The following is a 288358-nucleotide window of genomic DNA, read 5'->3' on the forward strand; positions in this document are numbered from 1 at the left end:
GGGGTTGAGAGTTAGCCACTAATTCAGCACAGAGCCAGAAGGTTGGGTTACCACATTATGGACAAGCCAGTGTTAAAGATGGGACAGTTTTGGGGCGCCTAGGTGGCCCAGTCGGTTAAGCGTCCGACTTCAGCCAGGTCACGATCTTGCGGTCCGTGAGTTCGAGCCCCGCGTCAGGCTCTGGGCTGATGGCTCAGAGCCTGGAGCCTGTTTCTGATTCTGTGTCTCCCTCTCTCTCTGCCCCTCCCCCGTTCATGCTCTGTCTCTCTCTGTCCCAAAAATAAATAAACGTTGAAAAAAAAAATTAAAAAAAAAAAAGATGGGACAGTTTCCTTTAGTCAAATAAGATGTGAAGATATCACAAGCATTAACAGGCCCTACCTCATAAGTATAATTGTATGCCAAATGACATACTACTGATTGTTAGTATGATAGTCCAATGTCAGTACATTTAGTTGTAATGTGAAAGATGTGAATTTACGTGGTCCACATGAGGTCAAAATGTCTATTTGTTAGTTTCTTGTGAATTACAGTAAGTGGCTTGTTAAACTACAAACTTTCAAGGCTGTTTCATGTGAATAAAATGTTATAAGACATAGAAAGTCTGGAAATTACACCATCATCTTAAAGAAACCTCAGGCACTTTTTAAGCTCATAAATATTCATAGAAACATAAAATTATTCGGTCTGCCATTTAATCATTCACATTTGATTTAATCATTCATGTTTTGGTAAATGTGCATGAATAAATAAAAATATCTCCTGTATGTCTTTAACAGTTAGTGTTTGCTGTTTGTTTCAACCATACTTTAACATAAATTTATGGTTTCTCTGATAAGGGGACCAGATCTTATAGCAGACCCACCTGTTTGTCAGATATTATCATTTTATTTTCCTGATTCAGATGGAATGCTGTTCACAAAATTCAATTTCTAAAATAGCTTTTTTGCCAAAGGTTGGAACCATTTTTTATATCTTATCTTGTGTCCATTGCACCATATGTTATTACACTGTATATGCAATTTATATATGCATTTATTAGGTGGAGTCCAGCAGAAGGAGGAAAAAAGAGAAAGCTTTAAAAGGGCGATTTTCAGGTCCATACTTTCCTCAGAAAGCAATATGGGGAGGGATAGTAGTCTCTTCGTGAGATTGCATTATGATCTACTGACCCTGAAAATAGGGTCAGAAGGAGGTCTCCCTGCTAACTGGAAAACTAATCAATATAATTCAATATAAGGACTGGTGTCCCCAAATCATATAACTTCTCTCCTTTTCTGTCCCCTCCATTATCAACGCTGAGACTCTAGCCTCCTACACCTCACGATTCCCCCACACCACTGCTCATATACCCATAGTCCTGCTAGGCACACGTTAACAAAAAATTGCAAAAATTTTATATTACTGGCTAAGTGTATAAAAATCAAGAACTTTTAGCTTAATTTCATATTCAACTCATTTGGACTGAATTTTACTAGTTTGAAATGTGACTTAACTTATTTCACTGAAACAAATAATTTGGGATTGTAGCTTTTTGTTTCAAGAAAAATAAATGCATAGAATTATAATTTTTCTTAACAGATCAATTTTATTGCTTATGCCAAAGCCCAATTATTCAGATTTGTGGCAGGTTAGCAAAGGAACTTCTCTGTAGATTGGTCTGCATTTGATTCAGATCAGGTACAGTTACTGAGAAGGAGAGCAAGACAAAGGGTAAAAGGTCACTGGTGACTAATTTTCTGAAAACTAGAAGCTTGTGTAAGTAATAGAACATTTATTGCCTTTCGATGTTGTCCCAGCAATGAGCTAGAAAATCCATAAGAATTCCCAGCCCTAGCCTTTATTAAGGCATAGCCCTGGATTAGTTTAATGTGCAATTTAAAGTCACTGCCTGCCAATACTTTGCTTACTTTTCTTAAGTAGGGCCATTTTCCACCTACCCCCCACCCCCGACCATCAACTTGTCAAAAAGAAAAAAAAAAAAAGAGGTGTGCTTTTCTGAATCATTTGAGAGTGAATCTTTTTCCAATTTAAGTTATACATTTATTTCTTCTGATATAGTGCAGATCCTGATAAAATGGTCAACTCCAAGTGATGCTCTTATTATTTACACTAAATTCATTAAAGTGTTGAAGAAGAGAACGGTTCTCTCTGTGCCACCTGCTTCCTGCCAGGTGGACCAGGCCTTAATATTCCAGCGCTTGTGAAACATTTAGGTATCTACCGATTACTTTGCTTAGTATTTTAAAATACAATCACAAAACCAAAGCAATTTTTAGGACTTCAAGGGTTTTTCAACTAGAAACAAACTTTAGTTATTTGGAAAAGAATATTTTAACAGAGTAACACTATCAGAAGTACTATTTGATGCTGAGCATCGTGCCTGTGTTATCTCTGCATCCATTAAACAGTTTCCTAAACCAGGCTGCAACATCATCTTTTTAAGGATGAGAATGCTGAAATTGAGGAAATTTAGTAAACTAGCCAAAGTCACAGAACTGAAAGAATTAGTCAGTTTTACTATAATGCAAATATCCCTAATTTTTTTATGCGACTCCATAGAATATTCTGGAAGCATGTTGTTCCATGTTCCAGAAAGTCCTCAGGGGATTCTGATAAGATATCTTATGTGGTATAAGCTGGGTTATTTGAAACCTCTGAAACATGTTTAAAAATGCCAACCATTTTTTCCGTATTTAAAACAATACTGAGTCCAAGTTCATAGAAAGTAAAAAGAGAATTTCATAGAGAGTTTATAAAGGAAGCTTATTTTCTTTGGTCATTAACCCTAGAAAATGAGGATCAGGACATGATAGTAGGTATTCAACGAAGCAGAAAAAGAACAAAATTATGCTGGTGCTTCTTTGCTATGTTTTCCTGATAGAAGTTATTGTTAAATATGTTAAAATTTTAAAAAGTTCCTGATAAATAGTGCTGGAACATTATTTCAAAGCTAAATTATTATTCTGATATTTGTTTTGCCTTAATTATGAAATGTAACAATGAGATAGGGGTCCAATGTTAATCACGTTGGTATCCTTGTTACTGCCTATACATAGCTCTTGGCACACAGAAGTTACTGTGTGAATGTCTGTGATTGTATATAACGGCCAATGAAATACACACTCCCACCAAAATCCTCATGAATTTGGAAACTCTAACAGAGAATATAACATAGTACAGAACTATTTCTCCCCCAGTTTGGACTGATGTGCAATAAGATACCAGATATCAAAGTAACACAAATTTCTAGTATAAAATTTTTAAAATAAATGTTTCAAAATGGGGAGAGGTAGGGTATCCCATCTGAAACACCTCAAGCCAAATGAGGGCCTCGTCCTTGGGAAGACTCAAAGAGGTTGAGATGTATTCTCTGCTACTGGAAAGCCTGGGGGTCTGGGACCAGACTTACTCCAGAGAAAGATGAAACAGCCAGTGTGTTTATAGGATATAGGGAGCTATATTAAGAGTGTCCTCTTCTCTAAGGCTTTGTCAAGGGAAAGGCTGTGTGAATGTTTTTCTTGGAACTGATGTGGACCCTAGAAGGACAGTAGAATCCCAGAAGCAGGAAGATCCATGTAATGACCAGTTTACTGAGATCTGAGGGAGGAGTCACAAGTGACCATTAGGAATACTAATTCACTAAATAAATAAAAATAAAAAGGAATGCAAATTAATCTTTCAGAATCAAGAGATCTGCATGAGAGAAATACCCAGTGACACTTCCTATCACGGGCCCAGGAAATTACACCTCAAGACAATGAGTTAGCTGTAAATATTGGCCATGTATAAAGAGAACAAAGCCCATGGAAATAGTACCTGGTTGATCAACAGCTTACCTCTTTACCTAGCACAATTCCTTCCCAAACTTTCACCTTGGAGGGGTCAGAAACAACTAACAGAGCAATGGGGAAGGAGGAAAAATAAAACAGGGAACAGAGAAGAAATTGCAACCACCACCCTGGTCCACTTCAGATTTCTAGATTGGAGCAGCCCTAGAGTTGGGGAAGGGGGGAGATTTAATATTGAATTGGTTTTAGAATTTTGATTGATATATTGGGCTAGATAAACTAATTACTGAAGTGAGACAGTATTCATGACTTAATGCAAGGGCAATGCTGTCTGCTCTTAAAATCCAGATATTCTGAGCCAGAATAAAGAAAGATTAAACCCTCTTAACTCACAATCTTGGTGGATCGGTTGATATTAGAATATTGTCCCTGCTAGGTTATTTGATCGACTACTTCATCAGAGACCACATTTACCAGTGGCTCAAACAAGATAAAGGAATGCTTTTTCACTCTTTTTGACCAACTAAACCCACTAATAAAAAAATTATATTTAGGATAAAATTCTCCAAAATTAAAAGATGTTGTGATTGAAGTAGTCCCTAAAATAAGGTTTGAATATAATTTAAATGTTCAGCAATAGGAAAGTGTTTTAATAACTTATGATGCAACCCCTTTGGTAGCTATTATAATTATTTTGAAACTATTATTACAAATTTAAAAATATAATAAACATTTCACATTAAAATCATTTTTCCAATGTTTATTTATTTATTTTGAGAGAGAGAGAAAGAGTAAGTGAGGGAAGGAGGGTGAGAGGGAGACACAGAATAAGAAGCAGGCTCCAGGCTGTAAGCTGTCAGCACAGAACCCAATGTAGGGCTCAAACTCACGAAGTGTGAGATCATGACCTGAGCCAAAGTTCGATGTTTAACCAACTGAGCCACTCAGGTGCCCCTATAATAAAAATTTTAAAAGGCAGACCATGATGATTCATTTTTATAAAATGTTAACAAGTTCCAGGATAAATCCATTTTAAATAGAATCCATGTTGTTAATAATAATAATCCATTGTTGAAAAATTCTACTTTCTTAATTTTTTTAAAGTATTTGATGTTTTCATATTTTTTCCTTCTCTCTCCTTTTTTTTAATTTTATTTTTTTTAATTTTATTTTTTTAATTTATATCCAAATTAGTTAGCATATAGTACAGCAATGATTTCAGGAGGAGATTCCTTAATGCCCCTCACCAATTTAGCTCATCCCCCTCCCACAACCCCTCCAGTAACCCTCTGTTTGTTCTTCATATTTAAGAGTCTCTTATGTTTTGTCCCCCTCCCTGTTTTTATATTATTTTTGCTTCCCTTCCTTTACGTTCATCTGTTTTGTCTCTTAAAGTCCTCATAAGTGAAGTCATATGATATTTGTCTTTCTCTGACTGACTATTTTCACTTAGCATAATATCCTCTAGTTCCATTCACATAGTTGCAAATGGCAAGATTTCATTCTTTTTCATTGCCGGGTAATACTCCATTATATATATATTATCATATATATATATAATCTATATATACAGATTATATTATTATATATATTATATGATATTATTATATAGATTATTATAATATAATATATATTCAATATTAATATATTAATATTTATTTATATTTATAATATATTTAATAATATATTAATGTATAATATTATTATATTATATAGATTATATTATATAGATTATATATATATATATATATATATATATATCACATCTTCTTTATCCATTCATCCATCGATGGACATTTGGGCTCTTTCCATACTTTGGCTATTGTTGATAATGCTGCTCTAAACATTGGGGTGCATGTATCCCTTCGAAACAGCATACCTGTATCCCTTGGATAAATACCTAGTAGTGCAATTGCTGGGTCATAGGGTAGTTCTATTTTTAATTTTTTGAGGAACCTCCATACTGTTTTCCAGAGTGGCTGCTCCAGCATGCATTCCCACCAACAATAAAAAAGAGATCCTCTTTCTCTGCATCCTCGCCAACATCTGTTGTTGCCTGAGTTGTTAATGTTAGCCATTCTGACAGGTGTAAGGTCGTATCTCATTGTGGTTTTGATTTGTATTTCCCTGATGATGAGTGATGTTGAGCATTTTTTCATGTGTTGGTTGGCCATCTGGATGTCTTCTTTGGAGAAGTGTCTATTCATGTCTTTTGCCTATTTCTTCACTGGATTATTTGTTTTTTGGGTGCTGAGTTTAATAAGTTCTTTTAGATTTTGGACACTAACCCTTTATCTGATATGTCATTTGCAAATATCTTCTCCCATTCTGTTGGTTGCCTTTTAGTTTTGCTGACTGTTTCCTTCACTGTGCAGAAGCTTTTTATTTTAATGATGTCCCAACAGTTCATTTTTGCTTTTGTTTCCCTTGCCTCCGGAGATGTGTTGAGTAAGAAATTGCTGCGGGCAAGATCAAAGAGGTTTTTGCCTGCTTTCCCTCAAGGATTTTGATGGCTTCCTGTCTTACACTGAGGTCTTTCATCCACTTTGAGTTTATTTTTGTGTATGGTGTAAGAAAGTGGTCCAGGTTCATTCTTCTGCATGTTTCTTTCCAGTTTTCCTAGCACCACTTGCTGAAGAGGTCTTTATTCCATTGGATATTCTTTCCTGCTTTGTTAAAGATTAGTTGGCAGTACATTTGTGGGTCCATTTCTGGGTTCTCTATTCTGTTCCATTGATCTGAGTGTCTGTTCTTGTGCAAGTGCCATACTGTCTTGATGATTACAGCTTTGTAGTATAGCTTGAAGTCCGGGATTGTGATGCCTCTTGCTTTGGTTTTCTTTTTCAAGATTGCTTTGGCTATTTGGGGTCTTTTCTGGTTCCATAAAAATTTTAGGATTATTTGTTCTAACTCTGTGAAGAATGCTGGTGTTATTTTGATAGGGATTGCATTGAATATGTAGATTGCTTTGGGTAGTATTGACATTTTAACATTATTTGTTCTTCCTATCCAGGAACATGGAATCTTTTTCCATATTTTTGGGTTTTCTTCAATTTCTTTCATAAGCTTTCTATAGTTTTCAGGGTATAGATTTTTCACCTCTTTGGTTAGATTTATTCCTAAGTATTTTGTGGGTTTTGGTGCAATTGTAAATGGGATCGATTCCTTGATTTCTCTTTCTGTTGCTTCATTGTTGGTGTATAGGAATGCAACTGATTTCTGTGCATTGATTTTATATCCTGCAACTTTGCTGAATTCATGAATCAGTTCTAGTAGTTTTTTGGTGGAATCTTTTGGGTTTTCCATTTAGAGTATCATGTCATCTACAAAGAGTGAAAGTTTGACCTCCTTCTGGCTGATTTGGATGCTTTTATTTCTTTGTGTTGTCTGATTGCAGAGGCTAAGACTTCCAATACCATGTTGAATAACAGTGGCAAGAGTGGACATTCCTGTCTTGTTCCTGACCTTAGGGGGAAAGCTCTCAGTTTTTCCCCATTGAGGATGATATTAGTGCTGGGTCATTCATATATGGCTTTTATGATCTTGAGGTATGCTCCTTCTATCCCTACTTTCTTAATGGTTTTTATCAAGAAAGGATGCTGTATTTTGTCAAATGCTTTCTCTGCATCTATTGAGAGGATCATATGGTTCTTGTCCTTTTATTGATGTGATGAATAACGTTGATTGTTTTATGGATATTGAACCAGCCCTGCATCCCAGGTATAAATTTCACCTGGTCATGGTGAATAATTTTTTTTAACGTATTGTTGGAGCCAGTTGGCTAATATCTTGAGGATTTTTGCATCCATGTTCATCAGGGAAATTGTTTTATGGTTCTCCTTTTTAGTGGGGTCTCTGTCTGGTTTTGGAATCTAGGTAATTCTGGCTTCATAGAGTTTGGAAGTTTTCCTTCCATTTCTATTTTTTGGAACAGCTTCAAGAGAATAGGTTTTAATTCTTCCTTAAATGTTTGGTAGAATTCCCTTGGAAAGCCATCTGGCCCTGGACTCTTGTTTTAGGGAAGGTTTTTGATTACTAATTCAATTTCTTTACTGGTTATGGGTCTGTTCAAATTTTCTATTTCTTCCTGTTTCAGTTTTGGTAATGTATATGTTTCTAGGAATTTGTCCATTTCTTCCAGATTGCCCATTTTATTGGCATATAATTGCTCATAATGTTCTCTTATTGTTTTTATTTCTTCTGTGTTGGCTGTGATCTCTTTTCTTCCATTCTTGATTTTACTTATTTGGGTCCTTTCCTTTTTCTTTTTGATAAAACTGGCTAGTGGTTTATCAATTTTGTTAATTCTTTCAAAGACCCAGCTTCTGGTTTCATTGATGTGTTCTATGTTTTTTGTTTTGTTTTGTTTTGTTTTTTGATAGCATTAATTTCTGCTCTCATCTTTATTATTTCCTGTCTTCTGCTGTTTTTGGGTTTTATTTGCTGTTCTTTTTTCAGCTCTTTAAGGCATAAGGTTAAGTTATGTATCTGAGATCTTTCTTCCTTCTTTAGGAAGGCCTGGATTACTATATATTTTCCTCTTATGACCGCCTTTGCTGTGCCCCAGATGTTTTGGGTTGTGGTGTTATCATGTTCATTGGTTTCCAAATACTTTTTAATTTCCTCTTTAGCTTCTTGATTAGCCCATTCATTCTTTAGTATGATGTTCCTCAGTCTCCAAGTATTTGTTACCTTTCCAAATTTTTTTCTTGTGGTTGATTTTGAGTTTCATAGCATTGTGGTCTGAAAATATGCACAGTATGATCTTGATCTTTTTGCATTTGCTGAGGGCTGATTTGTGTCCCAATATGTGGTCTATTCTGGAGAATGTTCCATGTGCACTGGAGAAGAATGTATATTCCACTGCTTTAGGATGAAATGTTCTGTATATATCTGTTAATTTTATCAGGTCCAGTGTGTCATTCAAAGCCATTGTTTCCTTGTTGATTTTCTGTTTAGATGATTTGTCCATTGCTATAAGTGGGGTGTTGAAAACCTCTACTATTAGTGCATTATTATCAATGAATTTCTTTATGTTTGTGATTAATTTATTTATAGATTTGGGTGTACCACATTTGGAGCATAAACCTTTACAATTGGTAGGTCTTCATGGTGGATAAACCCCTTAGTTATGATATAATGCCCTTCTTCATCTCTTGTTATTGTCTTTATTTTAAAATTTAGATGGTCTGTTATAAGTATGGCTACTCTATTTTTTGGCGACCATTAACATGATAGATGGTTTTCCATCCCCTTATTTACAATCTGAAGGTGTTTAGGTCTAAAGTGGGTCTCTTGTAAATAACATATAGATGGATCTTGTTTCCTCATCCATTCTGTTACCCTATGTCTTTTGATTGGAGGTTTTAGTCCATTGACAATTAGAGTGAATACTGAAAGATATGAATTTATTGCCATTATGTTGCTTGTAGAGTTGGAGTTTCTGGTGGTGTTCTATGGTCCTTTCTAGTCTTTGTTGCTTTGGTATTTATTTATTTACCTATTTATTTATTTATTCATCTTTTCTCCCCTCAGAGAGTCCCCCTTAAAATTTCTTGCAGGGCTGGTTTAGTGGTCACAAACTCCTTTAATTTTTGTTTGTCTGGGAAACTTTTTATCTCTCCTTCTATTTTGAATGACAGCCTTGCTGGATAAAGAATTCTTGGCTGCATATTTGTCTGATTCGGCACATTGAATATATCCTGCCACTCCTTTCTGGCCTGCCAAGTTTCTGTGGATAGGTCTGCTGCAAACCTGATCTGTCTTTCCTTGTAAGTTAAGGACTTTTTTTCCCTTGCTGCTTTCATGATTCTCTCTTTGACTATTTTGTGAATTTGACTATGATCTGCCTTGTTGATGGTCAGTTTTTGTCGAATCTAATGAGGGTCCTCTGTGCTTCCTGGATTTTGATGTCTGTGTTTTTCCCCAGGTTAGGAAAGTTTTCCGCTATGATTTGCTCTCATAACCCTTCTACCCCTATTTCTCTCTCTTCCTCTTCTGGGACCCCTATGATTCTGATGTTGTTCCTTTTTAATGAGCCACTGATTTCTCTAATTCCTAAATCATGCTCTTTTGTCTTAATCTCCTTTTTTTCTGCTTCATTATTCTCCATAAGTCCTCTATATCACTGATTCTCTGTTCTGCCTCATCCATCCTTGCCACTGCAGCATCCATTCGAGATTGTAGCTTAGTGATAGTATTTTTTAATTCATCCTGACTAGCTTTTACTTATTTTATCTCTGCATAAAGAGATTCTTATCTATTTTTGACTCCAGCTAGTATTCTTATTATTGTGATCCTAAATTCTGGTTCAGACATCTTGCTTGTATTTGTGTTGGTTACGTCCCTGTCTGTCATTTATTCTTGCTCTTTCCTTGAATTCTTTCATTTTGTCATTTTGAAGGAAGAAAGGAAATTAATGAGGCAGAAAAAATTAAATTAAAAATATTAAAATTAAAAAATATTAAAATTAAAAATTAAAAACAAACACACACACAGAAAATGGAATAAATGATGCTAGATCCTAGGTGTGTTTTGGTATGGGAGTTGAAAGTAGCTTGATAGATTAGAGAAAAAAAGGGAAAAAGGAGGGGAAAAGGAAATTGTTTGAAAATTTGAAAAAATGAATACACTGAAGTAGACTAAAATGAAATGATGGAAGTAAAATAGAATTTGAAAAAATTACACAAAAGTAAAAAATATAGTAGAATAAATTAAAGATAAATGTTTTTAATAAAACTGAAAACAAAAATTAATCCTCTTTCTGTATTCAAGAAAAAGAAAAGAAACAAAAAAGGGAAAAATAAAAAAAAAAGAAAGAAATTGAATAGATGGACCAGCTAACAGGCTGAAATACAACTGAAGTCAAACTATGAAGTGCTTTATAGTCCATAAACTAAGCAGGTGGTGAGACTGTGTTCTTGAAGAGCCAGATTGGCCCATTTGGGTGGGGCTTAGTGTAACGGCTCCATTCTCCACTAGATGGTGCTGCTTAGCTTACTGGGGTGGATTGTTGTGGCGCTTGTAGGTGCTTATGCGCATGCACAGGAGCGGTGAAAATGGCATCACCCAGCTATCCAGTCTCTAGTATCAGAACTCTGTTCAACCAGATCAGCAATTGCACACCTGTTCTTTCTCTTCAGCTTCTGTCCACTCCCCGCTTTTACACAGTCCATGACCAAGCCCCAGGCAGCACCTCCTTCCAGAGTTTTGTCTCAGATGTGCCTCTTTTTTCCCCACCCCTTACTTCTGAGGGACTGCAGCTTTGATCAGTTCTGCCCCTCTGCAGAGGGTCTCACCAAGCAATGGCCAGGTGCCAGTCACACCCAGGAACATTTGTGGGACCATGCTGTTGCTGATGCCCAGAGCCTGTGGCCAGGTTCCAGCCTGCCCCAGAAAAAGTTGGTAAGATAGTGTAGCAGCAGCACCTCATGGATTATGGAAAACCACAACACACATCTGGCACCAACCTTCACCCTTAACAACGTTGTTGCACTAGCAAATGTGGCTGTTCTCTGGGGGCTGCTGGGATAAGGTGGCCTCCCAGCCTCTACCAAATATACTTCCAACAGTGGAACCGCTTCTCCTTGTGTGGCCTGCGAACCTCCCAGAACCCACTCTGCTACTGGGGATTTGCCTTTCCCACCAGAGTACTGCCAGGTATCGGAGCTGTGGAGTTTCAGACTCTGCACTCCTCCTATTTATAGTCTTAATGGAATTTAAACCCTCTCCTTTCTCCTTTCTCCCTTTTTAGTTCAGTCCCTGCGGCTGTTTCCAATTTTCCACTTTCTCTCCAGCTGCTTTGGGGGGGGTTGCTTTTTCTGTACTCTCCTCCCCGCCACCCTCCACACCACATACCTGCTGAATTCTGTAGTTCAGGTTGTGAAGACTGTTGTGTTAATCCTCAGGTCAGTTTTCTAGGTGTGCAGGATGGTTTAATGTTGGTCTAGCTGTATTTTATGGACATGAGACACACAAAAATACTTCCATGCTGTTCCGCCATCTTAGCTCCTCCCCCTCAAAAGCTGTAAACTGGAGACTGCTCTGAATTACTTCAGCTGACCGCCTCTAACACCCCTGGCTTCCAGTTTACCTTTCCCACCTTTTTTTCAATGTTTTCATAAGTTTTTAAAAATGCTAGATGAGGTAGATGTATCATTCATGGTTGCTCCCAAATTTGTTTTTAAGTTTGGTAATCTTTCAGTAAACATTTTTAATGTAAAAATCTTTGTGACCAGCTCCAAATTTTTATTAATGATTTCTTTAAATTTTGATTGTTTCCCAATTGTGATTTCCATATTCCCAATGTAGAATACAGACAATTATATATAATTAAATATATTAGCTATTGTCTACTAACAGCAAAGCCCTACTATGATACTGAGAGTACCAAAAACATAAGTAGACTCATTCCTTACTCTACAGTTATAATCTAGAGTTAAGGTAGATAGCTGATAGTTCTACACTTAAAATATGATAAATTACTGCTAGGAAAATGTTTATTTCCCACAACTCTGATTTCTAGGACATAGGATTTTCCCTCAACCCTGCTAATTATTATTTCACTCTGTTCTCCTCTCCAGGGAGAACGAATAAGTTATTAAGTTTGTCAGTTTAAGAAAGGAATTGGGCATGATATCTCAGTCTCTCCCTTTTCTTCAAACCAGTTGCTTCCAAGGAACATGAAGAAAATACATGTTCTTCAGAGACCTGCTTTTTTCAATACTATCTGTAACTGAGTTGGTAAATAAATATAATTCTGGAGTTCAGTATTAGAAAGCCCATTACTGCTAAGGACTCACTTTCCATTCTAGCCATTATCAGCAATGACTATGCTATTGTTCTATCCTTGGATTGATTTGTAACTCAGACAGGGAACAAAGAGTGCTATTTTTTTGGCCCCTTTGAATCTCAATTTCCTAAAGACTGGAACCATTGAAATATAATGGGAATTCAGGTAATGAGAAGATTTTTGCTGCATCAGAAAATATTTAGTGGGTCGATAATATTTTAGTTAGTTTAATTTTTTTTTCCTTAGTGCTTATTTATTTTTGAGACAGACAGAGACAGAGCACAAGTGAGGGAGGAGCAGAGAGACAAGAGACACAGAATCTGAAGCAGGCTGTAGGCTCTAACCTGTCAGCATAGAGCTTGATGTGGGACTTGAACTTATGACCTGAGCCAAAGTAGGATGCTTAATTAACTGAGCCACCCAGGCGCCCCTAGTTAGTTTTAAAGTTTATATAGGTATCTGTCTGGCTGGAGCGACAGTGAGGGATGCACGGGATAGTAACAACATGACCAAATGTCATAGAGGTAAAGAAGGAAATGAACGCAACCTTTATTTGAAAAAGTCTCTCTGGCTTGTCTGCAAAAGTTGTCTCTTCATAAACCATGTTCCAGTTAACTTAAAAAAAAGCCGATTTTGCTGTTGATGGGTATTTGGGTAGTTTCCAACTTTTGGCTAGAGCAGAGAGCGCTGCTATGAACATTTGAGTATATGTCCTTAGGTGAACATATGTACACATTTCAGATGGGTATAAACCTAAGAATAGTTGGATCATGGGGTACAGATATGTTCAATATCACTAGATATATTTATTGACTATTTTGATATACTCTTTGGTAGAGTGTATGTTTAGAAAGAACTTTGCCATTTCTATTGCTTTTCTGTTGGTTTTGTTTTTTCCCCTTTGACTTATGAGTAGTCCATTGACAGAGGACTTCTAAAAATTATATTAGAGGGATTGTAAGAGCTATGAGACTTGCTTGAAATTCCTCAGAGTTCTGGGAAAGAAAATGTCAGCATAATGACTTCAACAGGGAATGGCAAGAAAGAATCAAGTTTTTTCATGCTTGAATCTTACCAAGCCCAACTCATTTAGTAAAATAGCTATCTTTGAACACTTTTACATTTATATTAAACATTTATGAGTATATACATATGTTGTTTATTTACCAAAATGAGTTTGTATTATATAAACCACTTTCCTTTCACTTAATTTACATTATTTTATTGTCATCTCTCCAGGTAAGTACACAGAGACATGCTTCATTGTGGCAAATACTTACCTGCCTAGCTTGATCATAATTCATGCAACCACTTTCTTATTGATGATAATTTATGTTGCTGCCAAGTTTTTGTGCTTACAATGTTGCTATAAACATTCTTGTGCATATATTCCTATATATGTATGTGTGTGTACATGTAGATCTATGTGTATTTATACATGTATTCTAGGAATATATGCACAAGAATATTTATAGCAAGAGTGTATTTTTGTTGTTGTTAATTTATATGGGTTAAATTCTCCAAATCAGATTACCTTCTCAAAATTTATATCACTGATGGGGCCCTTGGCTCAGACACAGTGTTTTAGTACTCTGGTTACAGAGTGCATTTAGCCTCTTGTATATTATTAAAAGAATAAACTGAATAGCTCTTATAATGATGAATTCTCATGCACTGTCTTATTTTTCTCCATATGCTCATTTTTTATACTTGTCTACATTTGAGAAGTTCTTTCAGATTGTGCTAAATAGGAATTTTAGCACTGCTGAAGATGCATAGTTTTGCTGCACATTAGGAATGCATTAAGTGTGGTCTGGCAGCAAATTTACTCTTGTTAAATTATTTTCTAGGTGAAACACATAACATAATGACAACAGGTCACATTTGTTTCTGACTTGACAGCTGGTTCAGACTGGTACTGGCTAGAAGATTCACTTTGGAGTCTTTTTGGAGACCACATTTACTTACTAGGATTTTTTTTAATATAGGCAAAGCACAGCATTTAAAAAATCTATGTTACTCAACTTTTATGCTTTTCCAGATTTAATTAGTACAAGATTTAACATGAATTACTTAATGGGCATACCCCATAGATATTTTTATTTATGCCTTCCTTTTCTCTATAAAATTTTGATGAGTAGAGGAGGGAAAACTATAAGACATTTAGAATCTTTAAATAGGACTCTTTTGAGTTCCAGAACAAAAGTTAGTGTTTTCCAAGTAAAGTCAAATTCAACATGTTCATACGATTTGTAGGTGTCTCCTCTAAACCTGGTCATTTTCTAGTATTTCCCTCACAGTTAGAGGCACCTCCATCAATTCAGTTTTATAAGCTGGAAATTTGAAGGTTATTTTTGTTAGCTTCATATTTTCTTAAATAATTTTCTATGCTAAGTTTATCATCAAATGCTATTGATATTACCCTTAGAATATCTCCTGAGTTTTTGACCTTCTCTCTATTGCTGCTCTTTCCACCTTGGTACAAGTGGTCCTGATTCACCCTGGCTCATCCTTGTTCATCCAAATCCTAGAACAATCCCGGTTCATCAAAATCTCTTAAACTTATTCTCTACAATGTGGCTGACACGATCTTTTCCAAGTTTAACTTTATGCTACTTCTTTCATTAAAACCTTTAAATGTCTTCCTTTTGATCTTATGATAAAGGCCAAGATTCTTAATATAACCTGCAGGGCCCTGGGTGATTTGCCCCTGCCTATTCCTCCAATAGCACTTTTTACCAAATCTCCTTTTGTTCCTGGTGGCTGTAACACATGGGTCTTCATTCAGCTTCTTGAATATACCAAATTCCATGGATTCAGGGCCTTTGTACATGCTATTTTCATCCCTGGAAAGATGTCCTTCTTCCTATCTCCCTAAAGTGCTCTCCATTTATTAATCTCTACTCATCATTTGTATCTTGACTCAGACCTTAGTTTCAGTAAGGCTTTTCTAAAACCCCTAAACTAGGCCAGTTTACTTTGCTGTGGCACAAATATGCATTAGGGTAAGAGAGAGGTCTTTGCATAGTCCATCCTAGTTATATAATGGATGGTCAGAAGACACAGTCCTACTGCCAATCTCCTACCATGTATGCCCTGCATTTACTTCTACGTTGTGGAAAGGTTATGTATATTTATATCTCTTTCACAAGTACTCTGGGGACTGAAAATTAAAACACACCACACTAGCTTAGTGCCTGCCACTATTTTATTTAATACACATCCTGTCTTTCTTTTAAATTTTACCAATAAGTTATTGGCATCATTTTATAAAATATCACCAGTTTTGGAGTGTAACCAGTAATTCTCACATTAGTATGAATCACATTTTTCCCCCCTGGATATCTATCTAATAACACTATAACTTAGTGATCACTGGCATGGGGCACTGGGACAAAACCCAAAAAGCTGAGCCTGTGCAAAGCAGAAAAGATGAGGTGCCAGAAGACGTCAAACTGCAGAAGAGCAAGAAAGAGATGGAGGGACAATGAAGACAAAAGTGACTATTTCAAATTCCTGTCTGGGTTTGTGTACCCTCGGGCTACAGAGCCATCACCTGAAGTCTCTTGTCTCTGGTATTGTCCAAGATGAATCTGCTTCTTTCACATGGAAAATCCAGATGTATTCGCTTCCTCTCCAGATCTGCTGTGGATTATAGCTTGTATAAATGCACTAATTTCATCTTTCTGTAGTGATGCCTACTTTCTAAGATGTGAGGTCAGGTGTGTGTATGTGTGTGTGTGTGTGTGTGTGCAATTTCACCTTAAATTGGTGAAGTATAGGTGGAATTTTGACAACCTACTCTTGTTTCACAGTAAAATGTTTTGAGCACAATTTTCTCTACATGTGCTATCAATTGTTAACTCCCGATATTGAGAGAGACTTCAGAGAAGTATGAAAACAACCTAGTCAGACAAATCAAAAAGAAAGGCACACGTAATTTATTTGAAAATGGACAAGGAATATAAACCAGCAATTGACAGCAGAAGAATCCTAAATGATTAATAAATATATCAACCAACCTCATTACTAAATAGGAAATTCAGATTAAGCAGTGGGATCCCAATAGTTTTAAAAGTCTAACAATACCAAATACTGTTAAAAAGTAGAAAAAAACAGGAGTGCCTGGGTGGCTCAGTCAAACATCTGACTCTGGATTTCAGCACAGGTCATGAGCTCATAGTGTGTAGATTCAAATCCCACACTGGGCTCTGCACTGACAGTGTGGAGCCTGCTTGGGATTCTCTCTCTACCCCTTGCTCATTCTCTCAAAATAAATAAATACACTTTTTAAAAATGTAGGAAAAAACATAGTTTCATACTCAGTGGGAGTTAAAACTGTTACCACAAATGTAGAGACTAGTTTTGCAATATCTGGGAAAGCTGAGAACTTGCATCCCTTAAATGAATTCATGAGTTTGAGCCCCACATCTGGCTGTGCACTGATGGTGATGGCCCAGAGGCGCCTGCTTGGAATTCTGTCTCTCCTTCTCTCTGCCCCTCCCCCTCTTGTGAGCTCTCTTTCTCTCTCTCCCTCTCTCAAAAGAAATAAATAAACTGAAAAACAAAACGAAACAAAACTGAAAGCAGCTAAACATTTGTCAACTGGAAACCTGACTAATAAATAGTGGTGTATTCACACAACTGAATGCTTCTTCAGCAATGCAAATCAATGACATAGAGTCTGTGTATCAAATAGATTAATCTCCCAAGGATAATGTTGAGTGATAAAAGAAGTTGTGGAAGTTTTTTGAAAAGCTGGGCAATGGTACATGTTGTTTCTAGATATAAACATGTGTAGTCAAGCTTTCAAAATCATGGAAAAAATTACTACAATTTTCTTATACTAATTATCTTCAGGAAAAGGGAGAAAAGGGAGTACAAAAGGGAGTTCAAGTTTATTGTAACATTTGATTTGTTAAAATGTTTAACTCAAAATATTAGGAATTTTTAATAGAAAAATCATAGGTAAAGTGTGTCGGAAATATGTAGTTCTTCATAATTTTCTTCATGTTGAAAATAATACACAACAAAATTATTTTAAAGTATATTATCTATGCAGACCTAATGCTGCCGCAACATGACGCATAAGCATATGATAACATTCATCAGGTTCTATTATAGTACCTCTCATCAAGACAATGTCAACTCCACAAGCTTAGGATTGTTTCTTATTCTTTTTTTGTTTGTTTGTTTTTTCCCCACAGTGTCTGTGAACTTATTGCCTCAATGTTTGTTGAATGACCATAAACATTAGAAATATTAGAAATGCATGCAAAATTAATAGCAAATTGGTTAGTTTTATAGTAGAGACATTACAGAAAAGACACTGCATTTCTACATGAGGGTTTTCTTCTTCCCTCAGCCTCCACCTCAATTATAGGATGTTATTTCATTGCACTGACTTTTGCTGATGGTATGAGATGACTGTACAAAATATCATGTACTTGTGCACATATAAACAAGTTATGCAATGCAGCTCATAGTCATGGTTATAAATGAATAAGCAAATACTTTCATTGCATTCTATATTTATATTTTTCCTGACCAAGTCCAATATTATTTTAGGACTAGTAGGAAATGAAGGAGTCCTTCAATATTTTTTTTCTGTATGCCTATATGTAAAACTGAGTTGTGGCCCTGATACACTATGCATATCAGTTAACTCTTTTATATTCTACATTTTATGTATCATTTCTAAAATTTGTAAAAAACTTGTGACAAGTAGCTCTAGTTAGAGGTCAATTTTCGTATGATCAGATAAGCATTTTGTTATGGTTAATCAACAGCCAGTATTGAATTCAAATTTTTTATGTTTATTTATTTTTGAGAGAGTGAGAGACAGAGAGAGAAAGAGCGCAAGTGGGGGAGGGGCAGAGAGAGAGAGAGACACAGAATCTGAAGCAGGCTCCAGGCTCTGAGCTGTCAGCACAGAGCCCAACGTGGGGCTTGAAGTCATGAACTGTGAGATCATGACTTGAATTGAAGTTGGACAGTAAACCAACTGAGCCACCCAGGCACCCCTGAATTTTTAAATCAAAAGAAAAAGATTGACCATTATTAAGAAAAATTACAAATAACATCATTACAGAAAATAAAAATTAAAAAAGTTCTTATATAAACATCTGATGTTTTAGAGTTCATATACTGCGAATTTAAAGTGGCTCATGGAGTCCTTCCACAGTCTGAAGTACATTGTGACCCATCATGCATCATTGACATTGGCCTTGATAACTCCAGGATGTTCTAAAAAGGCTCAAGCATTTAGAACCAACCATGGATCAGCAATATTTCTGAATAACCCAAGAGTACAGCAATATTCCCACAGGCTCTGTCATCATCTTTGTAAATATACTCAACTAGAAAAATCAGATTTTTAAAAATAGTTTTGTTTCCCAAACTGGGAACTGATCCTAAGACTAAAAATATGACTTCCAGGGGCGCCTGGGTGGCTCAGTCGGTTGAGCATCCGACTTCGGCTCAGGTCAGGATCTCACGGTTCGTGAGTTTGAGCCCCGCGTCGGGCTCTGGGCTGATGGCTCAGAGACTGGAGCCTGCTTCCGATTCTGTGTCTCCCTCTCTCTCTGCCCCTCCCCCGTTCATGCTCTGTCTCTGTCCCAAAAATAAAAAATGAAAAATAAAAAATAAAAAAAAATATGACTTCCAAATAGAATATTTTCTTCAAATAAAATATTAAGAGAAAGCTCAATATGCAAAATGGATTAAATATACACGAATATAAATGGAGATGGTAAAACACTGTCTTACCAGTGACATATCCTCTTTGAATCTTTATGATTCAGAGGAGCACATCTCTAAATCACTGGCCCAGAGGTTGTTTCTGGTAATGGTGAAAATACTTTAATTGGACTAATCCTCCCACAAATCATAATTATAAACTGGGCAAAACATGTAAACAACTCTTTCAAGGTATCAAAACCTGACAGAAACTGTATTCTGTTTAACTTTTAGAAGAAGAAAACCACAATAGATGAGACAGGATAGACACGGATTTTCCTGTGAGTGTACTTCACAACACACATGGCTGAAACAGCTAGAACTAAAACAGAAAACCACAGTTTTATTGGCCATAGAAGTGAGAGGAGATATTCGCAACTGCAAAAGCAGTTAGAAATTAAGGAAGGAAATTTTGGATATGAGGCAGTTACAGAGGAGAAAGCCCCAAAATGTGTGTATAAGTGCCCTGGAATCCATGATTTGCCCCTAAATTATGCATGCCTGGGCAATAATCCAAGTAGTCCAAAGGAACTCACCAAATTTTTTAACAACTGCCCACTATAGATGCGACAGAATTTGAAGTCTGAATCCTGACAAATTATAGAAGTTTGGTAAGCATACTGTGTTTTCTGTTGAAAACTTGGAAGGGCCATACTCTAGAAATAAAAGCTACATCCCAGAGGTAGGGGATTTTCTCTTGGATGATGATCAAAACCAAGGACCCAATTTAATAAAGCATAAAACCAAGTATGTACAAGTTCAAGGCTATGTGCCAGTAATTTAATGCCTTTTAGAACAAAATTCTTCAGAGAACAAGAACATAATCAAGAATTTCTACAAGGTATCACCCATGAGGTCCTGTATATTATTAAAAAATTGCTAGATTTGCAATGAAACAAATATGTGAAGCATAGTCAAGAAAAAAAATCAGTTACTAGAAAACAGATCCATAAACATTCTGAATGTTGGAATTGACAGATAAAATTTTTTAAATATTTATGATACATATTTCATAAAACTTGGAGAAAAGAATGAGTAAAATTGGTAAAAATATGAGGGTTGTCAGGCTACAGTTGGAAAATACAAAAAACAACCAAATGGGACTTACCAATCTGAAAAACACATCATATGAAATAAAAGTTATTGTATGAGATTAACAGTAGATTGGAAAGAATAGAAGAATCAATAAACTTGAGAACAGATTTTTAAAAATCATACAAATGGAAACACAGAGAAATAAAGATTATTGAAACTGAGTCTCAATCAATGACTTGTGAGGTAATATTATATATTTACATAATTGTATAATTATACATTTGTATGATTAGTGTCCCAGAATGGGGGAAGAGAAATAATGACCTAAGAAATACATTTTAATAAGTATTGGCCAAAATGTTTCACATTTAATAAAAACACCATCCCAAAGAACCAAGGAGCTAAACAATTCATAGTAAAACAAATATAAAGAAAACCACAGCTCCATGCACTATGATCAAATTGCTAAAAGTAAAAGATGAAGAAATAAATCATAAGAGCAACAGAAGAAAAGGACAAATAAAATCAAGGGAAACCAAGAATAGAACTATTGCGGGCCTCTCATCAGAAATAATGCAGAGCATAAGAAAGTGGCACGACACATTTAAAATGCAGAAGAAAATAGAACCTATCAGCATAGGATTATTTACTATGACAAAAAATAGCCTTCAAAAAATGAATGTGAAATAAAACATAATTTCCGATCAATGAAAGCTGAGGGTAATTGCCAGCAGCATATGCACATTACAAAAAGAAAACAAAATACCAAAGGATGTCCTTCAGATGGAAGAAAATGACACCAGATGGAAAACTGAATTTATAAAAAAGGAAGATCACCAAATAGTAATTAATATTTCTTTCTTAGTTTTCTTTTGAGAACTCAATTGCCTTATATAAAGTAAATGAATAACAAAGCACATGAAGTACACAACATGTAGAGAAACAAAATAAATTACAACAACATAAAGAATGAAAGGCTGTGATAGGAAAATACCACACTGTTGTAAGTTTCTTATATGAAACATTTGGTTGCTGTAATATTTTTATATCACAACACCGTGATAAGTTAGGGTTCAAAGTATAATTAAAAGAAAAAAAATCACTAAAAATATTACAGAGATATAGTTATAAAGGTAATAGAGTAATTTAAATGGAATAATAAAATAATGCTTGCTCAATCCAAAAGAGCATAGGAAGGAAGAACAAAGCAAAAAAAAAAAAAAAAAAGTGAAAAGGGCAAATAGAAAGCCAATGCAAAGATAGGCTTCAGGAGAGATTTTAAATTCATGGATACTGAGACATAAATTAAGATGATGTAAAAGATATGCCCTGGAAATAAATAAACTTATGAAAGATGAATTACCTATATTTATATTAGACAAAGTAATCTTCAAAAAAAGATATGTTATCAGAAAAGATGATTTTATAATTATCAAATAATCTGTTCTTCACTAAGGCTCCTAAATGTGCATACACCAAATCACAATGCTTCAGAGTACATAAAACAAAAGTTAAAAGAACTAAAGACAACATAGGGGCACGAGGGTGGTTCAGTTGGTAGAGCATGTGGGTCTTTTTCTCAGAGTCATGAGTTCGAGCCCCAAGTTGGGTATAGACACTGCTTAAATAAATAAACTTAAAAAAAAGAACTAAAGAAATACACAAAAAAGAGATTTTCATTTCTGTGTCTTAATGATTGTTAGAACAAGCAGAAAAAAATTTGAATAAAAATATTAACTAGCATTAATTAATATCAAAAGTGAAGAAAAACTATTTAACAACATTATGGTAGCATTAGTCATAATTATCCAAACTTGCAAAGAGTCAAACCTCTATTAACAGAATAATAGGGGGAAAGGAGAATGTAGTATGTTTATGCAATGGAATATTACTTAACTACTAAAAACAACACAAGAACTACTGATGTAATCATTAACATATATTAATAATATGCTTACTGAAAGAAGCCATACCATAATAATACATGTTATGCCTTTCCATTTATATTAAATATAATAATGGTAAATGCTAACATATAGAGATGAAGAGGATGGACAGATAGCAACACAAAGTAACTTTTTAGGGTGATAGAAATGGACTGTCTTGTTTTGTATGATAAATGCACAAATGTATACAATTGTTGAGACTTATTTTACTGAATAATTATGACCTGTGTGTTTAATTGTATATTAATTATACCTAAATACAAAAGAAAAATTCCGTTGATACAATTTTTAAAATATCCACTCTTATGACGTGAGTTGCTTTCCCCCAAAAAAGATATATTGAGATCCTAACCCCTAGAATGTGACCTCATTTAGAAATAGGGTCATTACAGATGTAACTAGTTAAGATGAGGAGATACTGTAATAGGATGGGCCCTTAGTCCAATATGACTTGTGTTCTTATAAGAAAAGGAAGATTTGGACACGAAGAAAAGGACATCTAAGAAGCCTGCCATGGAAAGAGGGAGGCAGAGACTGGAGTTATGTCTGCCAAGGAATGTCTGGGGCTACAAGAAATTGAAAGAGACAAGGAAGGATCCCCTCCTATGGGCTGTGGAGGGAACAGACTCTGCCAACATCTAGATCTTAGACTTCTAACTTCCAGAAGTGTGGGACAACACATTTCTGTTGCTTTAAGCTTCCCAGGTTGTGGTACATTGTTTCCACAGCCCTACAAAACTAGTACTCCCACTAGGAAAGCCCCATTCCTGGATAACTTTATTAGCAAATTACATCAGACACGTAAGCAAGAAATAATACCACTATTTCCAAACTTTTTCAGAAAATATTGGAGGGAACAATCCCTAATTCGTTTTATGAAAACAGCATAAAAATGGGTCCCAAAATTTGCAAGAACAATAAAAGAAAAGAAAATTACATGTCAGTACCACTCACACACGAAGATGTAAAAATACTAAAAACATACTAACAAGTAAAATGAAGTAACATTTGGAAATAAGAATGCATCACGACCAAGTTAGACTTATTCCAGGAATGCAATGTTCAACATTCAGATATTAACCAGTGTAGACCATTACCTTAATAAAGAAGGAAAATCATAGAATAATTCCAATAGATGCAGAAAAGCATCTAGAAAAAATTTAAATGCCCACTTATATTAAAAATGCTCAATGAGATAGCTATGGAAAGGAACTTCTTCAATGTAATAAAGTTCATCTACAAAAAACCTACAGCTAATATTATACTTATGATATAATATTGATCAGGAAGAAAGAAAGGATATCTACTCTTACCACTTCTATTGCACATTACATTAGAGATACTAACCAGTGCTATATATGTAAAAAAATATATAAAAATTAGAAAAGGAAGAAGAAACCTGTTTTTATTTTTACACAGCATGATTGATTATATAGAAAACACTGTATCTAGAGGTATCTGAGAAACCTACTAGAGCTGATTGATGCTTTAAGAGGCCTAAAGCAAACGGGTCCAAAATGTATGTGAATTTGAAATATTACCAACTAGTTATGTAGAAATATCTCCATATACTAACAACAAAAAAACGGAAAATGGAATTTTTAAAAATGTAAAACAGCATTAAAATATAAAATATTTAGGGATATAACAAAGACAAATGTGTAAGACCTCTGTACTGTAAATACAAAATCCTAGAGAGAAAGCAAAAACATTAAAATAACATGCTGATTAATCACAATGCTCAATATTGCTAAAATGCTATGAATTTAACATTATTTCCATCAATATAGCAGCAGTTTTTTTTTCCTCCTGGCCAAAAATGATAATTTTGTTAAGGTTTATATGGAAATGCAAAAGAACATAAATATTTCAAATTTTGAAAAAGAACAAAATTTGTAGAATTATACTATTTAGAAGGTTTTAAAGCCACAATAAACCAGAGTGTGTGGTATTGGTCTAAGGAGAGACAAACAAATCCATGGAACATAATAAAGAGTCTAGACATAGATCCACATACATATGGTCAATTGAATTTTACCCAAAATAATCCCAGTGGGAAAAGATATTCTTTTCAACAAATGGTGTTAAAAGCATTGAATATTCCTATAGAAAAAAAGGAACCACAATTATTGCCTCACACCTCATTAAAGAAACTTTGAGATAGATCACAAGCATAAACATAAAAGCTAAACTATTAAATCTTACAGAAAAACAAACAGGGAAGAATATTTTATGAAATTTCGGACAGTAAATTTTCTTAATACATAAAAGCACTAATCATTAAAACAAATGTGTAAATTACAATTATTGAAATTAAAAACCTATGCTTTTCTAAACATATATTCACCTAAAGAAATAAAATGGTAAGCCAAAGATTTGGGGAAAAGACGAATAGCCAAAGTAGTATTGAAGATGAAGACCAAAGCGGGAGGCATCACAATCCCAGACTTTAGCCTCTACTACAAAGCTGTAATCATCAAGACAGCATGGGCATGGTATTGGCACAAAAACAGACACATAGACCAATGGAATAGAATAGAGACCCCAGAATTGGACCCACAAAAGTATGGCCAACTAATTAATCTTTGACAAAGCAGGAATGGATATCCAATGGAAAAAAGATAGTCTCTTTAACAAATGGTGCTGGGAGAACTGGAGAGCAACATGCAGAAGAATGAAACTAGACCACTTTCTTACACCACTCACAAAAATAAACTCAAAATGGATAAAGGACCTGAATGTGAGACAGGAAACCATTAAAACCCTAGAGGAGAAAGCAGGAAGAAACCTCTCTGACCTCAGCCACAGAAATTTCTTATTTGACATAACTCCAAAGGCAAGGGAATTAAAAGCAAAAATGAACTATTGGGACCTCATCAAGATAAAAAGCTTCTGCACTGCAAAGGAAACAATCAACAAAATTAAAAGGCAACTGAAAGAATGGGAAAAGATATTTACAAATGGCATATCGGATAAAGGGCTAGTACCAAAATCTATAAAGAACTTACCAGACTCGACACCTGAAAAACAAATAATCCAGTGAAGCAATGGGCAGAAGGCATGAATAAACACTTCTCTAAAGAAGACATCCAGATGGCCAACAGGCACATGAAAAGATGCTCAACGTCACTCCTCATCAGGGAAATACAAATCAAAACCACACTGAGATATCACCTCATGCCAGTCAGAGTGGCTAAAATGAACAAATCAGGAGACTAGATGCTGGAGAGGATGTGGAGAAATGGGAACCCTCTTGCACTGTTGGTGGGAATGCAAACTGGAGCAGCCGCTCTGGAAAACAGTGTGGAGGTTCCTAAAACAACTAAAAATAGATCTACCCTGTGACCCAGCAATAGCACTGCTAAGAATTTACCCAAGGGATACAGGAGTGCTGATGCATAGGGGCACTTGTACCCCAATGTTTATAGCAGCATTTTCAACAATAGTCAATTATGGAAAGAGCCTAAATGTCTATCAATTGATGAATGGATAAAGAAGTTGTGGTTTATATATACAATGGAATACTACTTGGCAATGAGAAAGAATGAAATCTGGCCTTTTGTAGCAACATGGATGGAACTGGAGAGTGTTATGCTAAGTGAAATAAGTCCTACAGAGAAAGACAGATACCATATGGTTTCACTCTTACGTGGATCCTGAGAACCTTAACAGAAGACCATGGGGGAGGGGAAAGAAAAAAAAGTTAGAGAGGGAAGTAGGCAAACCATAAGAGACTCTTAAAAACTGAGAATAAACTGAGAGTTGATGGCGGGTGGGTGGGAGGGAGGGGAAAGTGGGTGATGGGCATTGAGGAGGGCACCTGTTGGGATGAGCACTGGGTGTTGTATGAAAACCAATTTGACAACAAATTTCATATTAAAAAAAAAGATTTGGGGAAAAGATCTCAACACTTATATTTAACAAAATATTTCCACCCAGAATTTATAGAGAGCTCCTACAATTCAAAAAAGTTTAAAAATCCAATTAATATTAGTAAAAGACATTCTCAAGAGGTAAAGAAATGGCCAATAAGCACATGAAACCATCCTCCACATCAGTGACCATCAAGAAAATGCAAATTAGGGTGCCTGGGTGGCTCGATTGATTAAGTGTCCCATTTGGTTTCAGCTCAGGTCATGATCTCACAGTTGGTGAGTTCAAGCCCTGCACTGGGCTATCTGCTGACAGTATGGATCCTGCTTGAGATTTCTCTCCCTCTCTTTCTGCCCATCCCTGGCTCTCTCTCTCTCTCTCTCTCTCTTTCTCTGTCAAAATGAATAAATAAACATAAGAAAATGCAAATTAAAATCACAATGAGAAGGAGTATACTACAAAGACGACAACATCAGATCTTTAGCAGGTTGGGGAGAAACTGGAATACTAAAATTTTGTGAAAGGAATGTAAAATAGTACTAGCACTTTAGAAACAGATATGACAGTTCTTTACGAAACTAAACATATACCCAATGACTATTTCGCTATTATGTGGCTACTCTAAAGAAATGAGAACTATGGTTCGTAAAAAAAACAAAACAAAACAAAAAAACAACAAAGAAAAACCACTTCTGTATGAATGTTAACAACAGTGTTATCAGTTTTAAAAACTGAAAATTAAAAACTGAAAACACAAATGCCTATAAATAAAGGAATGGATTAACCAATTGTGCTATGTCCATATGATACAATATACTCAACAATAAGGAGGAACATACCATTGGTTACTGCAAAAATATAGCGAATCTCACATGTTAAGCAAAAGAAGCCAGGCACAAAAATCGTGTCACATAGTTTCATCATACGCAGTTCTAGAAGAGGCATAACTAAGTGATGATGATAGAAATCTGAGTGATATCTAATCAGTGTGTGAGAATTAGCTAGAAAGCTCTGGATGGTACTAAGTGGAGTGATGAAAATCTTATGAATGTATATATTTATGAAAAGTCCAAGAAGTAAATACTTAATATATGTGCATTTTGCTGGGATTAAATCATACTTGATTTATTATATATATATATATATATATATAGTTATATATATAGTTATATATATAGTTATATAGTTATATATATACACCACCCTGCCATCCACAGCCTAAAACAGAGTCTCCCTGGCCAACCCATAACCCCATATGCACTAAAAGAAAAAAAAATAGCTCTGGCCTCAGCATTCTGCTTCACCTATTTGTGGACTTACCTTTGTGTCTCTTTCCCAGTGCCCAGCAAGCAAAAACAGCAAGTCTAAAGTGCCTCGAAACCCAAAGTTCTGAAAGAAGCAAAAGCCCATAAGTAAGAAGTTACTCCAACACTCAATGGGGGCTTTCTGATCTAATGTGTTTTATAATAACTCTTAATTTCTTTTTTTTCCCTAAAAGGTCTACTTTTAAAGCTATGGTGATTGTACCTGAAAAGAAAATGAAGGATAGAGAGAGAACATTCACTCTTTCTAAATAGGGTTCCAATTGCTGAAACCATTGTCATAGTATTTAAGAGGAGTGAGAAGACCATGAGATGGGAGCTGTGAATACCATATTGCAGTCTTGTGGGTCTTCCTCTTCGCACAGCTAATAGGATACATCTTGAAGCTATTGTGATAAATGAACAGAATTGTACTAATAATAATTTATGAAATTCAGTCATGCCACTTATAGTATTTTTGTATAGATTATCTTACTTCAGATTTACCTTAACTAAATGAAGTCAGTTTTAGAGTCTATTTTACAAGCAGAAAGACCAACGTAGCAGTTGTATAATTTACTTAATCAGTCCAGAATGGGGACTATACTTTAAGGTTAATGCCATTTTTAAATGTACAGCTTGTATGGCCACAATTTTGTGAGACACCCATCTTTTAGAAATTTATTGCTTTAAGTATCTGGAAATCACCTGCTAGAGAAATTCAAGAGATCAGTTACATTTAGAAATTCTTCTCAGTAGGGGTGGGTGCCTGGGTGGCTCAGTCTGTTAAGTGTCTGACTCTTGGTTTCTGGTCAGGTCATGAAATCACGGTTCGTGGGTTCGAGTCCCACTTTGGTGCTGCCAGTGTGGAGCCTGCTTGAGATGCTCTGTCTCCTGTCTGTGCCTCTCCTGCTCTCTCTCTCTCAAAATAAATAAATAAGCACTTTTTTAAAAGAAATTCTTCTCAGGAATCTAAATTAAATAATAAAGATTTTAAAAGATCTGCCACCCAAAGCTAAGTTGTGTTTTCCTCAGTCAGGGATGTAATTTTGCAAATTTATGCTCAATTACTTTATAATGTTAATACCCTATGAATTAATACAAGTTCTGAATTAATTTAATGAGTATTTCTCCCTTATAAAGGAACCATTCTGTCAGTTTAGTATTTATCATTAATTGTTGTAAATGTCTGACTCCACTAATACTGTTATGGGTTGAATTGTGTCTCCCTAGAAAAAATAGGTCGAAGTCCTCAACCCAGATACCTTGGAATCAGACCATATTTGGAAAAAGGGATGTTGCAGATGTAGTTAGTTAGGACGATGTCATACTAGAGGGTAAACCCCTACTCCAATGTGACTAGTGTCCTTATAAAAGCCACGTGAAAACAAAGGCACGTAGGACACCACCACATGATGATGAAGACAGAGATCATAAGTTATGCAGTTTGAGAGCCAAGGAACACTGAGGACGTCTAGATTAGTTTTTCACTTTTCCATTTTTATATTGGCTTTTCTGAAGTCATAGCTTCTCATTATATTAAAGCTTGAAAAATTCTACCTGCTTTGTTTTGTCTCAAACTAATTGTTAGATATGATAGAGGATTTCTTTAGCTTTTTAAATATTTTTTATTTTTAGAAGAGCTTACCCAAATAAAGCTAACCCAAATTCTCCCTTTCCATAAAGCATTTATTTTCTGCATGAGAAGATTTCTAGGGTCAAAGAGATTTTTCAAAAAAAATTAATTTTAATCATCCACCTTTGCATACTTTAATTGTTTAGGAAACTCTTCAGTTAACATTTTCTTAGCCCTGCACAGTCTCGTGATACCAATGTTATGAACTTCTGACCATTGAATGGAGTCAGCTATTTGGCAAATCTACTTAGGATCTGTTTTCACAACGTGGAACTTATTTCACACCACCTTTCTTGTTCAGGTTTGCATTGAAGCTTCCCTCCCCTTAGGCATGAGTAACAGTGTTATGACACTGGCTTCAATAAGCAACTTTTTATGGTGTCTAATCATGTGCAAATGTGTTAAAATTGGTAGTTTTTAGCAAACAGTTATGGAACATATTACCGTAAGGCATTTGTTCATGGCGTGACAATGATTGGCCCTTGGCCACTTAAATGTTTTATTTAATAATGTGGGAATTTCAGTGTGTTTTCCTTTCATTATTTTTAACTTGAAAACAGAAACAGAAAGCCCCTTCTTTAAAGTTAAAACGTTACCGCCTACAGTCTGTCAAAAGCAATATAAGCATCTGGATTTTGGAGAGGGGCTTTTGCAAGATGTTAATTTAATATACTGGCATATTTCATGCATGCTTTTTATATTTTGTATGCTTGAAGCTTTCTCTACAGTGACCACCCAGGAATAATAGACTTATTTTCGAGATTGCTTACTAAAGAACAAAAATCTTGTCCAAATAATAGTTTAGGTACTGGATTCAGATTAATATCTGTGTACTTAACACCACACATCAAATGACAGATAATCATTGATGTACACTAACCTAAACGAGAAAACTTTTTAAGATCAAGCTTTCCTTTTCTACAAGCTACATTAATTTTTGCTTACCCCTCTTGATACTATCTCACAAAGGTGGTTCTCCACTGGTTCTGAAAATATTCTGTAAAGTGAATTTTCAAATAGTTGCTAAAAATAATGTGTTTTCAAAAACTAGAATTTTTAATCAAAAACGAATAGTGTAATATTCTTCTTGATGTCTACAGGGCAAAGCACCCTATATTTTAATGTTTGCTGAGATCAGAGAATAAAAATATTCTTTATTTTCAACATAGCTTGATACTGTTATTTAATAGTTATAAACGTAGCTTTCAGCCTGACTTCAGAGACCTTTCATAAGACTAAGCTCTTAAGTTAGTTTGGAATTAGCTTCAGCTCTATTAAAAATAAATAATGATTAAATATAACAAGCCAAACTTAAGTTTTATATTTTTTAATGTTCATTTATTTATTTTGAGAAAGAAAGTGAGCCAGGGAGGGGCAGAGAAAGAGGTAGAGAGAGGATCCCAAGCAGGCACCACGCTGTCTGTGCAAAGCCTGACACAATACTCAGTCTCACAACCACGAGATCACGACGTGAGCCAAAAACAAGAGTCTAACGCTTAATTGACTGAGCTGCTCAGGCGCCCTCAAACTTAAGTTTTAATATGCATGTTAACCTGCATAGTTTCAAATTCTGAGAGATGTTAAATAATTATTTTCTATGTACAATTTATACATAGCTTAAGTTTGGTTTTGGTGGTTTACAAGATCATTTACGTAAGTAGCTATCAATCTGAAAGGAAGAGATGGGGAATCTTTTACATTGGGGCTATTTGGTTTCAGGACTGGAGTGCTTAGAGGTCTTGATCTAATTAGGGGCGTGTGTGTGCGCATGTGCGTGTGTACGTACGCACACGTGCAGGGGAGGAAGATGACAAGATGTGTTGTGATTTTCAGACTGGAGAAGATGAACACATCCAGGACTCCATATGCAGATAAGCTGTTGGTAGCTTTGCTAGACGCCACTTAACATTCCTGACAATTGCCCATTAAGGCCACGCCCATGTGATTCTAATAATCCCTGTAGACCACTGCCAGAAGGAATTGAGACAGGGACCTCTTAGAATCATCTATAGGTAACTATTCCAGAACTTCAGTTCTCTCATGGACAACCAGGGCTACCTCTGCTGAATGTAAAATGCAAAATGTAAAATATTATAACCGTCTCAGCATATAGAGTAGTCCCCCATTTACCATGGGGATACATTCCAAGACCACTAGTGGATGCCTGAAGTCACGAATAGAACCAAACCCTACACATAATATGTTTTCCCCATGCAAACATATGTACCTATGATACATTTTAATTTATAAATTAGAGATTAACAGTGATAACTAATAACACAATAGAATACTTAGTATACTGTAATAAAATTTATGTGACTATGGTCTTTCTCAAAATATCTTATTGTACTACACTCACCTTTCTTCCTGTGATGATGTAAGTCGGTAAAATGCCTACATGATGATGAAGTGAGGTGAATGACAGGCGTTGTAACATAGCGTTAGGCTACTATTGACCTTCTGATGATATGTCAGGAGGAGGATCGCCTGCTTCCCCACTGCAGTTGACCTTGGGTAAGTGAAACCATGAAACCGTGGAAAGCTAAGCTGCAGACAAGAGGGGGCTGCTGTAAGTTCTGAGGAATTGCTTAAATATTTAAACCCTTGGTAATTTTTAAATTAGACTTTTAAGGTGATTCTTCAACTGATGTTTTACTAGAACAATTTCAAATATTATGGAAAATGCTACTCAAGTGGGACCCAGTTCTGAGACTGATGTACTGATGTTTTTGAAAATATGCATTTTCTTGTTTGGTTATTTCTATTACAAAGTAATATGTACTAACTTTAGAAAACTTAAAATACATTTTAAAACGCAGGAGGGGGGCGCCTGGGTGGCGCAGTCGGTTAAGCGTCCGACTGCAGCCAGGTCACGATCTCGCGGTCCATGAGTTCGAGCCCCGCGTCAGGCTCTGGGCTGATGGCTCAGAGCCTGGAGCCTGTTTCCGATTCTGTGTCTCCCTCTCTCTCTGCCCCTCCCCCGTTCATGTTCTGTCTCTCTCTGTCCCCCCCCCAAAAAAATAAATAAATAAATGTTGAAAAAAATTAAAAAAAACAAAAAAAAAAAAACAAAAAAAAAACCGCAGGAGGAAGAAGATGAAAATCACTTATAATTATCATTCAGATTAAATAATGACCACAGTTCAGTATGTTCTATAATATAAAATGTATATAAATATAAAATATAAACATTTACACTTTATGCTTCATAATATACCATGTTATATGTATATATGTATGTCTATACATATGTATATAAATGCACATGTAAATATGCCTCTATGTAACATGGCTAATGATTTTTATCATGTAAGCTATATGTTTTTGTTTTTAGGAATCTGTAGTTCCTCATTGTCTTACTACATTGATAATAAGAGTAACACCTATCTATAAAGGAAATATGGTCTTTCCACCATTAAGGGAAAACTGAGTTTGAGGTCCCCAGGGAAGAGGAAATGTCCCTTTTAGAAAGGACGGATAACTGTTAATCACACCTTTTCTGGCTTAAAGTAATACAGAAAGAAGAAATAAAGAGTCAAGAGCTTTTAGTCAGGTGCTAGCATCTTATTCCCATCTCAATTTGGACTAACCTTACAGGTGGATGCCACTGAACCATCCAAATTGTTATGGGGTGATCTTGGGAACATCTGAGCCAGTGTCCACCTCCCTAGGGTGATGCACGCTGCTAGAAGAAGCCCAACTCCAGTTTGGTACCATGACAAACAAGGTACGTGACCAGTAACATGACATTGACAGTGGGAGATGAGCTTGACACAGGACTTATGGCTTCCCCATGGCCTTTGGAAGGCTAGCTGGGGTCCAGAAATCCCATTGAGCTTTCTTGAAGGAACACATAATGCTAAGGTTGGCCCAGGGACCAGCAGAAGCAAAGTGCACAGACAAAGAGGAAGCCATAGTGATCAGGGACTTTGAAACTAGATGTGAGGAGCCAAGGCCAGGAACATAAATAGTTGGTACTGGCATGAAATCTCAAGAGAGTATATGGGATTAGTCTGTCCTTAATGAACATCAGAACAAGGGCAGGGAGGAATGAGCTGCAGAAATTTGCACAGATAAAAGGCCATTGTGGGGAAAGGGAACATTTCTCCTCAGTAGCCAGAAAGTCATATAAATCTTCCATCCACTTGGCTTCATCTAGAGAGAATCAGGGGACATGGGCATGGGAAGGCACAGAGGGAAATTCCCAAAACTGTGCATTTCCCCAAAAGATACTGGATCTTTTGAGTGGACTATTAAACTGGAAGAACCTGACTGCTGCTTGCCAGTTAGTTTATCCCCATCTATTATCTATCCCTTCCAAACTAGACACATGGGAAATGGTGAAGAAATCAGATCAGTAATAGAATAAAGAAGCTATATTTATTTTCCATCTGTGCAGCAGAGTTTAAATAGGCAACCCTGCTACATAAATGTGTATCTCTCAGTCGTGTGTGTAAAATAGAAACTAATATAACCTATTTTCAATTTATAAAATACTAGCTTTTCCATGTCTCTAGTTTTATTTCTATATGACCATATATTAAATGTGCCATGAATTATTTAGCCCATCTTCTTTTATCACACATTTATGTTATTTACTTTTTTGTCTTATGAATAAACATATTCTAAAATCAGACTTTTTCAAAGACTAAATTAGGTGATGATATTTTTCACTATAAAAGGATCAGATACTTAAAATCTTCTTGCTTAAAATAATGGTTACTATCTTAGCATCGTGGTATAAATTCAGATGTTCATAGGGTCCCGCTGTTACATTGTCCTCTGAATGCTTGCCGAGGAAGAACATAAATGGCAATATTCTCTCAAACCTTTAGAGAGCAGTTTCATTAAACGGGGCCCAGAACAAACCCAGATTACAGTGCACTTTACCATAATAGAGATAATGTGCTGAAAATACGTTTTAGCAATAAAGAGGATGGGAAATTGAAAGTAAGGGATTGGTCATTATCAGAAAAATGGGAGTAGTAGGATGTTTAAAGGCAAAAGTAGATGAGCTGCTACCAGTTCCAGTGAGAAAAATTAGGACAATTCTTAGTTGAGGCTTCTAATAGCTAAAGTAAGGGGGTGGTGGATAATTCAAGGAAAACTTGTTTATAAAGACATAATTTCTATGCTTCAGTTCGAAAAAGGAGATGTCTTTGTACACTTTTTTTTTCGCCTTTTCTTTTACCACATTGCATATCAACTGTCTTAATTTACCCCAGAGATAGTGGCCTCATGGGAGGCATTGCTTTGATTCATGCACTTTAATTCTCATTAAAGCAAGTGTAAGTTTGGTTATGGCACATTGCTTTGAAAGCAGTCACGACGGTGGGGGACAATGAGAGAGTGTGTAAAAGAAACAACTGGTTCCTATTCTGGGATCACTGCCAGCGTTTGATTCAAAACCAGAACAAGTGCTGGCTGTCAGCTGAATCTGTGCTTAAAATAAAAGAAGGCCCATAAGAGCCCAGATTAACAGGAAGAAGGGACAATCTAATGTTGAAATCTTAGTACAAGTAGCTGAAAATGGTGGGTGCTGTCCCTACAGTTCTTGTGGCTTTTAATACGATTGCAGATGTCTTAGCTGATAAAATAGGATATAGGATTCTTGTAACCCAAGTGCCCTATGAAATATTTAATTGATAGTATTTATGAAAACTGAATAGGGTCACAAGTATAATGACAATAAAATGTGTAAAGCAAATTCAGAAATGGGTGCTGAGCCGTGTCTCATATTACTTCACCGCATATGAAATTGGTGAATTGTAGGTGGTCAGTAACTGCATTTTTCAATTTTGCTATAACCTCGTTAATTCTGATGTTTGAGTAAGACATTGATGTCTGATGTAAGACATGAGCTGGGCTCAGGTTCTCTCATATACTCTTCGCTAAGAAATCAGTTTGCTATGCCAATTAATTTTACTGTAAGTGAGTCTGTAAAGGGAAAAATTAATCCACACAAGATGGCAATAAGTTATTTTTAACATTTTATATAGAAGGGATATAACAGAAAGATAATAAATACAAATCATTATATGGATGCATGAAAACAGGCATAATATAATGTATGTTTGACCATAGTAGGATAGATCATTTTCGGTTGGTAAGTATATATACTTGGAAATAATAGGTATTCATTTCTTTTAAAATATTTTTATTGAGATGTAGTTGAGACATAACACTATATTAGTTTCAATGTAAACAGAATGATATGTATATATTGTGAAATGATCACCACAAGTCTAGTTAACATTCATCACCGTACATAGTTACCAAACTTTTTTCTTATGATGAGAATTATTATTTTTTAGAGCAGTGGGGGAGGGACAGAGGGAGAGAGAATCTCAGTCTCCATGTTGAGCGCAGAGCCTGACATGGGGCTCAATCACATGACCCTGGGATCATAACCCGCTTGATTCCATGACACACACAACTGACTGAGCCACCCAGGTACCCCTCTTGTGATGAGAATTTTTAAGCACTACTCTCATAGCAGCTTTATAGTAGTATTATTAATTATAGTATACAGTCTGGGACGCCTGGGTGGCGCAGTCGGTTGAGCGTCCGACTTCAGCCAGGTCACGATCTCGCGGCCGTGAGTTCGAGCCCCGCGTCAGGCTCTGGGCTGATGGCTCGGAGCCTGGAGCCTGTTTCTGATTCTGTGTCTCCCTCTCTCTCTGCCCCTCCCCCGTTCATGCTCTGTCTCTCTCTGTCCCAAAAATAAATAAAAAACGTTGAAAAAAAATTTAGTATACATTCTGTAAATGGCATCCTTAAAACATGTTTATCTTATACCTGGGAATTTGTACCTTTGACCGCTTCGCCCATTTGTTTTAAAAATTTCCATTTCTTTCAAAATTGTATAGATATAAATTAAAGTCTCTAATTCAGATCATTTCCCCCCATTAAGTTCCAGTTAGTGAAGATTTACACTATCAGTTAAAAGATACCTGTGTTATTTGATTCCACAGGTCTTCAGTGGTATAGTGTGGAGAAACACCACTTTGAGCTCTTTATTACCAAAGAAAGCAACGAAAAGTCACTCCTTATTCTTCAGGGACGTACGTATTCAAGGATTCACAGAGTAGATGATTCAAACTCGCTTGTGGGTGGGTGGGAAAACCCATGCAATTCAGCCATCACAAAGTTGACCAAGATGCAGAATTGCTTTGTGCTGGCCTGCTTTAAATAAATACAGATAATTAAATAAACCTTCGCAGCAGTAGAATACAGCATACATCCAAACTTGGCCCAGCCAAAGGCTGCCTTGGCCACTGGCCAGAAGCCAGAGGGCCAGGGCTAATTTGCATAAAATCGAACAGATTGCTGCAGCTGCCGTCCTTATTAATACCGAGGCGTAATCATAATCAGGAGACATTCCATCCACAGTAGAGCCACCTCCTGTGCAGTGCCACCCATTGCTTTGTGGGACCTACAGTCACTGATACATGATCTCCCTTTAAAGAGAAAAGCTATTTCTTAAAGAACAACAACAACAAACTTTTCTCAATTTGCTAAAAACAACAACAACAACACAACAACAAACAAACAAACAAAAACTCCAGTTCTTCCACTGACTCGACCTCTGGCTTATCAATACAAAACATTGCAGATATTCCTGTATGTTGTCATTACTTGGAGAAAACCGTGTGTGGAAATGAGTGAAACCATCGATTTCAAATTTTCTTCAAAGGAACTGTAGTGAACTTTTCACAACTTAATTTTTTTGACACGTCTGCAAAGTATTATTTATGATACAGTGACTGCTACCAGTTGCTGATGATGTCACACTTGGCTTTTTACATTCTGTCACCCTAATTTCAACTGCAGGAAACTCTACACTGCAGTGAAATGCAGAAAGATGTCAAAAAGCATGTGCTATGACTTATCACGCCCCAAACATGCTGAGAACACAGACACTATGTAATGCCTGATAGAGTGCTTTTGCATCGGGATATCAACAGCTCTCTCTTTGTCAGTACTACTAAATGAATTGGAAGATTGCTGTTCTACAGTTTCTCAGTCAGAAGGGCTGTCAGCAGCTTCATGAAGGCCATCTGGGGAAAACAAACTCTTGGCCCACAGAAAGGTGACGTAACATACAAGGAGCACTGGCAAGGACGGGGTGGATTATATTAAAAACCTATCATATTTGTTAGCTAACTGCGGATGACAGCATTGGAGTGTACAATAAAAAGCTTTTACGGTGCTTTGAAAATCCCATGAGTTTACCACGCGGGAATACATCTTGAGTTCATCTATTGGTCTGGTACACAGTAGAAGCAGAGTGTTGTTTTATTCTGATCATAGAATGTGCATTGATACATTAAAAGAAACTCTAAAGACTCGCTTAGCACCAAAATATATAAGTAAGGTTTAAGATTTGGCATGCATCCTTTCCCCATTCCTATTACTTAAGCATCTGTGATTTTATGGTTAGGATTATATATTCATCACCATAGGATTGTCAGTGTGCAAAAGGCTGTATCTCTACGCTAATCCTTAAACCACGGATTAAGGATTTTTTAAGACGTACTCAAATGATTAAAATATAATATGGAATCCATATCCTATTAGAGACAAATAAAATATCATATAGTTTTTCCTCTTTCTACTTAACATCATTCTTTCCTGTGTCTTTATCATCTATATTTGAATAATTGCTAAATTTATATCTCTAGTTTAAATTCTACTGTTTTATTCCTTATGCATATTTGTATTTCAGTGTTAGAATTTCTCCATGAATACCATGGAAAGATAGCAAATGTAGAGTGATCTCCCAAAACACCACCATGAGATCAATGATCTCTCTATTTTCTAAGTTTTTGCCTTAATTTTCTACATTTAAGCTCATTTAGCACCAAGGTCTTTTCTCTGAGTGTTGATGAAAATGAGCTGCAAACACTGTATCTTCTCTTAGAGTCATTGCCTGGACACTCACTTTCTCTCTCTCCTCCTCCTCCTCCTCCTCCTCCTTCTCTTCCTCCTCCTCTTCCTCCTCCTCCTCCTCTCCCTCTCCTCCTCCTCCTCCCCCTCTCCTCCTCCTCTTCCTCTTCCTCCTGCTCCTCCCCCTTTCCTCCTCCTTCTCCTCCTCTTTCTTCTTCTTCTTCTTCTTCTTCTTTTTGTTGTTTTGTTTTTTTTGTTTTTGTTTTTTGTTTCTTGTAGCTTGGTTTGATTTGGGGTTTTTTGTGTGTTTGTTTTGTTATGTTTTTTTGCACTTCTGACTTAATTACAGCTCTCTGGCTTGTGTCCTCTTTTGAGACCCACTCTACTCCTTGGGTTCATCACCTTGAACTTGGAAGCTTGAAATCCAAAACTTTCCAAAGACTATAGGATATACTTGTCCCTTTGGCTTTCCCCTTCATGGGTGCCTGAGGGCAGGGCAGCACATTATAGTTTTAGCTCAGATACCAGAACTTCTAACTCAGTACAGGATCTGACTGAGATCCTTGGTTCTTAAAGGCAAACCCCTCATGATACCTAAAGAGAAGGAATACTGATCTGAAGAAGGATGAAAATCAAGCAACTATTAAGCCACAGTGTTGGTATTGGAACTTGTTTCTAATAAGACAAGAAATGTTGAAAAGCTCTTGCAGACATTTATCAATGTGTCTTTATTCACTCCTTTGGGTCTGTTTTTTTTTTTTTAATATTCTATTCTAATTCTCTCTTTGAAACTATGTGTGTGAAACTATGTGTGAAACTATGATGAGACAAGATCAGGGATAATTCCCACTCAGGACAGGTTCCCAGTATGAGACCCTTGAATATGACTCCAAATAAAAGCATAATCATGCAAGCAGTTTAGGCTTCTGATTAATCTAGACAAACCTAGAGAATCCCATTGGTTCATGCATTTCCTATAGCAATTTTTCACATGAGGGCTTGAGCCTAACCTGATCCAGTAATAAGCAGCAACTTTAGCTGGCTTTGCTTTTTTGTCTGTGTCTACCTCCATCCAAAAACTTGAGAATATGATGGAAATCATGCCAATTGGTCTATAGAGACTCAAAGATTTGGCAATTCTCATACTCCCAATATTCGTCAGTTAGATGATCGCTTGACATCACAAAATCAGGATGGTGTTTTAGCTAGGCCTCCTCCAAAATGCTACTTCCTTTTCTCCATACTAACCAAATTGACAAACTCATAAGAGTGAATTACAGTCCCCCAGATGACTTCATAGTCATCCCCACCTACTAATCTTCCTCTACCTCCCACACTTATGCAAGTACTACAAACTTCCATTTCTGAAATTTGATCATTTCCTTAATGTTCAATATCTGTATTATTGCAATAGATGCCTAATTTTTTTCTGGCCTCTAATATGTCTTCTGAAAACTTCAAACTTCCGTTAAGAGTAGGATATTCTCCCTAAAATACATATTTTTTTCATTTGCCAAGTCGAGGACCTTTTAAATCCCCCACTGTGGTATCAATTTTTATGTACTTGGGAAGGTAGTCAACCAAATATTTGATCTAATTTTAGCCTACTTTTTCATCACCAACTTATCTTTATTGTGGCCTATGTTCTGAAATTCAGCAAATGAGACTATTGGCGATTACCTGAACATAACTGTCTCTCTTCATCTATTACCTTTCTCTTTTGTCTAGAAGTCAAAATTCATTAAACCTAAATATCACTCAGTGAATATGATTTTGTAATTAATTATTCTCTCATGTACTAAGTTTAGAGCCACTAGGTACTGAACGCTACCTAGTTTAAGCCCTCATTCTGCAAATGAGCCTACATTCTAGAAACACTAGTTTGTTGAGATTAGACAACTCACAGTTTACACCACTAATCTGCCCTTATCGCATTATAGTTTATGATCAAGTTAGAGAACTAAGTTTGAAATTAACTTCAACACCCATACCTATATTTCATTGATTCATAAAGCCCCAGTGCATGACTTTAGGGCTTCAAGTCACTCCCATCCCACACAGTCTCCAGTTATCTCTGAGAATTAATGGCAAGGCCTCTGTGTGTTCTGTAGCACACTTACACCTTTACGTTATCCTGTTTTGCCACTAAGTTTCTGCAGCAGATTTGCTGTGTCAGCTTGGTAACAGTCTATTGTAACTAATCTCAGAAAAAGGCATGCCTAGGATATCCCCCCTATATGTAGCCTATCCCCTTTGGGGCCACTGAATGGACAAAATCATGTAGTATTCCAAGGTAAAGGGAAATTATCACAATAAACTGACTTTCCCTAACTTTGCATCACATATTTATGTCTATGCTCTAAAGCAATATTACTTTGTCCCAAACTTCCTAAGTCTCTCCTGGAAATATTTCCTTTAATTCCTTCCTGTATTCTTCATCTACACAGGGACTCAAAATCAGCCCTGGGTATTAACAGGTGATCAATCAACATGTAAGCTATCTTCTTTTGCTTTATTTTCCTCTGTCCCCCAGGCATTTGGGTATGGATGTTTTTGTTGTTGTTTGTTTTGTTTTGTTTTTGCTTTTGTTTTTGGTTTTGTTTTTTTTTTTCACTCCCCCTCCAGTTAAAAAATAGTCCCCAGGCAAATCACCTCCTGTAGATAGACACCTAGAACATTATAGCTGGGCATGTTTATCTTGGAGAATGAATATTTTAAACATGGTCTCCTCTACAAGATTGCCAGCTAAGTGTAGGTCATGCCTACGTCATAGTCACCTTTGTATAGCGCAAGCCACCTTGATACTGAATGGCATGTAGTTTGAGCTGAACAAATATTTGTAGTTTAAGGAACAAATGAAACATTATTAAGGATTCTAAGGGTAGGTGATCTAATATAAAGCATTGAATTATGTCATAGGAAGAATGCAATGTTTTAATTAAATAAGTTTGTAAGTTACCACACATAAAGCTAGAGTACCCTTACAAAAAAGGCACCTAAGTAGTAAAGTGAGATAGAATAACATTTTTAGTCATTATGGTTTATTCTTTGATGTAACCATGACTTAATAAATCCCTATCCTTCCTATCCATGTAAAGTGAATCCAAAATATTAAATATAAATATTAAATATAAATATGACCTTTTGAGGACATATTCCTAGTCCAAATATCCTCAAAATACATTTCTTTCATACGTTATTTTACCTTGAGGTTCTTTTTTTATCTTTTTAAATGTCATTCGCCCCATTCTTTTAATTTTATTTCTCTCTTTTAATATCATTTATAGTTCTTTCTGCATCAAGAACAGAGTATTAGAAAGAACATGCCAAATATTTTCCATTCCATGATTGAAAATATTTTTTTACAAGAAAAGTTTTTTAGATTTGCACCTGCTTGCCCTTAAATTGCCTTGAAAGAAATAAGTAAACCACCAGAAGTCCCTTTCCTCAGCTTCTTCATTCACTTTAAATGAGGACAAGAACTTGGTAAGTATTCTGTGGCTCACCAAACTTCCCTGAATGCCAGTGGGGGCCTCTGGCTCGAGTCTACATTTCCTTCTATTAAAAAGGTGAACTGCAAAGTAGATTCTGAAAAGTTAATCCTTATAATTTAAGCCCTTATTTGTTCCACATGAACTAACTTCCAGATTGTTACTGAAACAAATTTTCTTTTATTTGTGTATTCAAATGAGTATGATTCACTTAAAAAGCAGTCCCGCTGAACCACATTTGCATATCCTAATTAGTTTAGCATGTTCATTTTCCATTCACATGTTTTTCAAATAAATGCTTTTGAAGAATACTAAAACTTAACTAACATCTGAGGCTGCAAGTTCACAAAAAGGAAAAAAAAAGAAAGAGCTGACATATATACTGGCTAAAAAAGGCAAGAATTTCAATGTGTGGCACAGAGGATGTGGATTTGATTCCTGTTTCATAATATAGGCTTGATTTGTGTTTAGTATGTACCAGGATGTGGGCGGCTTCAAGGCCAGCTCATCCGTATATTTGTATAACCAACATAGGATGGAAATTGAAGTAATATTCTAAGACTCTAATGCATATTGTGAACATCAATTTTTGAAGAATATTTTTATAGTCTAAGCTAAAAATAAAGAGGATATATCAGGAAGAAAGTACAATATAGAAAGCTATTCATCAAAAGAAAACATCAACTTCTGAAACATTCTTTCACAAACATACATACGTACACATTTTATATCATGTGGAAATGTAAGCCATTAATTTGGAAAAACATTGTCTATGTGGGACATGGTCCATGATTGGCCTTTAATAGAGGAGGAGGAAAAAATCTTTGTGTGACAAGGTTGGTTTCAAATACATAATTATCTGAATTTTCTTCCTAAATTCATTTTTAAAACCCACTCATTCCTACAAATTAAAAGAACACAAAATAGGATGATATCAGTTGTGTTTTCCAGTCCTGTTATATAGCATCGTGCTGTTGAACTCTGCTTAGATTATTATGAGTGTTCACTGGTAATTTCAGAAATTGATGTTATTTATACCCATCCACTTGGCCAGTCTTATACTTCCTTCCTCTTACTTTTAAGAAGTATGAGAAACAACCCCCTGGGCTGAAACTTTTTAATTTTGTCCACATTATGGATCATATCTAGAGACCTGGCGCTTGCATATTTCTTTCTACTCACTAGGACTGAGTTTTTAGATTTGGGTGGTAATTATTTAGTGCATGTATCTAACCTGAAATAGTTCGTAATAGTTGCATACTACTTGATATCAGAAAGAAGTTGTGACTAGAAGGCTATGTTATATGTTATGCCTCATTTAAAAGTCAAAAACAGGGGTTCCTGGGTGACTCAGTCAGTTATAGCAGTTAGAACGTCTGACTTCGGTTTAGGTCATGACCTGTGGCCTGTGAGTTCGAGCCCCACATCCGGCTCTGTGCTGACAGCTCAGAGCCTGGAGCCTGCTATGGACTCTGTATCTCCCCTCTCTGTCCCTCCCTGGCTCTTGCTTTGTCTCTCTCTCTCGCTCGCTCTCTCTCTTTCTCAAAAATAAATAAATATTAAAAATATAATTTAAAGACAAAAACAGGAAAGCCATTATAAATATACCACAACAGCTGTTTGTATTGGAATATTTCATTTTTGGCTGTTTAAAATGTAGAGGTAGTCAACAAATGAAATCAACAATTGATATTTGGGAACAAATGGCACAGATTGCATATCTTATAGTGCCTTGGGTTTTAGGGATAAAAACCTCTGAGTTACATAGCCCTGGAGTCTCCTTGCCAATGAGGATACTTGGCTGTCTCACTTCCAAGAATGTGCGTAGGCTATTTACTACATAGGGAAGAACAATTCTACTAGAAAGAATAATCTTGGCTCTGGGAGATAAAAAAGAAGGTTTGAGACTGGAGAAGACTCACTTTCCCTTTAGGATCAGGATAAGTTGAATAAACCCAACACTACTAGAAAATCATTTGGAGTTATAGATTCATAAATAAATCACATAGTACATATTTAGCAAAACCCATTTCTTTTTTCACCATCAAAATCGAGCCTACCTGAAAAACACACAAAATGATCTTTTGTCTTGTTTGTGCAAATCCTCTCGTATTTTATGTACTAAAATATTACAAGAGAAAGAGATACCCAAACGCTAACCAAAGTTATGTTTTAGTATGGAATGGATGACATGTGTTTAAAATGGTGTCACAGTCACACATTTCTTATTTTATTTGCATTTCCTACAACTAAAGGAATGTTGCAAAAAATCTGTGAGTTAGCTAAGAGGGTACAAATGGAAGAGTATCTGTGCTCCAGCTGAAAAAGTACAAGCCGTGTCATGCTGGAGATCATTTCCAACTCTCTGCTGCTGTCTTGTGTGAGAAATGAAGTCGAGGTGCTTGGCAGTTCTTGTCAACAATACGTCGAGGCGGTGATTGTACGATGCTGTGGCAGCAGACTTTTCAAACAAAAACACCAGAACCTGTGAAGTATGTGTCTGTGATTAGTACCTGATGCTACACGCAGCGGATACCCGCTCTCGTGGTTTTTTAACGGAATATCTTCTTTATAAAACTAATGATGTTTCTTCTCTGTTGATCACATTAATGTTGAAAAAAATCATATGGCTACAATCAATTCGCCAGCACAAGAAAGTTTGTTTCTTCCCTTTCCAGACCCATCAACAAAAACACATGACATGCCGTCTTGCCTAGCTATCCACATCAATTTTCACAACAGATACAAAGAGTTATACAAATTGAAGAACATAACAAAGATGCTTACAGCTCCTTTATTCAAAATAGCAGGAAAAATGCCACTTTACTCCTACCACTAGAATCAGTTCGGAAAGATTATAAGTTTTAGGAAGACAAACTATAATCTCTAATAACAGCTTCTCTTTATTTTCCAAATGAATATCAGATGTATCCTTCCCATTTCACTCTGAAACATACATACCCTAATTGGACAGCAATAGTTACAAGAATATGTGCATAAGCTCTGTGTAGAACGTATATAGTTACCTCATGTCCACGATGCACTTACCTGATTAGAAACCTTGACCATGTTTCTCAATAAATCATGTAGCTCTAAGGAAAGACTGTGTTACCTGGTAAAATCATTTATAGAAAGAACAGTTAATGTATAAAGCAGGGTGAGGCAAGTCAAGGGAAAAAACGATTTCTTATCAATGTTTTGAACTGTGGTTGTGTGTGGTATGTGTGTGTTTAGGGGCAGGTAGTAAATTAGGGACATCAACTCTTTGTATATTTTTTACATAGCATATTTAGCACTTACTAATTACCAAAAAGAAATGGTAATATGAGTTTCAAGATATTAAAAGACAGAACTATTTATTTCAACGAGAGGCTGTGTTTCTGCCCATGTCAACAAAGCACTACACTAAATGCTGGTGAATACAAAAATTACACAAACAAAAGCATATATAACTTCCCACAAGGAACTTACAATTAAGCAGAAGAAGCAAACATTTATAGAAACAGTTATTGAAGGTCATATTTCCCTCTTTGTTTCACCTGTTCAAAACTTAGAGCCAAATTTGTCGGTAGCAAACACAGGGTTCAAAGGATTGATCTTCATTCCTGGCTTCATATTAGTTTTCTTTCCCTTCAAATTATTTTTTAATGTTTCATTTTTACATGTTTCTGTGAGGTAACTTAAACCCTCTTTAAATCAAGATATAAAAGGAAGACAAAATATGTAGGAATACATATTGGGGCCACTGAATGGACAAAATATGTAGTATTGGGAGTATTGGACAAAATCATGTAGTATTCCATATACATATGTAGGCGATTTTTAATATTTAGGGCTCATATAATTAAACATATGACTTAGGAAAATAATTCTGGCAGCACTGGATTAAAAAGGGTTGATGGGAGACTTTGGAATGCCATCTTCAGGGTCCAGAAGAAAGACAATGAGGACCTAAACTTGGTCAAGGACAATGAAATTAGACCAGAGGGGACACATTTGAGAGATATTTAAGAAGTATAGTTTCTAGGGCTTGCTGATCATTTGCATATAGGATATATAAGAAAAGGAAGAGGGGAAAAATCAAAATATTTAATAACTGAATAGATATTCAGTTTCTTGTCTAGGAGACTTGGAAAATGTTATTGTCTTAACAATACACAAAGAACACTAGTGGAGAAGGCAATTGGCCAGAGAGAATAGTTACGATAATGAGTTCATTTTTAGACAGTGGATTGTGAATGCTCGTAGGACCTTCAGGTAGTGGTATCTAAAGACAGTCAGAAATCCAAATCAAAGTTCAATAAAGAAACTGATTACTCAGGAAACACTGAATTTGCAATTCATGTGCATTAATATTTTTGTAGGAACAATTTGGAAGTATGGGCAAGGGTGATATTGTTAAGAGCGTCATATAGAGAGATAGGGAAAAAAGGGGGGAGCTTCAGTTAAGTGACAGGGCCAGAGATGCCTGATGGATAATTTAGCAGTGTTACAGTGCTTTTTGAGAATAATGATGTTGATATACAAAATGGAGAAAAGGCCAGATTGGAGCAACGTCAAGGAAGAAACGGGTATGGAACATTGGAGTGAAGGTGGACGAGAGTTAATAAATGGGGGTGGCAGGCAGGATCTTCATAGTGGACAAAGTGCTGGGCAGAGAATCAGTAGACTTAGGTTCTGATTTAGCACCTGTCAGAAATGAACTGTAGAATCTTTAAGAAAATAATCTTTCTAAGCTTATTTATAAAATGAAGAGTTTGGATTGGAAGGAAAGTTCTTGCCCTGGGGAATCCAGATGATCTTATATGCACTGTTAGCCCTAAATTTCTATAATTCTTAGACTCCCCAGGTAGGGAAAGAGAAAAGGAGAGGTGTTATACAGAGAGACTCTGGGTAAGCCAGAGGAATTAAGAACATTTCTATTTGACCCACATTAAAAAAAAAAAAAAAAGATTATATGTGCCTTTCAGTGAGGAATGGAAATAAAGAAAAAGTAATATATTTATCAGATGCAGTGAACAAAAAAGAATAATGGGCAGAAATCCATTCAGCTCAAGCTCCTATCCCTTTTGCTAAGGCAGAATAAGATCATAGTCCAGGTATATTCCTTCAGGAACAACATAGTGAAGACAGGAGATGCAAAGTCATATGAGACTGATTGGCCAATCGCTTTATTGCTTTGCCAAGGTTCTTGCCAGGAGAAAATCTGAAGAATCCGGCTGGGTCTAAGAGAAGCCTTTAAACCGGTTCCAACTGGACTAGGAATGTGTTGGTCCCCTATGGTGCCCTTTGTACCCTCTGCTTGCTCTTTGCTCCAGTGGTTTAGAGGCAGGTCCTGGTCCTCAAAACTTCTTCCCCCAGGGTTGTATCTCAAATGCAGAAACTCCATGCTGGTGACTTATTTACACATCAGACACATGAATTAGAAGTAGGAATCTTATTGTGATTGGCTCCACTGTTTTATCTTGCCTAGGGAAGCAAAGGTTTAGTAATAGCAAAAATTAAAACATCTTGCTGATTAATACAACATGTTAAACTTTTTGTTGTTGTTGTTATTAAGTGAAGCAGTTTGGGTTCATATAAAACAGACACTTGCTATCTTTTCCTTATCTTCCAATGTGAGATAATCACAAACAGCTTTCCTGTTCAAGGGAAGGCAGGCCAGATAATTGTGTGATGTGGCCCAAGACACTATAAACACTGGCTGGAAGCCAAGGAACTTGCACCTTGACATTCAACAGGGGAAAATAGCTATTCTTCCAAAGGTATAAAGATGACTGTCCTTGGGAGGACCTGAGACTGATGGGGAAGAGGGGTGCATATGACTGCAAAAGCAAGACAGGATCTTTTTTATTTTTTAAATGTATTTTTCTTTTAATTTTTTTTTTCCTTTGCAATAAAGACAAACTGTAACAAAGATATCTGGAAGGGGTTGTTTTACACTTTAAATATATGGGTGTAACTTGGAGTGATCATACCTGTGAGTCCCTCAATTATAGAGTTTGTATCTGATGACTTTCTGATTTTCTGATTTTATATTACAAAGAGTCTTGTCTGATGATGGTGATAAATCTGCACAGCATAGAAAAAATGGTGTCACCAGAAATTTAAAGTATAACAGTGTTTCGCAAACCTGTTTTTATTAATGCCTTTTAATGGGTCTTTCTAGACATTTTTTCCCCCAAATATCCCTCTGCCTGACATGTTAATAACACAACTACACTGTCTATCTGTTTAGGTTTGTAAGATATTTTTGCCTCTCAAATTTTTTTTTCACAAATTAACAGTGATATTTCCCCTATTAAAAATGCTTGGGGTAGGGAGAAATTAGCACTAGAGACATAGCTTTTGATGTATAATTTCCCCTTAAACTTGTGGGAATTGCTTACATATCAACTCAGAAGAGAAAACCACAACCCATCTGGAATATGGTGAATGTTCTATTTTGCCATAGAGTCTTTACATATTATAAATCCATTGATTTCGATACACTTTTGATCGCCATGCTCTCTCCCAGTCTGTGAATACTTGAAGGAGAGAAATATTCTAGATGGGAAAGGAGGTCAAATGCGGAAGAGAAGCTGCCTTCCACAGCTAGAAGTTTTGTATAGAATGCAAATAGGTCTTATAGAACCCTTACGATGGATTAACAGAAATTCTAAATTACTAAATCCAAATTATCACATTTTTGTATGTAAATCATATTTGTATTAATATATATTTTATTCATTTTTTAAAGTGTTGATTTGGGGACCAGAACGTGGACCGAAGGCACAGAGAGAAATGTCATGAAACACTTGCTCTGTTGGTGGTCACGTTGTGTCAGAACCAGATATGAAAACAAACCATTTTAGCAACATATCAGAACCACAAGAGAGGTGTGAACCTGGTCATAGAGTAGAGTAGCACAGAGAGTAAGGTGGGCAGTTCAGCATGTAGTGATGCTTAAGCTACCTGTCTAGGAATCAAGAAGGCAAGTTAGGGACGAATAGCATAACCAGGGTAATAAAAGGCTTTTTGTTATTTTCTTTTGGAGGATGAGAGAGATGTAAACATGCCTATGAGTGACAGGAAGAATCTGACAGAGAAAGGGAGGCTGAAACCTGCAACATATGGCATTACAATACAGTAGTATAAGTGGGCAAAAGAGAACCAACTACCTACTAGGAGCCAGGAACTTGGGTTCCAATGCGTCTTTGCCATTTTTTCAATGTGTGTGTGTGTGTTTTTTATTGTGGTAAAATGCACATCAAATTTACCATTTCAAACATGTTTACGTGTATAGTTCAGTGGTATTAAGTACATTCATATTGTTGTACAATCATCACCACCATCCGCCGCCAGAACTCTTTTGATTTTGCAAAACTGAGACTATTTGTCTGTTAAACACAAACTCGTTTTCTCCACTCCCCAGCCTGTGGCAACCACCATTTTACTTTCTGTCTCTACGATTTTGAGTACTCATGTACCTCATGTAAGTGGAATCATACAATATTTGTTTTGTTGTGATTAACTTATTTCACTTAGCATAATGTCCTCAAGGTTCATCCATGTTTTAGCGTGTGTCAGAATTTTTTTCGCTTTTTTTTTTAAACGTTTTATTTATTTTTGAGACAGAGAGAGACAGAGCATGAACAGGGGAGGGGCAGAGAGAGAGGGAGGCACAGAATCTGAAACAGGCTCCAGGCTCTGAGCTGTCAGCACAGAGCCCGACGCGGGGCTCGAACTCACCGACCATGAGATCATGACCTGAGCAGAAGTTGGACACTTAACCGACCGAGCCATCCAGGCACCCCATTTTTTCCCCTTTTTAAAGCTGAACAATATTCTAATATATGTGTATATACACCATGTTTTTCTCATCCAGTCTTCTACCAATAGAAGTGGATTGCTGTGACTTTTTTTGCTCTTGTTAGTAATGCTGCTAAGTACATGAGTGTATAAATAATCTCTTTGAGACCCCATTTTCACTTCTTTTGGCATATACCCAGAAGTGGAATTGCTGGATTGTGGGTTATTTTTATTTTAAATTTTTGAGAAAGCACTATACCATTCCCTGTAGAAGCTGCACCATTTTACATTCCCATTGACAATAAACAAAAAATTCCAATTTTTCCATGTTCTCAGAGACACATTACTTTCTGGGTATTTTTTGTTTGTTTGTTTGTTTTGTTTTGTTTTGTTTGTTCTCTGATAGTAATTATCCTAATGGGTATGAAGGGATATCTTATTGTAGTTTTTGATTTGCATTTTTCTCATAAGTAGTGTTGAGCATATTTTTATGTAGTTATTGGGCATTGTCTTCTTTGGAGTAATGTCTATACAAGTCCTTTGGCCATTTTTAAATCAAATTTGTTATTGTTGTTGTTGAGTTTTAGGAGTTCTCTATATATTTGGGCTACTAATTCCTTATCAATATGCGATTTGCAAATATTGCTCCCTTCCATAGGTTGCCTTTTTACTCTACGGATAATATCTTCTGATGTAATATTTAAAAATTTTCATGAAATCCAATTTGTCTATTTTTCTTTTGTTGCCTGCATATTTTGTATCATATGCAAGTAATATTTGCCAAACCCAATGCCATGAAGTTTTTACCTAAGTATTCTTCTTAGAGTTTTACACATTTAGATCCTACAGTTAGATCTTTGATCCAGTTTGAGTTAATTTTTGTATAGGTGTTAAGTAAGGTCCAGTTTCATTCTTTCACAATAGATATCCAATTTCCCCTGTACTGTTTATTGAAGAAAACAAAAGTTCCTGCCCCATTGAATTATTTTGGCGCTTTGTTGAAAATCATTTGGCCATGTTTGTGAAGGTTTATTTCTGGGCTTTTTATTCTATTCCATTGATTTACATTTCAGCTTTTATGCCAGAAAGACACTGTTTTGATTACTTTAACTGTTTAGTAAGTTTTGCAAAGAAGACTATGATCCCAATAGTTTTATTTTTCTTTTCAAAATTATTTTGTCTATTTGGAGTCCTTTAAGATTCCATATCACTTTTAGAATGGAGTTTCTGCCAAAAACATCATTGGGATTTTGATTGGGATTGCATCAAACCTGTGGATTCACTTTGGGTATTGATTATTGACATTATACAATATTAAGTCTTCCAGTTCATTAACATGGGATGTCTTTCCATTTATTTATCTTTTTAAATTTCTTTAAGTAATGTTTTACAGCTTTTATTTTATAAGTATTTCACCTTCTTGGTTAACTCTCTAAGTATTTTTTGATGCTACTGAATATGAACTTTTTAAAATTTCTTTTTGAGATTGTATATTGTTATTGCAACCTATTTTTATGTGTTGAACTTGTATCCAGCTACGTTGTTGTATTCGCTTATTAGTTCTACCAATTCTATGTAAAATCTTTAGGATTTTCTACATATAAGATCATATTAACTGTGAACAGATAATTTTACTTCTTCCTTTCCAATTTAGATGCCTTTTTTTTCCTTCCTAAGTCCTCTGGCTAGATCTTCTAGTTCCATGTTGAATAAAAGTAGTGAAAGTAAACATCCTTGACTTGTTTCCTCACCTTACAGGGAAGGCTTTCAAGTTTTCATCATTGAGTATGTTTGCTATAGTTTTTATATATAGCTTTTATTATGTTGAGATAGTTTCCTTCTACTCTTTGTTAAGTATTTATCAGGAAAGGTGTTCAATTTTGCCAAACACTTATTCTGCATTGACTGAGATGATCATTTTTTTTTCATTCTGTTAATGTGGTGTATTACATTGATCACTTTTTGTGTGTTGAACTATCCTTGCATTGCAGGAATAAATCCCACTTGGTCATGGTGCAAAATCCTCTTAATATGCTGCTGAATTTGGTTTGCCAGTATTTTGTTGAGAATTTTTGCAACAATATGCATCAGGGATATTAAACTTTAGTTTTCTTTTCTTGTAGTGTCTTTGCCTGGCTTTGGTATCAGAGTAAAGTTGGCCTCAGAGAAAGTGTTAGGAAGAGTTTCCTACTCTTCAATGTTTTGGAAAAGTTTGAGAAGGATTGGTATTAGTTTTTCTTTAAATGTTTGGTAAAATTTATTGGTAAAGGATCAGGTCCAGAGCTTTTCTTTGCCAGAAGATTTTGGATTACCAATTTAATCTCCTTACTAGTTATAAGTCTATTTAGGTTTTCTATTTTCTCATGAATTAGTCTTGGTAGGTTTTGGGTTGTTAGGAATTTGTCCATTTCATCTAGGTTATCCAATTTTTTGGTGTGTAATTATTTATTATATTCTCTTATAGTCTTTTTATTTCTGTAGAATTCGTGGTAATGTCTCCACTTTTACTTCAGGTTTTAGTGATTTGAGTCTTTTCCTTTTTTTCTTAGTCAATCTAGCTAAAATTTTGTCAATTTGTTGATCTTCTTGAAGAACTAACTTGGTTTTACTGATTTTCTCTATTTTTCTTTTCTATTTTATTTATTTCTGCTCTAATGTTTATTATTTCCTTCCTTTTGCTACCTTTGCATTTAGTTTGTTCTTTTTCTAGTTCTTAAAGTTGCAAATTTAGGGTATTGATTTGTGATCGTTCTTCTTTTTTAATATAGGCATTTATTGGGGCGCCTGGGTGGCTCAGTCGGTTAAGCATCCAACTTTGGCTCAGGTCAAGATCTCACGGTTTGTGAGTTCGAGCCCCGCGTCGTGCTCTGTGCTGACAGCTCGGAGCCTGAAGCCTGCTTCGGATTCTGTGTCTCCTTCTCTCTCTGCCCCTCCCCTGCTCATGCTCTGTCTCTCTTGGTCTCTCAAAAAGTAAATAAATGTAAAAAAAAATTAAAAAAAATATAGGCATTTATAGCCATAAATTTCTCCCTACACCTGCTTTGACAGTGACCCATTAGTTGTGTTATGTTGTGTGTTAGTTTTCTTTAGTCTTTAAGTATTTTCTAACTTCCCTTATTGTTTCTTCCTTGATCTACTTCTTTTTTTTTTTTTTTTAAATTTTTTTTTTCAACCTTTATTTATTTTTGGGACAGAGAGAGACAGAGCATGAACGGGGGAGGGGCAGAGAGAGAGGGAGACACAGAATCGGAAACAGGCTCCAGGCTCCGAGCCATCAGCCCAGAGCCCGACGCGGGGCTCGAACTCCCGGACCGCGAGATCGTGACCTGGCTGAAGTCGGACGCTTAACCGACTGCGCCACCCAGGCTCCCCTGATCTACTTCTTAAAGAGTGTGTTTTTTGATATTTCAAATTTGTGGATTATCCAGATTTGCTTGTTATGGATTTCTAAAATTATCCTGTTGTGACAAGAGAAATGCTTTGTATGATGTTCATTTTTTTTTTTTAATTTATGAGACTTCATTTGTGGCCCAATATATGGTTTATCCTGGAGAATGTTCCATTTTCACTTGAAAAGCATGTGTATTCTGTTGCTTAGGTAGAGTGTTCTGTATTTGTCTGTTAAATCTAGTTGGCTTATTGTGTCATTCAAGAACTCTATTTTATTACTTACCTTCTACCCATTATTAAAAGTGGGGTATAGAAGTCTCCAACTATTAAAGAATTGTCTATTTCTATCTTTATATATGTCAATTTTTGCTTCATATATTTTGAGGGTTTGAGTGTAAATGTTTATTATTATTATATCTTCTTGCCTTATTGAGTCTGTATTAATATGTAATGTCTTACATTATCTTTTGCTATGTGTTTTCTATATGGTTTATATTTTTTTCCTCATTTTCTGCATTACTATTTACTTTTGTGTTTAGTTGATTTCTGTAGTTTAATGTTTTAATTTCCTTTTCATTTCCTTTTGTATATATTCTATAGCTGTTTTCTTTGTGGTTACCATTTTACATCTTATTACACTCTGATTGAATTTATCAATTAACCTAACTAAAATAACATACAAAACTATGTAGGAAAAAATATATTACAAACCAAGAATTATTTGAGTATAGCTGGTACACAATGTTACATTAGTCTCAGATGTACAGTATAGTTATTCAACAACCTGTACATTATGCCATGCATCTCTCACCATGCAACACTATTATAATGTGACTATATTTCCTATGCTGTACCTTTTATCCCTGTGGCCTATTCATTCCATAACTAGAATTCTGTATCTTCCACTCCCCTTCACCCATTTTTCCTATTCCCACATCCCCTTCCCTCTGACAACCATCAGTTTGTTCTTTGTATTGATGGGTCTGATTCTGCTCCTTGTTTGTTTGTTTATTCATTTGTTTTGCTTTTTGGATTCTGCATGTGAGTGAAATAATATGTTATTTGTCTTTCTTAGTCTAAATTATTTCACTTAGCGTAATACCCTCTAGATCCACCCATGTTGTTGAAATAGCAATATCTCATTCTTTTTTATTGCTGAGTAATATTCCAGTGTGTGTGTGTGTGTGTGTGTGTGTGTGTGTGTGTATGCCATATCCTCTTTATCCATTCTTCTATTGATGTACATTTGAATGGCTTCCATATCTTGGCTATTGTAAATAATGCTGCAGTAAACATAGAGGCACATTTATCTTTTCAAATTATGTTTTGTTTTCTTTGAGTAAACACTCAGTAGTGGAATTATTTTATCATATGACAATTCCTATTTTAAAATTTTGAGGAAACTCCATACTGTTATCTACAATGACTATAGCAATTTACATTTCCACCAACAGTGTATAAAGGTTCTTTTTTCTCCACATTCCAGTCAATGCTTTTTTCTTCCTTGTCTTTTGATTCTAGCCATTTTGACAGACGTAACATGGTATCTCTTTATGGTTTTAATTCGCATTTCCTTTATGATTAGTGATGTTGAGCATCTTGTGTCTGTTGGCTATTTGTACGCCTTCTTTGGAAAAATATCTATTCAGAATCTCTTCCCATTTTTAAATTGGATTATTTGGGAATCTTTTTGGTGTTGAGTTGTAGTTCTTTATATAGTTTGGATATGAACTGTTTACTGGATATGCCATTTGCAAATTTCTTCTCCCATTCAGTAGATTGTCTTTTTGTATTGTTAATGGTTTTTTTTTTGCTGTACAAAAGGTTTTTATCTTAATGCAATCTCAGTAGTTTGTTTTTGTTTTTGTTTCTTTTGCCTTAGGCAACATATCTAGAAAAATGTTATTATGGCTGATGTCAAAGAAATTACTGCCAATGCTCTAATCTAAGAGTATATGATTTCAGGTCTCAGGTTTAGGTCTTTAGTCAATTTTTAGTTTATTTTTGTATATGGTGTGAAAAGTGATACAGTTTTTTTGTTTTGCATATAGCTGTCCAGAATTTTTTTGGCTTCTTTTCAGGGTTTTGATCCCTTTATTGATATATCCATTTTGCTCATACATCATTTTCTTTTAGTTGTTCTGTTTCTGTTTTTGTTTTTAGCATACAATATTTTCTAGACTTTCTCCATGTCTAACATTTGTTTTCTGAGCAACTTCGCTATTTTTCAGATTTGGAATTTGGAGCTACTTACCCTTACTGAAGTCAATTTTCTTTATATATAAAATGGAGATGATAACATAATCCTCACTGAACTATTTTTTAACATTTAGCAGTGCCAGGAGGTAGTTAGTATAGATTACTGATGGTGATTTAAATGTGTATTTGTGCATGTATTACCATGTCTTGATTTTTTAAGATGATATCATTGACAGTGATCATAATTCAGTAAGATGTATTGGACTAAAGAGTTGATTGTCAAAAATCTTTTTGTGGCTATTACCAAATTTACATAGTCTCTTGCCATACATAAAGAAGTCTAAACTTTCAGATGTTCCTACAAGAAACATCACTTACTGAGAATTCATTTTTTTTATTTTTTTTAACGTTTATTTATTTTTGAGACAGAGAGAGACAGAGCATGAACGGGGGAGGGTCAGAGAGAGAGGGACACACAGAATCTGAAGCAGGCTCCAGGCTCTGTGCTGTCAGCACAGAGCCCGACGCGGGGCTCGAACTCACGGACCGCGAGATCATGACCTGAGACGAAGTCGGCCACTCAACCGACTGAGCCACCCAGGCGCCCCTGAGAATTCATTTTTAAATAAAATTTGTCTTTCTCTTAAATACAGAAAAAAAAAACCTGAGGGTTGATGGGGGGGCAAGGGAGAGGGGAAAATGGGTGATGGATGGGCATTGAGGAAGGCACTTGTTGGGATGAGCACCGGGTGTTATATGTAAGTGATGAATCATGGGAATCTACCCTCAAAACCAAGAGCACACTGTATAGACACTATGTTAGCCAACTTGACAATAAATTATATTAAAATAAAATAAATTTAAATATCAAATACAAACAAACCAAAAAAACCTTGTTTTTCAAGTTACATTGTCTAGGGCAGATTTGTAAGGTAAGCATCAAAGTGTGACCAATGTTATCTACCAGAGGAACAGTTAAGATCTACTTTTTATTATTATTGTTCCACTAAGCAGTGACCCAAGCAAGTTATAATAACTTCTATAGAAAGATCAGGAGTATCCAAGCATTATTCCCTTGCTCATTTATGCTTACAAACTATCTGTCAGAGTGAATGGTGTAGGCACTTGCCATTGTGTTCATCATCATGAGTTGCCCACTTGTTTAGAATTATTGAGCATTCAATTTTTTGTTTATTAAATTCTTGGCCTCTCTAGAGAGTCTTCTTTCAAGAGCCCATCTGAGATAAGGGGGTAACAAGGAAAGTATTTTAAATGGTAGAGCAGAAGTCAGGATTATTAAAATGACCTCAATGTAAGTCGTGCTGCTAGTTATTCTAGTGCTGGAAATAGTAGCAACGACTTCACTTTAAAAACCCAGATGCGTAAGATATGTAGACATGAAATATATATGTTTACTCTTACACATATTTTTCTCCCTTGTTACCCTACAGCTGGCAGAGGTTGTAATGGCTGGGCTTTCCTGGCATAAGACAGCTGTTGGATATGCCTCAATGTGGAGTGCTATTTTACAATCTATAAGATTAAAACCAATCTTTTTGCCATCAATGTTTTCTCCCGAGGATATGTAACTAAGACAGTGACTAAATCAATTCTATAAAACTGTAATATTATTCCTTTACTTAAAAAATAATTAAAATATTTTAATATTTTATTATTAAAATAATAAAATATTTTAATATTTTATTATTAAAATATTTTAAAGATAAATTATTTAAAAAATTTAAAGATAAATTATATGCAATGTATATAATGACTACATAATATATATAATATAAATAATATGTGATATAAATAATATACTATATGTTATATAGTATATAATGTAAATAATATATCTAATATAAATAATGGCTAAGGGTTTGAGAAAGTAAATATGAAATAAATTGATATGAAAGTTGAACAAATATCACAATCAACACACTATTTTCTCCTTTACTTTTCTGAAATATATGCATATAATTTTATCATATAAAAATGCAGTTATTTAGAAAAAATAATAAGCATTGTATTCTATAATTTTAAATACATGTATTTTAAAGCATAAGGTATTGCATTATTTATAATCTACTTTGTTTTAAAAACTATTTGCGGCATTTTAAAGAATATATAGCATAATAATATAAAAAAAACAAACACTAGGAAGAAAGAAAAACAAAGGTAGAAAAATTAAGCAAAATAAGGTTATTATAAAAAACATACTTATGCATTTCTATATGTCTGCCTGTAAGCATTCTATAGAACAAAACAAAAAACTAAAAATTGTCTCAAAGTCAATGTTAATAGGATTAAAATAGGAAAACTGATGTAAAAAGTACCTTATTGGGCTGAAGCCATAAATATATCACTGAGCAAAGTAGAGGTTTCAAGGTGAATACCATTTCTTTAAAAGTAACTGTACATTGCAAGATTTTATAGATCTTTTTCTAATAATGGTCTTCAATCTACCAAAGCATAATGAATTAAAATTAATTCCATAAGAAATCCAAATAAGAATAGTTAGACAGCTACATGATGGTCCATCTTAGTCAAAATTTGAAATATCTAGAACAGAATATGGGGGTTGGGAGAGGGAGTTGATTTTCTATCTTTGGGGCGTGAATTAATAGTAAGATTAATTTTTTAATAAAGCTTTGCAAGGATTCTTTGTTTCTTGTAGCCAAAGGATCTTAACTAGCACAATCATGAAGAGAAAAATTATATTTCATAACGATCTTCAATATTTATTATAACTGCACTTAATGACAAAGTATAACAATGCCTTTTTTTTAAATGCTTATTTATTTTTGAGTGAGAGAGACAGAGCGCTAGCAGGGGAGGGGCAGAGAAAGAGGGAGACATAGAATCTGAAGCAGGCTCCAGGCTCTGAGCTGTCAGCACAGAGTCCAACACGGGGCTTGAACCAATGAACTGTGAGATCATGACCTGAGCAGAAGTCAGATGCTTAACCAACTGAGCAACCCAGGTGCCCCAAATCCTTTTTCAATTAAAACAAAGTTTCATTACCAACAAATTATTTTTTTTTATTTTTTTAATGTTTACTTTATTTTTGAGACAGAGACAGAGCATGAGCAAGGGAGGGGCAGAGAGAGAGAAACACAGAATCTGAAGCAGGCTCCAGGCTCTGAGCTGTCAACACAGAGCCCCATGTGGGGTTCGAACTTGTCAACCACGAGATCATGACCTGAGCCGAAGTCAGACGCTCAACTGTCTGGGCCACCCAGGCGCCCCTCCACCAAACTATTTTTATGACAAGGAATTTTTTTTTTCTTTAAGCAAAATTTATTTTGTGCTTTCTTGTTTTCAATGTCCATCCCTACTCATTTGTTATGCCTAGTAAAAATATATTTAATAAAAAAATGTGGGATAGAAAAATAATTTTTAAATGTTGTTTTTTCATCCAATATATTCTCTTTATCCTCCCCTTTTCTGACCTCATTTAATTTCATTGGCCATTTGGGATTTATTCCCTCCGGGAGAAATGGCAGAGTAGAAAGCCGAAATAACCTCAAAGTCACTCTTAAATTTCCAAATCTTAAAAGCATTAAAGTCATTATGTTAGTTGTCCCTGAGGCAAAATAAAACAAATCAAAACAAGTGAAGAAACAAAGCAACCCAAATACACTAAGTGGAGGAGCACCTCAAAGGGAAAAGTGGAAGGTTAGTGGAGGAATACATTTCTCTCTCTCTATATATAAAACAGGGGTAGTAGAGTAAGCAAACCAGGAATTTTTAAATAGTTTCTGTTTCTGTAATTTTAGGATTAGGTTACCTGACTGAACCATTGGATCCATAAGTTGAGATCGTAAGTCATGTAACAAATAATAACAAATTCTGAAAGTCCGCTCCTAAGCACATTTGATCAGACGCTAAAGCCCATGGAATATTTTTTGCACATGAGATGGGTAAATCATGGGAACACCGGCTCTTGCTACTGAACTCAGATGACCATATACTTTATCAACCAAGCTGAGACACTTGTGAGAGTGAAAAAGGATACTAGTAACAATAACACCAGAAAAATCTGTATAATAGGGCTTTGCCAACAAACTGAGATGTCTGCTCATACCCACTTGTATCAAAAAAGAGAAAAAGAAAGGTACATTTGGGATGTGTACTGCTCACATTTAGTGATAAGACCACTTGTTTTACAAGACTTCTGGATGCTTTTTCAACTTGGAAATCAAACCTAGTTAATAGCTTCCTTCTGACATGTGATTTCAAATTATTTCCGGATTTAATTTTCTTTGTGGGAGCAAATAAAATGTAACATGATAAACATGCAGTATTAAAATCTGTCCCCAGTAATGTAAGACAGTATCATTCCAAAAATTGGAGAGAATTTGCTTTAGGGAATTTGGTTTTTCTTTCAAAGGCAAAATGGATAAAGAAAAACATGATCCCTAATATATTGTGGCAAAGGAGTGAAAATTTAACTGGAGAAGTCCATGTACAAGGAACTGTTTTATGGAGAGAATGTGGATTTCAATTTTTCCTTTGCTTACTGTTTGAACATTGAATCTAGTGCAAACTTTATGAAGGTTTTTAAGATCAGTATAATAAATATTTTTATTAAAAAGGGTATTAGTGCTACTTTAGGAAGTTCAAATTGCTCTTCATAACTATATGTTTAAGATAAAATGAATATATATTATATAGTAAATAAATATAAATAAATATTACTCTAAATTATAATCTGCTTACCTCATGAAGTTTTCCTGTAAATAGTTTGTGTCCTTGTAATGACTGCTTAATGTTTTATTATTTCTATGTAGCATAGGTTATTAAATTCAATTATCTCAAACTATATCCTGCAAAACCATTAGCCCACAAGGTGTTCTAGATATATTCTGTGGTTAAATGCATTTGGAAAAAAACCCCATAGAATATCCCTTTATTAAAGTTCACAATGTACAAATTAGCTCATGCATGTAGTAACGCATGAAGAAATTTTAAAAATTTGGCTAACACAGGTTTTTTCGAACTTATTTGCTCAAAGACTCTTTGTGTTGTGTAAATTCTTTAAATGTCCCATAGAGTTAGTATTTGGTTGAAACACATCCTGGGTAACACTAATTTTTAAAACTCCTCGTAGTTGAACATTTAGGCAGTTTTCTATCATCTTTACTGAAGCAATGCTCACATTTTATGGTACTTAAAATGGTAAGGATATGTAACTATTGATGTTATAGTATTTAGGAACAATTTTCTAAGAATATATTAAGTCTAGATAAACTGGCTTTCAAGTTTACTTGTAGCTGTAATTTTCTGTAATTTTCCCTATTATTAGGTGCTGAATGGAAGGGATTGCTTTAAAGGATCATAGTGTCCTTAAGGAATATTGGGAGATAGAGCTTTTCTTACTGGTTATTTTGCTACTTTAACTGATTTGTCAGTGGAAAAAAGAACCAACTTTTATCCTTTATGCATATTCTGAGTAAATTAATGAAGATTAAAATTCTATGTTTGCCCAGACACTAAGTTGGCCTAGAATATATGCACAAGGAAAAATTTAGAGTTATATCTTGATGTAGAAATATATGTATTTTGTATATTTCAAAACCAATTAAGGTATTTAAGAAATCACAAATAGCTCAAATGTGAATTTGCTTTGAAATCTGAGATTTTTTAAATGCATCTTCTCTGAAAAATAGAAGAAATGTTGAATAATTAAGGCAATTAAAAAAAGATTTAACAGTTGAAAAATTACATTTGAGTGCATTCAAGATATTGGGTGATGCACATTTAGAATCACGTAGGTATTTCCATGATCATAAATTATTGTAAGTACTTTTAGTTGGTTGTATGGGTGAACTGGTTTGCTTTTATAGTTTCAGAGTGATGGAGACTATGATAGATATCTGGGTCCTTTTTCATATTTTTTGTTTTTCAGAATATAACTAATAAAGGTATAAAGTTGAGAAAATATTTTGATTTAAAAAATTTTTTTAATGTTTATTTTATTTTTGATAGAGAGACAGAGTACGAGCGGGGGAGGAGCAGAGAGAGAGGAAGACACAGAATCTGAAACAGGGTCCGACTCTAAGCTGTCAGCACAGAGCCCGACACGGGGCTCAAACCCACAAACCATGAGTTCATGACCTGAGCTGAAGCCGGATGCTCAACCGACTGAGCCACCCAGGCGCCCCTTGACTTCTTAAATACCATAGAAACCAGTATAGTTTTTCATGCTTTTGAGGATCTAGTAACATCTGATAAATGTCTAATTTTTCAATGTTAGTTAGATTTTCAAATGAGTCATTTAACAGATTACACTTCCCGTTATGACAGTTTTGGTCTTGCTTTCCTTAGTTTGGCTTGTTTAAATTTATAAACTCTATATTGTACTGTTTAGCTTATGTTGCCTAAAACCTGTCAGGGTTCCCTGCTATTGATGGCTTAATTACTTTAAAAATTTACTTTTAAGAAATTATTTTGTGTAACTCAAGTTTTATTCATATTCAAATTAATAAATATTATTGTCCCTCTACCTTCTTCGTAATGTTGTGGATTATTCTATAAGAAAACTCTGCTTCAAAATGACTTACCTATTGTACATTCTTTTCATAGAAACATTTCCCTCCCTCATTAATATATAACTACTTCTTAGTTGAAAGAATAGAACTTTTCAAAGGTACCAAGCTGCCGCTCTACAAAGCCAACCTCTATTTCTTTCTAGCTGAGAAGACTTTTGTATGGAAGTCACATTTTCATTATCTTTTTTTTTCTATTAATCTCATGCAGAATTCCATTTCAGTCTCATGTTTCTAAAATAGAATAAGGAGGTAGAGTTTTATTAGCAATCTGAAGGCTTGCACATACAGATTATAGTAATATTTCAGAAAGATGAAAAAAAATCTGCTCTCACAGAATTCTTCCCGGATTTATTAGTGGTCACATCATTGGAATTCTCCCCCTTCCCTCACAAATATTATGCTTGTTTAACTTTCTGTATTTCCAAGAATCTTGTTTTTAGTGTGAATACTATGAACAACATAATAAAATGTGTGATATTTAAAATATCATTTATGATGTTTTGTTACTCAAAAGTGAGATATTTGAATGGACCTTTATCAAATGCTTTCTTCCCTCATATCCCTCTCAGTAAAGCTTCATATGTAACATTAGTTTTCTTCCTCTGGCCAATGATGGCAGTCAGTCAAATTGAATACAACTAATTTCCGAGATTATGTGTTCAGAAGGATATTGTATAAAGCATGCTTTAGATACTTTATCTGCCTGAATAACAGATCATAGAGAAAATAGTTTCATGTTATGGGAGGTGTTTAGAATTGGAAGCAAAAAGGCTTGTATTCAAATCCTGGCTCTGATACTTACCAATTATTATTACAGTTTATGTTTTCTCATCTCAAATAAAGTAAAAATATGGGATTGGGAATTTTCAGTACATAAATGGCAATTGAATATCTATTTCATAGTTTTTATGAATAATAAAGGATCTAATCATGAAATAGAAATTAGAATCTTTGCTACATAGCAAAGACTCTTAATATGGTAGCTGTAAACATCATATCTTTATTACCAGATATCTTCAAAATGTATCCAAAATATAAATATAAATTGCTCTTTTAGACTTGAATTATGCAAGGTTAGTAATTACAAAATTAGGCTGTAACAGAACACTGATAGTTCTTGATTTGAACTGAATATAAATTGAATAATAGAAGTCTTATTTCAACTTAAATAAATATGTATTAGAATTTCTCAATTATTTTTTATGCATATATTAGTCTTGATTGGTAGTAATCTATAGCAGATGAGTAAATAAATGAATGAGTGGCAAATGCTAATAAGAAAATTACAGAACATCTAAACATTCTTAGTTAAAGTTTTCCCTCTGTTCACATGTAGTTGTTTTAATTTTATATTTCAGGGGCGCCTGGGTGGTTCAGTCGGTTGAGTGTCCAACTTTGGCTCAGGTCACGATCTCACAGCTTGTGAGTTCCAGCCCCGCGTCTGACTCTGTGCTGACAGCTCAGAGCCTGGATCTTCTTCAGATTCTGTGTCTTTCCCTCTCTCTCTGTCCCTCTCCCCGCTCACACTCTGTCTCTCTCTGTCTCTCAAAAATAAACAAACATTAAAAAAATTAATTTTATATTTCATGAGGATAATAATCATACTTTTGCTAGAAAAGTATTCCTAGTTCATTCAAAGGAGATATACACATTTTATATGGTCTTATTCCCAGCCCTTGGGACAGGACAGTACCTGGAAAATATATATTCAATATATATTCATTGAATGAATAAATAAATAGCTGAATGCTATTAAGAAGTACATTCTCCTGATACATACTTGTCTGAGATGCAATGCAGGATGGTAAGACAACTTAGCAGATGTATTACAATGAGAGATGAGGACATCTAGCCCTATCTAATAGCTGACTGATGGCAAAGGACCTGAGTTTTATACAAAGGGGAAGTAGAGCATACATTTTAAGAACTTGGATTTTATTTTTTTAAATGTTTACTTATTCATTTTGAGGGAGGTGTGGGGAGGAGCAGAGAGAGAGAGAGAGAGAGAGAGAGAGGATCCGAAGCAGGCTAGGCACTGACAGCAGAAAGCCCCATGCAGGGCTCGAACTCATGACCCCTGAGATCATGACCTGAGCTGAAGTCTGACGCTTAACTGACTGAGGCACCCAGCTGTCCCAAGAACTTTCGTTAATTAATTTAATTAATATCCAGCCTTGCTTGCCCTTGCTAAATAAAGTTAATATTTCCTTTTTTATAGAATTTAAAGATTAAATGAGTTAATTTATTAAAAGCCAGATAAATCAGTGCTTAGTACATATTAATCACTCTTTTACTAGCAGTCATTATTAATATTGTCACTATGTATTATACATTATAAACCTACCCGGTTGGCTTTATGAAGTCATTTAGCCTACCAATGGTTTTTCTCGACAAAAAATATGACAGAGTAAAACAGCATTTTAAATTCTGACCCAAAAATGAAATTATTATAATATGTAACAATACCCATTTGTCTTTGTCAGTTCGGGCTGCCATATCAAAATGCCACAGATCGACTAGCTTACAAACAATAAATTTCTTTCTCGTAGATCTGGAGTCTGGAAGTTCGAGAGCCAGGTGCCAACACGGTTGGGTGAGGGCCCTCTTCCAGGTGGTAGACTTCTGGTTGTATTTTCCTGTGGTAGAAAAAGCTAGGGGTCTCTGTGGAATCTCTTTTGTAAGAACACTGATCACATTCATGAGAGTAACAACCCCATAACCTAATCACCTCCCAAAGACCACAACTACTAATACCATCACTTTTGGAGGTTAGAATTTCAACCCATAAATTTTGGGAGGAGACATAAACATTCAGACATAACACAATTGGACTGTGGGCTTTAAAACCATAACTTCTATGATGTATATGATGTTTGTGCAAGGGGGCTTGTGACTCAAGTTGTGTCGTCATTAAGTCCCTTGAAACTCAGTTGTAACATCCATAATGGCACAGCCATTCGGATGGTTTCATATCCTTTTTCTCAATCATATCCCTCCTCGTCTTAGTTCGAAATTTTATTTTGTTTTATTTTTGCACACTTTTAAGTGCTGAGAAAATAGGAAGAGAACATCTAATTTTCTCACACGTCTAAGCTTTTGGAATTTCCCTAGGCTACAAAGTGAAAGTGTGGGTACATGACAATAAATAGCCCTATTCTGCTTGCTATTTCACATAGCATTGCACGTGTACTGTGTGTCACATTTATTATCACTTAAGGTACAGAGATTACAGGTCATGCCACCAAGAGTATTCAGTTTGCAGACAGATGATGCATACTGCATTCCTGAGAAAATAAAAAAGGGAGCTGAGAAATTTTGCAGATTAGCCTGTCAACAAACACCTGTGCTGTTCAAAATGATTTAATTAGTCTGGAAAGGGTGGGGATGATAAGATGGCTTTGGTAGGGAAAATAGACAAAATGTAGTGGAATAATGAAGTACATTGGGTGTTATTTTAAAGTCACATCAAATATTCCTGAAATTCTTTTCCACAATCTCTATGTGATGGACCCAAATTTCAGATTTGTCTTTCTCTTCCTTCCTTCACCATAAATAGTATCTGCTAAAAGATACATGAACCATTTCTATGACTTCTGCCCAGAACAACATTGGGTGATTCAACTCCTTGGCATTCATTCCTCCCACATTGACACCTGGGCTAGAAACTGAGCATAACAGGTGAGTAAGGCTGCAGAAGAAAATGTCAACAGAATGAGAAGACAAGCCTTAGACCAGGAGGACATATTTGCAAAAGAGACATCTGATAAAAGATCATTATCCTAAATACACAAAGTAGTCTTAAAATTCAGTAGCATGTAAAAAAGAAAAACAACCCAATTTAAAAATGGACCAAAGAGCTTAAATAGACACCTCATGAAAGAAGATATAAAGATGGCAAATAGCCACATGAAAAGATAATCCATATCATATGTCATTAGGGAAATGGAAATTATACTAGCATGACACCAGTACATTCCTATTAAAACAACCAAAATCCAAAACACTGGCAACAGCAAATTCTGGTGACGATGTGGAGAAACAGGAACTCTCATTCATTGCTGTTGGGAAATGCAAAATGGCATAGCCATTTTGGAAAATTGTTTAGAAATTTCTAACAAAACTAAACATATATATATATATATATATATATATATATATATATATATTTGACAGACAGTGCAAGTGGGGGAAGGGCAGAAAGAGAGGGAGAGAAAGAATCTTAATCAGGTTTCATGCCCAGGGCAGAGCCTGACTCAGGGCTCAATCTTACCACTGTGAGATCATGACTTGAGCGGAAAACAAAAGTCAGTCAGTCACTGAACAAACTGAGTCACCCGGGTACTCCCAAACTAAACATACTCTTACCAGGTGATCCAGCAATCATATTCCTTGGTATTTACTTCAAGGTATTGAAAACGTGTCTACACAAAAACCTGTATGCAAGTGTAAATAGAAGCTTTATTCAGAATTGTCAAAATTAGGAAGCAACCAAGATATCCTTCAGCAGATGAATGGATAAATAATCTTTGGTACATCCAGACCATGGAATGCTATTCAGCACTAAACAGAAAGGAGCTATCAAGCAATGGCAAGACATGAAGAAACGTGAAATGCACATTACTAGGTGAAAGAAGACAATCTAAAAAGACTAAATACTACATGATTCAAACAACATGACATTCTAGAAAAGACAAAACTAGAATGGCCAGGGTAAAAATATCAGTGGTTGCCAGGGTTTGGGGGGGGGGGGGTGGAAGGAGTGGTGAACTGGTTGAACACAGAGGATTTTTAGGGTGGTGAAACTACTCTGCGTAAGTATGCAGAGTATAGTATAATGAGTATAAATGTTCGATACATTTGTCCAAACCCATAGAATGTGCGCTAAAGTAAACTAAGGACTTTGGGTGATAATGACATGTCACCGTAGGTTCATCAAACAAATGTTCTACTTTGGTGAGGGATATTGATGATGAGGGAGACTATGCATGAGTAGGAGTAGGGGGCGTATGGGAAATCTCTTACTTTTTGCACAGTTTCACCATGAACCTAAAAATGCTATAAAAAATAAGATCTAGGAGTGCCTAGGTAGCAGTTGGTTAAGCATCTGACTTTGGCTCATGTCATGATCTCGCGGTCCTTGAGTTAGAGCCCCTCATCAGACTCTGCTAACAGCTCAGAGCCTGGAGCCTGCTATGGATTCTATATCTCCCTCTCTCTGCCCCTCCCCCGCTCATTCTCTCTCTCTCTCTCTCTCTCTCTCTCAAAAGTAAATAAACATTAGAAAAAATTAAAAATAAAATCTATTAATAAAAATTACCAAAAAAGAATGAGTAAGTTAGACTCTCCAACTTTGGGGAACTTCCTGTTAACATAGTGTGAAGAGAACTGGTCTTGGATCCAGCTCTGAGTGTTAGTTTTGCTTTTACCACCCAAGACGTGTGGGGTTGTATAAAATTATTTGCTCTCTGGAAATCTTTCAAAATAATCTAATTCATTTTCATCATCATTCTTCTTCTTCATCATCATGATCATTATCGTCATCTGGTCATCACTACCTTAATTCATTCCCTCCCTCGTTATCTCCTAATTGCATAACTGCAATTGTGCAATTTTACCGTCTCCTATATTCACATTCATTTTATACCCTATTGCCAGAGGAATTCTAAGTGTCATTCTTGTATTTAAAATCCTTTAATAGCACCTCATATCTTCAGGATCAATCCAATCTCCTTAACACATTCTTAAAGGACTTTTAGGATCTGGCCACTGTACTCTAATCTTTCCATCACTTTATGAAAAATGCCTGTCTCCAGGCATCCTAAATTTCTTCCATACAGATCCTTGAACATGCCATGCTCTTTCACATGCCTGGATGTGGGTATATGTGGATACATGTGCATTTCTCTAACTGTCCCATTGTAGGTTTTCTTCAAACCATTCTTTACTAAAAAACAAACAAACAAACGAAAACTCCCCAAAGGCCCAAAGGAGTTTTGGAAATCTTCGATACTGGCAATTTGAATTGTTTTTGGCCTTTTCTTGCCTCTAGGCAGAGGATTTATTGCAATGTATTTTCAAAATGTATTCTGTACTCATTCAACTATCTACCTTTTAATCACCTACACCCAAATAGCTAATTATGGCTGGAGACAAAACACACTCAAGTCTAAAGGTTTTAAGTTTATTATCAGTAGCCTCACATCGGCTCTCAACATTGCCCAGAAGTCCACAAACTTAGTTATGTTTCTCCAGAAAAGTCACTTTTCCTCATATAGTGAATACTATTAATTACAGTTTTCTTCTCTCCCAACTTATTAAGCCTCTTGTACTCCTCTTACTTGCCTTGTACTTCATTGAGACCATAGAGGCCCTGAGAGGGAATCCTATGTCAAAATCTAGTTCTCTACATTGACTTGAAATATGCTCTCTGGTGTTGTTCTTGAGACTTTATTCCTTCTTTATACTCTTTCTAATTGTTTTCTTGTCGATCTCTCCCATCAATCTGAAATCCTAATATGCAGAGGCAATTTCTTGCACCTTTGTTTGCTAGCAAATATTAATTGCATATGTACTGAATGAGCCATTATGGTAGGTTCTAATAATATAATTCTTGATTTTAAGGACTATTGAGGGAAGAAATATAGATATTTAAATGAAAAATAAAGTGTGATACGGTCTTAATAAAGGGTCGGATCAGGGAAATCTTGTTCTTAAATTGAAATTTAAGCTGAAATCTGAGAAAGACTCTGGAGTTAACCAGGAGAAGAAGTGAAATTGTGTGCTTCCATGAGAAGAAACAGCATATACATATGTCCAGAGACCATATCTATAGTATATGTTTCAGGAGGGATTGAATTAAGGGATTAAGGCAGTGAGGTTCCCAGGGGCTAGTTAGAGAATTTAGATTTTTCTCTAAGATCAATGGGAACCCACTTAAGGATTTTAAGCATGAACTAACATGCTCAGAATTTATTTTTGAAAAATTACTTTTATCATAGATGCTGAATTACTTATATCAGAACAAGGGTAACTTTGGATCAATCAGATACAGTTTGTTACAATAGCATAGGCTAAAGATAATGACTAATCAGTAATGGAATTAAGAATCTTCAGCATATAGAAGACAACTGAAGCCTTGGTAATAAATAAGATACTCTAAGGAGAAGACAAAAAAAATGGCAAGACATTGAGGAGAATTTCTTATGAGTGAATCAAAGAAGAGAAAAGAGAAATCTGGAAAGTAAACTGAGAAGGGACAAATAAAAATAGGAGAGTACCCTATCAATTGAGTAGATGTTACTGAAGCTTAGACATGTTTCTAGAATAAGAGATTAATCAATAGGGTCACACAGTTTCAAAAGAAGTTATAGGATTCTAAACGCAGTGGTTTTAAATAGAGAAGTGGTCAAAAGACTAAGTTCTGCAGCATTTAAAGTTCAAGGAAATGAGACCAGCACCTTTCAGGATACCAAGTTATTGAACACTGTGAATCATACCTGTAGACGTTTATGAAGGAATGGAAAACAGAATATTCCACATCATCAGGGTTTTCTAAAGATAAATGAGATGTTCGATATATAAATTACTCATTATGGTTGCCACAGGTCTTTTGCGCGCTTTCTATTACTTGCAAATTGGTATTAGTTAATCCAAGAGGAAACTGCTTAAGTTCCTAAGAAATAATGTTTTAAGTAGTATGTATTAAAAGCCTTTTTTTAATTTTAAAATGAACTAAATTACCCTTAAGGTAGATGAGGTGTTTTGTTTTTTCAACTAAGGAGAGTCTGTGAATTCTGAAAACAAATGGTCCACTTTGAAACTTAATAATGTTTCAATGATGGCTTTTGGTTTGATATAAAGAACATGAGAATTTGTTTTACTCTTATTCAAAAAATGGAGTGAAAATTATCAAACAAGAAAGTTTTAATAACACAGTCATGATACGAATGTTTATGAATAAATACCTAGCTAAGAGATGACTCTTTATAAGTAAATAATTTATATTAAAATTCCTTCCATATGTAGTATGGATACCTAAATAAATTCAGTGTCTATGTTGCTAAAAATCTCTTAATGGGCATAGCCTTTTTTTCAACTAACAGCTTCATATGTGTTTGGTGAATAAAGTGGAGAATTAGGATATCTTTTTGCATACTGACTTGATGTTATGCCTATGTAGTCAGGTTTGGTAGAAAATGCTACTAACTCATACATCTACAGTGTATGTGTAATTAGGACAATGCCAACCAGATGCCCCACAGATTCTTGAGCCAAGCAAGTAACATGACCGAAAGCTGAGTTAGAAAAAAATAGTAGAAAGACATCAGAGAGGCCCTGGAGGAAGATGCTCCAATTTCATAAGCACTAACATTTCAACATGAACATTTCTAAAATGTATATTTCCTAGGCCATTTGGAGCCAACACGAATTCCCTGAAAATGTGGTAGGTTTCAAAACCTCATTCAAAGGGGAGAAAAGACATTTTGCCAATTACATCACATTTTTGCTAGTTTTGCACAGCTGTAATTTATGCCAGCCTAATGTAACACCATGCTAATCCCATACACCCTCTATATTAAAATCACTTAATAGAATAATTGCTTCTAAAATACATTAATATAAATGTTCAACATAGCAAACAGCTGAATGCCATATTTCTTTTTTCTTCTCCAGTACGGGTTACTTTACCACAAACATCTTGGAAAAACACGGGTTTTCCCATCTGCTACAAATTAATGTGAATCAGATCCTAGCAGTCATCTTGTCTTTTGTCTATTCTGGGTGCATTAAACATACAATCCAAAGTGAAGGTAAATAAGATGCCCTGCCATTCTCTGTATGCTAAGGAGCTTGCTCTGTTAAATAGACTGCAGTGCACCCTGGGAAATGTTGGATCTGTGCCTGCAGTTCTATTTGTTCAAGTAGCTCATCTTGAAAACCTGCCCAACCTCAGCTGTAGACTTGGAAGATACAAAGCAAGCAATTTGGATTTTCCAAATCATCAGTCTTTGTGAAGGCAGGAAGGAGTCCAGTAATGATAAAGATTCCTTTAATTCTTAAGTAACCAACCCCCATGGGACCAGGATCATTGGAAGAAACTCAGACTCTTCTGTAAGCTCATTTGAGTGTGAGCGTGTGTGTGTGTGTGTGTGTGTGTGTGTGTGTCTATGGGTGTGTGTTGTCGTCTCCATAAGGTGACTGAAAAATGCTTGGTATCATTTCCCAACATCTGTGCCTGTTGCTGCCTTTCCAACACAAACTTCCAGATTTTGTGTCACAGCTGTGGTAAAGCTTGCAATTGGCATAACAAGAAATCCCCCCTCGTGTGTGCTGTGTAAAGCTTCCAGTACCGGTGCTAAGAGTTCAAAGCCTTTCACAAAGTAAATCTTCACAGGCAGTGCCATGATATCTTCAGAAAGGGTTTAACAACAACCGCCAATCTGGTCAATCCTACATGAAGGTACAACTGAAATAAAAACCATCACAAATAAATGATATCATTGTTTTGGGGAATTACGCAAACTGAGATAATATGCCTAGAAATATTATTTTGTGGGATTTATTCTATGGGAACTGAATAGAGATTTTCAAGTACAATCATTCCATATCAAAATATATGAATAGGAAAATTCCCCCCACTGTACAGCAGGATTGCTTGGGGGGGGTTTCCTTTATTTCTAAGATTTCACAAATGTAATTGGAGTCTCTATTCGTAGAAAAAAAATTGTCCTACTGTGTTTAATAAGCATGTAATCAAAGATACGTTAAATTGTTTTTGAAAAGTAGATGTTCGAACAATCATCTTAGTGATTTTTAGGTGTCTTTATGAGAAAATATTTTAAGAAGTTAGCAAATTTTTATTCTCTATGTATTTTGCATCCAAATAATTATTGAGCATGAATCAGAGTCTATACAATAAGCAAACAAATACAATAGCACCTAGTCTCATAATAATTTGGCCAGCACACAAAACCACTTGGTCAAAATAATCAGTCATTTACACTAATTGCACACCTCATTCTAAAATAAACTTACAAATTAAAACCTATAGTAATGGCTAGAAAGTTAAGTCACTGCTGGTAAGGAGTGCGATATACTTGTGATGATGGTCTTTTTCCCTTAAGTTTAATAGCTATACTTATTAATAACCAGGACTCTCAGTTCAATTATTTTCCAGGGATCTCCATGCTTTTTATATAGTGATGAGTATCAGTGGCTCCATTTACTGCTTCCTACAACTCATTGCCCAGTCTTTTATTTTGTATCTTTCTCTCTCTTCTATTATTTTTACTCTTACTGTACTTAAAAAAGGTTTTTGCATTTGCATATGAAAAATAGGAAAATTGTTAGATACACTGAAGTAAACATTTTACAATTGAGCTATTAGTTAATTCCAAGTATGTGCACAGAATTTCAGCACAAATTATTTTGCTATGTGGTAGGAGAGTTTTAAGAAAAATTAAGCGTATATCTGGCCCTCAAGCAGTTTAAAGTCCAGATGTTGTAAAAAATGAGCACATAAACTATTTATGCAGCAAAATGCATATGCAAGGTTCAGAATTTTGAGGGTGGCCAACTTGTTTTTGAAAGATTATAGAATTTATAGTCATAATTACCATGTCCAAATCATATTCTATGGCTATCAGCTATGTAATTGTGGGAAAGCTTGTGGGCATTTATCATCTTTTCTATGTGGAATAGCCCTCTTCTTGTTTTGTGTAAATGTTCTTTCTGTAATTTATGGTGCAGTTTTGCAATCCTAGTGAACTAATGCCCCTAGTCACTGGGATGGTGCATGACCTAGTCTGGGCCAATCAAAATAATCCCCTAGTATTTTTTTTTTCTAAATCTGATGGATAGGATTCTTTTTTAATAGGCAAGACACCATATGGATTAGAATCATAGCTACTTAAAAATCTCAGTTGCAAACATACAGGAAGAGCTAGCATGAACAAAATAAGCCAGGGTTTAGAAAGGAGAAGAAACAAACAAACAAAAAAGGATTCTCACAGGGTCTGGGTCTTGGTTACAACTATTTCTAACCTAGTTTTTTCAACTTTTCACAAAGTTTAGTAATGTGAACAAATTAGGTTGATGAGATTGTTTGTTTTTGTTTGTTTGTTTGTGTGTTTTGTTTGCTTAGTCAGGCTTGTTTATGTTTCTGTCACTTTTACCCAAATAACTTTGATGATAACTTTGACTGCAAGTGACTTATTACTCCTGATTATGCCAAGTTCTGATTTTATAGCATTTATAGAATTTCATAGCATTATTCTTTTTGAATAACACACACACACACATTTTGTAACTTAAAAAAATACGCAGAGAAAAAAAAAAGAATAAATAGCTCCCAGATAACTGTTGTGAAATAGAATCAAATTCCATAGAATAAATGGAATTCATGGATCAAAACAAAGAAGATAAAGAGGAAATACAGAGCAAAAATAAACGTCAGAAATTATAAATCAAAATAGTATTGGTAAGACCATACATAAGTATTTTAATATAAATGTAAATCAGTAAAAAGCCCAATTAAAGTTTTTAATTTAGGAAAGAATACCAAAATCCCATTACCATATTGTATTCATATCAAAGTCATCGAACATATTAGATGTTTTAAATACTTGTTTTATCACCCCATTGATGTGTATTTCTATTGAATGGACCAGAAGATTTATTTTCAGAGAAAATTCTTATATCGGCTCTAAAAAGTAGAAAAGATACAACATGTAAGAAATCTCAATTTCTGCAAGAAAAGGTGGGAATGAGAAAAGGCTCGGTTTAAATCTTGTCTGAGAAATAGAATTCCTGTGGTGTAAACTTAATAGGACTTTCAGACTAGCAAGCAAAACATTTTGCACAGGGTAATTGGAAGATATTTAAAAATATTCAAAAATTCACAAAATGCACCAACACTCACGTTAACTGTCACATAGTCCAATAAACTAAGAATTGAATCATAATTAAGAAACCAAGGACAAGGAACACAACAGAGTCCCAATAGAGTAGTATCTCAGCCAACCCCCAACAATTTATCTTTCTTTGCAGTGGTGCAGAGTCATAGACAGGGGATCCTGAGACTCTTTATGTGTTTTGTAATTCTAACCTATTTGCTGCAATTGATTGGCCATGCGATAGTCTGCTGACTCAAGTTAGACAAAATACAATGTTTGAACTGGAACTATCAAAGGAAAGATTCAGGCCTTCTCAAGTAGACAAAATTCCCAAATAGGTCCAGATTGGTTGATGGCATTGTTCTATCCTCTTTGGAGGAATCTAGTCTATGGTATGAAAAAAAATTGGTAACCCAGGAAGAAAAGGAGGAATAAAAAGAGAGAAAGTCCCAATGTCCGCTAAATCTCTCAGCTATCCCCCTGTATCATCAATAATTATATGAGACTACATAATGTCCTGCCAATAAATTCCCTTATATCTCTAAGAGAGTTAGAGTTGTCTCTTTCATCCAAAGAGCTCTGCCTAATATGGAGTGTTGCAAATGGAAGACTCCAAATTATGGAACTGGCTGAGATGAGGCAGGATAAACGACAGTGGAGATGGTCACTTGCCTGTGTTAACAAAGCATTAGCAGCCAGTGTTCCCGGCGCAGTAGTTTTTTCCTGAGTACTTTACAGTTGAGGGTATATCGTTGTCATTCTCCTGGGAACAGGCTCACAAGAAATGGTATAATAAACTCATCCCATACTGTGTAACAAAGATTTCTGTTTTCCAGCCTGAGGTTTCATAACCAAAATGTGTTCAATGTACATTGGTGTTTGAAATTGAAATTTTCCCTTTTTCTTTTTCTTTCTGCCCCTTGACATGCTAATGATGATAGGCCCAGGAAGTCTCCTGTATCATAATCATTCCAGCACTAATTTTCTGGAAAAGAAAAGAAAGGGAGAGAAGAAAATACAAGAGGAAAAAGAGAGAGAGGAGAAAAAGGAAGCTGTGGAAAGTATATTTAAAAAATGGAATGACTTAAATAGAATCTTATACAATTTCTAGATATAAGCCATGAAACAGACAATATATGCAGGTACTTTTAAGCATTTATTTGAAACTTCTGTTTAAGCTTTATTTATTTGCTTCTTTTTATGAACACTGGCATTATTAACTTTTGTTACAGGCCACTTTGAGGTAAACTCAAATGGTCCTTATGGTCTGTGGACAAATGGAGGTATCTATTACATTGGTAATATATTTTTCTTTCAAGGCTGACTGACAGCACCAGAAAATTCAAATAAATTTGTACTAGAATCAATGTGACTTTTTAAACTGTATTCAAAAAAGTTTATGTGAACATATTTTGCAGGTCTATATTTTGTACCATTGTAATTTGTTTGGATTTTGCAAGGTTCTTCTCATATTCCATTATTTCCCTCAATGACTCTCCAGCAACTTTTAAATAATTTGCGGCCATTTTTTCCAACTTTGATTAGGGAAATATTTACAAACATAAATACACACACATAAATGAAAAAACGGTAATGTATAACTATGGAAATCTTCAAGGCAAGTAACCATTTATTTTATAAACTAAAACATTTCATTCTCAATTTGACTTCTATCATCACAGATAATCACAATCACTTTCTTCTTATTGGGAAGAACCCAAGAAGATTTCCGTGTACGATAAATATTTTTTCTGTGCTGAAATTTAAACAGGCTGACCAGGTGTGAGCCTTCTGTTAAGATGAGGCCAAGGCCAATAATTTATTCTTAATTTTCTGTGGTATGTAGTAAAGGGGAAGGATGTCAAAAATGCTGCTATACTTTTGGCACAAGGCCATTCTCTTGGTTAAGGAATACTGAGAAAAGAAAACTTATAGGAGAGAAGATGATGTGTACAAATATAGGGCTAGTGAGTTATTTGAAACACTTGGTAGGCCACTTTCATTTGTTGAGTCATGGCTGAATGTATGATTATATGTAAAGTAAGGTCTTTCATACTCTTGAAAAAGTCATGGACTTGTCTACCTGAGTTCTGTTCTTGGTTACTTGGGTGACACAATGTTAAATCATAATTCTTATTTCTGGACACATTTTTACATGCATCTTGCAATTTGTTAAGTTTGAGATCAATTCAAATAGGCCTACACAGGGACACATTACTCTATTTGCCCAAATATTTTATGTATCACATAGAGATAAAAGGAAACATGGAAGTGGAAATAATTTACAGGTCCTGCATAAATGAGGAGGGGAGAAGCAGAACCAATCATTTGGCCTTTTTGATGGTTTTAATGAGCAGGAAATGGAGAAGAATTATTCCCAAGGTAATTAATTTGATTTGCCAAATTCTAGCTATAAAACCATAAAATGAAATTATAGCCAAATGAGGGATAATTTTACACAATGGCTATATAGTATTGGAATAAGAGTGAAAGTAGCTGGGTTTAAAACCTGGCTCAATGACTAATTATAGTTGTGTGAACTCCAAGATGGTGCCTACCATGTCTGTGTTTCTTTTATTCTCATCTGTGAAATGAGAATAATCATCACACCTTATTCATAGGGTTGCTTGAAGATAAAATTATATAGATAGATAGATGGATAGTGCTTAAAATAACACATCAAAAGCATTCAAAAAAGCTAGAGAATGAAATTTATCATTTTAATATTTGCAATAATAATCATAAGTTGTATGATTAAGAGGTATTTGGCTCAGCAATAATTGTGTTGTACTTAGTCAATGATACTCATATTGTTTAATTAATAAGTGTACATAATAATTAATAAGTTTACACAAGATTCAAGTATAATGATGAGAAATAAATGTGATTTAACCAAAGCACACATGAAAAAAGATCTCTATAGTCAGGCATGCTACTATAAATATTTAACAAATGACCAACCATAACACAGGCCAAGCACATCACCATAGTGTGAAGAAACTGGAATTTTACATTCTCTGACCAACATCTCCCTATCTCCCCACCTCCTAACCACTGGTAACCACCACTCTAGGCTGTTTCTCTGAGTTCTTCTTTTTTAGATTCCACATACAAGTAATATTATAAAACATTAGTCTTTTTCTAACTTATTTCATTTAGCACTTAATGCTCTCAAGGTACATCCATGTTACTGATGCAGGGTTTCCTTTTTTCTCATGGCTGAATAATATTCCAGTGTGTGTGTGTATGTGTGTGTGTGTGTGTGTGTGTGTGTGTACATACATGTAGACTCCATGTTATCTATTCATCCATTGACAGACCCTTGGATTATTTCCCATATTCAGTTTAATGTCACAAATTGCCTTATCTTTCTCATTTTTGAAAGGAAGATATAAAATCTTTCCACTGATAACCTGATTTTATATTTTCCTAACCATCTTTCCCTCTCTTCCTCTCTCTTCCACTCATGCATATCCATGGTTAAAACTAACCTGATTTTCACATGTGGTAAATGTAGTGGATTTCAAAAGTCCATAGCCATTAAAATATGGATGCTAGAATATGTGTATACTCCTTGTTGGACTTCACAGCTACAAAAATCTGCTCATAATTTTTCCATACTTGCCCCTCACTGCTAAATCCATACCACTATTTTGTTCCACAGATATCATTGCTAGCACTGGCATAAATTCCTTTACATACTTAGAAAAACTTCATATTATTCATCTATCTACATTAGGGTAATACATAAAAAATTGAAATAGGTAGACAGCAAAAAATGAAAGTAAACATTTTTAGAAGATTATATTGACTTGGTAAGTAAATTGAGTCATTGTGGATACATAGTATTCATTAGTATGAAATTGCAGCTAAATGGTTAACAATAACATTTAGGAGGAAACATAAAATAACATAACATTCTATCAGCTTTTACAAATATTTTAAGAGCCTTACCTTCACTTCCACTATAAGCTCATAATAAATGAAACGATAAAAATTAGGAAATTAGTATGCTCATATTTGACTAAAGTCACTAGCTCTAGAGAAGTGGGTCTCTAGAGAAATGGGTGATTCATTTCTGAAAATGATTTGCGTAGTCTTGGTTTGCCATTAAAACAGCAGAAGAAAGGTGGGTGACATGTCTGTCAGAATTTGTTGAGTTTTCTTACCTATGTAATATAGCAATTCGATATTTTTTCTTCAAAAATTGAGTCTTAATTAGCTGTCTTAATTAGCATATACTAGACACTTGTGAATTACAAAGCAGTAGTAATTATAATAGCACAGTATGTGCATTTCTCCACATCTGTTGTGGGGAAAGGGAGAGTTCCAGATGACCAGCAGGTGAGAACAAGCTCAGGAATCTCCACTCGGGGGTGGAATTGTTTGCCTGTGAACACCACCAAACTCTGTGGGCAGCTGGGAGAAAATTGCTGCTCAAGACTTCTTTCCTTACTTTTCTTGGGGATTTGTTTGCTTTTATTTTCAGTTTAACTTTTAAAAAATTATAATTGACATTATTTTAGACCTAAAACAGAGCAAGCAATGGCCCAAGAGTACTTTTGACCCAAATGTAGTAACATTCATATATAGGGCTGAAAATATTTTGGGGACATTCTTGGTGTTCATGGAATTCATATATTGGAGAACTAGGTCTGAATCTCCCAGTAATTAACTGTGTGATGCCTTCCCTGGTATTCATATTGGGGAATGAGAGGTCAGAATTCGCCATCAATTTTCTGCCTAATTCTCCATCAGCTCCCTGGTATAAATCTATGAGATTCTAGATTACAGGGGCTCTATCTATTCCCACTGAATACAGAAGGCTTTTGGTAAAGATTGAAATAAGTCCTTGATTATGAAGTAGTCATTATATCGTTTTGACATAATTACATGGAGACATGTAGAAGGTTCAGGATTCTTTGTGATATGAACATTTTGAAATTCTTTCCTCTCAGTGTTGTTTGGTATGCCAGTTAGTCTCCTCGGTAGGTCAGAGATCTATTTAGATATAAGCTCCCACTGACTGCAAGATTCTATAATAACTTTTGTTTATAAGGACAAGGTCCACCTGGTCAGTAATAGAGTGCTAGTTTCCTGACAGGAACCTTTTCCTTGTTTTGAGAGCAGTGGAAAAGGAATATTTGTTCAGTTCCAGCAGACCTAACCTACTGTCTATTTCTGGCTTTGTGGCCAGGGCTTGTCCCCATTTCTTCTGTAAATGTCATATGAATCTGTGTACCTAAAGTTTTATTTGTTTTCCTTTTCCCTTTTATAATAGACTAAAGTAAGAAATTTCCCCTATGATCAACTGTTCACAATGATTTTATTAATCATTAATTCCTAACCCAAGGATTACAAAATCTTTTCCAGCACCATAGTTTCTATAAAAGTTCTCGACTCATCAAATACAATTGCATAATTACACAAGTGCCATCGAATGAGACACTGTCTTTAGTTTGTATAAGGATTATCTTAATAGTTATATATATATATACATATATATATATATATATATATATATATATATTTGGAAGGACTGAGCAAAAATTGATTTTTATGAAAGCAGGGTATAATAATTTGTTACTGAATGTAATTGTTGTCTTTATCATCAGCATAAGAACTACCAGTTTTAGCAGATTATATCTCAGACTCTATGTTGTATTTGCTTATTTAATTTTCATAATAAACCTGCAAGGTATTATTATCCCCCCAAAATAAAAATATCCTAAAATTTTAAAGAGATAGATCAACTTGTTCTCATGTGAGGCTTATATATGACAAGCCTAGTGTCTCAGCTTATTTCTAGAATTAAGGAATCATAACTAACTAACTAACTAACTAAATAAATAAATAAAAATATTTGCAATTATTAAGTGACAAGCCAAGTTATACTGTTGACCCATGTTTAACAGTATTGTTCATAACTTAACAAATGAGGGACATCTGGGTGGTTCAGTTGGTTAAGCATCCAACTTTGGCTCAGGTCATGATCTCATGGTTCATGAGTTCAAACCCCTCATCAGGTTCTGTGCTGACAGCTCAGAGCCTGGAGCCTGCTTCAGATTTCTGTGTCTCCCTCTCTCTCTGTACCTCCCCAGATCACACTCTGTCTTTCTCCCTCTCTCTCTCTCAAAAATAAATAAACATTAAAAAAATAACTTAAGTATGAATCATTACATACTTCTGAGGGGACACATAACTCCATTTCTTTTGACCTAATGCCTGTAACAAAGGTAATGGCTTTTCCAATTTTAAAGCTCATCATTTCCTTTACAGAAAACTTCTTAAAGTCAGGTGACTTTTTACACTTTAAACCATTGAAATGAATACAAAGGATCCGGTAGCCCTTTTCCTGAACTATTGAACTACTAATCCTCTCCTATTGCTGTGTAAAGCAACTTTTTGAACGAACATACATTGTGCATGTGTATGCACATATTCTCTTCTGCATCAATACATTAAAACAATTTTAGTGTTTATTTTTGAGACAGAGAGAGACAGACAGAATGCAAGCAAGGGAGGGGCAGAGAGAGAGGGAGACACAGAATCCGAAGCAGGCTCCAGGCTCTGAGCTGTCAGAACAGAGCCCAACATGAGGCTCGAACCCACAAACCGTGAGATCATGACCTGAGCCGAAGTCAGACACTTAACTGACTGAGCCACCCAGGTGTTCTTGCCTCAATACATTTTAAAGTAACAACTCTACCATACTGACTATTGGAAGGGAAGGTCATAGCATTTTAACCACACTCTCACATGTTCGGATGTGGAGGTGCCTAAAATGATAAAGTCAGGACTTTAAGAGCAATGTGTGGCAGCAAAGGAAACTACCAACAAAACAAAAGCACAACCTACAGAATGGGAGAAGATATTTGCAAATGACATATCTGATAAAGGGTTAGTATCCAAAATATATGAAGGACTTATAAAATTTGACACCCAAAAAACAAATAATCCAATTAAAAATGGGCAGAAGACATGAAAAGACATTTCTCCAAAGAAGGCATTCAGATGGACAACAGACACATGAAAAAATGATCATCACTCATCATCAGGAAAATGCAAATCAAAACCACAATAAGATATCACCTCACACCTGTCAGAATGGTTAAAATAAAAAAAAATGAAAGAAACAAGTGTTGGCAAAGATGTGGATGGAGATAAAGGAACCCTTGGGTACTACTGTTTTTGGGAATGCAAACTGGTACAGCCACTCTGGAAAACAGTATGGAGATTTCTCAAAAAGTTAAAAATAGAACTGCCCTACAATCCAGGGTATTTGCACTTCTGAGCATTTACCCCAAAAATACAAAACACTAATTCAAAGGGCTGTATGCAACCCTGTTTATAGCAGCATTATTTACAATCATCAAATTATGGAAGCAGCCCAAGTGCCCATCAATAGATGAATGGATAAAGAAGATATGGTACATACATACAAAAGAATATTATTCAGCCACAAAAAGGAATGAAATCTTGCCATTTGCAGCAACACGGATGGAGCTAGAGAGTATAATGCTAAGCAAAATAAGTCAATCAGAGAAAGACAAATACCGTATGATTTCACTCACATGCGGAATTAAGAAACAAGACAATGAGCAAAAGATAGGGAGAGAGAAAGAGACTAAGAAATAGACTCTTTTTAAATGTTCATTTATTTCTGAGAGAGAGAGGAAGGGTCCAGAGAGAGAGGGGGACAGATGATCCCAAGTAGGCTCCGTGTTGACAGCAGAGAGCCTGACACGGGGCTGGAACTCACAAGCCGCAAGATGATGACTTGCGCCGAAGTCAGATGCTCAACTGACCAAACCCACTAGGTGCCCCAAACAGACTCTTAACTACAAAGACCAAACTGATGGTTACCAGAGGGGAGGTGGATGGAGGAATAGGTGAAATAGGTGACAGGGATTGAGGAGTGCACTTACCATGATGATCAGTGAGTAATGTATAGGGTTGTTGAATTACTATATTGTATATCTGAAACTAATATAACACCGTATTTTAACCATTCTGGAATTAAAATTAAAAACTTAATAAAAAAAAAAGGAGGAACATGTGGGTGGCAGGTTTTAAATTCAAGTAATAGGAGCACCAAGGTTTGGTAAAGATCTGCTTTTTTTTGCCTGTATTTGCAGGGATTCTGCTGGGCTTTTCAGGAGGTGCTTTTCCTACTTTGTTGCCCTTTCTGTGCATAGATAATAACTGCTCTATCTCTAAAACTAGAGGGCACATGGATTTGGTCTAACAGTGCTTTCTTTCTTTGGTGAAGAGTTATGCACTTGTACTTTTAAGGACTTCAACTTTATATGAGGTTTCATCTAAGAAACAATTATGATGTTCAGTATAATAAGTAATAGGAATTCATAAGAAATGACTAGCTCAAATGACTAGATTTAGGTATGTATTCCTTAAATACTATGTTCATCCCTGGAGAAATGGCTGTATTATCAATATTTCTATCCTGGAATGAAGCATAGAAATATAGTAGTGATAATAATTGCATATTCTAGGCAAGACCCACCTACTAAAACACATCACATTTATAAGAGTACAAATAAAGCATGTTTAAAGCTCACAGAATAATCAAATCTAAATGTCCAGTCCAGTTCTTCTGTGTACCAGATTTGTTGTCGAACTTGATGCCTCCTCCTGAATATCTCCAAATTCCTTTAAATTTAACGTGGCTTAAAAAAAAATACCCACATCTAATCTTTCTTCCAACATCTCCTTCAGGTTACCTAGAAGTAGAAATTTATAATTCTCTAAAGAACCAGCCAAGCCCCCTCCCTTTTTATTATGGACATATGAGGCAGCCACTTTTCTGAGAATAAAGGGTAATAGAATACAGATGGTCTGGTTTCATTTGGTTTGGTTGTTATTGCTCCTGTGATTGTTTCTTGGAAAGGTCCTGAAGCTGTAAAGGGACTTTAAAATTCCTGTGCCTAGGGGTTTAAAGTCATTGAAGAATGGTCAAGCCATTTTGTTTTGGAGCCAAGGAGCAGTTATTGAGCACTTATTATTATGAAGTACTATAAAATAAGGCTTACTGTCCAAGACTGTTTGAGAAAGTCGCTGCCTACAAAAAGCTCTCAGTCCAGCACAGGAAGCAGATCTATAAGCAAGAAATTAATATAGATCAAAGGTGCAGTGGATGAGAATGACTTCTGGATAAGAAATCTTGGATGATACATGTATTTATCCAAATGAATCTATTAAAAGAAGTAGCTCCTAAATGGGTTATGTTTTTTTTAGATACCTATCAAGTAGATTTATCTCAAAATAGGTTTGATACTATCCACTTAATTCTATACTTAGTATTTTTCAGCTTTCTCTTTTACACTGAGCGGAAGTAATGTTTAGCTAATAACTACATGATCAGTTATAAGACTTGGGATTTGAATTCAGAAATCCTTAAAATCCTGGACTCCTGTAAAATATTCAGCCAGTCATTCTCAATATTTCACTCCCACATCTCTTGGTGTGGGTTAAGGACTATATTATTACAATGCAAATTGGCTTTGGTGGATGATAAATTCTTTCTGTTTACTCGTTCAATGAGATGAAAATGTGACAAAGAACTTTCTAAATTTCATTGCGACTTTCTTAGGTTTAAATGAATACTTTATTATCAACAAAGGTTTACTGCTATGATAAATCAACGAACAGTAATGATCTCAATGAAAAGAGCACCTTTAATTTAGGAACTAAAACTATTCCAATGGTTTTAAGTGTTTTATTTTGTTACAAATAAACTAAATTGAAATCCAAAACCACTTTTATATACATGCTATGCATATGTAAACAACCATCAATGGACTAGCATACCCCTAAAAATTTCATATGCCTTAAAAGAGTTTCAGAAGCCTAACTGAGAGAGTCTTCATAATTCACTGATGTGGTCGGTTCAGAAACAAAACCAGCTATTTCAAGAACAGAATGTTTGTCACCATTGGCCTTAAAGTAAGTTCTGTAGTAGATAATTTTAGTAAGTGAGAAGGAATTTCTCTTAGATGCAGACGAACTAAATCTATTGCTGCCTAAAAGGTTTGAATCTCTAAATGTCCCTCTGTAACTTAGATAGGGGACATACATCTGAAGTTAATGCCTGAGGAGTCTCTTAAGTGTTCGTTTGTATTAATTTTAAGGGTTCATAGAGCATTTTGTGATCAAAAAATCAAGATGAAAGTACACTGTTGCCATAGATATTTTTCTAGCACCTGCATTGCTCATCGGCTTCGCACTGTACCCTCCAGAACAAAGATAAAATGTGCAGCAGTGTCACTACACGCTGTGACATTCACTTACGACCGAGTACCAGTAAGGAAATATGAAAATTAATTTCTTAAGAGTATGCTTCTGCTTAAAACCGATTTAACCTTATCAAGAAATCTTTGTTTCTAAATAAAGAAGCAAAAATTCAATTAAGAACAGAGGCCTAACATGTGAATACCATTTACATGATTAAGCAGTGATAACACACTGTTCTGCATTTAATTCCCACACACGGTATTGAACCAAATGTGAAACTGATACTTGGGTGACATTAAATATCCATAGCTTTGAAATGTGCTGCCATTTAATTACTGCCAAAGCCATGTACCTCGGAGTTTTCTCTTCATCTCTGCAGTGAGGCTCCTCATATGGTACTAAGACAAAGACATTAAAGTGACACAAAACTGTGAAAAAAGAGTGCAATAATGAAAAATCTCATGCCTACTCATTGCAAAATTGCCCACATTTCACAGAAATTAAAATTATCTCTATGACGCCAACTCGAAAATGAGACTCAGTACTAATGTCCGAAATTGTATTGTTAGCAACGTGACAGGTTCCGAACCATGAACACAACCGAACACACACTGAAATCATTAACATCACTCCCTCTATTCAAAACAAAGAGGAATGTATGATTAAGCCGATAACTATGTCGGGAATTAAACAACTAAGAGAATAATTTTCATTTGGGATCCCCCATGTTTTCTTCAGCTTCAAGCTGTGTACTGCTAAACTGCCCTGTTCTATCCAGGGCACCAAAGAACAAATGTACGTCAGCGAAAATTACTTAAGGGGACAATGCGATTTCTCTTGTCAGCATGTCTTAGTGATAAAAAAAAAGAGGAGAAAAGAGTAAATTTAGGCCTGTTGACCAGACTTCTTTTTCCTTATTAACAACTAGAACATTTAGAGCCATTTTTTTTTCAAACGATTCCCCATCCCTACATTAGGTCTTTAGGACATGTCTTTCTCATTGCTGGTATTATTATTGAAAATATCTCTTATTTTTGCTGTGTGATAAGATCATTAATGAACAATCTTTGCCCAAAAAGGATGAAGTTAAAATCACTAGTGACGTTACTACTCAAAGAAAACTGTTAGTGAACTTTGGTGTGAATTCACCCCAATTCTCTACTCCCCACCCCAACCCTGCCCTCTTAATCCAACATGCCCAATGTCCCAAGCCTTTATTCTGCTAAGTGGAGGCTTTTGCTAAAAGTGGTATGAACAGCAAAAGGTAAAGCAAGGATGAGAAATCAAAGATTATCTCTACTTTTTTATTAGGCCATAGAATGAATAGAAGCTGATGATGTCATATACATGGCCTAATAAACAAAGTGAGGATAAACTTTGAGTTATTTTTTTAAAAAAATGTTTACTTACTGATTGAGAGAAAGAGAGAGAGAGAGAGAGCATGACAAGGAAAGGGCAAAGAGAGAAGTTGAGAGACAGAAAGTTCCAAGTGGGCTCCCTGCCACCAGTGCAGAGCCAGACAGGGACTCAATCCCACCAGCCACAGGACTACAAGACCAATAACTGAGCCAAAATCAAGACCAGATGCTTAATTGACTGAGCCACCCAGGTGCCCCAATCTTTGAGCTATTATCTTTGCTTCATCTTTTGCTGATAGATAGATGATAGATAGGTAGGTAGGTAGATAGATAGATAGATAATAGATAGATGATAGATAGATAGATAGATAGATGATAGATAGAAATAAGACAAGAAAGAACAAGAACGTTAAGTTCATTGGCTCCATAAAGGCACATTGAAACACATTTCAAGTGCATTTTCTTTGGAAATTTTAAAGGATATTGTCTTGTTATCTGTTGGTAAGTATTATTCTCCATTGCTAATTGATAAGAAGGAAATTCCCCATGTATAGCAAAGAAGTGAAGAATTCACCAAGGGCTTGGAGCACTTTTAAGAATTTAAACTTATTAACAATTTCAAGGCAGGACAAGTGAGCATTCCACCAACAGTAGTTATATATATTTTTCCACACCGATGAGTGTAAAGTACAACCTTGTCCTTAAATTGTCTTTCCCGCATTTCTGCAAATTTTGAATATTTTCCAAATATTTCTGGTCATTTGGACTTGTTCTTTCATGATTCTTTAATGTCTTTATCACCATCTTGATCTTCTCTTTTAAGAGTGACTTCACATCTTGTCATTTTTCAGTAGAGGTGTTTTTGGTTGTTGTTAATGTGCTTGTTAGGGGTCTTTTTATAAATATTTATTTCTACACATATCTACACATTTATGTGTTCTTACATTGTAAATATTTTCCCTACTTACAGAAACTTATAGTTTTGTAAAAATTTTTTAAAAAAATTTTGGACAGAAATATCATTCTATATTTCTAGCTATTTATCTGTATATGGAACTTATGCATTTCTTCTTTGAGTTAAAAACATGTCTTTTCAGTAATTCTTGACCCAATAGGGCAAATCCTTTTCCATTATTCTTCTTTTATTTCCATCATTTTCTTTTTTTATTACATTTTTTTAACATTTATTTGTTTTTGAGACACAGAAAGAGACAGAGCCTGAGTGGGGGAGGGGCAGAGAGACAGGGAGACAGAGAATCCGAAGCAGGCTGTAGGTTCTGAGCTGTCAGCACAAAGCCGGACGTGGGTCTCGAACTCAAGAACCAAGAAATCATGAGCTGAGCCAAGTTGGACACTTAACCAACTGAACCGCCCCTTTTTTTTCATTTTTTACCTGAGTCTGTAAATATTATTAACTTCTCCTGATTTTTCTGGGATTTTGGTTGGGATTATGTTAAATCTAAGAATCAATTATGAGAAGAATGGATATATTTTCCTTTCTTCCCATACTTCTATTCATAAAGACCTTTCCTAATATAATGTACAAATTAACAAAATCATTGAGTTATGAATGATCCACTAAATGTAATTTTTGTCAATAAAAATGTTCTCTGAACATTTACTGATATGAAAGATAGTTTATATTATGTGAAAGAAGTAGAATATAATTATATTTCATAAGGCCTTATGATCTAAATCTTATGAAATAAAATCTATGGACTAAGGTATGAACATAATGAAAAAACATAACAAATGCATACTTTAAAATGACATAAGTTGTTATTTTTATTAGCTTTTAAATATTTCTATGAAATATTTCTATGTAGTCATAATCAGAAAAAAAAGTAAAATCTCAAAAAATTTAAAGAACATCTTAACTAATTCTTTCTATTCAGGAATATAACAAATCTTTGCATCAAATCAACTCATATTTTTATATCTTTCAGGAAAAAGATCATAGTGCTCTCACAGTCTTATATATTCCTTTTTTTCAGATTATTCTCATAATTGGGAGGTGATTTCAAATTAATCTTATGTTTTCTTCATATTATGTTTGATCTAATAAATATTTTAAAGTGTTTATGTATTTATATAATTACTTTCTTATAAGAAAAATAGTTTCTTATATTTTATTACCTTACCAATTTTTATCTTAAGACTTAAGAGACTTAAGTCTCTTCCTGTTTCTGGTTCTAGCAGTATTGCATTGGTGAGAATTTGATGTTATCCTATATTTATTAGCTGATAAACATATACCTTTATTTGTTTCTTGACATAATTTCAACACAATGCTTCTGGCATTACCCCATAATTTACAGTGCTAAAAAGGGGAATTTTAGTTTCTGTAATAAACATGTGAGTTTCTACAAACTTACTTTGGTATTTCTATAAATTTGTGCACATATAATTTGATATTGAGCCTTGTGGATCATTCAACACATACATTGTGTTTATTGTTGTTATCTTTATTGTGAGTTACTTTTAAAAATTGATTTATTTCAGTGTTCCATATATACAATAAACTGTATAAATTATAAGTGTGCATAAGTAAATAAAATTTTATAAGTATATTATACAACCAGCTTCCATACCAAGATACATACAGAACAGTTGTAAGGAGTTTCCTTCATGCCTCCTCAAGATCAATAGCATGTATCCCCAGAGATAATCACTATTTGTATTCACCATAGATTAGTTTTGCTGCTTCCTAAACTTCAATGAATTAAACCAGAGTATGTACTCTTGGGTTCTTGCCTTATTTTGATCATCTCCGTATCTTTGAGATTATGTTGCTGAATGTGGAAATACTTTGGTTTGCTAACAATTTCCTAAGTAGTATTCCAATGACTATTCTATAGTTGATGGAATTTTGGGGCTATTTCCATTTTTGAGCTATTATGAATAAAGCTAGTATGAATATAAGGTTCTTGTTTTGGTGGACATATGCACTAATTTCTTTTGGGCTTATATGTAGGTGTGGAACTACCAGATCATGAAACAAGATTATGTTTAACTTTAGTAGATATTATTAGTGCTCTGAAATAGTTGTAACTATCGAAACTCTCACAAGCGATTTGTAAGCGTTTTTAAGTTATTGTGACAATTTTACATTTTATTTCTCAATTGTTTTACACTATTGTACAGAAATATCACTGATAATTTAAATTGGCTTTGTTTACAGTGACTTTGCTTAAACCACTTATTAAATCTAATAGATTACCAGCAAATTATTTTAACATTGTCTACCTATATAATCAAGCCATATAAAAATAATAATAATTTCCTTTGTTTTAAACATCAAGTCTTCTGAGAGTTTTATTTCTTTTATGTGCTTTATGGAACTGACTAGATCTTCTAGTACAATGTTGAATAGAATGGTAATAGGGGACCTTCATATGTGCATCATCAATTCAGGGAGAAAATATTCAATATTTCATCATTAAGTGAATACTATAATTTAACTTTAAGTGTGATGATATTTTATTAATATTTTTTATCAGTTTAAAAAATCCCCTTCTATTGTTAGATTATGGCGAGTTTTTGTCTCCTTAAGCATTGACTTTATGTCTTTTCTGTATCTATTGAGATTATAAATTTATTTTCCAGTATTTTGTTTGTGATTTATATTTTAGCTTATATATTTTATAAGTATAAATAGATGTGATTTATATTTTTTAATATTAGATCAAGTTACATGCTGGGAATACTCTCCAGTTGTCAGTTCTATATAGCTGTATTCCATATGCTATTATTGAGATAAAATTTTTGCATCTATGATCATGAGGAATAATGAGATTTTAGCTTATAGTTTTCTTTTTTGTAACAGTTTTCTCAGTATGAAGACCATTGCTAGTTTCACGAGTTGAGAAGTGTCCTTTTTTAAACACATAGTCTCTGAAAGGGATTAAATAAGTTTGCCATTCATTTTTAAGAAAGATTTTTAAATAACTTATTTTTTTCTTAATGTGTCAAGTATATTAGCAGAAAGTTTTCACTTTGATCTCTCATTTTGTCTTATTTGTAGAATTTCATTTCTGATATGAATAATTTTTATTTTCTTTGTTCTCTTGATTAGTGTTGCTGATAGTCGATCAGATTTACTATTAATTCTTGGCTTTTAAAATATCTTTCTGTTATACATTTGCTTTCTATTTCATTGATTCTGCCCATACTTTATCTTCTCTTACTACTTTGTTTGAAATGAATTTGCTAAATTTTTCTTACTTCTTCAGATTATAGCTTAGATCGATGACTTTCAACCATTCTTCTTGTCCTATATATTCATTGAAAGCTGTAATTTCTCCCCAAGCATCATTTTAACTGCATCTCTTGTTTTGAAATGAAATATTTCCAATAATATATACTACAGTGTAATTTCTCATTTCCATGTGCAAAGAATATAAATAGCATATGAGCACCTTAATGAGAATACATGTGACATATTTTTATTATTTGCATAAGCAGATCTCTCAGCAAGCTTTAGATTATACCACACCACCTCCCCAATTCTGTGTGTCCCCAAGGAAAATCTTTTCTGTATTTGAGGGAAGAATATGGGATGCCAATATGTGAGTTGAGTTGCTATGAGAATTGTCATGTTGAAGCATAAATCACTTCCCAAAACAATAAAAATCATTTTCCAGATTGTCCATGCCAAAGGGACCAATAAAGGATGCCACACCTGGACTTTTGCCAAAAAAAAAAAAAATGGACTTTTAAGACACTGTTTTATAGATAGAGAATCTAAGAAGCATGCTGAAGGCCAAGTATAGAGATATTATTCCTGATTCAGTTATGAAAATGCACCTAGTAAAGTCAATCCATGATGCTTTGTATGGTATATAATAGCCAAAAGGGGCTAGTACATCACCCAACACTTAAATACTATAAGCAAAGCTTTAACAGAGGAAAATGCTACCAGAAAAGAAAGGTTTGATTATCATCAGAGCTGAATCCATATATATATATTCACCCTTCAGCAAATGAAATAAAAGCCAACAAGGGAGACCTAAATTTCAAAGAGCTACAATGCAATGCAGACTTCAAGTTTGCACATTATAGTATCAAGGCAGAATATTTTATCTATAGAGAGCACCAGAGAAAAGTCTCTCAGCTCAGGTAAGGCTCCAGATGAGCACTCAATTGGACCAAAATAAATTATAACAATTCCACCATTAAAGCCTCTAACTTATGTAGGACTTAACCCTTTCTATCATCTATCACTATGAAATCGTTATTCTCTATTACCTTGCTCAAATCACTTGTCTTTCTATTACTGATAATTACTCAAAGGTGCCCTTTTTGTGCAGTTTTATTTCCAGTAAGTCAGTTATAATTACCAAGCAGTTTCCTGTCTGCGACATTGCTATATCACTAAAAGCAATAGACCTTTATGAGGCTATATAGTTAAGCTTAGCTATAATGACAGAAGTTGTAATATTCTAAAATCAAATCTATTTTACAGCTCATTTTACAGCTCCAGGGTTAGTTGTAACAGTGATAGCTTCTGTGTGATGAGATTAATAATATGTCTTTTACTAAACGTGTAAAACACTTGTTCAGCTAAGTTTTGCTAGTGATTTTAATATTCTTTACCACTTCAATCGATCAATGACTCAATAGAAACAACAAGAAATGTTATTCATATTTCAGTTATGTCTACTCTGAATTGTGTGGAATACATGCACGTGCACATTCATATCATGAAGGCTTCAGTTTTAATTCATTTCACATTAATCTGCCCAAAGATATCTTCATATTGATTTCTTGACACTTAAGACTAAGAGTCTTAATTTCTTTTTTCTTCCCCTATATTGGCCACTCAGTGAAAGGAAAAAAAAAGTTAGCAGAAACACTATCCCAAAGGAAAAGTATTAATTGAGGATAGATGAAGAGCAAACATTATCTTTATTTAATATAGTTTTCTTTATAAGAGGACGTTTGAAACCCTATAAAGTATACAATTACAAATGTTATTCTAATTTGCATTGCAGCTTCAGGTCTATGAGTTAAATGTAAGCAATTGATTTATTTTCTTCACTGTAAAATTCAGAAAATATAAAATGTGAGGTTGGGTCTTATTTATTCCTACATATACCTCCGTGTCAGTATAAAACATGTTACTCTCACTGTTCAGATATAAAAATTGATATCAAATACATAGTATTAAATGATTATGATATATTCCACTTCAACTGGAGGTTCTTTGTGTATAGTTTGCCTTTTGTCTTAGCACTGGTATCTGAACAAAAGAGCACAAGTTAAAGACAACAGATTAGTGTTTGGGGTCTTTTCTGGACCCCAGTGAATTAATATGAAGTAATTAATGAATAAACTATGTGACCAAAAGTAAGTAATTTATCTTATTTACGTTTTTAACAGTTGTGTATTATTGGTGGTAACACCACCTTCTAAATCAACTTATTATGAAAAGAAAATGATCAAGCAAATCTAAAGGGCTTTGCCAAGGGAAAAGTTTTCAGATGTGAGGCAGTGTTAATTCAAGTTTTTCTCCTTCCTGACTTCTAAGATAGACCCATCTAACCAACTTTGCTTTCAACTGCATCTTCCTGGAGAAAAGAAATTTACCATACTTAGGCTTTCCTTGATACTATTCTGTGAGGGAGGACTTTTCTCTTCCTCACAATTTAAATTCCTTCAAGACTCATTTTAACTCCCACTGCATTCGGATCTCTCCTAACTTTTCCCTGTCTGCATTGATCTCTTTTATGATACACCTCCTTACGCTATGTCCTGTCAAGTTAAATGGGTCTGCCTTTTCTGAGGCGATTAATGTTTTTTACCTAATTACAATGAGAAAGACTGGTTAAAGGGCTCCATGTTTACTTTATTGTCTTCTTCAGTCATATATTGATTAAGCATCCATCACATGCCAGATTCTGTTCTCATCCCCTTCATTAGGGCAAACAAAAATCCCTGCCCTCATAATGTGCACATTCTGACCAGAATAAATAATGATAAAATAAATTATTAGTAAAATAAGAATCATATCAGAGGAGGTAAGTGTTGTGAAAATTAAGGCAGATCTAATATTAGAGAGGATGATATAACAACGCCTATCTCATTAAAGCAGAGACTGTTAAGTTTTCCTAGTCCCCATTCCCTTCTTTTACCATAGCTGGATATATGACTATCCACAAAATGTCTCCCATTTGCAATCTCCCTTTCAGTTAAGTGCCACCTTGTGATGGAACTTTGGTCAGTGAAATAGTAGGTTAAGTAATGATGTCAGCTTCTGAATTCCCCTTTCAGATATCTTCCAACACATGCCCTTTACTCTTTTTCTTCATTTCTATACTTGACCTCCTGATAAGGGTGGCTAAAACTCTAGCCACCTTCTTGGACCAGGATGGCAACATTCACATTCTACGATGACAGAACAGTGAATTGAAAGGAACCCGATTTTAATAGACTTTGTGGAATGGGGCCGCAATAACACCCTTGTACTGTCCAGCTCTGGAATCTTATGTGAGCAAGAAATAAATTTTCCTCTTGTTTAAGCCATTGTTACTATGACATGCAGATGGACCTAGTCCTAACTGATAGATCGGCCTGAAGATGGGATTCTTCAACTCACTGATAAATTCAGGGGCTTGACCTGCTAGCAAAGCAAGAAGAGGGATTGTCTGCATTTGCAGCTGAATCTCTTTGAGCGCAACTTGTGGAGCTTGACAAGGGGAAATTTGTTCAGACTCTTTTCACCCTTCCACTGAAAGCAAAATCCAAAGACATTCAAGTACAATTTCTTTCACCTAGACACATTTTACTAAATGAACAAAGTTCATTCTATGATTTTTCATGGAAGTACAAAAAACAAGCAAATATGATTCCTAATCAAAGAAACACATTTTAGGGGTGCCTGGGTGGCGCAGTCGGTTAAGCGTCCGACTTCAGCCAGGTCACGTTCTCACGGTCTGTGAGTTTGAGCCCCGTGTCAGGCTCTGGGCTGATGGCTCAGAGCCTGGAGCCTGTTTCCGATTCTGTGTCTCCCTCTCTCTGTCCCTCCCCCATTCATGCTCTGTCTTTCTCTGTCCCCAAAATAAATAAACGTTGAAAAAAAAATTAAAAAAAAAAAGAAAAAAAAATAAAAAAAAAGAAACACATTTTAAAGGTGATTTACGTACTATACATTTGTTTCCACCTCATTGAATTTACACACATTAGTTTATTTGTATGCCCTTCAAAAATACAATGGATCAAATAACATTCTATGAATTTGACATGATTCCCATTCCATGAGGAATATATATATATATATATATATATATATACACACATATATATGTATAGATAGATAGATAGAGAGATAAATTTTTCAAAACTTCCCAACCTTGAACAATTCAAAGACTTTATTAGAAGAACAAAACCAAATATCTGTGCTACATTATTCTATTTAAATATATGCAAAAACATAAAAGAAGATAAAAGCACCTTGTACAACCAAAGAAAAAAGTGACATTGTGTACAAGGGAAAGAAGATAAGGATGACTGGACATTTCTCATTTGTAAGAGTGCACACTACAAGTCATGGAGCAAAATCTTTAAAGTAATGGAAGAAAAAAGCAAAACTATCAACCTAGAATTCTTTACACAGCAAAAATGCCCTTTAAAAACAAAAGCAAAATAAAGACTTATTCAAACATACAAATGATGGATAAGCTTATTACCTTCAGACTTAATGCTTTATAAGGAAAATTAAAGGAGTTATTCAAGCAGAAAGACAGTATACTAGATGGACACCTGTATCTACACACACAAAATCACATCATGGGAAATGATGACAACTAAGATAACTATAAAGAACGTTGTTCTTACTATCTCCAAAGGTATCATAGATCTAACTGTAAGACTGAGACTTAATTCTTTAAAATGTCTAAAATATATACATAATTAAGTCTTTATTACATTGACTTAGACAAAATTTCTTAGGTACTACACTAAGAGAACAAATTGACAAAGTTGGCATCAAAACGTAGAATGTCTATTTTTTGAAAAAAAACACCATGAAACAAATGAAAAGACAAGGTACAGGCTGGGAGAAAATATTTACAAAATTGAATAAAGACTTATCTCCAGAATATAAATATCCTATAAACTCAATACTAAGAAAACAAACAACATAATAAAAAGGGGGGGGGGGAGTGGGAGCAAAAGATTTGAATAGACTCATCACCAAAGATAATGTATAAATGACAAGAAACTACATAAAATATGGGAATGCAAGCTGCTGCAGCCACTTTGGAAAACAGTATGGAGGTTCCTCAAAAAACTAAAAATAGAACTACCCTATGACCCAGCAATTGCACTACTAGGCATTTACCCACGGGATTCAGGTATGCTGTTTTGAAGGGACACGTTCACCCCCATGTTTATAGCAGCACTTTCAACAATAGCCAACATATGGAAAGAGCCCAAATGTCCATTGATGGATGAATGCATAAAGAAGATGTGGCATATATATACAATGGAGTATTACTCAGCAATCAAAAAAGAATGAAATCTTGCCATTTGCAACTATGTGGATGGAACTGGAGGGTATTATGCTAAGTGAAATTAATCAGTCACAGAAAGACAAAAATCATATGACTTCACTCATATGAGGACTTTGAGAGACAAAACAGATGAACATAAGGGAAGGGAAGCAAAAATAATATAAAAACAGGGAGGGGGACAAAACAGAAGAGACTCAAAAATACGGAGAACAAATTGAGGGTAACTGGAGGGGTTGTGGGAGGGGGGATGGGCTACATGGGTAAGGGACACTAAGGAATCTACTCCTGAAATCATTGTTGCACTATATGCTAACTAATTTGGATGTAAGTTTTAAAAAATAAAAAAATAAAATAAAAAAGTAATAGCTTCATGTGATAGGTAAGAGGTAGCTGCATTGCTAGTATGGTGTAATAAATGTACATGGGCTTTGTCTCAAGTTTCTGGCACAGAGTTCGAAAGACCCTTGGAAATTCCTGAGTGATAGGATATCTTTTGTCATGCATTAGAAATCCTTTTGAGCACACTTGAGTTTATACTAATGAGATGACTTAACATGGGGTCTCCAGATACCCTTGAGATGGAGCTGGTCACCAGAAAGACCAAGTGATTAGAGTATTGGAACTTTCAGACCCACCCCCCTGACCTCCAGGAAGGGGCAATGAAGGGCAGCTACAGATTAAGTGCTATAAAAACTCTTGAATAGCAAGAGTTGATGAACTTCTGGGTTGGCCAACATGTGAAAATGGGGGGAAGTGGAGCACCCAGACATCATGGAAGCTCTGTACCCTTCCCATAAACTTTGCTCTATGCATCTCTTTCCATATGGCTGTTTCTGAGTTATATCCTTTCATAATAACTGGTAATTATATCCTTTTATAATAACTGGTAATACAGTCAGTAAAATGGGGCAGGAAGGAAAACAATAAGAAAACATAATAAACATGGGTTTATTAAGGAAAAAGAAAGAAACTACATAAAATAGTTAATATCATTAGTTATTAGAGAAATACAAATTGAAACCAAAAGTGCCTACCAATGCTGGGTTTTAAATATGAATGTTTTTTGTAAACCAATCAAAAGTACAATAAATATATTAAAAGTTTAGGACGAAGTGTTTTCTAACCCTTTTCCCCGAACCATCTCAAATTTATCTATTGTTATTCAAGGAGATACAAAACTATCACCTCTAAAAATTAAATTATTTTTTAACTTAATTTAATAAATAAATAAATGCCAAAAGACATTCTTAGAAGTGAGCAGGGGAATGCTGAAACTTTCATGATAGAGAGGTAGTACACCATTATGCTAGGCAAAGGGGTCAGATAATATTAATGTTTCCTTCTGACACCTTCTTGCCTGGCATGATCCAACGTGGAATATTGTAAGTATCCCAACTGTCATCTTTCCAAGGATATCACTTAATATGGCTATAATAACATCCCCCATCCAGTGAGTCTAGACCAGTCCTTTTTGTCCCTCATGGGCACTGGTAGCCTTTTCCCAGACAGATAATGTGGAAGACAAGAAATACCTTCAAAAAATTTAACATTAAGGACACCATTATACTTAACAGTTGCTTTTCTCATCTGATGAGAAGAGAAAGGTATCTCTGTCACTTAGTTTAATCAGACTTGCATGATTATCTAAGACTATATAAGAGAGGGAGAAAATGTCAGCTCCATGAAACTGAGTCTTTAAGTCACCAAGTAGCAGATTAAAAACTCTACCCTGCCCTTTTCTCCTCCATCATTGGCTGAAGATGCCTTTGATCAATTAGATGGACATTTAAGGGAGAAAGGAAAAAATACAGAAAAAATATATAAAATTAAGAGATATAAAAGCAAGAAAAATTGAGTTAAATATTACAATGTATACATTTTAAACAAGAATATCATAATGTTATGTAATCAAAGATATATTCTATAAAAGAAGAAATATATTTAAAACATATCTAACTCTATTTAATCCAAGACAGGAGAGGGAAAAACAGAAAAACTTGGGAATGTGATATTTAGTAGGGAAGTTCTAAAACCAAAGATGATTTTTAATTGCCAGTAGCAACCATAAAAATGCAGCACCCAGCTGGAAGGAAAGTCCTCAGGACAAGCTGAAGAAGTTATCTGAACTGTGACTACTTCAGCTAAAATCCTGGAGAGGACATTCTGCAATAAACAACTGGACACCACTTTATTTTGTCATACAACACCAAAACTCTTCGCAATAATTTGAAAATTTGCTCCCCGGCTTGGTGCACAGGTAAAGCTCCCTGCATAAGAGCAGGATCAAGCACGCTATGTCTAAGTGAAAGCTCTCCTCTTTTCTTTTCTTTTCTTTTTTTTTTAATTATTTTTTTAATGTTTACTTATTAGAGAGAAAGAGAGCAGGGGAGGGGCAGAGAGAGAGAGAGACAGAGAGACAGAGCGCGAGCAGAAGGAGGGGCAGAGAGACAGAGACACAGAACCTGAAGCAGGCTCCAGGCTCTGAGCTGTCAGCACAGAGCCCAACGCAGGGCTCAAACTCACAGGTGGTGAGATCATGACCTGAGCCGAAGTCAGATACTCAACCAACTGAGCCACCCAGGCGCCCCTCTCTTATTTTCAATTGTTGTATTAGTGCTACTTCTTCAGGGCAGCCATCTACAGTCCCTCATTCTTTTTCTATATTCAAAATTTGGAATAATTTCATATTATCAAATTTCAAATTATCAAATTATCATATTACATTATCAAATGTAAAATGTACATACCCTTAAAACTCAGTAATTTCTCTTTCAGAAATGTACCTAATACAAACTCTCATGTGTGAACACATAAAAAAATTATGTATAAGTCATATATAGGAACAAATTTTGTATTAACAATTAAATACATAATAATAGCATAGTCCAGTAAATAAAACACAATTGTTTAAAAGTATGGAATAGACTTCCAAGTGCAGATCAGAATAGCTACCCAAGATACATTGTTACATGAAAAAAAAATTAATTCAATAATGTAGCTCTCTGTCTCTTTCCCTATTTCCATAAATGTATTAAAAATGAATATATAGTCAAGATCTCTTTCTAAAGTGGAGAGTAGTAAAGAAAGTAAATCTATATGTGACCATAATCATTTAAATAGAAAATAACAAGAAATTATCTGTACAGATAAATTATTTAAAATTTTACAGCTATCTCACAACAAAGGTATAGATTAAGTAGGATTAAATATTCTAATAAATAAAACTTATTCTTTATGGTACACAAAGGAAATTTTTCTTTTTTGCTTCCACTATGAGCAAGGGCTAAAAAACACAATATGTAGGTATTTAGAAGACCAAGAAATTCTGATTATATAATAATCTAATAACTGCTTTCCAGTAAATATATTTAAAATGATCAAAATCATAAGCATAGTTTTTGAAAAGTATAGGCAAAGGGGGAAATAAACCAATAAAATTTCAAAAAATTAAATTAGTTTGTTTTTAAAATTAACACATAAATGCCTTGGTTAAATAGCATATTAGACATAGTTGAAGCTAGCATTGGTGAAGTAGAAGATGTATCTGAAGAATATACCCAGAATGTAGCGTGAAGAGACGATTAGTTGGAAAATCGGAAGGAGTAATTGAACGCTATAAGAGAAAGAATGGTAAGTCCACAACTTGTCTAATAAGAATACCAGAAAGAAAAACAGAAAAAGTGAGAGAGAAAAGATCAAAAGTTATAATAGGTGACTTGATTAATATTTAGGTACTCATGCTGCAAAATACAGATATTAATACCTGTCACATTAGAGCAAAATGGCAGAGCACCTCTCTGTGTCTTTGCAAAGAGAAGATCTTAAAAGCATCCTGAGAGAAAAAGAGTACCAAACACTACAATGAGACTGGCAGAAAATACCTACTTTCAAAATGCCGAGGAAAAATACTTGTTAACTTAGACATTTTATAACCAGTAAAATCATCACTTTTGAGAAAAAGAGAGAGAGAGAGAGAGAGAGAGAGAGAGAGAGAGAGATTTTCTGAGAAAGAAAATTGAGTACCTTTAACAAAAGGAAGTATTTTAGGAAGCCATGATTGGATCCAAAAGTGAGGGCTATGATGCAAGAAACAAGACACAAAGTGAAATTAGTAACGAAGAGGTTAAATATAACATAAACGTATAACAAAAATTATAAATTTGGGTAGCACCAAAACCAGATGAAAGTCAAATACTGGTCAACAGTAGCATAAAAGACAGAAGATAATTAGAATTTAAGCATTCTGAAGTTCTTATATTTTTCAGGAAGCAAGTAGCAACAGTATTAAATTTTAGACTTTTACTTTGGGCTAAAAATTAAAGACAGAGTGGGGCGCCTGAGTGGCGCAGTCGGTTAAGCGTCCGACTTCAGCCAGGTCACGATCTCACGGTTCGTGAGTTCAAGCCCCGCGTCGGGCTCTGGGCTGATGGCTCAGAGCCTGGAGCCTGTTTCAGATTCTGTGTCTCCCTCTCTCTCTGCCCCTCCCCTGTTCACGCTCTGTCTCTCTCTGTCCCAAAAATAAATAAACGTTGAAAAAAAAAATTAAAGACAGAGAGACATATACGTATACATATAATATATGTGTACATACACATACATACACATTTTCCACCAGCATCCAGAAAGCTGTGGCAGCCTAACTTGTTTTCTTTCAGGTAGGATAAAATGTCAGACCCATCACAGTTCTGAAAACCACATTAAGAGGGAGAAAAAATAAACATAATTACATGATAGGAAAAAGCAGAGAAAGCATTAATAAAGTTCAACATTAATTCATGATTTGAATATTCTTAATGAACTACGAATGGAAGTCTTTTAATTACTTTTACTAATAGAGTCATAAATGTTTATACTGTCTGCTTTTCTAAAGTTATTTAGTAATTTGTATTTTTTGAAAAATTTGGCCATTTCATTTAAATTATCAAATATGTCGGGGCACCTGGGTGGCTAAGTCGGTTAAGCATCTGACTTCAGCCCAGGTCATGATCTCATGGCTAGTGAGTTTGAGCCCCACGTTGGGCTCGGTGCTGACAGCTCAGAGGCTGGAGCCTACTTTGGATTCTGTGTCTCCCCCTCTCTCTGCTCCTCCCCTGGTCATGCTCTAACTCTTTCTGTCTCAAAATTAATAAAAACATTAAAAAAATAAATTATTAAATATGTCTATGTGGCTTTTTAAAGTATATTGTGTAGGAATTGTGTCCTTATTGTTCTTAGCCTTGGTTCTTTTTTTTTTAATTTATTCTTTATCAATTTGGTAAAGTATCACAATTTCTCCTGAGATTGAAATAAGACAGAGATTCAAGCTAACATCACAGCTATTCATCATGTTATTAAAGACCCTATTAATTGCAATTATGCTATTTACTTATTTATGTGCACTAGATTTCTCAGTACATATATCTGAGTATGTATTTCTCAGTATCTGCATCTATAAAAGTGAAACAAGATATATGATGATAGATAAAGATAGATGATATATAGATGATAAATAGAAATATGATAGATAGATGATAGATAAACAGATATAAACAGACAGATGTAGGTAGACAGATATGACAGGCAATATTTTTTGTCTTCAGCCTCAGGAAATCTGCATTCTTCTATCACATTGAAGGATGGAAGAGGTGAGACTATTACTACTGTACAAAATATTTAGTTCAGCATTTCCCAAGGTGAACCCAGATATTCTTGTTTCTAATGCCACAATTTAACAAGCACGTGCAACAAGATACAGAAAGATAATTTAAGTTTTACTGTGCTTTGTTCACGCCTTGAATAAAGAAGGCTCTGCCAGGTACCTAAAGACTGATTTGTTTCTTCTTACCAAAGAAACAAATTCTTGCCAATGTACCTTCTTGAGATTCAGGATGGGTGGGAAGTATGTCTTTCTTTATAGTGTGATTGGGGTAACTAAAAATATATATAAGAAAGGAGAACCTGAAAGTTGCTTCAATTCCATGTTTGTTCTGCAACAGAATAGTTTTAGAAACAAAAATGAATATGGAAGGGAAAGATTTTTAAATATCGACTCCGTAAATACTATCTATGTCCTTATAGTATCTCAAAGTCTTTCTGAACTTCCAGGAATATGAGAAACCTAGTGTAAAATGCTTCATAGTATCTGAAGGTAGCAGACTCTCAAATACAATTTCCAGTAAGGTCACCGCTCTTTTAAACTGACCCAGAAATGGACCCACTGTCAAAATATTGAGGTATTTTAAGTCCTACCTGGGGAAATTTAAAAATTAATCTAGACTCTAAATATTTAATATAACTTAGCATTTTTTTACATTGTTCACTCAATTTTACCTTAGGTTTCACTAAAACTCCTAGTTTTTTTTTTAATTAGTTCCTCCCTAGGTTAAAAGAGAAATTAATGAAAAATAATAGGAAAGTTTAAAGAATTAATAGTGAAACATAAGTGAAATTTATGTTCCTTTTTATTCTTCTAAACATTGAGTTAGACATATTTGAAAGCCCAGACAGGGAGAAAAAATTTCTTTCCTTCTTTCTTTCTTTCCATTTCTTTCTTTCTTTCTTTCCATTTCTTTCTTTCTTTCTCTTTCTTTCTTTCTTTCTTTCTTTCTTTCTTTCTCCTTTCCTTTCCTTTCCTTTCCTTTCCTTTCCATTTCAGAGAGAGAGAGAGAGAGAGAGAGAGAGAGAGCGAGCACAAGCAGTTCAGAGGAACAGAGGGAGAGACAGAGAATCTCAAGCCAGCTCCATGCTCAGCACAGAGACCAACCCCAGGCTTGATCCTACAACCCTGGGATCATGACCTGAGCCAAAATCAAGAGTCAGATGTTGAACCGACTGAGTCACCACGTGTCCCCACAAAAGGCTTCATAAAAGAACTTTTCAGAAACTACTCAGATACTCATAGAAATTCACTAATATTTGTAATTAGGACTGATTCAATGTAGTTGTTTTAGATAGATTCTATTCTAAAACCAGAACCCCATTGTGCAAATGTTTCTTTCCAGCAATTGTGGGTATTTATTTGAAGCATTTCTTTAAGAGGAGCATGCCACCTTTTAAAATGATCCATGATATTTCTGTTTGTGAGCTCGAGCCCCACATGGAGCTCACTGCTGTCAGCACAGAGCCTATTTCAGATCCTCTGTCCCCCTCTCTGTGCCCCTCCCCCACGTGTGTGTGTGTGTGTGTGCGCGCGCGTGCGTGCACGCGCGCGCGCGCTCTCTCTCTCTCTCTCTCTCAAAAATAAACATTAAAAAAAACCTAAAATGATCAGAGTGGCAGCTCTTTACTAAGCATGCATTTTAATTTGTATACATTATTTAACATATCACAAAATGTGCACCTGAAAATACTTTTATTCTACACACACACACAGTTTGAGCAAGATTTATTTTCTTGACTGCGAAGAGGTTGCTTTATTACTATCTAAATTGCAATAATTTAAGTTGTATGAGTCCACATTTCCTCCCTGTACCAACCCTCAGCATTAGCAGACTTAGTATTTTTGATCTGAGAGGTATGAAACTTTATGTTGTTATTGTTTTCATATTAATTGATTTGGTTACAATTAAGATTGAATATACTTTTGTATCCTATTGTCCATTTGGTTTCTTCATGTCTGAATTTCATGTTCATATTCTCATATTTTCTATGAGTTGTTCAACTCTTCCTTAACAATTTGTAGTTCTCTGGCTATTCAGAACACAAATTCTTTATAATTTTTATGGGTTGCAATTTTCACTTTCCATCTACAAACTTTCACTTTATGTCACCTGTTCTTTAATTTTTTTAAAATTTTTTAACGTTTATTTATTTTTGAGACAGAGAGAGACAGAGCATGAATGGGGGAGAGTCAGAGAGAGAGAGGGAGACACAGAATCTGAAACAGGCTCCATGCTCTGAGCTGTCAGCACAGAGCCCGAGGCGGGGCTTGAACTCACAAACTGCGAGATCATGACCTGAGCTGAAGTCAGACTCTTAACCGACTGAGCCACCCAGGCGCCCCTCTTTAAATGTTTTAAAGTGGCAAATTACATTAATCTTTTCTTTCATTGTTTGTAATTTTATGTCTTTTTGAAAGAAATTGTTCCCTACTCTGAAGCCTTTATCATGTTTGTCTGATTCTTCTAACACTTCTAAATTTTGCTTTTGCTTTAGATATTTTATGCATTTGAAATTAATGTTTTGAATGGCATATGATGTAGGTAACTAATTTTATCTATTATCATGTAATTAAATAATTGAAATATAATTTTTTAGTCCATTCTCCACTGGTTTTTTTTTTTTTAATCTTTTTTTCAACGTTTATTTATTTTTGGGACAGAGAGAGACAGAGCATGAACGGAGGAGGAGCAGAGAGAGAGGGAGACACAGAATCAGAAACAGGCTCCAGGCTCTGAGCCATCAGCCCAGAGCCTGACGCGGGGCTCGAACTCACGGACCACGAGATCGTGACCTGGCTGAAGTCAGACGCTTAACCGACTGCGCCACCCAGGCGCCCCTCTCCACTGGTTTTTTAAAGTTTATTTATTTTATGAGAAACAGAGACAGTGTGAGTGGGGGAGGGGCAGTGAGAGGGAAAGAAAGAGAATCCCAAGCAGGCTCCATGCTGCCAGCACTGAGCCCAATGTGGGGCTGGAAACCATGAAACCATGAGACTGTGACCTGAGATCATGAAACCAAGGGTCGGACATTCAACCAACTGAGCCACCCAGGTGCCCCTATTCTCCACTTATTCTTAATGTGCCTTCTACCACACTATGTTGACATATACATGAGTTAGTTTCAAGACTCTCTTCCCTTAAGTTTTTGTCCATTCTATGCCAATATCATTTTACCTTACTATAGGTTTATAGTAAGTTGATAAAGATGTTACCTATAGTTTTTGCCAATAGCTTCCAAATTTTGCTTTTTATATTTAAATCTCTAAGTTTCTTAGAGTTGACAATTGAGTTTTGTTTATGGAATAAAAAGGTATCATTTAATATCTTAAGACAAAGTTTTATAATCTTATAGTAAATATTTTACAGAAAATATTTTATAAACACACACATGTATGTGCATGTATAATGTACATATATATATATATATATATGTAAGGTTCATTTCTAGGAACTTTAAAGGTTTTGCTGCTCACAAACAAATAAGTGGGGAAAAGGGAAAATTCCTCTTCACAGTAGAATGATATTAATCTCACTGTATCAGCTTTCTGTTGGTTATCATTTGTCTACTGTATTTTTCATTCCCCTTACCATCAGCACTTTATATCATATAACTCACAAAACTGCATCTAATATTTGTCCTTTCATCTCTAAGAATCACCTTAAAATATTTATTTGGTTCATAATTATTATGATTATTCATAAATTTTTAATGAATCCCAACATATGATTGTGTGCTTTCTAGTTATTAAGCATTTCATTCACAAATATTTTTTTATGTTTCATGCTTATCTTCTATATTAATTAATTATCCTGATACTCTTTTATTCACTCTACTTGTATTTTTATTTTTAGAAATTTTTCCTATATTTTTGATATCAATGCTTCACTTAGCAAAGCCTAACTTTTATCAGTGCTGTTAATCTTTGAATTAACACAAGGATCTCAGTGTGTTGTATCCACAATAACTCACCCATTTTACATACTAATATATTATAGTATTTTGTTAATAAATTTGGAAAACTTATCAGTCATTTTCAAATATTGTCTCTCCCTTTCACTACGACTTGTCTTTCTTCTCTGATACTAGCTATTCAAGTAGTATCTATTTTTACCCTTTTTTATGGTTTTCTCCTCTTACCCTCTTTCATATTTTCCATTCCTTTATCTGTCTATGCTACAATGTCAGAGATTTCCTCAAATCACTCATTCACTTTCATAATTCATTCTGCAGATGATTCTAATCTCTTTTTATACACTCTATTGGTATTTCTATTTCATTGAGTAACTTTTTTACTCTAGAAGTTCTTTTCCTCTCTCCAACCAAATCTTGTTTTCATATTGTCTCCATTTTCTTCAGATAATTTCTTATATCCTAAACTGTGCAGGTTAACTCCAAGACAATTTTACATTAGCTTCTGCCAGGCATCTCTATCTGAAGACCATTTTTGTTGTTATTATTGTTGCTATTTGTTTCTTAGTTCAGAATATGTGAGTGAGCGGCTGAATTCTCATGGCGGAATTTTTTCTTGCCACTGTAAATCTGTTATGATTTTCCTCTCTGGTAGTCAGATCTTTTTTACTAGCCTTCCATTTCAGTGTCTTTGTGAGTACGCGATGGTCCAAATTTTAGGCTGTTGTTTCAGTTACCTTTTGTAACGCTGTGACGGCTCTACACATTGTTCCTTTCATTGCCTTGGGATAAAAATCCAAGCCTTTATAGTTCTAAGCAAGATAACGCTACCTATCCCTGCCCCACCAGCAGAGGGCAGCATTAACACCAGCTCAGGTAATTGTATTTGGCGTTTCAGTTCCTTCATTTTTAGCAACAAGATAGATAGATATATAGATTAGAGACAGAGGTAAAGACAGAGAGAGAGATATAAACCATACGTGTACGTATACATGCACATATACATTTTTATGTTAGCTACACGATTAAAGTAATCCCAAATATATTTTAATAGTTTGGTATATTTAAATGACAGGAAATAACATATTATGCTAGCCTGTTGGCTTTTTTTCCCCCTTGTGTTTTATTAGCTTTTCCAGGAGCTATGGATTTTCCCTACTTAGGTATTGTTTTCAGGGGGGAACACACACATATGAACACTCAGCTTACTAGGAAGTCATTCCAGATGAATATATGTGTCAGAAATTGGCTTCAGAAAGTGGAAGCATATCTCTTTTTCCAGAGAAGCAGAAAGAGGCTTTTTTTCCCCCTTCAACAATTGGTATGAAAAATAAGGGTGTATTATGGTCACCTTCAGAACAGAGAATCAATCAACCCACACATTTATTGAGTGTTCGACTTCAAATAAATCCCAACTTTAGGAGCAGTGTTCATGAATTCCTAATACATCACCTTTCTTACTATTTGTATATACATTTTACAGACCAAAGGATGCTTTACAAATGATATTTTCCTATGAATATACTATTTTCCTTTATTTTGTTTGAACTTATATGTTGCATATTGAAGATTTCAAATTCACAATAATACACTTGTGATTTCAAAACAATTATCCCCAAACCACCAGTCATAAGTATTTAGCATAAAGTACAGTCTTTTTTTTATTCTATTTTTCTTTAATTCAGCAAAAAATAAAATAAAATTTGGCACGTAACATAGATCATGCTAAAAAACATATAGCTTTTAAAATAACTGCTAACAAGCAAATTAGCTACTGAATAGAATGGCAGCAGATCAATAATGACAGTAAAAGTAGAGTTCTTGCTGATCTCATGTTGTCTGTGAATGCAAACTGTAAAAGAGGTCCCCACAGGCCTCCCACAATAACCTACAAAGAATGAGACACAAAGGGTATTGAGCATAAAGATAGTTCAATTTCCCAAGACAGCCAGCTCTTGTCACATCAAACCACCTATTAGTCACAAACTCATACAACTAAGAATTCTCTGGCCTCCCGAGATCGCCTGTCATCTTGAAGGAGGTAATACCAATGAAAAGCGCCAGTTTCTTCTGTAACATGTTTAGTTTATTGTTTTCAATAGATCAAGCAATTTATGATGTTGCTATCATATATAAATAAGGTGCTATACTCTTATTGGAAAATGGCATTAATGTGTCAGTAAATGGAAAAGGAAAGGTAAACAAAATAAATGGGAAAATACAGCAATCTACCTCAAAGAACACACATTCTCCTATTATTTCAGATATCTGTATGTATTTAGAATTACTTAAAAAGGTGTTAATTAAACAATAAAGTGCTGTTAGAAACATAAAACTTTACAGTTTACCAAGTAACTAAAAAGTGGATGATCAATCTTCTTATTTGACAGATAAGGAAAGTGAGGCTCAATTAATATAAATAAGGTAACATAAGTAGTTTAATAGTAACATAGCACAGGACTCTCGAGTCAATGTGGGAGCACCCTTTAGAACTATTTAGTATGCACATAACACTAAAACATTTCTAATATGTATATATATATATGAATATATATATATGTAATATACATATTATGTATATATGTATGTATAAGAGAGAGAGAGTGGAGGGGCAATATGATACAATAGGAAAGCTTGTGAATCATCCTCTTTCCAAACACATATTGCATGGCTGCAGGGTGCCAGGTCCTAAGCTAATTGCTGGGGTTCTAAAGATATTTTTCTCAAGATTTATGTACTCTAATGTGAGAATGAAGATGGGTATTTCAATTAGAAAATAATTTAATTTTGCAATGGCTACCTGCCCAAGGTGTTATTTGAGTAAAGAAGAGAGACGTCTACATTGTATTGCAATATTGGTAGGATACTAGAGGCTTTCTAGGGAAGGAAATTTTTTTTAAAAAAATGTGTTTATTTTTCTATTCAAGAAAAAACAAACAAAAAAAAACCACCAAAAGGTAAAATTATACAAATTATTCAAAGTGGCTATTTTAAGGCCACTCCACCCCCACACCCTTTCACTTCCAGGCACCCAGAGGAAAACAGAATTAATTTTAGTGTCTTTCCTTTTTGACACTTAGACTTTTCTTCTGTTTTTAACAAAAATATACTGGTTGTTTTATATATATATGTATATATATATATATATAATTTCCATTTGTTATAGAGAGAGTTATAGAGAAGGAAAATTGTGAGTTAAGTATGAGAAATAGCAGGAGAGAGCTAGATAGAAAGGAAAGAGGCTAGCAGTGCTCTGACAGGAGAAAACTGTGGCAAAAATGAAAAGACAGAACTGGAAAGTAGATCAGGGGAGGGTTGCAGGTGGAGTATAGAGAATCAAAGGCCTCTAGGTGAGGCTTAGTACTTTCAGTTTTGTTTTGCTTTGATTTGTTTTTTATTTTCTCTGTGATATGAAAATCATTTTAAGGCGTTAGTAAAAAGATCACTCTGCAAGCAGTGTAGAGGGTAAACTGAAAGATGGTGATCCTGGAAGCAGAAAGACACTGTGCAAGGCTAATGGAAGAGCCCAGAGGCTCTGTACTTGGGTAGGATGGAAAGGAAGGAGTGGATTAAGAGGGGGTTATATGGAAGGTACAGTCTGGGGTATCAGAGCAGTGTCTGCGGTTATATCCAGGTTTCGGTCTTGGTTTCTCAAAAGGTAAAGAAATGCAAGTAAAAGAGAATGTTTCAAAGTGAGAAAAGGGAGTATTTTTATTAATTATGGACATAGTCTATTTCAGACAATGATAGGGCATTCAAGTGGAGAAGTTGCATGGGTAATGGGGCATAGAATGCATGTAGCAAAAACTCGGAAGTCATCCGTGCACAGGAAGTTTACAGTTCCACTTTTACATGAAGAGAACATACATACAAGGCTAGGAAAGCAAAGGTTCAAGAAGATAGTTCCAGGGCATTTAAACTCTTAGGGAGAAAGCAGAAGAAAGAGGACTCAACAACAGGGCTGTTGCATGACTGGAGAAATAGGAAGATTAAAACACACACACACATACACACAAAAAACACAGCATTACAGAAACCATTGTAAAAGAGTTTTTCAAAAGAAGAATCATTCATTGGTCTCCATGCTGTAGAAAGATCAAGAAGGAGAATATAAAAAGGTCCAGTGAACTATTTTAACTTGAAAGACACTGGCAACCTTAGCAAGAAGAATTTTAGTGTGGTCTTTAGGTTAAGTTCATTAAATTAAAGGGTAAACAGGAGATAAAGAATTGGAGAGGACAGGTATAGATTGCATTTCCAAGAAGCTTATCTGCCATTAGTGTAATAGTAATTATTATTATAATTATTTAGTCTTTTGAGTGCTTGCCATGTGTCAGGCTCTGTGCCAAGTGCTCTGCAGTAAATAAGCCATTAATCATTAAAATCTATTTTAAAAAGTATTGTTATCCTCGCTTTAAAGTGATAAAACTGAAGCCTTTAAAGATTAAGTAATGTGCCTGAGATCCAGTTAATAAGTCAGACATTCTTAACCATTCTTCGGATACCCATTAACAGACGGAGAGACTTAGAACTTGAAATGGAAACAACAGATGGAAGAAAGGCATTTTTCTTTAATATATAAGAGGTAAGACTGATCATGTTTCTAAACTGATGAAAAGGACCAGGGTCAAAGGAAAAGCTGGGGTGCAGGGGACTGAAGGAAAAAGTCTTGGAGAATGCCAGATGTCATAGGGTCCATTATGTGGTTGGAGGAACTATTCTTGTATAAGAGATAAAAATGCATCTTCTAGGACAACAAGACTGAGAGAGAGATGTGATTATAATTACTTAATATATTAAGACTTCAGTTTTCTCTACTATAAAATGGGGATGATAATAACTGGTCTACAAATTTCATTTTGCTTTTATAATGGAAAATAAAATCAGGGAAGCTAAAGAATTTAAACTCGACTGGGCAGTTCGAAGAGTGGGTTTAGCCACAGTCCATCGATATGTATATGTGCATGTTAGAATACTATAAAGCATTCCCAAATAAAGGCATATCATTAGCAAACTTGACCTATCCATGATGTAGTTACAGTTTTTAAGTACAACGTGTCTCTAATTGCTCAAAAAGTTTTTTACTCTTCTTTTTGGAACTCCTTATCTGCACCAGACATTCTAGATCTTCTAGCTCCCCATAATACCCTAGAGCAGTCCCACACTGCTCCAGTATCTACACATCCTTAACTCCCTGCATTTTGTCACACAGGAAATGTCTTCCTATCCTCCTTTAGAAAAAGAGGTGGCTTCTCTCTTTAAAAGCAACTCTCTTGGGGCACCTAGGTGGCTCACTCCATTAAGTGTCCGACTTAGGCTCAGGTCATGATCTCGCGGTTGGCAAGTTTGAGCCCCTTGTTATGCTCTGTGCTGACAGCTCAGAGCCTGGAGCCTGCTTTGAATTCTGTGTCTCCCTCTCTCTCTGCCCCTCCCCTGCTCATGCTCTGTCTCTGTCTCTCTATCAAAACTAAATAAACATAAAAACAATAAACAAACAAACGACTCGTTCACCTGTGTCCTCAACTTCATCCCTGAGGACATGGAAAAACCTATAGATAAACAAAACTGAGATGTAGTCCTGCTTCTCGTGAATATTTAAGCATACAACTTGGGAAAATACCTTAACCTTAACTGAATTTGAATATCCTAATTTATAAAATGAGAATAATACTAACTTATAACAAAATTATTTGAGCGTTAAGTTAGGTACTTATGTCAAAGGATGTGAAGAATCTGTTCTTATTCCGTTTCCTAACCCATAAATTTGTATATTTTTCTCCAATATCTTCTTTATTTTAGTTTTCCACTATTTATTCCCACCTTATTTAAGAAAAACTATCATATTTTTAGTTTCTCTTTTTCTTTCTTTCCCATATAGTCTTCTTCTAACTTCTTTAATGAATTGCCTCAATAGCCAACTTCACTCATATGCCATTTTCACATCTACTAGTCCCTCCAGATTAAATTTTCTATAGAAATCAGCAAAGGGCAGGCTACATAAGAGATGCCTGTTGGATTAATGAATGAGTAAAGAATGTGTGTTTACAAGTTCATTTTATAAACACTTCAGTAAACTATATCTTGATTACAAAATCAATAAGCTAAGCCACACATTTGGTTTATACAAATGAAAACACAAAATGGCTTATTATATCAATATCAGTAAATTTGGATGTCAGCAATGGCAGAACAAAGATCATCACTATAATGGCCCAGCATTTTACACTTTACTAGTTACATTGATTTCACTCGGAATGCAGGTCAGTGCTGGATCTTGAAGAAACATAAGGACATAGCTGAAAAGAGACAGCAGGAAAGCGGGTGGGGGGGCAGTTTGTTATTCCATCTTTCACTGAGTAATTGTCATTCTTCTTTTATTATTATTTATCAAAATAGACTGAGAGGATTTAATCTATACTATTGCATTACATTACTATATATTACTATATATACATTACTATATATACATATATATTTACTATAAATTACTATATACTATATCATTACATTACTCATCAGAGGCCATTTATTTTTTTAGAATGTGATATAATAAGCGATTTTAGCTTTCAAGAAAACATAATAACTCCGACTGGTTGCCAGGATCCCATCTGAGGACGATGCTTAATAGTTTTATTTTTTTCGCTATACCACGAGTTTTCATCTCTCCATTACTCACCAAAAGGAGAATGTGGAAGCAATCCTTACATGAATATTTTTTTCATTCCCCCTGATACACCCAGATGGCTCCTTTTCTAGTACACATCACTGTGAGACCCAATTCCTGGATCAAGTAATATACACCTTGGTATGTGCTGGGATTGAAAGAGAGCCTGAAATTACTCTCCCACACCCATAGCTCTTCCATCACATTAATTGCCAAAAAAGTTAACGACATATGAACCATCTCTACAAGAGAATAGTCAAAATGCAGTCTGATTGTTTGATTGAATCATCTACTCGTTCAGTATTAAGTGCTTATCTGGAGCTTATACGGTCTAACCCAGTAGACAGAAGCAGTGCTGGAAAAAACATATTGCAATTTACAGCAGTCTTTAATTAGAGAACAAACAGCCATTTATAGCATGGGTATGATTCAGGAAATATGGTGATTATAGCTGTAAGCAATAAAAGAAGACATTCAAAGCACGCTGGATCAGTTGGGTAAAATTTCATGATGGATACGGGACTTGCACGAGATATTGATGCATGGGTAGCATTTGAATAGTCTATGGGTATGAGACAGATATTCCTATTGGTGAAACAATGTGGATATGTGCACAGCTTGGAATAAGCTGAGAATGGACATGTGTATGGGGTCAAAGACTCACACTCTGGAATTATAAGAGATAATTCTAAATATGTAGATGAATTTTGGAACATCTAGACCAACTGTATATCCTATATAAAGTAGGATATAGACAATGTAATAAAGGCTTTTTAATTGTGCAGATGACTGTTGAAGCTCATTAGGCAGATCAAATGCCTATACTTATGGAACTAAGAGAAAGAGTATCAAAGCCATCTGATAAGAATAAAATTTCAAATAAAAAATATCTCTAGACTGATAAAAGTTCCTAGTTATATGTTGTACATAGGGGGCAAAAAAGTATCTATTGCAAACTTTTTATAGAAAAGAATGTATTCCTTTAGTTCCAATAACAATAGGTAGAAGGTAAGCTTCTTGAAGTTAGAACTTAGTCTGTTTTGTTCACTGCTATTTTCCCATTGTTCTGAAGTTTTCTCGATATATGGAGGTACTTAATAACAATAAATCTATGTAGAATTAGAGCGAATAGCATGATCACTATTTTACAGACACAAAAGCTGAAACTTTTACAGGGTTTAAACGCATGCCCACTTGACTCCAAACTTTACCCTCTTTATTTGGAAGAGTGAATAAATGACAGAGTCAGAATTCTCATTACAAATTTGCAACTTCTATCTCCTTCAGCAGTCTAGCTCTGCCATAGCTCAGGACGCAAAGATGTGTCTCAGCATAACCTATATGTCTTAACAGAAGAGGGAAAAAAGGATTTCTCTTTTAATCCTATCCTATCCTATCCTATTTGTCTATGTATGTATGTATGTATCTATCTATCTATCCACCTATCTATGCATCTATGTATCTATCTATCATATCAAATCACATCACATCTCTCCCAAAGTGTATTATCCAAAAGAGGCATGACTCAGGAAAAAGCACAAGGGAGAGTTTGCCTGTTTTGCGTCTGTCAAAAGCAATCAGGTTTCTTCCCCCTCGTTTCTGCAGCTTCTTCTGGCCAGGCCCTGAGTCAGTGATATTTGTGAACAGTTTAGCCTCACGGACTGAAGGCAATGCAGAGAAGACCCTTGTCCCTCCTTCCCTTCAGGGTACTTCCACAATTCAGGGTTCAGATAAAAACTTCGCTTGTGTTTTATGTTAGCCATTAGAGGTGTGTTTTTTAGAGCTGTCGATAACTATTCTTTTTTTCCTTCTTTTTAAAATGTTTACAGTAGGAGGGAGGGAGGGAGAAGAGACAGAGAGACAGAGACAAAGAAGGACCGCGAGAGAGGGACTGCAGATATAAAGATGGCAACGGACCCAACACAGGAGTAATGAGAATGCAAATCCTTCCATTTGACCCACCACTGACTTGGTGAAGTCTTCAGCGGCTTGGCGGCCTCAGAGTCTATTTGATGTGGCTCTTTCAACCCTTCTGTGTGTTTACATAGCCAAATCCACTGGGCTCTTTTCCCAAACCTTATTTTTTAAAGGTCTGTTTCAACTAGCAGTTTGGGATCACTTATCCACTCAGCTGAGTTCCATTGACAATTATGTTAGCAATATCATAGTAAAAGTAAGGAAATCGCTGTATTTAGAAGAATATTAAAATTCTTTTATTTGGCCAATGTAGAAATTATTTTGTTTTCATGTTAATCATAACATAAGTATACATCCACAAATTGGATTAAAAGGAAAAGTTCAAAGCATGATTTAATCAAATTAAACTTATAGAAACCTATAGCTCCTGAATAGTACTTATCAACATTTTAGTATATTAATTATGTGATTTTAAGTTTATGTCTACTTCTGCTTTATAATTCAATGAGGGCAGAGTCTCTGATGTCTTTCTCAGCAATATACCCTGCTTTGACATAGTATCTGACAACAAATAGATAGGTGCTCAATAATTAGGTATTGGTTAAAGAAATGAATGGCTATTGAGTGCGTAGTATATTTTCAATGTGTTTACTGAGGATAGAAACATACCAAACAACATAAGTGGCTCACATTAAAATGCTGTAAAAGTTTATATGAGCACAACAACTTATTCAAAAAATAGCATAACTTTTGTGGTGGTTCATTTGAAAAGCCATGACCATTATGCCCCTTCCGTTAAGAAAACTTAGGGATTCCTCTCAGCTTATGAAATATCATATCAACCAACCTTTATGACCATCATGTACATCATCTGCAACAGAGAGTTCTGTTAAGCAATAAATCTGAGGGGGATGGTTACTTTAGCTTTGAGAGTTTCCAGGTAAAGCAAGTCAATTTCTCATCAGATCTTAAAGATGAATAGCCACAAATTGTAAGCTTCTTGTGGCCATTTCAAGTTTCTTGAAGTTTCCACTGTAGCATTAGCTCCTCGGTATATATATAGGAGATTCAGTAAAATAAATGTTAGAGTGAAGACAGTTTCCAGTAAATGGAGAAAGCTGTATTACATATCAAAGTCTATTATTGCATTGACAGCCCTGGACACTTAAACGGTGTGCATTTTTCTTGAAGCAAATATCCTTTCATAATGAAAGGGGGGGGGGGGAATGTATTCCAGTAGATGTTGTGAAGCAAGCAAGGGGGATAGCTAGATACTTAGTACAAATCCATGGTCCCTTCCCCTGCCCTTGCTACATAGAACATAAATTTCAAAAGAGAAAAGTAATACTCAGCAAGGCTTCCAGATATCCCCTAGAAAAAGAAATTCCAAAAAGGAAGATAATCAGAAGAGAAAACGATGCTAGAAGAACACTCAACACAGAAAGAAAAACTTTTGTCTATTTTATTGTCCCACTAAATATTCCCATTCCTAGTTCTTGTCTGAAACATTTCCTTGAATTTGTCCCAATCTTTCTCCTTAGTGGGGGATCAAAGGATTAATCTTAAACTCTTACTAAAGATTGGAGCCTAATAATATGCCAGCTCCAATATTCCAAAATCAGCAAATGTGGATCATTGCCTCTTGAAATTTATTTATTCACTTGGCCAAGGACTATCAGCTGCCTACTATGTGCCAATCACTGTTCCAAGGGCTGCGAATCTGGTGATGAACTAAACATAAAAGTCGGCCTTCATAGAACTTAATATAAGTTATCTTAGAGCTAGAGGCTAAACAGAGTGCTTTATCTCAATTAATTGATGGAATCCTTCAAACTCTTTGAGGTAGGCACTGATATTACTCACATGTTACAGATGAGGAAACTGAGTTTTGGTAAGGAAAGCAATTGCAAAGATGACATAGCTGGTATATGTCAGAGTCAGGAACCAAACCAGTCAGCCTACAGAGTACTCACTTGAAACGGCATTCTACATCGCTCCTAATGGATTTGAGAAGGAGTGCAAAAAAAAAAAAAATCCTTTATTTTGTGTGATCTAAAAACACTTGACTTTCCACTTAGAGCTCTATGGCTTCTTTCTTTAAGAAAATGTCTGAAATTTGGGATAAAAGGCCAGTTTCCTTACCAAGGCACCTCTTTAGTAGATCACTGACACTTGTCCCAGCGATTACAGAAGACAGAATTAAAAACAAGGGGAATATGCTTCCAGAACATCATGGTGACTAAATGACTGGAAAAACCTAAAAACCAAAAAAAAAAAAAAAAAAAAAATTATAGTTACCTGACAACTATTTTAAGTCAGTGCTAGACATGGAAGGAAATGAAACTATATTTCATTTTCAACTTATATTGGCAACCTGTTGTAATAACCAGGTGGTGGATGAAACAGAAACCATCAATAGTAAATATAATCATCATCATCAGCTATTATTTATAGTATGCCTCGGGTATACAAAAGTCAACTTCATTTTAATATATCAAGGCTTATAAATTATTATAACATTGAGAAATAAGAATGTAACTTTGTTTGAGTGAATCATTAAGCTTTGTATGACCATAAGCATCTCTTCTGTTTATTATCTCTGCCATGGCACCCCACCCTCGACAACAGAACAGCTACTGCTTTAATCCCCATCATCTTTATCTCCAGCATTGTTTTTCTCACATTTATACAATCACCTCTAAAATGAACAATTTCTCTCTGGGCCCCATAAGTTTTCCAATCCCTTCTGAGATGTGCCTCTGAGATTCAAGCTACCATCATCAACAGCCTCCTCCTAGCCAGTTTTCTTTAGGTCTATCAGCAGATAAAGTTCTATGATCTACAAAGGATCTGCAGCCAAAAAATTTTGGTCCCCTGGAAACACTTCTAAGGCATTTAGAATTTCCCCCATTTACCTTCAAAATAAAAATAACAAGGTAAGTCACACTAAATTAAAAACAATAATATGCTCTAATATTTATGTTTCAGGGAGGAACGAGTAAGAATAAGGTTTACTCCAAACATGACAATAAATAACATTTTATGTAAGAATTATGTGTATGCCACAAATTATCCCTCAGAAGGCAAATGTGTTTCCTTTGCATTGTCTAACTAGCCACAGGTTTCTTTCTTCATGCAAACCAGTCGTCAGGAAAGCAAAACCAACAAAATTCAAAGTGGCCTCTGTGCGGATAGAGCCTCAGTCTAGTTTATAAGCTTGGACCCAAGGGACGTTATCTCAGATGCCTCTAGAATGAAATGGAATTAACAATTACACAGATCTCCTCCACTAGAATTGCATTAAAAATAATTTAACATACTTGTTACGTATACTTTAATCATATTATCCCATAAGCAACCAGCCACTGATCTCAAAGGTCAGTATATAATTACAATGTATGTACAAGGGGGAATACAGCCCTAGACATTGGAATGTATTGTTGCCTCTACAATTCTTGCTTCCTCCTTTTCTTGTGCAGTTCATTCAAAGAAGCTAGCTTCTTACCTCTCTCTGTAGAAAATACAAATGAGAAGTCTTAGAGGAGAGGCACTATAGATCTGGCACTTTGCTTGAAATAAAACAATATGTTGTCTTCATAGAAAGATAATATCATTAAAATAGCTTTGTTTCATCTGTCTTAAATCTAGTATGCTCAGAGGTATTCACTCTGTCATGGAATGAAGAATCTTAATTAGCCATATGTACATGTGACTCATGACCTTTCCCAGACATGAAAAAATAAATGCATTTTTTCAACAATCTTGATGCATATGTTTTCATAGCAAAGTGTTCTTCATCTTGACTGCTATTTCCAGAGTTAGACTGTACTTTCTGAGCATGGAATGGGAAAAATGCCCCTTCTGTCTAGTTATCTATCCAGGAATCCATTATTGAAACATACCAAACAAGTAAGAAAAGTATATGGCCACCTTATACTGTTCTCTGGCATTCAAAAAATTAGCCATACATGTCAATTTAGAGAGTAAAAGAAACTCCCTTCCTGCACACAGAAAGCCATAGATGATGTAATAGAAAATAACAGCCTAGCTTAATCTCTGGCTCTTTCTGGTGCTATACTCTTGCATCTGCCCAGCGAGCAAGGTTTGCTACATAGAGAAAGGATGAAGGTATAGGTATCTGTCTCTCTCTATATATATATAGCCAGATGCCACTACCTTCTATGTAAAGCTAACTCTGCACATTAAAGGAAAAATTCTAAGTGTTTTGCTTTCAAGGCAACATTAACACAAGTCAATCAATGTCTGTTAGCCAAAATATGGAAGCACTGATGAGCCTAGGTTCCAAAGCCTAGTGAGAACAAAACAGGAGAAAAACTACCATTCCCTGAGTGAATTTTATGATGAGGAATTGTAGGCAGTCATACACTGATAATCTGATAAAACAGTTTCCTAATGTGTTTTATCTCTAAGTGCTGATAATCCCACCCAGCACTCTGTCAATTTGTGCCCATAAATGACTTGCTTTATAGCTCCTAAAGTTCTAACTTCTTTTTCCAAACTAAATGTCTTCAATTTTATATTCCTCAAAAAATATAGATTTTTTTCTATTTAAGGAAACAGGTGATAGATAGATAGATAGATAGGGCATTAATAAAAAAAAAAAAACAGACCAGGGGCGCCTGGGTGGCGCAGTCGGTTAAGCGTCCGACTTCAGCCAGGTCACGATCTCGAGGTCCGTGAGTTTGAGCCCCACGTCGGGCTCTGGGCTGATGGCTCAGAGCCTGGAACCTGTTTCCTATTCTGTGTCTCCCTCTCTCTCTGCCCCTCCCCCGTTCATGCTCTGTCTCTCTCTGTCCCAAAAATAAATAAACGTTGAAAAAAAAATTAAAAAAACACACACACACAAAAAAACCAGACCAATAAAAATCCAGATTTTAATGGGAGTGATCATCAAAAAATTTAAAGCAGAAACATTTATTTTTTTTTCTGAAAATAAGAGAAACATCTCAACCAATAAGAAAATTATATTAACATATAATTATTTTTTTCCTCCCAAGTATACTGCCTTAATCATAGAGTATCCATAGTAAATTCATATATTTTCTGGTCTTCTGTCCAATTAGGACCATATTTTGACTAACTGCTTGTGTATCTTTTGCATATATTATATATACATACATATGTATATGTATACCTGCATATGTGTATATAATATATGTACACACATATATATATAAGGTATTATATATATACATTATATAATGGGCATTATATATATATATACACACATATATACACATATACGTATATATGTATATATATATGTGTGTGTGTGTGTGTGTGTGTGTGTATACATATATATATATATAAAGAAAGAAATAGGTGTGCCTGGTGGCTCAGTTGGTTAGGAAGCCGACTTTGGCTCAGGTCATGGTCTCGCGGTCTGTGGGTTTGAGCCCCCCATCAGGCTCTGTGCTGACAGCTCGGAGCCTGAAGCCTGCTTCCGATTCTATGTCTCCCTCTCTCTCTGCCCTCCCCTGCTTGCTCTCTGTCTCTTTATCAAAAATAATAAACATTAAAAAAAAAGAAGGAAAGAAATAGTCTATGTAGTTGTATAATTGAGATTTCAATAGCTGTTTCTGCTTGTTTGTTTTTGTCCTTTTGAGTATCTGGCAGGACGCTGCTCTATGACATTTCCATTTTAGGCTCTGCGTAACAGTGTTAGTCATCCCAATGGTTTTAGCTGCTATGAGTCACCGTTTGCCAAAGTTGCCTGTTACCACTACCCAAACATTATTAAAGAGCTGTGTTCTCATGTATGAACCTTAATGTTTGCAAATGCAATATACTGATTGGCCATCATGAGTTCAAGACATGACCTCCATGTTTAGGTTTTATGAGTTAGCAAAACATGGGCTTTATGAGATCGTTCTTCTCTGTGTCCTCAGCATTTTTATTTACCTTTTCCTTCTTTCTCATCAGAGAACTTGTTTCCGTGACTGAAGTTTTAATTTGTCCACTTGAGAAGACATTTGTTCACTTAGTATAGGATTTTCCTCCATCTCATTCTGTCTTTTTTTTAATTTAATTTAATTTAATTTTTTAATTTGAAATTTATTGTCAAATTGGTTTCCATACAACACCCAGTGCTCATCCCAGCAGGTGCCCTCCTCAATGCCCACCCCCCACCCCCCATCAACCTTCAGTTTATTCTCAGTTTTTAAGAGTCTCTTATGGTCAATTGTGTCTTAAATCGATCCTTCTTTCTTTGCTATATCTCCTCTTCCATCTATAAATAAAATCAAGCTTCCATGTCTTGGAAAAGAAAATTCTATGTTCTACCAGGATCATTACATATCTTGCCTGAACTATTACAATAGCTTCCAGCATGGTCTCTCTGCTTTCAGTCTTGTTCCCCATGACACAGTTTTATTACAACAATCACAGTGATCTTTTTAAACTATGAATTAGGTTATTAGCATCTTTGCTCCAAATCCCTAGATGATTTTCCCTGATTTTCTCACATCCTCCAGTCTGAGTCAGGTGCCCCTACTTTGTACTTTTAGAATGTTCATGTATACTTCACTATGCTATGCTACAATAATTATTTTACTTGTGTCTCTCTTGCACTGAAATCTTTGAATTCAATTTACAGTAAAATACCTGTTTTTGTATCTACCATGCCTAACAATAACGCATGCTTAATACATTTTTCCTCAATAAATGAAAAAGTAAGTGAGTCTATTCTGAAACTGTAGAGCTCATGTTTTTTCTTCTATCAACTTTTATCAACCTTCTGAGGGTTACATTTATATGCTCTTTGTCCTTCTTTAGCATTGTCCACTCCACTGCACTCTAGCTTTTCATTTCTTTCATTTCATGAAAGAATGATAGCAAATGATAATCGGTCTTCAAAGATAGACAAAGATCATTCAAGGGAAAAAACTTAGACTTATAAATGAAAAACCTAGATCAAGTCCTTTTTTGCTTATCATGTACCTTTGGTCATCACTTACTTTCTTAGTTCCTTCATCTTAAATGGATTTATTGACTTCGTATAAGATTCAAATATTAATATTTGAGAAAACATTTTGTAAGGTGTCAACCTCTACGCAAATAATAATACAGGTAAGACCTTATGATTTAGGCAGCTGCCATGATTCTAACGGTGTCAACTGTTTCAACTTTTTTTTTTTTTTTTAATTTTTTTTTTCAACGTTTATTTTTGGGACAGAGAGAGACAGAGCATGAATGGGGGAGGGGCAGAGAGAGAGGGAGACACAGAATCGGAAACAGGCTCCAGGCTCGGCGCCATCAGCCCAGAGCCTGACGCGGGGCTCGAACTCACGGACCGAGAGATCGTGACCTGGCTGAAGTCGGACGCTTAACCGACTGCGCCACCCAGGCGCCCCGTGTTTCAACTTTTTTAATACAACAGCTGTATAAGGTGACATGTCTACATCTAATGGAGATATCTACGTATCCCCATTTTACAGGTGAATACATTGAGGCATAAAGATGTTATGTGAAGCACCCATGAAAACACAGCAAATAAGTGATAGAGTCAGGATATGATCCCAGGGCATCTGGCTGGAGATTCTGAATTCTCGACCCCTCTCTCTTTTTTTCCACTGTACAGTGATGGCCTCCATCTCTGCTAAAATATCCTAAAAGGCCTTTGAGATTTCCGGACCTTCTTTGCCTCATGTGTGTTTCTCATGAACAGCTCTGCCATACTTTTTGAGCCTTTATATAAAATAAGCTTGAAGAGTGAAATAAAAGGGTATAAAACAAACAAACAAGCAAAAACCCCAAAACAACAAACAGAAGTTCAGGAGAAAGATTCAGAAGCGTCATGACATGACCATGATCAACCTCACTGTCTAGTTGGCATGCAATTCCTGGAAAGGATTTTGAGGAAGGACGAAGCAGATTGAGGAAATCAAAATGTAAGTTACTTTTAATTTTTTTTAACGTGTATTTGATTTTTTGAGACAGAGACAGAGCATGAACGGGGGAGGGTCAGAGAGAGAGGAAGGGGCTCCAGGCTCTGAGCTGTCAGCACAGAGTCCGATGTGGGGCTCGAACTCATGGACCACGAGATCATGACCTGAGCCGAAATTGGTTGCTCAACCTACTGAGCCACCCAGGCTCTCTGAAGTGTAAGTTGTTTTTTTTTTTTGGTTTTTTTTTTTGTTTTTTTTTTTTACACTTCCATATTCTGTCTCCTTTCTCCCCATGTCAAGTCTTCCTGGCTTTTTCCTCCTTGAAGTTCACAGAGACATTAGAACCAAAGGTGGGGCTGGAGCCTGGCAGGCAGCTGCTACCAGGGCCTTCGCCAGCGGGCAGCCAGAATCCCAGCAAACGTTGGACGTACATACATCCCACGTCACTGCGGGCACTGTGTGAAAGCACACCAAGAAAAAACAAATCAGGCAGAAACTCATGAGAGGACAAGTCATCTCAAAACCTGGAATAGTAGTGCATAGGCATTTCCTGAGACCCACCCCAGTGATGAATTCAGAACAGTGTTCGGCTCACAGGTTTCACTGACCCAGGAGCACAGCACCTGTAAAAAGATAGGAGTGAGGAGACTTCTTAATTAGGCAACTTCTCAGACACTAGAGAAAAATCTACTTTCATCCAGTTTTTTTTTTCTTGAATGGTAGAGAGATATTTGAATGCTACTTTTAATTTATAAATGTTACGATCTCAGAAACTCAGGGATAAAGCAGCCAAGACATCAGAAAAGAGTTTTGTATAATCATTTGGATTCAAAGAGTGATTCCTGCAGTAGCTCAGTATGACAAACTGAAGAAAAAGAAATTAAATGTAGTTTCACAAATACAACACAATGATTGATAATTTGAGTTGAGAAATGAAAAGTACTAGCTATGGGGAAGGAGCGAAGAGAATTAATGATGCATGCTCCAAAATGATATGCTGTAGTTCTCACTAGACAAATTCATTCTGACTTTAACACAATAGTATCTAAAATAGCATGGCCGTTTTCAAGGATTGCATCAATAAACACAATTAAAATTGCTCACTGGAAATTTTGTACTTGCTCTGTGATTTGTAAGTACGGGTCTTAAAAGTTCTAGGAGGAAAGGGAAGAAGGGAATGCAAAAAGAAGAAACGTTATTTTACCAATTTTCAGTTTGAAACAGAATTCTATTTGAAATACAAAATTTTCAGTAAGTCTTAGCTATAATTTCTCAGTATAAAACAAAAGTAACAAAAATTAACCATATTAAAATACAAGTCTTTTAAAGCTTTCTAATAGCAAACATTATTTTGACAATTGCTTACAATATGTTAATTTTAAATAAATCTCAGTTTCAAAATTTGTTGACGGTAACTAATTGCCAAGAATGCATTTTATTCTTTTAAACCCAAAATACTTGGGAGGAAAAAAAAAAGAGCCAGGACTGCCCTATTGTCTTCCTTGATATAACCTTTCAAATTTACTGTCTTCGCTATGTGTTATTTCTATAACATACATACTTTGCTCAATGCAAAATGATAATTCTAAATACATTCTCTTTTTCAGTAGTGTGCATGAAAAGCATCCCTACAGTCCAATGTCAATGGTGCAAAGTTTGATTATGGCACTATGAAAGATGGCCAAAAATTCAGAAGCAGACTTAAAATACATTGAAGGGAACAATGATAAGATAAAATAGTGCCAAGCTCACTATAGTGAACAAAATATTAAATGCTTGAGGATAATAGAGAGGATTTCAAGAGGAGTAGCCATTAAATATCCCAGTATTATAGTATGCTAAATAGAGTACATATTCTTATGAACCTCTTCCACATCCAGGATCCAAATCAACATCGACAACTGAACATGATCAGTATCAGTTTGAGTTTTGTCACAGTTAACAAGCCAAATTGATGCAGATCAAAACACCTTTTTCATGTCGGAATAGAGCTTGGTTGTCAAAAAAGCATAGTGATGAGTGACCGTGGGGAAACATCCCGGCAATAATCAATCGTCAATCAGTCATGGAAAGTGCTTATTCTGCTCTTGTACGAGCCTCTTCATTACTGGCTGTGCACTGATCTCAGGAGAGAGAAGATAAAGGTTCCTTTCAATGAATAAAGCAATAGTTTCTGCTCAGAGAGAGAGAAATGGAGAGCAAAGTGACCTAGACTTGGTTTACAAATCATTTTTGTTTTCTAATTGTTTGGGTTTTCCTTTTTCTATTTAAAAAGATAGCTTTTTAAGAGGTGGCAATAGAAATAACTAAAATGGTGCTAAAATTTGCTTTCCTCAAAACCGGTAATTCGTCATTTCCTTAAATAAATGTCATAAGTCAGAGATCTAAATCTGCACAGTGGAAGCTGATTAATTGAAGTGAATATGTTCTCTTTAAATATACACATAAGAATATTTCTCTACGTGTATATATGCGGAATAGAGTAACGGCAGCAATATCTTAAGAATATTAAAAGGTTAATAAAAATATTGGTTTCAGGTAAAGTTTACATAGTTAAATAAAATGTGTACGATTTATAAATGTAAGCGCAAAGGCAGAACATTCAAGTGGCTTGAATTTACAGATGCCCTTTTTTGGGGATATTAAAATTCTGTCCTCTTGGGATCTGTACATAATAACCTTGAATCCCACCAGAAGGCCCCCCCCCAAAAAAGTCATTTCTTCTCTTCTGCCTGTTTATTTTTGAAGCAGATGCATTCTGTATTCCTTAAGTGAGTCCACAACCGCTTGGCACCTACCCTCAGCTACTAAGCATAACTGAATGCTTATGGTAGGAAAGATGGTAAGGGAAATAATTTTCAATGTATTTTCATAGTAGAAAACAGGTTTGCCAAAATAGTTTGACTTTATGAAAGAGGAGAACAGCTGTATTTGGTTTATAATAAATCTTTCACAAATCAGTAAAAGCAAATAGACAGCACAACTGCAACCCATAAAAGTGGAAAATATTAAACAACAGGCAGTGAAGTTGTTAAACTTTCCCACAGACACTGCAGGTTTGAAAAAAAAAAAAAAGAAAGAAAGTCTAGAGAATCCACACATGCGACTCACATGAAAAAGTAGACCAAATCACATCAGAAGAGGAGAAGGAATTATTGCTGATTAGAGGAAAAATCCTGTTAAGGTGACTTTTCTGGGCATCGGGATGAAGGTGTCCACGGCAGTTTCCTCCTCCTATTACTGAATGTTAGTGCAGAATAATTACTTGCTTGCCAAAAATGACAGGACATTGACCCTGCAGACTTATTGAATTCTCATTGCTTGCCTCCAGGCCATGTCGGGGGTTATTCAATTTTGCCTGAGGAGGACAATCTATTATGAGAGATGAGTCAAGAAGGCATCCTCCTTGATTGCCCACCAAAACCATTATCGCAGCACAGAGAGGGCATCGGCAGGGAGTGGACAGACAAGACAACACTGATCTCGATTACCCAGGGACAAGATACAATTTACATTACTTGAAGCCACAGGACAGAGGGCAATCAGCCCTGGGAATAGGGCGGCAGCCCTAGAGTGAACAGGTATTAACAGCAGAGCGGCATCTGAGCTACTTGCTTATGCTAGACATGACCTTTAGCCTGACAAGGTAGTAACTGGTTTGATCTGTAATTATGTAAATAATCGTACATTTCTAAACAGACTTGTTCTCAAAAGCTAGAAGCAAAAACCAGAATCCAAAATATGAAAATCTGTGGGTCATATTTACTTTCTCACGCCTGTCCTAGATTTTCTGTTCTAAGACAATTTCATAGCCATAGCAGTTATTTTGACCCAGGGAACTTGTTGCAACAAAAATTGCCTTCCAGTAGAGAAAACAAGAGCCTCAATCCTAAAATGGTCACAATCCCCACAGCCTACAGTCCTTTTTTTTTTTTTTAAGTTCTGGATAATGAATGAAAGTATGAAAATATCCTTTAAGCATAAACTCTCAGCGTGCAATGTGCCAGAGTGATGTTGTAAAATCTTGATTTGAGATTCTGCTCAATAAATTAATTTTACGGGGCTAATGATAACATATAAAGAAATCAAATAATGTATCTCTTTAGTCTTGCTAGCTAAACCTTATTGGATCCCAACATCCTGTTCACCTATTCTACTCAATTGGAAAATCGTACACCATTTTTATTTCAGTCAATGAGAAATGCTTTATTACATGTTTTGGAAAATGATTTAATTGAAAAAAACAAATGCTTACATTTTTCTGTAGTTATCAGGGTCAGGGACTATGGTAGGGATTTCTAAATATAATGATATGTTCAATTTAACATATTGGAATAATAGTATGCTCAAAAGACCTAGTAACGGGGAGATTTTTCTGATCTTGGGAGTTCTGTCAGTGTGAGAGAAAATTCCAATAGAAACAATGGTTCACATTTTCTAGATAATTATATAAGAATCCATGGGAAACGACTTCAAATATGAAAAAGAACCCATGTTATTTCAGAATTCTCCTGCTATGCTATTAGTATATCTGCAGAAGCTGAAAAACAAATAACCTCTTGTTCCCCCATGAACACTGATTAATTAAGGCATGAAACGAGGGTGATTTGTGAAAAAGCTTTGCAAAACAAAAGCTTTGTGTGATTTTATGCTTGACTCCTATTCTGAAAGAAGCTAGCAACTAAAGACAATTACAGGAAACTACTAACTTAACAATTGAATATGTACTAGTAAAGGATCAAAAATAACTATCAGCCCCTCTTTTCGAGTTAGAATTTGTTAAATAATCAAAATGCTTTGTTTGGGTTCAAGCCCAGCATATGCACAGATCGATATGTCTTTGATCCCATATATAAGGCACACCTGTCATTCAGTTTAAATGGTTTATGAAATTAGAATCAAGAAAAAGAAAGAAAAAAGATAGTACTGAGCTTGGCACACAGTAGGCACTGAAAAAATTTATTGATTGGTTACACAAAACATAGGCTTTTGGCAAACATTGGGTTAAAGATCACAGAATAATTATTGCATAGGTCGCCTAGCATTTTATAGTTGAGGAGATGAGCTTCTCATGTTAAATTTGAGCTGGAATCATACTGTGTAGTCTTGGGCAATTTATTTAACCTCTCTGTGCTTCAGTTTTCTGAAGCACTAGGGATAGTAATAGTACTTACCTTCTGTGGGGGTTGTACAGATTCGCTGGGCTAATACACTCATAAGAGACATCTATCAGACACTTGGCACAAATTACACTCTCAATAAACTTTAGCATTTACTGTTAACCGTAAAGCCAAAGTTATTCAATTAGGTGATGGTAGGGCAACAACTGAAAAGCAGGCTACTCTTGTATTAAAACACATTATCACTTTTCCTGTGAGACTCGTTGTTGTTGTTGTTAATTGCATTAATATTGTACAACCAATTTTGAAAAGATAGAAAATCAAATCAACAAAACATATGTGTGTGTGTGTGTGTGTGTATATATATATATGTGTATATATATATATATATATATATATATTTGAAATAATCCATAACCTCAACACCAAGAAAGAAGCAGAGTCAGCAGCGTGGCATATGGTTTACCAAATAGATTTATTTGTACATGATGTATATACAATAAAACCCTGTAATACATAAATGTGGTGTAAATTTCATTATATAAAATATGGGTAGATTTTCTTGTAGATTAAGACAAAGACTAGAGTGAACCTGCACAGCTAGATACCTGAACGGGAGAGCAAAGGATCTGGTAATCACCTGCCAGTCACAGGAGCTTTATCTCAGGGTTTTATTTTACACACACACATGTGTGCATATGTTTGCATTTTCATGCAAATGAAATTATGCTATGATTCATAAAGTTTGGCTACGTACTTCTTCATTTAGCAACAGATTATGAGCATCATTCCATGCCCAAACTATATCACACCGATTAAAATCTTCACCTCTGGATTCAGACAAATGTGGGTTCTATTATTAACTTTGACAGAAGCTGTGTATCATTGAGCAAGTTAATAAGTTTTGCATCTGTTAAAAAAAGAAAAAAACGATTTTAACCATCCAACACATCCATTGGAATAATCCATACTAGGCACATAGTACAAATGCATGGCACCTAATAAGTAAGCTCTGCAAAAAAATACTAGTGTTTTTTGCATTTTATTTCTGTGATAATCTTAAATGCCTGGATAGTGCTCTATTTTATAGTTAGAACATGATTATCCAGTCCAATCCCCAAATCTTAGATGTTTAGAGTTTTCTTGTCTTGCTTTCATCACTATCTTAGAACATGCTGTCGGTGGCCCAACATTTTACAGGTGGGGAGATGAGCCACTTGTGTTAAGTCTGCAGGGAGGGTACAGTTTAAGGATTTATTGTCACCTTATATATGCATTTTTGTCACTTGCAATTTCTTTCCTTAGAAGCAGTTATTAGAAGCAAGACTTTCTGGGTCAGAGAGTACAGGCATTAAAAGAAATAAACCTTTGTATCATATTTGAAATTGCTCTCAGGGAGATTATAACTATTCCATTTCTACCTGCATTATATAAGATTCCCATTTCCATATTGTCCATTTTCTACATGGAGGTGCAATATATACAATGTAAATTGCAAGATCTTAATTGTACAGCTTTGTGGATTATTACATATGTATACATCAGTGTAACCACGATCCCAATTAATATACAGAATACCTCCAACACACCGGGATACCTCTTACCTCTTTCCAGTTAATACCTAACTCAAAGGCAAATTCTCTTCTACTTCGAAAACTGTAAAGCTAGTTTTGTTTTGTTTGCTTCTCTTCAACTTGAAATAAATGGAATCTCATAATATATGCTTTTTTGTATCTGCCATCTTTTGCTTTCCACAATGTTTTTGGGATTCATCCTGCTGTGCAACAGCAGTTTCCTCTTTTTTATTGTAATGTATTATTCCACTATATAATCATACCTCTATGGTTCATATCTTTTCATGTGTTTGCGCATTCCGATTGTTCTTATTTTGGGATATTATGGATAAAACTGCTGTTAAGTCATGTATATCTCATTTGGTGGACCTATGCCCTCATTAAAAAAAAAAATCTATGAGTGGAATTGTTTTTTCATTAGGGTGGGCCTATATTAGCTTTGGTAGATAACTAACAGGTTTTCCAAATGCTTAAAAGAATTTATACTCTTTTCAGCAAAATTTGAGAATTCTAGCTGTTCCACATCTTCATGGACAAAAGATTTCATCAGTCTTTTTAACTTTAGCCATTTTTATGGGCACATATCTCATTGTGGTTTTAACTTGCATTTCTCCGATGAAATTTTAAAATATTAACCACTTCAAAAATGTTTTTTAGCCATTTTGTAATCCTTTTATAAATAACTTATTTGATCTTTTCCCACTTTAATTAGGTTGTCTTTCTCTTATTGACTTGTAAGAGTTCTTTATACAATGTTGAGTACAAAGCTTTTGTCAGATATATACATACCTAACTTTCTCTATAGATAGATAGATAGATAGATGATAGATAGATAGATCTCTTTCCAGTTTGTAGCTTGCCTGTTCATTTTTAGTGATATCTTTTGATGGCAGAAGTTATTATTTTCAAGGAAAATTATATATGTATATAGCAATAATATTTGAAAAATTTATAAACATATTAAAGTAATATACGGCTCTTAGCAAGATCTCTAGATATAGGTCAGATAGAAAAATTAATAGAATTTTTATAAGCAAAACAAAGAATTTGAAACTGAAATGTAAAAGACAATACCAATTACAAAAATCTCAAAAATGTCAAATCACTAGGAATATATTTAAAGACAAATGTGGAAACCTTTACACTAAAAACTAAGAAAAAAGCAAAATTAAAGATGATTTAAATAAATGGAGAATTATAACATTTTAATGGATTAGAAGATCCAATATTATTAATGTATCAATTTTTTTTATAATTGATCTAGATGTATTGATTTAGGGTCAATAAAATAGAAATCAAAATCACAACAGGAATTTTTCTTAAAATAGATAAGTTGATTTTAAAATCTATTTGGAAATACTAAGAACTTAGACTAGACAAGACAATCTTTAAAAACACTGTAACATTTCAATAATCATGATAGACCCATAGTAATTATGGAAGTGTGATATTGGCATAAAACTATATATAGACCAAAATAATAGGACAAAGAATCAAACTGTAGAGAAATATATATGTATTTCTCTTGATTTGTGGCAAAGGCATCAACACCATTCAAAGAGAAAGGATTTTTTTTCAATAAATGACGCTGAAGCAATAGGATATTCATAAGAAAAAAAGAAAACCTTGATCTCTACCTAACACATACAAAAATTTAATTGGAGATTAAGGGTTTTTTCTTATGAATATCCTATTCCTAATTTAATACATAAAAATGATGTCTTGGTGATAACTTCTATTTGCATTTCTTTGAATACTAATATAGTTTAACTTCTTAAATTTTTGGCTTACATATGTTTTTCTTTATCATATTCCTCCGTGGAGTTGTTGTTGTTGTTTGGTTTGTTTGTTTTGCTTATTTTTCTAAGATATTCATTACTTTTGTAAAAGCACTCAAAGACTAAGAATATTAACCTGTTTTATTATATGTGTTATTAATTCATAGTTCATAGTATTTTTCTCTAAACTTAACAGATAAATTTTATTTAAGCAAATTTATCAATGTTTTTCCTTATGACTAATTTCATACATACTTAGACATCTTTCCTTTAATGCAATGGAGAAACTATGTTTTCTTCCTGTATTTTATGATTTCATTCTATGCATTTAAATCTTAATCCAGTTAATATTAACTTTGGTATTTTATGACAATTATGGCTGTAACTTTATTTTTAAGCAATAGTTAGCCTGCTGTCTCAATATCATTTATTAATAAATCTTTTCAATGTTTTGAAATGCTGTCTTCATCAACTTCCAAAATTGTTTGTATTTTTACATCTATTTCTGGAATTTCTTTATATTCTTTTGATCTGTGTGTTTTTACCTATGACAAGAATGCTACATAAGATACTATTTATTATTTGAAGGGGATAGAGAGAATTATATCTAGCATTGTCTGGAACGTAAACAGAATGTTAATAAAATTGATAATAATGGCAATCCTTATGTTGTGCCTGACCATAGCTTCCAAAAATGATTACAAGAATCAGATGACTGACTCACATGAGAAAGAACAAGAATCCAAAGTCATGCTTCTTCTAGTACAACTTTATGGCAGCAATGTGACCACAAGAGACAATAGGCACCATGTTAACAATAATCCGCAAGTAAGAAAGATTTCCTTTAGGTGTTCTACAGTCTTTTTATAATTTTATTGAAGTGTAGTTGACCTATAGTATTATTTAGTTTCCGTTATACAACATAGTGACTCAACACTTATATACATTACTAAGTGATCGTCACAATAAACCTAGCTATTATCTGTCACCAAAGTTGTTACAGTAAGAAACATAAAAAGTACTATATATACATATTTACTTTATAGTACTATATGGTACATACTTACATATATAGTAAATATATGTATGGATAATATAGTAAATATATGTATAAATATATATGGCTGGAACTTGCTTAAACAAACAAAATAAAGCAATAACAACAACAACAAACCATGACCCTGGTTTGTATTTTTCATACCAAAGATCTTACCGTGATTCCTAGAGCAAAACTAAATAGGTCATGGTACCGATAGATCTCTTCATGCCTCAAAATGAACATAGGTAACATTTTAAAAACCAGAGGTCTAAAACAACTCATGGATCTGATTGCTACCGATTCTCAAGAAAGGCAGAAGGGAATAAGAAAAAGGTAATTGCAATTATTAAAATTAAAGATGTTTCCATACATATAATTATAAATTTCACTTACGGTTTTAAACCCATGGAGAGTATGAAAAGGATGAAAAACTAACTTGAGTAATGTTTTCCTAAATGGCAGGAAAAGGAGGAAATCCTCTAGCCTTGAAAGGATTTATTGTGATACTAATACAAGTACATTACATATTGGGAGGTAAATATACAGAATTCAATATTTCATGATGAGATTACAGATGCTAAATACACATGGGTTCTAACAGGGCCTTGAAAATTCAATAGTGAGATGTACAGAGTAGTTTAGAAGTAGGATATGGAAATGGTATTTTAAGCCCTTTGAAACCAACAGTTGGAAGGAGAAAATCTTTGCTTTCCTCAAAATATTCATCAGCAAGAGAGAGAACACTGAGGTAAGGGGGAGCTTTTTAGTCTGACAATCTAAGCATGTCCCCTCATTGTCCCATTCATTTCTGTAAGTTACTGCTTTTGAAGCGAAGGAGAGCATATGCTGCCTTGTTTAAATTTCACTTGAAACTGCAGCACTAGCAGGGTGCCTGGGGGGCTCAGTCAATTAAGCAGCAGACTTCGGCTCAGGTCATGGCCTCAAGGCTTGTGAGTTCAAGCCCCGCGTTGGGCTCTGTGCTGACAGTTCAGAGCCTGGAGCTTGCTTTGGATTCTGTGTCCCCCTCTCCTCTCTGCCCCTCCCCTACTTGCACTCTGTCTCTCTCTCAAAAATAAATAAAACATTTAAAAATTTTTAAATAAAAAATAATAAGCAGCACTAGGTTTATATCACCTACAGAAAGATAATAGAAAAGTATCCTAAATTATCTCTTTACAAAATATCTATGAAGTGATGAAAAAGAACAACCCTGTGGTTATATGCACAATATTTCTTATCATATACTTATTTCTAGTTCTTTAATTCATTCGTCTATTCATTTATATATTCAACAATCACTGTGGAGTTGTAGGTACATAAATTTGGCAAGGTTTTGGGGTTATCAAATACCTTTAGATTCAGGACTACCCTGGAAGAGGTCTATAGTATGTCTTGTGGCCATCCAAACACAAACTATATGGTAACTAGGATAATGGACGGACTAGACCCAAAAGAGGGAATCATCAATACCACATAGGAAGGGAATAATTGGGACTGTGAATTGTCTAGGAACCAAAAGATCAGGACTTGCATCTTAGCTGTGCCACTAAATAGCTGTGTGACGGAGGGCACCATCAGCTTACTCCTCTGTAAAGTGTATCTTTACTGACTACTACCTCATAGAACTGTTGGATGGACTCTGGAGACAATACAAAGTCCTTAGCAAAATTATTACACGATATAAATGAAGGCTATTTTTATCAATTAAGGTTGTCCTCAAGTTTCCCTCATTTTTAAGATAATTTGACTCTTTGCTTATTTTACTCTGACAACAAAACAGATGAACATAAAGGAAGGGAAACAAAAATAATATAAAAACAGGGAGGGGGACAAAACGGAAGAGACTCATAAATATGGAGAACAAACTGAGGGTTACTGGAGGGGCTGTGGGAGTGGGGATGGGCTAAATGGGTAAGGGGCACTAAGGAATCTACTTTTGAAATCATTGTTGCACTATATGCTAACTAATATGGATGTAAATTTTTAAAAAAATTAAAAAAATTAAAAAAAGATATGGGATATCATTATATTAGAGGAAAAGAATGCCTTTTAATTATGCGAATGATTCATTTATGCCAAGGCCATCAGTGGCACAGCAGGCCAATCAACCATTCCATTTGGGTAGTCTTATCATCTTTGTCTGTTCAACAGTTTTGTTAATTATTTGACTCTTTAATTTCAAATTACTTATACTTTCTTATAAAAAATGTTTAAAAAAGGAATACAATGAAAGTGACAGGAAGACACTAGTGATAAGATGCTTAGTTCTCATAAAATTATTGTAATTTAGACAAGTCTGGGAATTATTAAGGTTGGCAGGCTAGTTGATCTTTAATCTCAAATTTAAGATGACTCTGCAAATATTTTTGAAATGTGTCATGGACAGTAGGAAAAAACTTGTCACATTGTGAGAGTTAGAGATGATGTAATCATGAGTATGAGAATGTCATGTTAAAAAGAAACGGTGGCTCTATCCAGACAGAGGAATTGCGGGTAAAAGCTTAAAGTCATGTGCCATTTACATCCCATGTCAACAGAGTTGTGAAAACTCTGTAATTAGAACACAGGAGGCATGTAGGGAAGAGAATATTAGTTTAGAGAGGGAATGGGCAAGTTTATAGAAAAAAAAAAACTGTGTGTCAAGCTAAGGAGTTAGAATAATTAAGGTACATTTGAAGAAATGATAAAATTCGACTATTTCGTGGCTAGGGTTTTGCAAGGAAACTTTTATATTTGTGTCTACACAGGGGATGTGAATAAGGGGTAGTTAGACTCAAAGGAAGGAAAGCAGGAAGGAATTTTGATAAAGCCATACTTAGAGTAATTTTAGAACTGTCTGGAAGTGGGAGGAATCTATATAATCCAGGAAGAACTGATCTGTTTGGGATCATTATTATGTGTCCAAAAGCTAGTATGGTGCTTGGTTCATTACAGGCACTCAGTAAATTGCAGCATGAATATAGAAAAAGAGTTTAGAAGTAAGTTGTTGGGGCTTATCTTTGATCAAAGCCAGAAGCTATGATCTTATTACTTCTGCTGTGAACTGAATGTTTTGATTGTATTCCTAAGGCATCCTTCCCCCACAATTAAAACAAGAAGATGCTTTGTATATCCATTGCCATAACTATTGTAAATAAAGACCCTTGTCTTAAAGCTAAAGTAAATTAAAATTCTTCATTTCAATCTGTGAGTTTAAGAAACATATTTTTAAATGTTTAAAATATATTTCCCACTTCTTTAAGGGTATATATAAGTCCTTTGCTCTCAACTATTAGATATATTTTTTTAAGACTACTTATAGAGCTCCTCTAATGATATAGAAATTCACAAAACTAATGCTTTGGAAGCTTCCACACATTGTTGCAGAACAATTCTCACTCATTATGTGATTTGGGGCAAGTGATTTAACTTTCTTGAGTTTTACTTCCTTCTTTTCTTTGGTAGTAGTGTTAGTCTGTTTTCCCAAAGATTAGCTTCATTAATTAGTTGATATTGGCAAAGATTAATATAGTATGTGAAGATGCAAGTATGTGAAGATCTTTCTTTCCTAATTTCACATTTTTATGGTAAGATTTGGTTTGACTAATTTTATAAAATTAAACTTCATTTTTTAGCTATCATATATTTAGTTCCCAAACACTAAGCTAAAGCTATAAAAGCATTATTTTATCTATAAAAAAATTCAGGTAATATTCTCATTGTATGGAATGGAAAAATGAGGTATAGGGGAATTAATAATCTGTTGTTCAAGGTTACACAACTGTAAATAAAGAGACTTAAAATCTGTGCTCAAAACTAATATATTAAAGTAGCTATTATTAATATTTGATATTCTGTATCAATCATAAATATTAATGGATCTGCTGCCTCTCATAGTCTCTAGAGTTTAAAGCTTGGCTAATCAATTTAGTTTACTCCTTTTAATTAGATATCATGTAGGTAATATCGAATCACCTTTTTTTTTCCATTAAATTTGTTAGTGGTCCTGCAGACACCCCTGCAAAACCTGTTTAGTAAAATAACTCCAGTAAAGTAAAATAAGTCTTGTTTAGTAAAACAAGTTAGTATCTTTATGGATTCTATTATTTCCAAATCATAAAATTTTTTTTTTTAATTTTTACTAATACCACCTCCATTAATATTTCATTGCTCTAAGCCTATCAACTCATGTTTGTTGAATATTACGTGAATCAATATACATAAATATTATTCATTTGATATCTCAATATATAGTGACTGTTTATTTTAGAGTTCAAAATAATCCCCAGTCCAGAATTTTTAAAGACGAAAGGGTTGAGATTGCTACCACCTATGTTTTATTATGTACCTACTACAGTCTTTTATTTTCTTCTTTTGTATCTTTAAATCAAAAGATGTTTCCCAATATTACCATTATTAAATGGCAAGCCGCTTTTCCCCCCTTTCCCCCCCTATTTTTTGGATCTTAGATACACTGCTTATTCCTCAAGTTCAATCCCTTCTTAGTCTTCTCTATAGAGTATATTTCACCTATCAGTTTTGACATTCCAATTAAGGAAGTGTTCCCTTTCTATTTTTATTATACTCAACAGGTCATAGTCTCCATCATTTAGAAACATTTCCAGTTAATCTTTTTAATTTCCCATTTACTTTGTAGTTACTTATAGACAATTAAGTCCAGTATGTTAATATTACTTATCATTTATCTTATATTTCATCTTAGCTTGTAGAACTCCCTATTCTCTTCATTGTGCATGTTGAGATTATTTGGGCTAAGCAAAAGATCCTCCCTTAATACCCAATTTAAAGCCAACTTAATGAGCCCTGCCAGTTCTGAACACAACAGGGAGTTTGGTATCCCATCTGGTTAAGTGGAGACTACAATAACTTCCATGATGAGGACATCTGTTTAGAAAAATCAGAGTTCCATGAATCCAAAACTCTCTTTCCTGTGCCATTAACACACCCATCATTTGTTCTTTATCTTACTCTCTTCATTTGTGATACCCAGGTCTTCAAGATGACTCCCTTTTCTCAATTCCCTTAACTGAACTCCTTGGTACATATAAAATAAAATAACAATAAAATAACAAAGTTGAAATCTTGTGACAAGTCCAGATTTGTTCTTTTTCATCCGTGACGTTAATTTTTATCAAATACATTTAGAAAGTGATACAAGTATAGACTCAATGACATAATAGAAATGATACTCAACATTTGTACAGGGTTCACTAAGTTAAGCCCTAGACACTCTATGCACATTATTTCCTTTCGTCCTCACAGTAAACTTAGGAGGAAAAGTAAATGAGCGTTCTGATCACCTCTCCAATACCTACACTGTTCCCCATAAATTCTGTAGCAAAAAGGCCAACTGGTAAAGATACACTGTAATACAGCAGCAGCAACAACAAAAGTAAATAAAACCCACAAAACCAAAAATCCCTGCCCTCATGACGTTTACATTCTCTCATTCTCCTGAAGCCTGAGCAACTATGCACTCGGATAAATGAGGCAAGAAATCTCCTGATGCTATCTAGTTAAATGTTATTGGAACAATTTTACAGTGAAAACAAATAAGGTTTGTGCTTTAGTTCTATAGATACAAGAAAACAATGAATACCTTACCTAACCAAAGCAAAGCAATAACAACCCCTTTAACATGCCAGATATTGTAATAATCACTGAAAACACAAAGTGTTTGTGTCCCCAAAAAACATGCCCATGTTTTCAAGCAGAACACAGAGCTACCAGAGAGCAATAAAGGCCTCTAAAGGAAGTAAAATTAAAAATATTTGTCTCATGAGCCAACACACATGAATACTACTCATCAAGAGAAACCTCAGTCTCTCTCTTTCTCTCTCTCTCTCTCTCTCTCTGACCTTATTTACCTCTATATCACATATCATTTTAACCTTCAGAAAACCGTAATATCTTACATGAAAGAAATTAAAAGGATCACTTCCTTATTATAGTGAAAACTGATTCTTTATAGCAACAGGAAAAAGGCAAACTTGTAAAAGAAGACCTACAAAGTTAAAATAAAAAACTAAATGGAGCTATATAACATAAAGGCCAACAAATTACCACAAACCCTCAGGAAACTACTATATTGTAAACACACTGAATGGTTGGTGGTAGAAATAATTTCAAGTCATAAAGTAGAGTGAAAATTATGGCCAGTACGTTACATTTAAGAAGTCAGGGAAGTATACAGTACCCTGTAAGTATATTTCTATGAAAATGAATTCCATCTTTTAAAGGATCCAGTTTAAAGGTGTCAATCATCAGTTGTCCAGTAAACTTGGCCATGCTAAATGTAAGATAGGTTTATTTTTTGAAACTAAAATAATCTTAATAATTGCAAGTGTTCTCCAATGGTATTGTGAAACTTTGAAATCTTTACTTCACTTTCCTTCCCTGCCAATTTGTAAAAAAAGAGCAACCTGACTCTCAGAACTTTCACATCAATGCTTTTAGAAAAATTTTTAAAAATGAGGGGGTTGGGGCGCCTGGGTGGCTCTGTCAATTAAGCGCCCGACTCTTGATTTCTGCTCAGGTCGTGATCTCATAGTTTGTGGGGTTGAGCCTTGCATCAGGCTCTAGGCTGACAGTGCAGAGCCTGCTTGGGATTCTCTCTTTCCTTGTCTGTGCCTCCCCTGCTCATGCTCTGTCTCTTGCTCTCAAAATAAATAAATAAATATGGAAAAAAATTTAATGGGGGAGGGTTGGGAAATTAAACCAAAGAAATTAAAAAGAAATTATAATTCTTTCTTTTTGTCCACATATATGTTGTTCCTTATAATCTTATCCCTTTTTCTCTTTCCAGAAAGAATTTGCTCTACTCACAGTTTCTTGTTTTGAACCTACATTTCCATTCTAAGCCTCTTTCATTGTGGCTTCTAACCATTTTATAAAAGACACAAAGTGCCCTCCGTATTCTTTTCAGTGCTCTTCACACTTCAATAACACTATTCTACGTGGTTGGCCATGTCCTCCCTAAATTATGCTATTCCCATGGCTTTTGGGATACAGATTTCCTCTACTCTCTGAAAGTACAGCATTCCCGTGAAACCTCTTCTGAGTGGAAATGATGGAAAGGGAAGAAGCAACTATCACTAGTTTATGTGGACATTTTTAATTATGTTTTTCTTTTAATTCCAGTATTGTTAACATGCAGTGTTACGTTAGTCTCAGGTGCACCATACAGTGATTCAACAATTCTGTATATATGGAAAGTTTTTGAACATTCCCAGACCCAAAAAACAACGTCACTATGTTTTTCTGATACCTTAGGACACATCTTGCCAACAAATGCACAAAAGAAATGTAGATAAAGCACAGATAATCACAGACACCCTTCAAAGCTGTGGTGGCTTGATGCCAAGTGCGGTTCCTAGGGAAGAAGTTTGGCAGGGACACTCTCCCTACTTGGGGTGTGTACTGCCTCAGCAATAGCTTGCTGCAACACAAATTCTAAATGCTAGTTTTGCTTTCCACCTTTTTTTTAATAAGAGCCAAAATCCTCTTTGGGTTTCTTTCAGTTGGTGAAAACAGGTATGAATGTAAGCCTTTTGTAAAAAGGAACATGGCCTAACATGAGCTTTTGATAAGAAAAGGGATACCTGTATAATTCATGTGTTTTACCCATCTGGCTATTCTTCTCCTTGCTGGACCCATCCTCCTCTACTTGACTATTTCATGTTCAATTCTTTGAGCCTTGGCTCCGATCATGATCTCGCAGTTCATGAGTTTGAACCCCGCATCAGGCTCTGTGCTGAGAGCTCAGAGCCTGGAGCCTGCTTCAGATTCTGTGTCTTCCTCTCTCTGCCCCTTCCCCACTCATGCTCTGTCTCTCAAAAATGAGTAAACATCAAAATTTTTTTTTATTCTTTAAGCCTTGATTCTAACCCACCTCTACCTCTCATTCTACACTTTTTTCCCAGATGGTGTCATTCAACTATAATAGAGATGGTCCATCAAATTTAACTCCAGGTGAGGCATTTCCTCTGCATTTCTGGCTCATGAGGTTTTCTAACTGTTTAACATTTCTTGATGATCTCAAAAGCATCACAAATTCAACATAACCAAGACTAAATTCATTACTTTTCTGTTGCCTCATTTCTCTAATCAATGAATGGCCTCATGATCCATTCTGTTATATCAGTTAAAAACTAGGACTCATTTCTGAGTCTCCCTCTCCTTCAACCTCGTAAAAACCCATGAATACACTCTCTCATTAATTTTACCTACTAAATATTTCTTGAATATTTCCGTTACCCCACCACCTTCTTAGGCCAAGATATCATCTTCTCTTTCCTGTTCTATTATATCCTACTAATTTGTTTTTCTATGCTAATTTGTGTATTTGTGTCTGTTTGGTATCCTATGCACCTATTCTCCACAAAATAGCCAGAGCACTCTATTCTAGAAGCAAATCAACTTATATCACCTTCCTGCTTAAAATTCTCCAATAATTCCTCAACTGGGAATGATCTATAAGGACTTGCATGACCCGGGTTACTGTCCTACTCTAGTCTTACCTTGAACTGTTCCCATCCTTCTTCCTGCTCCAATCCTATTAGATTCTTGCTCATTATTTTGTATTTGCACCATGGTTTCTGTCAGGTGCTTTTATCTGTACTGTTTTCTCAGATTGGCACACTATTTCCCTCACTCTAACCCAGCTAACTCCTATTTAACCTTCAGGTCTCAACTCAAGTGTCCCTTTCTTAAGAAAAGGTTTCCTTGGCTTCCCTGAAAAAATTAAATCCCCATGTGATATAATATCACTCTTTTTAAAGTGCTTTCCATGTTGCAATGTTAGACTTGTGTGAGTGTTTGATTAATGTTTTTGTCTCTAACTAGAATGTATGCTACCTACGAACAGAGATTTTAACTATTTTGACTATTTATTTTATTTTTTTAAATATTTTTTAACGTTTATTTATTTTTGAGACAGAGAGAGACAGAGCATGAACGGGGGAGGGGCAGAGAGAGAGGGAGACACAGAATCGGAAGCAGGCTCCAGGCTCTGAGCCATCAGCCTAGAGCCCGACGCGGGGCTCGAACTCAAGGACCGCGAGATCGTGACCTGAGATGAAGTCGGATGCTTAACCGACTGAGCCACCCAGGTGCCCCTTGACTCACTATTTAATCCCAAGTCCCAATACAGTGCCTAGTGCAGTTCTATTCAATAATCACGGCTGAATGAATGAATGAATGAATATCTTTAATCTCCTGCTTCATCTGAATAAATGTTTTTTTTGAGCTCCCACTAGTGCTTAATTTTCAACACCCTCTTCCATTTCAGATATTTTTAAACTCTAATGAACCTTAAATAGCTCCAGGAACAAAGTCTTGAGAAAAACATGAATGTATTTGGTTATATACTCATTATATTACTTATCACTTTCAATCTTGACTTTGGGAATTTATATTTTCCAAAGGTTCTACCCCTGTATTGTCCCATTTTAAACAAATACTTTTGGTGCATAAATGGTATCTCTTATTAAATGACTGAACTATGATACAACTATATTGTGGTAAGTATGGATCTAAAATGCTAGTTTTCTGACATCCAATTCTGTTCTGCTTCCTCCAAATGAGCAGCTATGAATTACCCCCACTAAAAGAGAGAATAGATCACAAGAATTGCAGATAATTCTAAAATATTATGTAGATCTACTTACGGAAAATGTGAAAACTGCCATTATTCTACTAGATTTAGTTCAGGAGTACTGTGCCCCCAAATTTGACAAGATACTCCTGGCTTCATGAGAAGTTGTGCTGAGTCTATATGTCTGGTCCTATCCCTTCCTATTCTAGTAGTCCTTGTGGGTCTCTCTCTACTTTTTAAGTAGTAGAGAAAACTAGAAAATGCTGGCTTAGTGTATGGTTTCTGAAACATTGCTGACTTTTGCTTATACCAAACTTCATTTATATGATTTCTTAGAGAAAAAGTGTCCAAGAGAAAAGTGGTTCAAACTCACTGATTAATATCTGAACACAGATACTCTTAGTTAAAATGGTAATTATTTCTAACAAAATATTAAAATATAGAATATATTTTATGATTTTAATAAACTATATTTTTCAAAATAGAAATAACTTTGGCAGATATTATTATGAAAATAACACTCGTCCTATATAATCTGCATGGCACTCTGTAGTTTTCAGTGCTTTCTTTAGTATTTTCATTGTACTATGCTGGAGTTCGCAATGCACTAAGATAGCATTAATATGTGAAGAATATTTACCCTTAACAGGATATAGACCTGGATTATTATGGACTTTGATACTATTATTATACTTATTACCCACCACTCCTGAATAATATTGGGAATAATCTATGTTTGGAGTAATACATGCAGAATATCCAAACTTGTGTCCATCCCTTTATTTCTTATTATTGTTTTTTGGGGTTTTTTTTCCTCACCCATTACTCATACTTCTTCTGTTCCTATATTTGCTTTTCTCCACTTTTGCTTTAATGTGTCAGCATCTGCTTCATAGTCACTAAAGAACAAAACTAAATTTTTCTAGGAGAAAGTAAACAAACTTTGGGTGTTACCCATTAATAATACTATTTTTTATAATGACAAGATTATAGAGGCAAATTTCAGGCATCTAGGAAATGCATTCCAAATGACATCAGTCAAATGAGATACTACTGTGATGTATGTTTATTCATACAGCAAATATTATTGAACAGTGGTTCATAAATGCTTTATTTAAGTCATTACCTCTTGGACAGCATAAAAATTCTACATCAAACTTGTTATTTTTCTTCTTAACGTTGGAAAATATATTCCAAATATAAACATTCATGTATGCACTATCTCCTACTTCTTCAACCTCTATTCCTTGAGGATCATTGATTATCAATAAACAAGTTTCTTTTCTTTTATGGAACTTACCGAGCTCTATTTGGTTAAACTGTGAGATATTAAGTGGTCCTTTAAGAAAGCACAGGATTTCAAAGGGTGGAATAAAGGCAGATAAACATCTTTCATGAAGAGACCAAGGCCCAAAGAAATGAACTGCTGGCCATGCTTCTCAAATAATATGGCTAGAATGCAGGGTACAACAATAATTTTATTATTTAAATGACTCTTCACTATATCATACAAATTGTTTTTGTTTCTTCTTTGTTTTTTTATTTTTTTAATTTTTTTTCAACATTTATTTATTTTTGGGACAGAGAGAGACAGAGCATGAACGGAGGAGGGGCAGAGAGAAAGGGAGACACAGAATCGGAAGCAGGCTCCAGGCTCTGAGCCATCAGCCCAGAGCCTGACGCGGGGCTCGAACTCCCGGACCACGAGATCGTGACCTGGCTGAAGTCGGACGCTTAACCGACTGCGCCACCCAGGCGCCCCTCTTCTTTGTTTTTATTAACAGGTTTAATGAGGCATAGTTGGCACTTAACGAAATTTACTTGTTTTAAGTGAAATGTAATTTATTTCAAATAAATAAAACAGCATCAGAATATAGATTTAGATGAAGCTAATGGGAAATTTCTGCTTAAGAAAATCAATAAGGTAGTAGTTTGGAGTTAAAGTATTGTAAAGCAACCATGAAAGACAGCATGCCCACTATTATTAAAACCATCACCCTACCATTCTTTTGTATAGTTTATATGTGACCACTGAACTCTAAAATTGGTTTCCTTTAAATTTTAAGATGAGAGGTAAAAGCCAACCAATGAGTCACTCATTTGAAGCTCATGTCTGATAAAGGTGTGAGAGTTTTTACGTGACCAAAGTACTAGGAGTTGAAAACTTCTAGAAAAACAAGAGGGAAAAAAAGTTCATATACTTGAACTCACAAGTGGGCAGGCTGATTTCATTTTTCCTTTAAATTTTTTTTTGGTCGGGGGGCTGGGGGACAGACTGATTTTAAAACGCTAGACTCATCAGTGATATCCTTGCCCTTTGCCAGGTGGTATTCTTTGTAAAGCTAGAACTCCCAAATCAGTGGCAGCATACTGAGAAATTAGATTCTGTATCATTTAAATTTGCTTTTCCCAGGATCCAGAAACATTTTCACTTGCCAAAATGGAGATAATCTCCCCAAAAGTGAATATTCAGGAAACTTCAATTACATGAATCTCATTGATATCCAAATCCCTATCATAAGAAATTAGGCCATATACTCTGAAAGAGAAACCCTTTGGCACATCTAATCCCAATGTGTATCCTAATAAGTTCCCTGTCACCGCATTATTTTACTCAAGGCTTTGCCGCTGGTTCTACATCATTCCCTATATCCGTTTTAAAACCAATACAGGAGTACGAACGCCTTACTTTTGCAAGTGCACACACATTTGCCATCTATTTGCACCTTATAAAGGCCCTAAATCTTTGGTTCTCAAATTTGGCTGCACACTGCAAGCACCCGCGGAACCTCAGCCACAACTGGGGCCAGGGTCTCTGACTTAATTAACATGGCAGGTTTTGATAGCTCTCCTGGCGTTTCTTAATTTTTTTAATGTTTATTTGTTGATGAGAGAGAGAGAGAGAGAGAGCGTGAGAGCATGAGCAGGGGAGGGGCAGACACACACACACACGCGCGCGCGCGCGCACACACACACACACACACACACACACACACACACAGAATCTGAAGCAGGCTCCAGGCCCTGAGCTGTCATCACAGAGCCCCATGCGGGGTTTGAACTCATGAATAAGGAGATCATGCCCTGAGCTGAAGTTGGTTGCTAAACCAACTGAGCCACCCAGGCGCCCCCTGGTGATTCTAATGAGCAACAAAGTTTGAGAACCACCGCCCTAAACTACTTCTGAGGGGAAAAGGTGGACCATGCTCGTGCTCTTCTACTGGTACTAAGAAGTAATTCTGCATCGAATGAATGCAACACAGTACACACGGAAGAATATATATTCTTAGTCCGAATATGAGACACAAGAGCTTCCTGAAGCAACAAGAGTCTTTGCCAACCTCTAAGTCTTTGCCAGAGGGACTGATACACTTTCCATTTCAAAATGTTTCTTCCTTGACCTTTTGCTGTCAACCAGATGCTTCATTATTTCATATTATGAGTTTTACAGAATCAGATGAGTGCTATTTGCATTGGCCTCCATCACTTTCTGGTTAGGGGCAGATTAAAATCCCTATACTACCTTTAGGAGAATTTCTCTATTGGCACCAGCTATATTCAGGAGACCTTTTAAAAGTAAACAAGAAAACCCTTCCTAATATAATTCTCCATGGAGATTATTTCAGAGGATGGGCTTTGCAGTTGATTGCACTCACATTACTATTTAAAATAAATGCACAAGAGAAAAAAGGCACAAAATATAAAATATTAAGGTAAAGCTTAAGTATAATACTAAAATAAAAATTTGAGTTTTGGAAATCCTTTATTTTGAATTGTTGAACAATTTTTTAAAAAAATCAGCTAAAAAATACTTTTTAGCTGTTGAATTCTAAGTTTTTCCTAACCACCTTTTATTTTTTTCCTGCCAGCGGAATTCTCTGAGGCAAATCGAGTGAAATATTTCGCTGGAGGGGATACTTTACTTTCAAGAAGCATTCCTTTGCATCATGAAATATATTGAGGGAAAAAAAAATCAAAGACAATACTATAATTTGTGGCAGGCAAGAAACAATTAAGATTAATATGGTCATGGGATCTCTTAATTTTCCTATAGCTTAAGTCATGATTTAAAAATCAGTTAATTATTCAAATATTAAAACATGAACCCACATAGTTTTCACTTCTTTCATTTAAATATTCGTTGTTTTTCCCTTTGATGGCATGTCAAGGGAAGAGAATGCCCTTTCCTACTTATCTCAGACATCTGCTGCTAAGGAACCTTCTGTTAATTATCCTGACATATCTAACCTGTGAGGATTTTTTTTTTTCTTTGAGAGCTGGAGACTAAAAGGTAAAAAGAAAATAAAAGAGGAACTACATTTAAAACATTCCATAATCGAATGATACACTTAAGTCATTTCCACATTATTAACTTGCTTACATTCATAGTCTATTTAACAACTTAAGGGCTAAATATTCAGAACATGCTTCACAAGCAATTGTGAGGCAAGACAGATCTATCAAATGAATGAATGTTCTTTTTGTGTTTGAGGCTTTCAGTCAAATAGATTGTGTGTGGATTTTTTTATTGTTGTTGCCATAGTTAGTACCTTATGCCCTTAATAGTGTCTTGCATTGTTACTGTTAAGGAGGTCCTTGCCTGAAGGAAAAGAGAAGATTTATTCCTATGAGATTTTCTAAGATATTGTGTGGATTGTAGATGGCATAGTTTTACATTTATTGAAATTGTCTTTCCCCTTGGGTCTTAAGAAAATGTGCCTAAAGCTATTATTGCATCTATCGACTCTATGGGATTTCATGGACGCAGCTCTTTGTCCCAAGTGGTTCAAAAATGACCTTTATGAGCCAAAGTTCAAGCTGAGTGAAGGTTCTAAGATAGAGATTAGAGACCTGTCAGTTGTCTGAAAGGATAAAAGTGTAAAATCATATGTGACGCTCAGTTCAGTCACATCAAACACTAAGAAATGTTTACTGAATGAACTACACCATCTCTCATCATACGTTTCCCTTAAGTATCCACATTATCATGGGCCCCAAACACCGAGAGAGGTTGCAAACGAAGAGCTCCTAATAAGTATGCACCAATTACAGCAGGCATGCGCTTGCACCTTAATTTCTTACAGCAATTATTTTTACTGTTCAAATGAATTTGACTTGTTGTTAGAAACTCTCCATCTCATTCCTCTGCTTCTTTTAATTAACTTTTCAAAATTAAGAGAGAAAAATCTGAGACATCAGAAAACTCTAGTAAATATGGTGGCAAGAGCAAAGGCAAAATGCATGTTTACCAGAGCAAGATACGGAAGATTTCCATGGTGCTTTGAAAGAAGAAGTTCCCTTTGCTCACAGTTCTGTGCATCTCATAGTAGTAAAGCGAGGGGCTTAAGTGACAGATGCAAAGTGGGTGACTGTGGAAGTACGACTTGCAATTTCTGGAGGTCAGATACCATTCTGCTGCTGCAGACACCACTCCTGGTGAAAATGAATTAAACTAGAGTGGAAATCCTCAGTAGCAGAACATCCCTCCTCCCTCCAACCCCCCGCGGGGCTGCCACGGTCTTTTAATTTGCCATATCTTGGTTGTAGTTGTTTTATTCTCTGAACAGCTGAACACATATTGCATGCCTCATTGATGCATCATTTGGAAAAAAAATTAGCACTTGTCATCTTGTTATTTTAATAAGAAGCAATATCATAGGCATTTAGCTACCTGAGACTTACTTATCTTTGTGGGAAAAATAATAAATTATACTAGGGAACTAATTGGAATAGTAATCGAATTGCTTCAAAGACAATACTAAGAGAAAAAAAAAAGTTAAACACATAAGGCTGGACCCTGAAAGTCCTGTTATTTAAACAGCTGCATATTTTTATTAGCTACTCAAAAGTAGTTTTACTGTAGTATTGCACATTTTGTGTTTGGAGATCCAAATATTTTAATGCATTGCTCTCCCCATGAAATAGCTGTCAGATTATAATTGGATTCAGTATTGCCTTAAAGCGCATGTGTTTTCTTTAACATTTACCTTTAAACAGATTTCTACCTTATTATTAGCTCCTTTTTTTTAGTGCTTACACAGAGAACTGATTTCCCTAAGTTATAATTTAAATAAATCTTGGTCTTCACTAATTCCAAATTGTGTAACATCATAAAATAATCTAATTAAAAAAAGCAAAGGCCTCTATTTTACATAATGTATTCAACAACCAACAACTAAAAACTCCTGTGATTTTTTTTTTATCTGTAAGGGAATTATATAGACAAGAGCTTAATTAAAGTTGATCTCTCTCTATTTTATAATTTTACAGATAGAGACTTGGAAGAATAATGCTTAAAATTTCTAAAACTAACATATCAATCTCCATCACCTCAAAATAGTTCTATTTTTTAAATGGAAGAAAGAGTACTTAAAATTTCCTTTTGTTATCCAAAAACGAATCATGAATACCATTTAAATGATATCTAGATGCTTAAGCTATTTAGAGCATCTTTGTTTCTCCCATCAAAGTGTCAGTTTATAACTTTTGTTTTCCTCTCTTTCAGAAAAGTCATGGATTTAAATAAAATACAGACTCTCCTTCTACCTAATAGTCAAGAGAATTATTATCAAAAATAAATTTAAAAAAATATGTAATAGTTACAAAGTTATTTCTGCTTTATCAAACTATAAATTTAGGACTTTATGTTATTAAAGTTATTACATAATGTTATTACAAATCCTTACAGTCTAGAAATCCGTGGAAAATCCCCTCTTGCTCTGGCAGCAGAAGAGGAATAGTGACCATTCTGAAATATGCCCAGAACTTTCTGTTCTTAACAAGGCCTGCCCTTAACGTAAACTATTTTACCAGAGCCTAACCAATTGAAGTTTTACCAAAGCCTAACTGACTTGGAAAAGGAAGATACTCAAATCCAACCCCTTTTAGCCTTCAATGTGGAAGAAGAGATAAACTCAGCTTAGGCTCACTGGAAGACTGAAACCTAACTATAGCACCATAGAGAACGTTTCCCTATTCCATACTTTACCACCATATTGATAGAGCTCCTGTGTAATCACAAGGATTACAGCTAAAAGAACTGCAAATCTCAGTCCCAAAGGAGTCTCTAGGGAAACCCAAAGACAACAGGGGAGACAAAAACAAGGACACTAGAGGCAATTTTAGCCCATGACACCGTAACTACAGAAAACAGTGGACAAAGTCTACTGTTAGCCATATGACCATAAATCTTACATTAAAGGCCTATGTACCTCCGTTCCTTTTTACTGATACACCATGTCCAGTTTTCAATAAAGTCATGCTAAAAGACAAAGACATAGATTGAAGAAACAAAGCAAGTATCAGATCTAGATTCAGGTATGGCAGATATTTTGGAATTTAAAATAATTCGGTGCTAAGAGCACTAATGGAAAAAGTAAACAGCTACAACAGATGGGAAATGTAGGCAGAAGATAGAAACTCTAAGGAAGAACCGAAAGGAAATGCTAGATATCAAAATCACAATTATAAACATAAAGGATGCCTTTGATAAAGCTCATTAGTAGACTGGACACAGCTAAAGAAAAAGTCAGCAAGTCTGAAGAAACGTGAATAGAAGCTTCCCAAACTGAAAACAAAGAGAAAGAATATAATATTCTATTTCACATATATAATATCCAAGAACTATTTAACAGCTACAAAGATGTTACAAACAGTTACACCCAATGAGAAGAAGAAGAAAGAAGGAGAAGAAATATTTCAGGTAATATTGATTGAGAATTTTCCAAAATTAATGACAGATCAAGTTATCTCAGAAAATACCAAGCAGGATAAATGCCAAAACATCTATCCCTAGGCAAATCATTTAAACTGCAAAAAATCAAAGACAAAGAGAAAATATTGGGAGAAGCTGAGGTGGGGGTTGAGGGATATTACTTACACAAGAAAAAGGATAAGAATTATATTGGACGTCTTTTTAGAAACCATGCAAGCACAAAGGAAGTAAAGCAAAATATTTAAAATGCTGATAGAAAAAAAATCCACCAGCCTGGAATTATGTACTCAGTGAAATTATCTTTCAAAAGTACGGGAGAAGTAAAGACTTTCTCAAACAAACAAGAGTTTAGGAAATTTATTGCCAGAAGACCTGCCTTACAAGAAATGTTAAAAGAAGCTCTTCTGAGAGAAAGAAGATAATATAGGTCAGAAACTTGAATCTACATAAGGGAGAGTGTTAGAGAAAGAATCAATTTTTTAAAAAGTAAAAGAGGCAAAAGATTTAAATAGGCACATCACCAAAGAACTATACAAATGGTCAAAAAAAAACACAAGAAAAGGTCAACAAAGATATAAAATGAAAGAATAATGATATAGGACCACAGAACCCCACACTCAGCCACCCATTGACAAAAGCTAGAAGACAGAAATTATCAAGTGGTGCTAAGGAGTGTGGAGCAACTGTAATTCTGCACACCTGCCGGAGAAATACAAACTGATATACCCACTAGGGAAAACCATTTGGCAGCATCTATGAAAACGGACCACATCCCCTACACTCTAGGGCCCTATAATTCCCTTCCAATTAATATACCCAGCAAAAATGCAAACAGAAGTTCACCACAAGACATGTTAAAGAATGTTTATAGGAACACTGTGTGCACTATCAAAGATCTAAAAATTATCCAAAGAACCATCAGCTATTGAATAGATAAATTAATTGTGGTATAGTCCTACAATAGAATATTATGAAGCAATGAGAAGGTACTTTACATGACAGAATAATAGGAATGAATTTCAAATGTAATGCCAAGCAAAAAATAAGCCAGATACAAGAGAGTGGATACTGAATGATTCTGCTGTGTTAAGTTCAAAAACAAGCAAAAGTAATTTACGGTATTTGAAATAAGGATAGCAATCATTTTTGAGTAAGGATAGTGGCTGGAAAGGGTATGACTGTGGTTTTTGAGAAGTTGGTCAAGTTCTGAATGTTTTCCATATTGTAAAAATTCACTAATTTGGGCACCTCTGTGCACTTTTCTGTGTGTGTGTGTGCGCGTGCGCGCGCGCGTGTGTGCGTGCGTGTGTGTCAAAAGAAAGTTGACACAAATGTTTAGTTTTTAAAAATAGAGATCTTGGGGCACCTGGGTGGCTCAGTCAGTTGAGCATCAGACTTCAGCTTAGGTCATGATCTTGCAGTTGGTGAGTTTGAGCCCCACGTGGGGCTTGTTCCTGTCAGCCTGTCAGCACAGAGCCTGCTTTGGCTCTTTTGTCCCCCTCTCTTTGGTTCTCCCCCACTTGTGTTCTCTCAAGATATAAATAAACATTAAACAGATTAAAAATAGACATCTTTAAATAGACAGTGGTTTTCAAACAATTTAGCTGGAGAATTCTTTTTTTTTTAAATAAAACTTAGAGTGGACACTTCTTAATATATCTATATCTATCTATCTATCTAATACAATATGATATATAAATTACATGGAAGCAGATAAACTCTGGATGAAATCCGAGGACTTTAAACATTTAAAGGGCTTAAGTATTCACCCACTATCTGCATACTTTTACCCCACCCCTATATTCCAACCCTACCCTTTTCTAGCCCTACGGTTCTATATTTTTTTATTGTTTTATTGTTTTGTTGTTTTTATTTGTTTTAGAGAGACAGAGAGAGCAAGAGAGAGAGTGAGAATGCTAGTGGGGAAGAGAGACAAAGGGAGAGAAAGAGAGAATCCTAAACAAACACAGGACTCAATCTCAGGACCCTGGGATCATGACCTGAGCTGAAATCAGGAGTCGAACACTCAACTGGCTGAGCCTCCAAGGGATCCCCACTCCTACAGTTCTTAAGGGAACTCCTGGGAAAGCAGGTGAGAAACAACTGGCCTATAGAAAAAGAGAAGTGATGCCCGAATCTATTTGAGCATTTGTACCCTCAAGGGAGCTTGTTCAGACACATAAGACTCATTCTAGACCTACTAATCAGAATGTCTAGGACCACTGTGGAGGCTTGGGCATCTATATCTCTGATGAAGAGTCCTGATCAGTATTATGCCAAGGCAAGTTTGGAAAGCACTGCTCATCATAGAGCAGTGGTTCTCAAACTTTAAGGGCAAAATCGTTGGTGTACTTCTTTTAAAAGCTAATTGTACAGTACCATCTTAGAAAATCTAATTCACGACTTTGGGGTGGAATACAGGAATCTGATTAACATTTTCTTACTTTCAGAAACATGCCTTAGAAACTGTGTAATTACAAAGTTCAAAGGCATGATAGGGAATACCTTTGGGGCAATAGTGACTGCAAGGGAGGCTAAGGAGGCTTCTGGGTGCTGGTGATGTTTTGTTTCTTGATCTGGATGTTGGTTACAAGGAAGCTCAGATCCTGAGAGATGAAGGTACCAGATAAGGTTATAAAGCCATGGTAGAACTGAGATTGGAGCTCAAGTCTCTGGACTCATAGTTCAAGGCTCCTTGCACATCCCTGTGTAATCCCTGTTGATCAGAGACCTCACACCTGCCACACATTCTCCAATTTTACTTCATCAGGAATACCTTACAAAATCAAAGCTCACATTACTTCTTCAGACACACCAAACTGAATGGAGACATATAACTGAAACATAGTAAAAACCCTCTGGGCAATCAGGAAATCTAGCACTTTCAGAGACACTCTTTAGATTATGCATTTTCTTCTCTCTCCTGATATTGCTGCCATAAACAGAGTGACTTCTGTGTGGTATCTTGCTTTCTGTGTTATAAGAAAAGAATAAACAGATAGGTTAAAAATCCATTAAGACTCGGGTCAAACATGAAGTGCACATTATTTTTATTTTTTTTAATTGTTTAATGCTTATTTTTGAGAGAGAGAGTGAGAGAGAAACAGAGCATGAGCAGGGTAGAGGAAGAAAAGGAGACACAGAATCTGAAGCAGGATCCAGGCTATGAGCTGTCAGCACAGAGCCCGACACAGGACTAGAACCCACGAGCTACGACATCATGACCTGAGCTGAAGTCAGACACTCAACCGACTGAGCCACCCAGGCTCAGGCATCCCTATTTATTTTTTTAAGAAAAGAAAATTCTCCATCAACTCCAATGGGGACTTTGAGGCCCACTAGAACTAGTTATGGAGTTTATACCTACTAAAATGATGGGCAAACATTTTTACATGTTTACATGTTCCATTACATTGGAATTCCACTACATAAGATAATTAAGTCATCTTTACTACAAAATTCTCTAAAAACAATATTTTTCCCAAATATAGGGAATAATAGCAATGAAAATATACAATCAAAACCAATATGAAAAAAGAAGGAAAATACCAAATGTTGATGGAATGTGGAGGAAATGGATCTCTCATGCATTGCAGGTGGGAATATAAATTGGTACAAGCACTTTATAAAACTCTACAGTTAGTTTTAAACATATGCTCACCTTATGGTACACAAATTTTGCTTTAGAAATCTACCGGATGGAAATGCATGTATGTATTTATCAAAATACATGAATAAAGTATTCATCGTAACACTATTCATAATATACCCAATCTGGAAACCATCCAAATGTCCGTCAGTAGTACAATGGGTGAATATGCTGTCCTATAGTTACATTAAGGGATACTATCAGCAATGAGAACGAGTAACAACAACTACACACAATAAGTTGGCTGAAACTTGTAAAAAGTGAATGTAAGAAACCTGCTATGAAAGAATACATACATTATGACTCCATTTACATTAAATTCAAGAATAGTGAAAAGTAACTACAATGTTCAAAGGCATGATAGAGATTACCTTTGGGGGAATAGTGACTGCAAGGGGGTGTTAAGGAGTCTTCTGGGTGCTGGTGACATTTTGTTTCTTTTTTTTTCAAATTTTTTCAAATTTTAATTTTTAAGTTATTTTTAATGTTTATTTATTTTTGAGAGAGACAGACAGAACGTGACTGGGGGAGGGTTAAGATGGAGAGGGAGACCCAGAATCCAAAGCAGGCTTCAGGCTCCGAGCTGTCAGCACAGAGCCTGATGAGGGGCTGGAACTCATGAAGCACAAGATCATGACCTGAGCCGATCGGACGCTTAACCGACTGAGCCACCCAGGTGCCCCTGATGTTTTGTTTCTTGATCTGGGTGCTGGTTGCATGGACATTCAAGTTGTGAAAATTCAAGGTGTTTTGTATTCATGAGTTAGACCTTTTCATGTAGGTATACCACACTTCGATAAGTAACTTTAAGTAGGCAAATGATATACTGTCTGTTACAGGCCAAAGTCTTATGAATGTGTTACTGAGATACCTAGTCCTACACAATTAAGGTTGATATGGGCCTTGATTCTCTCTGAATGCCTGCCTTGTTCCTGGCTGATCAGTTGGGGTATACATCCATCTTTATAATTACAGAAGGTGGGCTTAGGATCAGATAGACTGGTGTAAATCCCTGTTGCGTCTCTTAGATTTGCCACCCTGAGGAAGTTAAGATATTTAAACCTCAGTTCCCTCGTGTGTAAAGTGAGGATAATACCACCAGTCCTGTAGCATTATTGAGAGGGTTGATTGAAATTATTAAAGTATTTAGTATATGTCTGAAACGTAATAGGTGTTCAAAACTATAGTTATTTTGACAAGGAGATGCTAATGGAAGTATTTCTGTTTACCTGCCAATCTCTGCCCTGGATCAATACATTTACCTTAATTAGACATCCCTTACTTGAGGAAGGACTCTGGGCCAGGTGTATTTTTCCTTGCATTGTCTCCTTCTTGGTGACCCCATATGATGTTCAACATTCTGACTTCTAAGCGGCTTTCAACCCTATGTATTTTTGCACTTATGTGGAAAAATTCAACTGTTTTTGTCTCTGAGATTTTTTGCCTTTTCACTTTAGTTATCTTTGCATTTACATGTTCTATTTACATTTTTACATTTACAAAAATGTTTAGAGTACTAAGTTTTTGCTTAGAGACATTACTAATGAAATTACTATTCCCTGGGACTCAACCACCCTCTTCCTGCTGGTGTTGTCTTAACTAATGCTTCATAAACAAGCAATTGCCCCCGAAGAGAAAGAGCCTGAATTGCCCACCACATGGAACCACCCCTCACTCCAGAGTCTCGGCTGCATATTTGTTTAACCTGCTTCGCCTCAATACTGTGTGCATTTCTGCTGTCACCTAAATGACCTTTCCTATTTTTTTTTTCATTTTTCATTGGTATTTTCAAAGTGCTCTTCAAACATTCACTGCCAGACCTCCCAGCAGCCAATAAACCAGGTCAATGTTATTAGCCCCATTTTACAGATGAGGTTAAGAGAGTTCCCAGAGGTCACAAGTGAGTCAGTGGGAACGAGGCTAGCAATTGTCATTTTCTTGGATCCACTATTTTATTCATACAAGTTCCGAGGCTACCAAGAGAATGTTGTTCACTGCTCTGTAGATGGAAAAAAAACAAAGGTTAAAACTTGAAGCTTTTCCTGAACACTTTTTGTTATAATGGCATTTGCAGTAGTAAATTTCAAAGCCAAGTCTTATTTTTATAATGTTCCACTACCTGTGTTTTTACAGCTAAAATACCTACTGATGTATCTGCCTATCCATCAGCTATCTATCTACCCTCTCCCTCTCTTTTAAATTACGGAATACTCATTCCATATTGCCTCAAAATTCCCAAAAGCAAGTTTTAGGAAATTCTTTTCAGACCTAGAGAGAAAGCACGAGTCATGAAGACTACTTGTTCTGAGCCGCGGGGAGATTTTACTGTCTGTGAAAGGGAGGGAGAGACGGTGGAAAAACTGCTCAGCTCTTCCTATCCTCCTGGAAGCCACAGTTTCAAAGGACATCTTTCACCCCTCTTTCTACCCCAGTTGAAGGTCACTGGGGAGACCAGAGTTACAGAGAATGCTATTACTCTCTGACCAGGCATAGGGAGACTAGTGCCTGCTGCTGCTACTTCTTTCTAAACTAATAGTTATGTGTTTCCATTAGCTATGTGCCCCTTTAAAGATGCTCAGTTGAACGTGACGACTTCAGGCATTGAGGACTGAATGAAAGATGATGAACATGGAAAGACAAGTAATCTAATGTCCCTATTTGAAGCTGCTTTGGATAACCACAAGAATAATAGTTATTTCAAAATCTCTGTCTGAATTTTTACCCTCCGAATGTGCAAGTTAATGAATTAGTTAATTAAATGTGAGGTAATGATGTCATAACCTGATGACAAAGCTCTGGAAAACCCAGCATGTAATGTAATAGTACATTGTATTTCTACGTAATATAAGATAAAGAGAGAGAGAGAGAGAGAGAGAGAGAGAGAGAGTGTGTGTGTGTGTGTGTGTAGGGAGGTAGGGGATACAAAGAGAGAAAGGAAGAAGGTGTAGTCATTTATCCAAAAGAAACAATTGAAATTATTTTGAGTTACTATCAAATGTGAAACAACTGGAATATAAGACTCCTTAAGAAACAAGATTTAAAGTGGATTTCTAGATATGAAGGTAGGTAATAATAAGCAAATAACATACCCACAATTTATTTGCTAAATTTTTATACAAACACAGCTGTAGACTTAGTACAAAAATATGAAAGCACTCTGAAAGGAACACACATAAACAACACAGTAATATTAATATTTGCTTATGTTAACTATATACATTGTGTCAAAGAACTAAAAATATAAATAAAATAAGTTTCTTTGCAACATATCTCCATTAGAACACCATCAGGTTTCCCTAAATGTTAAATTTAATGTTTGCACTTCATAAGATTGTGGGAAAGTAGTTTCTCAGCTTGTAACTTTCTTCATAAAAAACTCAAATTTTGTAAGATATGTACTTAAAGAAAACTTTCTGAAGATTTTTTAACTTGTAATTCAACATCAGTTGGAAGGTTTGCTTTGGGCTTAATCTAGGCCAGGATAAGCCATACTAACTCTTCCATCATATGTTTTCAGCTCTAATAAAATGACTTTTTTCTCATTCAGAAGTCTCGCTGCTTATATGGAGTCCTTTTCTATTTATACTATGATGGAAGCGATTAATTTTACCTGGGTCCTCTCACCTCAGTGAATCCCCTCAGTTTATTCATTCTCACTTTTGTAGAGGCACAAAATTTCTATGAATTAGTACCAATAATCTGTTTCTCTTTGATAGCATGCATTTGGGGGAAAATCCATTTAAAACATGAAGTGATATGCAGAGAAAACTTTTGGAAACCACATGGGATTTTCCTTGTTATTTTGTCTTTTTTATATTAGTTTTTTTTTTAATATGAAATTTATTGTCAAATTGGTTTCCATACAACACCCAGTGCTCATCCCAACAGGTGCCCTCCTCAATGCCCATCACCCACCCTTCTCTCCCTCCCACCCCCCCGTCAACCCTCAGTTTATTCTCAGTCTTTAAGAGTCTCTTATGGTTTGCCTCCCTTCCTCTCTCTTTTTTTCCCCCTTTCCCTCCCCCATGGTCTTCTGTCAAGTTTCTCAGGGTCCACATAAGAGTGAAAACATATGGTATCAGTCTTTCTCTGTATGACTTATTAGTTTCCAGTCATGTCAAATTTGTCTTCTGATTTCTCTAGATCTTGGTGGTTCTTTTCATGACTTCTTAAAAACAAACTTCTATGTCACCCTTTTTATATGGAATTGGTCTAATCATTGTATATTAAAATATTGATATTCCCTAATAGGTCTTTCTTCAGGTCCCTGTTGAAAAGGACTATCATTTCTAGTATTATGAAAGATACACATTGTTAAAATTAAAGTTTTGCTTCCTTCTGAGATTTAGGCCCTAAGGACTAAAAATATTACCAAATGTGAGTTCCCAGGGCATAGTGTTTAAGCACCAGGCAGTTACTCAACTGTGACAAACCAGAGACGTGTATGGTAATATTTAGAACGGCCTTTCAGGAGACTGTACTGACATGGGAACTAATTGGTACGTGGACAGCAGTGCATGCAACTGAAGATTCAGAATTCCGTGAAGAAATTCTCTGTATTAATTTCTTAGGGCTGCCATAACCAAGCACCACTAAATGGGTGTCTTAAAACCACAGAAACATACTACCTTACAGTTCTGGAGACTAGAAGTCCAATAACAAGGTGTTGGCAGGGTCACGCTCCCTCTGAGAACTGTAGAGAAATTCTTCCTTGCCCCTTCTAGCCTCTGGTGGTTTCTCAGGTCTTTGTCATTCTATAGCCTGTGGAGCCATCACTCCAATTCTTGGACCCCACATGGTGCTCTTCTTGTGTATTTTCACACCATGATAAATGTTCCCTCTGTGTGTAGCTATATCCACATTTCCCCTTGTACAAGGACACAGGCCCTATTTAGATTAGGGTTCACCCTAATGTCCTCATTTTAACTTAATTACCTCTATTAAGACCCTCTTTCCAAATAAGGTCCTGTTCCTAGATGCTGAGGGGTAAGAGTTCCACATATCTTGCTGGGAGGACACAGGTTAACCCATAATACTCCAGGAAAGGGAATAGGCAGGCCCTTATGAGAGGAGACTACCTAGAGAAGAGAAACATCAAAAGGAGTGCCGGGGAAATGTGAGAGCTGAGGTTTGACATGTAGTGGTAGAAGCAAGATTTTGAGAACTGAACCAAGATAAACAGCTTGCAGAAACATTCTGTGGAACAGCTATCCCCAGAGGGGAGGCAACTTTTTAAAGACACACACTGGTCAGGACACAATCCTTTCATTTCAGTGAACGATACTCTTATGGCACAATAAATGTGTCCACAGGTCCTTTGCAGCTTCTCCTGACAGGAGGTGGAGTTCATTTCCCGGATGCTTGCGTCTGGGTTGGGCTTATCAATTGCTTCTCAACAGGCTGCAGCAGAAATAACTTTGTCTGAGTTCCAGAGCCTAAACCTCAAGAGGCCTTGAAACTTCACCTTCTTTTTCTTGGAAATTGCCCTGAAACTGCTGTGGGAGGAAGTCATTCTAGCTTACTAGAGGATGAACCACCATATGGAGAAGAACTGAGGCATCTTATGTGATAGACCCAACTGTCAAACATGAGTGAAGCCATCTTAAATCTTTCTGTACAAGCAGCCAGTAACTAAATGTAATCACATGAGTAAGTACAACAGAAACTAGCAGAGAACCAACTCAGTAACCCCCAGATTCCGGAGAAATAATGCATCTTCATTATTTAAGTTACTATATTTTGGTACAATTTATTACACAGCAATAGTTAACTGATACAGACATTTTTACTGAAAGTGTGGTGTACTATATGTGAATGAACTGGAATTTATTTTAATTTTATTTAGTTTTGAGAGAGACAGAGATAGATAGAGAGAGAGAGAGAGAGAGAGAGACAGAGAGAGAGGATCCAAACCAGGTCCCGTGCTGATAGCAGAGAGCCCGATGCAGGGCTCAAACTCATGAACCTGAGATCAGACCAGAGCCGAAGTCAGAGTCTTAATTAACTGAGCCATCCAGGAACCCCAACTAACTGGAATTTAAATAAAAACTTTAAAAAAGTAAAAAAAGAAATAAAGTGGGGTGTTACCCTAATAGATCCTTAGATCCTTAAATATGTGGTGTTAGTTTGTGGGCAACAGTGGCAGTTGGAAAGATGGAAGGAAATCTGTGGAGGTGAGAAAATGGAGAAAGAGTAACGAGTTTATATAGTAGAGTACAATTCAAAAATTGTCACCTGTGGTAATTTGGAAGACAGGAAATACACCTAATGGGTTCTGGTTCATTCTTCATTTCATAAGACTGCATATCCTTGCACAGAATGTCGAAAGTGCCAGTTGGCTTGTCTTAGCTGTATAGGGTAAGATATAAGAATACAGAGATGAGCTAAAGGAAAAATTGTTCAGTGTGCAAAAAAAAATTTTAGAAAAATTAAAAATAAGGAAAATACAGAAGGCCAAGGACCTTCTGAGGCTGAAAATAAGTCTCTCAGTTCTCTCAGTTCCCATCTCCCCAGCTGGTAAAAATCCTCAAGGTAAAATAATACTTGGGATCAAATATCAAATCAAGTGAGTGTTGAGAGCTGATCTGCCAGAATATCAATTAAGACAACAAGCCAAAGTTAAAGTAGCAGTCAAGACTTCTATCACTTACTATGGGTAGTGTAAACAAGAGTCCAAATAAATAGAATAAAGTGCCAGAAACCTTAACCTTCCAATTTTCCAATATTGCCAATTTTTACCATGGAGTGGTGTTGGCTGAGGGTCAGGTGGATCAGGGAGCCGTAAAAGATCATCTCACTGCCCAGGGAGCCTAGAGTAAAGGTTCTTGCTTTTTATGAGCCTGAGGGTGAAAGTGGACAAGTACTGAGTACCGAATTAGAATGGAGAAAATTATTTTCAAGATACTTCTCTCACCCTGCAAGAAGGTCTCACCAGAGATACCTGTGGAAGGACTTGGCTGAAGTTCCTGATAAGGAGCCCTCCAAACAGAGGCATCTGGGCTAGGATGCAGATATGTGGAGAGTGTGAGCAGCCAGGCGTCCTGGGTCCTTCCCTGACTGCAGCTCCTTTCAGAAGCTGCAGTGTGCTCGCTGTGCCCCAAGGCTAGTGTTGGGCGTTATCTCTATTCTGTGGGGGCTGCCAAATACAGTCTGTAATTGCCTACAGTCAGACCTACAAGATCGCACATAGCTTTCTGGCCTATGGCCAGAGTCCATGGGGTGTGGCTGTTTGCTCTTTTTTATAACTTCTGTAAAATTTCAGGTGGTACCTGGTAGACCCTTTCAGTGATACGTATCTGAAGGACATTGCCACGCTGACCTCAGAACAGAGTCAGGCCTCTCTCAAAAAAAATTATGGATGTAGCTGTTAGAACTCGTAATGGAGCCCCATCAGATCCATAGACAATCCACAAAGTTTTAATATAATGGTATTGAAAAATACGCTGAGTTTGGATTAAATGGGATAGGAAAAAAAAAAAAAGAAACCTCTTGGCCCCCAACTTTCTTTGGGTAGGAAGCAGTCAGAGAGCCACTCAGCTGCTAACACAAAAGTTTCTTGTCTAAAAGGAAAGATATCTCAGAGAATGGAGCCAAGTTCCACTCCCCAGAACGGACAAACAAGCCCTCTCAAGGACTAGTCCTCAGTCTGGGAGTGTCCCAGAGCCCAAATCTAAAGAGAACTTGCAACCCCACCTTCTCTCTCTTGGGCTACTATCTTGAGACTGTCTTAAACAATTGGCAAATATCTTTCACATCCTTACCTTGAGAAGTGTGCACTACCTTTATTCTACCTTTGAGGAAACTGGGATGTTAAATAATTGATGAATTATATGAATAGCAAATGGTGAGGATAAGATTCAAGCACAAGTCTTTCTGGATCAAACTTCATAAGTGAAGTTTTTATATATGGTGTCTTTCTATGCTTTCATTCTTATCATGTCAGGCATCCTTGGAATTAATTGCAAAAGTGAACTCCTTATACTGTTGCTTTACTGCAAAATTGACTCATAAAACATCTCCAAGTTTGTGCCTAACTTTTGAGGAACTTTTACTAATGATGATTATGCGAAAGCACTTTGTATCTATTAACTCATTTAATCCTTACATTAAACTTGTAAATAGGAACTATATTTCTATTTTACAAATAAGGAAATTGGGCACAGAGAAGATGAGTAATTTTCCAAAGCCACATAGCAAGAAAATTATTCTTTTCCTGTGATTCACTATTGTATATTGTCTCCCTAAATGCCACTTTGATAATATCATTTCCACCTGAAGAAGAAGCAGAAGAGGAAGAAGAAGAAGAAGAAGAAGAAGAAGAAGAAGAAGAAGAAAATTATTAAAATAGGATAAGCATTTCCAGAAGTAGAATAATGACATCTTATTAAAAAAAATGTTGTTAGAAATCTTTCAAAAGAGGGCTGGGAGGTTTCTATCACCATACTTTGTTTATGAAAGGGGTAGAGGTATGGGTATAATATTAAGTGCAGAAGAAAACAGTAGGAGGTGACTTCCCCAGTTCTAATGGTAGTCAGTAACTGCTCAAGGAATATAATAAGAAAGCAGACAATGAATTAATCCATGTGTAATTGAAAGTGCTCCTGCATGGGAGAAAGTTACTCACCCTGAGTCTATAAAGAATCCAATTAAAGAATCATTCTGATCTAATAATTGGCATCAAATAAGTACACCACAATTTTCACCCTATTTTACTGGTTCATGTTTTTAAATATGAGTGCATATATTTTATTAAACTCTTTTAAGTCTTTTTTGAAACATGGAGGAAAATAAACAATATATAAGCAAAGATGATAGGTAGATAGATAGATAGATAGATCTCACCTAGCTGTAGAAATACTCTTTTTCAGATTAAAAGGTAAAATAAAACAAAAGGATAACTTGAAGTAAATTCATTATACATAAATGGAAGAAAAAATATCAATAGGGTTATAAAATGGAGCCAGGAATGAGACCCCTCAAAAAAATTCATACCATAAAGACTAGCTACTGGTAGGCTGCAAATCTGGCTCTAAGCTTTCTAACAGTCAGTGAGAAAACAGAATCCTGATCAGTTACACAGTTTACAAGGTATATAAGATAAAATCAGAACAGTTGTTAGAAGAAGCAAAGTTATTGCTGTTACTGATATCCGACAGAAATTTTTCCCCATGGTCCTCATAAAACCAGTACCATGTAATATACTGGCTTATATCCTCAACTGTGCTTTTAGAGTAGACACAAAGACAAGTTTCGTAGTGCTGTTGGCATCCCTCTAAAACAACTATTTAGCAAGGGCAATTCTATAAAGTCAACAGTACAAGGCTACCCAGGTATGCAGCTATCCTCTGATTTGAACAAATCCAGGGGCAGATTTTAAAGTTTATGGAATAATGGATGGATTTCATCTTTTAAGTAAACCCTTCTATATATTGTTTCTGTCTGAAGGTCTTTGGATAAATATTGGGAAACAGTGAATTTGAAATTACTTTTTGGCAAGCAGTCAGAATTCAGATTATTTGCACTCATGGTTAAATGTGGACTTAGCTATTTTAACCAAAGGTTGATCTGGTAGAGAAGATTTTCCATCTCTTACCAAAAAGGGGGGCTGTAGGGAAGGACTTCTACCTGAATTAAAGACCAATTCTTCTGTAGTCAAAGATTAACTGATGGAGAACCCATAACCTGTTCTAAAATTCTCAGAAAATCTTTTTAATAAATAGACAACTGAGGCCATGAAACACTAGACTGGACACTTGTTTTTAGCTTATATAATGATGCTTAACTTCCAGGTAATCACAATAAAGCACCTAGACGATGATTAGTTTGAGCTCTTCTAATACTTCTGTAATTCTACTAAGAATAACAGGTCTTAGTTCTGAAAGGAAACTTACAGAGCACTTAAATGAATACGGAAGTTAACATATAGTAAATTTACACTCAAAAGAGGTAAAATCACTTTCACAAGATTATATACACCTGAAGAGTAACAAAGCAAGAGGGAAAGTCCAGGTCTTTCTTCACACTGTTCATTGACTGCTGTCTGTGGACACATGGTTGATGAGTCTCAACAATTCCAAGGAAATCCTTTGATCTCTTCCTCCAGTCATGTCTATTCCATTACCATGAAAACGAGTCTTCAAGGGAAAAACTTTACTACTTTAATTCACATTTTTTAATCTCCTCTTTCTTTCCTAGTCTGCGTGCCATTTCACCTAAATTTATTTTCACACCTTACTTTCTTACCACCCAGAGTAAACAGATCTCTGCAATCGCAATATTGCTATGAGTTTAATTACATGAAGAAATATGATTACCTGATGATAAAATACTTCATTTGGTTAACAGAAAGAAAAAAAAACATTCTCTGTCCTTCAGCCACCAACTTATTACGATGCCACACCAAGTCAAGATGTGCGAGACAAGGACTATTTGATAAGCTGCTGTATTGTCAGTACTTAAATCTATGAGAGCTGCCACGTTCAAGCCGCTGTGGCTCACACTGTGTCTTTCTGCAGTCCTCTGGGCCCCTTGGTACCAACAGCTACCATTCTGCGGTCACTGTCACTTCACATATTCAGTCTCTAAAGCTGTTTGCTGTTTCATTCTGCTCTATGTCTCCCCTAGGAACACTTCATTTTAATATAAATAGAGCGTTTCATCACACGATGGCACAGAGTCACGGAAGGTATGACTCTCAGTATTACTGGACACACTGCATACAGATCTATTCCAAAAGGGGTTTAAAAAGCAAAAATTTAAAAAGGAATAAATTGAATAAAAGGGCATCAGTATCATTTATCTAAATATAACGCAAGCCATATGTCTGTAATAGCCAAGAGTACAAACTGAAGGTGAGGCTGTAGCATTTTGTATTTGTGGCTGTGGCCAGGGAGCAGCTATGTGACAGATCCTATAGCTCTTGTCTGTATCTTTAAAACTCAGATTACCTTCATTGCCTTACCTGGAATTAGGGTCACTTTTGAATCCCTAATAATTGTTTCATATGTCAGTTATGAGAAGAGCTTAATTGTTTTGGACAGTTAAAAATATTTTATAGAGATGTCCTGAGACATAACAAAATTAAGTGTAATCCTGGCTTGACTCACCCATCTTGACTTTGAGAGGGTGGGGTAGGGGTCATCATAAATTAAAGTGATCAAGGAAGTTTTTTCTTCTAGGCCTGGCCTTCCTAAGACTTGCGGGGGGGGGGGGGGGGGAGGTCTCAAGAGCCTTCCTATGGCTTCTGACAGTCTCTTGGGCTGGTGTCTTTCATTGTTATTCCCCCTCTGCCTCCTAGTGGCCTGGCCCCGTTTCAGGTCCAGCATCCAGCAGTCGCTGAGGTGATGCTATCACCAAGACCCTGTGAGAATGACCTCTTCCCTGCCCAGTGTCACTGATCCTCTCTCCTCTCTCACATCATTCAGGAAGATGATTCTCTCCCTGACACTGATTGAAATATTTATTAGAATCCCCCAACATCAACTGGAGACCTTATTTTCATTTGTAGTACACCTTCCTCCATGCAACAATTGTTTTTTTCCTACAGAGCAAAGGTCTGGCAGAAGATAGATGTAAACAAACAAACAAACAAAAGAAGATAGGTGTAAACATTTAGGAAGACAAGACCATCATACTTAAAAGGATCCCTTAACAAAAATCCTGAATCATCATCCTGGAAGGTAGTTCAGGCAAGTATCTTAACTGTTTTCTACCAGAGAGGCACCTTGAGATCTACCTGAAGCCTTTCTCTTTCCCTTACCACAAGTTGGGTGTCTTATATTTTATTTTGGTTTTTGGCTTGAAAATATCAAATTGAAGTCCCCATATCTTTCTTTCTATATCTCTCAGCTGGAGTACTAGTGGTGTGATAGGATGACCAAAGATTCCCAAGTCTGGTATTCGTTCTAGACTTTCTCTAGAGGCGCTGCAGTTGTAGCTGTTATCTCTCAAACGTAAATATGTTTTGATTTTTTTTTAATTTAATATCTCTATCCAAAACGTTCAGAATTTAATAGTATGATCACCATCTCCCAACACGCATCCACATACACTTAAAAGTGACTTGAGTTGTCGATTTTTAAGAGGTGCTTCACTGCTCATTTTGAAAATAAAAGATAAAAAATATTTTTCTCTTTCCATTTCATCTACCATAACATTTTAAAACATGGGAAAAAATGTAAATATATGCGATATCTTTCTTTACTTTGCTTATACTTTAAGGCAGTAGAAGAGTGTAGGGAGAAAGTAATATGAAGTCTGGAGTTTTGTTTTGTTTTGTTTTGTTTTGTTTTGTTTTGTTTTGTTTAAATAAATTTTTACAAAGTCCATTGTTGTAGAGCCAAGGACGGGGGCAATGGTTATTATTTATTGAATGCTGATACTAGTCCCAAGTTATTTCAGTGAATCTTTACCTGAGTCCTTCTGAAGAAACTCTGTGTTATGCTAGCTTTGGACCACACAGCTGGGCATCAGAGAGACATGTGCATATTCTTATGTGTTTTCTACTAAATGGCACTCACTGCCACAAAAGAAGAAATGCATCAAAACTCGCTCCCCTCAAATAATTTCTTAAGGTTGACAGAATTAAAAGTAAAGCCTGGCAGAGACTATGGTCAATTGTTTATTCCATATTATGTACTTTATAAACCACCAGTTATTTTGCATCAAATAGGTGCTTTTTCTCCAACTGCCTTTGAGGTTTCTGCTTTAAAATAGGTCTTTATCTTTCTACCCATCTTACTTAAAATCTTACAGTAAAGATTTTATTTGAAGTCACTTGTGGTGTATTGGAAAACATCGCCACAATATGTTTTCAGATCCTCTGCGCTGGGCTGTTCCTTGCTTTGAACAATAGAATGTGGCAGAATTGAGAATTCTTAAGCCTTGGTGTCAGAGGCCTTCAATCATGAGACCACATGCATAAGGGGACCCAGACAAGAGGCAGCATCAAGGCCTCAGGTATACAGGGGGTTCATTTGAGATGTCCCACCCACAGATGAGCTATCCGATGCTTGCTGTCACATGAGTGACCAAAGGTAAAACCAATAGAATTGTCCAGTTAAGCCCAACCAATCTGTAAAACTATGAGATGTAATAAACTATGCGATGTGATTTTAAATCACCAGGCTTTATAGTAGCTGTGTATGTGTGTTTTAATTTTTTTAATGTTCCTTTAGTTTTGAGAGAGAGAGAGAGAGAGAGACAGAGCGCAAGCAGGGGAGGGACGGAGAGCAAGGGATTCAAAGAATCCAAAGCAGGTTGCAGGCTCTGAGCTGTCAGCAAAGAGCCTGACGTGGGACTCGAACTCATGAACTGCGAGATCATGATCTGAACCAAAGTCAGAAGCTCAACAGACTGAGCCACCCAGGCGCCCCTGTGTGTGTTTTAATGTAGCAGAATTAACTGATGTAACATTTGTAAAGAAAAGAACTTTGGTATATAGTAAGCATTCAATAAATTGTTAGTTCTGATCTTTTATTTCTGTTGTTTCTGTACAACTAAATAGTAATGACTTATTGATTTAAAACAACATAACTGGTCTATAGAATATTATCAACAGGACTCAGTAAATATAGCTGGCATCTAAATAGACTAAAGGTTCTAACAGTAAATCTTGACTTATGAGATGTGATTTTATACTGTGAACATATGCAGAATGGGCAATTTATGACAATCCTACCATAGGGAATAGAAAATAAAAGTGTGTTTGATGAGAAAAAATAATGACAGAGCTGATGTTTCCAGAAAGTTATAGCAATTTCGTTGGACAAATTCAAAGTTCACACATAGAACTATGTGATTTGGGCAAATAAAAAATGCGAACAGTAAGATATTAGAGCCAAAAGAAACCTGAGGGTGTGGGGGGGGGGGAGGCATGTGAAAATATATGCAGTCTATTTCCTGCAAACCACTCTCTAAAAGTGGTTCCTGGTAATAAAGAGGGGTAGGAAAGAAGAAACAAAATAGGAAGACCAGAAAGAAGGAAGGCAGGAAGAATGGAGGAGCAAGAGGTATTCTGTTGCACAGTCTCATACACAATTAGAAAATGCTGCATTTTGTATCAACCCTCTTCTTGGAAATTCTTAACTAGGTACTAAACCCTGAGAGTTCTTTTACTAGAGAAACCTGTTTAATTTTATGAAAGCCACAAGCTTTCAAATTCAGTTTAGGATGGAACTTTTAAAAAATGGTACAACTTCACATTCTTTAGTTTGCACTTTAGGGCAGTATTATTCAAACTGAAGATCATAAACTGTTAGTAGTTTGTGACAACAATTTAGTAGACATGACCTTCATTTGAAAAGCATAAAATAAAATGGGTTGAAAAGAAAGAGAATATAACAGATTAGAACATAATACATATATAAAAGTGACATTTTGTTTCACGAAAATTTTCTTTCTGCATTTCTATGAATCAAAATAAAACAATTAATTATATTTATAATTTTTAAATAAATGGAACTTAAAAAGTCATCAGGTGGTGCCACAAATATATTTTCAAGGAACCAACATTCCCTTACTATATATTAACAACTGGAAAATTTTTTTACATTTTTTTTTAACGTTTACTTATTTTTGAGACAGAGAGAGACAGAGCATGAACGGGGGAGGGTCAGAGAGAGGGAGACACAGAATCTGAAACAGGCTCCAGGCTCTGAGCTGTCAGCACAGAGCGGACGCGGGGCTCGAACTCACGGACCGCGAAATCATGACCTTAGCCAAAGTCGGATGCTTAACCGACTGAGCCACCCAGGCGCCCCAACAACTGGAAATTTTTAACAGTCTATATGAATACTAACTAAATTCTTGAATATATATCATTATCTCAATAATAAAAGTAAGTTGGATGGTAATTTTTTTTTAAATTTTAAGTATCATACTATAAACTTAATTTTTTTACTATTAACTTTGATTTAACAACCTGAATGCAGAACGTTAACAATGTGAAAAGCATCTGAATCCTACTTTTTTAATAATTTTTTAACTTTGTTCAAAGTGACTTAGTTTATTACCGTTATCAGTAAATCTAATATTATTAAGATTATGGCAAACTAACCTTTGACAAAGCAAGAAAGAATATCCAATGGAAAAAAGACAGTCTCTTTAACAAATGGTGCTGGGAGAACTGGACAGCAACATGCAGAAGAATGAAACTAGACCACTTTCTTACACCATTCAAAAAATAAACTCAAAATGGATAAAGGGCCTGAATGTGAGGCAGGAAACCCTCAAAACCTTAGAAGAGAAAGCAGGAAAAAACCTCTCTGACCTCAGCTGCGGCAATTTCTTACTTGACACATCCCCAAAGGCAAGGGAATTAGAAGCAAAAATGAACTATTGGGACCTCATCAAGATAAAAAGCTTCTGCACTGCAAAGGAAACAATCAACAAAACTAAAAGGCAACCAACGGGATGGGAAAAGATTATTTTCAAATGACGTATCAGACAAAGGACTAGTATCCAAAATCTAGAAAGAATTCACCAGACTTGACACCTGAAAAACAAATAATCCAGTGAAGCAATGGGCAGAAGGCATGAATAGACACTTCTCTAAAGAAGACATCCAGATGGCCAACAAGCACATGAAAAGATGCTCAACGTCACTCCTCATCAGGGAAATACAAATCAAAACCACACTCAGATACCACCTCACGTGGGTCAGAGTGGCTAAAATGAACAAATCAGGAGACTAGATGCTGGAGAGGATGTGGAGAAATGGGAACCCTCTTGCACTGTTGGTGGGAATGCAAACTGGAGCAGCCGCTCTGGAAAACAGTGTGGAGTTTCCTCAAAAATTTAAAAATAGATCTACCCTATGACCCAGCAATAACCCTGCTAGGAATTTACCCAAGGGATACAGGAGTGCTGATGCATGGGGGCACTTGTACCCCAATGTTTATAGCAGCACTTTCAACAATAGCCAAATTATGGAAAGAGCCTAAATGTCCATCAACTGATGAATGGATAAAGAAATTGTGGTTTATATACACAATGGAATACTACGTGGCAATGAGAAAGAATGAAATCTGGTCATTTGTAGCAACATGGAAGGAACTGGAGAGTGTTATTGTAAGTGAAATAAGTCTTACAAAGAAAGACAGGTACCATTTGTTTTCACTCTTATGTGGATCCGAAGAAACCTAACAGAAGACCGTGGGGGAGGGGAAGGGAAAAAAAAGTTAGAGAGGGATGGAGGCAAACTATAAGAGACTCTTAAAAAGTGAGAATAAACTGAGAGTTGATAGGGGGTGGGAGGGAGGGGAAAGTGGGTGATGGGCATTGAGAAGGGCACCTGTTGGGATGAGCACTGGGTGTTGTATGGAAACCAATTTGACAATAAATTTCATATTAAAAGAAGATTATTCATAAGAAATGTTACTTATTTTTTATCTATTATTTAGTTATTACCAATTTATTTATCATCTATTACTTTGTTTAGGATATGGCAGGTGTTATCCTTTACAATTTATATGCATTATTTAACTTAATACTCAATAGTCCTAAGGATTAAAATTATTAATAACCCCATTTTACTTCTTGAGGAAACTAAAGTTGAGATCATTGAAATAACACCCCAAGATCACTACCAGGAAGGAGTGAAACAAATTCAAACCTAGATATTTGCCCTTAGACACTAACATGGATACTAAAATCCCTGAATAGGAATCAAATAGCATCATCATTTCAAAGGTTTCATCATAACTGAGCAAAGCTAATACTCAAAACCATTATGAAGAGCACTGAGAATTTGCTAACTTTGTGTCTGATCCTATTACTCAGACAGATCACTTTCCATTGAATACTTTAACTTGAGACCCCAAAGAGACCTTCCTATTAGTCTACTGATTAAAGAAAGAAGCTTCTTTTTTATCAAATCAGAAATGTTCCTGAACAACAACCAGTCTCACCGCTCCTCCCTTGAAACTTTTCTCTATTCTCTCACCTATGCCCTCAGCACCACAAGAACAGAGTGGCTGAGATGGTTAAGAATTTGTGCGGAGAGAGCGTTATGAGGGGAAGCATTATATAAGGTCCCCGAGACATATCGCCAGCATGGAGAAGTGCTGTCAAAATCAACATGAAGTCCAACATGAAGTGAAAGTCCAAATGGAGAACTGCAGAGTTAGCCATGGAATCTTTAATTAGAAAATTTCAGGGCACCTAGGTGGCTCCGTCAGTTAAGCATCTGACTTTGGCTCATTTCATGATCTCACTGTTTGTGAGTTCAAGCCTCACATTGGGCTCTGTGCTGACAACATTGATTCTGTGCTCTTTGCTCCTGATTCTATGTCTCCCCCTGTCTCTGCCCCTCCCCAGCTGGCTTTCTCTCTCTCTCTCTCTCTCTCTCTCTCTCTCTCTCTCTCAAAAATAAATAAACATTAAAAAAATTTAAAAAGAGAAAATTTCAAAAGGGTAAATTCAAAATGTGTCATCAAGTGTGGCAAGACACGAAAGGAGATTTGACCCATTCGGTAGAGCATGAGACTCTTGGTGTTGGGGTTGTAAGTTTTAGCCTGGTGCTAGGTGTAGACATTACTTAAAAATAAGATCTTAAAGGAAAAAAAAAGAAACAGAAATCCTCTGAAACCTATGAAAGGGGGTTCAACTGGGGCGCCTGGGTGGCTCAGTCGGTTAAGTGTCTGGCTTCAGCTCAGGTCATGATTTCATGGTTTGTGGGTTCCAGCCCGTGTCAGGCTCTGTGCTGACAGCTCGAAGCCTGAAGCCTGCTTCAGATTCTGTGTCTCCTTCTGTCTCCATTCCTCTCCTGCTTGCACTCTGTCTCTCTCTCTCTCAAAAATAAATAAAGATTAAAAACATTTTTTGAATAAAAAAGGGGGTTCAGCCTCATTAATAATAATAAATTCAGATTAAAACTACTACATTTTTTATGAGATTCTCAGACATGGCTCACTACATTTCTAGAAGGAGTGTGAAATGGCATAAACAAACAAAACCAATCTCATGGAGGTTAACTGGGAAATATTCACCAAAATAACAATTGCATGTACTCTTTGATTCAGCTATCTCATGTATATAAATGTGTGGACAGATACACTTGCACATGAAAAAACAATATATGTATGTATAAGTTATCCTTTAAAGCATTAAAATTACTTCTTATGGCTAATGAATGGAAACAGTTTAAGTAGACTTAATATAGGAAATTGGTTAAATAAATCATTGCGCATCAATTAAAAAAAAAGAGCCACTCTATCAAAACTGAGATGAAAAGATAACTAGGACATATTATTTTTAAGGGAAAAAATTAATGCTTTTCAATGGAAATCAAACAATTCTACCAGGAGCAGCATATTATTTTTCACCAAATATGTTTTATCTAGAAATGAAAACACTGATGTATGATGCACTGATTATGCAACTAGATTTGACTTTATCTTTTATCCTGGCAGCTGTCGGTATTCAAGCATTCCAAGCTTATGATAATTATTGATGTCCAATTAGAGGTATATTTGTTTTAAGTATGTGACTAATAAACTCAATAGTTACACTTGTAGGTTATAAATTCTTTTGCATTCTTTTTTTTTTTTTTAGTTTATTTATTTATTTTGAGAGACCGCAGGGAAGGACAGAGAGAGAATCCACATGGGGCTCAAACCCACAAATCGTGAGATCATGACCTGAGCCTAAATCAAGAGTCAGACTTGATTAATTAATTGACTGAGCCACTCAAGCACCCCAAATTCTTTCACGTTTTTGATGTGACATGAATTGGACTGGCAGAGGAGAATGTGTTCCTACATACTCTTGTCACCAAGACCCGCCCTCACACAAATTTCCAGAGCAGTCTACAACTCATGATAACTTGAATATAAATGTGCTTCAGCTACGCTGGAAATGAAACGATTACATAAATTTTTACTTTGAGGATTTAGTAGGACCGAAGAAAGACTATTTGACATCTGATCGCATTACTATTATTATTCTGGGTATGTGCTTCTTTCAGAATTATTTCAGCTATTCTGGGAGCCTCATCAATGCTGGAAATAAAATAAATAATAACTGTCATTCCAAATTTAGAATAAAGAATTCCAGTTACAAACCAAGTGAACAACTTAATATGTTACTTTGGGGTTTCACATTTTCAGCACGATAGGTATCATTAACTGAAAGATAATAGATTTGAGGCAAACCTATCATGATGTCAATCCCCTTTGCTGTAATATTTGCCGTATGTGATGAATTTGTCCTTGGAATGACAAAATCTCTATCTTTTAATCATTCTTCCTTACTGTACTTTATCTTGAAAACTAAAATGAATATATCCATCTTTTTAGGATTTCATTTTGATAATAATTATAATCTTATTCATTTCATGACACTCAGTGTTGCTGTCATTGTTGGCAGAAGAAAATACCACAGACTGAGCTCAGTAATCAGGACATTTTTTTCAATGCCCTTCATTGAATATACTCTTCCACCTGGCATTTTAAACTTTTAGGTTAAAATGTTACATGTGCATACTATTATAAAGAACGTCTAATTCCAGTTAGAAGTTTACAAAAAGCAATCACGAAACAATTATGATGAATGTCATTAACTCCAGAATAATTTTTATATATGTTCATAAGGTTCTTTTATGTGCAGACACGATGTGAGAAATCATTCACAAGTTTAGACTTAGCATAGGAATGGGGACAAAAGAAGCCTGGGAAAACACATGCAGTTGAATATATTCACTTTTCTTTCTTTCTTTCTTTTTTTTTTTTTTTTTTGCACCATTTAGAACAAATTCATTTGTCAGAATCTTAGAATAGAACATTTAATTGCTATAACAAAACCTACGATAAACACAGAAGTTCTTGGATTTCCCACTACACACGTGTTGCCTGGTAAATATGACTTTATAATTGTTCAGAGCTAATGAAATTTACATCAAAATTACCTTAATCAGGCTTATTAGAATTTGTGTGACCCTAACATTTTTTTTAGAATTACATGAGCAGTTTTTGTTGTTATAGTGCAGGTATTTAAAATAGTGACTAGTTTTAGGTCACCGAACTGGTCAAACATGTTAATTAAAAGTAATATTAATATACCAGAATAGGAACTTTGAGTTTGGTAGGCAAGGCAGTGTAGAGCTATTCAGAAGAGTCTGATGCTAAGAAAGTAGAAAATAGGTGCACCCACGCTTGTGGATCGTATGCCACAAGAACAAGGCAGCAACTTGGAACTAAAGTCAGAAACTGAGAATGGCAATAGGTGCCATCACTATCACCTAGTGATAGGTGGCAATGACCAGAGAGGTCCAGAAGTGGTAATAATTGGTATAATAATGCAGAGGTCAAGCAAGACAGCAGACACTCTAAGAATAGAAAATGTGCAGAAATTATTTTTTTATTTGACCCATTCGATAAGCATTACCTAAGCAAGCACTATATGACAAAATATATAGTACCTAGACATTGGAGGTTGAAATCTTATCTACTAGATAAGTAAATTAGATAAGTAAAAACTAGGTAAGTAAAACCACAATGATGACACACTGATAACACAGAGTCTGCTTTGGATTCTCCATCTCCCTCTATCTCTGTCCCTCCCCCCGCCTCTCTCTCTCTCTTTCTCTCTCCTTCAAAAATAAACATTAAAAAAAAAAAAACTTAGCAAGAAGATATTGGATACCAAAATGGTGGGCAGAAAATAGAGATAGAGATAGATAGATAGGTAGATAGATAGATAGATAGATAGATGATAGATAGATGATAGATAGATAGATAGATAGATAGATAGAAAAACTGATACGTGTTAATATATGTTCCAGGAAGAATTATGAAGTACTTACTTGATTTACTCTATTAGCTAACAAGTAGGTAACCATAATAATTCAGCTATCTAAAAAGCTATTTGTTTTTTTAAGTTTGTTTACTTTTGAGAGAAAGAAAGAGAGAGGGGAGAGTAAGCAGGGGATGGGTAGAGAGAGAGGGAATTCTAAGCAAGATTCACACCGTCAGTGCAGAGCCCAAAGTGGGGCTCAGTCCCACAAACTGTGAGATCATGACCTGAGTTGAAATCAAAAGTCATACATTTAACCTACTGAGCCATGCAGATGCCCATCTAAAAATCTATTTAATACTTAAGATGGATTAGCAGTAATTGTTATTACATTGATAATAGAAGCTGCAGCTCCAGACCGGAAGAAATGAAAGACCTGGGATCCAAAATACACCCAGAGAGGTTAACCTTGGTGAATATCATGAACATTTTTATTACTGGTAAAGTAGACAAGAAGGGGTAGGTGGTTCAATAATAATGCCAAAAAAAAAAAAAATATTATATCTCAGTATCAAGATGGGGGAGGGAAGCATTGGAGCCAGACATAGCTGGATTCAATGTGATCCCTCCAGTAACCTGTAAAATACAGGAGTCTAGAAGGTTGAAGGGAAGCTTTAAATCAAGTTATCTTACAATTGGAATGTTGTACCAAAGATCACATCACATCATGCTTAGGTAACTTCTTTCAGAGATAGAAAACTCCTTGAAAAACTAAACACATAGTATTTTTTTTTTCAACGTTTTTAAATTTTTGGGACAGAGAGAGACAGAGCATGAACGGGGGAGGGGCAGAGAGAGAGGGAGACACAGAATCGGAAACAGGCTCCAGGCTCTGAGCCATCAGCCCAGAGCCCGACGCGGGGCTCGAACTCCCGGACCGCGAGATCGTGACCTGGCTGAAGTCGGACGCTTAACCGACTGCGCCACCCAGGCGCCCCTAAACACATAGTATTAAATGCATACAGAGGCGGCAAAGACCTTACAGTCAATGAAACCATCTACTGTCAGTGACTGTTTCTAGTTGCTGCAATTAGAACCTATTGACAGGAGTTGTACTGACATCAGTTTTAAGCCACATTTAATACTGTTTAGTCCTAAACAGTGTGATAGGAGGTGGAAGGCAAAATCCGAATTCTCAGCAGTCAACTGCTCCTCCAATAACAAAACGCCTCCAAGCTGGCTCTACACAAAAAATAAACAGCAAGAAGCAACCATCTAGAAATTGGACAGTCATGAAAAGCCAGATAATCAGCCACTTTTTCAAAACCAAGTTGAGAAAACAACTTCAAAAGGTTGTAACTGCATGATTCAGTGGACGGTGTACTAGATGCAGTGACAAAAGATCTTGCTTTTCCTGACGATCACACATTAGCTATGTGACCTTAAACAAATACCCCAACTCAATATCTGGAACAGTGCCTGGCAAATGGTAGGCACTCAATAAGTGTGAGTTCGTTGAATTTCTAGGGGACAGACTCCCTGAACTTGGTAGTGAGATGTACAAACTGGATTCATGTAACCTCTAGCCAGAATCGCTCCTAAGTCCTTTGTATGGCTGTGGGTTGCTCAGGCATCCTAAGGCCCAGACACTACTGACTCAGGGCACTGAAGCCAGATAAAGTGGAAACTGATTTCCCACAAAGGTGTTTGCCAAAGAGAACACAATGAAAATAGGTCCGGTTTCAGCAAGTACCACCCTACAAATATTTTTTGTTCTGTTTTATTGCTAAGCATTGAAGACTACTTCTTGCTTATTGCCCTTCTTAGGCCTACCTGCATGAGGCCAGCCTTAAAGCCTTGATAGCATAATTTTGAAATATAGGGACTTATGAGCAGGCTCCTAGTAAAATATGAGCAAAAATTTAAGTGTTCATGTGTTTTTATTTTTCTTCACTTTATTTGGATAGTTCATGTATCAACCTGGCTTTCATTCCCTCTCCTTTGAAACCATAATATTTATTTTTGTTGAAATCATTTTCTGCTTGGTATGAAAATATACTTTAGTAAGCATTAATACTAGTTAGGGGTTCAGTTTTAATGAAATTTTAAGGCAAAAAAGTCTTAAATCCAGCATGATTCACTTCAAAAGCATAGGTCAAATATCACACTCCTCAGGGAAATCTTTTCCCACCATTCCTTCCTTTACTCCTTAAACATTCTGACCCTCCATTAAAATTATAATATTAGGTGTCACTAAACAAATAGCTTCTTTTCTAGCCTCTATATAGTGCATATGGTCCTCCTCTCTTCCTTCCTCCTTCACCTCCCATTTCCATCTCCATCACCCTCTCTCCATCATTTCTGCCCTTTATTTATTTTTTTTTTCAAAATTATAGGACTGCAACACTCTGAAACCCATCTACCTGGGGTAAAATCCAAAATCCACAATTTAGTGTATGTGTGACCTTGACCAAGTTACTTAAACTCGCTATAGCTCAGTTTCTAGATTGGCAAATTAGTGATAATATTTAAGAACGGAACCAACCTTGGGAACCTGGGTGGCTCAGTGATTTGAGGATCCGACTCTTGATTTTGGCTCCATTCATGATCCCAGGGACCTGGGATCGAGCCCCCCATAAGGCTCCACACTGAGTGTGGAGCTTGTTTAAGGATTATCTTTCTCTCTCCCTCTCTGCCCCTCTCCCTGCTCATGCTCTCTCTCTCTCTCTCTCTCTTAAATTTGAGAAAAAGAAAGAAAGAAAGAAAGAAAGAAAGAAAGAAAGAAAGAAAAGAACCAGTCTCAAAGAATTGTGAAGATTCAATGAGTTAACGTGTTTACATTTAAAATCATGCTTAAATCATACCAAGTTCATGATAGATGTCTAATATTATTGCCGTTGTTATTTCACAAACGTCTCTTTGGCTCCTCTGGACACCTTGTTCTACTCAAGATACTATAGGGCCCTTATCTCAAGTACTCTTGGGTGTTCTTGGCTTGCCTGTCACCTCTCCTGCCCCAGGTCATATTCATACATATATTTACATACATATATTTAAATAATCAAGAAACTGTTTTAGTGTAATCCACTTCTACCCACCCCCTCACCCAGCCATACCCTGCCCTGCTTGATTGGCTTATGATAGGGGAAGGCATTCTCTACATCTGCCTTCAACAATAAACCTGCAAGGAAATAGCTATAACTCACAGCCATGTATCTATTTGTGGCTCTGAGTCTTTATATCACCTGTGTTAAAATATCACAATATTTCAGCTGTTAATTGAAGCACTCTGGCGTCTTGAGTTATTTTTATAGTCAACTTGAGATGACATGTGATAGTTCAGATTAATGGAAGCTGTGAGTCAGAAATTCTGTCTCTAGTTATGGTTATAACTTTTAACATGTGCTAACATGTGATATCTGTGGATCATGTGACCTGTAGTTATTTCTAAAATGGGTATTTGAAACACCGAACTTTTGTCATGGTAACGCTTTATGCTAAATGAAAGCAACACTTTAGTCTGATAATTTTTTTTCTGGTACCACATGTCTTAATAAAAAGCAGTCATTCTAATGTTTTTCAGATGTCTTCAGCAAACCCAAGGGTATTTAAAATAAGCAAATACCAGGTGAAATAGGTTTATCAACCTTTACAAGATTATTTATAAAATGCTGATCATGAGTGAGAAAACAAAGAAAGCTGATTTGTGGGAAAGAAAGCCCATCTACTTTTAAAGTTTCCCTGATATGTAGGAAATAGATTCTTTCAAAGTCTAGGAGGCATTCAAGAAACCAATGCAAAGAAAGTATGAAGTCTCTAAGAAGGCAGCCTGGAGATCCTTTTAAGTGATGTGAGCAGTGAAGCTCTTAAAATGGGGCTAATTAGCTGTTTGATGTACTTGACAGAGAAAGATGTATGCAAGCAGAGAGAAAAGACTGCAAACACAGATATCCCTGATTGCATTATTGTCCAAAACTTTAATTAATTTCTTGAGGACTGTCTTTTCCATAATTTAAAATGGTTTAAAAGATGTACAACTAACAGGTTCAAAGTGTTTCTTTAGCTAATCACTTGCACTGCAGGAGGCTGAAAATTATAGAGCACATTTTATACACTCCTCAAGCCATCCAAGAATTACTTTTACAGCCTCTGGCTTTCATTCTGCCTCTGTTTGCGTAATGGCATTGAGAAATGTGTGACTTGACTTTGACGATATGTTGTTCAAAGGCCAAACAGCCATCATTCTGCTCTTCATGGCACAGAAGGTATAACCGTCTTCAGGCATGAAAATGTTCTCTTGGCACATAGGTGTCATGAGAGATATAAACTGAATTTCTGGCCATAGGCTTAGTTAAGAAACACACTTTTCAACAGCTTAGAAAGACAAAAACAATTTGCATATCAACTGGGGGCAACTTTCTGCATAAAAATGATAACGGTAGTTTGTACACACAGTAGCGAACAAAACGAAAACATGCAGAGAGATATGAAGTTGTCTCCATTTATTTCAGCTATTCAAACACAAACGACGAATGTCGTTATCTTTGCTTATTTTCTCGGGATATTCTTTTTCCTTTTTTGTGAAGTTGTGTAAGTATATTCAGAAAAAAAGATATTTGAGATATGTGCGCATAACACCCTTGAAGTCTTATTCTTTTGAAAGCTCATTATGGAGCACTTCAAATTTACTAAGTTTAATTAGTAGTCGGGAAATTTTACTGAAAGGGACTTTTGTTAAGGATATCCAAGACTTTTGTCAAAATCATGGATGACACAAATTCTATGAGTTTTTCAACTTCTATACGGTTTTTATATCCATGGGAAAATTCACTCATTCATTCCACACATATTTACTGAGGACATACCAGGTGTCCCAGTTACTGGTGACACAGCAGAAAAGTAAACAGGCAAAACTTTCTTTATGGCACTCACATGTTAGTTAGAGTGAGGTTTTGAATAAACAACATAAATAAGTAATGCAAGCATTATATCAGAAGGCGATATGCTCCTTAAAGGGGATGGGACAAGGTGCATTATGTGGGGGGCTTGTGGCCTACTGGTGTCTACGTGGAATGGGATGGAGAGCTTTTGAGCAGAGAAGTGACAGAATCTGACCGCATTTTAAGATTCATTGGTTGCTGTGCTGAGATTATTCTAGAGTGGACCCAGGGTACAAATAAGCAGGCCACTTCGGGGGGTTATTACAGTGATCTGAGCAAGAGGGGATTATGACTTGGGCCACCACTCCATTGGAGCAGGAGAGCTGTAAGCAAACAAATGGTCACAATCCACGGGGGTGTGTAAGAGCAGGCACACAATGCTTTCCTTCTGCGCTTTTGATCTTACCTTTATCATCTCCTTCTGGACTGGGCTCCATCAATTATCCCAGCCAATCAATCTCTCCCACTCTGCTGCCTTCTCTCCCAAACAGTCTCAAGCCTCTCTTTAAAAAAAAAAAAGAGAGAGAGAGAGAGACAAAGGAAGAAAGAAAGAATATTTTTTTTTCCTTTAACCTTTGTAAATGTCAGAGAAGAGGTGATGTTTGAACTGAGACTTAGGGAATGAGTAAGAGTTCAGCAGGCAGATGAAGAAGAAGAATCCGGGCGAAGACAACCAATGCATATAGTAGGCAAGTCGCAGCCTTGAAGAGGAGGGCATTTGGGGAACTATAAGTAGCTCGGTACTGCCGGAGTGTCCCCAGGAGGGCGAGGACACCTTTGATGTCCTTTGAGAGGAGGTCGCCACGTGCACTGATACTGCTCTCAAAATCTGGTGTACTGCTTTTACACTATAGTTGAGGGTGGCAGAGAATGGCTCCTATTGACAGAGGAGGAAGGCGTTGTCCCGAGAAGCTCACTCTACATCAAAACAGAGGAGGATGGGAATTGATCCCTTCAGGGTCCAGGATGTGCAAATACAGCGGCATCTTCTTAGGGGGCATTGTGCATAATGGGAGTCTTTGAGAAGGCGAGGCCCCAGCTAACAGGGGGAGAGCGGCTATTTGCTGAGACGGACAATTTGTGTTTAGGGGTTTACCTGTCCAGAGCACGTCAGGGATGGCCTGCTGGCCAGAGATGGGAGTCCCCCTTACACAAATAACCCACTAATCCTTTAAAAATGTTTTTAATGTTTATTTAGTTTTGAGAGAGAAAGAGAGACAGAGAGACAGAGCATGGGTGGGGGAGGGGCAGAGAGAGCCAGGGAGACACAGAATTCGAGGCAGGCTCCAGGCTCCATGCTGTCAGCACAGAGCCCAATGCAAGGCTTGAACTCACAAGCCTTGAACTCACAAGCTCACGACCTGAGCTAAAGTCGGACACTTAACCGACTGAGCCACCCAGGAGCCCTCCCCACAAATCCTTTTAAAAGCAGCACTATAAGCCACTAACACAGGTACTTCCAACATAGCTTTGGGGCCTAAATTCGAACTATCATTTTACAAAAGTGAGGCACTGAACTACTTTCAGGGGACAGTCTAGTCTGGTATCCAAAGAAAGCAAATCTCCTTAATAAAATGGCACTCTCTGAGCGTATCCTAGGCTCTACCAAATGGGGATTTTCCTGAGGCCCACTGAGAACTGTGGAGAGCCCGTGGGAAATTCTTAAAAGAGGAGAAATGTGACTAGATTTGTATTTTAGGAAGAGGCCTGTGGAAACAAGTTATGAGTGGATTAGGTAGGCAACATGCTAGTTCTGTTGAGACCAAGAAGGGGGCTATTGCAATCCTTGAGACAAAAATAATGGAGACTTAAAAATGTAGCGGACCAACTCCTGCACATACATCAGTATAATATAAGTGCTGGTCATAGGTAAGGAGACATTTGGAAATAAATTTTGGAGGAGGAAAACATAACCGCGGGAAATCCTGCTAGCATTGAACCTCCTTAATAGTGAGAGGCTGAGTACATTAAAGCAGCAATTTATTTGATGGGCAATTGATATCTGGCAGGCCTGTGACAGCTTCGTTGCCCAGAGAGCATGGTTACAGTCTCAGCCTGTGACTTTAAAACCTTCACTGGGGGGAAAATTACAGTCGTGCAAACAGCAGCAGGGCATGGCCTACGGCACAAGATGCCGATAACTAAGTCCCAGGGAAAACTGATTTGTGGCTTCTGAGAACATGCGTCGGGAGCCTCTGCTATTGACTAGTTGTGGTTCATCGGGATGTAGATCTATCTTGGCTAACAAGAAAGCACTAGAGGTCTTCATTTAGCACTGAGCCGGTCTCCAGAGACTGCGTGCGGCTGTCTTTACCTTCCCACCAATCAACACATCAAAAGCTGCAGAATATATTTTCACTTTCAAAAAAATGCAAACTGCAAGCGAGATAAAGTTGCCAAACTCGACTTGAAAACGGGGTGAATGATTACAGCACAGCCCCAGATATAAAGAATAAATCATGTGTGCCCAGCCGGAATTTTCTTATATGTGTCAACAAGAAAGATAACTGAGTGTCCGTATCCACGGGACATCCACACCACATTCGTTTGCAGAGAAAGGATTAAAACCATTTACACTGGATTTCTTCTTTGAATAATTGTAAGTGGCACACTTTGACAGGATTTCCTACTGAAAATAACTGATTGGAATGAAATGATTAGAATATTCATCTTAGTAACCCTCAAATAATTACCTTGCGTGGGTTTTTCGCTCAAGCCTATAGCTCAAGGCAAAAATACATTTCATTTTTCATTACATTTCAGCAAGTGCTTCCTTTCCTGGGAGTTTGAGATTCCATTTGAAATAAATTCTGAATCTTTAAATGTTTTCTCAAATTATCAGCTCTTTTGACATTGATTCTAATATTATCAAGACCTTTCCTCCCAGATGTTTTCCAGGAAGACTTACTCAAAAAAAGGTCATTGCTGTTTCCCAGCTTTCAAGGATCATTTAGTTTCAGCTCTCTTGATTTGGGATGTGTGCAGGTGCATGAAAAAAGAGAGAAGGTTACCCTTTGGTAAGCTCTATTTAATTCTCTAAACTGAGTGAAAGGTCATGCTGGGGAGGTAGACTCCTTATGCATTTGAAGTAAAAGCCAGTGTTTTAGCTTTAAATTCCAGGTGGCCCAGTAAGGAATGGAATGCATGGTTTGGACAGCTTCTCTTCCAGTTACCTCTTTAGGGAGATGCCACTTTGATTTACTGGACTAACCGAAGCAGGTTCTTTCGGGGCTGTTGGCAGGACAGGTGCTGGAGTGGCAGATCAGTATATGCATTTCTAGGTGCTGTCGGTTCCCTTGTTGGGGTGTCTCGTCCAGGAAGCGTTCTCCTTTGGCTCCCAAACTCCCCGGCTCGGAGGTATCTCCTCAAGACATTTCTTTCCAACCCCATGGAAAGATTAATACTATCTTATTCTTTTATATATCTAGTATATAGCTGAACTGATGGCACGAGGTGATTGATGATACCATACCGTGCACCAAATGCTTTTTCCTCGTCTCCCTCATTTAAAAATATAAAATTAATTTTAAACGTACAAACTATCGCGTGATGCAGAAACAAACACAACTTTATGGTAGAATAAAAGTCAGGCGCAGATTCCACAGGCACATTTCAAACCCGAGCTTTAAGTCTAAAAGTTTGTCAATCCTCTTGTACGTATGTTCATATTTCAGCCTAAGCGCCAGGTCTCATTTCAACACTTTTACTAAGAAAATTTAACATTAATCAAGCCTTCCTAGCCCATTCATTCCACAGAGGTTCCAAAAAAGCTTAAAAGAATGTCTATTTCCACATGAAGGACGAGACAACACATAAACTAAACTCGCAAGACATGCCATTTTACATACCTCTGTAACATCCGGATTAGACTACGACAGTGCCTACCTCCTGGGGCAATTCTTAAAGACCACCCAGGAAATTCAGCCGCTGCAGAATGCCCCTGCCCCAACAGTTTGTTGACTTAGGAATAGAGAGCTTTTCAACCGTGTCTGCACTGCAACAACAACCTGCTTATTTAGAGCGCAATTAAAAATCTACCAGATGAAATTTGAATATTCGGCTTCTGTAGAATTGGAGCTCCTTTGGAGGAACGCTTTCTCCTCCTCTTGACAAAGTGTTTATTGCTCGTAAAGAGGCTCTTCGTCCAGTTTTGTGTGCATCTACAAAAGCGGCTCAAGGGCTTTGACACAGGATCCTATTTAATCTGATGCCAGACCTAAATAAAAATACAATCTCAGAGTTAAGGGTAAGTCTAATTGCCTAAGTAAGCACACGTAATTGATTCATTTTCAAATTTAATTAAATAAGTAAAAAAATACTTAAAGCTTACTAAGATGCATGATAGGTGTTTCTAAAGGTAGTAACATCCATATAGATGTTTCATGTGAAGCTTAGCAAGGGTCCGAGGTCAGACGGTTTGAATAGGAAGTAAACTTTTTCTTACATTTCTCTAATAGACAGATCGTCTGGTCTGTAATTTTGGGGTATACTAATCTTTGCTCTCCTTGTTACAAACACATCACCTCCTGTGCCCAGTAGTAGCAGGGATTAGGTTCTGTACGAGGAAGCAGGGAGCTGGTCTCTTTTAATTTGTTATCATATCAATCCAAGATTTCCTTACTGACCACCAGTACTGTGTTAGTAAAAAAAATCCCAGTGCTGCATCTGCAAGGAATGCCTCCTCAGAAATTGTCCTTAGATGTCAGATATCAAAATGTGTGTGAAATTATAGTGCCACCCCCAATGACAAGGACGCTCATGGTCAGCATTACTTCTCATTTATATGGGGACACAGTTAGATGGCAATGAGTCTGAAAGTTGAGGCTTCATCTTATTCATAGAGCAGAAAATATATTATTTTCTAAAATGAATCAACTAATTTTTACAATGCCGCATAGTCCTTCGAGATGTTTTTAATGTAAAATGTGCATCACAGTGTAGAGGCAGAAGCTTTGTTTGGGGAGGTGTTACCTTTTGCTGCAAAGTGTCAGGAGAAGGATTTGTCTTATGTTATGTAAGAGGTCGGTGAGGAAATGAATCTCTGATACATGGGCCAATGAGTTAGATCCTTTCTTTTTTGTTCTCTTAGATAAGAGTCGAAGACAAAACCATATTTAGCTCCGTCGATGGTAATGTTCCCATTATTCTGTTTTCACCAGGCAACTTGTCTGCAATAAGAGTAAAATTATTTGGGGGCACCCAGGTGGCTCAGTCAGACAAAATCTGACTCTTGATTTTGTCTCATGGTTTGTGAGTTCGAGCCCCACATCGGGCTCTACCATTGACAGCATGGAGCCTGCTTGGGATTCTCTCTCTCTCACCCCCCTTCTATCTGCCTCTTCCCAGTTTGTGCTTTCTCTCACTCTCTCCCAAAATATAAGTAAATATTGTGAGAGAAAGAGAGACAGAGAGACAGAGAGTTAGGGAGCGGCAGAGAGAGAGGGAGAGAGAGAATTCCAAGCAGGTTCCATGCTCAGCGGGGAGTCTGGTGTGGGGCTGGATCCTACAACCCTGGGACTATGACCTGAGCCAAAATCAAGAGTGGGATGTTCAGTCAACGGAGTCACCCAGGAACCCTCCAAAAAATAAACAAATAGGGAGAAGATTCAATTTCTTAGAAAAATACAGGCCCTTCTCCTTAGTCTTGTGGTAGATAAAACACCGACTTGAGATTCAGTGCAAATGTGTTATAATCAGTTGTATATTTTTAAGCAAATTAAATTTTTTTTTCTGAGCCTCAGTTTCCCCATATTAAAATGAAGGCTTAAAAATAGATCTTCTTTTAGGCCCTTTCTAGCAACAAACTTGACTATCTTCATTACTTTTCTTTCTAAGAAACAAATCAAGGAAACAAACATTTTTTTTAAGAAAAAACTTTCAAAACTATTATTTTCTGTGTCTTCAAAAGACAACTATTTCTTCCAGTTGCTAATGAAAACAAAGAAGTAACCAGGAGCTAAGCACAGCTGATAAAAGAGTATCCATTTACCTTCTGTATTTTTTTTTTTCTATAAAATTGTGGTGGAAGGGAAAGAATATGAACAATAGTGGGTTAACCTGATTAAAAAAAAAAAAAAGATGAAGAAGAAGAAGAAAGGAAGGAAGAAAAAAATCCACCATTAATCAAAATGGCCCTGACTGAAACTTCTTGATAGAAGACTTATCTCGCACCTTCTTGGTCGAAAGAATCAAAGGTCGCCAGGACAACCTTTTCCACATGTGCCGCATTCCTCCCCTGCTAAAATCCTGCCTTTCGTGCTGAATTCAAAACTCCTCAGGAAATGACCTAGGTTGTAAAAGGAAGATAGTGTTCTATTTTGCCCTCATTTCCTGCAGAAACTATTCAGATGTTCATCAAGGAAAAAATATATATAACATTCTGTCTTAAAAAAAAAAAAAAGAAAGAAAATGCGGGTTACAAAAAAAACTCGATTCAATCACAAACACATTGCAGTCGGTAGCTATGCTTCAGACTACAAATCATAGTGAAAGCCAGTTTCTATCTATCTATGTAACCCATAAAATGCCTTTTTAACTCAATATTGCTAGGAACATTCTATTCCAGATTTGCAAGGATTTCCCTATTATTTTCTACCCAAAAGATTAAGTATTAAATAATGACCAAAAAAAAAAAAAAAAAAAAAAAGATACCGCCTTGTTTGTTAAGGAGACCTGTCTTACACTTTCCTAACATTATAGCCAGATTTCACGGTCACAGGAAAACAAAACACACATAATGGAGTGGTTATTAATTCAATAAATCCAGCAGCTCTCATGCTCTGGGCAAAAGGCAAAGTTAAAAGCAGCTGTTCATTGACGACATATGGGACATGGCCAGGGTGAGGTAGCCGCTTTAGCACATCATCCACCACTTTTAAGGCTGACTGCACTCAATTTCTTAGACAATCTACACACCATTTTCAGTTCTGTACCTCCATAATTTATCACAACAATACCTCAAGCACACAGATCGGAGGGGGAAAATGAAAGCAATTTACAGTATCAAGATGAAAGTAGCTGGGTGGATGGAGAAGACCTACTATGTAAATCATCTCCACAACTTCAAGGAATGTTGACATAATATTCTGGAATTAATTTTTTCCAGCATTCCTATGTAGGTCACACAGAGGTAAATCTAGTTTCTCCTCCCTACCTCTTATATCTGGAGTTGTTTATCAATATGTTAAAGAGGAAATTGATTTTACCTCTCCCTTCTACCAGGACAATAAGAACCGTATGTATAAAACTTACCAATAACAATGAAAGGAATCAGTTGAAACATTAGCATGCAATCTTTATATATGTCTCCCAGTTAAAGGTCATGGGATGACAGCAATAAAAAAAATTTAAAAAAAAATTAAAAAGGAGAAGAAGAAGAAGGCAGAAGCACAGACAAATAAGGGATAGCAATCTATTTGAAATACTAGTATGGATTATTGTAGATTAATCTCTTCATGTCTTCCTTTAAAACATGTCCCTAAACTCCACCTCAGATTCCCATAGGTAAATCACATTGATGACATATACTTAATATAGAACATTTTAAGAAATGAAATATTTTTATCATCATCTAATGCGTATTTCCCATGGGGGACTGTTTTTATACGCTAATGAGGATAGTATGCTAATAGCTTCATCAAAAACTAGTCAGTTAATAATCGCAATTTTGTTCCCCTCTCTCCTTCCATCTCTTCATCTTCTCAGGGTTGACTGAAACAGGAAAAGAACAAGCACTTACAAGGTGGTGAGAGATATTTCAGGAAAGTGTCTCAGGATGAAAGATAATAAACAAAAACCAGGACATGTACGAACATTCTAGGCGTCTTCAGAAATACTATGAAGTATTTGATTTCCCGAAGGCATGCAAGACAGGGGATCAACCCTTTAATTTAGATAGTAAAGAAAGAATAGACCCTGAAAAACTTGTCAACATATTCATTTGAGACATTTCTTTTTCTGTAAATGAAATAAATAAAATAATTTCCTAGTTCTTTTTTTTTTTTTACTTGAAACAAAAAGTATTCTTTTTTATTGTAGATGATTTGGAAAACCTCTATGTCAAGCTCTGGTTCTGGTATCTATTGCCGAGTGTGTGAACTACATGTTCATGGTCTTTTTACGTAAATGCACAAAAATCTTTTTGTATTAATGATGTTAAATCTTTGTATGTCATATATATTCTAAATATCTCCCCTTTTTTTCCATCTGCTTTCATTGTTTAGGCTCTTTAAGAGCTCCATTAATATTATTTGTTTCTTACAAAAACTTTTAGGTGGGGAACACCTGGGTGGCTCAGTCAGTTGAGTGCCCAACTTCAGCTCAGGCCATAATCTCACAGTCGGTAAATTTGAGCCCCAGATCAGGCTTGCTGCTGTTAGTGCAGAATCTGCTTCAGATCCTCTGTCCCCCCTCACTCTGCCCCTCCCCCACTTGTACCTTCTCAAAAATAAATAAACATTTATTTTAAAAAAACTGTTTTGTGTAGTTACTGTGCAAATGTTGTTGTTGTTATTATTGTTGTGACTATTTTACAGATCAGAAAATTGAGGCATGTGGAAGTTCAATGCCTTGCCCAAGATCATACCTAATAAATGGTGGAGCTGTTTTTCAAATCTAGACATGCTTATCTCAAAGTCAGTTCCTTGATCACTGGGATCACTGGGCATATTATCATTATAGGTGTTTTTAATATTTTTTTAAGTTTATTTATTGTGAGTGAGAGAGCCCACAAGAACGTGCATGCATGCGGTAGGGGAGGGGCAGAGACAGAGAGGAGAGTGAGAATCCCAAGCAGTGCATACCAACATGAGATCACGACCCAGGCCGAAATCAAGAGTTGGACACATAACTGACTGAACTAACCCAGGTGCCCCTCACTAGAGGTGTTTTTAATTTTCATGTTTCAAACCATTAATCTCAAAAACTGTTTTTTTTTTCCCTTTCACTTTTGAGCCCAGGAAGACCTTCTTCATGCTCTGATGAGATACAAAGTCATCTCTATTTTTTTTCTAGTTCTTTTATTTCTTCCTTTACATTTTAGTCCTTTATCTGCCTGTGATTTATTTTAGGATATAGTATAAGACATCTTTATTTTTCCAACTATGTAGTTAGCTAAGTAATCTAGGATCATTTATTTAATAATCCATGTTTCCCTTGATGCATGGAAACACTAATTTATCAATATTAGTTACGTTTGGCTATACTATTTTAATTGTGTGATACTATTTAGTAGTGAAAGTCACCCACTCATCTGTTTTCAAATGATTTTTGTCACCTGTTTATTCTCCCATGTAAACATCACAAATGTTTTGGGATATGTTAGAGAAACACTTGAGATTTGGGAGAAAAAAGTGCAATATTATTATAAATACATTGGAGGAAAAAAAATTGTTTCCATGAGCAAATACTTACCTTAATGACAGAGCAAGTCATGGCTCGGTTATTTTTGTTTGTTGGTTTTTCTGGTGTTTCTTGTGAACCTTCAAGTCCTTTGGAAGGCTAAATAAATTTTACTTTCTATTCCACTTGGTTGTCTTGTTTATTACCCAAACCAAAAAATGTATGAGTTTAGGCAGAATTGATTTCTTCTTATTTAACATGTCCCTCCGTTTTTCACAAAAATCGTATTTTTTCATGCATTTAACAATTTTACATCTTAATATATATTTTACCATTTTTGCAAGTATACAATGATATATTAAGGGATACCTGTGGATTTTTTCATATAGGCAGACATTGCCATCTCTTATTTATTCACTCAGCTTGTTATTAGAAGCCTACTTTGTCTTAGACACAACGTTTGTGCAGAGGTTAAATAAATGAATAATTATAATATCATAATAGCCAACCTTAACTGAGTTCATAATAAGTGCCAGGTATTGTGACATCGTTCTAAGAGTTTTACTTATTTAATCCATTAACTATCCCAGTTAACAAAGGACATATTATTATTAGCCTCAGTTACAGGTGAGTAATTACTTGTTCATGTTCATATGATTAGTTAGCGGTAGAGCTCCCGGATTTTAACCCATGCGTTGTGACACCAGAGCCCTAACTCTTAACCTTTACATATGGAGCTTCACAATTCAGTGTAAAAGTCTAAAATCCAAAGCCACAACTCCACACAGCAACAAGTACCAGCTACGATAGACTTACGGTAAATAAACAGAAAAGAAGTGCTTAACTACCGGGGAAAGTCAGAAGTGATTCGATGGATGAAGTAAATACGGACTGAGTTTTGAAGGATGAGCAGGAATTCACTCATTTGGGGATAGCCAGAGCACAGAGCACCTGCGGTAGAGCAGCGGAACATGGAACCAGAAAGTGGGACAGCACAGTTGCTCCCTGACCCTTGAACCCTTTTAGGAAACCTGGTTGGATGTGAGCAAGGTCTGAACTCATAATCATTTTGTCACCCTGTTGAAGAATGTCCTATACAGTAGTTACCAGTAAGTAGTTACCATTACTTAACTCCTAAATATTATTTCTCTAGAAATAATTATAGTATTTTTATAAGGAAACCGTGGCAATATGATCAAATAGAAAAAGAATGAGGACAGTCTCTATAAATTCCTTTTTAATGTTTATTTATTTGGGGGTGAGCGCAAACAGGGGAGGGCCAGAAAGAGGAGGGACAAAGAATCCCAAGTGGACTCTGCGCTGCCAGGCTGTGAGACTCAAACTCATGAACCAGGAGGTCATGACCTGAGCCAAAGTCGGACACTAAACCGACTGAGCCACCCAGACGCCCCTATAAATTCTTCATCTTAATAATTCTATAGGATCAAGACAGTTAAAATAACAGCACTGTTTACCAAGTACATTCACACGTGCCATACAATTTCATTCTTACCCAAATCCTGGGAGCAAGGAGTCTAGGTTACCTCCATTTTATCAATAAAGAAATCGTGATTTGAAAATGATGACAGGCTTACTCCAACTAGAAAGTTACTTAAATTAGACTAGAACTTATGTCATCCTGTAAATTATATTAGTCTGTATGCAAAATAGCACCAATTCTTAGGGTGCTGTGGAAAACGAGGAGCAAAGAAAATGCAGCTTATGGTAGCTGACCCTCATACCTATCGGGAGTCAGCACCACAGTGAACTCAGGCGTGATAACCACGCTATGAAAAACCAATAGTGTCTGAAAAGTCCTAAAAGCATTTGCTGAATTAAAGTGTCAAGGCTTGGGACGCCTGGGTGGCGCAGTCGGTTAAGCGTCCGACTTCAGCCAGGTCACGATCTCGTGGTCCGTGAGTTCGAGCCCCGCGTCAGGCTCTGGGCTGATGGCTCGGAGCCTGGAGCCTGTTTCCGATTCTGTGTCTCCCTCTCTCTCTGCCCCTCCCCCGTTCATGCTCTGTCTCTCTCTGTCCCCAAAATAAATAAACGTTGAAAAAATAAAAAAAAAAAAATAAAAATAAAAAAAATAAAGTGTCAAGGCTTTTAACTACTATGTCTTTCATTTCCAAAAGTTTTGGTATTCTACATTTCAACGTTTATTTATTTTTGGGACAGAGAGAGACAGAGCATGAACGGGGGAGGGGCAGAGAGAGAGGGAGACACAGAATCGGAAACAGGCTCCAGGCTCCAGGCCATCAGCCCAGAGCCCGACGCGGGGCTCGAACTCACGGACCGCGAGATCGTGACCTGGCTGAAGCCGGACGCTTAACCGACTGCACCACCCAGGCGCCCCGGTATTCTACATTTCAATCTGTACAGTAATTATAGATTTCATCTAAGAAAACCATGTTGAAACTCCAGCTAGGTTTATTCCGTCCCTGAGGAGATACAGAAAGGAACTTGCATTTGTATTTTCAGCAATCCCTCTCTGAAAGTGACCATTTAAACACTTCCAATTTTCCACTGCTTTTCAGAAATATTTCTATATCTTATATCTCTTATATAGGAATTGAAATAAATGTTTGAAATACTTTCTAAAATACTTATAAATAAATTACTTTATACACATGTGAAGGGTTGGGAAAAATTTTTTAAGTTAGGTAGACTTGTTGGATACCTCATAAGTTATTTTTACTTGTTTGAATCTTGTTTTATAGAAAAGGCTACCTTCTGCTAAGATTCCATTGGGGATTCATTAATTAAGCACACGAAGGTGTTGCTGTTTTGCAGGTAGTAGGTGTGCGGGGTCAGCGAAAGAGGCAAGAAGCTGAATGTCAGGCTATACATGTATCAACAACAGCAACACACACTAACACTTCTTTGGTGTTTACAATGAGTCAGGTTTTGGTCTAAGTGCTTTACCTAGAAGAGAGCATTTAATTCTTATAATAAGCTAATGAGGTAGTCATTGTCTTTTTACAAAACAGAGATAGAGGCAAACTGTTAAATGACTCCCTGAAGGTCTTTGCCAGCTAGTTCTGACGGAAATATGGTGCAAACTCTCAAATAATGCTCTATCCTGCCTTCCAATCAGTAATATAAATACTGAGAATATTAAAGTGTAACTTAAGGGTGCCTGGGTGGCTCAGTCAGTTGAGCGTCCAACTTTGGCTCAGGTCATGATCTCGTGGTTGATGAGTTGGAGCCCCACGTCAGGCTCTGTGCTGACAGCTCAGAGCCTGGAGACTGCTTCTGATTCTGTGTCTCCCTCTCTTTCTGCTTCTCCCCTGCTCATGCTCTGTCTCTGTCTCAAAAATAAAGGTAAACATTAAAAAATTTTTTTAAAAAGTGAAACTTAAATACTATTTGGTAAAATTTTACGACATCTTTTGAGGCTAGATAACTGACTAAAGTGTTCTGCTTATGAAGGCTGCAAAGACTAATTCATAAACCAGACCCAAACAATATTTGGGACACAGAGAAAAATCTCCTATTGGGCAGAAGTGATGTTCTAATTACTAACAAGGAAAGTCGTCCATTGCAAAATTGGATAAGAAGCCAAGGTTACTCTATTGCTGAAAGGATTTATAAAATGCAAAAAAAAAAAAAAAAGATTTTCTTATTTTTTAATTTTTTAAACATTTATTTATTATTCAGAGACAGAGAGAGACAGAGCATGAGCATGGGAGGGGCAAAGAGAGGGGAAGACACAGAATCCAAAGCAGGCTGAAGGCTCCGAGCTGTCAGCACAGAGCCAGATGCGGGGCTCGAACTCACAAACCACGAGATCATGACCTGAACCGAAGTTGGACACTTAACCAACTGAGCCACCCAGGGTTCCCAAGGATTTTATTTAAATTACTACTGGTGAGATAGTTTTTCTAGGCAGGACATAGGTATTTAAAATTAATTTGTGTCATAGTTTAATTACTAATGAATTTGCTCTTTTGAAAGTTTGATGACAAAGATCATACTATCTAATTTCATTGAGAGTATTAGTCATTGAATTAGTTAATTAAGAATATTACAAAATCAATTTAAATTTCATTGTTAGTCTCAGTGTGCAAATACGTTTTTTTTAATTTTCATAAGCTCCTCCTCCTTCTTCAAAAACGTTTTTGGATAAGGACAAATCAAATTTAGGAACAATAATATGTTTAGGTTTTGATTCTAGACTCAACTTTATAAGAAGTCATTTATTATTATTTATCATTTTTCTAATGGTCAATGTCCTGATAATTATATCTGTATTACCTTCTTAATTGAATTGTTGTAAGGATCAACTCAGATTACATAACAAAATCTTTTCAAAACTAAGTACTCTAAGTACTAAATACTATTGTTATTATTATTAGAGATAAGGTGTGGGTTTTTTTCTCACATATAGGAGAATATATAAAGTTCACTTTTTATTTTTTTATGTACAAAGATTTCTAGTATTAAATTTTAAGAATACTAAGAAAATGTACTTTTTACTTGTTCCTTCATTTCTAGAATTATCTTCATTTCTCTAACAAACCAAAATACAACCTTCCATGTTGTTACTTCACAGACAAGAAGAGAGAGTAGCTGTTGAGCAACTTCAAATGTTTTCTGATTTTTTTCATCTTTAAAATTTTTTTTTCAACAATTTATTTTTTTGGGAGAGAGAGAGACAGAGCATGAACAGGGGAGGGGCAGAGAGAGAGGGAGACACAGAATCGGAAACAGGCTCCAGGCTCTGAGCCATCAGCCCAGAGCCTGACGCAGGGCTCGAACGCACGGACCGCGAGATCGTGACCTGGCTGAAGTCGGACGCTTAACCGACTGCGCCACCCAGGCGCACCTGATTTTTTTCATCTTAAGGGTGAATTGAATCTTTGCCATAGAAGTTATATTTTAATGAAGATGTTTGAAGACATGGGAAGATGTTTTTGTTACTGAATGTCATCTTTGTGTTTTCCTTTTACATATGACAAAGCCAACTTTTGTACAGGCAAAGAAAAAAGGACATATGTAGCTGCCAAAAGAAGAAATGAATCACTACCTGGGTAAATTGTTCTGAAGTTGAATATCACAGAGCATCAAAATTCTGAGATGACTTTAGAAAATTCATATTATAAATTTTAAGAATTCAGAATAAGTTATTAACATAATGAGAGTTAACAATTTGAGGAAATAGGTTTTACCTTAGGTAAAATATTTTATCTTATTTTTTTGTCTTATTTTATCACAAGGATGTAACTCTAAGGAATATTGCCACCTCTCTTTCAGACTAATAAAACATTCCCCTATTTGGCAAAAATTTATTTACCAGATATCTCTTTTGCAAAGAAATTTAGGATGAAATCAGAAAATTGGGCTCCATGCAATCTTGATGCCATATAAACAAACTAGAGTTCCAAACATAAGAGAATAATCCTTTATATTTAGTTGAATATTAAAATCTCCAATAAGATGAAACTAATTCTTTCATGAAAGCAAATTTCTGAAGTGACATCTTATCAATTGTATCAATTCAGGTTGCACTACTCTTGACACAAGATCAAACTTACATTAGTCTGGATTCCCCAGAGAAACAGAACCAATAGCAGATAGATAGAGATAGAGATGATAGAGATACATAGAGATAGAGATAGAGGGATAGAGATGATAGAGATTCAATAAAGATATAGTTATATAGATACAGATGTAGATAGGTATACATATGTAAATACATACACACATAAATAGACATATATTATAAAGAATTGACTCACATTGTTATGGAGGCTGAGTGAGAAATCTCAAGATCTGTGATTGGCAAGCTGGAGACCCAGGATAGCAAACAGTATAGCTCCTGTCCTAGTCTGAAAGCGTGAGAACCAGAAGCACCAGTATGAATTCCAATCCAAGTCAAAATTTGAAGGCAGAAGACTGAACTCCCAGCTCAGAGATGGGCATAGGAGGTGAATTCTCTTTTACTCAGCTTCAGATTATGTAAGACCCACTCACATTGGGAAGGACAGTCCCCTTTGCTCAGTCTACTAATTCAAGTGTTAATTTCAACCAGGATCACCTTCACAGACATACCCAAAATAATGTTTGTTTAAATACCTGGGCATTCATTCACTCAGTGGCCCAGTCAAGTTGATATATAAAATCAACCATCACAGAACTTACAAGGAAATGTGCATTTATTGACACAAAATTAAATGTAAATCACTTTTACTCTTTTAGTTTGTGTAACAGTATGTAGAGAGAGTAAAAGGAACTAAAGTATGTCTGTTAAATCTTTGCTTCTAAGTCCATTGGAATGGTGTTTGAGCCAGAGAAGAATGAAGCATCTACACATAGGTTCTGGACAAAATTAGGGTGTTTGGTGCCACTGGTCATGTTTGCAAATCACTCATGAAGGAAAAAAAAAAATCACTGTGGCACATTTACTTACAAGATACTAACCAAAATAACTATTTGGTGTTCTGTAGAAAAACACAAAAGACCTTAAACTTACTACTCTTTTTTAACTGAAGTAAAATAAGCACATACATATTCTTTTCTGAATGCCTATCATATGCTAAGCACTATATGAAGTGCTGAAGATTAAAAAGTGTGACCTCCAGAAAGTGAATTAAAGTAGAATCTGTTAAGAAACAGAAGTCTTTTGTTTTGTTTTGTTTTGTTTTTTAAAGTAGGCTCCACACCTAACGTGAGGTTTGAACTCAGGACCCTAACATTAAGAGTTGAAAGACTATGGGGCGCCTGGGTGGCTCGGTCGGTTAAGCATCCGACTTCGGCTCAGATCATGATCTCACGGTCTGTGAGTTCGAGCCCCGCGTCAGGCTCTGTGCTGACAGCTCAGAGCCTGGAGCCTGTTTCAGATTCTGTGTATCCCTCTCTCTCTGCTCCTGCCCTGTTCACGCTCTGTCTCTCTCTGTCTCAAAAATAAATAAACGTTAAAAAAATTAAAAAAAAAAAAGGAAAGAGTTGGAAGACTAAGCCTATCAGGTACTCCTAGAAACTGAAGCTTTGAATTGTAAAGGAGTTGAGATGTAAGGATGGTGGGAAAAGGACGCTCTAATCATCATTAACTTCTTTCTTCCATATTTTTACACAAAAATTTACAAGTATATAGTAAAGGTGAAAGAAAGTAAGCACTCATCTGCTCACCACCTAGATTCTATTATTAAAACTCACTGATCTCACAAGGATTTGTTTGTTTGTTTGTTTTCATAGTAGATTATATGTGTATTTTTCTGTTATTTTTCATAGGTTGAGTAATTTGGGGTTGTATTCCAGACATTGTGAATGTTATGTCATGAATCTATTATAATCCTCCAAAAAATACTGATGTTTTGGTCTCAGCAAGCAATTAATTTGGTTGGACTCCAACTGCAAACTGCATCTCAGGGCAGCAGCTCCAGTCTTGTTTCAGTTCAAACATTAGCTGGGCTCCTTGGAATCTGTTCTGTGCAAGGGGAGCTCTGGAGTCAGTCAGAGAGACAGGGAGAGTTTATACACAGAATGTGAGGCATTCAACTCTCACTTTTTAGTGATTTTTTTTTCCAAATACTATCATCTTATTCTTTACATCACAAGAGCTGTGAGGTTTCTTTACGAGTTTTAGTCACGCTAACTGACACCAATCATAGCCTAGCTAAAAACCATAAAAATGGGAAACTCAGCCCATGCTGGTCCCTTCTTCCAAGTTTCAATTCCCTTACAGAAAGTATCTATTTTCATCCACTCTTTAGGGACTTCTGGCTTTATTTCTATTTTTTTTGTTTGTTTGTGCTTATTCTTGTTTTGGTTTCGTTTTATTGTATTTTGTTCAGAGTGTATGGGTGTTATTTGCAAAGCACTTACATGACCACACTGGAAGGGGAAATCACATTCATAGACTCTTGATCCAAGCATACACTCTTGGAAATGATTAGAAAATACATATTGTCCACAGACAGATATGACTGATAGAAAGCAAAATTCAAAGCTCTTACTACAGAAGGTCTTAAAGAAAATATGAATCATACTATGACTATAACAGTGGGGAAGTGGACCTTCTCAAAGTCGTTATACAGGAAAACTGAACATGCCTCAAGAATACATTAGATATGGCTACTTAAACATAAATAAATGTAAACATAAAGTTAAAGATCTAGCAATTCTGTTTTCCCTGAAGAATTGTTAAGGATTTGAGGTCTGATAGAACAATCTGTGTGTCTCAGGCAACTAGTATATGTCTATTACTTTGAGCTATAAGACTCTAAGTTCTGTGACTATAGGGATTGGTCTACTTTGTTCACTTTTGTGTTTCCGGTACAGAGTACAATATTGATGACATAGCTGGTTCTCAACAAATAGTTGTCTGATCACTCAAAAAGTGATAGCATAATGAATAAGTGAAGCATAATGGAGTATTTGGGGTGGAAAAGTTTACATTTGAATCCTAGTTCCACCAATTACAGTTTATGCAAACAAATATTTTAATTAACCTCTGATAATACAACCTAGTTGTATTATCTATCAAATGGGGATAATAATATCCAGTACCCTAATTATGCTTATATCAGTGGGTTGTGAGATTAAGTAACCTACAAAGCAGCATAAACATGAACCCTTATTTTTACTATTAAGCAAACGTTTCTACTAGAGACACTTTAAGCATAAAACTTGCATTATGTAGGACTGAATACCTTGTAGGTATTGAATACCTTGTAGGACTGAATACCTTGCTGATAAAAAGTCATGGCTTGTTTTGTTTAGGATTCTCACAAGCAACCATTAGCTCTATCAGTCAGTAAGACACTGGTACCAGAACAATGCAATCTATTTAGACATATTTAACATAGATAGGATACTGAATTCTAGACCACTGAAGGAAACCTCTTCCAGACTCTGGGAAAACATTTGTCTGATCTGATCCAATAAACCATGAAAACAAATAATTCTTATTTTGCCTGAGCTATGAGTAGAAACTCAGAAGTAATATGAGTAATACCAATTTTGATATGAAATAAGGTTATCTATTGAGTAGATATCTGTTAGGGCTATCCACTGTGTTTTCATAAATTACCTAATTTAGTCTTTACAAGAGAAAACTGCAATCACAAGAAAAAGAAACATATAAAAAGTTGTCGAGAAACTGAAAATGAGGGAAGATTTTTGCCCAAGGGCATAGGTTATTAATCATGAGAACACTGATTTGAATTCAAGAATGTTTGCTTCTAAATCACATCTATTTCACAGTAGGACACAGTTCATCCACAGTTTCATCCAATGGAAGACATGAGGCAAAAAATAAATTAAATAAATAAATAAATAAATAAATAAATAAATAAATAAATTCTTTTTAGAGTAGCCCACTTGGCAGATAAAGGGACTTTCATCCAGAGTAGGCCCTTCTGTACTGTGCTGTATGAAGCATAGCAACTGTGTCCCCTAGCTGCCTCTCCCTATATCTCTGATATCAGTTATTCTCACACCAGTTCTCCTGCAGGATGCTGTTCTTTTACGGACATTGCTCCAGGGTGGACGCCGTTTCCTATGTGTCTTCTGGCTCATGAAGCAAAATTTAAGCTACTACTGAATATGAGCAAGGAAACCCTACACTTTATCTATTTTATTAACATCTTCCCAATGGCTTATATTATAATGAATATTTGAAATATAATGATATCAGGGTCATTTAGTGGCCCAAATGGTTAAGTTGCTATCCTTCTAAATATGTAAACTCTACAAAATGTCTTTAGATAAGTTGCTTTAATGTAGTATAGTATTGTGTTAGGGATTGTGTTTCAGAATTCTATTACTGAGAGTGATCCACCAAAAAGTATTTATTTTTGGTGTACCTTCTCCCTTACAAATTTAAAGAAAGATTTTTCACAAAACCATAGGAATCAGACAACTGCCTGAGAAGCTCATTTTTAAGTGGCCTGTTCAACTAACATCTCTAATTTTTGCCTTCTTCAAAAGTTGTGATTTATCAATTCCTAACTTTATGTGTGTGAAAATAGTATGCCATAAAATGCTACCTGCTATAGTTGAAATTAGTGTATTTTTAACTTATAACCTTCAAAGATACAAAATTAGAAAAAAAGAAAATTTTTTTACTCCAAAAGTTTCAAGAAATTAAGGGTAAAAAATGTTAAAATTAGTTTTCAATAATCTCCAAAAGGATTATTACTATATTTCTGTCTTGCTGGATTTCTTTGTTCCACAGTTGACTTATCAAGATCCTTATTTTCTTTTTTTTTAATTTTTTTAATGTTTATTTTTATTTTTGAGAGACAGAGTGCATGGAGGGGAGGAGAAGAGAGAGGGAGACACAGAATTGGAAGCAGGCTCCAAGCTCCTAGCTGTCAGCATGGAGATGTGGGACTGGAACCCATGAACCGTGAGATCATGACCTGAGCCGAAGTCGGACGCTCAACCGACTGAGCCACCCAGGTGCCCCAAGATCCTTATTTTCTTAAAAGAAATGTTGGAAACTTGAATAAGAAATTCTTCAAATCCCACTAAGCTTTTACTTGAATATTAACTATAGCTCTTAAAATGAGGTTCGATTCAATTTGACAATCAATTGTAGTCACACCTATTCAGGGAAAAAGGCTTATACTATCACGTATTTTTCCATATAATTTTACAGAGCCAAGGTCCCGAAAAATGTGAAATATTTCTAACCTAAATCACTGTAGCATTATTATATATGCGGAATTTTACATGTTGTAAAAGAGTCACATCAATCCTGTCTTAAATAATAAGAATGTCGAAAATGTTAAGACAGGGTATACATGACTAATAAAACAGGCTTTTCTGAAATATTTTAAGTGTGCCTAAATCTAACAAAGAGATCATTAAAAAATCAAAATAAAAACTAAGTCAAAAGTCAAGTTATGTTACCACTAAGACTGGCAGATCCTCACTTGTGGATCAGAGTATTAAAATAAAGCCATCTTATTTCAAATTTGAACCATAAAGTTCTTACTTTCAAGTTTATGTACAATTTATAATTTCAAAGCGATTATATTAAGTAAAAACAAGTTTGTCTTCCGATTTGAAGAGAATTATTAAATACTCTCTATTGACTTATAATTTTATATTCCAACTCCTAAGACTAAAAGTAAAACTAAAGATAGGTGTAAATATGTTTTCTTTTTAATCTTACATAAAATTTTTAAATTCTTCTCTATGTGCACTCTAGAAGCAGCTTTTGTCTGCATTCATAGACCCAACAGCGACACCATTCTACATTGTTTAGGTAATAAATCGGCCAAAGATTTTATCAAAGTGCCCAAAATATTCAGTAGAAAATGAAGATTCCAAAACAAGTATGGAATATGTGCGGAATTAGATGCATAGATAGGTAGGAATAAAATGTGTGAATATTTCTATATATAGGTATTTATTTGTTTTTATGTCTGCTGAATAAAGAATTTCAGAAGGAAATATCATTGGAATTAGTGTAGGGTGAGATTAGGTTCGTATTTTATTTTCTATATATTCTAGTTTCTCTGCAAGCACAATTCACTCATTTTTAGTGGAAAACATAATTTTAAAAATTTACCTTATTATGATACTGCAGCAGCAAATACTCTTAATATTTGCAATCATATCCCCTTGTGTCTGCCTCATGAGTAATGAAGTAAATCAAATGTCATGGCTGAAATCACAATGAAAAAAGTCTTCTGTAAACAATTCCATCACTTTTTAAAATATAACTGGAACATTTATTCAACAGTGACCAAAAAGTGGAAGAATATATTACAGAAGAAAGAAACATTGTGAAGAGAAGAGAACCGTTGATTGGGTGTTATATGTCACTCTGCAGTGATTGTAGTGAACATTCTGTCAACACTCAAACCAAGTCTAAGGATTGGCAGGATGGTGGGAATTTCATGTGAGTTAAAGTAGAGAATTCTAACAAGTCATTTATCTTACGAAGGCTAATATAACAAACTCTATTGCTCCATTGGGCAAATAGAGTCATTTAATACAGATGGTGCAGATTGTAGTGTCGGAAGCTGAGAGAAGAAGGGAGTCCATTCTGCTCTTCACACTCCCTAAAATGGCATCCTTTAAAAATGAGCAGTAGTAAGATAGAAAATTCTTGTAACCAGATACTGGCTTAAATGTTTTTCTACATTCCAGTTTTCCCACAGCTGAGGCCATTCCTCATCTTTCAGGATCTAAGATGTGGTTCAACTTCTAAGATACTGCTTATAAAAACTGGTTTCTTTGCTCCTGTCATCTTTCAATGCCATAATTTGAAGATACTCCATCAAGCATCAAGGCAGCAGGTGGCCAAAAAATTAAAACACATACAACTGAAAAACTCCAAAGCATAGAGGGTTTTCTGAGAGCCAAAATTACTACATGTACTATTACTGAATGCAGTTAACATCTTTATTAAAAAGCAGATGAAAATCCAATCTGGGTTGTCACCAAAAATGTTAGCAAATGTTAGATCTATGAAAGACATGATGAATTAACTAATGTTTACCATGTATTAACTACTCCATGTACCCCTAATATAATCACTATCCTAAACTAAACATTTATCACTCAGAAACTTTATTCTTTTTATTAGAGCTGTATGATCTCTACAGAGCAATACCTTCTTTGTCCATCTGTAACATTTATATAAATAGTCTCGTATTGTAAGTATTCTTCTACTACCTGATGTTAATTTAATCTCTATTGATTAATGAATTTAGTCTATTTGTATTTATGGAATTTTTTCTTCTATTTTAGTATATTTAGGATATTTTCTAAATATCCTGTTTCTGTATGTTTTTTTTTCCTTTTTGCATTCCTTTGAATTAATTTTTGAATTCCATTCCCCAATTCATTTATAAATTATATACTATTTTAATTCTCTAGTGGTTATCCTGAATTTTTATTATGCATACTTATAATACAAGGATCATAAAACATTAGAAAACCAATTATACTCCATATCCTTACATATTATTTTACGTTATGTGAATGCCATCTTTCATTATCTTCCCCCCAATATTCATTATCATTGTGTTATATAGTCAATGGTTTTCAACGTTGCCCATGTTTACAAATTTCTTTCCTCGTTATTTTTTTTTGCATTTCAGTACTTCTTTCAGAAATGTTTTTTTTTTCCTGAAAAATATACTTCAGATATTTTTTTAGAGCGGTTGGATGGGTGACAAACTTCCCATTTTCAATTTGTCCATAGTTATATTTTGTCTTTCTTAAGTGATAATTTAGCCATGTTGACTTATTTTATTTCAAACTGTTTTACATATTATTTTGTAATTTTTTTTGGTTTCTATTGTTGCTATAAGAATTCTGCTCTAAATATCTAAAAGTCCACTGTATACTTGATAAAAATTAAATACATTAAAATCCCCAAACATCTTGTGTAACTTGTATAATATTTTATCATATTAAAACTTGCATAATATTTTATTATACTAAAAAATAAGATTAAAAAAGGTAGTCGAGCCTTCTGATTTCCAGAACCTTGTGTGAAGAGCTTGAAGTTGTCATTCCACCCTAACAAGCAAAAATATGGAACAGACTAGAAAATGAACATCTTCTTAGATCTGTAAGAGAGAGGAGAACACAGGGGAAAATGTGCTTGCCTCCCAAACTGGAGAAACAGACCAGTCAATACAAGGAGTCTTAATGGGCACCTGCTTGGCTCAGTCAGTTGAAAGGAGTCTTGGCTTATTGAGGCAGAAACTGGCAAGTGGAAACCGGTATAGGTACCAATGTCAGGATAGGAAAACCTGAACTGTAATTGAAAAGCTGCTGGAAGCTTAATGTAGACAACTATGAGAGTTTAAAACTTCAGGGATACCCAGTTTTGAAATGGGGCTCTCATAATATCATGAGATTTACCTAGAGGAGCTCAATCAGGTTCCCAGAATACTTATCAGAGAAAAATCCCCTCATGCTTTTGGCAAGGGGGAAAGGGTAAAGAACCATTTTGAAATATGCCAGAGCACTCTGTTCTTTTTCACAAGACCTGCCCTTATGTAAAACTAGTTAACTAGAACTAAACCTGTTGGAGAATCATCAGAGCCTAACTGACCTGAGAGAAGGAAAATACCCAACCAAATAACAAATGACTATTTCAAAACAGAAAGCACAAGGAAGCAGAGGGAATACTTCCTAACTCATTCTATGAGACCAGAATTAACCAAATAGCAAACCCAGAAAAAGATATTACAAGCAAAGAAAACCACAGACCACTATAACTCATGAACATAGATGCAACAATATTAACAACTACTCTAATGATGTATACAAAGAATTATACACTATATTCAAGTGAGATTTATGTCAGTATGCAAGGCTCGTTCAACACTTGAAAATGAATATAATCTATCACATCAACAAGCTAAAGAAGAAAAATCATATGATCATATCAATACATCTGTTCTGCATAACAGAAGCCTACTCTCTAGGGCTAAAGACTTTGCCAGAGTCTAATCTCAACTAGGGAAGGGCATTTCTCCTCGCTCCAGCTCCCTTTAGTCCTCCTGTCTCACCTAGAGGTGGGGAGTGGGAAATAAAGAAATACTTGTGAATGTCATAACCTAGAGACATGGGCCCACTAAAAGACTGAGATGAAATCATAAGATTATAGAATGCTTCCCATCCACCACATTTTACCACCACCAACAGGGATCCAGTGTAATATCAGTAAAGTATAACTGAAAAGGGTGCAAGACTCAGACTCTAAGGAGGAATTCTCAGGGAAACTCAAAGACAATGAGGGAGACACTGGCAAGGGCATGAGAGGGATTTGAAACTTCTGGTACATAAACATATGACATAGCAAACATTAAACACAGCCTAACTCCTAGTCAAATGAACATAAATCCTCACACTGATGTCTTATGACATTGGTTCTTATTACTCCATAAGACAAATCTGGCTTTCAACAGAAAGCCGCAAACCATGCCAAAAAGCTATTAGAAGAAGAGATCAAGAGAGCATCAGAACCAGACTCAGGTGTAACATTAATATGGATTTATTAGATAGGGAATTTAAAATAACTGTAACTAAAATGTTAAGGACTCTAATTCAAAAAGTAGACGACATGAAGGAACAGATGGGTAATGTAAGGAGAACATGAGAACTATAGGAAAGAATCTTTGTGACTCGGAATTTGGCCATGGCTTCTTATATTTGACACCAAAAGTTCAAGCAATAAAAGAAAAAAAAAGATAAATTTAATTTCCTTAAAATTAAAAACTTTTGCTCATCAAAGGACTTTATCAACAATGTAAAAATACGATTTACGAATGGGAAAATATTTTCAAATCATATATTTGTTAAGAGACTAAATATCCAAAATATATAAAGAACTCTTCCAACTCAACAACAAAAGAGAGCAACAACCTAATTTAAAAATGGGCAAAGGACTCACACATTTCTACAAAGAAAATGTACAAATGGCCAACAAGCACATGAAGACATGTGCAACATCATGGTCATTAAGGAAATGCAAATTAAAACCAAAATGAGCTGTCACTTGACATCCATTAGGATGGCTTTCATAAAAAAAAGGAAAATAATAAATGTTGAGAAATAGGAACCCTCACACATTGCTTGTAAGAATGTAAAATGATGCAGACACTGCAGAAACAGTTTACAGTGCCTCAAAATATTAAACATAGAATGACTACTTGACCTAGCAATTTCCCTAGTAGATATAACCTCCCCCAAAAATGAAACACATACCCACATAGAAACTTGTACATGAATGTTTATAGCAGCACTATTAACAATAGCCAAAAGGTAGAAAAACCCCAAATATCTGTCAACAGATGAATGGATAGACAAATTGTGATTATATATATATATATATATATATATATATAGTGCAGTATCATTCAGCCATAAAAGGAGAACTGATACATGCAACAACTTGGATGAGCCTGAAAAATATTATGTTAAGTAAAAGAAGCCATACACGAAAGTCATACATTCTATTATGCCTTTCATATGAGTATATCTAGAATAGGCAAATTCATAGGGAAAGAAAGCAGATGAATGGCTATGAGGGGATGAGGGCAAGGAGAAATGGGGAGTGATTGCTTCGTTGATATGTTGTTTTTTTTTTTTTCTGGAGTGATGAAAAAGTTTGAAACTGGAGAGAGTTGGTGGTTGCACAGCATTGTAAATATTCTAATGCCACTGGGTTGTACACTTTAAAATAAATTGTATGAATTTCAGACTTTCTATTTCCTTATGATTCAGCCATAGAAGGAATTTATCATAGGAATTTATCAATATCTTCTAGGTTGTCCAATTTGTTGACATAGAATTGTTTATAGTAGTCTCTTAGTCTCACATGCACACAAAAGGAAATGATAGAAGTCAAAAGCACTAAATGGAAATGAAAAATGCCAGGGCACCTGGGTGGCTCAGTCAGTGAAGCATCTGATTCTTGATTTCAGCTCAGGTTATGATCTCATGGTTAGTGGGATCAAATCCCAAGTCAGGCTCTGTGCTGACAGCATGGACAGCATGGATTCTCTCTCTCCCTCTCTCTCTGCCTCCCCCCACCTCAAAATAAATATATAAACTTAAAAAAAAAAGGAGAATCATTAGGGAAAGAATAAATGAAGGTAAAATAAAATATTTGTAGTTTGTATTACTAATTGATTTAAAAGAACAATTTGCAGTAAAATAAAAACAATGCAGTTGGTGATTATAGCATAGGTTGAAGTTAAATGAATTACAGTACATCCTAAAAGGGCAGGAGAGAAGAATTGGAAACATTCTGTTGTAAAGTCATCCACTATACACGGCTGTGAGAGAACAGCACATCACAACTTAAGGAGAAACCAACTATCTCTGCACATAGGTGAATAACCACAGTCCTGGACTTTATTTTTTGTTCTCTATTCAAATTCAGTTCTTGAAACATCTCTGAAGGACACAAAACCTTAATTTTAGAATGGAAGATTTTAGCAACTCCATCAAGAGCAAAACTTTAGAAAGAGAAAGATCCTTCAGAGTAATCGGAAGAACAAAATCATGTTTCAAATTTCAAGGCAACGCTATTAGCAACTTCCTCTTTGGCCCAAATTTATTAAAGCACCTAATAAGTCTGAAGCACAGTTTTTGTCAAAAGACAGAAGTAAAAAAGACAAAAGAATAGAAAGGACAGGGGGGGGGAGAATAATATGGTGTGGCACATGGTACTTGCTTTTGAAGAATTTGGGATTTAGGCAGTGAAAACAAATGTTGTGTCCTCTAAGAGCTCTCTGTCAGGTAATGGGAGTGGCTTCTGGAGGGAACCAAGTAGCTGAGAGCTTAGCTGTCCCCAACCTTTGTACATACAGCAGAGCGCCATATGGAAGGATTCGGCATCCTTGTCAAATGAAGCTGAGATAGAAAACTGCCAGCGGCACTGCCAGACTGATTTGTTTGGAAGAAGACCCTTCCTCCAGGAGAAGGAAAGGCAACTTTCTCCTATCCCTCTTAGACTAAAATACAGAGGAGCTTATGGTTGGAAATAGGAGTTTTCTAATCTACGGTGGAAAGTGGAAGGGAAGACAGTAAAACCGCTCTCCAAAACTTACATGGAGGTAGGCTGTTATTTTGCTCCTCTCTAAAGAGCCTCCTGGCTCTTTATGATTGCTGCAGACACCCTCTTATTCAGCCCTGTGGAGGCCAGGTGTAGGTCAGTTAATCACAAAACTGCTGCAACAGAGGAAAATAGTTATAAAGTAAAAAAGAGAAATATACAAATGTGAAACAAGTTCTTTCTTTAGAATTTTTTTTGATGTTTATTTATTTTTGAGACAGAGAGACAGAGCATGAACAGGGGAGGGTCAGAGAGAGAGGGAGCCACAGAATCCAAAGCAGGTTCCAGGCTCTGAGCTGTCAGCACAGAGCCTGACGCAGGACTTGAGCTCACAGAGGGCGAGATCATGACCTGAGCCGAAGTCGGACGCTTAACCGACTGAGCCACCCAGGCGCCCCAAAACAAGTTCTTTCAACATAAGGCCTTACGTTGCATATTCCTTCCCCTTAATGAAGTCTGTACTTCATTGTTTAAGCTCCTCGATTAGAGTTTTGTACAGTTTTTCCAACACTGATCATACTCATGATGCATATACTGTGATTTCTAATTTTGGTTCTTTGAAATGTCATAAACTTAAATGAACTTATAAAGCAACCCAAATGTAAAACCTAACTGGGTCTTTAGTAGGCTTACTAATATCTATTCCATAGTAATTTTCAAATGCGATTCGTGTTAAGTCTGTCCACAACTTTCAATTTGTTTTGGGTCCATGTGTGTATATGTGCATGTCTGTGTGTGCCTGGTTTTGGGTGTTTTTTTTTTTTTTCTTATTGTTATAGAGACATTAAATTCAATGCTTCCTTGTAATCAGTAAATTCAGAGACATGTGAAAAGATATAAAATCTGTAAAATAGAATAATGCTGTACAAAAAACAACTTTCAGGGAACAGTAAAAATGTTTTAATTTCAAAAATTAAAGGAACTACTGGTAGAGAAATAGATTAGAGGAAATATTACAGAAAAAAAAGCCAGAAAGACCAAAAGTGAGTTAGAAACTTGTAAGAAATGGTGTATAAAATTAGGGTAAATCCAAAAGACCTCATATTTGACTAACTCTTGACTAACAGTTCCTTAAAAATAACACACACACACACACACACACACACACACATTATAGGCTGACAACCTTATTAATACGAACAGATCTTGTGAACTAGTGCATATTATTGTAGGAGGACTAAGTGAATGCTTGGACATTTCCCAGCAGAATCCTGAATGTTTTAATGTGTACATCATTTTTAAAAATTATTTTAATGTTTATTTTTGAGAGAGAGAGACAGACAGACAGATAGAACGTGAGTGAGGGAGAGGCAGAGATGGAGGGAGACACAGAATCTGAAGCAGGCTCCAGGCTCCGAGCTGTCAGCACAGAGCCTGATGCTCAAACTAACCAGCCGTGAGATCGTGACCTGAGCCGGAGTCAGATGCTTAACCTACTGAGTCACCCAGGCACCCTTGTATATCATTTCTTTTATGGCTATCAGTTTCTATAAAAGTTATCATCAGTCTCCTTTCTGGAGGATATAAACATTCTGTAAGCCCACCAATGGGAAAGAGACTGGGGTATCACCATAATGCAGGTACACTTAAATACTCCATTCAGCTTTCCCACAGCAGTGTCTATCATCCCTGAGTACAGAACAGGTCAGGTTCATTATCTCCATATTGCAAACCTCCAGTCTTTTACCTTTTGAGGAAGAAGGTAGCTGTCTGGATGCAGGATGGATGAAGAAAAGGATCCTCAGTTGTAACCTTCTTTACATAGACTTTCAACCAGTCGTTCTGTTCTTAAATCCACCCCCTCACCCTTGCTCCCAGAATTATCTGGTATCTAAAATTTTGACCTTTTGAACAATTCTGTGCTACAAATTGCTTTCTTATTGGCTTCCTTTTATGATGGCTTGATTTTTACCTTTCTCTGACCTTGTAAGTTAGTCACCACATGTCCATCTATGTTATTTCTTATTTGTTTTTGTCTCCTTTCACATTCTGTTTATCATTATGAGCTTGCAACTTTTAGTCTTTTTTTGTCATGGGATTGTAGGAAAGAACATAGATAAGCACATGTATTCAATTATTCCTATGTATCAGGTAGAATTCAACTTAACTCTTAAAGAAGCAAATGTCTTTATTTATTCAAATTGTATTGGTTTATTTCATGCTTAATTAAAATAATGGAATTAGAATAACAATCAGCAAAAAGACATTTGGTGAACAAAAACACATTTGGTGATACACAGCTCTCTCCGTAGGAGTAGAATGTGTGTGGCCATTGTTCTTTATAAAGGGGAGGGAGAGTTAATCCAGAGAACAGATTAAGAGCTTAGTTAACAACATAAGTAGTTTAAATAGACCTTCACCTGTACTTAAAAGCTCCAGTGATACCATATTTGAAGAGATGTTTCTAAGTTCCCAAGGATGAAAAGAAGCTTTGACTTCATTTTGTAAGATAATAATAAAAAACATTGGATATTTATTTACAGTCCCAACTCCTGTACTAAGTTAACGTTCCTAGGCAGGAAGGCAGGGCACTCCTAACTAGTATACCAATTTACTGTGTTACCAATGTTTTTCAGGGACTATTTAAATTTAGTGGTTGTTAACAACCAAGTTATTAGTTTTTCCTTCCATGACCATTTAAGAAGTAGTTTAAGCACATGTGGCCTAGCTCACAGGATGTCAAGTCATGGCCATAAATGCTTATTGAGACAATTGTGTTTACAGAAACTTTCTCTTTTATAATTTCAAATCCTGGAGCCAATCTAGAGCCAGGTCTAAACTCATCAGTTTCCTCTCTCCCTGAAACAGTTGTGCAGAAAGGCAACCCATTACTTCCTTTGTATTGTCTACTTGCTCCACTTGTTATTTTCACCTCACTTTTTCCCTTTTCTTGGTCATATAACAAACATATTGCCTTCCTTTTCTTCATACTACAATGAATCATCAAAAATATGGTAGTAGGTCCCACTAAAAAAATAAGATGATATCTATACTGACTATAAATCATGATTCAGATTATTCATATCTCACTGTGTTTCATAAAGAACTTCTGTAATTACATAAGGTTGTACCAAAGGAACAAACTACGTCTATGTCTATGTCTACTTCTTTTATTTCTATATATAAAGAGATTTATTATAAAGAATGAGCTAATGCTATTATGGAGGCAAAGAAGCCCCATGATCTGTTGTGCATAAGCAGGAGAGGTGGCAGTCTAGTACTGAGAACAGAAGGGCCAATGGTATGAGCCTTGACCTGAAGGCCAGGAAAAGACTCATTTCTCAGCTCAACAATTAGGCACAGAGAGTGGATTTCCGCTTCCTTTGTCTTTTTGTTCTATTCAGGTCCTCAAAGGATTGGATATGCTCCCCCACATTAAGAAAAGCAATTTGCTTGACTCAGTCTACCAACTCAAATACTAATCTCATCTAGAAACACCCTCACAGACACACCCAGAAATCATGTTTACTCTGGGCACTCCATGTCTCAATCAAGTTGACACATAAAATTAGGCATCACAGAAATGTATTTGAATGTCTGTGTGTGTACACGTATAGGCATTTATGTGCGCATACACACATACACACACAAACATGCACACACACACACACACACACACACATAATAATGCTGTTTTCCAAATATATAAAGGATGGGTGGATCACTAAAAGATTTTTGTTAGACTTTTTTTTTAATTTTGAAAATTAGTTTTTAGTATAATCTGCTTTTTAAAGAACACATAAATTATAAAACAATGCAAATCTTTCAAATATGTAAAGTTAAGGGGCACCTAACTGGCTCAGCTGGTAGAGCATATGGGTCTTGATCTTGAGGATGTAAATTTGAGCCCCATGTGGGGTATAGAGATTACTTAGAAATAAAATCTTAAAATAAAGCAAAGTTAAGGTTCGCAAGTGAATTATATTTTTTAACATAGGATATATAACCTGTTGTAGGATTCGTAGATGGTTTTTAGTGAGAAGATCAGAAAAGTTTATTTGTAAGCCAAAATGAGTATCAGTTAACATATCTTAAAATCTTTTAAAATCTTTTAAAGATTACAACTAAAAGAATGTAATATCTTCTTAAAGAACTATATGGGATTATACAGTCTTTATAAATCTGATTATTATTAAAGATGTAATTATCAGTTAAGTTGTTGGAACTCATTCTTTGGGTTCCAATAAATAACAAGTGGAAGTTTCGCAAAATTATACACTTTATTAAAGTTTGTTTGTTTGTTTATTTATTTATTTATTTATTTATTGAAAGACAGTGTGAGCAGGGGAGAGACAGAGAGAGAGGGAGAGAGAGAATTCCAAGCAGGTGCAGAGCCCAACATGGGGCATGATCTCACGAACTGTGAGATCATGACCTAAGCCAAAATCAAAAGTCAGTCACTTAACCAACTGAGCCACCCAGGTGCTGAAGTTATACATTTTAATAGCTGATGGTTGAAAAGCTTCTAGTGCCAGAAATATACTGAAAAAATGTTATGTCCTGTCTAGAAATAGTATAAAATATGGCAATATTATTTACTATTACTTACTAGAGATGTTTCAGATGTATTAATAAGTGAACATTTCTATGGGCATGATTTGAATAGCATATAACATGTTAGACTCGGAAAGTTTTTTTTAACACTGGCAAAATACATTTTTATCAATTAAATAACAAAGCATTACATAGTTATTATGTTAAACAGTTAAACACAAAAGCCAAATGTGAAGTTGCAAGATACTAAAAATAGAAGCATAAAGTTAAATATATATATTTACTCATATATGTCCATATATGTCTGTATGTGTTTCTATATATGTGTGGGGGGTAGTGTCTGTCTACATGTGTCTGTGTGTGTCATTGCATGGTAGTACTCAACTCTTAACCCACAATCTTATATAATGCCTCAATACTTCTAGTACTTTCTTTTGTTGTTCTGTCAATGGAATTAAATTATATTTACCAACACTGAAACAAATTTTAAATGTTTTAGCTTAACAGTTATTTCAAATAATTTTTCAAATTAAGTATAGATTAAATAAGAGGTTTGAGGTAGGACTATTTTTTTTTCTTGAAACCATACTCTATATTTGAATTTTTTAAAAATGGTCTCTATGGGAATACATTGTATACATAAATCAGGAACGATTTTTTACTATGCATCCAATAAATCAAAACATTCTCTCGTCTCATTTAACACCTTGCTTTTGGTCTTTCTAAAGCCCCAAAGACTCTAAATTTTAATTGCACATATACCGATGGCATTGGCTCAGATATACGAGGTAAAGGCATAAGAAATACAATATACGGCAACTCCAACCGATGGAGTTGGACTGCGGATATTTGTGAACAAGAATTAGGCTTACCAAAATATCTGTGTGATCCTAGACTAGTTATTTTCCTCGTCTTGTTTTCTGTATCTGTAAAAGTGAAAGTAATAAGACTGACCCAGAAGATTTACAAAACAGAAGTGTCTGGCATATGATAGGCACTCGAACGTGGATTCCATTTGTGTTTTTCCTTGGCCTGATGTGCCTGAGAGAAGGGGTTCGAAGGGAAAGGGGAAGAAGCAATGCAACAGTTCCTCACCCGGAGCCTCCAGCCCTGCCAATACCTTGACTTTAGCACCTAAGACTCATTTGGGACTTCTGACCTCCGGAACTGTGAGAAAATAAATCTGTGTTGCATTAAGCCACTGATTTTGTGGTAATCTGTTGTAATAGTAATGGGAAACCAGTACATATGCCAAATGGAAGAAGAAATAAAGATATTTGCATTGCTGCAAACGGTTGGAATCTTATAAAACTTCTTAAGCGGAAATCCTTTATGAAAGTAAAGAATTTGTATTAAAAATTAGTTGCTTTTTAACTTTTTTTTTTACCTCACGGGTAAATAGAATTAAAATATGAAAGCAACTAAAGTTTAACCTCTAACTCAATTTTAACCATGATCTTGTATAATTTGTTTAGCTGAATTTCTTGCTTTCATCTCTTTATTCCCATGTCGATATTAATAAGTCAAATATTGGAAAACTCCAGATAGAGCGTACTGTTGTCACATTGCCAAGAGATTATGACTAAAAGAGTCATATATAAAATCAACAAGCCCACAAAATATTTCACCAACCTAACCACAAATACCAAGTCACCTTCCAACCCCCACATCCTTTCTGCCATTCTCCATCTCCATAAGAAAGGAAAACTTGTCTGTAGCCACATACACTCCTAATTTAACTACACATAATGATTACCATAAAATACCCCAAAAAGTAGCAGGAAAGAGCACTACCTATTAAAATTCCATCTGGTCCACCTGATTATGTTTTCTTTGAACCGATAGAGCAATTTGTAAAATCCACATGTACTTAAATTTACTTGGCCAAACAGTAAGCTGACCTAACGATACAATTTTTGTATACATGTCTTTATTAAAATATATTTTAGAAATAGGCAAATAATTCACATGAATTCAACCAAAATATCAGTGCATTTGTTGCCTATTGTTGTAACAAGTTATTACAAATTTAGTGACTGAAAACAACACAATTTATTATCTTACATTTCGGTAGGTCAGAAGTCCAAACGATCTCATAGGGTTAACATCAAGGTGATGGCAGGCCTGTGTTCCTTTGGCAGGCTTTAGGGGAAAATGGGTTTGTTTGGCCCTTTCCAACTTCTAGAGGCATCCTGCATTCATTGGCTTGTAACTTTCTTCTTCCATCTTCCAGGACAGCAATGACACATCTCCCTGACCCCTTCTTCCATTGTCACATCTCTTCATAACTACAACCAAGACAGTTTCTTCAATTTTAAAGGATTGGTGTGATTAGATTGGTCCACCAGACATCCAGGAACATCTCCCTATCTCAAAGTCTGTATCTTTAATTACATCTGCAGTCCTTTATGCCATATGAGTGGACATATTCACAAATTCTAGGAATTAGGCCATGGACATCTTTGAGGGTCACCATTCTGCCTGCCACACTCAAATAAACACACACACACACACACACACACACACACACACACAGAACTCCAATGTTATGTCCTGTCTTCTATGTTATGTTGGTGGGCATGGAAACCTAATGACCAAAAACTCAACCCACTTAACCACATTACTGAAAAAGGAAGATATACCAGTTATTTTGTGTTACATGATTAAAAAAAAACTATCAGGACCCGACCCACCTCCCGCCCCAGAATTTGCTATTCTTCAGCTTGTTATTTAGACAATTATCTTCCTTTCTTGGTACTTTGGTAGGGGGAGTGGTGGAAAGGTAGGGGACTTTGGAAATGTGGATGCTATCAAAACAAGAAGACCATTATTGTAGATTCTGAGTTGTCCTGTCTTGGAAAGATAGAAACAAAACAGACATATTACTATAAATGAACTCAAGTACCTAGAGTTTTATTATTCATTCATTCATTTATTCATTCACTTGTTCAACTGATAAAGAAATATTATGTCCCTGAGAAGCTCCAGGCTTCCAAGAGGAGGTGTTGGAAATAGATGAGTAGGACAAATAATGTCCCTGCCCTCATGGTTCTCTAGTCTAGCAGGAAAGGCTGATGTTAAAGAAATATTTTCCACGAGATGACGTGATGGCCTATATTCAATTACAGGTAAAATCTCTAAGTGGACACCTAAAGCCATAAAAATAAAAAATAGCACATTCCTGATTGGTTTCTTTGTTTCAAATGCTTACCTACTCTAATTTCAAACATACTATGGTGGTTTGGAAAATACTAACTGAGGAAGGTGGTGAGATTTGACTTTTAAAAGCAGATTTATACTAGACTTTATATTAGAAGCATAACTAAAACAGTAACGTTAGCTAAAAAGCATTAAATGATGTTAAATGTATGCCAACATGAAATTACTTTTAAAGTATAGCATTTGGTATCGTCACATAGTATTTTAGCCAAGACTAATACCGGGCCTAGAGGTATGGAAACTGCTCCCAGTTCTGTGGTACACCATAGTTTTGGTTCTGTCCATCATGTGGCATACCACCAATTAGAACAACTGGACATACTGTTGCCAACATAGCTAATCATGTCTTTACATTAAATCATAACCCTCCACTTTGCATTGGCAGGAGAAAACGAAGGAGCAGAAGAAAATGTTGGGAAAATTCCTTTTTGTACACATAGACATTTTTACAAACCAACACTATATTTAAAAGTTTCACTCTTCAATCTTCTAATCTTCTTACCAAAGATACATGGTGATAATAATTTTATGTATATCTCTGTATCTCTTTCTCTGTCTCTCTCTGTCTCTGTCTGTCTCTTTTTTCTCTCTCTCTCTCCCTATATGTATATATGTGTGTGTGTGTGTGTATATATATATATATATATATATATATATTTAAAATCAAAATCATCATACTACACCATAGCTTGCATATTTGTTTAAAAACATTCTCTTTCTAAGGCTAATTCCTTTTCTAATGTGAAATATACTTTGGAAACATAATAAAATGATTAAAATATTCTGTCATCCAGATTGCACTATAAATCATTTTGTATTTCCTGTATTTGTAAAAGTTAGTTTACTACTTTTTGTTATTATAAATCAGGCTCTGATGAACATTCCTTTGCACAAGGCTGTGTGTGTGTCTCTTCTTTTACCTTTATGGTAAATTTTTACAAATGTAATTATGGGCTCAAGAGTATGAACATTTTATTGTTTCTTAGATAAATATTCTCTTGAAAGTTTATATCAATGTATAACTCTTACCATACTGTATTTCTCCTCAACGTTTACAACACCAGATTTTTTACCAGTTGATTTTTTTAAGTGTTTAGTTTTGATCTTTGTTGTTTAACAGGAGATGTAAATGATTAGATTCTAAAATAGCCCCCAGTGATCCCAGCCCTCGAGTATCCTTTGTGTGATTCCCTCCCCTTGAGTTGGGCTAGATTCCTGACTTACTTCTATTCAAAAGAATATTAAAGAAGTAATGAGAAGGGCTCCTGGATGGCCCAGTTGATTAAGCATCCAACTCTTGATTTTGGCCCAGGTCATGATCTCATGGTTGGTGGGTTTGAGCCCCACGTCAGGCTCTGCACTGACAGTGTGGAGCCTGCTTGGGATTCTCTGTCTCTCTCTCTCTCTCTCTCTCTTCCTTTCTCTGCTTCTCCCCTGCTCACTCTATCTGTCTCTAAAAAAATAGATCAATAGATCGATAGATAGATATAAATAAATAAATGCATACATACACACATACATACATACATAAAATCTAAAAAAAAGAAGCAATGAGATATCACTTACAAAATTAGGTTATAGAAAGAAGATAGCTGCATCTTAGGTTCCCATGTGCTTCCTCCTCCTCCCCATTCTGTGCCCCCTCCCTCTCCCTCTCTCAGATTTCTTGTTCTGCTGAATGCTGCCAATTGTGAGCCATCTTATGAAAAGATGCATATGGCACGGAACTAATATCTCTGGCCATTAACCAGCGAGAACCAGAGGTCTGCCAACAACCACATGAGTGATATTAAGATCAGATATCCCCCTATGTGAATTATAAGATGACTCCTGTCCTTTCAACTGACACCTCCATTGCAACCTCATAAGAGATTCTGAGCTAACGGAGCCACCATACTTGGATTCCTCACCCACAGAAAACATAAAGTAATAAATGTTTTGTTGTTTAAGCCACTAAGTTTGGGGGGATTTTATTTCACAGGAGTAGATAACTAACACAGAACTAGTACCCTATAGTTACTTTTATTTTAAGATTAATGAGGAGCTTTCTCTTTTTCACAAAGTAGTGCTGGTCATGTATTTGTGTTTTATCTGTTTACATTTTTGCCATTTTCCAATAGAGACCATTATTCTCAATTATAAGAGTTCTTTGTGTTTAAGAATTCTATTTCCCAGTCTGTCATATATATTGCTAATGTTTTTGAAAATTATCTTTTTGTCCTTTTATTATGCTTGTGGTGTTTTAACATAAATAATTTTTAAAACTATGGTCAAAACTATCTTTTTATATTTCAATAGGAGCATCATTTCTTTGCTTAGAGAGCAACTAATAAAGCTGTTATTGGTGATTAATATTACATATTTATTTTATATCCTGCCTATTAATGGATGTCCTTACTAACTCTAATAGTTAATCAGCTGATCCTCTTGAATCTTCTAGAAATATGATCATAGATTCTGTTAGTAATGATGGATTTTTCTTCTTCCTGGTAGTGATAGCTTTTATATCTGTTCTTGTGTTATTTTCCTGTTGATATTTCAGAAGAAGTTAAATCATTAATAGTAATAATGACCACTTTTGTCCTTTGTCTCTTAGTTTAAAAGGACTGGGAATAGTAGGTCACCAAGTAAAATGATTTATCTAATCATACCTGAGATACAAACAATTGTAAAATGCACTTCAGAATGTACAAAATGCAATTGATATTTTTCTATTCATGAAGTTGCTTTGCTTTCTATTTCTAATATATTAATAATCTTTATTTATTTACACATTGAATCAATTGAGGTGATGATGTGGTGCCTTTCTTTTGTCTTTGTGAAAGGTACTACTAAATTACATGACTTCCACTAGGGCAAACATGCTGTGTTTGGGTTGAACCTTGGTGGTTATCTCATCTGAATGTCTATTGCCTATGATTATATGGTTCAGTGACAATGTTCTCTCCTTCTTCAAGAGAGGGAGGGTTTAACTCTTTCATGAGAACAAATAATTTTTAAGTGAATTATTAAAAATCACAACATTGCATTTTAATTCCATTCCAGCGGACTGATAACTCTTTCACCCTGTCCCATGGGACAATGAAAGGGATCGTGGTGCCAGTACAGGAGTCAAGGGCCATTTCTGTCCTAAGTACATTGGATTGGTTGCTATCCAATATATAGTATTATTGTCATTCCACCCATGTGAAACGATTCTCACTAGCCAACCTCTGTGAGAGCTGCTGCTGGTGATCCTAGCACCCAGACTTTCCACCCACCACCATATTTCCACCTCCAAAGAACCATGCCAGAGACTATTACCCAGTCTTCCCAGTCAGCTTTCCTTTGGGATTTTCCTAGCAGCCATCAGCTCTGTGCAGTCCTCTTTCTCAAAAAGCCTCAAGCCTCTAAGTTAAAGAGTCAAGGCTTAAAGACAGGGAAAACTATGGAGGGTTCAATGGAGTTCTGGGCTTATGGAAACTCAGGTTCATAAATGATTATAGTACAGAGACCTCAGAGTTTGGGGCTCAGGACTATTGTAGTTCAGCTGTGTTAGGAACCTAACTAGTCATTATTAACCTTTTTTTTTCTTATAAGAAAATAGAAGCTTGCTGACCACTTAAACACTGTTCATAAGTTTGAGATTGTCTTCAGCAGTCTGAAGCCATTTGCTACTGTGACCTGCTAGCCTGGGAATACTTCAGGCTCTGCTGGTACTGTGTTTGAACTCAGGCAAAGGCTCCCTCTTCTCTCCTGGACCTCTTCATTCTCATATGACTTTAACTTTGTACTATGCCTTTTCCCCTCTTTTCTATGACGAAGTCTGCTGGCTAGATTTTGTCCGAGAAGCTCTTGTTCTAGAGCTGTGAAGAGATAAATGTTGTCTTTAGTAACATCCACCTCCTCCTTCTGTAGGTATTCTTCTTTCCGTTTATCCCTTACCTTCCTTTTTTGGTCTAGGAACTTACTGACTCCATGTCTGTTCTTTTTTCCTCCTTAGCAGATTCTTTTCCACAGTGATTATCTGGAAAATAGGCTTACATTGAAATATAAATGAATAACAAAGTAATTAAAGTGTAAACTCTCTTAAGGATATTTGCAATGAAATAGCAAGTCAGGGGAGCAAGATGTCCACATCCCCAGGCCAATATGAATATTATTTCATCTCACCCACAAAACAAGGCTTGGTTTAAGACATATCTATAGAAAGTAGAACACACAATGACAATGTAACCCCTCAGGCCTGTAGCACTCATACACTATTGAATAAGCACCAAGAGACATTCTTCTTTCTTGTTCTTTCTATTCTTTCATACAAGGATACAAGTGCACTTTCTTGATGACTGACAGCTATAGATTTTCCATCATTACCTGGAAGACAAAGACACACTCGTGTTTTTCCAAAATCAAGCACAAAATGTGTTTACAAATATTTTTAGAGCCCCAAGCTATTTAAGATTGTTCAATTTGAATCATTTTTTTTTTTAATTTTTTTTCCAACGTTTATTTATTTTTGGGACAGAGAGAGACAGAGCATGAACGGGGGAGGGGCAGAGAGAGAGGGAGTCACAGAATCGGAAACAGGCTCCAGGCTCCGAGCCATCAGCCCAGAGCCCGACGCGGGGCTCGAACTCACGGACCATGAGATGGTGACCTGGCTGAAGTCGGACGCTTAACCGACTGCACCACCCAGGCACCCCTGAATCATTTTTTTTTAACTACATAGAAGAATCTGGTACTCTGACCACACTCATCGGTGAATTTTAAAATGGTAACTATGTTTTGAATGCTGGGTGAAAATGTGCCCGGTAATTGTTCTATTTACCAAGAAAGAGTGATCATCTGTAAGCTAATGCACTCTTAGCCATGAGCCCCGCATGACCTCTCTCACACCCTTCAGGTCTTTATACAAATGACACCTTCTCTGTGAAGTCATCCTTAACATTTCCATCCACATGGATGGATCACCATGCCCCATTCTCAAAACCTTAACCATCCTTTTTTTTTTCTTTTTCTCATTTGCTACTCTTTTACATATGGTATTTATACTTTTTATCTTATTTTCTCTCTCTGCCCACAAGGATGTAAACCTCATGAAGGAAGAGACTTTGTTTTGTTCAGTGCTATAATCATAATCCCTGACCACTGTTTGACCCATAAGAGGCCCTAGGTAAAACATTAGTTGCATAGATTTAATAATTTGTGAGATTATTAAATAATTTGTGAGAAATATAGAGCAAGTGCCTTAATGTGGGCGGTAAATGTTCAACAAATATTTACAGTCTTTGAAAAACAAATTTTGTACAAATGTATATGAAAGTCATTAATGTAACTAGAAAACATGTCTGGTATATTTAGCACATTTTGTTATATATTTATCAAAGGACAACATGCATCATATGGAGAAAATTCGGATTTTAATGAATGCTAAAATATATTGATATAGCAGAGTGATATTTATTAAAATACACTTTATTCTAATCATTTAAAACTTTATTCCAAGTGAAGCTGTATATTCTAAATTTTTTACATTATTAGCTTTTACATTGCATTAGTTATTAACTATTCAGCAGCAATAAATGTGGTCCAACATAATTTTACCGGGGAGAGAGATAAACAACTATTACAAATCATTAAATGTTCAGACACTGTTTAAAATTCATTTGTCATAAAATAAGATGTATTTAATTTACGCAATAAGGTTTCACATAATATTTTTTATTCCATTTTTTGTACTGAAAGCAAACCAATTTACCCACTTAGAAATTAAGTACATTAAATTTCTAAGATTTATTGGGGAAAAAAAGATGAAACTCCAAATACTTATTTTTTTTTTCTTCCAATTAAAAACTGCCTGGATTTTGCATCATGCCTTTTAAAGGCTTTTGGATCCCATTGCCAGTACTTGGGGGAAAAAAAATTTAACTCCACAGAAATATTTAGAAAAGCCTAACTTTATTTTCAAAATACTTGGTAGATAACTAGCTCTACCACCATTGCGAATTACCTTAAGAATCATACTGACAACAGAGTTTCTGTGTTGAAACACAGCAAAAACAAGGTCAATTACAAATATGCCCTGTAATTGTGTAAGTTAATAAATGGCTGCATAGTTTGTACCAGAGTTTTAGCGGATTTCAAATCCATGCTCATTACAACCAAGAAGAGATGCCACAAAGGTCACAGGAAATATTTTTTCCATGCAGACCATTGGAAGGCATGTTAATGTGAAGCCCAGATATTGTGAAAGTGTGATACGCCAACGTACAGCTCGAGCCCGGGAGCGCCTGTTAGTTGTGGCAGGGTGCAGTCGTGCACAAGTGCTTACAGCTGCAGTGACATGGTGCTAAGCGTGTTTTAAGACTAGTCCCAGTCGAGCGGCATCTTATCCAACCAGAGACAATCCCACAATCCAGCTCTTTTTAAGTGATCATCCTTGTATCATAACAGATTAAGGTTGCAGCTACTTTGGATTATGTTTAATCTAACCTTTATCCATTCACATCTTCACCTGAAACTTACAAGGACCAAGAGTCAATTGCCGGGGCATAATTCACAATGACACTGATCTTGCCTTCCTCACTCTAATTATCTGGATTAAGAATAACACTTTTGAGTAATTATTTTCACATTGGATAAACATTAAGCTTTCCAGGATTTATCTGAGCTTTTTCCTAACATGAAATAGATCCAACCAGGCTTATAAGAACATAACTGACAGCAGTGACAGCTTAATCAAGGCAGCCCTAAACAACTAAAACAATGAGGAAATGTTTATTTCCCATGTTTAGAATATTCAGGAATCAGAAACTTGACAAATATAGTGGCAAAAAATCCTAGCTATTCAATCGCAGGCCTCTAACTTTTTTCTTTCCTTGTAATGATTCAGTAAGCCTGTATAAAGTTCAAAATCTGAAACGCTGAGAACTAGGATGATGATGTAAAATTGGCTATACTGCTACCCGTCATGAAAACGAAATATCTCTATTTTCATAGCCAATGTAATGTCCTAAAAAGAAAGAAAATGGTACATTAAAATCAATGTGCTGATTGTGATTAGAATGAATCAAGTACTTGCTGTATCACGTCTGATGGCTATTTTTGTTCATTCTGAATTGTCCATCCAAGATTGCACACAATCCCTAAAATTGCTATCACAAACAGGCTAGAAAAATCTTCCAAGCTTGTCTTTGAAACTATCTAAGATCATATACAATTACACACTAAAATCACATCACAAAACCCAATTATACTTTGGCTTTGCAGATCCACAGATAACCTCTTAAAGAGCAAACTCCCTCACTGTGTCGACCTCTGACCTCAAGCTCTTTTTCCAATCTTCAGCAGCAATGCTGTATGTTTCTTAGCCAGACTGAGAAGCCCAAACTCCCCGTGGTCAAAAAGGCCTGCAGGACTTCTGAAGGATGCCAAGTGTCCCATTTATCACAAGTTTAAGATGAAAGTTAATATTGCTAAATATTTTTTTTTGCTCTTTAATATATCTTATATACTATTCTGTCACTTACTTATAACCAAACATTTTAAATGGAGAAATTTTAAGTATACTTGCCTTCATTGTAATGATTTAGTAATTCCAACAGTATTTAGCTAGAGAGAGAGAGAAGAAAGAAAGAAAGAAAGAAAGAAAGAAAGAAAGAAAGAAAGAAAAAAAGAAAGAAAGAAAAAGGAAAAGAAAGAAAGAGTTGCTGGCTGATTTAATGGTACTGTAAAAGCACTACAGAAAAACAAAAAGAGATTCCAAACAAACAAATTCCAAACAAGCTTTTGCAATGAGAAGAAAAGGGAGTTAGCTGGCTTTTACAGCAGCATCTCTCCAAAGTCCACGATTACATGTTTGTTGATCCAAGTTTGGAGCATCATAATCACTGAGTACATGATATTTCATAGAACAAAGGACTCTAATTTCATACCAACTCTTCTTCCTTTACTGAAGGAAATCACCCAAAAGGAAAATATGGACCAGCTCATTAGGGCATTTTCTATGACTCAATAAAGAACATTTAAAATGATATATGAAAAGAGGTAAATAAATCATCACATAATTCTAAATGTGAAAGACCTCAAAAATCATTGCTGGCTCTTTTTCAGATTTGGGCTTGTTATGGCTTTAGTTATTTCTTCAGGGTGCCTATAAGCTTGCCCATCTATGTAATAACAATCACATGGCATCACATAGCAGAACTAAAATGGCATTTGGATGTCATCTCCTCTAACTTCCCAAACCCTATCCTCTGTAAGTGTGTTGATGACTGGTAAATGTCCATTCAAACGACTGCACTGTCTTCTGAGTAACAATGCCAAGTATGTGTGAGTAGCTAAGTCAAAGGTCCACCCTTGCAATCGTCTCTCTCTCAAATGAAGTATTTTAGTTTTGTAAGGTTGCATTAGGATGAGAACAAAATAAAATTATCCTAATGCATAACTCAGGTCATTTTCAGAACAGACCATTGTATATTTAATTCCTTGAAGACACTGTCTTAACACATAGAGTATCCCTCTTTTCATTGTCTCAAGGAATCTAGAATGAGTCAGGAAAATAATTAGGTCCCAAAAATGCAGTGCCAGCAAGAATGACTGAGAATGTCGAAAAAAATATTGGGGTAGAGGAACAATATGCTAGAGAATAAAAAACACAGAATTAACATCATAGATATTTAATGAACATCCTTAGATGATTACAGACATCTTATGAATGAGTACAAACATTTGAGTCCATATTATAGGAAAAAGACAAGCTGAAATTAAAGTCTTAATTTTTTCCCTAGAATCATTTCCATTTCTGAGAACTTTCCTTAAAATTAGGATGCATGGAGGCTTATTCATCTATCATGTCAGATTAACTGGTTAGTTCTATGAAGCCTGAAGCTATATTTTCATGCTTAGCCCTTTTATAGTGATTTGTAAGACGAATGAAACTCTGAGAGTGCTCAAAATATGTGAGTTAAATTGAGCTAGAAGAATCTAATAACTAATAACCAGAATACAATTTCTGTGCTCTAAAACCATTGTGGAGTCCCTCCATTGCCCTCCGTGTCCCTTATGTAACAAAGAAAGAAAACATCTCTAATGATTTTCCATTTCTAAAGATCTGTGATGGGTGGAAAAGCAACCAGAAACATAGGTAAGATTATTGAAATCTGAAAAAGAGCAAAATATACTCTCGTGCTTGAAAATGTTCTGATATTGAAAATGTAATATAAAAACTTTTAAGAAAAAATAAATTAGGTGTTTGGTAGAAGAAGGTGTGAAATCTCTAACTCCTGACTGTGCTTTATAAACATTTACATTATCCTAGAGCTATTCATATTACGGACTTCCTGAACAGTATATAATTTTACCCATTGTTGTATAAGTTGCCTTCTTTATACAAGTGTTGTACAAATGGCATGAGGCATGTGTTCTTGACAATCTGGACAATTCCTTCTTGACAGTGCTTAAAGCCTGAGTCTATATGACAGCCCCAGATGGTTTTTCGGTGAAGGATAAAAAAAAGTGATATAATTGATTTGGTGCTGGTTGAGATGCCCTAAATGTTCAGTTTCAACTTTTACCTAATCAATCTATTCCACCTTTTTTATTTCTACTTAAAAAAAATTTTTTTTAATTTAAAAAAAATTGAGAAAAAAATTGAAAAACAACCCTGCCAGGGATTAGGGATATTTGTCTAGTATTCTAAAAATGTCTCAGAACTTTTGCTAAGAAAACAGACAGCTCCTTCAGAACTTTCTCTAACATTAAATTTCTAAGGCTTTTTAACATAGATATTTAGAGTTAGTCTCTAGAAATATCTACTGATATATTCACCATTCCTAGGTAGCCTTTCTTGAGATACTCTGGAGAGCCATCCAGGGTTATTTCTAGAAATACAGAAAAGAATTCCCAAAGAAAATTTTCAAATTGGTATTCAAAAGTTCATATATTCAGACCTATAGGAGTAGGACTAATATCCATAAACAGTTCACAAATGTAAACAGAGGAATTCAGGGCTATGAGACTTGCTATGTTTGAGTTTAGTTCAATTTCATTTGCATTTAATATGACTTATTTTCGTTGGATTTGGCTTAGCTTGGTTTGTTGCTATCATTGGTTTTAGAGAGGCAAGCTGAGGGTGCTGGGAAGGGGGCCTTGACCTGAGTAGAAGAATCAGTCAATGTCTTGAGGATCTACCAGATCCCATGGATTTAAAAGAAAAAGAAAGAAAGAACGAAAAGAAAAAAGAAAAAAAGAACGAAAAAGAAAAAAAGTAATATTCACACACCTCTTCAAGACACTTCAAACTAAAAAAAATGGAAGTAGTTAAAAAGAATGATGGCTATACAGGCATTCCCTGTTTTGTTGTGCTTCCCTGTATTGTGCTATGCAGATACTGTGTTTTTTACAAACGGAAGGTTTTTGGTAACCCCATGTTGAGCAAGTCTGTTGATGCCATTTTTCCAGTATTTATTTTCTCACTTCATGCCTCAGTGTCATATTTTGATAGTTCCAGCAATATTTCAAACTTCAAATTATTATTATATTTGTTATGGTGATCTGTGATCAGTAATCTTTGATGTTACTATTGTACTTGTTTTGGGGCACCACAAACCACATTCATATAAGATGGCAAACTGAATTGATAAATGTGGTATGTGTTGTGAGGCCAATTAATAAGCCTACAATTACCTCTAAATATTCAAGTGGAAGGAAAAGTCATATGTCTCTCACTTTACCTCAAAAGCTAGAAATGTTTAAACTTAGTGAGGAAGGCATATCAAAAGCTGAGATAGGAAGAAAACTAGGCCTTTTGTACCAAATGATCGATCTTTTGTGAATGCAAAGGAAAAGATCATGAAGAAATTAGAAGTGCCACTCTAGTAAATACACAAATGATAAGAGAGCAAAACAAACTTATTGCTGATATGGAGAAAGTTTCAGTGGTATGGATAGAATATCACACCAGCTACAACATTCTCTTAAACCAAAGCCTAATCCAGAGCAAGGCCCTACCTCTCTTCAATTTTATAAAGGCTGAGAGAGGTGAGGAAGTTACAGATGAAAATTTTGAAGTTAGGAGAGGTTGGTTCATGGGTTTGAGGACAAGAAACCATCTCCTTAACGTAAAAGTGCAAGGTGAAGCAGCAAATGCTGATGTAGAAGCTGCAGCAAGTTCTCCAGAAGATCTGGCTAAGATCATTAATGAAATCGGTTACACTGAGTGATATATTTTCAATGTAGATGATACAGACTTCTATCTTTTTTGGAAAAGAATGCCATCTAAGACTTTCAAAGCTGGAAAAGAGAAGTCAATGCTTGGCTTCCTAAGCTTCAGAGGACTGGCTGACTCTCTTAGTAGGGGCTGATGCAGCTGGTTGACTTTAAGTTGAAGCCATTGCTCATTTAGCATTCCAAAAATCCTAATACCCTTAAGAATTATGCTAAATCTACTCTGCCTGTGCTCTACAAATGGAAAAAGGAAGCCTGGGTGACAGCACATCTGTTTATAACATGGCTTACTAAGTGTTTTAAGCTCACTGTTGAGAACTACTGCTCAGAAATAAATATTCCTTTCAAAATGGTACTGTTCATTTATGGTGCACCTGGTTAGCCAAGAGCTCTGATGGAGATGGACTATGAGATTAATGTTGTCTTCATGCTTGATAACACAGCATCCTTTCTAGAGTCCATAGATAAAGGAGTAATTTTGACTTTTAAGTTTGATGATTTAAGAAATACATTTCATAAGGCTATAGCTGCCATACATAATGATTCCTCTGATGTATCTGGGCAAATAAAGTAAAAACTCTCTGGAAAGGATTCACCATTGTGGACACCAGTAAGAACATTTGTGATTCATGGGGAAAGATGAAAATATCAAAATAAACACGAATCTGGAAGAAGTTGATTACACGCCCCATGGATGACTTTGAGGGGTCCGAGACTTCAGTGGAAGAAGTAACTGTAGATGTGGTGGGAACAGCAAGAGAACTAGAATTAAATATGGAGTCTGAAGATGTGACTGAACAGCTGCAATATCACGATCAAACTTGAGTGGATGAGTAGTTGATTCTTATGGGTGAGGAAAGAAAGTGGTTTCTTGATAAAGAATTTACTCCTGGTGGAGATGCTGCGAAGATTGTTGAAATGATTACAAAAGACTTAGAACATTATATAAATTTAACTAATAAAGTAGTGGCAGGATTTGAGAGGATTGACTCCAATTATGAAAAAAAGTTCTACTGTGGATAAAATGCTATCACATAGCATCACATGCTACAGAGAAATCACTCGTGAAAGGAAGATTCCATCAAGGTTGCAAGCATCATTGTTACCTTATTTTAAGAAATTGCCAGAGCCACCTGAACCTTCAGCAAGTACCACCCTGATCAGTCATCAGCCATCAACATCTAAGCAAGACCCTCCACCAGCAAAAAGATTAGGATTCACTGAAAGCTCAGATGATGGTTAGAAGTTTTTACCAATATTTTAGTTGAGGGATGTACATGGATTTTCAGACATAAAGCTATTGCACACTTAATAAACTATAGTATTTATAGAGTGTGTCTACAGGCACATCTCTAGGGTGTGAGTATAGCAAGTAGTTTAGTACAGCAAAAAAGGATTAGAGTGGCTGAGGGGCTGCCCAAATCATCTCTGAACTGAATGAGAAACTCACTGGTATGGCCTTCCATGCCCCCACCCCCAAAGTGTTAGTCATGGATCTGACCTGCCACCTGGAGAAAGCTGCCAAATACAACGACATCAAGAAAGTGGTGTAGCAGGCATTGAAGGACTTCCCTCAAGGGTATGCTGGGCTAAACCGAGGACCAGGTTGTCTCCTGCGACTTTAATAGTGACACCCGCAGTTCCACCTTTGATGCTGGGACTGGCATTTCTCTCCACTACCACTTTGTCAAGCTCATTTGCTGGCATGAGAATGAACTTGGCTACAGCAACCAGGTATACCTCATGGTCCACGTGGCCTCCAAGGAGTAAGAGCCCCCAGGACCACCAGCCCTAGGGAGAGCAAGAAGAAGAGAGATCCTCAACTCCTGGGGAGTTCTTGCCCCAACTCATCTCCCAACACACTGAGAATCTCCTGACCTCTACACAGTTTCCATCCCAGACCCCCTAAAGAAGAGGAGAGGCTTGGGGAGCATTACTTTGTCATGTACCATCAATGAGGTATATTGTACACCCTCAAAAAATAAAAAAAAAATCTATTTTTAGCCATGATTTAGGGGGAGCAATGCTTTGTGACAATTCTGAAAGGATGTTGTCCTCTACTTGGAACGAAACAAACAACATGTAAATTGAAAACACTTGTAATATTTCTCCTATTCAAAAACTATTAATGACCAAAGTGACTAAAATAAAATTATATTAGGATTGTTAAAGGATATTTATGAAGATAAGCTAATAAGACAGGAGAACACAACAAAAGACCACAACCAGTGACACTGAAGAATACAGCTTGCCTTGTACAGAACTTCAAAAACTAAGGATTTGCCAAACCCACAGTTATCTCTGGGCTTTCTGTACTAATTATTTAGCTTCTTGAAGCAAGGTTTTTCATTTTCTTCACCCTTGTGTTTTGGCCAAACATTGTAGGTCCTGAAAATATTTATGTAAGTGACTTTTACTCACCAGTGGAGATGGAAGTTAAGAATATCTCATGTAGGTGAAGAATGATATTTGCAATGCCACAGAAAGAAGACACAATTTATTATTAGAAAACAGGCAGTAATCTAGATTACCTGCATTGTGTGTTCACTTACAGACTGGAAAGATAAGATGCCGTGAGATCACAGAAAGTCTTGAATGCAAGACTAAAAAGTTTGAACTTAAATCTGGGTGCAGTTGAAAACTACGGTTGTTGTGGTTTTTTTGTTTGTTTGTTTTCCTTTTTTGTTGTTGTTTTGTTTTTTATTTAGGAGAAATTGTTGGCAAATTAGGACAGATATTTAGGAAAATCAATCTGGATCCTGTGTCCAATTAAAATGAATTCAGAAATCAGAAATGCCTATTATTTAGTTTTGGAAAGATAAGGACCTGAATAATGGTGATAAGACCACAGAATTAAAACAAGAACTATTAACTTTGGAGACTTGAGTCAAGTGTCAAAGAGCTATAAACCTTTTGGTAAAGGGTAAAAAATTCAAAATTACTAACAGTGGTGAAACCAAAATAGTAATTATAAGGTATGTGTTTAGAGGTCAGCTTTCTAGCATGTAAATAAGGATAAATTTTATAAATTGGAGCCAAGTGTTAGCAAGTATTTCTACCTGGCCTAATACTCAGTTAATGGCTTTGAATACTTTGGTTAAAATTTTTATTGAAATGTAGCTTATGTACAGAAAGACAAATCTTAACTGTATACATTCATGAATATTCACAAAGAAGACATTCATTAATAGTCAATAAGGTTAAAAAAATAGAATATTAGAGGCATCAAAAAATTCTCCCCACATCCCTTCCCAGCCAATTCTCCCTAAAATGTCGCCGCAAATATGACATCTAACTAACATTCTACTTTTACATGTTTTTGAACTCTTACAAATGGAATTACATGATATGTATTATTTTGTGTCTGCTTTATTCATTCAACATTGTATTTGTGTAATTCATCCATATGGCTACATGTAGCACTATGTGGTTCTTTTTTATTGAGACATAAAATTCCATTGTATGAATGTGCAATTCTATTAGCAGGTATTTGAGTTGTTTTCTTTCAATGGTTAATGCTGTGCATTCTTTTTTTTTAAGTTATCATTTATTTTATTTTTTTATATGAAATTTATTGACAAATTGGTTTCCATACAACACCCAGTGCTCATCCCAAAAGGTGCCCTCCTCAATACCCATCACCCACCCTCTCCTCCCTCCCACCCCCCATCAACCCTCAGTTGGTTCTCAGTTTTTAACAGTCTCTTATGCTTTGGCTCTCTTGCACTCTAACCTCTTTTTTTTTTTCCTTCCCCTCCCCCATGGGTTCCTATTAAGTTTCTCAGGATCCACATAAGAGTGAAACCATATGGTATCTGTCTTTCTCTGTATGGCTTATTTCACTTAGCATCACACTCTCCAGTTCCATCCACGTTGCTACAAAAGGCCATATTTCATTTTTTCTCATTGCCACGTAGAATTCCATTGTGTATATAAACCACAATTTCTTTATCCATTCATCAGTTGATGGACATTTAGGCTCTTTCCATAATTTGGCTATTGTTGAGAGTGCTGCTATGAACATTGGGGTACAAGTGGCCCTATGCATCAGTACTCCTGTATCCCTTGGATAAATTCTTAGCAGTGCTATTGCTGGGTCATAGGGTAGGTCTATTTTTAATTTTCTGAGGAACGTCCACACTGCTTTCCAGAGCGGCTGCACCAATTTGCATTCCCACCAACAGTGCAAGAGAGTTCCCGTTTCTCTACACCCTCTCCAGCATCTATAGTCTCCTGATTTGTTCATTTTGGCCACTCTGACTGGCGTGAGGTAATACCTGAGTGTGGTTTTGATTTGTATTTCCCTGATAAGGAGCGACGCTGAACATCTTTTCATGTGCCTGTTGGCCATCTGGATGTCTTCTTTAGAGAAGTGTCTATTCATGTTTTCTGCCCATTTCTTCACTGGGTTATTTGTTTTTCAGGTGTGGACTTTGGTGAGCTCTTTATAGATTTTGGATACTAGCCCTTTGTCCGATATGTCATTTGCGAATATCTTTTCCCATTCCGTTGGTTGCCTTTTAATTTGTTGGTTGTTTCCTTTGCTGTGCAGAAGCTTTTTATCTTCATAAGGTCCCAGTAATTCACTTTTGCTTTTAATTCCCTTGCCTTTGGGGATGTGTCGAGTAAGAGATTGCTGCGGCTGAGGTCAGAGAGGTCTTTTCCTGCTTTCTCCTCTAAGGTTTTGATGGTTTCCTGCCTCACATTCAGGTCCTTTATCCATTTTGAGTTTATTTTTGTGAATGGTGTGAGAAAGTGGTCTAGTTTCAACCTTCTGCATGTTGCTGTCCAGTTCTCCCAGCACCATTTGTTAAAGAGGCTGTCTTTTTTCCATTGGATGTTCTTTCCTGCTTTGTCAAAGATTAGTTGGCCATACGTTTGTGGGTCTAGTTCTGGAGTTTCTATTCTATTGTTGGTCTATGTGTCTGTTTTTGTGCCAATACCATGCTGTCTTGATGATGACAGCTTTGTAGTAGAGGCTAAAGTCTGGGATTGTGATGCCTCCTGCTTTGGTCTTCTTCTTCAAAATTCCTTTGGCTATTCGGGGCCTTCTGTGGTTCCATATGAATTTTAGGATTGCTTGTTCTAGTTTCGAGAAGAATGCTGGTGCAATTTTGATTGGGATTGCATTGAATGTGTAGATAGCTTTGGGTAGTATTGACATTTTGACAATATTTATTCTTCCAATCCATGAGCAGGAAATGTCTTTCCATTTCTTTAAATCTTCTTCAATTACCTTCATAAGCTTTCTATAGTTTTCAGCATACAGATCCTTTACATCTTTGGTTAGATTTATTCCTAGGTATTTTATGCTTCTTGGTGCAATTGTGAATGGGATCAGTTTCTTTATTTGTCTTTCTGTTGCTTCATTGTTAGTGTATAAGAATGCAACTGATTTCTGTACATTGATTTTGTATCCTGCAACTTTGCTGAATTCCTGTATCAGTTCTAGCAGACTTTTGGTGGAGTCTATCGGATTTTCCATGTATAATATCATGTCATCTGCAAAAAGCGAAAGCTTGACTTCATCTTTGCCAATTTTGATGCCTTTGATTTCCTTTTGTTGTCTGATTGCTGATGCTAGAACTTCCAGCACTATGTTAAACAACAGCAGTGAGAGTGGGCATCCCTGTCGTGTTCCTGATCTCAGGGAAAAAGCTCTCAGTTTTTCCCTGTTGAGGATGATGTTAGCTGTGGGCTTTTCATACATGGCTTTTATGATCTTTAAGTATGTTCCTTCTATCCCGACTTTCTCAAGGGTTTTTATTAAGAAAGGGTGCTGGATTTTGTCGAAGGCCTTTTCTGCATCGATTGACAGGATCATATGGTTCTTCTCTTTTTTTTTGTTAATGTGATGTATCACGTTGATTGATTTGCGAATTTTGAACCAGCCCTGCATCCCAGGAATGAATCCCACTTGATCATGGTGAATAATTCTTTTTATATGCCGTTGAATTCGATTTGCTAGTACCTTATTGAGAATTTTTGCATCCATATTCATCAGGGATATTAGCCTGTAGTTCTCTTTTTTTACTGGGTCTCTGTCTGGTTTAGGAATCAAAGTAATACTGGCTTCATAGAATGAGTCTGGAAGTTTTCCTTCCCTTTCTATTTTTTGGAATAGCTTGAGAAGGATAGGTATTATCTCTGCTTTAAACGTCTGGTACAACTCCCCTGGGAAGCCATCTGGTCCTGGACTCTTATTTGTTGGGAGATTTTTGATAACCAATTCAATTTATTCGCTGGTTATGGGTCTGTTCAAGCTTTCTATTTCCTCCTGATTGAGTTTTGGAAGAGTGTGGGTGTTCAGGAATTTGTCCATTTCTTCCAGGTTGTCCAATTTGTTGGCATATAATTTTTCATAGTATTCCCTGATAATTGTTTGTATCTCTGAGGGATTGGTTGTAATAATTCCATTTTCATTCATGATTTTATCTATTTGGGTCATCTCCCTTTTCTTTTTGAGAAGCCTGGCTAGAGGTTTGTCAATTTTGTTTATTTTTTCAAAAAACCAACTCTTGGTTTCGTTGATCTGCTCTACAGTTTTTTTAGATTCTATATTGTTTATTTCTGCCCTGATCTTTATTATTTCTCTTCTTCTGCTGGGCTTAGGCTGCCTTTGCTGTTCTGCTTCTAGTTCCTTTGGGTGTGCTGTTAGATTTTGTATTTGGGATTTTTCTTGTTTCTTGAGATAGGCCTGGATTGCAATGTATTTTCCTCTCAGGACTGCCTTCACTGCGTCCCAAAGCGTTTGGATTGTTGTATTTTCATTTTCGTTTGTTTCCATATATTTTTTTAATTTCTTCTGTAATTGCCTGGTTGACCCACTCATTCGTTAGTAGGGTGTTCTTTAACCTCCATGCTTTTGGAGGTTTTCCAGACTTTTTTCTGTGGTTGATTTCAAGCTTCATAGCATTGTGGTCTGAAAGTATGCATGGTATAATTTCAATTCTTGTAAACTTATGAAGGGCTGTTTTGTGGCCCAGTATATGATCTATCTTGGAGAATGTTCCATGTGCACTCGAGAAGAAAGTATATTCTGTTGCTTTGGGATGCAGAGTTCTAAACATATCTGTCAAGTCCATCTGATCCAATGTCTCATTCAGGGCCCTTGTTTCTTTATTGACCGTGTGTCTAGATGATCTATCCATTTCTGTAAGTGGGGTGTTAAAGTCCCCTGCAATTACCACATTCTTATCAATAAGGTTGCTTGTGTTTATGAGTAATTGTTTTATATATTTGGGGGCTCCGGTATTTGGCGTATAGACATTTATAATTGTTAGCTCTTCCTGATGGATAGACCCTGTAACTATTATATAATGTCCTTCTTCATCTCTTGTTACAGCCTTTAATTTAAAGTCTAGTTTGTCTGATATAAGTATGGCTACTCCAGCTTTCTTTTGGCTTCCAGTCGCATGATAAATAGTTCTCCATCCCCTCACTCTCAATCTAAAGGTGCCCTCAGGTCTAAAATGAGTCTCTTGTAGACAGCAAATAGATGGGTCTTGTTTTTTTATCCATTCTGATACCCTATGTCTTTTGGTTGGCGCATTTAATCCATTTACATTCAGTGTTATTATAGAAAGATACGGGTTTAGAGTCATTGTGATGTCTGTATGTTTTATGCTTGTAGTGATGCCTCTGGGACTTTGTCTCACAGGGTCCCCCTTAGGATCTCTTGTAAGGCTGGTTTAGTGGTGACAAATTCCTTCAGTTTTTGTTTGTTTGGGAAGACCTTTATCTCTCCTTCTATTCTAAATGACAGACTTGCTGGATAAAGGATTCTCGGCTGCATATTTTTTCTGTCTAGCACCCTGAAAATCTCGTGCCAATTCTTTCTGGCCTGCCAAGTTTCTTTTTTTTTTTTAACGTTTTTTATTTATTTTTGGGACAGAGACAGACAGAGCATGAACGGAGGAGGGGCAGAGAGAGAGGGAGACACAGAATCGGAAACAGGCTCCAGGCTCTGAGCCATCAGCCCAGAGCCTGACGCGGGGCTCGAACTCACGGACCGCGAGATCGTACCTGGCTGAAGTCGGACGCTTAACAGACTGCGCCACCCAGGCGCCCCTGGCCTGCCAAGTTTCAAAAGAGAGATCAGTCACGAGTCTTATAGGTCTCCCTTTATATGTGAGGGCACGTTTACCCCTTGCTGCTTTTAGAATTTTCTCTTTATCCTTGTATTTTGCCAGTTTCACTATGATATGTTGTGCAGAAGATCGATTCAAGTTACGTCTGAAGGGAGTTCTCTGTGCCTCTTGGATTTCAATGCCTTTTTCCTTCCCCAGTTCAGGGAAGTTCTCAGCTATTATTTCTTCAAGTACCCCTTCAGCACCTTTCCCTCTCTCTTCCTCCTCTGGGATGCCAATTATGCGTATATTATTTCTTTTTAGTGTATCACTTAGTTCTCTAATTTTCCCCTCATACTCCTGGATTTTTTTTATCTCTCTTCTCAGCTTCCTCTTTTTCCATAACTTTATCTTCTAGTTCACCTATTCTCTCCTCTGCCTCTTCAATCCGAGCCGTGGTTGTTTCCATTTTGTTTTGCATTTCATTTAAAGTGTTTTTCAGCTCCTCGTGACTGTTCCTTAGTCCCTTGATCTCTGTAGCAAGAGATTCTCTGCTGTCCTCTATACTGTTTTCAAGCCCAGCGATTAATTTTATGACTATTATTCTAAATTCACTTTCTGTTATATTATTTAAATACTTTTTGATCAGCTCATTAGCTGTTGTTATTTCCTGGAGATTCTTCTGAGGGGAATTCTTCCGCTTGGTCATTTTGGCTAGTCCCTGGCGTGGTGAGGACCTGCAGGGCACTTCCCCTGTGCTGTGGTGTATAACTGGAGTTGGTGGGCGGGGCCGCAGTCAGACCTGATGTCTGCCCCCAGCCCACCGCTGGGGCCACAGTCAGACTGGTGTGTGCCTTCTCTTCCCCTCTCCTAGGGGCGGGATTCACTGTGGGGTGGCGTGGCCTGTCTGGGCTACTTGCACACTGCCAGGCTTGTGATGCTGGGGATCTGGCGTATTAGTTGGGATGGGTAGGCAAGGTGTACGGGGGCAGGAGGGGCAGGCTTAGATCGCTTCTCCTTAGGTGATCCACTTCAGGAGGGGCCCTGTGGCAGCGGGAGGGAGTCAGATCCGCTGCTGGAGGTTTGGCTCCACAGAAGCGCAGAGGTGGGTGTTTGCACGGAGCGAGCAAGTTCCCTGGCAGGAACTGGTTCCCTTTGGGATTTTGGCTGGGGGATGGGCGGGGGAGATGGCGCTGGTGAGTGCCTTTGTTCCCCGCCAAACTGAGCTCTGTGGTCCGGGGGCTCAGCAGCTCTCCCTCCCTTTGTCCTCCAGCCTTCCCGCTTTCTGAGCAGAGCTGCTAACTTATGTCCTCCCAGACGTTAAGTCGCGCTTGCTGTCGGAACACAGTCCGCCCGGCCCCTCCGCTTTTGCCAGCCAGACTCGGGGGCTCTGCTTGGCCGGCGAGCCGCGCCTCCGCCCCGGCTCCCTCCCTCCAGTCCATGGAGCGCGCACCGCCTCGCCGCCCTTCCTACCCTCTTCCGTGGGCCTCTCGTCTGCGCTTGGCTCCGGCAACTCCGTTCTGCTAATCCTCTGGCGTTTTTCTGGGTTATTCAGGCAGGTGTAGGTGGAATCTAAGTGATCAGCAGGACATGCGGTGAGCCCAGCATCCTCCTACGCTGCCATCTTTGCTGTGCATTCTTATATATGTCTTTTGGTAAACATGAGTGGAATTGCAATTTTATAGACACTATCAACTAGTTTTCTAGTGTAGATCAAATGTATGCTTTTACCAAAATTGTATGAGTTTGTTGTTGTTGTTGTTGTTCCATATCCCTACCAAAATGTGATATTGTTTATAGTTTTTATCTTAGCAATTCTAGGGTATACCTGTAGTGGTATCACATTGTGCTTTACCGAACGGATATCTATTTTGGTGATGTGCTGTTCAAGTCATTTGCCCACTTTTCTCTTGTGTAGTATGATTTTTTTTTTCTTACCGGTTTGTAGGATTTCTTTAGGAGCTCCGTTTATCGGTCTCTTATTGGGCATAAATTATATTAATATCTGTTCTCACTTGTGGGCTTACCTTTTCACTTTCTTAATGGTACTATTCAATAAACCAAAATCTCAATTTTAACATAGTTCAACCTATTAACATTTTCCTTATGGTTAATTTTGTGTTAGTTTCCTGCTTAGACAAACTTTGCTTCAATTTCATTAAAATATTCCCTTCTGTTTACTTCCTTTATTGTTTTGCTTTGTGCCTTAGGTTTTTGATCCATCTGGATTTAATTTCTGTGTGTAATGAGACATTTCCTTTATCTTTATTTTGCTGAATACAATATCCAGTTCAATCTTGAGTAGAAATCTTTCAATAATTCACCATTAACTATGATGCTAACTATAAAATTTGTGAATACATTGATCAGTTTAAAGCAGTTACCTGCTGTTCCTAGCACGCTAAAAGTTATTATTGAAAAGTTTTCAATTCTATCAAATTATTTTCTTAGACCTACTCAGAGGTGATTGTATAATTTTCTCCTTTTTTCTCTTGATGTAGTGAATTACATCAATCTATTTTCTAATGTTAAAGAATCTTTACATCTTTACTCGAAATCCCAAGTGGTTGCGATATATTAGTATTTTTACATATCACTTACTTCTAATAGCTAATTTTTAGAATACTTTAAGATTATTATGAATCACAGTTCAGAGCCAGTGCTTTTTTTTTTTTTTTTTTTTTTTTGCATGGAGCAACTAAAAAAAAAAAAAAGACTAGAAAAGAAACTAATAGATCAAATGTGCATTATACCCCTCTCTTCAGACCTGCATACTATCCTTTGTTCTTTATTTCTGTTCACTTCATTACAAACTTTACAAATATTTAGTTCTACAGCAAAACACTTTTTAAAAAAAAATTTAACGTTTATTTATTTTTGAGACAGAGAGACAGAGCGTGAAAGGGGGAGGGCCAGAGAGAGAGGGAGACACAGAATCTGAAACAAGCTCCAGGCTCTGAGCTGTCAGCACAGAGCCCGTCGCGGGGCCAAACTCACAGACTGTGAGATCATGACCTGAGCCAAAGTCGGACGCTTATCCGACTGAGCCACCCAGGCACCCCTCAAAACACTTTTTTATACAACCTACTTTTTCTAGCATGAGTTTTAGCTTCTCAGAAACATTGTGAAGATAATACAGAGAATTCCCATATGTGCCACATCCAGTTTCCCCATTGTTGACATCTTATATTAGTTATCTGTCATAACTAATGAGCCGTATTGACACATTATTATTAACCAAAGTTTACACTTCATTCAAATTTCCTTTGTTTTTACCGAGTGTCCTTTTTATTTCTTTTAATTTTTTAAGTACAGTCCCTTTTGCCTTTTGGTCTTAGTCTCCACTCATTTTCAAAATTACGTCGCCTAGCACATTTTCTCCCCACAATCTCCAGGGAGCTTATTTCATTCATTGATAATACACTTAGATACCTTTGTCACAGTCTGCCTTCAATCCTAAGATCTGATTACCTAAATATACTTATTTAATTGGCATACATAGAGGTTTACTGTTTGTACTGTAAAGTTCTATGAATTTTAACAAACACATGGCACCATGTACCTATTACAATGTCATACAGAATAAATTCACCACCCTGAAAATCCCCTTTGCTTTACCTATTCAACAACCCAAACCTTTGCAATCACTGACCTGTTCACCATTTCTATACTTTCATATTTTCCAGAATGTCATATAAATGGAATCATATACTATGTAGCTGGCTTCTTTCATTTGTGCAATATCATATAGCAATATATATTTAAGAATCATTCATGTGTTTGTGTGGTTGATAGTTCATTCCTTTTTATTACTCAATATTATTCCATTGTATGAATGCACTACAGTTTGCGTATCCACTTGCCTACTGAAGGACACCTTGGTTACTTCCAGCATTTGACAATTATAAATAAAACTGCTGTAAGCATTCGCATGAAGGTATTTGCATGATCATAAGATCAGTTGGATACGCACCTAGGAGCATGGTTGCTAGATTATCTGGTAAAACTAATTTCAGTTTTGTAAGAAATTACAAAAATATCTTACAAAGTAGCTATACCATTTTGCATTCTTTTTTTTTTAATTTTTTTTCAACGTTTATTTATTTTTGGGACAGAGAGAGACAGAGCATGAATGGGGGAGGGGCAGAGAGAGAGGGAGACACAGAATTGGAAACAGGCTCCAGGCTCTGAGCCATCAGCCCAGAGCCTGACGCGGGGCTCGAACTCACTGACCGCGAGATCGTGGCCTGGCTGAAGTCGGACGCTCAACCGACTGCGCCACCCAGGCGCCCCCCATTTTGCACTCTTAACAAGCACTGAATGAGAGCTGCTGTTGTTCTGAATACTCACCAGCAGTTGGTATTACCAATTTAAAAAAATCAATGTAGCCATTCTAGTAGGAATCCAGTAGCATCTCACTGTTTTACTTGGCATTTGTCTAATGACAAATGATATTGAGAATATTCTTATACATGCTTATCTGCCATCTTTTTATCTTCTTTATTGAAGCGTCTGTTCAGATCTTTCACACATTAAAAAAAAAACATTTTAATGTTTATTTATTTTGAGAGAGAAAGAGACAGAGCGTGAGCAGGGGAGAGGCAGAGGAGAAACAGAAGCAGGCTCCAGGCTGCCAGCACAGAGCCCAACACGGGGTTCAAACTCACGAACCATGAGATCACGACCAGAGCCAAAGTCGGACACCTAACTGACTGAGCCACCCAGGTGTCCCTCTTTCGCATATTTTTAACAGAGTTACTTGGTTTTTTATTAAGTTTTAAGTGTTCTTTTTACATTGTGGACACAAGTTCTTTATTTGAAGCATAATTTGCAAATATTTTCTCTGAATCCATAACTTGTATTTCATTCTCTTAACATTTATTTTGCAGAGAAAAAGTTTTTAACTTTTTTTTAACATTTTTATTCAGTTTTGAGAGAGAGAAACAGAGCGCTAGCTGGGGAGGAGCAGAGAGAGAGGGAGACAGAATCTAAGGCAGGATCCAGGTTCTGACCTGTCAGCACAGAACCCAACACGGGGCTTGAACTCACCAGCCATGAGAGCATGACCTGAGCCATAGTCAGATGCTTACCCAGCTGAGCCACCCAGGCATCCCTCATGGACTATGGTTTTGGTGTTATATCTGAAAGTTTCACCAAACTGAAGATTATGCAGACTTTTTTCCCTATATCTTCTAGGAGTTTAGTAGTTTTACATTTTACACAGAGTTGTAAATTCTATTTTGAACTAATGTCTGTGTAGAGTGTTAAGTTCTGTGCTTAGGTCATTTTTTGTATATGAACATCTAACTTCACTAGCACCATTTGTTGGAAAGATTATTCTCCACTCAAATGTCTTTGTCAAAAATCAGTAGACTATATTTATCTATTCCTGAAATCATTATTTTATTCCATATATCTGTATACCCATTCTTTCTCCACTACAACGGCTCTTGACTAGTATAATTTTATACTAATTCTTGAATTTGCATACTATACATCTAACTTTGTTCTACTTTAGTTGGCAATTTTATGTCCTTTGTCTTTTTACAGAAATTTTATTATTTTTTGTTTTTTAATGTTTATTTATTTTTGAGAGAAAGAGAGAGAGAGAGCAAATAAGCAGGCAAGAGGTAGAGAGAGAGGGAGACACAGACTCTGAAGCAGGCTCCAGGCTCTGAGCTGTCAGCACAGAGCCTGACATGGGGTTCGAACTCACCAGCCATGAAATCATGACCTGAGCCAAAGTCAGATGCTCAACTGACTGAGCCACCTAGGCACCCCTTCTTATAGAAAATTTAGAATTGGTTTCTCAATATGTATAAAATACCTACCTGAAATTTTGATTGGGATTGGAAAGAACTGACATCTTTGACTCATGTGCTACGTCAAATTGTGTTGTTTAATTTTCAACCATTTGGGGATTTTTCCAATTATCTTTCTATTATTGATTTCTAGTAATTCCCGTGTGGTCTGAAAACATAATTTGTATATATTTTTCTTATTTTTAAAAATTTGTTAGTGTTTTATGACACAGAATTCACTCTACTTTTGTGAATGTTCTGTGTGAACTCAAGAAGAATGCATAGTCTACCATTCTTTGATAGATTACTATCAATTAGTTCAAGTTCGTTGCTAGTGCTCTCAAGGTCATGTGTATTCTGGCTGATTTTTGCTGACTTCATGTATCAATTACAGCAAAGGGAGTATTAAAGTCTCTAACTATGGTAATGGCTTTACCTGTTTGTTTGTTTCTGAAAGTTTTATAGGTTTTTCTCCATGTATATTAGGTTCTATTACTATGTCATAGAAGGTTAGGAAAATCTTGCAAAATCAATCCTGTAATCATTATGTAATGCCCTTCTTTATCACTAACAATCCTCCTTCTGAAGTGTAGCTTGTCTGAAATTGATATTGTTACTCCAGTTTTCTTTTGACTAGTGTTAGTATGTTTTTCTCTATTTCTTTCCTTTTAACTTGACTATTTATATTTAACGTTTTCTTTAAACGTAAGGCATTTCTATGGTTGGATCTCTATAGTTGAGTAATTTTTATTTATTTTATTTTATTTTAAAATTTTTTTAACGTTTATATTTGAGAGACAGAGACAGAGACAGAGTGTGAGTGGGGGAGGGGCAGAGAGAGTGAGGGAGACACAGAATCCAAAGCAGGCTCCAGGCTCTGAGCTGTCAGCAAAGAGTCCAACATAAGGCTTGAACCCACGAACCGTGAGATCATGACCTGATCCAAAATCAGATGCTTAACCGACTGACCCACCCAGGTGCTCTGGTCTTTTTTTTTTTTTTCCTTGATTATTCATGGTAACAATCTTGTCATTTATTTTGTGTATTTAGACGATTAATATTTAAAGTAATTATTGATTTAGTTGGATTAATCCCTACAATCTTTATAACTATATTCTGTTTGTTGTAGTTGTCCTTTGTTTCTTTTTTCCTTTTTCTACCTTCTCTGGTTTTAACTGAAATTTTTGATTCTTCTTTCCTTTTTCAGCATATTATTTATACTTCTTTAAAAATTTTTTTAGCTCTTGCCCCAGGTTTATATTATACCTCTTAAAATAATCTAAGGGACACTTGGGTGGTTGAGTCGGTTGAGCATCCAACTTTGGCTCAGGTAATGATCTTGCAGTTAGTGAGTTCAAGCCCCACGACAGGCTCTAAGCTGTCAGCACAGAGTCTGCTTCAGATCCTATATGTCTCTCTCTCTCCCCCTTCCCCACTCACACTCTCTCCCTCAAAAATAAATAAACATTTAATAAATAAATACATAAATAATCTAAGCTCACCATCAAATACCACTATATCACTTCATGTGTAATGTAGGTACCTTATAGGCAAGTATTCCCAATTCCTATCTCCCGTCCTTTGTCACATTGCTATGATGCATTTACTTAAGCATATGCTATAACCCTCCATCATCACCTTGGCACCATATTACTTTAAACAAATGGCTAAATTTTAGATCAATTAACAATAATAAGAGTAAAATATTTTATTTTACTTCATTTATTCTTTTTGCAATGCTCTTTTTCCTTTATGTAGGTTGGATATATGATGTGTCATTTTTCTTCTACCTAAAAAACTTCTTTTAACATTTCTCATAGTGATAGACTTCTGGCAATGAATTCCCTCAATTTTTGTTTGTGTGCAAAAGTACTTCCCTCTCTTTCACTTTTGATAACGAATTTCACTGTAGAATTCTAAGTTAGTGGGGATTTTTTCATTAGTTTTGGAAAGTTCTTAGCCTTTATCATTTCAAGATTTTGCTCCATTCTTTCTTCTACGGGTACTCGAATTGCCCACAACTTAGGTCTTTTGAAATTGTCCCAGAGTTCTTAGTTATATTTATGTTCACTGATTCTTTCCTCAGCTGTGTCCAGTCTACTGATGATCCCATCAAAAACATTCTTGTATGCTGTCTACTTTGTTACTTAAAATTCTTAATATATTACAGTTACTTTAAATCCCTGTCTCATAATTCTGACATCTGTATCATTCATTTTATTTTTTTTTTAATTCATTTATTTTTGAGAGAGAGACAGACAGACAGAGCACAAGCAGGGGAGGGACAGAGAGAGAGGGAGACACAGAATCCAAAGCAGGCTCCAGGCTTAGAACTGTCATTGCAGAACCCGATGTGGGGCTGACACCCAAGAACCATGAGATCATGACCTGAGCCTAAGTCAGACACTTAACCGACTGAGCCATCCAGGTGCCCCTGACATCTGTACTGTTCTTGAGTCTGGTTCTGATGTTTGCCTTTCCAGAATGTGTTTTGTCCTTTTTTTGTTTTTTTTCATGCTTTTGGCATACTTTGTAGCTCCCTGCATTGTTTGCTTGTTTGTGTGTTTGCTTTGAAAACCAGACATACTGTATTGGGCAATGGGCACTAGGCAAATAGGCTTCTAGTGAGACAATATGTTAATCGGGTTAGGAGCTGAATTGTATTCCATGTTTATTACTGCAGCTATCAGATGTTTCAGATTCCTGGTGTGTCCTTAATTTGTCTCTCTTATTGACTTCTGGTTTCCATTCGACTCTTTTCTGAGATTATCTGTATCTGGCAGATATTTTAGCTGTAACTACTATTGTTATATTTTATATACACTATTGTTATAGTGGTAGCTTGGTGAAAGGGGAGCAGCCTTAATCTTTCCGTTAATTTTCGGATTTTGATGGACACATGCCTCTGGGCTGCAGCCTTCCCAAGGATTTCTAACTTTCCTACAGAGAGTTTCCTCTATGCCTTGCTTGATTTCAATGTTCCCAGTCTGTTTCCTTGAAGCCCTTTCCGCTCTGACTCAACCTCCAGTCACCACCCTTAGGTAAAGTGGGAAAGCTAGAGGGGGCTGAATGGGAAGGAATTCTCTTTCCAGATCCAGTATGGATCTCTGGTGATATCCTCTCTCCTGGACTGTAGGCTTTTTCTTTCTTTTTTTCTCCCCCCTGCCTTGGGAATTTTATTTTTTTTCAAAATTTTTTTTAGTTTTTATATTTTATTTAAATCCAAATCCAAGTTAGTTAACATATAATGTAATCGTGATTTCAAGAGTAGGATTTAGTGATTCATCACTTACATATAGCACCCAGTGTTCATCCCAACAAGTGGTCCCCTTAAAGCCCATCACCCATTTAACCCATCCTCCACCCCCCCCCCCATCCCCAGGTTCCTTCCAGCAACACGCAATTTGTTCTCTGTATTTAAGGCTAGGTCTTTTTAAAAGAAAAGCCCTGACTGTGTTTCACAATTGTTACTCTTCCCTTCCCCCCACCAGACTCATGGGGGGATTTTTCTGGGATCTTCAGTGTGAGAATCTGGAATCTCTTTTACAGCTTTTAGAGGGAAGGTCCACAAGAGCAGGGGCCACTCCCAAGGACTTTGGCTTCCAGGAGTTTCTCAGTCTAGGACTTAAAAGCTGAGCTAATTAATATTATTTCTATGATTCTTACTATGTTGATAATGCCTACTGAGAAGATACTTTTTCCTCATTTCACACCCCAAAAAGTGACCTCTCTCTAACTTAGAGAAGGTACATACTATCATCTGCTACTCATCATCAATCTTCATCCAACACTCCAAAAAGGGTTTCAAAACTTTTCCTGAAAATCATTATATGAGAGAATCAGCCACACTAGAGAATTAAACTAAAAACTACAAAAGATCTATGAAGTATACGACCCTTGCCTGTCATAAAGATGAAAATAATGAAGATCCCAGTCCCTCTGCCCTTACCAGAAATGCCCACAAATCTACTCTGTTTACCTCCTTTCAGAACTTCTCTGTGTAAAAGGGACCCCTGCCCAAAAGCTCCCCTATCTCCCCAAAACTGGAAAAAGAAAAAGAAGAAGAAAAAGAAAAAGGAAAGGCAGGGCTCAGAAAGGAAAGCCCTGATTCCAAATAAATAAAATTTCATTAAAATGCCTCTGATTGCTTATTCAAGTTACTAAACGACTGTGATACAAGATTGTAAAAAGATATTTCCAATTTTAAGGGACTCAGGAGCTGAGGGAGTGGAGTGATTCCCTTGGGGACTGTGTAATCTCTTCTCCTTGCATGTAGAGTATTAATAGGGAAGACAATGCCTTATTTTAAAATTTTGAATCCGTGGTTTTATTTCTAAAATTATATATATATATATATATATATATAATGTGTATATTATACATGTTTTGTACATAAATTCTAATATAGTCTTCATACTGTTCTGAGCTGCTTTTTATATATTATCATTGCATCATGAAGATTATTCCATGGCATTTTATGTAGTTCTGTGTTATCATGTGGAAAGGATTACAGTATTGCAGTATTTATTTGTAACATGACTGACCTAATTTGTCCCTTATAAATTGACATTTAGGTGATTTCTCATATTTTTGCTGTCATAAATATTGCTGAAGTATATGCAAATACTGGATATGAAAATGGCTGTAGGACAATTGCTAAAAGTCAAATTCTCATTTATGGCTGTCCAATCTTTACCTCTTCTTTGATTACAGGCATCATAAATACAGAAGAAAAACAATTGCTTTAAAAAAAAACCCAACTATTATCATCATTAAAGAAGCTTTAGCATTCTAGGGCACAAGAAAGCCCTCATATGCTGAACAGCACTCACAATTAAATTAGGTACATATTAGATTGGTCTTTTAAAATAAAAACTGGTTGGGGCACCTGGGTGGCTCAGGCAGTTGGGCTTTCGACTTCTGCTCAGGTCATGATCTTGTGGTTTGTGGGTTCAAGCCCTACATCAGCCTCTGTGCTGACAACTCGGAGCCCGGAGCCCGCTTTGGATTCTGTGTCTCCCTCTCTTTCTGCCCTTCTCCGTTCATGCTCTGTCTCTCTCTTTCTCTCAAAAATAAATAAACATTTAAAAAATATTTTAATAAAATAAAAACTGATTTTTGAAACCATGCTTGATTGTATTTGAATCACATTTCTTAAATTAAATTAACTTTTAGCTCCTTATTTTTCAGTTGTGTAATGTTATAAATCCTCTACTTAAAACTTTGCAAATAGATTGCATTCTGCATGTGTTGGCTTTCTAAAGCTTCTCTTGTCAACATTTGTCAGTATCCTATCATTCTGAGTTCCTTTGGTTTACATGAAGATGGCGTGGTCACCCAGAAAATTTACCTCAGGAAGTTGTAAAACCCTGATCATGTTTCAGTTATTAGGAATTCCAAATTGGAAATTAATCTTCTTCAGACTTTTAAGAAGTTCCTCCTATCATGGAAATAAATTTGAAATCAACCTTTTCTTCATGTCCACCTGCCATCTTTATAAAAGTCAAAACCATATGTGCTTGGTCTTTGAAGTATAATTTTGTCCTCTAATGATATCCTTCATATAACAGCATTATTCCACTAGCTCCAACTTCCTGTTGCCCAACTAGAGCCAAATTCAACAGAAGAATGACAAATGTATGTGCAGATGGGTGATGCCGAGGTAACAAATGACCACAGCCTATGAAGTTACAAACACGAAAAATGTCAACAGAAATTGCCCAGATAAAATGGCATACAAAATGAACCAATATAGACTGAATATTTAGAGAAATTTCTGGTTTGAATTACAAAATCAATTTTTCTTAGAGGAAATATTTCTTGGAACAGAGGATCTATTGTTTATTTGTTTAAAGTATATGCCATAGCCTTTACAAAGTAATTGTGATTAATGTGTACAGATTCACTTCTTTTATACATTAAATGAAACTCACTTTTGTTAGTAAAAATACAGGTTTCTATATTTTATGTATCTTTTAACTAAACAAATACACATTCTACTTCTCCAATCATGAAGAATGATGAAGTCGTAACCATCATATCATTGCTAAACACTTGGTACCAAGTGAATTTTTAATCTTAGCTCAGAGATATCAAAAGTAAAAAGCTTTTATTAACATTTACTCCGGTCTTCAGAAAAAAAAAAAAACCTTGGTCAAATAAAAAAGAGGCCATTTTGAGGGATAAATGATATAGCTCTTGGATCGTTAAATGGAAAAAACAGATGGAAAAGAAAATCAAAAGGAGAGCTGCTCCATTTTTCAATCACACGTCACAAAGGTAAGCTCAGAATGCTTTAAAGCCTATCAGTTATGGTGCCTCATTTTCTGTATACCAACCATCATAATCTTGTCATTCCTGAATCCTGGAAACATTTTTGAAAGACTGAAATGTGCAATTATCTTGTGTGCTCATTATTCACAGTATGTCCAAAGTAGTGCATCTGTCCTCATAACCAAGCTTTTTATATATAAAATGCTTTTAACCACTACCCCTAATATTTTGGGGGGTTCCAAAATCCCTAAGTAAACAGATTCTGTGGCAAAATTCCTTCCTGAAAACTTTTTAAAAATCTATGTAATAACCCTCAGGTAGAAAGAGTCTGGTCTAAAGCGTCTCGGGTGGAGTGTCCAAGTGCATTGACATTGCACAGAGAGGTGAAAGTTCTGCCCAAGTAGAGGCAAAGGGGAAGTATCTGGGATATATGGACCCTGGGCCAGCAGTCTCCACCCAGGAACAAGATCCACCATTTAGATTTCCTTGACAGAAACTTCAGTAGAACCGAGTCTGATGGTGCAACCCTATCTGTCCCCAAAAGGCATGGCGTGGAGAGTCACATTCACACTTGCTGCTCCACTGCAGGGTATAGAGCATACCCACCAACATGATCCTCCATGATGACATCTACTTTCAGCAGCCCGGACAAGACGTGTCCCCGTGGAGCTGACGGGGGAGTTTGTATTCCTGGTCTCTAATGGGAGCAGCCTGAAGCCCAAAGAACAGCTGGTCGGAATGGGGAGTGGTGAGCGACCGAGAGGCCGAGCAAGAATCATGAGAAGAAGCTCCATGCAAAATTTATCAAATATTTTTATGGTTGTCAAACAAGATGACTATTCTAAAAAGCCACAGGCATTCTTCAAATTAGAATTTCGTCACATAGCATGACTATGTGGACCAGATTCAAAATGAACACAAATTTTAAAATGTTCAACATTATAATTCATGAGGAAAATGTACATTGAAACTATAGTTATGTTTTATTACACATTCATCAAAATGGCTAAAATTTTTAAAGACCAATAAAACCAAGCGTTAGTAAGGATGTAGAGCAACTTGACCTCTCATACATCCTGGTGGAAATGTGAAATGGTACAGCCACTATGGAAAACAGTATGGAAGGAACTGTTTAACATCTATGATATAAGCAGACATTCCAGTGTTAGGTATTTATCTCATCAAAAGAAGTGGAAACATACATCCAAACAAGGACTTATACACAGATGTTCATAACAGCTTCATTCACAACAGCTCCAAAGTGGAGACAAGCCAAATGCCATCAGCAGGAGAATATGTAAGCAAAATGTAAATTATACAGTAAAATACTACACAGTGATAAAAAGAAATACACTACTGAAAAATGCAAAAACAGGAATGAATTTCAAAACAACAATGTCAAATGAAAGATTCAAAACAAAATAGTACCTTAACATGATTCCATGGATGTAAAACGCAAATTAGCCCATAGTGACAAAATGAAGATCAGTAGGTGCCTCTGGCCTGGAGTAAAGGAAGAGATGAAATGAAAAGGGGCATAAAGAATCTTTGAGGATGATGGAAATGTGCTAGATCTTGACCATGGGGACATCCATAGGTATGTACAACTGTCAAAACTCATAAAATTAAAAAATATATATTGTCACAAAATATGTTCAACTTTATATTTGGGAATAAAATTAAAACGCTTATATATAATATAAATCGTTACACATTTTTATATGTACAATTACTTAAATTTTTTATTCTACTTTTATTGGAGAAAAATATATTGTCCCCATGGTTACTGCTAAGAATTTGAAGACATCACATAAAACATCTATATTCAAAATTATAAACTATAATCTCAAACATAAAGCCAGATATAAAACAATTACATAGATGAGGATTCTTATTTCTCATTTTAAAATTTGAAAATATTTTACTTGAATGCAGAGTACAAGTTCAATATTTGTTATAGCTGCTAATACCTTGTATTTCTATTTACTTTAAATGATACAATAAAAATAAAACACACTATTTTTTTCAACAAGCCTTTTATAAATATCCCAATTCACATCCTTTATAATTCTCATTTCCCATATGTGCCATGAGGGCATAACATTTTGATGCTCCCTTGCCCAAGTCTGGTGAATCAATCAGAAACCACAGACCTGCCCTAATGCACCAGGAGCTTAGAAAAAGAGTATGAATGGAATGGAGGCTCATGTCTTCTATGTCTCAACATTTAAAACTTATAAGTCATGCTAACAACCTATGATATACCTTCCTCCTTGACAGATATATCTTTAAACAAAATGAAAAATAGGTGTAAAGCTATGGTTTTTATATGACTGAGAGTCACAAATATATCGTGATGACTAAATTGTTATTACATATGTTTGGGATTTCTATTCTAGAGCAAGTGATATCAATATATTATAAAAAATAAAATCACATTCAACTTATAAGTTATTATATTATATTATATTATATTATATTATATTATATTATATTATATTTAATACAATTTATTTTTGCTTCATTTCATCAAGATCTTTATTTTGTTATAATTAAGATTTTTACTCAGCTTTTGTACTATAGCTTTTGTAATGATCCAAAGAATTAAGTACATAATGCGATAGGACTTAAAGTATATGAAAATTTAATGTATTTGTGTTTGAAGTGTAAATTAAAATTAACTCAAAAATTAGAAAAATCATATTTATGTTGTCAAAAGCATAAAGTGTGAGAATTCCAAATGCCTTTATTTTTATAAAATATTTAATAAAATAAACATTAAAGAATAATCACTTAACATTTATTTATTTATATATTAAATATTTTTGTCCATTCATCAGTTGATAGACATTTGGACTCTTTCCTTAATTTATATATACCTATATATTTTGCCTATTAATTTATAGACTTTTTTGAATATTTTGCCAGTAATATCCAGTTGATTGATGGGGTTGTTGTGTCCAATTATGTCCTTACTGATTTTCTACCTGCCGGATCTGTCCATTTCTGATAAAGGGATGTTGAAGTCTCTGACTATGCTGGTGGATTTATCTATTTCTTTTTGAAGTTCTATCAACTTTTGCCACACATATTTTGAGGTTCTGCTGTTAGGTATTTATACAGTAAAGTTTGTTATGTCTTTTTAGGGAATTGATTTCATTATTATTGTTTAATGCCCCTCTTTATCCTTGATAATTTTCCTTGCTTTGAGGTCTTCTCTGTTTGGAATTAGCATAACTCCATCTTTATTTTGATTAATGTTAGCATGGTATGTCTTCCTCCATCCCTTAATTTTTAATCTATATGTATTTTTATATTTAAGGGGGTTTCTTGTAGAAAACACATAGCTGGGTATGTATTTTGATCCACCCTGACAATCTATGTATTTTTAATTAGGTATTTAGACCATTGATGTTTGAAGTTATCACTTATATAATTAATTAATATGTAGCATATTGGTTGCTCTTTTCCATTTGTTGTCCTTGTTCTTTGTTCCTATGTTGTCCTCTACTCTTTTTCTGCCTTTTATGGTTTCATCTAAGTATTTTATAGGATTCCATTTTCTTTTCTTTCTTAGCTTGTCAATTATAGTTCTTTTCTTACTTTTTCCAGTGGTTACCCTAGACTTTGAAGTATACATTTACAACTAATCCATGTTCACTTTCAAATATATAGTTCAATTTAAAGGGTGTTCCATTTATAATTAGAACAGTAACATATCTGCAATACTGTTTTTTACAAGTTTACGAATATAGTGATAAACATTAAATTTTAAGAAATGTATGTAAGTTCAAACTAGCTTTATCAGGGGACACCTGGGTGGCTCAGTCCATTAAACATCTGACTCTTGATCTCAGCTCAGGTCTTGATCTCAGGATCATGAGGTTAAGCCCCATGTTGGGCTCTACCTTGGGTGTGAAGTCTGCTTAAAAAAAATGTTTTTATCATTATTCCTCTGAGTAATTTTACCTCCAGTGTATGAATAGGAAGAAGATATACATGAGATAATACAAAGTTAGGGACATAGGGTGTAATGAAAGGGAGTCAATCAGCTAAAGAAATTTCCATTTTTTTTTTTAATTTAAATTTTTTTAATTTAAGTTTTTTATTTTATTTTTTTGAGAGAGACAGAGACACTGCAAGTGGGAGAAGGAGAAGGAAAGAATCCCAAGCAGGCTCTGTGCTGCCAGCACAGAGCAGGAGGCGGGGCTCAAACCCACAAAACTGTGAGATCATGACCTTAGCTGAAACCAAGAGTCAGATGCTCAACCAACTGAGCCACCTAGGTGCCTCAAGAGATTTCAAATTTTAATGTGTGCTATATTTTTATTTTAAAAGGCTTATATTTACTGTTTAATGGAATATTAGAATACAATAGTTTCATAAATTAAATTGTTTTATTATTATTATGAAATGTATTAGAATATTTTAGTGACTTAACTGTAAACAAATGATTCCTTATACTTATTGGGAGGATTCTGAGATCCGACTTAATCTCCAACTGACAGTCTAAACTGTGTGCTTATATTTAGCTGCTTTTCTGAGCACTTCAACTTAACGAGCTCCCTTTTCTATCAGCTTGTATTCAATGATTTCATCAGTAGCTGCCTGGTTACAGTTAATTTTTAGCTTCGGAGTATTTAGGCTAAGTCTAGTTTGAAGCAAATACAACATACTTAGTGAGGTAATGTTCTACTCTGAGTTTTATATTTGTGGGAGACGTTTAGTTACATTTGCTCAGAGATGTGATACTTGGGTCCTAAAATATTTCTAAGTCCAGAATCCATTAAAACCCCCCAAACAGTATGAAAATTGCCAGTAATTTCGATATGCAACAGAAACACTACTATTTATAGTAATAACTTTTGCAAGAGAAAAGCATCTAAAAAAGTTTTGACAACTATACAATAGGTATATTCTCCTATATGTTTAACTTAAAAATCAATACACTTACACTTGAAGTCATCCTCTGCTCCACTTTATGACCAGCTCTTTCTTCTGACAGTTAATTGCCACACAGTTCTCATCTCTGCAAATTAAAAGCTTGGAAGTAACTCATCGTTCTTTCCAGTTTCCCACAATTCCCAACAACTAAGATTTACAAGATTTCATAATAATCTTGTTTATTTCCACTCACACTACTTCCCATATGGTCCCTTTCTACTATGGTTGTAGCCAAGCAGATGTGACTGTTACTACAACATGCTTTCCTCTGGCAGCTCTCAGCCTTGGTTTCACTATGGAAAGGAAAGCTTTAGAATTAGTGATTCCTGGGGCGCCTGGGTGGCTCAGTAGGTTGAGCGTCCGACTGCAGCTCAGGTCATGATCTCGCGGTCCGTGAGTTCGAGCCCCACATCGGGCTCTGTGCTGACAGCTCAGAGCCTGGAGCCTGTTTCGGATTCTGTGTCTCCTTCTCTCTCTGCCCCTCCCCCATTCATGCTCTGTCTCTCTCTGTCTCAAAAATAAATAAACGTTATAAAAAAAAAAAGAATTAGTGATTCCTGATACCATCCACAAAGACTCTCAATAGGTCTAGAGTGTGCTCTGGCACAAGACTTTTTAAAGCCTCTCAGATTTTAATGGGTTGAGAATTACATCTTTACTCAATTTTATATGCACACAGCTCACAACTAGTTTTCTTTGCTTAAAAGACCCTCACTCCTCACCTCTGCCTCTTTAAATTTTGACATAAAGACTTTGCTTAAATTCTGTCCACCACCTAACTGGCTATCCATTTAGCACCTGCAACAAAGATATATCAGTATGAATTTGCCTTCTTTTTCCAGCCAGATTATGAATTCTTAAGGAACATAGACCAAAATGTGAGCTTATCCTCCTCACAATGTCTCATATTGTTGCAGTGATGACATTATATTTAATAATACAGAGGAAAATATATACATAGTGACTTGGAAGGAAAAAAATACAGTGTTCTTCAAGATTATGGTGGTATTCCTAAACGTTATTGATTTCTAAATTATGTGTTCTTGGAGAAAGTGGCTAATTTAATTACAAAGCATTAGTACTAACTTGCATGGCTAGTACTGACATCTAAATATTAAGTATCTTGATCATTCTTTTTTAAAAAAAAATTAAATGTTTATTTATTTTTGAGAGAGAGAGACAGAATGGGAGTGAAAGAAGGGCAGAGAGAGGGAGACAGAATTGAAGCAGACTCCCGGCTCTGAGCTGTCAGCACAGTGCCTGACATGCGGCTTGAACTCACGAACTACGAGATCATGATCTGAGCTGAGATTGGACGCTTAACCAACCGAGCCACCCAGGCACCTCAGTATCTTGACCATTCTAATTATTTTTAAAATACCTCTAAAATAAAATCCTCAACAAATATAATTAATTTGTGTTTTGGCTCCGTCCTCAGCCCTCAATTAAACATTGCATTTGACAAATGTGGGGTTGTTTTTCTATCAAACTAAATAAAAAAGGTGTTTTTAAGATCTAAGAGTACAAAATTTCAGAACTGCTAATGAAAAAAAATATGTAAATGAATGCCTAGAAATCAAATTATGAGTCACATTTGAGGATGATGTGAATTCCTGTTAGAATTAAATGAATGCCTTTTTTAAACTGCTTAGTCATATATATTTACATTTGCATGAGCACAGCTCAAAGAATTTTCATTCCTCTCTAGCTGTCCATGTGACTTGGATACAGCACAAAAAAATAAATAAATAGAATCTTGATATGTATGTTTTTTCCAAAAAGTTGTCACTTTTTTGTTGTCAAATTTCACCCAGGTTATAGAAAAAGATCTGTGCTTAATACAAATAAAACTCATTTTACTTAACTCTTGGATAAGGCACATTGCCAAAATGTTTGCGTCATAGAAGAGTTTCCTGTACCTAACCTGTGCTCACCCTAAGACCCTAAGTCTTAAGTTAGATCGTAACCACAGGTAGGGAAGAATTCAAATAATTTATCTGCGTATATAGATGATCTCTAACCTATTTAATAGAAAGATATTGCTGACACCTCAAACACTCATTTAACAAACATTTATTGAGCTTTTAAAATGTTTAACAAAGCATAAACCATGATATTTTAGGGTATGCAATAGAAGTTATTACACGTAATTCCTGCCTTCTTGCTTAAATTACACAGTATTTCAAAGTTCTGAGAGATTGTTTTCAATTAAGTGTATCGGATAGCTGAGTCAAGAAACCTGAGTCCCAATTCCTATTGTAATAGAAACCTAATATGCTTCATTTGAAAAGTAGCAACTTCTCCTTTGTTCTTAGTCCCCATCTGTAAACTAAACATTTTCCTCAGTGTGCTCCCATCTTTGGTGTAGAGATGTTAAAATAAATGCTTTGTCAACTGCATTAATAATGGTGATGCTGGCTGCCAAACCCCCCCCAAAAAGCAGTGGCTTACTCATTCACACAAAGTCCAAAAAGCATGTTCCTATGTGGTGGAAAGCAATTCAGATATTCGACTGTCTTTCATTTCACTTCATTTCACATACATCTCCCAAGGTCATGCTGAGAATTACCTCCATTCCAACAGCCCGAGGGAAAGGAACTAGGAGATTCATCTATGGCAGGTTCTTACACCAGGTTCTTATGTCAAGGCTGCCAAGGTTCATCTTATGTGCATTAGTTACAACTCAGTCACATGGTAACAGCAAAGTGCCAGGGAGGCTGGGGAATGAACAGCAAGCCATCTGTGTCACTGCTATGACTGTTTATGGGTCCAATAAGAGCATGGCTTATAAAGATTCCAAATTTTGTCTTGAAGCTGCATGCTTGCTTCATAGAACTAAGTTTTTGATTATTAACATACCTGTTGTTATCCTCAACTCCCAAACTGTTTTGGGAAAAAACACTGCCCATAGGAAGCCTTACGACTGTTACTCCTCTGTGAATATAACCACAATTTTCCGGACTCTGGACTTGAGTGTTTATTAAAGATGCTCTATTCACCTTCATTTTTCAATGTCACCAACATCTTCACCAGTCAGTTACTCAAACACCTGGTGTCTATGTGCTGACTTAGCCATTTTGAGACAGAAGTTTCAAAGAACTCTAATGGCTGTTCACGAACTTCATTAGTTAGCTATGGCCTAGACTGAGTTAAATTGCAGTTGAATCTAATCCTGCTGACCTTTAAAATCCAAATACATTTTTAGCTCCTCCCCTGAAGAGTTACTCTACCAGTGCTAAACAGAATGAATTGGCAATATCATCCACTTCCAGGAAATTAACCTCCAAGTTTTTTAAATGTAATGTTTCCAGAATTCCACTTTAAGATCTTGGAGAAAAATGTATTGAGAACTGTCTGCCTATTTTGGCCAAGATACAAAACATACTCTCGTACAAGACGCTTTTCTGTATGAGTAGGTTTTTCAGTTGGTTTTCAGTTATTATTTGAATGATTAGCGGTTTCACGTGGAATGTTAACAAACGCCCTTTGCAACTGGGTCATCTTTCATTGCACGTATGAAATATTTAGAATTTGAAAGTATTTTGTTAATTAGACTTAAATTATTTCTACATATTCAGTAGTAGGATAACTCTGAAAGCAAATGTCTCTTAATCCAATCAGCTGTGGCCCTTGTAAACGATGGGAAGATCAAAGTGGCTCAAATGTCTATGTCTTAACAGGACATAAGTACCACAGCTGATCCATTGGATCAAAAGAATATTTTCACCTCACTTCTGCATATCTTCATGTAGAAATAGCTTCAGTTATGATTACAGACTTAGCATAATTTTGGTTATTAGCCTGAATTTTAAAACAAAGTTAGAACCCCAAAATTCAATATACTGAGAATAGAAAGAAATCATATTATATAGCAAGAACAGCATTTCCAAATGTTACAATAACGTCCCAGTTTGTTCCCATTGCAAATATACCAACATTCACAGGTTGATGTTTATCTTGGTGTTTTAAATTTATTTATTATCATTCAGTGGGTGTTATCTACAAATTGACATATTTAATGCTGTTCACAGAATTATCAAGCCAAAGTGGGTTTATATAAGCTGTTCTTAGTCATGTTCAAACTGTACCTGAAACATATCAGTCTCTCTTAAAAGACAAAACTCTCTGGGTAGGTACCATCCATAAGACACATTGGTAGATTACAACGGGATTTAACAGTTACCAACAAAATCACTTCAGGTAGGGATTCTGTCTTGTTAGCCTGAGTCATGACCATAGAACTTGGAAGTATATGGATAACTTAAAGGCACAGTGGCTTAATTACTGGTTAGCTTCCAGTTTGTTAATTTCATATCTTCACTTCATAGAGACATTAACTGCATCACAATTCATTTTGTTCTCTTCAGCTTGCTATTATCTGAAATTTTACATTCTAACCTCCAAATTTGATAAAAAATATTAAATATTAGCAAATCTAGTTGTTGCTTAGTAGCTTAATGTAAGATAAAGCTTCTCAATCTGCATTCATAGGATATACAGAATTATATTTTTAAACATCTTCATTTAGGTATAATCGCTGTATTTTTAATTACATAATTTGATAAGTTATAACATATGTATGAAATTATCATTAAAAGGAAGAGGACGAGCATATCCACCAATCCCAAATATTTCCTCATGCCACTTACAATCCCTTTGCACCTCCCTGTCTTCCTTCCAAAGCAACCACTGCTCTGTTTTCTGTCACTATGAATAATTTCTTTCATTATGAAAAAAATAAGCCCTTTCAAAAACTTTGACATTTATTATTTTATTTAAAGTCCAATAAAAACCTTAGATATGTTATCATTTTCCTAAGTAACATTCCAGATCTCATAAAAAAACAAATAATTAAAAGACAGCCAAATAAGTACAAAATGCTAAAACCTGAAATATAGATAGAGAGCCTCTATTTGACAAGGCACTATGCCTCTCACAGAATTGTCTAAGTTAGAGGGAAAAGGCTTTGGTACAAATCCAGGGCTGTGATGGACCAGAGGGCTCTCCCAGTCATCTTCAAGGCTCAACTAGATTTTATCCTCCAAATTTATGAGTTCAAATATTACTTTTAAACTTCTAAGGAAGGAAAATATTTTTCCCAGCTAACTAATCCACCAGTTAATAACTTGGTTTTATATTTAATACTTAAAATTCATTAGTTTCCTCTAAGACATTACTCTCTCCTAGTTTATTTTATATAATTATAAAACAATATATATTCATTATGGAATATTTGAAACAGAAAATTAAAAAACAAAAAAAAAAGAAAAAAATTCCTCACGTAGCCTGACTTACAAACAGCACTCTTAATAGTTGGGTATATTGCCTTTCTGGGCTCGAATTTTTACTTTTGGATTCTAGTGTGAATTCCATACTATGTGACCCTCTTTTAGAAGGAAATAAAACTAAATGTGATGACTCATTCTTTATAAGTGATAAATGTAGAAATTGGCTTTACATTTTCTAATATTTATCTTTATAAGGAGTCCTTTATTTAGAAGTAGTCTCTCATTAACTACAATTTTTAAAAAGATATTCCTTTTAAGGGAAGCAACAATTCTAGACATTTTCTTCAGAAAACTATAAAATATTTAATAAATGCACTACCTTGAATACATCTGTGGTAGTCATTAGTGCTGTTCCCCAAATATATCTGACTCTTCACCATTTGGGAAAACAATTGGATTGAACTTCCTGGACTTCTTACTATTAGTGAAACCACATGACTGATTCTGACCAATGAGTTATGAACAGAAGTGATATGCAGTCTTTCTGGGCCAAGCAATTAAATTGCTTGTGTGTGGCCATCCAGTGTTTCTTGCCCCTTGCTACTAGAATCAGCAATGTTTCTGATTTTATTGCTCTTCTAGCCTGAGTCCCAACGAGACACTTGTGGAAGTGCCCACAATGCACAACGAACCTGCTGCATGGGTGAGAAACAAGGTTGGTTTTATAATTCACACAGGACAATGGAGCAATTACAGTATCATATCGTATCCTATTCTAATTTATTTCACACCTACATTTCTAATTCTTATGGCACCAATTCCTAGTGTATTCAATTTCTCTTCTCATTAGTAACTAATTCTCTGAATGCAGCTAACTCTTTTATATAGATCTTAAAATAACTACAACTACAGTTGTGCAATAGGTGTCCCAGAATAAAATATATAATTATTTCTGATGGTTTTAATCTTGGTGATAAAAACAGAATAAAAGTAGGAGTCAGGAGCATCCTTTGGGTGTGCAAATAATTTTTTATAAAGTCCTTATGTTTAGAAAAATATCTAACGTGAGGTGAAGTATGGTGATTTATGGATAAAGATTTAGAATAATGGATAAAGAATACACACACACACACACACACAATTCCCCAATCAGTGTATATTAAAACTCCTTATTCTGTATGGAAATGAGTGAGTTTTCCAAAATCAGCATGCAATACCATTCTGGTAGTCCAATCTTATGTAATCCCATAAAAAAAAAAAAAATCCATGCCAGTCAGTGGGAACTATGTACTCATCAGGCTGCCCTTCTGGAAATGGGTTTGGCTGTGGGGCCCCTGAAAACTTCACACACATGAGTCTTGGACCATCTCTGACCATCTGATGTGGGCTGAACAGGAGTATTAGTGACTGGGGAGCAGCCCCAAGGGGAGAAACAAGAAATTCTGGAACATGGCACAGAATGTGGGCCTGTGCTTGGAGTTCCTCCTCTCCTTCCTAGACAGACTACCACTTCTGGCCAGTTCCAGCTATCAAAGGGGGATGTAGACCATTTTGAAGAAGGCATTTCCAACCCACCCTTGTGGGTTCACAAGAGTGATAAGATATGCCTTAAAAAGATAATTGTCTAGGAAGAGATACCCGCTCAAAAATTATATAAAGTGGTAAGTACTCCTTTAAAGATAAATAGCCTTGTCACACAAAGCCAAAATCTGCAATCTTGATGAAGTCCCTACATAGACACAGCGGCAACAGCAACACCATGTCCTCTAACAGACACCTTGTATTGATTTTTTTCCCAAATTTTTCCCAAAGACACCAAAGCCGGAAAGTAAAGAGGAAATAATTCTCCTACCGATGCTCATTTCAATAGTATGGATTGAAGTCATTGGTATCAGACTTTATTTTGACTAAGAATCACCTCCAGAATATCTGGTTGTGGATCCCAGGCAAATTCATATCTGAGAAGTACTTCAGGGGGTTTCTGCAGACCAAAGCCTGAGAAACACAGAACTAGAGACAACTCATAAGCATCCTCGTGTCTTTGGATGTAAAGAGTCTTGTTAACAAAGCAAGAGAAAAAAAATTTTTTTTACCTTATATTTATTGGCCCTTTTGTGGCTGGGACATAGACGGTAAGATTCAGAACCAGGGTTCTTTTCAGTCATAAGGAATGATCTTTCTAAAAATTGTCCTCAGGGCTTTATATATATTAACTTAATTTTGCCTAAGTTTTCGTTTAATCTTTACAACACCTCTGAGAGATAGATACTACTCTTATCACCAGTCACACACGGGAAACTGGGGAACAGAAAGTATAAGTAAATTGTCCGGGCTCGTAGAGCTAGTAGGTGGAGAGCCTGGAGCCCAACTTAGCATGTCTACACTGGAGTCTATGTACCGCATTGCGCTGCTATTGAGCACATAAACAGAGACGCCAGTTACCAGTAATAAACACAAGGCGCAACCCTTGGCACATTGCACACCACATCTCAGTCAACAGGAAGGTTCAAAAGTTATGACATAACCATACATTCTAAATAGCCAGCTACCTTGAGGCAGGAGTTTCCAATTTGGCCACACATTAAAATAACCTGAGGAGCTTTTAAAAAATTCCAGCGTCCCAGCTCCACCACAGGCAAATAAAATCATAATATCTAAGGATGAAGCCTAGCATAAGTGCTTTTTAAATGTTCCCCAGGTAATTGTAATGTGACACCATTCCATTGGAGAGTCAAAAACACGTATTTACTGAAAAGTTTTAAACATGCACGTGACTTTGCACATTGTCTCTTTTGGCTTTGCTTAAAGACAATGAAAGTAAGTTTACAAAATATTTCACGTATAGTTTGTTCAGTGCTGTGCAGTGGACTGAATTAAATGATGCTCACTCACCTGTATATGCATAGTCAAAACTTTATTTTAGGTTTTATTTGTTGCATTCTTAAAAGGACCTTGGTGATAATGACCAATTATTTAGAATAATAATTAGTATGATGACAGTGATGGATGTATTAATTAACATGTAGTAATTGTGTAACATGTATGCATACATACATCAAATCATCCTATTGTGCACCTTAAACATATATAATTCTGTTTGTCAGTTATACCTCCGTAAAGCTAGAAAAAAAAATTAGTGTGATGACTACTGGATTGTTCAGAAACCATTCCATCCTGTTTTACTAATTCTGAATATCTTTCCTTTATTCAAAGGTAAACGATGATTATTTTAGAACACACTACGCCTGCTGGATGAAATGCCAGATTTTTCCACATTCCCTTCTTGGATCTAATCCATCTGAGTAGCCGGGGTCCTTCATCTATACGTGACACTTTTAAAGCTTTGTATGAAACATCTGTTTTCCATTTTTAAAATGTCGACTTGTCCATCTTGAATGGGCATTGGGTAAAGTAGACAAATCCTGCTTTGTCTAAAGAGTCCATCTTGATTGTTATGCCAAAACCATATTTGCCCCATTAATCAGATCCCTTAGCAACTCATCAGCAAAGGCAGTGGGCAGTGGGTAATCCTCCAGTGCGACTTTTATGTTAACCACTCCAAAGATACTGTGTAGTGGGCAATAAAATCTGCTTTCTCCCAAAGTTGTATTTTCCTACTACATCTTGTTTTGAACTCTACTAAAAGTTAAGTATTACAGGCACAAAAGAGGTCCAGGGAAATTTTAAAACAATGATCAATGATCCCTTTACCCTTCCCATGCTCTTTCCCTGAAGAACCTCTTGTCTTTGTGCTCAGCTCAATTCATAGTCTTCTGCATTTCCCATCCAAAGGCAGAGCACAGGAGCCACAGCCCTGAGGATTCTCATAAGTAAGGAAATTTCCAGAGAATGACTTTTGGGATACTAGACCCTCCATCCAGTTCTGAGCCTGAGGACTAGCTGTATTTCTTTACCCCACTCCCAGAATATGAAGCCTTGGAGTTTTCCAAGAGGCAATGATGAAGTCTTAGTGCATAACCAAGCTGGTGTCCTAGGTGGTAAAAATTTTTCTTCACCATGCTCAGTCCAAGCACGAGTCCATGGCTCCAACCTGACTGTGATGTAGGTGAACTCTACTGCGGGATGAAATGCCTCTAACAGGAACTGGAATAAAATGCCCATGCAAATCAGTGGGCCCAGCCTCTCTTCCAGGATCCTACATTCCTTCCTGGGTTCTGGTTACATTACATGCTGACATGGGTTTTGGTCATTTCCCAATGTCCCCAGCTCCCTGAAACTGGGCAGATTTATGAATGACCAGTCCTCTCTGCCAATAAGTCACATGTACAAGCTGGCCTTTATTTAACAACAGTGACTACAATGCATTTTTTCCCCCAGCTCTGCCTTTCTGGTTGGCTGTCAGCATGATCTCGTTAAGGCTGAGTGACCCGGGCCTGACTACAGCTCATGCAGTTGGTACACTGCTACTGTTTCCTCTCCCAGGACATCTGCTTCAGCACTGCTTCAGATAATACTTCATTATGTCCTGGAAATGTTTCTTACCACTTTGTGTGCCATTGTGTGTCGTTCTCTTTGAAGTTAATGTGAGTCTTATGTGATGATATGATATATACATTGGAGTGTACCTAAAAAATTATGGTCCACTAAAAAAAAAAAAGGAAGAAAAATCCCCTTTTCATTTGTTAAACTCAAAATAACACCAGTCTCCCTTTAGTGCAGACAGTTTGCTTAGAGATTGAAGGGAGAAAGAAGAGAATATTTTTCTTACCACTGCAGATCAGAGCATCAAGACAGGTAAAGAAATGCTCCTGCAGCCAGGTAAATGATGAACTAACTCAGTGTTTATGGCTCTTTAAAATCCCTGAAAAACTCTGGAAATACCCATATAACAGATACTTAAGTAACTAGAAAAAAAAACTGTTTCACATTCTACAGTAAGATTTTGAGTGTACTTCTCCTGGTGCTCTCTCAGTCTTTAAGCCACCAAGTTATATAGAGGTTGTGTGCATAGTCCTCAGATCTATAAATATCTGGTGATGTGAAGTTGTTTAAACTTATTAATAGTTAATGTTTAGAGTACTTTGTACAATGTCTTAGGCTAAACACATGGCATGGATGTTATCATTACATGCATCCAAAATCACCCTGAGAGTTAATTATGTCACATTTTCTACATTTTATAGTTAGGGAAATTAAGGAATGGATAGAAAAGGTGATTTACTTATTCAGAGGTCACAGAATCAGCAGAGGAATCAGGATCCAAAGCAGGTGGGCTACAGCCAGAGCACTTTCTGTGAACAACATACCATGGAAATCACATTTATAGAAGTCTGGGGAAGCAGAAGATCCATTCTTATGTCAGGTAGAATTTTAGACTAGCCGTAGGATAGTGACTGTTTTTCCTGGCCATCTCCATTTGGTTCTACTCTGCACCCAACTTTGTCAGCTCCCTATATCCTTGAGACATTGGCCCATTCTGTCCACCTTCAAAAAGTAGATTAGTTATTAGAAACAGAGGGGAAAATAAGGAAAATCTATACTAGCTCTGCCTCTATGCTAGCCAACCTTCAACAGATTTATAGCACATAACTATTGAACTTTGAGTTTACGTGAAAAAAAAAAAAACACTATGTGCCAGAAGATATTTGCCACTTAGGAGCTACAAATCTATGAGCCATTGAGTCCTGAAATATCTTTGTGTACAAAATTGAGAATAGGTACTAACTAGCTTTATTTAGTCATTGGATCTTTATCTTATTTATTTATTTACTTACTTGGTTATTTATTTAATTTTTTTGAGTTTATTTATTTATTTTGAGAGAGCAGGGGAGGGACACAGAGAAGGAGAAAGAGAATCCCAAGCCGGCTCCAGGCCATCAACATGGAGTCTGATGCAAGTCTCGATCTCACCAATCCTGAGTCAGCAGAAAACAAGAGTCAGACACTTAACCAACTGAGCCACCCAGGTACCCTATCCTCTTTCTTTATACTCTTGAGTGCCAACTTCAAGACTAATATATCGACTTAGTTCTTCTTAAATTTTCAAAATTCACTATTTAGAAGGGGTTAAAATGTTTAATGGAATATTTTTCGATTTTTCAAAATTTTCATCAAGTCATATTTTTTGTGGGTTCTTATTCAGACTAATATTTTAGTAATGACATCTGGTATACTACCTCAGTAGGAATTTTTTCTAACTATATGGCCTATGCTCCTCCTAATTTTTTTTTTTATTCATTACAGGCTAGGAGCCTAGCTGACTTAGTATTTTCCACTTCTGGAGAAAGAGTGTATGTAGAAGAAACATCTCTCAAGTCATTTTATTCTCAAACTGGTTCAGCTGTAGCTATAATAATATATTTAGTACAATAATTCTCCATTAGAAGATGACATCTACTTGAAATGTATCTTTTTAGTTAAGTGTTTCTTTCATTGAATTATTGGCCCTATTTTCCCAATGGTGAGAAAAAGAGGAAAGGAAGGCGGGAAATGAAGGTAGAATTCAACTGAGACTGAACAAGAAGACAATAAAGACATCAGAGAAATGTCAAGACAGCTTACAGATTGCAAATTCCAAACTAGTGTCTCCATAAAGTATTAAACCTCAGTCATAAATCCCTTATGAAATCCTCTATCATCTGTAACTCTGAGAAAGTGTAAACAAAGATGACAAAGATGTTACCTGTCAAAAGTGACTTTGAATCAACTACCATATGCAATAGATGTTCACAATGGATATCAACTGAGACCTTAATAAATTTCCAAGCTCATGACTACTACCATGTTCTATTTTCTCCATCAAATGTTCTAAGTGGTACATTTCATTGAAAATTCTATCTCTTTGATTTGATTTTGGACTTTTCAGACTAAAAAACATGAGAAAACCCACTTTCAAAGAAGCTACAAAACTAAGGATTTTAATTTGTTTACGGGGCTGAAAAGTCCAGTCTCTCTCAGCAGCTTGAATAAAGTGATTGGAACCTCAGGATGTTCTCTCTGTCTTTTCTTCCCCTCCTCTCCTATCCTCACTGCACTTCTCTACTCCACCCAATCAGTGCTGGGGCTGCAGAGAGAGATGAAGGGAGCCGAACACAGGTAAGGGTCTCTGAGAGAATCTCAGCTCAATTCCTACTCAATATTGAAGTCACAGGGAGGCAGTTTGACAAGGGAAATAAACCAGAGAGTTTTGAGATCTGAGATCAGACAGGTTTACCTCCTGTCATACTGGCATTGGCAGAGGTAAGTCTCATTCTCAGAGACAGTAAAAGCTACCATGAGGTTGGGTGAGCAGGATGAAACCTGAAGACCTGCCACCAGAAAAGACAGTGAGTTACACAAGGCCCAAATGTGGAGAATGGTAACACCCAGAGACTCAGTTTGATGAAGGTGACAAGTCAATACAGATACTACAAGAAGCCCCAGGATACTACAGACGCTTCCTCTTGTCACCCAGGAGAATCAAAGAGAGCAGGGCTGGGAGAGGCACAGCAGAGAAGGACCCTGAAAGTCAATGTATTTAATATAAAGGAAAGACTTAGTTAACCTCCGAGTACCTACATAAACTGACCATAACTGACTTACTTCTAATAGACATGATTAAGATTCTCTACCTTGTTTCCAACTTTTATTTTAGTCATTCAACAAGGATAGGTTTTGATTCTGCTGAAAGAGGCCTTGTCCATTGACCAAACAAATATCCTCAAAATGAGTTACCAGCGCCTCGAGAACATTGTTCTGACAATACCATTTTTAACTCCACCCTTTTTATGAAGGTTCCTGATAGAGTAGCCTATCATAACTAGTTTGGAAGAGCCCCAGATTAGGCCATCTGCTTAAATGCTCTAACGTATTCTTCTCATCTTGCTCCCTTTGACTTGTCATCCTAGGATTTCAGATCCAGAGCACTTAGGAACAAGTCCAGGTTTCTTGGCCTTCTTTTACCCATGTGGTTTAAGACACTCTTCTGTCTGTCTCTTCCCCTCATTGCGCTTCTCATCTTCATTGGCTCTAACGTAAAATGCCATTGTCATCTTTACTACATGTAGTCTTATTTCCACTGGCATCTTTCACATTAGCCAGACATACTTGTCCATAGCTAACTTCATGCCAGGTAGTTTGGCATCTTCCTTTCCTTAAGACATGTTGTGATTATACCAACACAGGGCATGAAACAAATGAACAAGTGTTGAGCCAAGGATTGCCTCCAGCATGCAATATCAGGCTGCCATATTGTTCTCAGTATCTACTGTTCTTTGAGATCTTGTCCTCAATGCATCCATTCTCCTTTAGGTAATCACTGAGGCCTTGGACATCGTGGTAGAGATTGTCAGATCTCTGAAGCCTATGATGGGGGGAAAAGGGATTAAGATATTTTTTATTCTGTTTGTTTTCATTTAATGGGTTTTCTTTTTTTTCCTCTGCCAAGCAGGAATGAAGATTCAGAAGCAGATTCAATTTAGTTTTAAAAAGGTAAAAACAATGCCAAGTGCCTGCACATCTGTGTTATGACCATGCTGTTAAATTCTGCTACTTACTAGCTCTTTGCCCTTGACTTTCTGTAACTTAGCTTCTTCATCTGCATATAAATGTAATGATAATGCTTTCCTCTCAGATACATTGTATTAAATAAGATAATAATGTAAATCAATGTAAATGCCTGCTTAGTGCTGTGCACAGCAGAAGAACTTAACAAAACTTCTCTATTTTCAATAGCTTATCAAATCACTGATTTTTGTGAGTGAATTACCATGTACTGATCTAAGTGTTGATTTCGAAAACATGTAGAAAGGTTACAAAACCCAGAACTTGTAGGCTCATAAAGTTAAAAAAAAACATAGAATGAATCAGAAAATGATGAAGATCACTCCTAGAGAAAGGGAAACAAAAAGAAACAAAAGGATGTGTAGGCGGCATTAGAGAAATTTGTTGTTCCTTTTGGCTTGAGTGTCATTGAATATGGGGAATGGGAAATTAATCTGGAAAGTCTATATATAAGGAAGGGTAAAGGGACATTACATCTGAACATAGCCCAGGAATAATGAGAACCTGAGCTAAGGCAGCAAATAACAAAATGGTTGGAGGTAGAAAGTGAAGGAGTCTGGGTGACGGACAGCACATCTGAGAGATAGTCAAGAAATTCTACCTGGAGGTTTTGGAAATTAGTTGGATATGCAAGGGATGGAGGGCAGGGCAATAAAGAAGGAAGGGAAGGAAGGGTGAAGGGAAGCTCACTGTTTATGGTTTGGTGGGATAACTGGCTCAATTAATAGAGTAGAGATTCAGACTCCAAAATGAGGAACACACGAGAAGGGGCAAGATTGAGCAGGGATGTAAATAATCCATTGTAGTAAGTTTCAGTGGAGAAATCCATGTTGGAATATATAAATTGAATACCTTTTACGTTTTAAATCATTTAAAAAAACAGTTCAAATTTTAGGAAAGAAACTGGTTTGAAGATACGTATTTGGGAGCCATCAGCACTGATCTAATTCATAAAGGAGATTGCCAGGGAAACTTGGGCTGGGAGGAGAAGGTTGGGGACAGAGTGGAGAGCTCTGACATTTTGGATGCATGAGGACAGACCAACCCATCAAGGAGGTCATGAAGAAATAATCAGAAGATAATCTAGAAATCAATATTGGAACAAGTTGGAGAAAGGAAGGAGTGTTTCACTGGGTCAAATGACTCAGAAGTTCCAAAAGTACCCAATCCAGATTGCTGAGGAAGAAGAATCAAATGGAATGTGAAAAAGTGGTTTCAGGCTCTAAATTCTTTCTAATATTTTAGAAAGGATGGTCTTTGACTACCTTTTCCCGCACACCCCATCTTTGGCTGACTCTTCTGCTAGCTCTCAATATCTGGATCCATCACTTCTTGGATTCTATTCTGCTAAATTCCTTTTTTGCTGCATTCCTCTTCCTCATCTTCTCTGCTCTGTAGTTCCACACAGGCTTTCACCTCATTACCCCTCCTGCTACCCTGTTATCCTTTTTCAAGGATTTTCCACCTGGACATCATGCCTCCTATCCTTTTCGTTATTCGTTTTCAAGGTGTTTTACTGTGCATTTGTATTTTTGAAATTACTATTGTTGGTATGTATTATACTTTGAGATGCTGAAGACTCTACATAATCTTCTTAACTCCAATAATATCACATGACTTACTTCCAGATTACTGAATGCACTACATTCTCTTCTCTTCATTGTAGCCCTAGGCTCTTTGCAATAGCATTTCTTCTTCCTATAACACTCTCCACCTTCCATTAACCTGCCTCTCTCTTGACCTTTTCCTCTGAGTTCAAATACTACATCCTCCTTTGAGGTCCCTACCCTGACCCCCCAAAGTAGGGAAAGTGCTACTTACGTGTGTTCCCATTGGTGCTACCCATCACACATGTTAGCATATTGAATTGTTATGATCTCTTAAGCTATTTTCCTTGTGAGTCTGGGAGTTCCTCAAAGATTCTATTTTGTTTATCAGTATATACTCAGCATATAGAAGGAGTCAACTCATATTCGCTGAGTGAACAATAAGTATGTAATCATATGGAAAGCAATTACATTATAGAATATGAGACTGAATCTATGTAAACAGTTATAACAATGTATAAAATAAATATTCATATGTTTAAAAAAACTGTCAAAACACAACACATACAAAAATTAGTATGACTATAAAAACGTCATATAAGAGTTTATATAAGAGTATTGCTTTGTGGGGTGATGATCTTTCACTTTTGTTTTAGTTTTGTAAATGTTTTATGATTTTGTTCCAATTTAAAAACATTTTTTTTTACACTTTATTTATTTTTGAAGGAGAGAGGGAGAGACAGAGCACAAGTGGGGGAGGGGCAGAAAGAGACGGAGACAGAGAATCCGAAGCAGGCTCCAGGCTCCAAGCTGTCAGCACAGAGACCCGTCACAGGGCTCGAACTCACAAACCCCCAGATCATGACCTGAGCCGAAGTCGGAAGCTTAACCGACTGAGCCACCCAGGCTCCCCGATTTTGTTCCAATTTTTATAAGAAAAATATATAATGAGTTTTTCAAAAAGCATTGCCATATTTTCCAGCCGTTAATAAAACATGGCAACACTTACATATTTAAATGTTTCTTTATGAAAATTCTTTATGGAATATTTCCAGGCATGAATTATTCTTACCCTAACATGTCTTGAAATCTGGAGGATATAAAATGGAATAATCAAAACATGAATCCTAAAATTTGCTTTTACAAATAGATCCTGTTCTACAAGATCTGGTTCTTACTGATCCTTCTTGACTGGTTCTCTCTTTTTGCCCATTCTTAAATACATATTTGCAATTCTGATGTTTGCTGGTACAATTTGGATACTCGTTTAGGGTTGTTTGTGATACAAATATATTTAGATTTTATATATGAAACAAGTCATTAACTTTTGGTCTATTAAACAAACCATTAACCTTTGGGTTTTAAAAAAATATTAACGTTCAATCATCTTTACTCAATCACCTAGTCTCATGCTACCTCTGATCCCCCCAATTCCTGATCTCTGCTCCTCGGACTCAGGAATAGGTTTGGCTCAGGGATTTTTTGAGGGAATTTTTAAAGTTCTTGCCAAATTCTTATGTGGTCAAATGTTTTTCTTTAATTTTTGTTAATCTAATTGGTGAAACAGTACTTTATTTCATTTCTCTAATTACTAGATCACAGTGAAAAGCTTTAACAATAGGAAATTATAGAAACAGAAATGTTAAATTCACCTTCCACTTTGCACCACCTGCCCTCCTCCAAAAAGATAATTACTGTTAATACTACGGTTCATGAGCTTGCTGATTCCATATGTTCATATTATAGTCAACTCTTACATATTCCCACGTACATATGTATACCCACACAGTTGTACAAATATATATGCATATAAATATATGTGTATATATGCAAAAATGTACCTCTCTATGCATTTATATCTATGTGTATAAATATTTATGTGGGTGTGGGTGTGGGTGTGTTTATAACAGAGGGAGAAGAAATAGTGAGAGTGAGCTCAGGTAGTTTTATTATAATTAAATGTCATACAATAGATATGGCTTTGCATCTCAGTTTTTCTTCATGTAATAATTCACCTCAGAGGTTTCTCCAAGTCCGGAAATATGAATCTACTTTTTTGCTGTTTGCCTATTTGCCTTTGTTGCTGTCATCGTTGTTTTAGCCGAAGCATAGTAGCTCAGTATATGATTAGACTGAATGTATTTATCCGATTTCTTCTAGATTTGTGTTTTAAAATCAGTGAATCAGGGGTGCCTGTGTGGGTCATTCGGTTGGTTAAGTGTCTTACTCTTGATTTCAGCTCAGGTAATGATTTCATGATTTGTGAATTAAAGCCCCACATCAGGCTCTACATACTGACCCCATGTAGCCTGTTTAGGATTCTCCATCTCTCGCTCTTTGTCTGCTTCTCCTCTACTCATGCTCTTTCTTTCTCTCTCAAAATGAATAAAGAAAATTTATAAATAAATAAATAAATACATAAAATCAGTGAATCAGTGACTATCTTTTACATAAGTCTGTATACATATGCAAATAGATCTGTTGGATAAACTTATAAATAGGCTTGTTGAACTGATATATACATTTTAAATATTGATGGGTACTCTAATTCTAATTTATTTACAAAGACTAGATATTATCAACACTTATTTTCCTCAGTCTAATTGTTTTTAAAGCGAATTTCTGCTTTCTTTTCATGTCTGTTTACTAGTGGAGTTGAATATATTTAAAGTATTTATTTCAACATTGTAGTTCTTTTATTTTCTTATTTTGCTTTGCTCACTTTGCATTAGATATTTTTGTATTTTTCATATTCATCTTCAGAAGTGCTTTTATATAGTATCATCACTAACCCTAAACAAAATTAAAGATAAACTTGTTTTAGAAGTTTATTACTGAAGTTTGTTTGGTAAGTTTGTCACTGTACACAGATATTTATTTTTCTGAGCAAATCTTTTGATATTTTCTTTTATGGCTTTATGACTTTGCTCTTTGCTTAGGAATCTTTCATATTGCAAGGTTAAAATGACAGATATGCTCTCAGAACTGTCAAGCTCCTCTCAGCCATGTTTTTCCTAAAATGCTCAAATTATTTCATTTAGTACCTGGAAATTTTTCTACAGAATTCTTTATCCCTCTGCTTTGGTCAAGATTCTTTGCTCTCTAGACCTCTGACAAAGTGATCACTCTGGGATTTCCTCTGGGATTTTCTTTTATTGTCTTTCTTCATGACTTCTCTACTTCTTACATTCCATGCCTTCCTCTTTGTTAATTTTTATCCTATTTTGTTGACTACCTTTTCATAAGAATATACTTTCCTGGAAGATAGTGATTTTGGTAAGTAGCTATATATTCCTTTAGTGAACAGTAAGGGAAATTACTACTACTGACAATAGCTGTGGCATCGCAGTGTCTTTTCCAAGGTGTCCTGGCCTCCCTTTTGGTGGGTTTTGGCTCACAGGGGACTTGCACTGAGTTTATAGTTGACAAAACCCACTCCACAGGCTTTCTAATTGGCCACCATATGTCTCAGATGCTAGACAGTATAAATTAGCTAGTCTGTGCTTTTCTGTTATTTATCTGCCTATTTTTTTAATGTCTTTCTTCTTCTGACATATAATGTTTCCCTTGCACTAATGAATTTAAATTTAAAAGCTTATTTTTCTTCTACTAGTTGTTTCCTTTAGACTATTTTTTCCTTAAAATTAGTATTAAGAAGAAAATGCCCCTATTAAGCCTCTGAGAGGATTAAAAAATTGGTGTACTTGGGGCACCTGGGTGGCTCAGTGGGTTAAGAATCTGACTGTTTATTTTGGCTCTGGTCATGATCTCACAGTTTTATGGGATCAAGCCCCACAACAGGCTGTGTGCTGACAGCACAGAGATTGGGATTCTCTCTGCTCCACCCCCTGCTTGTGCTCTCTGTTTCTCAAAAAGTAAATAAATAAAACATCCAAAAAATTAGTGTACTTTATCATTTCACATGATATGCCTCTCATACATTTCCTAATATCATCCATATAACTTAAAATTTATCTCCTGCTTATCATAATTAAATTATAACTTTGACCTTATATATTTTTCTTTAAAAAATTATTTCTACTTTTTAAAATATTTATGACATCACCAACAATTTTTTAAAAAACTCCTTCTGAATTTTACTGACTTCACTGTTGCTTGTATACAATTTTAACACCCATTCTCCATACTTGACTTTATTTTCATGTATATCTCAGTTTGTCTTTGAGCAACTTTTTTAAAGGTATATTAGTGGTTTGCAATGTTAGGAATATTTCTATTATTTTCACACGTTAACAGCAAAAGAAAATAGCATTTTTACATTGAACATGCAGAAATTCTTGATTTTAAATTAGAAAAACTTGTTACTTATTTAAACAGTGCTTATCTCTAGAGAGGGGCAAGATAGTGGAATAGCATGGAAGTTCTTGGCTTCTCTCACCACTGAAATGTAGCTACATTAGCACCAAACCATTTTTGCACACCTAGAAAATTGATCTAAAGATTAACACAACAATCTGCAGAACTTGAGCCATAGAAGTTGGCAGATATGCTGTGCAGAAGTGAACTGAAGGAGAGAGAAGCCTTGGAGTTTAGGGAGCTATTTTCCTGGAGAGAGGACAGAGAAAGGGTGGAGAGTTCAGGAAAAGCACTCCCTCCAAAAGTAGCTGGAAAGAAAGAGAAATGGTGGGAATGCCCACAAGTGACTGAACAAGAAAGTGAGAAAGGAAAAAGGAGAGGGAGTTCCTCTCCTTTCTCAATACCATTATTCATTACCATTAGGACTCTACAACAGGAGAGAGCACAGTCAGAAATTCCACAGCTCAATACCTTGCAGTACTCTATTGAGAAGGGGGAATTCCCCAAGAGCAAACTGCAAGGTCCAAGGTCTCTGCGGGCTATAGAGAAAGAGGCAGTTCCACTGCTAGGAGAACATTTGGCAAAGGCCTTACAGCCTTCCCACAGGTAGAGGTCCCAGAGGACCCCAAAGAACAGCGACATTTGCTGATATTAAAATAAAGATGCCAGGGGGCAATGAAACCTGGTACTGGCTGTGTGTTGTGTTTTGCCACAATCTCTAAACCTCTGCTGCCTCACTATCCCACAAACTTTTTCTGGAACAGGTAGGCACTTGGTCACAATCTCTGAGCCTCTGCAACAGCACAACCACACAAATGTTCCCAACAACAAGCAGGCAACCTGCCATTTCCCAGTGAAAACTTCCACTAGAGGGTCTGAGTGGGTCCAATCTGCAGGGCTCTCAGAAGTGAGGGGTTTGGAAACATAGCCCCATTAGAGATATAATTCAGGAGGGAGGTGCCACCTGGCAGGTTGATGGCTTGGATATGGACAGCATAGAAGCAGGAAGTGTGCAGAAGCAGGAGACAAAGGAGAGGTGCTTGATTGCTGATTGGTGAAAGCACAGAGTTCTGGTATCTGACAGTGGGAAACTGAGTAAGTCCATTTTCAACTCTCATAGGCATGCGCACACACGCACACACACACACACACACACACACCCCAGTAACCTAAGCAGCACCACCTAGTGATGGTGAGTGAAGAATGATTACACCAAGCCCTGGCCAACTGTGCCAACCAAGCTCTAGAGGATGACCACAAGTCACTCCACCTGCTTAGTGTATGGACTATAAAGTGCTTCATAGTTAGACTTCTAGGGAAAATTGGATGTAATTTCATTCAGATTACATTCTGCTCTCTGATCCATCTTCTCCTTTTTTTTCCTTTTTCTTTTTCTTATTCTTGGATACAAAAAGAAAAAATATTTTTATTTTCCATTTTTTTCTAATTTTTAATTTTTTTACTATATTTTTATTTTTTGTACATTTTTATTTTATTTTACTTTCTTCATTTCATTCTATTCTACTTTATTGTATACATCTTTTTAAAATTTTTAAACCTTTTTTTTTTTTTTTACTTTTCTTTTCTTTCCCTTTTTTCTCTATCCTATCAAGTTTCTTCCAAACACCAGACCAAAACACACCCAGGATCTAGTTTCCTTTATTTGATTTTTAGTGTTGTTTTAAATTTTTTAATTTAATTTTCTGTTTTATTAATTCTTTTTCTTCCTTCAAAATGACAAAAAAGTGAATTTTGGTATTCACCCCAAAAGAAAGAACAGGAAGAAATGACAGCCAGGGACTTATTCAACACAGATATAAGCAAGATGTCTGAACTAGAATTTACATTCACAATAATAAGAATACTAGCTGGGGTTGAAAAAAACATAGGATTTCTTTCTGCAGAGATAAAATGTAAAATCTAGTCAGAACAAATATAAAAATGCTATAACTGAGATGCAACCTAGAAAGGATGCCAGGGCAGCAAGGATGGATGAAGGAGAGCAGCAAATCAGCAATACAGAGGATAAACTTATGGAAAATAATGAAGCAGAAAATAAAGAGAGAAACTAAGGCAAGAGAGCACAATATAAAAATTAGAGAATTCAGTGACACATTATAAAGGAATAACATCCAAATCATAGGAGTCCTAGAAATGAAGAGAGAGAAAAATCAGTACAAGGGTTATGTGAGCAAATCATAGCAGAAAACTTTGATAAGCTTGGGAAAGACACAGACATCAAAATCCAGGAAGCACAAAAAACTCCCATTAGATTCCACAAAACCCGACCATCACCAAGGCACATCACAGTCAAATTCACAAAATACACAAAGAAAGAATTACGAAAGCAGCAAGGGGAGAAAAGTCCTTAACCTGTAAGGGGAAACAGATCAGGTTCACAACAGATCTATCCACAGAAACTCGGCCGGCCAGAAAGGAGTGGCAGGATATGTTCAATGTGCTGAATCAGAAAAATATGCAGCCAAGAATTCCTTATTCAGCAAGGTTGTCATTCAAAATAGAAGGAGAGATAGTTTCCCAGATGAAGAAAAACTAAAGGAGTTCATGACCACTCTATCAGCCTGCAAGAAATTTTAAAGGGAACTCTCTCAAGGGAGAAAAGAAGAAACAAAACATAAAGAGACTAAAGCAACAAAGATGAGAAAGCACCAGAGAACACCACCAGAAAATCCAACTCTACAGGCAACACAATGGCAATAAATTCATGTCTTTCAGTACTCACTCTAAATGTCAATGGACTAAATGCTCCAATTAAAAGACACAGGATAACAGAATGGATAAGAAAACAGAATCCATCCATATGTTGTTTACAAGAGACCCATTTTAGATCTAAAGACACCTTCAGATTAAAAGTAAGGGGATGGAGAACCATCTATCATGCTAATGGTCACCAAGAGAAAGCCAGAGTAGCCATACTTATATCAGGCAATCTAGATTTTTTAAAAAAGACTATAACAAGAGATGAAGAAGGGCATTATATCATAATTTAAGAGGTCTATCCTCCAAGAAGATCTAACAATTGTAAACATTTATGCTCCAAATGTGATAGCACCCAAATATATGAATCAGTTAATCACAAACATAAAGAAACTCATTGATACTAATACCATAATAGTAGGGGACTTCAACACCTGACTTACAGCAAGGGACAGATGGTTTTGAATGATACACTGGACCAGATGGACTTAACAGATATATTCAGAACATTTCATCCAAAGGCAGCAGGATAGACATTTTTCTTGAGTGAACATGGAACATTCTCCAGAAAACATCACATACTGGGACATAAATCAGCCCTCAACAAGTACAAAAAAATCGAGATCATATCGTGCATATTTTCAGACCACAACACTATGAAACTCAAAATCAACCACAAGAAAAAATTTGGAAAGACAATGAATACTTGGAGATTAAAGAACACCCTACTAAGAAATGAATGGGTTAACCAAGAAGTTAAGGATGACATTAAAAAGCACATGGAAGCCAATGAAAATGATAACACCATGACCCCAAATCTCTGGGATGCAGCAAAGGAAGTTATAAGAAGGAAGTATATAGCAATCCAGGCCTTCCTAAAGAAGGAAGAAAGGTCTCAGATACATAACCTAACCTTATACCTTATGGAAGCTGGAAAAAGAACAGTAAATAAAACCCAAAACAGCAGAAAAGGGGAAATAATAAAGATTAGAGCAGAAACGAATGCTATTGGGAAAAAGCCCAAAAACCCATAACAGTAGAACAGATCAATGAAACCAGGAGCTGGTTCTTTGAAAGAATGCATAACCCCTAGCCAGTTTGATCAAAAAAGAAAATGGAAAGGACCTAAATAAATAAAATCAAGAATGAAAGAGGAGAGATCGCAACCAACACTGCAGAAATACAAACAATAATAAGAGAATATTAGGAACAATTATATGCCAATAAATTGGGCTATCTGGAAGAAATGGACAAATTCCTAGAAACATATATACTACCAAAACTGAAACAGGAAGAAATAGAAAATTTGAACAGACCCATAACCAGTAAAGAAGTTGAATTAATAATCAGAAATCTCCCAAAAAACTAGAGTCCGGGGACAGATGGCTTTACAGGGGAATTCTAACAAACATTTAAAGAAGAGTTAACTCCTACTCTTTTGAAATTGTTCCCAAAAATAGAAATGGAAGGAAAACTTCCAAAATCATTCTATGAGGCCAGCATTATCTTAATCCCAAAACCAGATAAAGACCCCACTAAAAAAGAGAGCTACAGACCAATTTCCCTGATGAACATGGATGCAAAAATTCTCAACAAGATACTAGTCAACAGGATCCAACAATACATTAGAAGAATTATTCACCAATATCATATGGGATTTATACCTGGGAAGCAGGGCTGGTTAAGTATCCCCAAATAATGTGCTACATCACATTAGTTAAAAAAAGAGTAAGACCCACATGGTCTTCTCAATAGATGCAGACAAAGCATTTGACAAAATACAGCATCCTTCCTTAACAAAACCCTCAAGAAAGTAGGGATAGAAGAAGAATACCTCAAATTCATAAAAGCCATATACAATAGACCCACTGCTAATATCATTCTCAATGAGGAAGAACTGAGAGCTTTCCCACCAAGGTCATTAGCAAAGCAGGAATGCCTACTCTTGCCACTGTTATCCAACATAGTATTGGAAGTCCGAGCCTCACTAATCAGACAACACAAAGAAGTAAAACTATCCAAATTGGCAAGGAGGAAGTCGAACTTCCACTGTTTGCAGATGACATGATACTCTCCATGGAAAATCCAAAAGATTCCACCAAAAAACTACTAGAACTGATCCATGAATTCAACAAAGTCACAGGATATAAAATCAATGCACAGAAATCAGTTGTATTCCTATACACCAATAATGAATCCGCAGAAAGAGAAATCAAGGAATCGATCCCATTTACAATTGCACCAAAAAAAACCCATAAAATACCTAGGAATATCCATAACCAAAGGGGTGAAAAATCTATACACTGAAAACTATAGAAAGCTCGTGAAAGTAATTGAACACACAAAAAATGGAAAAATATTGCATACTCATGGATTGGAAGAACAAATACTGTTAAAATGTCAATACTGCCCAAAGAAAATGTACATATTCAATGCAACTTTCACAGAGCTAGAACAAACAATCCTAAAATTTGTATGCAACCAGAAAAGACCCCAAAGAGCCAAAGTAATTCTGAAAAAGAAAACCAAAGCTGGAGGCATCACAATCCTGGACTTCAAGATGTATTACAAAGCTGTAATCATCAAGACAGTATGGTACTGGCACAAAAACAGACAGTAAGATCAATGAAACAGAATAGAGAATCCAAAAATGGACCCACAAACGTATGGCCAACTAATCTTTGACAAAGCAGGAAAGAATACCCCGTGGAAAAAAGACAGTCTCTTCAGCAAATGGTGGTAGGAAAACTGGAGAGTGACATGCAGAAGAATGAACCTGGACCACTTTCTTACACCATACACAAAAATAAACTCAAAATGGATGAGTTTATGGCATCCATCAAAATGAGTTTATGCCATCAAAATTTGATGAGTTTATTTTATGAGTTTGCCAGTTTGATGAGTTTATGCCATCAAAATTCTAGAGCATAAAGCAGGCAAAAATCTCTTTGACCTCGGCTGCAGCAACTTCTTACTCAACAAATCTCCAAAGACAAGGGAAACAAAAACAAAAATGAACTATTGTGCCCTCATCAAGATAAAAAAAAACTTCTGCAGGGGAAAGGAAACAATCAGCAAAACTAAAAGGCAACTGACGGAATGGAAGAAGATATTTGCAAATGGCATGTCAGAGAAAGAGGTAGTATTCAAAATCTATAACTTACCAAACCCAACACTCATATGCATGAAAAATTGCTCAACATTACTCATCATCAGGGAAATACAAATCAAAACCACAATGAGATACCAACTCACATCTGTTAGAGTGGCCAAAATTAACAACTCAGGCAACGACAGATGTTGGCAAGGATGTGGAGAAAGAGAAACACTTTTGCACTGCTGGTGGAAATGCAAACTGGTGCAGCCACTCTGGAAAACGGTAGGGAAGTTCTCAAAAAATTAAAAACAGAACTACCCTATGACCCAGCAGTTGTACTACTAGGTATTTATCCAACACAGGTTCAATACAGGTGTGCTGTTTTGAAGGGGCACATGCACCCCGATGTTTATAGCAGTGCTACTGACAATAGCCAAAGTATGGAAAGAGCCCAAATATCCATTGACAGATGAATGAATAAAGAAGATGTGGTATATATATATACAATGGAGTACTACTCAGGAACCAAAACAAATGAAATCTTGCCATTTGGAACAACATGGATGGAACTAGAGTGTATTATACTAAGCGAAATTAGTCAGAGAAAGATGAATATCATATGATTTCACTCATATTTAGAATTTAAGATACAAAACAGATGAACATAAGGGAAAGGAGGCAAAAATAATATAAAAACAGGGAGGGGGAGAAAACACAAGAGACTCTTAAATATAGAGGACAAACTGGGGGTTGTTGGAAGGGTTGTAGGTGGCAGAATGGGCTAAATGGGCAAGGGGCATTAAGGAGGACACTCGTTGGGATGAACACTGTGTGTTTAACTGGGTGTTGGATGAATCACTGGATTGTACTCCTGAAATCATTGTTGCACCATATGCTAACTAACTTGGATATAAATTTAAAAGTTAAAAAAAATAGTGCTCATTTCTACTTCTTTTTTAATCTTTTTATTTTACTTTTACTTTTCTGTTGGAAACTCTTTGTAGGTATTTTTTGCTCTTTAAGAAATTATGTTATTTTCTTTTGGGGATATATATATATATGCATATATATATATGTATATATATATATATATATAATATCCCCTGTATTTCATACATCTCTTTTTCCTCTCTTTCTAACTCATCAATTTTTTTTCTGTATAATTTATTAGCTCACTTTCTATTTTGTTAATTCTATTTTTTCACATTTCCAGTTTCCTCAATATAGCCTCCAGTATGGTTTTCAATTCTGCATATATGTGTTTTTATTACCATACAACCTTTATCAATTGCATGTTATTCTTTTATTAAGTTATCAGATACCAGATTCACTTTTATAAATGTGATGGTCCCTTAAAGACTTAGGTGTAGAATATCTATCTCCTATATCTTTTTATAAGTCTAGTACTTTTTCTTTGTCATCATGAAAATTTTCTGTTTGTTTTAATCTGGTCCCTTGGAGGATGAAGCCCTGGGAAGCACTTTCTGATAGTTTGCTGTCCCTGACAGGAAGTGTAACTGGTCTGCCAAGAGCAGCAATCCATTCGGCAAGGGAGCACATATTAAGGTTTCCTCTATTCCTCTAACTTCTCTTTCGGGTGAAAACTACACTATTGTATCAATTTTCAGCTATTTGCCAGGGGTCTGCTGCAGATGGGGCTTCACCAGTGGGCCAACTTCATGTCTCTTACCTCTGCTTGTTCTCTAATCTGACCTCCTCCCTGTGAGTTAGAAGATAAATTAATCTTTGCCCATATGTCATCCATGAATGCCCATGACGGCTGCCCTTCTACAATACTGGGGATTTTCAGAGATTTTCAGTGTCCTTTTCATTATCTCTGTGTCTATCCTACATCTAACTGCAGTTTCTCAGAGTTTTCATCATGCAGCATTTCCATTCATTCAACAATCATTGTTTCAGAACTGAGGATATAGTAATGACAGAAGTAGACGACTCTTGAACTTTGAGAATCACGTATCCTAATGCGGAGGAGTCAGACAATAAAAAAAAGTGAACATGCAAATGTATAGCATGACAGTTAGTGGGATATGTTAGAAGATAAACAAAGCAAGGTCAAGGACCAAGGAAGAGGAAACTGAAGTAATATTTCTAAGTTTCATGCTGATTTAAATCTCCCCTCCCAACAAAACACCTTTTTGTCTACTTCTAATTCCTTTTGGGAATCAAGGGGTAGAGTGGAAGGAAGAGTTTGATGCTTTCATTTACATGATCTTCTTGCCTTCAAGTCTTCCTCTTTCTCCTTTTACCATGGACTCTAATCTATGATTCTACCCTTGTTATTTATAGTTGACTCGGTTTTTTTTAACCCAAATTCCTGACCTACATTTCTAATTGCCCAGCCATGAAAACACTATATTATAAGCACCTCAAAAGCATCATGTTCAAATAGAATGCATTTTCTTCCCAAAACCTATTCCCTCTTCTACATTCCATAGAGATCAGTGTCATTGCAATACCTAGAGTAATTCAGGTTTTAAACATTGAGTCTTCTTCAATTCCTCTTTTTCCTGTGCTTCCTGAATTCAGTCTCGATTCCCTATCCATTTGGATTATGAGAAATTATTCGTCCATTCCTTCACTTCCAATCCCATTGCTGTTGACTAGTTCACCCCAGCTATTCAAAAGCAACAGATTATATGTCCTCATGACTGTTCTTTTTCTTTTCAATCCAATCTAAGTTCTAAAGACAGCATTATCAGCCTAAAACACATGTATAATATATAATATCATCACTCTCTGTCTTAAGTGGACCCCAACAAATTATTTTTAAATCAGGAAGGAGGCTAGGTGGTTTTCTGTATTTAGGGTACATTTAAATAGGCATCTTATTCCAGTCTCTTCATGTATTTAAAATTGTGAAGTGAGGGGCGCCTGGGTGATTCGGTTAAGTGTCCGACTTTGGCTCAGGTCATGACCTCACAATTTGTGAGTTCAAGCTATGCATCGGGCTCTCTGCTGTCAGCATGGAGCCTAGTTCAGATCCTCTGTCTCCCTCTCTCTCTCTGTCCCTCTCCCCCTCTCTCTCAAAGGTAAATAAATGTTAAAAATTATTTTAAAAATAAAAACATGAAATTACATATGAAGTAAGATAGTTTAACTGTAAAGCTAACACATAAGACTGCAATTTTTGGCATTTTAAAGTCTTTGCAATGTAAAAAATAATAATAACTGTTATTCTTAGACTTGGCTCTGTTCTTCCTCCCTGGAGAGGACTACAATCATGTGGAGACTGGGCTAAAGGAGTGATACAAAGTTCAAAACAATTTTCTTAGAGGAGAAATGATTGCATTTGTCTTACATTTGAATGATGTAAAGTGACTTAAGTAATCAAGTTCAACCATGTCAAAGTGGGGCAAAAAATTATCTAGCATGATTTTGACCAACTGAAATATGAAAGAGAGACTATAATCAACATGTCTTCTATTTATGGTGATTCCTATATAGCTATAAATAAATAAGGATATCCTTATTTCAGTTACCATAAGAATGCAAATATCTTTGCAGAGGAAAGAAGCAACTTTTTAATAAAGTGCAACATGGCTATACATCATTTGGACAGAAAAAAAAGCATAACCTTTAAACAGTGAAATTCCACAAGCAGATAGGTAAGTAAAATGATCATAATCAGAGAGGAACACAGGTCAAACAAAGTACACTTGCACACTAAATTTCCTTGTCTTTTGGAGACAATTTGCAAACAAAGGACAATCGAACTACCACAATATTTACCCAAGATATTGCCTTTGTTCTTCATTTTAAAAGATCATGTAATATTTAAGGACTACTTATGGCAATAAACTTAGTCACTTAAAAAATAATAATCATTTCAGCCTCAAGCAGAAAATAAGGAATGACAGTTATGGGGCACAGGCCTATAGTAGGTGAATTTCACCTATATGCTATTACTTGCTGAAAAATGTGTGGGACATCTTGGGAAGTCTACATGTAGGGTGCTGGTATCACACACTCAATACCCCCAAGGCACGTTTGCTACCAATGTTGTTCCTGGCCCCATCAAGATTCTCAAGGAAACTCCTATATCTGTATTTCCTGAGCCTACACTATAGAACTGGCAAAAGGAGAGCATGAAAAAAAAGGGGGGAGGTGGGGGTGGGGGTGGGGGGACAGACCAGAGAATACATGGGAATGGCTCATTCCTGTACATATCTGGAGCAATTTGTCCAAAGTGTTTGTAAAACCCTGAAGAACTCATCCTTCAGCTCTTTTCTTTTCTCTTCTCATTATCACACAATCTTCTGATAAGCCTCCTCATCAATCCGACTGGATAGGATGAGTAATCCAAAGGGTTATCCCCAAGCAAGCATTGTGTCAAATTCCACCAAATAGTATGCATTTAAAGTTTTTGTGACAGTAACATCTTGTGACATTATGTTTTCAGTACTTTGTCTCTTAACTCAACAAGTGGCTTCATTTCTCTCACCCACACAAAAATGTAAACAGATATTATAGTTTTGGAGAAACTTCCCTGGCATTTCCTTTCTGCTTTTTCAACTACAGTCCTGCCTCCATGTGCCAAAGGCAGACTGGTTCCAACAAAGCATCCTTGCAAATGCACTAAGCAAAACTATCAACCATGCTATTGTCTTTAGAAAATGTGCAGAAAAAGAGCTGACATTTGACATACAAGGTAAGCCCAACAAAGTATTCAGAAGATTATTCTTTCCTGCTATTATAATCCACTAACTTTTTGTTGTTAGTTCTTAATCCCATATCATGTCTAGACTGTTTCTTCTATACCTCCAACAAAGCTTTGGGAAAAATAAGATCGTATCTTCACATGCTTCTATACCCTTCAGCTATTGTTGCTGGTCAAAATGTGGAAATAGCACATAGCGTTCTCCCTTTGGAGTTTGGATTTTTTTCTTTCTAGGACGTTGGCAATCTGCTGCAAGTCTAATAACAAGACAAGAAACACAGGTACTTGAGGTTTTTTTTTTTTTTACCAGATTAATTCAATCTTCTTTTGAAACAAGTACTAAGTAAACATTAAGAGGATATTGCTATAACTTCTGGAAAGTATTAGTGCAATAAAACTAATACACAAATGATGACGATATTCTGACTATATTAAAAAGACCATGTTTGAAAATTCAAATGTGTCTAACGGCACTCTATATAAAGAAAATGGGTTCTAAAATAAAATCAAAGTAATTTATTTAATTCAAAGCATTTATTATTATAATCAATGAGATATTCAAAAAGTGAGGAGGCATTTAAATATGATGGTGAGAAGCAGTCCCATCTATTCCTAACTTGCTCACTCCCAAATCAATTTACAACAGCCCTCAGGACAAGAAAGGACTCTTGCTCCCTTTTAAGTTAGGGCAGCATTGAGTAAGAGACAAAGAAAGTTGATGCAGAATAATTTGCAATTTCCTGCAAAATGACTCCCATGAAGGTTAAAGTAATCCAGAACTGCAAAATTGATCCCGCAGATCAAATAAATATGAGAACATTTCAATCTTTAACTAAACCATGTTGGCTTTTGATCCCAACAAGCATCCAAATGGATGTTTGCAAACTAGAGGAATTTTAAATAATTTTTCACGGGAGCAACTTTTTAAAAATCTTTTTTTCCACCATTTTTTCATTAGCTTTTGAACTATGATAACTTAAGAGGAAGAAACAAAGTTAAGAACTGTGAAAGATAGATATTTATAAAATCTGTCAAAAATATATTTGAGCATTTGGTATCTGTGTATATATACATGACCTCAACCCTAGGGAATGTGACAAGATAGAGAGAAAAGACTAACAATCCTTGTAGTGATTTGTGAACAAAGCAAAATAATACATTACTAAATATACTAATTTTGGGGTATTGACTATAGCAATTCTTAGATGAGTAACGTAAAAGAGGCTGAAGATCTTGGAAGAAAAGAGGTAAAAATCAGACTACATGTGAGTGAAAATGGGTGAAGAATCTTCTGTGAGTACAGAAGTCACAAGATGAATAACTAAAGTAAATAAGAGCTTGGTGCGTGTACCTCTGTGTTTAGGGAGGGAGGTTTATAAAGATTGTTGCCTAAGTTCTAGAATGAAATAGGAAATGGTGAATAGCCTTCACTGAGTACTACTAGTGGCCACATACATTCCAGTGTGGATGATACCTAGCATTTATTGTGCTCCCTCTGTCTGCTGAGCACCTACTTTGTTGTCAGTGCATTGCAAAGTGGGAAATAAGACTGAAAAATCATCAGATTATCAAAGGCCTTAAAATATATTGGCCCATATCATAAGTCACATAAAAATAAGTTTCTCTTACCTGCTCTCTGAAGCAGAATCATTAATTCATCCATCAATGTATTTATTTTTTCCCTCAGCCATTCATTTACTGGGAATAGAAAGAGAAATTATATACTATTTCTGCCCTCAGGCTTTCTCTCCATCAAACTCATCAATCTCTCCATCAAACTCATCGGTTTGATGAGGAAAACAAACAAGCAAATAGACATTAAGTACAACGTGTATAGGGCTATGTTGCAAGCATATAATATCACGTGATCTAGGTTATGTGTTAAAATTGATTAGATGATAGTCACTTTAAGATGAATCTTGATCACAAAGGTGATCTAAACCCCTGCATCTCACAGAGTGTAAGATTTATGGGTGTTCCTACACCAGAGGCATACAAAGCCACATGAGGTTAAATTATTCTTTCAAGTGTTTGTTCAGCACCCAAGCAAATGCCAATCACTACTCTGGACCCTGTGGGTTTTTCCTGCACCCCTAGCACTTAGATTTTGGGGTGAGAATCACATAATAAACAAACAAACAATTAATATATTGCATATTACAACATCAGGATAAATCTTAGATTCACATGTTTGGCAAAAGAAAAAAAATCCAGGTAAGAATTTAACTGGTATTGAATGCAAAATATTACTTTTCTGTGAAAACAACCGTGAGCATATTATGGAATAAAATGCAAAATCCATGTGACTGCTTTGGATAAAATACAAGATTTCAAAGTAATTTTTGTGCTTATAAGTGACCAGTAAGGATTATGCTTCAGAACCTTGCTGATAAAGCTCTCGCTCTTCCTATAAAGGATACCTTGTTGGAAAAATTTACTTTCTGCTACTCAGAAATGGATTGATTTTGCCACTGTTTATATGGACTCTCAGGTGTTGGTGAAGAAAAAAATATCTCTCAGATGTCTCATAGATATAATTTATGAGAATCTCTTATATCATAAATATATTTTCCTCCCCCAAGTAGTCCATTATTAGTTACTCAAACCATTTCTTACAGTGGTAGTTTTCTTGAAGAACACATATGCTAAAGCCATCATCCCTTTCTAGTAAATTTACAAATAAAAGGACTTTATAGATAATTAACCATTATATATCCCAATTTGGATTGTAGCCTTTTCCATTCCAACTGTTACATGTCTGGGGTCTGTGAAGGAGGTGAGGAAAATTGGGGATCGGGTTTGTGGGGGAGGGATAGAGAAGGATCCTCATAGCTGGGAAGTTGCCAGAAGAGACCTAATGCAGCTGTCACTTAACACCTGTCCTCTTTTCAAAAGCAGGGGGTGGCATTCTTATAGAGAAACCAGAGAAATATGGATTAGAGGAAACTACTAAAAGATGGATAGCCTATTGTTTCTGACTTGGGCAGCAGAATAATTGTTAATAGAAAAATGCTCTGTTTAAAGAAAATGTACATTATACAGTGTCTTCACCATATAATTCAATGATATGTTGTAAATTAGAAACACAATCCCAAAGATAACCAAAAAAAATATTAAACATGTTCATCAGCAACAAAAAAAGTAAGAGTGATTATAAATACCACTGAGGAGAGATATTAATACAGAATGACTTTTATTGCATTAGAAAAAATCCTTGAAATCATATATAAAATAGTTATATGAAGGAATAATCTGTTCACATTAACATAAGAGGGAGTTTAATAGCACCAAAGGCTCTGGTGTTCCAGACTGTGGGCAACAAACTTGGAAGGATTAAAAAAAATCTATTTCCAATAAAGGTAAAGACTTTAATGCAACTAGATTTTAAGCGGAATGCAAAAAGAAAGAGCCCACATTTACTGCTTTGAGTTGCTCCGTCTAGGCCTACTTGAGCGTTGTGTTCTGTTTTGGATATCATATGTTTGAAAAGAAAGACAAACTGGAGTGAGTTCAAAGGAAAGCAACTGAACTGATAAAAGGTTTGGAAATAAGACAGACCTGTGAGCAATGGGCATGTTCAGGCTAGAGGAGAGACAATTGAAGAGAGACATGGTAATTGTCTGCAAGCATTTAGGGAGATGTTATGGGAAGAGAAAGAAAAAGATTGTGTTAATCATTAAGAACAGAGTAGGGAGCCATAAACAGGATATCCATGGGAATTGCCTAGAATAATTTATTAATTTTTCTCTCGAGGTAATTTATGAAACTTTGTGACTAGGCATCATTCAAGTTCAGGTGTATGGCACAAATGGCATGTGTTTTTAGACCTGAGGGAATAAAAAGACCACAAATCAATGTTTGTGGGTACAATCTGCTTGGAAGAAATATGTGGCCTTGACCTTTTGAGATGAGTAGCCTGAAATGATCTGTGGGTCTTCAATACCATTTGAGATACCTCAGAGTGAGAAAAAAATTCGGTATATTGGGGAGAGTTAAGAAAGAAAAAAACACCTCATTTGCCTAAGGAACAACTTGAAGTCAAGTTAATCTTTCTATGAAAAGGATCTTTACATACAGATGCTTCTAGAACATACTAGCTAGCTCTGGCCACTAAGAAACAATTCTCTTTTACCATATAGTATTCCCTAATTTCCCTTTACCTACACTCAACACTTCTCCTTCCAAACAGGCATTTGATGGTGCAGAGGGCAGGAAACTGAGGGAGTATAACATTTTTATAATTAAGGCTGGATTAGTAGTAAGAATGCCCAGCAATCCAAAGGCTGAGCAGCATTTTTGATGTTTGAAAGAAGTGTGTAATGTTGGATTAGGCTACAAGGAACTAAGCATTTTTTTTTCTCCAACTAGGCTTTGATGTTGGGGGCCTAGTGGGCCCCTCGTCGCTTTGCAGTTGCCTCCGTGCATTTCTGATACGGTGTTCCATGTTCTAATCCATTGTGGCAGAGTCCTTGAACCAAGAAAAACTGACACTCATGCTCATTAATGGGTTCCCCTGGATTTCTTTTTTGTTATTGCTGCTCTGATTTTTTCCCACTTTAACATTTTCTAGTGACTTTGATTGATCTAATATAATCTCTTTTTCCCATTTTTTTTCCAGAGCATGAAAATTTCCCTGCCAGGTGGATATTCCCCAATTCTCACAACTCGACTTATGATTTTTTTTTTAAATGAGAGTGATTCTGAATGGTGAGAACTCATAACTCATTTGAATGGAAAACAGTTGGGGGGTTGCTACACTTCATTGTACTTGATTGTTGACATTGGTGGCAGCTGTTACTGCCAATCAATCTTCAGCCAACTGTGAGCATATCAAGATCACACACACACACACACACACACACAAAGTGTTCTTCCATTGTGTTAATGGAGTTTGGAGAATACTAGAGTATCTTTTCTAAACTCTTTCTCTAATAACTTTTAATAAAATTCAGGTTGATTTTATTTTCTCCTTTATCATTTCCCATTCCCATAACTTTTGGGATAGTACCTATTAGCATATTGCATTAATCCAAATTAATAACAAAATGGGACATAGCCATAAGCTTTCAAAAGAGAAACCTGATAAAATCACAAATTTCAGGCAAATCAGTTTGCCCTATTTACATAGTTAGAAAAAGCAGTTTCTATTTCTTATGCTCCATTGTGTTGCTATAACTTCTAATTCAAAAGGGTGATATACAGATCAAATTATGTTATTGGTTTCCATTTGACCAAGAGACTTAAGGTGTACCCTATACCTGTGCCTATTTAGAGAGGTATAGCAAATGCATTAAACTAATGCTATAATAACCTGAATTTCAAGTTCCAACAGGCTTCAACAATACATATACCAGAGTCTGACAACTCTTTACTACCTTACAAAGATTAATAATTGCCTCCTGACCTGACCTACTGACACAGCTGCCATGAATACCTTAAATAGTTTTATTAGTTAAGTAGTGAGTCCATTACCCTGCCAACCCCAAATAAGTTTATAAATTATCTAAATAAAGATGGTAAAGGACTATCATTAATGCATAAACCATTTTTTGTGTAACCTCTTCTCTGAACTCTCTTTATCTCTGAAAGAGGTGAGTCTCTCCCATGGAATAATAAATACTAAATCGGGAGCATTATGATAGGCCAAATACAAAACCACTACGTATACTGAGGTCACTGTCAAATATGAGCATTATATTTGTTGTTGAGAAACAGAGGAAGGGAGGAAGGCAGAGTTCCCTTCTCCCAGGAGGAGTGTAGGAAATTCACTGATTATCATATATTTTAGCTCTTTTATATGAGCAATAATGATATTACTTATGAAAAGTAGTCTATGAACTGGGACTAACTTTTTATAAATTGAAGACATTTTGGAATATCCTGTTATTTACTATCATACTAGCTTTTGGGCAGTTAAAATACCATGGAATATGAAAAGAAAACAGGATTGCTCTTTTCTTGCCTTTTTTGTTATTCATTTTCTGAAAAAAAATGTGAAAAATTAATAAACAACAGTAACAATTAATGCTATGTGACTACATAAAATCTGTCCAAATAATAGGTAGATTTTTAATAAAAAGAAATTTTTTCTGCTTGTTAATTGTAGCTTCTTCTCATGATAAATGGCATATTATAAGCATATTGCATCATTTTACTTCCTTTTTTTTTCTAAATGTGTCAAATAACAAATAAAACACATAGGCCTGAATATCTAAATGTACTTCCACTCTTCATAACTGTTCAAATATCACAGGAATGTTTCTGACACATGTAAGTTAAAAACTAGTAGGAAACATGAATGGGAAGTGAACTGAAGGATGAGAAACATTTCTGCCATCTTGATTAGCAATGATTGTTTCTCCTTTTTCTGTCTTCTAATACTCTTTTTTATCTGTTTTATAGAAATCACTTTAGAGTTAGAAGCAATTAAAATTTTAAAAAAGTGGTCAGGCATCTAATCTGTATTTAAACAACTTTTTCTTCATGTTGATTTATTTTTGAGAAAGAGAGAATGTAGGGGAGGGGCAGAGAGAGAGGGAGAAAGAATAAATCCCAAGAAGTCTCCACGCTGTCAGTGTAGAGCCCAACTCGGGTCTTGATCTCACTAAATGAACCATGAGATCAGGACCTGAGCCAAAATCAAGAGTCAGACACTTAACCAACTAAACCACCCAGGTGCCCCTAAACATCTTTTTTAGGAGACAAATTAATTAAAATTGAAATGTTCAACAGTATGAACTTAAATTTAGAATTAATAAATATTCAAAACACAGTTAAAGAATATTTGTAAAATGTTTAGCTCTTGGAATTCCTGGTTTCCAATTTTTATAACAGTCATTCTACATTATATTTTCATGATTTTAATATTAATATGCAAATACACAACTACAAATCAATGTAAAATATAAGCAAAACAGCATGTATTTTATTATATTTTTCCATATACATTATGTTATATTTATAAACAATATATGCACCAATTTTTTTCATACATTAAGACTTAAGCTTTAAAAACATGAACTAAAACAATAAAAATCAGAGGTATAATATGGTTTAATTTTCCTCTTTTATTTCTTAGCCATTTGACAAATATGTATTGAAACCTACTATATGTGATAATATTTACAGGACTGTGGGAAAGACAATGATGAAAAAGCAGAGTACTTGCTCTCATAGACTTTGCTGTCTAATATGCCCTTTCCATCTTTACTGCCCAAATTCAGGGTCTTTATAAAGCAAGGGTTAGGACAATCTAACTAAATGTGTTCACACATTGAGTTCTCTGAGCTCAAAACATAGAAAATTCCTTTTTTTCTCCAATTTAGATAAGGTCAGAGCTTCTCTGGGAAAGAATCAGATCAGAGTTTCAGAATCTATGAAATGAGTTCAGAAAGAAGACAAAACAAAACGAAGAAGGATATGTACCCCACGCCCCACACACACTGACTCACAGAGGAAATTCCCAGAAAGGTCAGGCGTCCAGCATAACCCAGAAGTAGTAGGTCCTGAGCAGGGTTGCTCTAACCCATGAGGGAATCCACATGTAATTTACCTCACCCAAAGTAAACCCTCTTCAGCACCTGTCTTACTTGGGAGAAAGAAGAAATGTTACCAAATTACTGGTAAACATGAACTATAGTATCGTGAAAACAAAATACCGAACAGATAATACAGTGATTCCATGAGTGAACAATAAGAGGATAAAAATATAAAGAAACTGTAAGAGTACATTCTCTCAAAGATGTAAAAAGATGCACAGGTCCCCTCGTTAAAGTAAGGTAGCTCAATGCCCTGCATCTGTCTAGTAACTGTTGGATTTCAAGCTATTATCTGGTATTGTAAATATAACTCTGTCCTTCCTTTGTCAATGCCAAAGATCTGCCTCCTTTCTTTAAAGAGAATAAAGTTACAGGCAATCAAGAGATTTTACTGTGTACCATTGTCTTGGTTCAGAAGAGTTCCATTAGCAAAATGATCACAGAAATGTGTCTGTATATTTTGCTTCTACCATAAACAGCCTATTTTTTTCCTCTGTGTCTTACTTTTGCTGTTCACTTCTTAGAGTTCATGAATTAATTTTTAATTATTTGAAGTTTGGCATTCCAAAATTATTCAAACTAATGACTCATTTTCAGCCTTTTATTTTATTCTACAGATAGTAAAAATAGTCTTGATTCGATTCATCTCTGCCCTTCCACTTTTTATTTCCTACGACTAGCTGAAGAAGTTTGTGTGCACATAAATGTACAGAAAAATATTCTAACATGGTATAAATAAAAATGGCGGCAGAGCCCTCGAATCTCTTCATTTTGGAGCACAGCTTCCTTAGCAGCCTGTGTGAGGAGGAACAATTAAAATGGTGCTATGAAAAAATCTAGGAAGACATGTATGAATTTAATGAAAGTCCAGGAAATCTAAACTACAATAGAGTTTAAGATGTTTTATCTCAAGTGGAAGTTATTTATCCCAAAGTGGAAGTTATTTGTCCAAAAGTGAATTATCAACACCTTTGAAAAGACCTGAGCAAACTCAATGGAAGTGATTTTCTTAATGATGACTTCCCAACAATACCTAAGTATGTTCTATATGAGCCAAAAGTAAAAACCTGCAATACAGATTGGTTTTTAAGTGTTTAATTACATTTCAATATTTTAAAAATTAGTAGTCTGTCTTTGGAACTCATGCTAATTTGATATACACCCCCCAAAAATCAATAATTAGAAGAATCAATTTCCTAATCAATATACATAAGAGTCTACATTTTACAAAACAAAGGTAAAAAATCCTATTTTCAAAAGCAAAGGTCTTTAAGATTTATTTATTAGAATTCCATTTAAGCATTTTGAAAACTTTTCCTTGGTAAAGTAATAAATTTATCAGTCAGGTATTTAAGTATTTTAAAAGATTGGATATTTAAATATATAGATGTGGTTGAAAATATTTAAGGTAATTTAAGTAAAAACATTTTAAAACAGGACCGATTTTATTTTATTTTAATGTTTATTTATTTTTGACAGAGAGAGACAGAGCATGAGTAAGGGAGGGGCAGAGAGAGAGGGAGACACAGAATTGGAAGCAGGCTCCAGGCTCTGAGCCGTCAGCACAGAGCCTGACGCCGGGTTCGAACCCACAGACTGCGAGATCATGACCTGAGCCGAAGTCAGACGTTCAACCGACTGAGCCACCCAGGCACCCCAAGATTGATTTTAAAAGGGGAATTCAGTACTTTCAACTTGAATTAATAAAATTTTGATCAAAGGACCCTCTGAAAGATAAATTTCTACTCTTACAAAAAAATAGATTTTAAAACAGAATCATAAGATTTGTAAAATTGAATTTAAAGACTTGAGTAAAGCTGAACTTCTTTTAACATGAAGAATTACATAAGTATTATACTATTTTTTGCCCCTCCTACTCACAAAAGCATCTTGGGGCATTGAGAGCAACTGTCCTAAAAGTTAGAAAACATTGAAGAGAAACATTTTTCTTCAGATCCCCTTGGTAATTTTTAACATTGCTTTCTCTGCAAAGCTCTCCTGACTATCCAGCAAGGTGAGTCATTCTCTTGTACTTCTAAATTATTTACTATAGCATATGAGAAGATATACAGGTTAAGAGAATCTATTTTAAAATTAGACAACCTAGTAACATATCCTGGATATGTCACCTACTAGCTGTGTGATCTTGGAAAAAAAAGTAATTCAACTTCTCTTCTGAGCCAACCAGTTTTCTAAGCATTTTGCATACATTAATTCATTTAATTCTCACAAAAACCTCAGGAGATACATGCATAATTCTCATTTTATAGGAGAAGAAATTAAAGGCGTGGAAATGTTAAGTAACTTGTCCAAGACCACAGAGCTGGCACTTGTAGAGCAGGCATTTGAACACAGGCAGTCTGATTCCAGAGTCCATACTTTTAAGCTTTTAACCACTATAATATACTGCTTCTCATCTAAACTAAGTTAATAAGATCACTTGGCACTTCTTGATAATGTATATCAGGGACCCAGAATTGACTAAGATGGAACTGTTCTTGAGTAGCTCATAAGCATCTATACACAATTATGTTAAAATGCCACGGCAAGTCTTGGATCGATTTTTTTTTAAGTTTGTTTAAGTAATCTCTCTACCCAACATGGCGCTCGAACTCACGACCTTGAAATCAAGAGCCGCACACTCTCCGGGAGCCCCTTGGATCATTTTTCTCTTTCTCCTTCCGCTGCTCATTTCAAATGTCAGCTCAAGTCTGCTATTCACTGGGCTGGCGTTACTTTTGCCATATCTCTCAGCGATGCCTGTATGCAAAAGCCGATTAAGCATTTAGCGGTTTTCCATGATCACGAAACAGAGAAACTTCTGAGCCAGGGATGGCATTACCATAGACCTACCAAGGCAAGTGGTGAGAGACTCAGCATCACCACCATCTGATTCACAATCCAACAGATAATAACGGATGTATTGGAAGAGTTGTATGTCTTGTTTTACTCTGGCTAATGCCACGGGGAACATTTTGGGCTAAGTCTATGGCAGAATACATTCTTCTGCTGAGCTTCTAAGACACGAAAGTATTAGATATGAAAGACATGTTACCCGATATACCCATCTCCCTCTTGACGCTTTGGTGCTCTTTTATATTCTTCAACAGAAAAGCTATTTTTAGTCTCATTGTTAACTTCAGGAGAAATTTTTCCTTAATGGTCAAGAGCCTTCCTTTGGTTCATCCAGAAGTATTCCAGTCTCTTATGGGTTCTGCAATATATGGATGA

The sequence above is a fragment of the Prionailurus viverrinus genome, chromosome B1 (genome assembly GCF_022837055.1).
Source record: "Prionailurus viverrinus isolate Anna chromosome B1, UM_Priviv_1.0, whole genome shotgun sequence".
Taxonomy (NCBI): Eukaryota; Metazoa; Chordata; class Mammalia; order Carnivora; family Felidae; genus Prionailurus; species Prionailurus viverrinus.